Below are 262,875 nucleotides of genomic sequence, written 5' to 3' on the forward strand. Positions count from 1 at the left end.
ATTGCCCATGAAAAGCAAGGTCTTAAACCAAAGACAGATTCTGCCAAACCCAAAAGTTTTCAAAGTTCTAGAAGCATTGCAAGCTCCAGAATAGGACAAGGGCCTTCCAGCCCACAGCCTGAGGTCACCTCCCAGCTGCTAAAGAAAACCCTTGGGAACATCTGCAGTCACCACAGTAATATTATTCAGTATTTTAATAGCTGTCAAGAGTTCAGCTTGCAGCTCTCTAGGGGATGGGAACATCAGAAGCAGTTGAGTGTCTTATAGATGTCAGTCCGTATATGGTCCAAAAAATTGTAATAAGGCCATCTATCCTGGAGCCTGCTTTCCATGTCAACCAAGAAGAGCTATTCAGAGAGACAGACGGACACTTGACTGATGAGTCCTGACCATCATTCAAACAATGAGTCACTCACGGTTTGGCTGCTGTCAGAGGCAAACTCTCTTTCTGGTCTTTTTGCCCAGCCCCAGGCTCGAGTTCCTGGTGATCCCACTGCAGTCACCTGCCACCTCCTGGAGAGGATTGCTTGGGATGCTTGCCAGACATGTTGCTGCTCAGTAACAGGAAAGTAGGGAGCACATGCTTCCCTGCCACGACCACCCTGCTGCTGGTGCAACTGAGGGAGGTGCCCAAAGTCCTGGACCTGATCTGCACTCCAAGAACGCAGCAGGCTCAGCTCAGTATTACAGGCCACATCCTGCTTGCCTCTGTCTCTTGCTGGCTTCAGTGGGTTTATAAGGCAAGCAGGACGTGGCCCTAGGTGGGTTAAAGAGAGAGACGATGTTGCTGACAAATGAGGATAGGGCAGGAAATTTACATGACCTGCAGCTGATGCCTCTGTGACAGAGCTGCAGTAACTACTGGCCCCAGGATGCAGTGCGAAGAACACGGCGAGCGGAAGCCCTTCGTCACTGCACTGCTCAGATCAAGAGCTGGGACCTGTCGTCTCTGTGGGCTGATGTGACGAAGTGGGACTGTTCTTAATGTTTCCTCTGAATAGTGTGGGGGTGCTTCAGTTTCCCCTATGCAGTTCTTAAGTATCTAGGGGGTGGGGTAAGGGTGTATGATCATTGCAGAGCCCTAGAGGGCAGGTGTGTGCAGGGGTCTGGACACAGAGAATGGCCGACACTCTGTTTCCTGGCAACTGATGGCCTGGGCCCTTCCCCCTGCAAGGTGAGAGCTAAAGGGTTGGAGAACAAAGGAATCCGGTGACCTCCTGGCCTGGGAAAGGGACAAAGCCCAGAGGAGGAGGGGCTGGAGGGAGTTTCAGTTTGGGGCTGGCTGGGACATGGAGTGAAGTGCACATGTGGTTGTCTGGCTCACTGCCCCCCAAAATGGACCCAGCTGAGGGGTCCCGTTCTCTGCACCTGCAAGCTCTATTTTAGACCACGTTTCTGTCGTCTAATAAACCTTCTGTTTTACTGGCTGGCTGAGAGTCAAGTCTGACTGTGAAGTTGGGGTGCAGGACCCTCTGGCTTCCCCAGGAGCCCCGCCTGAGGGGACTCGCTGTGGGAAGCGCACAGAGGGGCAGAGGATGCTGAATGCTCTGAGGTCAGACCCAGGAAGGTGGAAGCCGGGTGAGCTGTGTGTCCTGAAGACAGGCTGCTCACAGAAAGGCGACTGCCCCAGAGTCCTGACTGGCTTCATGGGGAGCAGTTCCAGAGCATCGCCCAGGGACTCCGTCACAGCTGCGCATCCCCATTAAATACAAGACCCCACACAATCTACTGCCAAGCTGCATTTCACGTTTGACCTGTCAACAGCACGGAGGTGGTTGACCAAAGCTCACAGTGCCAGTCCCCTGCTACGCAGCTCAGAGCAGCTGGGTGCCGCGTCAGCCTGGGCTGCTCAGAGACAAGGAGACGCCTTTTTGAAGTTGCTGCAATGCACAGTACTGCTACTCGGTGTCACGCACACACCTGTGGGCACTGGTCTGTCTACCCCGCGCGCGCACGGACCCGAAACCCCGCGCGCACAGCGAAACACGGCACGGAAGACATTTCTTGCGCACACGCCTGTCAAAAATTAGAGGGAACGTTGCCCGTGGGATGCGTGGCTGAATTTGCTCCTGGTTACTTAGGAGACATGGACACTGAGCCAGGCCCACGTGTGTGTTCTAAGGTTCTGCACGGAGGGAGATGGTGCTGGAAATTGCTCCTGGCTTTACAGACATCGAGTGTTGAGTTTGTGCCTGGGCTTGGGTATCCATTTTTCAAGCTCCAAGGCCAAGGCTGGGGTCATTTTAGTGCCAGCAGACTTTACAGCTCAACGTGAAGAGCATGGCTCATGCCAGACTGCGTCTGTCCCTACTGATCTACTACACCTAGAGGCCACATCGGTGCTTGGAGAGGCCAGGGTTGGCAGGACTTGGCACCCTGCCAAACAGTTTTGTCAGATGATTCATTAAGTGTAAGGCGAATGACTCAGCATCAGAGAAGCACAGAAATATTGACGGAGACCAGAGAACAGGTGCAGGGCAGGTGCTGTTGAATCAGGAGCGTTTGCAACATCTGAGATGCGGCTGGATTGTGTTGGCAAACCTAAGGTCCATCCTGTCTAAGCAGAACACGGAGCTTCAAGGCACACAGGTGAAGACCTTATTTAAACAAAGGTTTGAATTCTTGCTACTTGGTTTAGAATTTCTCAGAAGTTTGGAAAAGAGGAAGCTTCCCCCAGACGGATGTTTCCCCTGTCCTGTTTAACCAACACTGTTCCCCTCCCCAGCAAGAGTCACGGGGGCTGGAGCCCCTACACCTGCCATTTCCTTACTTCTTCGAACATTGCTATGGGGAGCAGCACCAGGCCGAATGCCGCAAGCTCCAGGAAGAGCCCTTGTTAACGGCTTGCTGCAGGACGGGCGTGTGCACTCGCACTGGGATTGTGCAGTGTGTCCCACGACCGCAGTGTCACCACTACGTTTTTCGTTTCTTAAGGGTGGATTTTGCTTAAAGAACTAGCTCTTCAGAGGGGGGATTTTCCACCAGAGTCTGATCACTTTTAGCCAGGGCACACCAGAGGCCCCTGAAGCGTGTCTTCGGGTGACGAAACGGTTGAGTCCTGGAGTCGCTGGACGTGGGCAACCTTCTGCTCGGACAGAACATTCTTCTCCGAGCAGCAAATCTGCCTGAGGCTTTCCTCTAGCTAGAAGGCTCTCCAGGCCCCCCCACTCACGCTAATCAACTTCAGTCAGGCCCATAAGGCCTGAATAAGAACGTCTATTATACTGTTGACCTGTCTGGAACAAAGCAGGTCCCCATTTCAAACTGGTGGGCATGTGCTCTAGAGACAGAAGCCTTTCGACAAAACCAGCAGCAAGAAACATCCTAGCACATCAGGATGCTGGTTTGAAAGACTAGACGGTGCCTTGTGCCGAGAAAGGGCGACCAGGTCTGAGCCCCTGGATCCTACACTCCACGGGCTGCTGCAGGAGAAGACAGGCGCCAGCTCAGCTGGTGGTCAGACATCTGGAACCCAGCGGATGCAGTATAAGAACCTGACTAGGATGCGCAAAGGCGTCAGCCACCACGGGCAGCGGCGAGATGTTCTGGGGAGGAGAGCCATGTAAGTAGCTGCGGAGATAAAAGGGGGCTCATGATTTCTGAGGGGGATTAAACCCTACTGGAAAAGGAGGCTTTGCTTAGCAGCTCAGGTCACCCCTACACCCTTGGTCCCGTAGCACAGGGGCCTTCATTTTATTGGAGACTTTTAAGTTGGGCTTGGTATAAATAGCGTCACTAGCCGTGGGCAGCTGCGGAGCATTATTCATGTAGCAGACTGACATTGACAAGTCACACAGCTCTCCCCCTCTTGTGAGTCACAGGAGAGTCTGTCCGATTTGGGGACACGTTGCATTAGGCGATGCTAGACCAGCAGCTGCTATTAGAAGCAAATCCCGCTCTCTCTGATTCTGCACGGCATTACGAGGGGTTCTGTGCCGCATGCCCCAGAGTTCTCCCCCTACCCAACCTCCCCCTGCAAAAAAAAATCCACTCTCATCCTCCTGAATCCTGGAGTGCATTGGACACGTTGGCTCTTCCAGACCCATAGAAAATACCTTGAGTGAAATCCTGTGTCATCATGAAGCTGGCAGCATTTTGCAAGCAGATGGGTCCGTGCGGCGGGTCCAACCTTTGAGAATGCAGTCGGCCTTGCGGGCTTCTTGTGTCAGCCCAGCCGCCTCCATGCTAGGAAGCTTTCAAAAAAGGAGTGGATTTCTTTCCCCTTTCACTCACGCTAGTTGTCCCAGGCTGGGTGTGGTTTGCCTCTGGCAGTACCATCCCTGCTGTTCTCAGGTTACTCTGTCCTCAGTCTGCATCTACTGGAGTAGGTTAAACACAAAGAGAAGAGATACATGCTCCCTGCCGTGCCACTGTATTTCCGTTTCATTGCTCAATGCTGCTCGAGCACCTGGCACTGCACTGGATTTATAAAATGCCAGCACTTGGACTTCTTGTCCTTTTGATTTTTAGTTTGAAGGCTGCAGCCTGTATTTCTCCAGGGCCTGTCACTGTTACTTTTGTAGTTTAAAGCAAAGGAACCAGACTATGTAATATGGGCAGTGGGCCAAAATTTATCCTTGGTGTATTTTCATTGACTTCACTGGATATACAGGCCAGAGATGATTTTGTCTCCAGGTTTAGATTTACTGTTAGCAACAGCTGGCTCTTGTTTTATCCTCAGTAACATATTGTGCATATTGTGCACTGGCAATGGACTGGTTTCTGCAATGTGCTTTCCTGCTTTTGCATCATCACCATTATTTACTGATTTAGGGTTTTTTTCAGGGTCTATCCCAGAATTAGGCTTTATTAAATCTGCAGCCTCTTGAATTGCCCACACCATGCACCCGCTCCCAGGAATCCCCACACTAAACCAAGCTCTCCGGACAGCCCGCTCCCCAAATCCCAGAAAGAAAAGGTGAGCTTTGCAGCCTGCCTAGAAAATTAACAAATCTATTTGGATGACACTTTTCCCAAATGCAAGAACTGTTACATGTGTCAATAGACCAGCTCAATACGTATAGTGATTAACCCCCGTTCTGCAGCACACAGATATTTACAGCGTACCATAGCTTCTGTGTCTACTACACGATCACCCTTCTCTACAACAGCACGACGTGCTGAACTGCGCAAGTCCTGCATTGACTGGTAATCCTCCCTCGAGAGAACAACCTTTAATTTAATACTTCCAGGCCTCTGGACATGCATCAATTGGCAATTTTATCCTGATGCATCTGCAGGAAAATATTGACATGGTCTTAGACTGCTCATTCTGTTCTATTCAGTTCCGCAGATCCCTGTTTTCCCCAGCACTCTCGCTGAAGTTTTTGTATCTCCCTGCCTTAGTTCATGAAATGCCCTGGCTTCTGGTTTACTTAGTAACAAGCACTGAGATGTCACCTTTTAGACCTTCTAATTTTTTCCATAACCTACTATAGCTATTTAATGGGGTCTTTCCTCCAAAGGCTCAAATTGTCCCAGCCTAGTTAGCGTGCACTAGATCTGAGCCACTTCCAAGTCAATACACACAAGTACAAGGAGAACCCAACACTTCAGGACTGCAACTTGGGCAAGGATCCTAACGGGGTCTGGCTGATCCTAAATGAAGCAGGTGAGAGCAGCAGTGAGCACAGCCAAGTTCTCTGTTCTGCTCCTTCCTGCATCAAAGGTATCCGCGCCAACCTCTCCATATCTTCTTGCACTCCCAGGTAGGTATTGCACTGGCCTCAACAAATCCTTATGTATCCTGGGGATTCACCCTCGTTAAAACCTCATGGCCTCATTCAGTGCCTCAAGACAGCCATATTCCACTGCATTTATGGAGCTTCTTCATGTCTGCATCCTTCAGTCCACTCACCTCGGTTGTTTGGCCCAAATCTCATGGAGCTGGACTCATTCAAAGGCTTTTCCAAACCCAGGACCACAGAGTTCCCACCCAGGTATAGGACTCTGCAGCCAAGCCATTAAATGAGCCCAAATGAACCTGTTAGGCCCTGCTTGGCCTGTCCAGGGGTGGCCATGGCTGTCCCTGGGACATTACTTGGGTTTTAAGAAAAAGGAAACCATGGGAACAAATACAAGTCAAATACACAAGTGTGCTTTAACAGCAGAGTTAACTAGGTATTGAAAACATGCATGGTAGCAACTCCATCTGCAAACCATAACCAGGTGCTATTGCATTACAAGAGTGCCATCCAGGCCCAGAAAACAGTATTAATTCTGAAATTACAGTAAGGTAACTGTAAATACTTCCTCACTTGTTAGCAGTAGCTATTAATGCACCAGATAGTGGCTGTCGTTCAACAGAACACCGTGTCAATATGCACCATTTGCAGCACTCAAATGATTTCAGCTAGTGGAGCTGATCCCATTGCTTACTTGTAATGTGTTAACATCCCTGAGGGCTCGCCAAGCCTTGCTCTTTGGGTGTTGATCCCACTAATCCTTGTATAAAAGTGACAATCATGGTTTACACAGCAGCTCAGCTGGTTGTCTAGATTTGTTTCTTATGATGCTCCTGAATAAATCCTGGCTTAACAAAGAGAGACTGCTGTATTTATCTGGAAGGTATCCGTATCTTACCCCAACTGAGTTAAAGAATCCACTCCTTTATTTAGCCAACCTGATGGCATGACCCCCTTACACGCCTGCTCTCTATTCCGGGTCATGCTTTGTGCAATGTGGAATGATTGCTCCTAATGGCAAAGCAATCAATCAGTGTGGAACCTACCCAGTTTTTATACCGAAAATTCATTCTGAGGAAAGCACATGATGACAGTCACCTTGTAGAAAGCTAGCAGGTGCCTCTGGGACAGCTATTAAACATTTTGGTAAACTGTTCAGTGATCACTAGAGAACTAGAAAACCCTCTTCTCCAGCCAGAGATATAGATAAGGGCCAAACGTATTGAAATGAAACATTAAACAGACCTGAAATCGAACTGCCTCTTTTAAACCATTTTTGATGTTAAAGAAAAATGGCATATGATTTCTCTTCATCCCCTGACCCTCCTTGTTTGTAATTTACCTGGTTCTCTTCACTCCCCAGCTCTGGCTAAATGCCAACGGGCACAAACAGCCCCTGTTCAAACAGGTCTGAAGATCTCTCATGATGTTCACTCTTTGCTCACGTTAATGTTGAATTTGAATGGAATTCGGATGGGTATAGAATAGATAAATCCGCTCTTAACAAGAGCTCTGGAGTCCCTATCTCAAATTGCTAAGGAAAAATGCATTAATCTAGGACAACAGAAAATCCAGGGTAACATTCATTGCCAAGGAAGCCAAAAAGTTTGATGGAAGAGTCTCTCCAACATGAGATCTGGGCTACTTGAGATGAATGTACTGTAACATGAAAATACTGAAGTGACATTGGTACATGCTCAACAAAAAGTAATGCTACTGTATTTCAATTGGCTTAGGTCATAATTTAACTTCTGACTCATTCACTTTAATTGGCATATAACTTCTGTGTAGCAGTACTGCAGGGCTTCCATAAAGCAGTGAGATTTATTGTGCTCTAGACTTTAGCTAAGGATACGCCAGGCTTTCCTGTGTAACCTGTATATATATATATGGGCCATAAAAATTTGCTCTGAGCTGTGACTCCCTATGCAATTGATGTACTAGTCATTACCTCTGTTCATAATTCTGCTATTACATCTCTCTATATTAACGTCGGGATGGTTCATATCCTTGATCAACAGGACAAATAAAAATATCCAGTAATTTCTAGGAATGTATTGTGGACAACTTTTGGTTTCAGAAGGTGGAGGAAGTAATGAGGGGGACAGCCCTTTGAGACGTAATTCTGATGATCAGGGAGAAACTGGTTGAGAACCTGAAGGTGGCAGGCAATTTGGGTGACCAGGTACTTAACAAAATTAATATTAACAACAAGGAAGGAGGAATGCAACCAAAATAGGGAAAGAAGGGGATAAAAGAGCATTTTGATAAGTTAGATGTATTCAAGTCAGCAGGCCCTGATGAAAGTCATCCTAGGGTACTTAAGGAACTAGCTCAAGCAACCTTGGAACCATTAGTGATTATCTTTGAGAACTTCTGGAGGACGGGTGAGTTTCAGAGGACTGGAGAAGTGCAAACATAGCACCTATCCTCAAAAAGGGGAACAAAAAGGACCTGGGAAATTATAGGACAGCCTATAATTACAAATTATTGCAACAAACTATCGAACAATCGTTTTGTAAGCACCTAGAGGATAACAGGATTATAAGCAATTGCCAACATGGATTTTTGTCGAGAACAAATGCCAAACCAACCTAATTTCCTTCTTGGACAGGCTTACTGGCCTAGTGGATGTGAGGAAGCTTGATTTTAATGACATTCTCAAGGACAAACTAGGGAAATGTGGTCTAGATAAAATTATAAGGTAGGTACAAAACTATAAGTCCATTCAAAGAGTAATTATCAATGGTTTGCTATCAAACTGGGAGGGGTACTGCAGAGAGCTGTACTGGGTCCAGTACTAGTCAATATTTTTCATTAATGACTTGGATAATGGAGTGGACACTATTCCTATAAAATTTGCAAAATTTACTTAGGAAATTTACTTAAGAAAAAATCAAATGCACAGCTACAAAATGAATAACTAGCTGAGTGACTACTGTTGAAAAGGACATGAGGGTTACAGTGGATTACAAATTGAATGAGCCAACAATCTGATGCAGTTGCAATAAAGGCTAATATTCTGGGGTATATGAATGGGAGAGTTGTATGTAAGATGGGAGGTAACTATCCCACTCTACTCAGCACTGACGACGCCTCAACTGGAGTCCTGTGTTCTGGGTGCCACACTTTGGGAAAGATGTGGACAAATTGGAGAGTCCAGATAAGAGCAAAAAAGAAAAGTGATAAAAGGTTTAGAAAACCTGACCTATGAAGAAAATTGTCTAAAACTGGGCATGTTTAGTCTTGAGAAGACTGAGGGGGGCATTTGTTAAGTCTTCAAGTATGTTAAGGGCGATTATAAAGAAGACGGTGATCAATAGTTCTTCATGTCCACTGAAGATAAGACAAGTCATCAGCGTAATCTGCACCAAGGGAGATTGAAGTGAGAAATTAGGAAAAACTTTCTAATGCTCAGGGTAGTTAAGCTCTGGAACAGGCGTCCAAGGTAGGTCGTGGAATTCCCCACCACTGGAGGTTTTAAGAATCGGTTACAAAAACACCTTCCAGGGATGGTCTAGGTTTACAGGGTCCTGCCTCAGCACAGGGGGCAGGACTAGATGACCTCTCAAGGTCCCTTCCAGCCCTACATTTCCATGATTCTCTGACTGGCACACTCACCTGTCAAGGCTATGTGTTTTCACCTCTTTTACCTGGTTTATTGAGGAGATTAGAGTTGTAATTTCAATGCAGCTTCTAATGAGAGCTTCTTAACCCTTGGGGGGGGGGGGGGTGAGTGACCACAACACTAATGACACAAATGAATTCCATGGGGATTATCCGAAGACACTCAGTATGAAGAGCACTGCACATTTTAGTCCTGCAGCTCCTGTTCCAGGGGCATTTCCCATTCAATCCAATGAACACATTAGCCCAAGTCTAACCCTGAAGAGAACTCCTGGGACACCTTGGAATGATTATTTAGACCACACACAATTTCTGAAAAGAAAAAAATGACACCCTATTTCCTTCAGCTGAAGACTGACCGATTTTATTCATGTCACAGTGCACCCTAAATAACTTAGATGTGCACATAAATATTACATAGATTTGAATGGAATGAACTGAGAGTCCCATACAATACTGAGTAGCATTTATACTTGAGTAATATAAATAAGCTTTGGTGTACATATTTTAGGACATACTGTAGATCAACACTGCATTACAAAAAGTCATGGCCCTGTGTATTCTTTGGTATGCCCGTTGCTTTCTGTGCCACTCCACCTATGGCAGACTGGAGTTATTTTATTGAATGGTGTTGGAATGAATAATACCCGGTGTACAGTAACCTGGTAGTATTTACTTGGACATAAATTCAATTTTATGCTGCTCCTACATATTCAATGTGCCTTTTAGAAACATAAAACACAGCTGTATTGCAGAACTTGGCCTTTGGGAAGCTAGTGGTTTTGGGGAGTAGGCATGGGCCTTTGGCATCCAGAAAGGCACAGCAGTTTGCCTGGAATTATGGAACAAACATTAGACTGGATGTTTCTGCTAAAACTGCTCAGTAGTTTAACAAAAAAGTGTGGGCTGGATGAATGGACGATAAGGTGGATAGAAAGTTGGCTAGATTGTCGGGCTCAACGGGTAGAGATCAATGGCTCCATGTCTAGTTGGCAGCCAGTATCAAGTGGTGTACCCCAAGCGTCGGTCCTCGGGACGGTTTTGTTCAATATCTTCATTAATGATATGGAGGATGGTGTGGATTGCACCCTCAGCAAGTTTGAAGATGACACGAAACTGAGAGGAGAGTTAGATACGCTGGAGGGTAGGGATAGGATGCAGAGGGCCCTAGACAAATTAGAGGATTGGGCCAAAAGAAATCTGAGGAGGTTCAGCAAGGACAAGTGCAGAGTCCTCCACTTAGGACGGAAGAATCCCATGCACTGCTACAGACTAGGGACTGAATGGCTAGGCAGCAGTTCTGCAGAAAAGGACCTGGGGTTACAGTGGACGAGAAGCAGGATTCGAGTCAACAGTGTGCCCTTGTTGCCAAGAAGGCCAATGGCATTTTGGGATGTATAAGAAGGGGCATTGCCAGCAGATCAAGGGACATGATCATTCCTCTCTATTTGACATTGGTGAGGTCTCATCTGGAGTACTGTGTCCAGTTTTGGGCCCCACACTACAAGAAGGATGTGGAAAAATTAGAAAATGTCCAGCGGAGAGCAACAAAAATGATTAGGGGACTGGAACACATGACATATCAGGAGAGGCTGAGGGAACTGGGATTGTTTAGTCTGCAGAAGAGAAGAATGGGGGGTGGGATTTGATAGCTGCTTTCAACTACCTGAAAGGGGGTTCCAAAGAGGATGGTTCTAGACTGTTCTCGGGGGTAGCCGATGACAGAACAAGGAGTAATGGTCTCAAGTTGCAGTGGGGGAGGTTTAGGTTGGATATTAGGAAAAACTTTCACTAGGAGGGTGGTGAAGCACTGGAATGCGTTACCTAGGGAGGTGGTGGAATCTCCTTCCTTTGAGGTTTTTAAGGTCAGGCTTGACAAAGCCCTGACTGGGATGATTTAGTTGGGGATTGGACTTGAGGTCCCCTCCAACCCTGATATTTTATGATTCTAATTCAAAAACTGATTTAAAATTGGCATCATTACGGTTCAGATTTAACATTCAATTGTGACGAATGGTGGCACAGCTCAGACTTCAGAACGATTGTTTCAGTTTATGTGTGAACGCAAAAAGACAAACACTCCATCTCAACGCTTGAGTCATATCTGAAAGGCTCACTTTAAAAAAAACAAAAAGGAAAAACTTATCTTCTGGAGTACAATTCTGCCGCACAGAATGAATTCTGCCACCATTTGCACAGGTACAGGATCAATGAATACACAGGGCCCAATGAACACTTCATACAACACGAGTGAAAGGTTAGTTTTATTTGTCCAAGTAAATAATTCTAAAGTGGTTATGTTTATTTCTAGGCAGCTCTGCCATAAATATTTAGGTCCAAGATGAAGGGTCATTGTTGAGTGAGCGGTTGCATCTGTGCCTGCCTTTTGGCTTTTGTTTGAAGATATCTCCCTTTTCCATCTTCAAAACGTCTCTTCTCATCTTCACTTTCTACCTGTTGATCAGAAAATCAAAAACCTGAATATTATTTCTGTTCTCTTTTGGATGCTTGCGAGTCTGACAGCGAGCTCTTAGCTTACTTCATAACAATTCAGTCAACATTCTAGTCTGCCTTCCAGCCTGAAAGACCCCAAGGACTTTGCAACTATGGGACAGATTCTGACCTCAGCAGCACCAGGGCAAATCTAGGGTAACTCCACTGAAGTCAAATGGAGTTACTCCCATTTACTGCAGCATAACAGAGTAGAAACTATTGACAGGAATCTGATCATCCACCCCAGGGAGAACAAGCATAGGAAATGGCTTGGAGAATTTATGCAGGAATTTAAGATAAAAAAGCTCTTCCATGAATCTTAGGGGTGAGAAATGAGTGCACTGCAAGCCCGAGTGGCCACACATAGCAGCAGACAGTCTCTGCCCGGCAGACATGCTTATTTCTTTATAGTTCAGAGATGGAGGATATTCAGCAAACTGATCCACAGCCAACAAGTGCTAAAAGGAGATCACCTTCAAGAGACGCTTCCAACTGAATGGCATGCAAACCACAGGAGCCATGGAAGGTGCCCTAGTGTCATTAAGAACAGCCCTCAGCCTCCCTTGCAGGCCACAGACACACCTTTTGTAGGAGGGGAATGTTCTGTTTTGAACGAAGATCTTTTCTTAGTTCAAAAGCTGTGGCCCTTCATTGCTTTTTAAAAGTCGATCACCAAATAAAAGCCCTAGGAGCCCTGCAGCCGCAAGGAAGCCAGCAGCCTGAGATTCCTTAAGTTAAAAGGCAGCAAGAGTGCAAGTTTGTCAAACGTTACAGGGAATTCACTTATTTATGTACAGAGATGTTTGTTAAGTGGGTTAGCCAGGAAGGTAAATCAATTTCTCAGACACGTATGGCAGCTTTTAATTTCTTAGCCAAGTACACACTGCCAAGTCCCTGATGGGATAACATCTTCATGGCCATTCATTTTATAAATTACTGAATTTGTTACACTTTAGGTACAATTTACATGGTTTTATAAACACTCTGCAGAACACTTGGCTGTAGGTAACCCTGCTAATAGGATTTGGATGAACAAATTCATTTCACAATGAAGAATGCATCAGCAAAGTTATCAGTGATTTTGGGTTACAATCAGAGGCTAGCAGCAAGAGAATATTAAAATCATATTCTCTCTCGTTTAGACAGCACCAGGGTGAATGCTGCACTTTCCAGACAGAGCCCGGCACAACCCCAGACTTCGGGAACTTGCAGTCCAAGGACTCAAGCCTGCAAACCCTTATGCACATGTGTAACTTAGTAGTATCATCAACCCATAATGCCTCCCCAGAGCACCCACCTTTGGGTCCATCAAGTCCTTTAGGACCGGATGGTGAGGTCCAACACATTGACATTTCTGCTACTGGCTCTAACAGAAACAAGTCAAACCTCTTGGAGCCCAAACAAACAGGTTTGTGTATAGTGAAAATATCCTGCAGGAGCTAGGAGACCAAACCAGAGCAGGGAGTCTTTACTTCCAGATGTTTCAGAGTAAGAGGCTATTGGCAAAAATGACTAGAATGAGCTTTTGAATGTATGGTTATAGCAAACCCTTCCTCTCACAGACATCTCAAACTGCTCTCTACATGCCCCCAGGTCCCAGCCTGGCAGCCTCCCAGCCAGCAAAACAGCAGCTCTGGCGCAGTTCAAACGCTGGGGCGAGTTCTCTTCTGAAATGGGCGATAGAACCACACAGCTAGAGTTGGTTTTTCCAAGTCGCTTTATTATGTTCCCCACCCCCACCTTTCTTCAGTGTTGTCTATGGGATGGGCATTTTCTTCAGGCTGCTATGCCTAGCTTGGCCCAGTAAATGGGAGTTGAGAGTGGGGCAGAAGGAGGTCACTTATTTATAAGCTACTGAGTAAAAAGCCCCTAAAACCTTTGGCTTAAGTTTTCAGCAGAAGGCTCATCTATAACGTGTGTCTGCAATCCCTTGTCACTTGGATAAACTCATGAGCTTCCCCTCAAGGCTACGTCTACACTGCACACCCCTGTCAGTGGTGTAGCTCCATGCTGCAGTGAAAAGCAGGCTAGCTACACATGTCCGTGAAAGGCTCTGGCAGGGGGGAGGCTGAGCTTTTCCGCACCTTGGGAGTCGTTCCCCGATGCCATATTCTTTTCCTGTGGTGGGCAAAGGCTCCAGCAGTGCGGAGACAGCAGGACACTATACAGGAGAAAACAGCAGCACAGATGGGATGCACAGCTTGGGCAACTGGGGAACCACGTAAGTTACATACCGTGTCCGTACTTTACTTGTCTTAAGCTATGCCTCACTGTCTATACTGCTACTTAAACCCGTGCTTGGGGCTTCCCGAGTACATGCTATGCATGCCACCAAAAGAAGCGTGCAGTGCGGGTGTAGCCCAGCAACCAGTGAAATCTTAGACTAGAGACTCACACGGCTTTCCCAAGCAATGTTCATACCAAGATTATCCAAACACCATGTGCAGAGACAAATCTCACATGCCAAGCGTGCCCTGGCTGAAAAATCTGTCAGTGCAAGAGACATGCAGGCCAACCCTTCATGGCTTAATTGCAACCAGCAAAGGGGACGTTCATGGATCACATTTATTTATTATGCATCATCTTGGTCCTGTTTTTCAGCCACAAGAACAGCAGTATGAATGGATTGTCGCTTTCAAGGATGCTCCTTGCTGAACCATTAGCCTACATTCTTTGTAAACAATGGGAAGCTTTTCCTAGCCATACAGGTAGTAACAGCGCACTAATTGACAAGACAACGGCCCTGTTGAGGAAGAGGAGTAGAGAGAAGCTTGTTTTCTGCGTGGGCTCCACTCTCCATTATTGTTTTCCTGGCTGTAAATGACAAACAAGTAAACAAACACGACTAATTTAGCTGAAGTGCTCTGGGAGGTGAACACCGCTGCACATGCAGAGAGAACCACTCCAACAGTGGCTTGAGAACAATTAGAGTCACCCACAGCAATTCAGAGAAGGAAACCTGATACATTCCTGAGCACTCGTTGGGCTGGCAGTGCAGGAAAGGCTGCAGGGTGCTAGCTGCAGAGCTCAGGCCTGGTGCCTTCACCTCTCCCGAGGTGATTCTCTCAAAGCGCCCTGTGTATACACCATGGATATCCAGCAGATCCAACTGGACTCGGTACCTACAGTTCTTCCCGTCTGGAGCGTGTGACCAGCAGTAAATGCAGGGGCTCAGAACAGCCTTCTTAAAACGAAAGTACTGTTAGTGAACTACAGGAGCAAAGCACTAGATGAGACTAAAAGGATTTTAACAAAAGGTTTTTTTATTATTATTATTTATATGCTACAGCTTTATTTCAGTGTCCACTTCACTTTTCTGGTTTGGGCATACAGGCACATGGATCTTACCTAGAGGCTTGCCATTCCTTAGCAGAAACTCTGGGCAGGTCCCACTTCCCAGACACCCCACACTCCAGAATCTGGGTTCACCTTGGCTTTCCTTTGTCCTTAAATCCAGACAGCAGCCCTCTGACGCAGGGTTTGTCTACACAACAGTTGTGTCAGTCTCACTAATGTGGCTCAGGGCTGTGAATCAGCCTCTCTCAGGGAGGTGGTTTTATTGTGCTGCCGACAGCCCTATTCTGTGCTCTCCCAACAGCAGAAGGCAGCTGCACGATGTGGTGCTTCTCGTGTAGACTAGCCCTTACTTTCCAGGGTGGGACCTGTTGCCCCAAACCCGTTTGCTCACAGGGGGTAGAGTCAAAGCAAAAGGCTCCTGCACTGACTCACACCACCCCTAATATTTGCTGAGAGAGGTCTTATCTCACGTCATTGTGTTGCCTTCCTGTTCGGTTCCCAACCCCCCTGGGGGTTTAGTCCAGGACAGCCATACAGTAAATATCCCATTAACCAAGTCAAGAAACCGTATTCTTAGCTTATTACACAGCAGCTCCATCTCTCCCACAGTGGGATCCAAATTAAGTCCTGATTTCAGTCCTTTGCCACCAGCCTCATCTGTCTAGCAGTTGACTGTACATATCCCTCTGTCAACACTGCTAATACAGCCATTGTGCCTCTGATGGCCACTTACAATTACTTCCCAGGTTGGGACGAGGTGAGGGAGGTTGGTAGGGCTTGACAGTGCAGTAGGGGCACTCAGAGGAGTGCCTTCTGTCCCTGCTGCCATCGCCACTCTATCAGGGGATGGGCAGGAGAAACTGAAAGGCCATCTCCCAGCTGGAAGGGGCTCAAGAATCCCACTGGAGAGACCTTGTGTTGCTCTTAATTCGCTGTGCGACGATTGATGGGAGCTACACACAAAGGCAACAGAAGCTACTAAAACACTTTCACAAACTCAAGTAACTGTTACCCCAGAACAGTGGGGCTGCCCCAGGGCCAGGGAGCACACAGCCCACATGGACAAATGACCATCCGCACGCTGCTCACCAGGAGGCTTTTGCAGAGCCGGCACAGAGTTTGCGTTAATGCTGAACAAGCAGCAACCTCTCCCCCGAGCTGAAGTTGAGGGGACTAGCCTCCGAGCAATCCTGGAAACATTTCTTCCTACCACTTGAATTATGGAAGGAACGGCCAAGGGCAAAAATATAACCATGAATCAGCCGTTCAAGGGGGAATTGGAGGGGGTGGAGGCGACTGACCTGACTGAACAGGAACTCCGATGCATCCGATGAAGCGAGCTGTAGCTCACGAAAGCTTATGCTCAAATAAATTGGTTAGTCTCTAAGGTGCCACAAGTCCTCCTGTTCTTTTTGCAAATACAGACTAACACGGCTGTTACTCTGAAAACTGAACAGGAAAAGAAACTCCATCTTTAAGGGGAAAATAGTGCACTAGTTTCACAGAGATGAAGGGCAGAAGGGACCATGAGATCATCTAGTCTGACCTCCTGCCTTTCACAGGCAGGAACATGTCACCCCGATGTGGAGCCCAGTGACGAAACTAAAGCAGTTTAGTCAGCAGGAGAGTAACTGTTGTGTGCCCCAGGCTGAGAACAGGAGAGACTGAGGCCTCTGGAACAGCAAGGGCTCAAATAGGTGAGATATGCCTCGAGGATCCCAGCCTGTGATCCGGGCCTGTCACTGCAGAGGAAGGTGAAAACCCCCAAGGGTCCCTGCCAATCTCACCTGGGGGGAAATTCCTTCCTGACCCCAAATCTGGCAGTCAGCTGGACACTGAACATGTAAGCAAGACACACCAGCCAGGCCGCTATAAATAGGATTCTCTGGACTAGCCCAGACAACTGGCCCACCCCAGCTGGCATCCTGTCTCTAGCTGTGGACAATCTCTGATGTTTCAGAGAAAGGTGGAAAAACAGCCACCCAGATTGCAAATGGGTGTTTGGGGGGTGGGGTGGGGAATTCCTTCCTGACCCCTGCAAGTGACATGCTGAAGCTCTGAAGCTTGAGACTCCAAGGCCAGATGGGACCACCACAGACATTCAGCCCGTACCCACGTCCACTGTCCCCAGCCTGCAAACCTCTCCCAGACACAACTTTCAGAAAGATATCTAATCTTGTCATAAAGACTCCAAGAGCTGGAGAGCCCACTGCCTCCCCAGTAAACTGTTCCACTGTTTAATCACCCACACTGCTAAGAAGCTGCATCTTATATCAAAGTTGAATTGAATCTTGTTGCGCCTCTGTCAGCAAGGTTGAAAAGCTTCTCACGATCAGATCTCTTTTCCATGCGTCAGCAGCACCCATGCACCACGATCAAGTACCTCTAAACCTTCTCTTCAGTACGCTGAATACATTTAACTCCTTAAGCCTTCCAGCCCCGGACCACGTTTGTGGTCCTCCACTGAACTCTCTCCAATATCTCCACACCCTTCTTGAAGTGTGGTCACCAGAACTGGACACAGTATACAAGCAGCAGTCTTACCAGGCAAGACCACTTCCCTATCTCTATTCGATGTTCCCCTTTTTATACACCCAAGGGCCCCATTAGCCCTTTTCGCCACAACACTGTACTGAAAGCTCACACTGAGAGGATTATCTGCAACGACACCCAAGTGCTTTTCTGAATCACTGCTTTCTGAGACAGACTTCCATCCTGTATCTATAATTGGCATTCTTTGTTCCCCGATGCAGGTACCTGGCATTTGCCTGTATTAAAGTAAAAGGCTAATGGAGTGCCCATCTTTAAAAAAGGGAAGAAGGAGGATCCTGGGAACTACAGGCCAGTCAGCCTCACCTCAGTCCCTGGAAAAATCATGGAGCAGGTCCTCAAGGAATCAATTCTGAAGCACTCAGAGAAGAGGAAAGTGATCAGGAACAATCAGCATGGATTCGCCAAGGGCAAGTCATGCCTGACTAATCTAATTGCCTTCTATGACGAGATAACTGGCTCTGTGGACGAGGAGAAAGCAGTGGACATGTTGTTCCCTGACTTTAGCAAAGCTTTTGACATGGTCTCCCACAGTATTCTTGCCAGCAAGTTAAAGAAGTATGGGTTGGATGAATGGACACTAAGGTGGATAGAAAGCTAGCTAGATTGTCAAGCTCAACGGATAGTGATCAATGGCTCCATGTCCAGTTGGCAACCGGAATCAAGCGGAGTGCCCCAAGGGTCGGTCCTGGGGCCAGTTTTGTTCAATATCTTCATTAATGATCTGGAAGATGGAGTGGATTGCACCCTCAGCAAGTTTGCAGATGACATTAAACTGGGAGGAGAGGTAGATATGCTGGAGGGTAGGGATAGGATACAGAGGGCCCTAGACAAGTTAGAGGATTAGGCCAAAAGAAATCTGATGAGGTTCAACAAGGACAAGTGCAGAGTCCTGCACTTAGGACGGAAGAATCCCATGCACCGCTACAGACTAGGGACCGAATGGCTAGGCAGCAGTTCTGCAGAAAAGGACCTAGGGGTTACAGTGGACGAGAAGCTGGATATAAGTCAACAGTGTGCCCTTGTTGCCAAAAAGGCCAATGGCATTTTGGGATGTATAAGTAGGGCATTGCCAGCAGATCGAGGTACGTGGGGATTTGTCCTGCTTTGAGTAGGGGGTTGGACTAGATGACCTCCTGAGGTCCCTTCCAACCCTGATATTCGATGATTCTATGATCCTATGATCATTCCCCTCTATTCGACATTGGTGAGGCCTCATCTGGAGTACTGTGTCCAGTTTTGGGCCACACACTACAAGAAGGATGTGGAAAAATTGGAAAACATCCAGCGGAGGGCAACAAAAAAGATTAGGGGACTGGAACACATGACATATCGGGAGAGGCTGAGGGAACTGGGATTGTTTAGTCTGCGGAAGAGAAGAATGAGGGGGGATTTGATAGCTGCTTTCAACTACCTGAAAGGGGGTTCCAAAGAGGATGGATCTAGACTGTTCTCAGTGGTAGTAGATGACAGAACGAGGAGTAATGGTCTCAAGTTGCAGTGGGGGAGGTTTAGGTTGAATAGTAGGAAAAACTTTTTCACTAGGAGGGTGGTGAAACACTGGAATGCGTTACCTAGGGAGGTGGTGGAATCTCCTTCCTTAGAAGTTTTTAAGGTCAGGCTTGACAAAGCCCTGGCTGGGATGATTAGGTCGGGATTGGTCCTGCTTTAAGCAGGGGGTTGGACTAGATGACCTCCTGAGGTCCCTTCCAACCCTGATATTTGATGATTTTATGAAAATACATTTTATTGGATTGTTCCATTTAACCAGGTGATTCAAATCACTAACAGTAAGCTGTCCCCCTCCTAGAAACAGTCCTGCTTATTGATACTTCCCTATTGTCAGCTACATTCTGGGATTATCTGTGAGACAATTTTAAATCCAGCTAATGTGTTAATTCCATAGAATTCAAATTTTTTAATCAAAGTATCATGTGGTACTAGGTCAAATGCCTTGGAGAAACCCAAGTATGCCATATCAGCAGTTACTTCATCAGCCAGATCATGTTTTATTTAAGACTATAAGGTGGGAACAGAAAAGCACTCACTCAGATGCACAAAGGAACAACAAAGACTCAGGAGAATATTGTGTGTGGTCCCACCTGTGTGACTCTGGGATTTTAACATCAAACACTAGGCGACTGAGAATCACAGGACCTTAAAGGCTTATAAATTGAAGTTCTAACTAGTAATACTAATGGTGGGCATCTGTTACCAACCCCCGAATTCCCTCAACTAGCACATGGCAAAAATTAAAGGCAATGCAGCACCTGGTGCAATTGCCTGGGGGAATCGATTAAAAATGTATAACCCTGAACTACATGGGAACAATACAGATTAATTATTAAATTATTGCCCAGAGATACACAGATGTATCTGCCAGTCAGCTCCAGGAGCTGCATCTGACATGGCTGCTCTGGGCCTGCCAGGGACAGGAGCTACTCTGCAGCTGAAACATATGGGGCTGAGATCAATGTGGAATGTCAGAGCCCCCAACCAATGACCCTACAGTGACTCAGGACACTGCTGTCTGCTACAGCACAAGGGGACTTGCCATCCTTTTGATGTTAAAAGTATCTTCACCCACATATTTTGCTGATGTTGCATCATCTGCCCACACAGCCCCTAATGACCTAGTATGGAAACTAAATCATGCTCGACGGAACACCTGGAGGTGCTAACTTTTGAGTGAAATGAGACAAAAAGTTAACACCAACTCCAACCACTGTTTTGTTTTTCATCTCTTTGGGCACGTTTCATCTTGCATAGCAGGGCAAGTCCCATATCAGATCTAAGGTGAACTCCAGAGGTTTTAAAAGAGACTCAGTGGAGATTTGGTGCAAGGACCAGAATCACCTCATCAGCTGAAATAGAAATTCTGGCCTTGGGGTTGCCAGTATCTCTAGTTAAACTGTAAGCACTTTAGGGCAAGGACAGGAGGATTGAGATAGAGCAAGAGACATGCTTCCTACACAGACTGCTGGCTAGCAGTGAACACCTGACCTGGAGTGGCAAACTCTGCTTCCCTTGCCCGGTAACATGCCATGCTACTGCTATGCCAATAGAGTCAGCCCTGTCCACTCCAGCACTAGATGGATCACATTCACATTCTCTGCAGTACACAAGGGTTTTGATGTCCCTTTCCACTGGACAGAATAATACGGATGTAAAAACCAGCTGTTTTCTAAAAGCAATTACAAAGTAAGCAAGAACATTCCTTTCCAGAGCAGATGCTCACTACTGGGGAGCCAAAAAAACCTGGCTCGCCTTCGGATTCAGCATCCTCCTGTGACTGGAGTTTCCGCAGCGTTTCTGAAGCGTCTGGCACACGGGGCCAGCTATGCTGCACTCAAGCAGGCTGCTGCTCAAGAGCGGCACAAAGAGCTGGTGCACACACCTAGACAGGCACCCTGAAGGCCGAGTTTGGGCTGGCACTCAATTAGTAACGTGCCATTAAAATACAAGCCCTGCTGGAGTGTCCCTGATGCCCCGGTGGTATCAAGGGGGTAGAAGGACACACGCAGCCAGGGTAAGGCTGAGTCCACACTTCCATTTTTCAGACTTGAGGGGGAAAGGCCTGAGCTGGTAGTAGCCTGGCCTACAGCTATATCCAATGGGAGCGAAGGGCCTGAAAATTCCAGTGCAGGCTAGACCAAGGTCTTCAAAGGCAGCGGGCTGTTTCGTTCCCCTGGACCGAACAGAGGAAAGATAGCAGCCCTGCGCCCTGGCCAGGGCCGCCTGTTTCGCCTTGCTGCTCTCCAGGGCAACGGGGGCCAGAATCTGCCCTGTGGGAGCAGAAAGCTTGGCCTGCAGCATGGACTACATGCCTGTTAGCACCTGCAGATATTTTACATTATTCAAGTGACGCTCAGAAGCCACCACTCTGCTGCTTTTCTCTTGCTACACTGACAAAGTAATGGGAGACGAAGTGCCATCTTGCAGCCCTCCACACTCCAGCTGGCTCTGGGAGGTCACTCCCCTCCTCCCTATAAAACACTTACTTTTCAGAAGACACATGCATTTTTAGAATGCCAAGTACAGCTGCAGAGAAAACAAGCGAAGGAGTCTCTGGACGAGTCTGAGTGCGTCTGGCTAACAGTGCCATGCAGCAGACAGCACAGCTCATCCACTTTACCACAGACCATCTGAGCTGGCTACCATTTGGCAGTAAATACACCAGGGAAAAGGAAGGGAGCGGCGGGCTGGATCTCAAAGCAATACATGGAAATCTACAATTTCACAGACTTTAAGGCCAGAAGGGATTATAATAATAAGCTAGTCTACCTCCTGCATAACACAGGCCAGAGTTTTACCCAGTGATTACTGCATCAAGCCCAACTATTAATGGACAAGATACAGCATCCTTTAAAGAGCAGCCCATCTTGACTTAGACTCCAGGTGGTCAATTTGCCACCTCCCTAGGTAATCTGTTCCAATGGCAGATTTACCCTTGCTTAATCTGTGTCTTATTTCCAGTTTGTCAAAGTAAGGGTGGGTAAAGAACAGAGCTCCACAGAAAGGCCACAAAACTGTCCAGAGTCACAGGACCTAGTGCCAGGAGTGGGCTCAGAACAGGGGTCCAGACCCAGACCCTGCCCTATCCACTCAACTAAGCTGCCAGCCCAGACTTCCAGGCAAGCAGGGCTGGAGGTTCTAGTATCTGTTGGTGCTGCCTCCTACAAAGGTCCCTTGAGAGGGCCATTAAATGCTCCCAGCTCTGCCCCAGGCCTGGAAGGCAGCCTGCTTAGTGAGAGCAGCTGAGTTTGGCCCAGAATTCTCATCTCCCATATGGTCTCCAGCCTGGCCCCACTGCGTGTGGGTGTAAGACTAATCTACAGTGGAAAACATTGTTCTAATTTTCCAATAGGAAACTTGCAAACAAAGCGCTTTGGCATTTGCCTTTCCTGTGTGTGATTTGAGAACACACCCTGATAACTTGGCATATGAAATAAGTAATGAAGTTCACAATTAGCAGAGTCAATAGCCTGTCTGTTTTAGAATGAATGGCTGTCTAGGCTGATCAGGGCTTCGAGGGGTGGGCAGAACAATTTCCTGTAAGCCTGACAGTTACAGACCTCTTTAATTAGTGAAGTCTTACAGAGAAACCTCACTTGAGTTTATAATGGGAAACATAAGGCGTCTCTGGATGATAATGAGTGCAATTAAAACTTGTGTCTAGATTATTTTAGATATTTAATTGAGCAGGGCAAGCGAGGTATTGCCGAGCTCTGCAATGACTTGCACCCTGTGCAAACCCACTGTGCCAGGCAACAGCCAGGGCAGAATTCAGCCCTATGGCCACAAACATGTATGGTCACGAGGCATGTGAAATGCACTGATATTAGCGTCCGGGGGACATAAGCACGTTGGTGATGGTTAGCTGCTGGAAGCCACCATTCCCAGCCAGGACCTATGTGAAAAACTCTGGGCAGAAACTGCCCAAGGCCTTTTGTTTAGCATGTGGTAAAATACCCACTCATGTGCACCGCTGAGGTACAGCAGAGTGGCACTGGACAGTAGATGCCACATCGCTGCCTGTTAAGCCACCAGAATTGACATGGCTTTGCACCAGCTAACACACTGCACTTCCTATAGGAACAAGGCTTAATGAAGCAACATCTCATGGAAGATGCTGGAACTCACTGCAAATGACATTACTGCACAAATATCCCAGTGCGCATCATCCCCATCCCATTCCCATCACTTTCTAAAGGTTGAATTAAATTGCTCATATTGGGGACTTTCAAAGCAGAGGAAGAGGCTGATCTCACCATCAGCCAGTTCTTAAAATAAAGATGCTCTTATGAGTGGTAACTAATCTCATAGGCCTTATCAGCAACTCTCTTTAAACAAAACAGACCCATGTGAGAGGCCGATGGAGAGAATATGCTGCTGAAATATGAACTCCCACAATAATGAAGTTGCTATTTATATTTCACGAAACAGGCTCCTAATCTGAACATTAAAACCCAACAGACTTCCTGCTCCTCTTCTGGGGCTTTGCTAAATGAGTTCTGCTCTGAGCTCTGCCGTTACTGGATAAATGTGCCAGTAGCTCCATGCAATGCTCATTTACAGCACACTGCTCTTAATCACACCCAGCGAGCCTGCAGAAAGGGAGTACATCTCCTCCAAAACCCTTTCATTTTTAAAGCAACGTGCTTTGCATATTTCCTTAAAAGGTCTTTGTGCTCCAAGGTGGTCCCGCTATCAACAATCCCAGTGGCTACGCACAGTCCAGCTAAACATCTCCTCTGGGACTTGGAGGAGGGATGTTGCACATTAAACAACTCAAACACTAGCCAAATACTCCCAGGTGGTTAGTCTTGAGTCTGTGTGATTAATATTTCTTTCCGTGGGTAGAAAGAAACCAAATGTGGGCACAGAGTGAAATCCCCCCAAAGCACTGCTTAAATCCCATGTGAGCCCTCCAAACAGGGTTTAAGGAGAGCATGGGTCATGTGCAGGCCCTCTGCTGAGGAGGTAATTCCAGCTACTCACCAAGGATAGGGAATGTCTGCTTAGGGGTCTGGGCCGGGATTGGGAGTCAGGGATCCCTAAAATTGTAACTCAGGAAGTGGGGCATGTAATACAGACCAGCTGCACAGAGTTTGTCTTCTGATCAAATCAGATAATGGTTGTGAAGTACTATATAAATGCCAACTATCAGCTTGATAATGACTCCATTTGCTATAGACCTGAGCGGACTCGGGGGAGAGAAACAAGGATGGGAGGAGGATAGAAAGCTCAATGTTCCTAAGTCAGCTACATTTTAAAATGCCTGTTTCAGAAGTTTGAGGGCAGCCCTCTGCTGCCTCATGACACACATCAACAGGATGCAAAGAAAGTAACTTGACAGACAAAGGCAAATTCATCCAAATGAAGATAGTTGGTGCCTAAAATCTCCACAGTTGGTATAAAAGTATTTTCCCTGTGGGAAAACACTGAAAATGTCTGTGTGAGAAGGACAGCCACATCGGACACACATGTGATGGGCACACTGTGAAAACACAAACAACCTGAAATGGCCCCTTTACAATGTAACAGGACAGGCTCACTAGAGCTGGCTGTGCCTCAACAATCTAACAGAAGCTTCAGGTGCCCCAGTTGGTAGATTTTAGATGAATGCAACTCCTACACAAATCATATTCTTGATGTATTTTGAACAATGTCTGTTCATGTCATTAGCAGAAAAGGGCTGCAGTCAATGATTCTATAAGGGTACTAGTAATTGTCTGGAAGAACAAGCAGCCAAAACTCCAGCTTAGGGCAGAAACTCCCTTTCACTCACCTCTGGTGTGCTTCTGTATCATAGGACACCATGAGATCATTCCGATTCTCCTCTCACCTTGGGGCAACTCCCTGACTTCACTGGAGTTACTCCCTCCTGACATACACCACTAGGGACATGTTCCAATCAAGCCGCTTATAGCTCACCGTAATGCTGGATTTGGACAGTTTCACACAGCCCCTGAACAGGATTTTAATATACAAGCACAGTGACAGAAATCTTTTATTTTTAAATCTCAATTGGAGAAACGCCTCTCAGTTCTGCCTAGAAAGAATTGGCTGATACAGTGCCTCACAAACCCACTTCCTTTAATGTCCAGCAGGATTTCACCTTTGCACAACTGTTAATAAGCATAATTTTAGGAGACCCATTGTGGCTGACAGTGTCAATATATATTAAGGTCACCATCGCATATGGTTGCGCATTAAAGGCTTTGCTAGGTAAAGCAGTAAAGACTATCCGTATGAGTTGATGGTTTTGAGGGGTGATCCTGCTTCATATACCCCTGTCTACTCAAGTGTCTGCAATCCAGAGCTCAGGCAGGCAGGATGAGTATGGTGCTGTTTCCCCCAATATCATTACAGCCAGCTATGCTTTTCCAGCTGGGGGGAAAACAGCACTTCTTTTAAAAGCATTCAATATGCAAAAAGAACTTGAAGTGGGAGATAAGTTTGACATCATCAAAACCAGCATGGGAATCATGTTCTGTGGGTGTTGATACAGGCATCAGCATGATGCTCAAGGTAGCACAGAGCAAATCATGAGCTTTGTGATGTCAAAATTCTACTAAGTTACTCTATAATATTCAAAGGAACAAGTTCACAAAAAATAGCACATTTCATTCTAGTAACATTCGCATTCCTTCAATTATTCAGCAATTTGAAAAAAGACCTCATGGAGTTTAATTTCAGCTAAAGACGGTAACCAGAACAATGTAAAGGTCTGAAGCAAAAACATGAGTGCAACTCTCTGCAAGCAAACCAGAGGATTTTTGCAGCCCGTTACAATAAAATTGACCCAATTCTCCCCTCTCACACACTACTTTTCACCAGTGTAACACCACTGCAGTCAGTGGTGAAAATCTTATGGTTCATTCTTTAAGCCATACAGTCCTCTACCGTCTCTAAAATTGGGCAAGTTAAATATGCAGTATTGTATCTTCAGGAGGCAAATACATGACTGCAGGATGTCTCGCTACCAGATACTTGAATGTGAGTGTCTGGAATTATATAAAGCCTCTAGATTTAGAGACTGGGAAATGACTTCTTCACTCATTGCCTTTTCTTTCTGATGGACAGGATCCCTGAACTGAAAGATATACAGCTGGCCAGACTACAAACACTTATTGCCCCATAGAAATGGAGTGTTTTTATTAGTTTGTTGTTGTTCAGACTTTCTAGCTGTGACTTTAAAAGCCATAGCACCCAGGAATTGTAACAGGTGACTCACCTCGAGGAGTGTGGCTGGCTCTGAATGAATCCAGGCAAGATGAAAGTGATGTTTGGTGTCCCAGGACACCAGGCGAGTGTCATTCAGTATCCAACCACCCCACAGTGGGTCCCCAGCTACAAGCCGCTGTATAGTAAGTTACCAAGTGAGACAGTCATTTCATTGTTTGTTTTTTTCATCTTTCAGATAAACAAAGAGAATATATGGACCCTACAGAAACTAGCCCAGAAATACCAAGCAGGGCCCCTTAAAAATGTATGGGATAAGAGTGATAAACAAACAGAGACCCTCAGACCTGTCAATATACAGCTTCCACTCAAAGAAAGCATTAAAGAGCAGCAGCTATCAGGAATTAAAGCTTCTTCCAAGCAGCACATTAAAAATGTATACAACAGGTAAATACAGGTGTGTAAAAATACATAAATGCTACTCTGCTGGCTAAGTTATAATTAGCTGACAAAATGCTGGAGTGCAGAAGGGGATCTACACGGTATAAAATATTAAATCAAGAAATAACTCCAAGTCAGCAGTGCTGCATTATATGTCAAAGAACAGTGGATCAGGAGAGCTAAAAATAAATGGGAAGGCTGAAGCAGAATTGACAGTAGCAAATGGGGAAAGGGGTTCATCAGCAACATACAGACATGGGATGAGCTACAGCTCGGGAGGTTCCAGGGGGCCAGATTCCTTGCTTCATTCATAAAACATTCAAATCTCTACATAAGCTTTTACAATTAACAAAGGAAGAAACGTGAATGAAGCTGAATTCAACATGAAACAATGGGTGTTACCATTCTCTGTGTATATAAAATCTCCCCACTGTATTTTCCACTGAATGCATTCGATGAAGTGAGCTGTAGCTCACGAAAGCTTATGCTCAAATAAATTGGTTAGTCTCTAAGGTGCCACAAGTACGCCTTTTCTTTTTGCGGATACAGACTAACACAGCTGCTACTCTGAAACCTGACAATGTTTATACTTAAATCTATTCATTTTGAAGGCTGTTAAGACTGACACTTGCTTTGGAAACTCTTATTTATGCTTATATTTTTCTGATGAATAACTGAAGGAAAGAGGTCTTGTTGGACAACAAAACCCGAAGGACAGCACATAAAAAGCTGAAGTCTGTAAGATACTTGGTCTTTAATGAACAAGAAATGAGAAGCTTGTAACCTTGAAGCAATGAGCCGAACATTTGTTTTTAGAAAGACATATTTGCAAGTGCAGTTTGAAGGCTTTGTGTTAGCTGTTTACTAAAGACAAACCTCCCCACAGCATTTCAAGTGAAAGGAACAGCTACAGACACTTCTAAAACCCTTTGTGCTGTGGCAGCGACCCTCCAAGGAGCTCTCGCACCCCTGGAGTCATCCAGATCACGACAGAAAAAATCAAACATTTTACAAAGGTATTTTGGGCCTTGCTCCCCAGAATTAGGGTTAGGAGCCATGTCATCTTTGTCCCTGTGTGTTTGTACCACTGGTGAGCTGGTATCTATCAATGAGATGCAGGAGCACAGAGGCAGGAATTCAAGTACAGGTGAGGTTTCCCCAAACTACAAAGGGCAAAAAGTTTGCCTTTCCTTTCCCATGACTCTGAGGGGGAATTTGCCCACTCCAGTATTGATAAAGCAGTCAGCGACAACTAGGAGAGAACATGGAAATGGAAGAATGCAGGACAAGAAGTGATATGGCCAGTGATGTTCTGAACTCATTCAGCTACTGCTCCCCAAAGAAAAGCAGCCGTGACATTACTGGCTCGCTCCTGGTTCCCCCTGGCTCCAGACCAGCTGAATCACCCAGAGCGCTGGGGACAACTACTCCCTTGCCCTCTCAGGGTAGCATTCTCTGCCCTGGGAGCTATGGCCATTTTAAACAACAGTAGAATACTGAGGTGTAACTGCATTAACAGATTGGACAGATGTAGACAGTTATTAAGGCTAAATGAAACTGGCACAGCAGAGCAGAAATGCAACACTGGACAGTGAGCGGATGACAGCAGCCAGAATTTGGCAAGTTCACATGCTAGCAAATAACTCACATTCACATACCTAAGGCAGCGGTAACATTTAGGGCGTAGGACAGGGGCGGGCAAACTTTTTGGCCCTTGGGCCACATCTGGGAATGGAAATTGTATGGTGGGCCATGAATGCTCGTGAAATTGGAGGGCTCCGGCTGGGGATGAGGGGTTTGGGGTGTAGGAGGGTACTCCAGGCTGGGACCGAGGGTTTTGGAGGGCGGGAGGAGGTCAGAGGTGCAGGCTGTGGGTGGCGCTTACCTCAAGCAGCTCCTGGAAGCAGCGGCATGTGCCCCCTCCAGCTCCTATGTAGAGGCACAGCCATCCGCAGGGGCCTCCCCTGCAGCTCCCGCAGCAGCATGTCCCCCCTCCAACTCCTATGGGGAGGCGTGGCCAGGTGGCTCTGCACGCTGCCCTGTTGGCTGGCGCCACACCTGCAGTTCCCATTGGCTGTGGTTCCTGGCCAATGGGAGTGTGGGGGTGACGCTTGGGGCAGGGACAGCATATGGAGCCCCCTGGCTGCCCCTACACATAGGAGCCGGAGGGGGGACATGTCGCTGCTTACGGGAGACGCGCGGAGCCACAGCATGTGCAGAGCAAGGCAAGACCCTGGCCCCACTCCCCAACCACAGCACCAGAGCAGGGCAAGCTCCAACCCGGCTCCCCGGCAGTAGCTCAAGGGCCAGATTAAAATGTCTGCTGGCTGGATTCAGATGCCCAGCTGGCACTGGGAGAGTCATCTATAAATAACCCCTTTCTTACCTTGCTGTCCAGGGGCTCCAGAAGCTGCCCATCTGTGTGTGGGGGGGGGGTGGGGGTGGGAGAGAGAGACTACCTGGAGTTGGTTGTGCGTGTTAGATCCCCTTAAAGAGGGATCAAAACCAAGCAGAGAAACACCCAAACACCCTGCAGACTCAGCTTTGGAGAACTGCACAACCCTGGCGTGGCTCCTCTTGGCACGTCTCAAGGCAGGACAGTTGCCTTTTGCCTCCCCTGGGCATCCAAACTGTGACAGTGAATCAGCCTGCTGGGACATTTTTCTTGTGTACTCAGTGGTTTCCTAGCAATCACTGTGGCTCCGCAGGCCAGACAGCCAAAGCTGAGTCAAGGGCTCCAAATGTGGTCATAGTCTATCGCTGATCTCCTGTGTTATTCTGCAGCAAAATTACAGGCTTAAGATGGGGAAATGCCAGGAAAGACGTGTGGGCTTTTGACCAGACCTGCTCAGCCCAACACAAATACGAGTCTGACCAGAGTAGCTAAGAACAGGAAACGTACAGGAAACATGAAGCCCACTGGCCAGGCAGGCTCCATCCTCCCTAACACCATGACTCTCCTGAAAATTGGCTCATTCGAGTGATTCTAGCCTCAGCACAGAAATAGCCCAAATCACCCTTTTCAGAGCTACGGGGGCGACCAGAAAGCACTGGGTAGTACCTTCTGTTTGTGAAAGGAGCGAGGCCTTACAACAAGAAGTTATTCCTGTGCTGCTCCACAACCCGGGGCTTCACATAATGCAGCACAAAGGTTGAGCTCTTTAAATGAAGAATTCTTACCACCAGCTGTGGAACAGGTAGAGGCTTCCCCTCCTTGCTCAGGGATACATAGGTAAAGAATGCACTGACAGCGCGATATCTTTCTTTAGGCTCATCAACAAAAGGATCAGCATCAACGAAGACCTCAATCTCCATGGATTTATTGCTCGTGAAGGTCATGCGTCCGGAAATAGTAATGATACAACCTGCAAAACACAGATGGCTTGGTTAATCAGTGGCTCCCACAGTGGCAGCAAGAAACAATAGCCATCCATTACTTAGACTGTTAAAACACTATACGGCTAAATGGGCTAACATTAGGGTTAGGAGCAACTGAAAGGCTAGACCGATTTTTTGTTAGGTAACAAAAGAGGAATGACAAGTCTTGGAATATTTCTTTCCAATTGTCGCTGTTATTTTTGTTTCCCTTTCTCTGGTTGTGGGAATTTCCACACTCCAGGATGGCACTAGCCAGCTGAGAGGAGTAACTGATATCTCGTCTAGCCAGGCAAACTCAGTCTCTATCTGGAATGTCTGCAACCAAATGCCAGTCAACCTACAGTACCATATCCTTTATTAAGGTGTCAGCAGTCAACCTCCACTATGGAACACCTTTCACAACAGGCTCTGACTGCACCCCGAGCACCCGTGTGAGCTAAGAGACATAGCGATTTCTCCCACCACTGAAATGCATCCATCTCTCAGGCAGAACATGGCTGCTGTTAGCACAAGAGCAAAACAATACCAGTTTAGGACAGGAAACGAGGAATACAATTTACAACGGGAAGCTCAGGGGGAATTTAGGGAGGTAAGATATTTGGAATTTGGTCATATCATGGCAACTCCACTATTCTACTAGCAGTGCCATAGGAGCTACAAAGGACGACAAGAGATCAGGATTTTGGTTTTGTATCTTCTCTGTAATACAGCATTGCTTCCCATCACCATGCTGGGGCAATGACTCCGAGGGAAGAGTAGCACCAACCGAATCACAAAAACACCTTCCTGGAGCGTCCAGCCAGGCAGTTTCCCTTCAGTGCACAGCCCTGAACAGACCCAACTAAGCCTGAGAGATCAGATAGGATCAAAGCACAGGGGGTATGGAGTATGGCTGGAGGAGTTCACGTACACGGAAACCAGAGCAGAACAAACATTGGCTGCATAATGACATTTGTTGAAATCTGCCTGTAACCTGCTGACCTGAAATGTAACTATTAATTCTAGGGCCAATCATTCTGGATTTTAACCGAAGGCATAGTAGGTAAACCACGTTCCACCGCATGCACGGATATCAAAGCGAGTTAGTTGGGATGTGGAGCTGGATACTTCAGCAGAGAAAATGGAGCTGAGCTCTCCCAGGACTGGTACGAGGAGAGGTTTTTCTGGGATGGGAAAGAAGCTGTAGTAGTGTGAGGGACCTTGCTATGTAGTATATTTAAACATCAGTCCTGTGCTTAAAGGCAGGAAGGGGTTCTTTGTCACATCATATTTCGGCAATGGGTCAGGGCGACAGGGGCTCCACGGCACTGAAAAAGGTCCATGTAGCTTTAAGATCTACCCTGGGCTGATACTCAATGTTCTGTAGCAATAGCAGGAGAGATGGGGCATGAAGGCAGCCTTGGACAGGCTGTTGCACACACAGCTGTAATGACAGTGCGTCCAACATCAAAGCATTGTACAAACGTTAGCCAATCCTCAACCGCCCACTGAGGCAGGTGAGCATGAACCTTCTTTCAGAGACAGGAAACTGAGGCACAGACACACCAGGTATGTCCAGCTCCCCAGAGTTCAGGCCTAAAACTTAGGTGTTCCTGTTTCCCAGTCCTGAGCTCAATCCATTAGATCACAGTGCCATGAGGTCTGGCAATGGGGGAGGTTTAGGTTGGATATTAGGAAAAACTTTTTCACTAGGAGGGTGGTGAAACACTGGAATGCATTACCTAGGGAGGTGGTGGAATCCCCTTCCTTAGAAGTTTTTAAGGTCAGGCTTGACAAAGCCCTGGCTGGGATGATTTAGTTGGGATTGGTCCTGCTCTGGGCAGGGGGTTGGACTAGATGGCCTCCAGAGGTCCCTTCCAACTCTGTTATTCTATGATTCTTTGATGCTAGAAGAGGAAAGAGGAGATGCACTGTTTGTATACCAGGACTATGGATGGACTCCCCTACACACTTTAGGCCACGACTGACTGCCTCAAGCAATGAGCATGCATAATATGGCAGCTTTTGGGGGCACAGCCCCATGGAGAGGCCTAAAGTCCTTCTACCCCATCGCCCTGAGAAAGTGTTCTGTTTTGAACACACTTCCCACATTAGGGACATTCCTGAAAATACACGTCTATGTGGAGCAAAACCGAACAGGCGGAGTCTCTGGCAGACTCAGGAGATGGTCTCCACGTGCTATGCAGACAGAACGCATTAGTCGTAACTAACGGTTCGCAGCATACGGGTCTTTCGGAAAAGTTGCAGTTCACCATAGAATCTGAACTTGGAGTGCTGCAGCAAGTCCCTCTGTTCAGTCTCCCGCCGAACCTACTCCTCATTCGCGTTGGCTTAGCCAAATGCAGATGCACTTCACATTTTTAACAATTAAACTTTTTTTTGAAGTGGGATTGCACTTTTATTTCAGTACAAAAATACAGTCTCTGCCCCTTAAGTGGAAGAACCAATGCAGCACATGGACTAGTGACTAGTAATTTAGGAGACAAATAGTTAAGGGAGGAGATGTGCAGAAAATCAGCGACGGATAGATTCACCTAATGAGTTTTGATATTTAAAAGAAAAACCAGCAGGCTCCCCATGCTAATCATTGCCATGACCTATCATTTGAAACCTACTTTATAAGACGAATAAGTAGAAATGAATTCCAATATATTTCACTTATAATGGAACACAAATACGGTCAAACTCCACAATGAAGATAATCACATTTTCTCAGAACTGTTACAGAACAGCAGAATTCTTACCAGACTGCAGTAATGTAACTTAAATAGCTCTCAGTGCTAGTTTGGCTGTATGATAAACGTACTGCAGGTCAATTGTATTAGAATCTCTTTCTGGACTATGGGGCTCCTGTCTTAGCTTCTTTGTTTTCTGGGACTCCATTACATCCTGTTACTGTAACATTTCTGTGCACATCTTGAGACCAAATGAAGGTAGGAACTGCCATATTAGAGCAGGCCAACGGTCCATAATATCCAGGCTCCCATCACAGGCCACAGTCAGTAGCTGATGCCTCAGAGGAAGCCAAAGTTCAAACCGAACGTGCACTGTGCTTCACATGGGGGACCAAGCCAACTCTCCAACACATCCCATACGGAAAGAATGGCTGCACTATGGTACACTGCAGCGCTCCCTCTTTCTCGGGTTCTGAGGTATGGAGAAGGACAGAGTGCCTTCAGGGTAAACCTAATCAGAAAGGGGAAACACCACAAGGATGGACACCCACAGCCTTCAGCCACAAGCCCCTTACCTAAATGGAGAGACGTCATCTTGCCTAAATCAAACGATTGCCAGGTATAAAGTCCAATGGAACAGCACTGCAGAGCTTACAGCACCAAAGTAACACTCAGAACCTTTCACCAGGGAACAGGGACAATGTTTTGGGCACGTACAGCCCTTTCCCTGTGCATCGTGCCATGAAAGGGTAGGCACAAATTGCCACCTCATTTCTACCATGCTAAGGTGCCTCGGGGCTTGCCAAATCATTTAGGTGATTATGAAGTGCTTATTGAACCTATAACTGTGAACTCTCTACAGCTGTCACTGAGTTAATGCAACCCACCAGCATGAAGAATCCTACACACTGACATGCCGAAAAGGATATTTCGCTTTCAATACATGTCATTAACAATGGTCTCATTTAGGGATTTATACTCACTGCATTCTTGGTAGGATGTTCCAGAAATCCCCCAACAGACAAATCACAGATATTGAGGGGGGTGAACTTTGCTTTTTCCAAGTGCCAATCACACCAAAATGTCTGGCATCAAACAAGTCCTGACAATGGCTAACCAAACCTTCACAGGGGAGATACAATCCCAAGAGTAGATTTCTTGAAGTATTTGCTGCTTAAATGACCTTGGCCCTATAGGAAAGATTTTTCTCTGTGAATAAGGGGTATGGTAAAGTTACGTGTGTCTGGAGCTGCTGGATTAACATCAAAATTTAATATAATCAACTGCCAAACATTTCAAGACTGCCTGCATTGCTTGACTAAGATTGCAAATAGTTGTAGGAGATCATGCGTGTTTACACAACACCTTGAAACCATGCACCAGACTACACAATAGAGCACCGTAAGTATGTTATCCAAAATAGTTACTATAAAAGGTAGTAAACTATTCCAAAGGCATTCAAGAATGCATGTGATCTCACTTAGGATTGAAAAAAGGAAACCTACAAAGCCACAGAATTAAGTCCTTACTTCCTGTAGGAAACAGAGACCTCGCCATCTTCCACTCCAAGGGCAGGGCACACTTCAACTGTCCTTCAGCATGAGCACAGAACACCACGTGTATGACGTATTTACCACGCGAAAGCCCTACCAGTACAAAACACTCCACTGCACATACAATTCTCCCCCTGGGAAAACTGAGAGAAAGCAAACCACCCGTAACAGATGGCAGTCGCGTTGCTTGATGAGCTACTGGAAGCTCGTGGAGGAGGTGGCTAAGACCCCAAATGGAACCGAATTAGGCTGCCAGCAGCAGCAGCTGGAAAAGGAGCAGCAGCTAAAACCGTGAAGTCTGCTTCTCTTCCAAATGACACAACTGGCGAAGTATTGATGGCATATCACCAGGTATAAATGCAAAGAAGAGAGTGTCGCTTCTCTCAAGCTGGTACAGTCGATCCCTACGTAACATGCATATTACGTGCACGAGGGGATCTTGTATACTTCAGATGAAAAAAAACTGCTTGAGCCAGAGGAAACAAAGTTAGGAATTCATTGAAAATTACGAAGCAAAGGCCAACTGAAGTGGGAAAACATGTCCTACCCTGCACTGAACGAGCCGGACCCAAGTTGGTCTCATGTGACGCTCGTCAACGTAGAGTCATTACTTGAAAAATCGTTACAGTATAAGCCCGTCCGTGGTGGAGCTGCCCCTCTAAATTCATGTAATTTTAAACTCAGCTGTCCAAGCTGCCACCTCGAGGGAATCCCCGCCGGGTAACAGTCAGTCTAGCACAAACAGGTCTCGGGAAGAAGGGGCAGAAAATGGCCACCATTTTTTCCCCCCTTACCCTCACTCAGTGAGACAGTGTCTCTCATGCTCACACATACAGAACAGCAGCACTGTTAATCAACTAAGCAACGCAAGGTCTGTCTTAGAAAGACAGTTATTTGGATCAAGAGGTGAATTCACGTTCATTCCTTCCGGTTTGAAAATTACGCTGTAAAACACCCTGCTTCCAAAACCCACAAACATTCTGGCTTAGGAGAGGGAGGAAGGAGGGAAAATGGGCAATAATTTTTTAGGAAGTTTCTCTGTGGGTAAAATTCATCCCTCCCTGTGCAGAGGCCAGCAGAAAACCTATGAACTACTGATGTCCCATTTATGCCCTACTTTGGAGGACTTAATCACAGTCCAGGACCTCTGCATAGGGATGAATCACTAAAATTTGCAGGGCCTGCAAATATCTGGGAGGAGTGAAACTAACTGGAGCTAACTCTGAAATAGACAAAAGTACATAAAAAGCTGGTTTACTTTTCTCCCCCTCCTCCATGGTATTTTACGGACCAGAGTGGAGAGAACAGAGGAGGGGGAAGAGTTTGAGGTTTGATTACTTTTAAAAAGGAGAGTATGAAGCTGGCAGCATCTCTCACCCTTTTAGTTTGCTGGAATTCTCTCTCTTCACTCACAGATAGCTTGGAGGGTCAGCAGGGCTATGACTGTAGGCTCAGTAGTATCCAATTCTAAGGTCTCTCCACAAGACAAGAGCCTCAAAAGGTTGCTGTGCAAACAGACCCTTCATTTTTGGTTCTCCAGCCAAGTCTAAACTGCATGTCCTGCTTTAACCTTCCCATCCATCTGGTATCTTCACTGCTTTACAATTCCTTTGCAGCACTGCAAGCAGCATCACTACTGAGACTAGAACAAGGAGTCCACACAATGAATAATTCACAGTCCCAGCGAATGCAGACAAGCCTTCTTGGGAACCCAGCCTCCCCCAAATGCTCCACTGTGAACCTTTAGCCAAAATTCTCAATTTGTGACACTGGAATCACGTTCCCAGCTGACAAGTCAAACACAGGATTGTGACCTCAGGTAGGGAATAAGCAGGAGATGAACCTCTCAAAGCACTGAAAAATCACATGCTCCTACAAACGGGCCTACAGGGAAGAAACAAAGGAGGCACTGTAGGAGGTAGAGACCACTCTGAACAGAATTTTTTACGACTCTTCTGTGATATTAATAATCTGGGATTTTATTGCTCTTCCTGGAAAGTTTCTCTGCCTTCATTTTGTTTATTTCATTATTTTGTATTACTCTGCACACTTTGCTCCTCCTTCAGCAAATCCCGACTGTGCCAGGCTGCCCTAAATATTGCATGAGGGAGTGACTCAGATGTGCTAGCCGTTTGGTCAAAGCACTGTAAGCTTTCAAACTTGTGAAGAACATAGGATAATAAATAAAGCTGTGTCTCCCCCTGAGCGCCCAGGAGATGAATGAGCATTCCAGATAAGGCCCAGCCATAACTGCCTGGATCCTGCACGAACCCAGACCATACTCTTCCAGATATCTGCTATGGAGGACAGGAGAGGGGGCACACCATTGGAGGTGGCTATGGGTGACGGAAAGGGAATGCTCCGCCAGACAATACAAGGCTACTCCAGATTAAAATAGTTTATTTACAGTTGTTAAAAATCAAGCCCAGGCTCACATCAGCAGCCAGCACTTCACAACTTCCTTCCTCCAGTCCAAACCCCAGTGGTCCTGAGCATTTGTCACCTGCAGCCAGCTTGAAGGAGCATCAGTATGAAATCTAGGATTTATTTAAATAAAGTTACAAGCAGTTTCTGGTACCTCACCAGCCTGAATCTGCCTGCCTAGGAAATCTGTTGTAAAAGCACAAGCTAGTTTTTAAGAGATGTTTCTCTCTCCTCTATTGATGGATGACGAGACTCATACAGGAAAAGGGAAACTACTGACCAACTACCCCGGGGAGAGAGTGAAACTGGCTACACAAAGTGCTGCCAAATGCAGAGTAAACTGAAAAGAGAATTTTTTTTCTTTAATCCTGTAGGAATCTCAGGACAGGGCTACACTTGCAGATGTAGAGCGCTTTGAGGTAAACCCACCTTTGGAGAGCACCGTAGGGAAAGCACTGCAGTCTGTCCACACTGACAGGAAGAAGCACACTAGCGTGGCCACATTTGCAGCAATTGCAGCAGCATTGGGAGCGGTGCATTGTGGGCAGCTATCCCACAGAGCACCTCTTCCCATGCTGGCACTGTGGCTTGTGGGAAGGGGGGACAGGACCCAGAATGCCCTGCACCAACGCCCCGTGATGCATCAGTTCACATCCCAGCAATCCCTGTGCTTCCATCCACATATGGCGCCATCTTTCAACATTTTTTGTACTGCGCGTGCTGTCTTCCCTTTCGGTGTGCAGGAATGGAGCCCGAACTGCTGAGGAGTACGCTGACGAGTCTCGCCAGCACGTCACGTTTGGCAGTTGAGTTATTCCTTAAGATCCAAAGTGACAGTGAGGACTCAGACGATATCGACGCAAGTAACACATACAACACAAGATTGCTTTTGGCATTCACAGACATGCTCACCACCGTAGAACACCGCTTTTGGGATCGGGAAACAAGCACTGAGTGGTGGGATCACATAGTCATGCAAATCTGGGATGATGAGCAGTGGCTGCAGAACTTTCGGATGAGAAGCGCCACTTTCATGGGACTGTGTGAGGAGCTCGCCCCCACCCTGCGGCGCAAGGACACGAGATTGAGAGCTGCCCTGACGGTGAAGAAGCGGGTGGCTATTGCGATCTGGAAGTTGGCAACTCCAGACAGCTACCAGTCGGTCGCTAACCAGTTTGGAGAGTGGGGAAGTCGACCATTGGAATAATGTTGATGCAAGTTTGCAGGGCCATTAATCACATCCTGCTCAGAAGAACCGTGACTCCTAGTAATGTGCATGAAATTGTGGATGGCTTTGCACAAATGGGTTTCCCTAACTGCAGAGAGGCGATAAAAGGCACACATATTCCAATTCTGGCACCAGCCCACCTAGCCTCTGAGTACATTAATCAGAAGGGGCATTTTTCTATGGTTCTCCAGGCGCTTGTGGATTATTGTGGGCATTTCATTGACATTAACGCAGGCTGGCCCGGTAAGGTGCATGATGCATGCATCTTTCAGAACACTGGCCTGTTCAGGAAGCTGCAAGCCGGGACATTTTTCCCCAGACCAGAAGATCACTGTATGGGAAGTCGAAATGCCCACTGCGATCCTTGGAGATCCCACTTACCCTTTAATGCCATGGCTCACGAAACCCTACACAGGGAGCCTTGACAGCAGCAAGGAACGGTTCAACAACAGGCTGAGCCGGTGCAGAATGACTGTGGAGTATGCTTTTGGCTGTTTAAAGGGCCGCTGGCGCTCTCTGTATGGGAAGCTGGACCTGGCCGATGACAGCATCCCTGCGATTATATCCGCATGTTGTACCCTCCATAACATTTGTGAAGGAAGGGTGAACGATTCACTCAGGCATGGAACTTGGAGGTTCAACATCTGGAGGCTGAATTTGAACAGCCAGAGAGCAGGGCTATTAGAGGGGCCCAGCGTGAGGCTGCAAGGATTAGGGTTACCTTGAGGAAGCAATTTGAGGCTGAAAGCCACCAGTAATGTCTGGTGCCCTGCACGGGAGTGGTTCCATGGTAGTGCTCTGCCTGCATGGCTACGAGCGCCTGGATAGAGTCCTCTTGGTGCTTCATTATGCTTATCAGCTGATCCGTGCTTTGCTGCCGGAGCACCGTGCTTTTGTGCTGGCGTGACTCATTCTGCTGGCAGATCCTCCTTTCACTGTCCCACCACTCCTGCACTTTTTGATTTTCATTACTTGAATGCTGCATTACTTCATGCAACATGTCTTCCTTGCTTCTACGTGGCCTCTTTCTGATTCTTTGGAGTCTTTCGGCAGGTGATAACACAGTCAGCTGAGATCTCAAGGTTGCATCTGTAAAGGCAAAATGCAACACTTGACAGAGGCAGCATTGTTCACAACAGACAGAGCAATGATTCCCCCGTACTTAAGGGCAAGCACAGTCTACACAATAGCATAATTTGCCCATCCCAAAGCAAGCGCACATAACCCACGGGAGCCCCAAAATGGTGAGTAAGCACAGGGTCAAGCGTGACTGTTTCATGGCTGTACTGTCCTCTGGGTATCTGTGCCTTGTGGAGAGCCAACAGCGGCAGGTGGCCCCTATACTGAACACTGTCCCCACGTTTTCCACAGGAGTTCATCCTGGAAGATCTCACTGCTGAGGGTGACCTGGGAAGCAAGGGACAGTCTTCTACTGCAATGCGGCTTCTGCCCTGGCCCACCTGCAACTTGCCTGTGTGCAGCAATGGTCCTCCCGCCCCTCACGGCACAGTGGCATGGACAAGTTAGCCTTATTGGAACAAGGAATAAAGTGGCTCTCCCAAGAAACCTGCACAAGCACATTGCCCAAGTTCTGGATGAGACCTTTGAAAAGATCACTGAGGCCAATTACCACGATGCGAGAGAGCAAATCAACGCCCTATTCCGCATCTAGGCATGCATGCAGCCCTAACCCTCCTAGCCCCAAGACCCCGCACTTTCTCCCCAAAATAAAAGCCGCTTACCGGGAACCTCCTCTGGTGTTTGTCCTTGTCCAGGCACCGGCCACTACGACTGGCTACCTTCCTCCTGGCTTGAGAACAGCCCCTGGCTGCATGCATCTAGGGATTCTGGGGTGTCTTCCTCCACCTCAGCACCCTCGCTCCCCCTTTGCTCCTCCTCCTCCTGCCTTGTTGAACTGGGCTCTGAAGTGTCCATGGTGGTACTCAGAGTGGAAGTGGGGTCGGCCCCAAGTATCGTGTCCAGCTCTTTGTAGAAAGGGCAGGTCGTGGGGGCAGCACTGGAGTGGCTGTTTGCCTCGTGGGCTTTGTGGTAGGCATTCCACAGCTTCTTCATTTTAACCCTGCACTGCAGTGCGTCCCGGTCATGGCCCCTTTCCATCATGGCCCTTGATAGCTGCCCAAGGGTATTGTAATCCCTACGGCTGGAGCGCAGCTGGGACTGGACAGCTTTCTCTCTCCCAAACACCGATGAGGTCCAGCACCTCGCCATTGCTCCATACTGGTGCTCGCGTGGCACGTGGAGGCATGGTCACCTGGAAAGATTTGCTGAGAGCACTCCATGCCTGGCTGAGCAAACGGGAAGGGGATTTTCAAAATTCACAGAGAATTTAAACGGTGGGTCTGATGGTTGGTCACCTGAGGGCAGGGCAGTAGAGTTCAAAGTGATGACCAGAGTGGCTAGAACTGGCATTGTGGGACACTTCTGGAGGCCGATCAGAGCGCACTAACAGACCAGGGCGTCCACACTGGCGCCATGGCGCTCCAGCGGGGTGCACCAAACGTTATTCCACTCACCGAGGTGGATCACCAGCAACACTGTAGCCGCGAAGTCGGAGCACTCTACGTGCCTTGCCAGTGTGGATGGGTAGTGAGCTAGGGCTCCCGGGGCTCCTTTAATGTGCTATAACTCACAAGTGTAGCCAAGCCCTGAGGTGTTAATTGTAACAATAGTAGGTAAATAATTTGCAGGAAGAGGTGCGATTTCCCTTGGGGCTGTCCCTTTTACATAGGGCAACAGCTAGAATCTCTTGTAATGTTCTAAGTACGACTTCTCTTGCTCCTGGACTGAAACGGCGACATTTGCCACAGTGCTGGCACACATGATACAGAATAGGTAAGGAACAGGTGGGTTTCTTGAAGGGAAGGATGCTCACTGTCAGCATGTGGAAATCATTTAATTTGATCCAACCTGCTTCTGAAATGTCAATAGTTATTTCTGCCTCATGTCTCCTACTGCACCCCCAAAAACAAACTCTGACAGAGTCAGAGCACTGATTGGGCACATTTTCCAGGTTCTCTGTAGCTCTTGGAGACTTCCACAGTGCTCAACAAAGACATACTGAGACACTTTCAATCCTGGTGTAAGTGGGAGCAAATCTATTCGCGTTAGGGACACTGCAGCACCATTCAGCAGGTCTGAATTCGGCCAACTGCTTTTATTGAACTGGCCATTGCACCGCCACTGAGGTTCTCCATTTTAAAGCACTGGGCAGCAACACATGAAGAGAAGGCAATTGCTATAGTCCTGAAGGTCTCTCTAACCAGATGGGGATGTCCCCTTTGGGAACTCCAGCTAGATTCTCCATGGAGCAACAATATGCCAAAGGGATGAAGCAGCAAAAAGGGTAAAAAACATTAACTTGCCCTGACCCTGGCCTGATGTTGTACATTACAGACATCTAACAGCCCATTATTTAAGCTAGATACGCTTCAAGGAATTCTGTCCCAGGAGATGGCTACGAAACACAAAGGAATAAGACTGTTCTGTGTTCACGCGGGGACTCTCTCAGTCTGAATTTACAGAAATTTTCCACTATGTCCAAACTGTTAATTGAACTGGGAAAGCCTGGGTTTTGGGAGACAGCTTCTCTCCACTCAGGGATGAGGAAATCTGACCCACATTTTCTCCTGTAAATGGCTTAAAAGCTATTTAATGAAATTTAACCTTTTGGTTTTTTTTAAACATTCCTGTGCAATTTCAGCTCCTTAAGGAAAAGAGGTGTTTTTCTTTACATTTCAGATTTTAAACCAACTGAAGCCAGAAGCAGAGCAAGTGACCTGTATACTAAGTTTACGTTTTGTAGCTTCATGCATTTCCCTTAGGGAAACACATTATAAAAACAGAGCGTGGAATAAAAGTGATCTCTGAAAAGAGCCATGATACAGTAGTAGATAAAACAAAGGAAATGCCCAAGATGGGGTTGAGATTAAAGGTAACATTTTCTAAAAAGGGACATTTTTCTTTAATCATAAGAGTGCGTCCACAAGCACTGGGCCTGACTCTGGAAGCAAAACTCCCCTTGACTTAAACAAAAGCCCACTCAGTCCTGTAAGCTTAGGCCTGGGTTTTGTGGGAGGTTAAATAAGAGCTTCTTTTCATTTTCATGAGAGTCCTGAGGGTGCTGCTGATTGGATGGGTCATGCACTCAACATGAAACCCTTGAGTTAGAGAGAGGGAAAGACAGCCAGCTGGCAACTTGGGAGGTGTTTTATACTTTGTTATTTAAGGACATTACTCAATGAAAGGAGCTACAGTAGAAGTCCTCGTTTCCCTTCTGATTTGACACATCAATTACTAAAATCCAAGAAACCACATGTTCAGTTGGCACCAACAAATCACAATGTACCAACCTAAAAATGTTAATTTGCCCACATTTTGGGGAGAGGTAGATTATTCGGCCACTTCCATTCAGATGTAGAAGTGTACGTTAACATAAGAATGGCCATACTGGGTTAGTCCAATGGTCCATCTAGCTCAGTAGCCACTGTTGGGAGACAGGATGATACCAGATGTTTCAGAGCCAATGAACAGAACAGAGCAATTATCATCGAGTGATCCATCCGGACGTCCAGTCCCAGCTTCCGGCAGTCAGAGGTTTAGGGACACCCAGAGCATAGGGCTGCATCCCTGATAATCTTGGTGCCACTGATGGACCTATCCTCCAGGAACTTATTTAATTTTTTTGAACCCACGTACATTTTTGGCCTTCACAATGTTCACTAGCAACAAGTTCTATATGTTGACTGTGCATTATGTGAAATACTTCCTTATGTCTGTTTTAAAAACTTGCCGCCTATTAATTTCACTGGATGACCCCGGTTCTTGTGTTACGTGAAGGGATAAATAGTTCCCTATTCGCTTCTGTCTGACCTTCATTTGGTAGGGGGAGAACTTGTAGGTGGCACACACATTGGTGATAGGACCTTTCCGGTCACACCAAAAAAATGCTATCTAAATTAGGGTCTCATACAAACTCTGGGCAGACTTTGATGGACACACTCATTTGTTACGCCAAATCCCCAAGTCTTTACTCAGGCAATGGAGTTTTGGTTTCAGAAATGAGTAAAGACTTCATAATTTGGACTCTACTGGTGGTAGTTAGGACTTCAATTTTATTAGCTTTTAAAACAAAGATTTGCTTGAGTTTGTCTCCAAAATTACTTTTCTGCACTGAAAACAGTCTGTGTCCAAAGCAGCTCCTGTTGGAGGAAGAATCCTATTACAATCCTGATTTTTAAAATTAATTGCTGGAGAAAGTTCCTTACTCTCTTGAAGTTTGTATTCATAAAGATTTCCTTTAAAAACCCCAGCACGCTGTGTAAATTCAGTCTGAAGGCATCTGCAAACTTTCCCTAGGATGTAACTTTAGCCAAATCATACTCTAATGACATGAGTTTACTGGCTATCGCATGTTCCTTTCCACTCATTTTTAAAGCACAACATTGGGTTTCTCTGCATTGTTTTTATTGCAGGATATTTTAAAAACTCATTTTGGCTAGAACCCTAAAAACATCCTGTCTCTTCTGAGCAGCTGGATAAAATTTTGCTATGGATGGAATATTTTCTAACAAGAACAAATCACATTAAGTTTACCATCTGCACTCTATACATTCTAAAATGGTTGTAAAAATCAAGGCTACTAGAAAAAAAGATTTTGATTTCATTACTTGTTTTTGAATGTGCAGTTTCTCTGCTCACTGAGGGAGCTGCATAATTATAGATTAATGCTGACATTAATCATGCCCCTCTGAGCTGGAATTTTGAGAAGCTGGTATTTCAGCCGTTATGTAATTTTCTGAAATTCCCCACCAGCTCAGACCTGAAGAGCTTTGTGTGTCTCAAAAGCTTGTCCCTCTCACCAACAGAAGTTGGTCCAGTAAAAGATATTACCTCCCCCACCTTGTCTCTCTACCAGTTCAGAGTAAGATATGAAGGGCTCACGACCAACACTTATACACGGTAAAGAAACTGGATCCCTCCAACTTTGGGATTCCATTTCACTTACAGACCAACAACAACATAGGCCAACTACTTTTACAAATGAGCTAACAATAAGCTTGGGAACCTTAAACTCAACTGGGCTAGACACTAAAAATCATGGTATTAATAAAGACACTGGATTTATTGCATATTACACAACAATCTGTAACCCACTAGCCTCCCTTTTTGTCCTGTGGCTGCAGGGTTTACCCTGAATGACCCCTAAGAATGTGTTAACTACCCATGCTAAACAATCTGTTCCACCTTGCATGTAGCACTGATGCTGGGAGTACCCTTCCCAGACCTGAAGAAGAGCTCTGTGTGGCTCAAAAGCCTGTCTCGTTCACAAACAGAAGCTGGTCCAACACAAGATATTACCTCACCCACTGCTGCAAATTAATGGTGCAAATATCCAGCACTCATTTCCAAAGTAATAGAAGGCAGAATTCAGAGTAACAACTGTGTTAGTCTGTATTCGCAAAAAGAAAAGGAGGACTTGTGGCACCTTAGAAACTAACCAATTTATCTGAGCATGAGCTTTCGTGAGCTACAGCTCACTTCATTGGATGCATCCATATGGATGAATATCACCTACTCCCTTCACCCCTATACCAGGTTGGACAGTCAATGAGCTTATACATCGTTTTATGTCAGCAAATCAGATTTTGGTAAAAATGTGTGTCCTGAAGTGACAACTCAAAATCTCAGTTATCCCAAACAACAACAAAGTCTGCAACTTGGGGGGGACTGGTCACACTGAGGCCTTGACAGCCTGTGCAGCAATAAAGAATATCCAGGGTTGTCAATTTTAGACAGCAAAGGTGAGTGTTAGGCAGACACAGAATTTCACTGATTCTGACTGAATACGTACTTCATGGTGCATTTAGCAGTGTCATTTATTTAGGTAATTTGTAACAAAACTGCACAATGTCAGGCATTTGTTTCCTTTAGTTTAGCACTGGCAGGGAGTACCTGCTGTGTGCAAGATGGGAACCGAACCGCATGAACTAAATGTTAAGTCGTCTAGGGAGCCCATACCAAGCTCATACCACAGATATTCTGCTTGCTTTTAAACCCACATGTGCTGCTCCATTCAAGCAGATTGGGTTGCATGCATGTAAATGAGAGGGAAACCGGCTCATTTAGTCTTTTTCTGCGGCATGCTTTCACCTCAGGTCAAGAAATGCTGCAAGCCTGACTCCCCACACGGCAAGGGGGAAACAACTTCATAAATGCTTATGTAAGCCCAAGTGCCCAAAAGGTGGGGGGGCCTGTCTGAACAGAACGCCCACAGAGCTCTGCCTCCAGCATCCATATCCCTAGAACCGGAACTTGCCGACAGGAGTTCTGCAGTGTGGTCGGGAGACTAGGTTTCCTCGTTGACTATTTTTATAAACAGGAAACACACCAGGAACACGAGACACAAGTTAATTTGATAACTATAGTTAATGAAGTTCTCTTTTCTCAAGTAGATAAATCATATATTGTCTGCCTGAAACATTTCTATGAACTGTTTTTATCTGACAACAAGTAGTCAGAATAACCATTACCGCTCCTTGTGACAGGGACGCCATCCCTACGCATGTATAGATTACCTATTATGGCCTTGGAATCCAATGGAGTGGGATAATATTTCAAGATGAACATTTTGGCTCAGTTTTACCAAATCAAATTCACTGGGACCAGTCTAGCAGCTAGGGCGCAGCACCAGACTGATTTCTCCAACCCGGTCTGCCTGTCTCAGTCTCGTTTCTCTGGCCACAGACTGGGCTTTCCCTTCACTTGGCTCCCTAGCAACCAGACACAGGTGTCATGACGGTGCTTCAATGCAACACTAAGAACGTCCAAAACATTTAAGGAGCGGCTTATCCCCTTATGCTTAGGGCTGGTCCTTTACCTTTTTTGATCTTCTCATGGAAGTTAATAGCATCCACAGAAGCTGTGACAATGTTGGTCTTACAATGGCGAGCAGCTACAATGCCAGCTACCTCATCCATTAACTTCATAGTGACACCTGCAAGGGGAGAATTACAGATTAGTGATCAAACTGAAGACAGGGTGACATTCCTCGACTCAAGGTTCTTCTGAAAAACAACAGTAAGATACATTTCAAAGAGGACAAATTGTAAATGAAGAGTTAGCTACTGCCATGGTTTCCTGCACTCTGAACGGGCATTCACTCTATCCCCATTCTGCAGGAGGCTAAACTCACTCGAGTGGAGGGGGTCGTCTCTCTGGGGCACAAAGGGCAGCAGACTGCGCTCCCCTCTCCACTGAGATGCTGGGAAAAGCTGACCAGGGTTGGGTTTGGGTCTGGTTTGAAATGAGGAAGATGTGAGCAATAGAAATTCCACTAACTAAACTTTTACAGTCTGTCCTCCAAAGAGGCCAACATACACTTGGCTTTGGGAATATACTCACTAGCATCTCTGCATCGTTTATTAAGAGACTACTGTACCAACTAGACACTTCACAGAAGTAACCGACTGGCATGGCCCCTGCCCACAGGCACTTAAATTGTCAGTGTAGCCACGAAGCAATGTGTATGGTTGACAAACCCTGGAAAGGATGGATTGACAAGGAATCAGGATAACAGGAATACACCCCCACAGCCAGCCAGCCAGCCTGAAGGCACAGGTACATTATAATAAATATCTATAAACTGCGTCACTGACCCCTTTATTGCAGGCATCCCACAAGGCATGACTGTCCAAGAGGGATTCAAATGAAAGGATGGTACTGGGTTGTGAAGCAGGTCAGCAAGGGCATTCCACAGCCGGTTATACTCTGCATGTAGCGCACGTCTGCACTAAAAACTTAAGTTAGCCTAAATTGACTTACAGCCACCACAGCAATTACTGCGTGGTTCACGTCCACACTACCCTCCTGTCGCTGGTGCACTTCCATTGACTTAGAGGGGCGGTGTAGGGGCTGCCCTGAGGCTCCTGGCTTCCTGCCAGGCTGTTGCCTGGGCTCCCTGGCCCCCGCCAGGAGAACTGCAGCCGCTGGGGTTCTCTGCTCCTGTCCCCACGAGCCCGGCAGCCACCCAGCAGGGACCAGAGAGGGGCAGCCATGCTCCTGGCAGGGAGCAGAGAACCCTGGCAGCTGCGGTGCTCCCGGTGAGGAGCTAAGAGCCTCGGGGGACAGGCCCCAGGCTCCCAGCCGGGAGCCTCAGTGTGTCTGGGTTCCCAAGGGGAACAGGGAGCTAGGCCCCTGGGAGGCAGCCCAGCTGGGAGGGAGGAGCCTGGGGGCAGACTGGCTCTAGCTGGAGCCCCTGCCCCACCAGGCTTTCTTATCAATTTCACAGCTCTAGTATGGAGCCATGAAATTGACAAGAATGACAGCCCACAGCCAATGTAAGTATCCCGCAGTGTCTACCCAGCCACTGCATCGCCCTCCTACATCGACATAAGCCTTACACCTCTTGTGGAGATGGAGTTATGTCAGTTTAATAGGGCGCTTACATCGGAGGGAGCAAGGCTGCAGTGTAGACACTGACATAATTAGGTTGAAGTAAGTTGCCTTTTGTCGACCTAACACTGTAGGGCAGATCAAGCTTAGACTTCATTACTAAGCAGTTCAAGCTTTAAGGTCTCATGTGGCATAGTTGTATACTGCTCCCCAGTTATCAGAAATCTAATATGTTAAGAACACAGTCTCTGTTGCCTTTCACGGGCTGAAGGATTGTTCATTACACTCGCAAAAAACAAGTGAAGGAAGCACTGATCATTTGCTTGTCTACCCAATGTTTAGCCATTACAGACACCTTATTACATAGCCTTTTGGCCTGACAACACGGCTTATAACAGCAACAGAGTCTGTGATTGAAAAGAACAGAGATGCAAAGGAGACCCCACCCTGCTAATGGATTACAGTTTATTTTATTAATTCAACTCGTATCAAATGTGACCTGTAGAGCTCCATTCTGTGGTGATAAAGGCAGACCACCACCCAGCTTCTCTAAGCACTGCTCCGATGTCTGCATACACCAGGGATATTCAGAAACAAATGGTCTGTCCTAGAATATGCTACAAGGACATACAGTCTTTAAATCATAAATTGCAGGTTTCACAGCCATCAATTGCTAAAAATACTGTCGCGGTTTTGTTAAAAGGCACTGAGGCAAAAAAAAAAAAAAAAGCAGTACTGAGCACCCTGAAATATATTTAGCACAGTCTTCAATCAAAGGTAACCTGCACTTCACCTCAAAAGCTCTTATTCCCACTATACCCAATGGATGCGAAAATGAAACTATCAATCTGCTGTTTATCTGCAAGTCGGGTAATTTATGCCTTTTACTTCATGTTTTCACACAATCAGATGACAGATTTGTGACCCAGTTGTACAGTACTGCAAAGAACGGGCAGAGAAAATTTTTCAGGTAATCCAAGCTGAATCTTCGAGTCACTGCCAGCAGAATAACCATGTGAACCAAATGACAGACAGAAAGATGGACCAATAAACATGGAGGATCTTTGTCTAAGGTATTTTGTGAGAGTCAGCACTGTACTGCATGCTCATTTTGGGATAAAACTACAAAACAACCGGAAACTTAAGGGCGCAATCCTTTTGCCAGAGACCAATTACCAATGGTCACGGCTGTGCTCTGCTTTGGACACGGACACACTGGCATCCTCCGACTCTGGGGACAGAGGATAAGGAATTATTTGTATTACCCTGATCCCACTGAGCTAGGCCCTGTAGAAACACCTGCAGAGATCTCCTGACCTGAAAAGCTTGCTGTCTCACAACTGAATGGTTTATGATGATAGAATGGAACAACAGCTAGCAATGCACAACTGTTTGAAGTGCAAACCCCCCTAACCTTACAGGGAATTCAGCAGAACTGCTCAGTTTTCTGCTGTCCAGTCTATACTAATAGAGAGGGAAATCAAGTAATGAAGTAAAATGAACTGTACCTTTTCAGACATCACGCCCCCGCCCCGACACGCCCACCCCCAATCCCAGTGCTCCTCATGCTCAGTTCCAGGACATTTCTTCCTTCCTGCAGATGCTGACTGCTCTGCAACCACTTACAGTCTTTCCAGATGCTGGTGCTTAAAATAAATTGTTCCCAATGGATTTCTACCAAAATTCCATTCCTGCTCATTTAATTTCATCCAACACATCCCTTCCACTAGGAAGCTTTTCAAACACACCACGCCCAGGAAAGGCCTAACAGCGTTTCCACTAAAAGAAGGTTGCCACTGGTGGCTGAGACTCCTGCACATTGAAGGAGTTGCAGAACCAAACTCTGGGGCACCAAGCTCAGATCCTTAGGTCTCTCTTTTAACCTCATTCCCTTGAGAATTCCCTCAATTCCCCATCTGTAACATGAGGCTAATACCACCCCCTCGCCTCATGGTGGTGTTGTGAAGGTAAGTGTTTGCCAAGAACTCAGATACTAGAATGATGAGTGCCATACAAAAAACCCTTGATGAAACTGATAATTCTGACTTCAGAGCAGGGCTTGAATACTACACAATAAATAAGGTGCGCACACTGAATCATGAGGATAAAACAAGATACTGAATACCTGCTCACTGGAGTAAGCACCATCCACCCTGTGCACTTAGTGAGGGAACCTTAATCCTTGCAGCTCCTAAATTGTGAGTGCTTGATCGTGTAAGCTTAATACCGTTCTTTTAACCGTTTTTGCATCAGATTTCGTGGATTTTTTTAAAAAGCAAACCGGAAAAAAAAAACAAAAACAAATTCCTTCATGTGGAATCATACCGACACACCCACATGGTTCATCAGCAGAGTGGGAACCTATAGATCCACTGCACAGACCTCTGCCACCTGAACTGAGTAACTGATAGCAGTAGTAGGCTGTCGCCCCCTTTGTGTACCAGCACTACTGGGAGAGGAGACACTGCCACTGGGTCTCACAGATATTTTTAATAGCAGAGGAATGGAGACACTCAGGAGTTTTGGGTTCCATTTCAGGCTCTAGTGGGGAATGTGCTCTAGGACACAGACTTCTGCCCTTTCCTGCCAAGCTTGATCCCTCCTGCACCCTCCCCTCAAACCTCTCCAGTCTCTTCCCCACCCCCAGCTCCTTGCGCCAGTCCCATTCTCCTTGCCCACCCAGTCCCAGGCCTCCACTCCCAGCTCCCGGCCCAATCGGTCTCTCCTTTCCCCTCCCCTCTAATCCAACACTTCCTCCCCAGGCTTCTCATTCACTCAGTATCCCCTAAGCACATCCCCAGCTCCTCCCTTCTGGCTCCTTGCTTCAGACTCTTTGCCCAGCCAGTCCCAATTCTCCCCCAACTCACAGGGGGACATTCAGCCTGGGGCACACACAGGGCATGCCAAATTTCAGCCCAAACAGCTACAGTTTGCTCAAAAGCACCTGGAAACAGAGTCTTGTAATGGAAGGTGTCAGGCAACACTGAGAGGCAGTGGTACCAGCCCCTTCTCTAGCAGAAACCGGCTGCCACTCTCTGTACTAACAGTGCAGCAGGTACGAGACACTTCCTACAACCCACTTCCCACAGATTAAGGCATTTAAAGCACGTTCCCCCTTCTTTCGAGAAATGAGCGCTAAAGTAATAGTGAAGTCGGACCATTCATTCTTCACGGCGGTCTGGATGTCTGGTGAAGGGAACTCACCTTCTGTGGATAAGCAAGCTGTTTTATACAGGCTGCATTTATCATATTCTATTGTATGTAAGATGCTATAAATAGCTTAAAGATTTACTAACACAAGGCAAGTCTGCCAAGTACAGTTTATTAAATATGTCATTTTATTCCACTGAGATTTAGCCCTGCTTGGCCTAAAGCAGAGCACACTGTAAGATTCCACTGACAGAATATCTAACGGTTACTAAAAATAGCACAGCGCTGCAAGCATGCGAAAACGGTGACATCCTCTCCAGCTCCTTTTACTGCTTCAAAGCACAGGATATGAGCTATAAAGTAATAAAATTGCATTTTTCTTCAAACAATAGTTTTTCTACCAAATATGGACAGTTCAGGGAGTAACATGGAGGTTTAACACCTTTATTTCCCCACCTCAGTATCTGCAAGCTTCTCAGCAGCGCTGCTGGAACAATTTGTATAGTGGGGATGCTGAAAGCCACTGAACCTGTAAATCCTGTATATAATGGAAACCACTTCAAGCCAGGGGATGCAGCAGTGCCCCCAGCACCCTAGTTCCAGCACCTATGCTTCTCAGAACAAACAATATTAATCCACGTTCCTGACAGCATTGTGGGGATCTTTGACTAAGTGCGGAGCAGAAGTATTTGTGCCATTCCTCTTCTAGTCAATGAGAAATTCATAGGAGAACTCTCAGTATCTCTGATTAAGCACTAGACCAAGATTCTGAGAGAAACCCAGAATTTACTGTACGCTCTGTACCATAAGTGCTGCTATGTGAACTGTAAATGTGTGTGCAGCTGTAGATGTTTTAATCTGTTTTCCTATTTTGTTACGCACATTTGTAGAATGCTTTGGGATCCTGCAGGACGGAAGGTGATGTGTACAGCTACACAAAGCCACACATTGATCTATGAGCAGTCCCAGGATAGACAAAGATTTTCCCCCAAGGCCAATATTCTTTTGCCCCAAAAATCTCTCTGCACTTTGGATTATGGAACCAGAAACCCAATATTATATTCCGCCCTCCTTCATACAAACAAAATCCAGAAAGGTACTAAACTACTTGCATCTCTGAATTTGACCCAAAGTGGAAGAGCTCTCCTTTTACATCCAAATTCAATTACATTCTCTATACCCACTGCTCTCATTACAACTGTCAAACCTGGTTAGAGCAGAAAATGCCATATCAAGAAACGGAGACAAAGAAAATATTCTTATAAAATAAACAATCCCTCGCTATTTTTCATGTCTTCATTCTGGATCTTTGGCTTATGCTGCACCCTCTGTTAGTGCCAGAGGGTTGAGGGGTGTAGGCTGGATGTTACCTACGCTTTTGTCCACTGCAGTTGGTATTGATCTGACCTTTTTACAGTGTATTTGGGAACTCTCATCTACTTTCCCTTTCTGTACACACCTCTTTCCAGGTTCACACTGTAAATCCTTGCCATTTTCTTATTTCTCAGACAATGGATGCTGCCAACCAGGGGAACATTACTTCAGCAAATTACAGTAATTGCATGTTCTGTATTTATAATCTGAGATTTGCAACTTAAAAGATAACATAATTGTAGGATTTACATTACTCAAATGTTCACTTTGTTCTTTCCCACATTAAAAAAAGCAGCCGTGCTTGGCCTAAATGTGAATCCAAACATCTGGTACTGCAGATATTTTTGAATGTAACATTTAACTGTCTGTGGATCTTAAATTGACAGCATGTTGACTATCTTTGAAAACATTGTTAAAAATAGATCCTTAAAACAACTTTTCAAAGGCATCTGATGTATGACGAGGTCATGTTTTTCTCCAAACAGGAGCTACTGGAGCGTTCTGAACTCATGAGCAATGCCTAACCTTAATTGGCCAACACAGTGAAGAAAATCTTCCCCTTTTACCTTTTACTTATCAAAAGTTGGGTAACTGATGAATTGGGAAGAGTGTGCCTGTATTATCTGTATTCTAGCAGTGCTTAGTCATTCCAGTCCTGGCCCTACAGTCCATGCTGCCAGGTGTTGTACAGACAGCACACAGTCTTGGTGTCAGATAGGAAGACAACACAGATGAATGGAGTGGGGGAAAAAGAGGTAACAGTGAACAGAGCTTAGTGGGGAGGAAGAGGGAGAAGTCTCAGCTCAGCACTTGCCAAAACAAATGCCAGATGGGAGTGATTTGGAGGCATTATGCCAGGGGTAGGTTTCAAGGAGAGAGAACGATCTAACAGTAAGCATTAAGAGTAGGACTGGGAGAGGAGAGTATTTCATTTATTTTATTCCATTTTTGATTGAAGGGTTTAGTTTTTTTTAATTAATAGCCTGATCCAAAGCCCACTGAAGTCAAGAGGAACACTCCTGTTCATGTTAAAGGGGTTTGGATCAGGCCATAGAGTAGGGAACAGCATGCAAAAAACCAAAATACCTGCCCCTGATTCTAACACTACACACCAAAAGGATTTCAGATTACTTTAAGGCACCCAAAGTGCCTTCTAGGCTTTTAATGGGTGAGTTAAATAAGCCCCTCTGAATTGGGGCTAAAAGTTTATAAAAAATGTAATTATATTTTATATATAGATATTTTTAAAGTTATCAAAATATCTGTATCAAAAGACTTCTTGTGAATTATATATAATTCACAAGAAGTCTTTTCTAGCATATTCTCACTGCTTGCATCTAGGGGGAATACTGCAGCACGTTTGTACCTGTATTTTACAATTAGGAGCCTCGCTGCACTTCTCTATAAAAGGCTAAGTGGTGCCTGTTCGTGCCATTAGCAAGCTGAAGATTTCTACTGCTACAGAGAGGCCACCCCACCAAACAACGGTTGGCAAGAGTGGGACTTGGGATTTCACTCAAATGCTGAATATCTAGATTAATTTATTCCAGGTTATCTCTCTCCCCTCCCCCCCCCCAAACACACCCCTCCTCACAACAGGAGCTGCCATCACAAGATGGATTGCTAGATTGACTTAGTTGCATTTTGGTAAGTGCCTCCTTAAACTCAAACTGCCAGTCTGTAACTGGTTACACTGATACCCCCATTCTACACTTGTTACAGCAATGGTACAGTTGGGAGATTATTTTACCTTTCTTCAATAGCAGACCACCACAGTGGTTAGAGCTGGACTAAACCCAAGCTCTGACTTACTCTATAAATACCATCTGATTCTGCTTGAAGTGTATTATACTACTTGTCACTATGCAGTGTCACTGCCATTTGCTGTGCATGATATTCACTGTCCATCCTCTTAACTTACTTTTAAGGGAGATTTGGGGGTGGGGAGACTTTGCTGAGTTTTCCTTAAACCCAGAATAATCAGGAGAAGCATATTGATTTAGGCACCAAAGAGCTGTCAAGTGCTGACAAAGCTTTGGGCAGGAAAGCATTCTGTTGGGGAGAATAGAGACACGGTAATGCAGTTTTTACTTCCAGGAGATACGGAAGTATCCTTGTCTTCAGGCTTCCCACGCATCCATAAAATGCACCAGAACTCAGTACCTCTGGAATGAAATATCAAGCCAGACACACTAAGGCCTCATTCAAGCAGCAAGGACATTCACTATGTGAGTTTAATTAAAATGGCTAACAAGGAGTCAAAGCCCAACAAATACTTATACATGAAAGCTTCCAGGGAAACAGGTGGCCCAGAGACAATACATATGCATGAAGTGTTAGCTGGTTAAACAGAGGATATTGTGTCTCAAGAACTGATCACACACACCACACTGTTCAAGAAGAGTCTCCTGCACCAGATGAGACAGAAATGCCAAACTCTGCATATGCAGCCACTGAAGAAACCTATTAAGGAAATATGATTGAAATAAGCAATTGGGTGGATTGCTGAGACTCACTGCCACTGGTCAAGTGGTCCACGGCAAGTGTGTAATAGAGTCTGTCTACTGTGCTAGACAGGTGTCCATGTGCCACAAAAGCCACCCTCACAACTGTCACCAGAGGTGGCTCTTGAATTCAGGCTCTCCCAGCGTAGCTTGCAAGGATGAAGAGGGGTGTCATAATGATGAATGGCTTAGCACTACAGCTGTTTGCTTGCATCCCATCCTGTACACTGGAGTTCCAGTTATGAATTCGCTCCACTTCTCATGCCAAGTGATTTAAGTTCTCTCCCACAGAAACACCAGTGTTACGGGTATAGTTACTGATAGCAGCAGCAATGCACATGTCCTAGTTGTGGGAGAAGCAGATCCCCTATCCCACATTCTGGTTCTCATCTAACTAATCTCCTTGATCAGTCAGAACAGGCTTCATTTCCATAGCACAAGGATTGCTCTGGAGAGGGAGATAACAGTTTAGTACAGACTAGCTCTGAAAGAGACATATGTGCACGTCTCTGCTTTTCCACGTTAGCCATTATTGCTAGCCTGTCAGAGACAAATGAAATCACATTAACCCTGATTTAGAAGAGGGCTTTAAATGCAGCATCCCATTACTCTTTAGCTAAAGCCAATTAATCACACCCCCAAAGGGCCCATCAAGTCCCTTGTTCAAATCACAACAGCTACTTACTATTACCAGCTACACACAGAAATCTCAGCCAGCGCCTGTATGCAAGCAGCTCTGTGTAAAATGGAGACACTGACACTTGCAGGCCAACAATGGCTGCATAGAGACAAGTGTTCCAAAGCTGAGCTTTGTGACGTAAAGCATTTACACAGTTTATGGGACGTCACTGACACCCAATACTTACTGTTCAGCCTCTTCAACCCCATCAAGGTTGGGGAAGGTCAGCATTATAAGACTGGACCCTTATTACATAGAAGTCTACATTGACTTCTTCTGTGTAGTGCAAAGCACCCAGCATACTGACCAACAAGAAATGGGTCAGCAGACCCCGCTTCTTCGTACCTGACAGGCCTTACTCTTTCCCTGATCACCATCAGCCCGCTCTCTTTTGACACTGTTAAGGAAGCTGTACCTGCTGGAGCCAGCACTTCCTCCCTTTGATTTCTAACAAAGTGGACTCTGATGGGGTCTGGCCAGAATCTCAGCCACTCCCTATAGACATGGAATTTCCTTCTTCTAGGTGCTGGTGGAGTAAAAAGGAGATGTGTCCTGTCTGAAGGGGGCCAAAGGGCTTTATGCAGCAGTTTCTCCTCATGAGCAGGCTCCAAACACCAACAACAGGCAGGAATCTGCCTCTTCTCTCACAGTCCGAGGGACTAGCAATGAGAGAGACTTAACTCAGCTAGTCCATCTGCATGTAACTCCTCCCCTTTGCCCAAAGGAAGGCTATTTCCTACAGTGCATTGGCTCGAGTTAGACCATCAAAGCAGCTAAAAAGTCAAAGTGGCCCCAATCCCTGGTAATGATGTAAACCTTCCACTAGGCTGCCAAGAGATTGGGACTGCCTAAGCAGCAGGCTAGAACCCGTGTTTGCTGAGAAAGCATTTGGAAAGCAAGGTTCAATTTGTCATCGCTGTTACGGTTGAAATGTTCTTCAGGGATCTGGCCCCTGAATAACCCCCCGAAGGCAGGGGCTTAATGCACAGCAGAGTATTAGTCACTGTAACGAGGATGGCAGAATTCGGCTTCAAGTTTTGCTCTTTTCAGGGTTCCCTTTCCCCCTTGCTGACTACACACAACCCAGTCATATTAAAATTATCCACAGGCAACAGATCATGTGAGGCCTCAACGGGAAATCAATATCTGTAATAAGCCTGGGAGACAAAAGCAACCAAAAGCAACTAGACTAACTCTGCCCAAGTTTAACTCTACTCCAAAGTCACCGTGCAGGGCTATCAACTCAAAGAAGCCTGGCAGCCTTCAAGCTATGCCTGCCCTATTAGAATTAATGTGATAAAAAGCTGCCCCTCTAGGAGCATCCCCTTTACTTTCCCCACTTCCCCCCCACCCTCCAAGGGTTCAGTGTGCAGCAAGCTCCCTGTGTAGGAAGCCATTCCACTGTGCTCAGCATGTCCGCCAGGGAGGTAAGGTCATTTAACCAGTATGCATTCTTCCCTTCAAACCTCCGAACTGAACCAACTGTTGGCATGGAGTTCTCCGTCACCATTGGCTGAAGAATAACCCGAGACCCGGTGCTGCACAGCCATAAGGCTGTCCCCAAACCAGTCCACCACGCACAGCTGAAGTAGCTGTTCTAGACTGTTTTGGGGGGTGGACAGAGGTAGGATGTTGCCAAGCTGTGTTACATCCTGAAGCAAGCAGCCACACAATAAACAGGGCTTTTAAAGGGGACCCTGACCTGCCTTCCCTTAAATGCCAACATAGTCACTTTATAGGAAGTGCTTGTGTTCCCCAGACTGTTTTAATTACATAATCCCAGGCGGCAGAGGAATGCTTGGTAATGACGAGTTACTATAGTAATCACTCATTTTATTAGCATCACAAATGGTACTGACTCACCTGCCAGAAGATACAATATTTCTTCCTTTTTGATTAAGGAAATCTCTCAATAATGGAACCACCACCATCACTGCTCTAATTGTTTCAACTTTTACATACACAACTGCAGTTGCACTGACGAAATCACAGTTTGATGTTAGTGACTCCATGAGAGCACTAACCACTGTGACGAACACAGCATTAACTCGGTCAACTGCAGACCTTACAGTGGCTAACTCACTCTGTCATACACAGTCCAGCAATATTGCAATCCCAGTTTTCAAAAGAGTCATGATGCAGGCTCCCCCAAATTGATATTAGCTTAAAAAGAATTTTAAGTTTTCATTTGCCTTCTGTTTACACCTTTCAGCGTCCCTCAGATCACATCGTGAAGCTGGTCTCTACCACCAAGAGTGCTCGAAATGGACATTTTTAAAAGGAAAGCGGAGCTCCATCAGCAACATCGTTCTGCATGGAATGGTTATTTACTCCATTCGCCGATCGCTCCTCCTTGACATCAGGGCGGAAAGAAAAAACACAAACCCTGCAAGGGTTGGCAACACCACGTAAGGCGCCCAGAAAAATCAACGTTCCTGCACGCAGTTCCAGAGCAACAGCTCATTTCTCCACTAGCTACAACTGATCGTGCAGTGAAGAGTTACTCCTACAGAAGTGATTACACTAACGTCCTGTTACAAGCTCCCAGCTGCTCACTGAATGCTTTATGTGTGTTCTCAAACAAGACTTCGCATTCACAGCCCAACAGGGCAATAGAGGGCCCCTCGTTTGTCCCTATATATAGCTTGTTGCTACTTATTTTGACTTCAGAAAGTACAGAAAAGAGCTATCCGTTCCCTGCTCTGGTCCCCTGTGCAGGCTTTCCTGAGGATTCCCATTACTCAATCCACTAATTCCTCAGCCCTTAAGTACATGGCAAAGGGGCATGGAAAAGGAGCCAATTGCTATGGTGAGCAGAATCAGAAGCAGGCATACGAAGGAACCCTTCTATTGAAGAAGCCAGCAAAAAAGGAGGGAAAGAGCACTGCCTGCTTTAAGTTAGTCTGGGTTCCAACTCACTCCCTTTCATCTGAATTTAGTTACTCCTTTGAGCCCTCAGAGCCCTCCAGCAGCTGGGCAGCATAGCTCAGTATTTCAGAAAATGGATGAGGACACCAGGACTGGTCAGACAGCGCAGAGCAAACCCTTGATTTCAAAACCTCCATGCTCACCAAGGCAGAGACTGGAGCAGAAATTCAACCTCCTATGGAAGTATCCAATTAACATTACATGGGACCCAAATTCTTGTTGAACAAGTGAATTGAGATCCAAAAACTCAATGGCATGTCTGGTTACCTAGCCATAATGCGATAACTTCTGAATCCGGTACATGATCAACTCCTGAGTACCAGGGAATGTTCTAGGCATCAATGGAAAGGAGCCTGTTCAGTTTGGTGACAGATTTTCATAGCTCCCATTTGATGCGGCAGTCATAGGAGCACTGGGAGAAAAGAATATGGCCAGTCACCACTCACTCCCTCAAGTTTGTTTGCATACTTCACTCCCATTTGTTGAAATGAGTCAGCAAATGAAACTGCAGGTCAGGACTGTGGGCTTCGGCAGCCGTGGGGGGCCGGGGTACAGGACTGGAATAGCGAGGCCTGCTTCAGATTAGGATCTACGTTGGCTGAGTAGAATAAGGCTGGAAATTTGCATGACGTCTCCCTTCATACTATGACTGACTTAAGCAAGATCATTTACCTTTCCCAGCACTAACATTAACACGGTTGCATATGAAAGAGAAATGAGAACCAAGTGTGGTGTTGGCTTTCACTCCTTTCGAAGTGTATGGAGATGTCTCACAGACAAAGGTAGAGTTAGGAAGGGGAAGCGCTTGTATGACAACTTCTTACAAACAGAGAAAAGCCATTTCAAAAACTCCTCATTTTAATGAGCTTGGGGAAAATGCCTTCACTTCCCATCTATTAATTGAGTAAGAGCAGCAGCTGAAGACGTTTGAAAATGTAAAAACAAATTAGAATGAATAAGTAAAGTTTCAAATGAATTTTAAGGCAAAAACTTGTAAGCACAGATTAAAGCTAGAGGTTGAATTTAAACAAAGGTTCACACAGTACACTGAACATCACATTTTCACAGCAGACATCACTCCACAGCTTTAGTGGGATTTTTCCAGGACCCTGTGACTTACACGGGGTTTTAAATAGAACATGATGCTGTGTTTGCTGCAGCATCTGTTGCTTTATGCCACTTAACCCTCACAGCTGCTAATTATACCTTGATTTCTGGGGATGATATCCCAGTTATATTTTTGTTTAGAAGAGGAGCAGGAAACTGGATACATTTGCCTGTACAACCCTTTTGAAATTGCAGGTGCTCAAAACTGAAGGCTTTCATTTCACACGTTCTGGAATCAGACTGTGTGCATCTTCCACAATGTGCTATCAGCAACACCATTCTGCTTGGAATGGTTATTTACTCCTGTAACACTTCCATTCTCTGATTACTCTCGTGACAAGATCCAGAATGAGCAATGAATTGGGCCTGATTACATCTGCATACTGGAGAAAGTAGAGCCATCAAGTTGGTTTTGCTTACTAGCAGGTTGGACTTAAATTTGTAAACTCAAAAGTAAGGGTGTTGCTTTCTCCCACAATTCATCCAAACAGTTTTATTCTCTCTTCCTTTACGTTAAGACAGATTTGATTTGCTCTTATGTGATCAGTATTTAAGGGCACACCTCTCAATTTAAAAACTAAACTCTGCTCTCATTTATTTCCCTGTCAGCTATCAAATTCTCTTCTACATGGGAGAAACCAAAAGTTTAATTATTCACTATTCACATCAATTGAATGTGGAGGTATGTCTGGCTGCATGTTTCTGCCATATTCTAGAGCTAGATGTTAGTCACCTCACCTTTGAGTTCCATCTATACAGATGGCGTACACATTTTAGATTACAGCATTGGCCGTACTATGTCTGGTTAAGACGTGACTGTGCAGAGCTTTTGTTAGCCAAAGGCACCAGACTGTTTCCCCCCCTCAGTGTATACTTCCTTTGCCAGAACCCTTATAAATTAACATGCTATAGTTTATATGTAGAGATTTCCAATGGACAGGCATTGCTGATGACACTGCGAGCGGATCTACCCATTATAAAAAGTTTTTAAACTCTGTTTAAGAGCTGTACAACAGATACTGCCGAGGGATTTGGAAGATGACACATGGCAGGGAGATTGCCCTGTGAGAATTGATGTGAAAGTAATTTTGACTTGGCTAAGTTATGACACACAGAACCCTATTACATAGCCAGCCCTGGTGACCCATTAAAATGGGGGCATGACCCACTTTGGGGTCCTGTCCCACAGTTTGAGAACCGCTGCTCTAACCTCAATATACATAGCTAAAGCTACTCTCTGGATGCCTGATTAACTAAAGAGCATATTAAAATGTAGTAGGAAGGTCAACAATAAGTGAGGCTAAGGGCTTCTCCATTTCTTCAATGTGGCTATGCCCCAAATCTTTAGGGCTGGTTCCAGTGGCTGCAACAGGAGGAAGACACCTGGTTCCCCACACTGGAGTGAGGTAATGAAGACATTTGCATAACATGACACATTAGCAAACAAAGAAGCTAACTGAATATCCCCATGCACTTTAAGACTTTACAAGGAGCAACGCTGCACTCCTTCCATGTAAATAAAGGGGCATGACCATTTAATGGCTCTGCAAAGAAAGCATTTATTGAATTACTGCTTCGCTAGAGTGTCTGATTTATTTAGTTTCAGATTCCTTTGTAGGTAAATGAGAAAATTGCACCACTCCATTATCTTGAGACCATTACTCTGTTTATCCAGTCTCAATACTCCCGCACGGCATGCGCTGTTCTCTACTGTAGTAGATGACTGTGCTTGGTGTTATTAGGCACAGCTTATGAATCAATTGTATGTATCACACTAAACAAGGAAATGGTGCATTGTGAAGCTGCTGCTAAACAAATCCCAATTACCAGTTGAAAAGGGAGCATATGTCAGTAGAGGCTTTTTGCATAAATTGACAAAGATGTTGCAATTATAGAAAGTTGAAGTAATTTAGCATCTAAATATTCCTTTCTAGTCTGAATGTGAGTTAACAGGCACTTGAATGTTATTGATCCTTCCAGAATACCAACAGGAGTGGCTCATGCAGATATCAAACTCCGAACTAGTGAATAAGTTTCACACATTGGTACATTAAAGTTGCACTCATTTTTGCATGCAAATGACGTTATAAAACTACTGTTTGAAGTGAGCCGAAACCCAGAAACCAAGACGCACAAGGGTAAGGAGAAAGTGTCATGCAACAGCATCCAAAGCAACAGGGTCACCATTTAGGTGATTTTATTGCAGTTAAAGTCACTAAAACTGAAGTACTAGGAAAATCAGAGCTGGAAAACCAGTTCCTTCAATACAAGGGAAGTACTTTACAGTACAGGCGTTAACAAATCCAGTTCCTATAGAAGTAGATACCACACACATATATTTAGTGATGTAGCAAATCTGTGCATATGCGTTTAGAATTGATGCAGCACCGTGGGTACGCAATATACTCTCCTTGGGCAGCACTTGCAGAGCTGGTATCACACATGGTTACAAGTCTCACTACCAAAGTAGATGGGAATTTAGACACCTCTCTCTGAAAAGTGCTCCTAGTATCTCAAACAATTCTCAGCACAACCTAATCTAGTCTGGCCTCACTGACTCACTTTGTATCTTCACACAGTGCCTAACATAAGTGCCTGGGCCACAACAGGGGCTCCTAGGTGCTACCACCCTACAAATAAAAAAAATATTATATTTTCCCACTTCTGTTCTTCTGTAAGAGCCCCCAAGGGCCTGTTTACACAGTCCACGGCAACGAGCCTCCCAGCCTGGGTCGACTGACTCAGGTTGGCAGGGCTCGCACTAGCGGTCTAAAAATAGCTGTGCAGACCGCACTTCGAAGCGGTAGCTGGGGCCGCAGCTCAGGCTCAGAAGCCTAGGGACAGGGCTAGCTTCAGAGCTCAAGCTGCAGCCCACAGCTTCAAAGCCCCATTTACAACAGTTTCTTAGAGCGCTAATGCAAGCCTGCCAACCCAAGGTTGCTGACCCAGGCTGGGAGCTCACTGCCACGGGCTGTGTAAACGGAACCCAAGTCAGAGTGTGATTACATTCAAGGCCCTTAATACCCAGCATAAATTTATTTCGGAGTGGTAGCCGTGCTGGTCTGCATCAGCAGAAAGAACGAGGAGTACTTGTGGCACCTTAGAGATGAACAGAGATGCATCTGATGAAGTGGGCTTTAGCCCACGAAAGCTTATGCCGAAATAAATTTGTTAGTCTCTAAGGTGCCACAACTACTCCTCGCTCTCTCTTTAAATTTATTGTATTTTAGTTCTTGCTAAACAATGGCTGGGTGGTTGAGTTCTAAAGTTACACATCACACTTCGATGCAACAGTGGTAAAACCAGAGCCACTCACCTCCATGTACAAATCCATGTAGAGTGCAGTCTGAGGGGCCCACCAGATGGATCAGGCTGGACTGGCTATAGCCCACAGTGTACGGTTCTACGGAAAGAAAAAACAGAGGTCAGACCTACTATATATAAAGGATTCAGACTCTAATCATCAGAATTCCCACTGACCTACAAGAATGCCATTAAGAGCTTGAACCAGACTTTTAGCTCACCTTGTATGGGACAAAAATCTTTGTGCTACCTTATTAAAAACTGCGATGTACATTTAAAGTCAGCAAGTCTTTGAAAAGAGGAAATGGCACGTGACACACACAGGTTCACTGTGGTCAAATGAAACCTCTTTCTTTAAGCTACAAATTTGGCTTTATTTTTAGTCTAGATCTTCAGAATAAGCTAACATTTGAAAATCAGTAGTTTTAAAGTTACTCCTATTTCCGTTTGGCAATTGCATCCTGAGCGGAGCCACCTTAACCAAAGCAGCCTTGAATCGAGCCCATTCTTGCCTGCCTGCGGCCTCACAGGATACTCCTGCTCTCAGCCCAACCTCTACTGCCCTTGCTGTTCCACCAAACTGCTTCTTGAAAGGTCTTCCAGTTCAAAAGGGACCAAAGACCTGCAAAATGGCTTCCGCAGCCAAGCCCAATGTAGAAGGGATTAACTTCAACATTTCTAAACCTCAGTTTGGTGGGAGAGAACAAGAGATTGTGTGTGTGTGGGGGGGGGGGGTGCCGCTGATTTCAGTGTGTGTGCGCGCGTTGGTTTCAGTGCCACAGATCATAGAAAGGATTCTGAAAATGTGCTGGGAAACCAATACGGTAAAGGACTCCGCTTGCAGCCCAGCATTAACACTTTCTGGTTTTGTACCCTCTTGTCACTGCAGCTGCAACTGGTATCTGAACTGATCACTGGTGCGCCATACACAGCCGCACTGAAGTGTCTAAGTGAAAGCTTTTGCCCATATACGCTGGTTAAAAAAATGGCTTTTCAAAGCCTATGTTCAGTGAGAAGTTTGTATGAACTTTGGCTTATACTGAGAAAAAAGTAAATCTGGTAGACAATTGCCTGCCATTATGGCCTTCAAAGGGAAGCTCAATAATTCGAGTAACAGAAGAACAAATAGCATTTAAAAATCTCCCCTTAATGTGCATTTGCCAGCTACAGCCACACGACACAGCGTCAATTAACTGAAATAGCCTTACCTTTAGTCTGTCTATCTGTGAGGCAAGGAGAGCAAAGAAAAAGGGTATATAAGCAGCTTTCATTATCTAGGTACCCTCTTTTAGCAAACAGATATGGACGTCAGCCCCCCCCCCCCCCCACGTGAGCTAGAACTGCAGGTCTGCAGAGTCAGCATGCCCTGTGACGTTGCAGAATTCTATCTTCATGGGCTCGAACAGCAAAGGAATTCAGTGTTGGTAACAGACACTTTATTGGGAGCCCCAAACAATGAAGTCTATCCACAGAACAGTTACTGCACAGCAGACAGGCAGGCTTCTCCATGCCAGCCCAATGTGGAGGAAATGCCCATGAGTAGGAAGACAAGTCAGCCGTCCGCCTTCATGCCCATTCAGTTCTACATCTGTTTCAACTCAGGATTGTCAGTGTCTATTGTGACGGTGACGTCTAATGTAGACACTTATCCAATTTCACACAGGCAGCCAAATGATAGTTAATGGCTTTCCATCGCTGCCAATGTGGGCCAGATTTGAACCGGGGGCTAAAAAGCCTATTTCACTGTGAATCCCCTAATCTACCCAGCTCTTCACCTTAGACACTTTTTGGAACAGGTGTTGATACCAGTGTTTGAGCATGTCGCTGCCCAACTTGCATTTCCCGCTGCTGCCATTTGGGACAGGAGCTGCGGGGAGGGGGAGTACAAAGCCTGGGCAGGCCAGCTCCCCCATCACCTCCGAGCACCGGCAGATATCATTAGGAGTATTCAGGCTTTCATGCAGCCAGCTGCGGTGCCAACGTTCACACTTATTAAAAAGTCACGTTTTCCTGATCTTTATTGAGGAAAGCTTGTCACTGCTGTAAAAATTAAGCCATTTCATCTTCACCTGGATATAGACATGTGGCGTAGCAAGCAAAACGGTTTATAAAACCTTTCGGGCTCCGGAACGAGACCAAAGGAACGCAGTTGCCCCTTGTGACTTGTTGCTAGGCAACTACTGTCCAAACGCCTGAAACCTTGTACTGTTCTCAAATTTTAAAGGTAGTTAAAAAATTAACAAGCTGAAGAGAAAGAGCCTCTATTCAAAATGGCAAAAATAGTCTGCATGCCATCTCTTTCATAACTCCACCTCAGAAAGGGACTTACAAGTTTACTTGGTCACATGCTCTAGCAGCTTCTCAAATTAGATTTCAAATCTCACAGCGTTATGTTCGAGTACAGACTCTCAGCCAGAGCCCTTGAACAAAGCCAGAATTGTCTTTTCCAATCCACAGATGCACACTCTTGGATTGCACATGCTAGGCTACGTGAGGGCTATAAATAGCCGAGTGCAGCAGCTCAGCTCCTCAGTGCTCTGAACTTCCAGCGTCAAACCCAACAGCTCCCTGAAGACAAGCAAGGCAGACGGAGGGGCGGTCTCTGAAGGGGCAAACTCAGGAGGCCTCAGGCTACAGGTAAGTAACCTAGTTTAGTCTATTCGTTTTCCCACCTGGAGACTAGTGGTCTGGGAGACTGGAAACCACTGCCCTTTTACAGTGATGGGCAGACACACTCCTACCCAAGTGCATGGAGAGTTCTGGGTTTCTGATTACAAAAGGCATGAGTCCATGGAAAGTTTCCTATTGGCAATAACGGAGGCAAGAATGCCAAGAGAATAATGGCTTCCTTAAAGTGAGCTCTCTCACCTGGGAAGCAGCACTTTGCAGGAGCGAGGAAACAAGCAGCTCTTATAAATCACTCACTAAGGACACAGCGGGGCAGAGCCTTTTAGAATGGCATGACAAGTCACCTGGGCAGCAAGAAATCAGACATGGAACCCAAAGCCAGCTGGCAAGTCAGAATTTCTAAGCCAAAGGGACAGCCAGTATGATCATGTCCCTCATGGAATGCCAGGAGAATTCCAGATGCTCTTTGATGATCTCCAGACACACCTTGACAACTCCAGCCAAGAGCATTTGATCTCATAGCTACACACTGGATCTCCAACACTGGTTAGCCAAGTCCAGGAGTTATGTTAAGTGGCATACGATGGGTTTCTTCAGCAAGTACACGCAGAAGGAAACCTGATTCTCCAGCAACAGATGAGAAGATGCGTAAGTGAAGGAGGCCATTCAACCATGCTATGGGAACGCCCAACACACAGATTCAGACAGAAATGAAAGTTTTTCTACTGAAACCAAACTCTAGGTATTGCAATTCTCACAATTTTATGACTAGCAATTGTGGGGCATTTACCACCTGTCTTATGAAAACATGACAGACCCAACTCACGAATTTTCCAACTCACCAATACTAAAGGCGGTCACCATCTCCCATTAACAGGACTGGGGTTGAAGCCAGCAGGATGGCTGGCTGCCACCGCCCACTGATTTCAGTGACATTGAAGCCCTGGCCACAGGCAAAATGGCTGCCACTGCACAGTTCAGGCAGCGAACAGGACAGTCCGAGGAGCAGCAGCCACAGTGAAAGATGAATGAGGCGCAGGGGACATGATGGGTAGTGGGGGAAGCTGAAGAGGGTGCAGAGAACAGTGATGGGATGGCAGCTCCCCCATCTTGGGGGTAGTGGTGGGGAAGGGGACTCCTCTCCAAACAGGCAGGAGAAGAGGCAGTGTTTCCAACTCTCAGGAACCGATTGCAAATCACGGGATTTTGGCACCTGCAGGAGACACTGTTACGGTGATGCAAGAAGCTCCTCAGATCCCACAATTTTCAGGGATGGGCATAGGAGCAGAACTCTGAATGACAGCCTTGTGGTGGAGCGGATAGATCTGCCCTGCCGGCATGCATGGCACTAGATCAGAGAGGGCCCTGGGGCAGCAGGAGGCAGGGGACTCAGAGCATTGGTGCCCCTGGGACACAGGCAGAGAAGACACTGGGCAGCAGGAGGTAGAGAAATGTTGTTGCGAGGTGAAGACAGGAATGTGAGAAGTCAGCTTCTCCTATCTTGGGGCCAGGAGGGGGTAAGGGAAGTCTTCATCTGAGCAGCCAGAGAGAGGTATGTATTTTTGTGCACATTAAAAGGTTGACTTTTCAACCTGAAATTCTCTCTCACACATCGGCAGAGGAATAGAGGAGAGTTAGAAGTCAAGATGATTTAAAAAAAAACACGTTTTTTAGTCTGATTTTTTGGGGCCAATCATGACTGATAGCCTGAGTCATGAGCTTTGATCTCTTGAGGTTGGCAATACCTTATCTTGACAATATCCAGGGAAAGATCAGCACATCCTGGTCTGAACAGCCTTTAAAAAGCAGGAGGAATGAGCAGGGAATCATCCTTAAAAGGTCAGGGTATGCAAGGAATAGAACTAGTAATCTCGAAGGTTAGGTACTGATGGGAATGCCTGGGGCCCGGGCTGTAAGAGGCCAGTCTGTCAGGCATAGCTACAAGTACATCTGAGTGGAATGGGCAGCCACAAGGCGTGTGATTAACACGTCAGGGTGGGAGCTGAACATGGTCTCTTACAACGCCAGTCTTGCAGAAACAGGAAGAGAATGAATTGCAGGGCTGCCCTTCTTGTAGCCTAGAACAGCAGCCTGTCTATTTGCAGGCATTCCCAGAGCACACATCACCTGCGGGGAATCACAAGGTAACAAGAAGGAATATGGAGTAGTGGTAAGTCCAGGGAAAGTGTTCTATGACTCCTGGGTTTATGGACTGGGAAGACAGGTCCCACCTGCAGTTTGAGCAGGATCTTACATGGAAAAAAAAATCTATGAATAACAAACATGCCGATATTAACCCTAAGAACCATTTTCCTCTATCAGTAAGTCATGGAAGAAGTTCCTCCTGAGCCCTTCTACCAGGGACAGGAGGATGAGGTGAGGGGAAATGGAAAGGTGGGTTGAGGCATACAAGTGAGAGAGAGAGAGGGGGGCGGGGGGGTGCTTGGCTAGCCTTTAAAACTGTACTTCGTTCCATGCCCTCCGAGCTGGATACCTCACAGTCTGAGGAGGGCAGACAGTGTTGCCTAGTGGATAGAGCAACAGAATTTGACTATCCCTGGCTCTACCACTGGCCAGCTGGGTGACCTTGGGCAAGTCACTTAACTTCTGTGCCTGAGTTTCTCCACCTGTAAGATGGCAGATCTGATCCTTACCTCCTTTGTAAAGAGCTGAGATCAATGGATGAAAAGTGCTCTTTAAAGACTTACTGGCAATACACCCGGGTAATGTGTCAATACACGTTCTAAGCAGTATGAGGGTAAGAAAACAAGGCTGAAAATTCAGAGGAAATGTGGGTCCCTATCAGTAAAGTGCAGATCTCCACCATAGCCCAAAGTCAGCATGTTATAAGAACTTACAGAACAGGTTTTTCAGTTTCTTCCCCAGAGTCCTAAGTTAACTGCCCCACAGAGATGGAGGCCTAAGTCCGACTCTGGGGCTCTCATCCTGGAGTCTGCAAACAAGTTTTGGGGGTTCCAGCCAGTCCCACCCTCTTCTTTTAGGCAAACGGGAGTGGGACCCAAAACCTTTTTTGGTTACAACATGGAGTCTCGGGACGGACAAGGTGGAGAATTCGTGTTTTGGTGCAGTGAAGACCTTGTTGTACCAAGTTAATACTCTGTCTTATCCTACTAGTTTGGAAGCCTGAGAAGGAGCGTGTGAAGAATTTTGCAAGCTAAATAAGGATTACTTAAGAAATCACCACTCTGGCTGACTGCATTACCTGGGTTGATTACAGGGAAGATGATGTCCCCATTTCTCTGTTTAGTTACCAGTCGTTCCAGTTTTTGCTCTTCGTAGCGTTTTTTTCCTTCCTCTTCCAGCTCTTTCCATGCATACTGAAGGGAAAGAACACACAGGTCACACAGTTACACCACAGAGGAAAGACCAAGGATGTGTGACTAGGGATCCACAGATGAACAGGTACTGACCTCAGTACTCAGCCAGATGCTGAGAGATTCCATGGCTGCCCTAGTTGTCACATAAAACCAGATCTGTCCAATTACTATTAGTGCAGGGCCAAAGACGCACAGCGCCATGCTGGCTTGTGAGGGGGGAAAATGGGTGTGTGCACAGCCACTCGCTTCCTCCTCTATGCCAGAATCTCTAGTGTTCATCAGTCACTCGCTGCCAGGCGTTCCTGCCCTTGGAGGTGTCACAGGTTGAAAGATTCAGCCACCTTCAACGCAGCCAGTCACTTTAGTTAGCCCCTAACCGAGGCCATGCACATCTTGTTCACAGAATTCATTCGCTCCTGGGTACACATATACCTTGCTGGTTTTCAGACTGATCGACTTCCTTGCTTCATTTAGGGGACAAAAACTTTGCTACTTTCTCTAAAGAGGACCAAGGCAAGTAAAAAGGAAGCGACACCTGGTGTGCCTGCAGACAGACCACAACAGTTCATTTCTATAAGTTATGTTTTCCTAGGGTCTACAAAGCAATGCAGCTGTTTCATTATGGTAACACACCGTCTTTGACTGAATCACTGACCTCTCCAAAGTACTGGAATAACCTGAACACACCTTGTACATGTTCTAATTAGAGCTGTCGATTAATCAGTTAAATCAAGTGATTAACTCAAAAATGAATCGCAATGTTAAACAATGGAATAGCAATTGAAATGTATTAAATATTTTGCAAGTTTTTGTATATTTTAAAATATATTTCAATTACAACATAGAATACAAAGTGTACAGTGCTCAACTTTATATTACATATATTTGCACTGTAAAAAGAAACAGTATTTTTCAATTCACCTCATACAAGTACCGTAGTGCAATCTCTATCATGAAAGTGCACCTTACAAATGTAGATTTTTTGTTACTTAACTGCATTCAAAAACAAAACAATGTCAAACTTTAGAGCCTACAAATCCACTCAGTCCTACTGCTTGTTCAGCCAATCGCTAAGATGAACAAGTTTGTTTACATTTACAGGAGATAATGGTCACCTGAGAGTGAGAACAGGCACATGGCACTTTTGTAGCTGGCATTGCAAGGTATTTACATGACAGATATGCTAAACATTTGTATGCCCCTTCATGCTTTGGCCACAATTCCGGAGGGCATACTTCCATACTGATGATGCTTGTTAAAAAAAAAGAATGCGTTAATTAAATTTGTGACAACTCCTTGGGGGAGAACTGGATGTCTCCTGCTCTGTGTTTTACCTTCCTTCTGCCATATATTTCATGTTATAGCAGTCTTGGGTGATGACCCAGAATGTTGTTCCTTTTAAGAAAACTTTCACTGCAGATTTGACAAAATGCAAAGAAGGTACCAATCTGAGATTTCTAAAAAGGTAGCTACAGCACTCAACCCAAGGTTTAAGAATCTGAAGTGCCTTCCAAAAATCTGAGAGATGAGGTGTGGAGCATGCTTTCAGAAGTCTTAAAAGACCAACACTCTGATGCAGAAACTACAGAATCCAAACCACCAGAAAAGAAAATCAACCTTCTGCTGGTGGCATCTGACTCAGATGATGAAAATGAACATGCATCGGACTGCACCGCTTCGGATCATTATCGAGCAGAACCAGTCATCAGCATGGACGCATGTCTTCTGGAATGGTGGTTGAAGCATGAAGGGACATACAAATCTTTAGCACATCTGGCATGTAAATATCTTGCAACACCGGCTACAACACTGCCTGTGAATGCCTGTTCTCACTTTCAGGTGACATTGTAAAGAAGAAGCAGGCAGCATTGTCTCCTGCAAACATAAACAACTTGTTTGTCTGAGTGATAGGACTGAGTAGACTTGTAAGCTCTAAAGTTTGACCTTGCATTCAAAAATAAAACCTTTTTTTGTGCATAATTCTACATATGTAAGTTCAACTTTCATGATAAAGAGATTGCACCATAGTACTTGTATTAGATGAATTGAAAAATACTCTTATTTTTACAGTGCAAATATAATATAAAGTGAGCCCTGTACACTTCATATTGAAACTGAAATCAACATATTTGAAAATGTGGAAAACATCCAAGAGTGTTTAAATAAATGGTATTCTATTACTGATTAATCGTAATTAATTTTCTTAATCGCGTGACAGCCCTAGTTTAACCAATTTTCAGCAGCACATAGCTACAAACAGTGAGACAAGTGTACCTTTCAGGAATCATTCATTGTTATAATGATGAAATTCTTAAGTATTTTGCTGCTGACATTTCATTTCAAAGTTGAAAGAGAGTAAGTCTTAATTATAGACCTGTCAAGTACAGTTACTTCCAACTCTTTCCAAAGCGTTTACAGTACAGAACAAATAGTTATCCATTTCAAACAGCAAAATGTCTCTGTAAAATCCCTCAAGCTACATTCAAGCATTTTCCTCATTGCATCTCCCCCACCTCCCCCCCACAACTAGAGCTAGAAAACCAGCTTCTGACTGGACAGAATTAGAAGCACTATCAAAAGGCATTAAATGGAAGAGGCACCAGTACACAGACCCTGTTTGTGCCTCTCACACAATGCAATCTTAAAAGCACTGATAATGGGCTCCGACCTCTACAAGAGGTAAACAAACACTCCTTGCCTCAAAGAGCGTACAGCCTAAGGAGACAGGTGTACAGCATGCGGGACACAGGATGCGAAACTCCCATTACAAGAAATTCCTAAATTCCAATTGCAACGAGAAACTTGTTCTGAAGGCTTTACCCAACACGCACGGGCAAGTCAGAACAATCTGCAGCGGCCACTAGTTTAAAAGAGCGGAATGCTCTGGTGGAGTTTTGACGGAAAGCACCTGCAGTGTAGGACAGAGCTTTCAGCCAGAACTTTAGGGGCGATTTCCTCGAATGACACTATTTCCAAACGCCTTCTCGTTACTGCAGCAAAGCAGTGGCAGCCTGCTAAGCATTCTTTCATTGTCAATGCGAAACCCTGAAGTACAATCTCTCAGTCTGTCGTTTGGTCAGATCTCATTCACGGTTTGCACCAAGACACTGAGGTGCTTCTGAAATCTATATTCCACAGGAGAGCATCCTGGAGATGGGCTTAAACTCTGGCTACTTCCTGGAACAACTGCACATAAAACAACAGTTGTCCTTTCTGGGTGAAGCAAGGATGCTTCACTGTCAGCTTGCTAAAGCCCCAATCCCCCCACAGGGGACACAGCGCTCCATAAAGTGGAGAATTAATATTGAAAGGGACAGTTGCTCCAAGCTAATTATACATTGTTGATCAGAGACTTAAATGGGAACATGAAAGCTGCCCTCTTTCAGGTGCTGTTCCTTTGCTTGGAAAGCTTTGGCTCCAGATGGCAGGGCTGGAGTCATACAAAATTTCTTTTATGTAGCTCCAGACGCCAAGGAAAGAAACAGGCAAATTGTTTTAGTACAAGGAAGCTGGCATGTGGGTTACTCATTCTCCTGGGGTCCTCTCCCCTCAGAGGAGGGGCAGCACATGTCACTTCTGAGAGTGCTACAGATGAAGCCTCATTCACACTGCTGGCTATTCCTTCCAAGTCCATTCCCCCAGCTGCCTCCTAGCACACTCTCAGAGGACTGTCCTGGCGAAAACAAGGTTGTTGGAAGGACTTGTCCCTGAATATTTTTTCATCCCTTAAAAGCAGACATCGGAGATTCTCTCAGGCTTTGCCTGCACTCTACGATTCCCAAGCAGAGTAGCTGTATCTGTGCCAATCACTAAGCCTAGACAAGGGCAAGCCAGGTTTTGCAGAGAGAGTCAGAGGAAGTAGCTGCTGCCATTGTTGTCGAAAGACATTAAGAACATAGCGGCCATATTGGGTCAAACCAAAGATCCATCTAGCCCAGTATCCTGACCTTCCGATAGTGGCCAATGCCAGGTGCCCCAGAGGGAATGAACAGAACAGGGAATCATCAAGTGATCCATCCCCTATCACCCATTCCCAGCTTCTGGCAAACAGAGGCTAGGGACACCATCCCTGCCCAGCTTGGCTAATAGCCACTGATGGACCGATCCTCCATTAACTTATCTAGTTCTTTTTTTCTCTGCAGTATGCTCATTCTGCTGTGTGTGCCAGTGTGTCTTGTTTTCAGAAATATAAGAGGTAAATGCTGGGTCAAATCCTGCTTGGCCACACCCACTGGAATTGTAGAAAAACTCCACTGGAGTTAGTGAACAACTGGAATTAATTGGATTTACGTCACTGTAACTGACCAGAATTTGGCCTACTTTAGAGTTATCTGGGGGGGGGGGAACCACCACTCACTCAGAGCCTACCACTGATCTGACTAAATCGTCCTTAGCAGCTCCCAGCTGAAAAAAAAAAAAAAAATTACTCCTTTGCCATCCCCTGCCCCACCTGCTCTGGTCTATGTGGAGACAAACGGGCAAACCTGAGCTACTGTTTTGAACACAGTGTATCTGGCTGTGTACAGATAAAGGAATGCACAGTCCCTGTGTTGGGGGTGAACATCAGCTGTTTAAGCTAGACTATTTAAATTAATATTCTTCACTCAGGACATTGTGGGGTGGTTCAGCATTTAAAAGCTGTAAGTGGCTTTTGCAAGGGAATTCTATGCCTATGTAAGAAGAGGGAAAGAGCATTTCAACTTTATATAATGAATAGCTGTGTTAGCTTGGTAATACTATCCCAAAATGTAGTTTCTATTTCACTTGAAAGCCTGGAGGATACTAAGCAGTGACATCAGTTAGCTATGTAGCCCTGACACTGGAGTGATGGCTTGCTTGATCATACACTCAGTATATTGGAATGACAAAACTCCCCCCATTAAGACTTTCTGCACATGACCCCATTTGCCCAGCTACTGAACTTCACTAGCAGTCTAGTCAATCATTCTTTGTGACACAAAGAAATAAGATCAGTAGCTATCGCTCATAGGGTGCGGGTTGGGAGCTCATTACGGCCATTTCAAACAGAGTTGCCTGTCCCAGTGCTCGATAGGGGCAAAGTCCTATTAAACTAAAACAGTTTCTTTTCACAGCCAACCACACAAGGGGACAAGTGCTTCCCTGCTTTCGGTATTGCTCTCAATGCCTGGTGTGGCATACACTGCCGCATAGCTGCTGTGCCCCTCAACACATTGTACAGAACAACTAGGTAGTCTACTCAATGCAGTGGGGCAAGCAGAAATGTGTCTGCATTATACATCTTGACCTTCTGACACTTACCTCAAAACGTAAGATTCTGACCATTTCCAAGGTTAACAAGTCTAGCTCTGCTCACTCAGCTTCAGCAGCTAGGATTCTTTGTCCATTTCAGTTACTAAGAACAGGTCCCCAGAAGAAGCGTAAGCGTGTGTGTTTTTAAAGAACAATCCCCTCTTACTGCATATTATGCTTCCCAACAATGCAGAAGTATCAGTTAAATCTTATGATTTCTGGTCATTACCTCCAGCAAAACAGATTAGTCCAGGGAGAAGACCCTTCCCCATAAGAAGCTATTACAGTAACTTTACTACACTAACTCCATTGTAATTAGCTTCATTCCAATACCTCTCATTGTAACTTTGGGTTTGGGTTCTAAGGCTAACCCTATGTCAAAGAGTTTTCTTCCCCTTTACCATTTTAATAAATGTTGCTCAGGAGTTATTGAATTCTCTCCCCAGGGAAGAGTTGAGCGAAGCTTTTAAAAGCCACACAGGCAAAATTATTGTTTGCCTGAAGACTGGAGGTGGGTTGTAGGAAGATTAGAGGATACATATGAATATATTAGGTCTGTTGTTCTAGTGCTGTCTAACTAGTTTTCTTCCCATGGTTCTGCTTCCCCAATGAAGTGCAAAGCCACTTTTAATCAGTGTATGAACTTCCTTTCAGCTAAATCGTATTTCCTCTAGAATATCATGACCGTGCCCTATCAAACAAAGTTAGTGCTTGTTTACAGGAGGGCAGCAGAATGGTCTTATTAGGTGTTCTCGGCTTGGGGGTGCTGGAGAAACCTGGTGAGTACTCCAAAGAAAGATACAACCATTTAGCAATAACTTAACTGGCTTTGCAAACTTCTCTCAGCTCCCTAATGGTGGTGGTCATCTTGAAGAAGAGTGACATTTGCCATTCCCAGCATGGAAGAAAGTCCCTGCAAGTCTTATGATGTATCAATAGTGAGTTAACAGTAAGAAGTATTTAATATTAAACAGTGTTCAGACAGGGAAGTGCTTCCCATTGTGAAGCCAGCGGGGAAACTGGTGCCCAGCCTCAGCCATTTGTCTCCAATGCTGCTAACATCAGGACATTCCCTTTAGTGCTGGAGGCAAGTGTTGGAGAAGGACAAGTAGTGGGTGGGGGGAACTAGAGTATCACAACAACAGGATTAGAAACTTTCTAATGGAAGTTTATGTGCTACCTAACCGAGTAGGTTAGTGAACAAGTGTTGGTGGCCACTGCATTCCAGATCGGTTTGCTGGCTATAGTGGATACCAGCACAAGGCTCAGGAGCCAATTTCAAACAATATGCATTGTGCAGTGGGGTAGCTACAGCAACTACAGGTCCTATTATGCAGCACTTGATCCTGAGCAGAAAAACACACCTCTATAGTTGAGATGCAGGCAGCTGAACTTGCTCAATGCTAATATAACAAGGGGCAGTTCTCTGGCTCCTACTAAGTTGCCTATGTAATCTTCCAGAATTTGCCCTAGTGATGCCCTGGACAGAGGACTAAGCTAGGCTGCCTACGAGATCAACTTTTATCTCCATCATTTTCAGCAAACAGACCTACAGATGCCAGTCTAGAGCCCAACAGAAGCAAGATGTCTAAAGTCTTTGGCCCGAAGAGGGCCGCCTCTCCAGGTGGATGTTTGACTGCCCACTGCTCTCACATGGAAGACGTGCAGCACAGCAGGACCCTATTAGCTCATAGTCAATGCCCTGTACTCACAGTTCAGGTGTGCCAATAACTTTGGTCGGCACAAACAAATCAGAAAGTTACTAGAGAGGACTTTGCCCTATGGCTAGTTAGTTTAGCATGGCATTTTTAGAGACATGCGGAGAATAGATTTAAGTGTAACTTTTTCCATAAATTACACAATAGCAATGGCTATGGAGAAGCCTGGTATCTTTGGTGAGTCAATGAGCATTAACCACATCATAAGACTAGAACTCAGAGGTGAGAACCTGGTGGAGTTACACATGGTGCTGACCACTCCTGAAGGAGTCAAGTCTGCAGCCCAAGACATATTAGAGTGGGTATCTAACAACATCTGCCACACTTCAGGGTACTTTCTTACAAGCCACTTTCCACACACGACTTCCTGAAGCAGTCACCCTTTAGGTTGAAATTTTCCATGCTTGGTCTCCTTGCCTCTCTCACCCACCCGAAAGATCCAAATAAATAAATTGAGCATAATTGCATCAGTACCAGTCCTGAAGAGAATACAGCTTAGACAACAGCAGCTTCTCACCAGTAAAGAGAGTTTAAGTACTGGGTAGGCAGATTGTCCCTTGCCATTTTGATTTGGAGAGCACATTCATACATGTGAGGGGGAACACGTGAAAGGTAACCTAATGCCCTAATTAATATTTTGCTGGCAATAGCACATCTATTATCAGGCCAATATCAGACATAACAATGGCTTTTACTGGAGACTTTAATACATTATATTAACTCAATTAAAACCAAGACACATCAGCCAGCTCATTCAGACCTCAGAGGTGTAACTGTAAAGAACTCAATTAAGTTTGGATGGTGTAACAATGAAACCTCATTTATCATCTAAATGAGGCATCAACCTCTTGTTTCAAATGGTTATTTGGGCTCTGACCAAGACGACAAGTTAAGATGGGTTTTGAAACTCTCTAAAATGACCAAAGTCTGAGCTTGACAAATTGCATAAAAGATCACAGGAAGAGTAGGGTTTTAAGTCCTTTCAGATAGGGTAAGAGGAGAGGATGTTTGGGAAACGGACTCAAGTCCTTAGTACTCTGGAAGAAGAGTAAAATACCAGATAAATAAACTTATTCTGATCTGGAGGCAGAAAGGAGAGATGTGTTTGGTGAGAGATGTAGCTTGGCAGGGAAAATGCTGGAATCACAACTCTGTGCTCAACAAATCTTTTCCAGGTAAGAGGTATATGAATCCTCCATCCTGCTAGATGAAATATTGGTCACTAACATACTGGCAGGGGACTTCAAGGACTCAAGAGTTCCTGGAAGGAGACATCCGAGTACAGGGAGAGAGAGAATGTGCTACCCGAAGTCTGAAGCGAACAATTGCTGAGTAAAGAACAAAAATATCCCGCTTTAGACTCTCGATTCATTCGGTCACAGGAATTTTCCTCTAACACGTACTGAGAAAGATCTTGGAGGTGGAGCACACCAGAGGGAGCAGCTCATTAACAGGATTAACCTCTCTTGGCAATGCAAATCCAATGCACTCAAAAGTAGAGTAGCTCCAATGACTACATTGGCAGAGCCAACTGAAGAGCTGTGTTGATGTTTACAGTTCCCTTAAGACTCTGTTAGGCAACGAATGAGTTTATGTCAAGGCACCTGACATGCCAAAACATGGACAATCATTTGGAAGTAAAATTATGCACCCAATCATTAGTTATGAAACACCACAGGTATGCATGATTCATTAGGGACTGGAAGGAGAAAGGCCTCACGCTATCAGAAAGCAAAATGTAAGACCACCACCACAAATGAAAGGTCACTTCACATGTAAAAGTAAGTGGTTTACTACATGTAGTATTCACCAGTGAATATAAAGACTTTGGCCAGGACAGGAAAGTCCATAAATCTCACTTTTGAGGCGACCTGCAATTTCACTAGACAGTTACACCCGTTTCCCACACCTCTTTTCTTTAGTCTCACCTTCCAGTTTTTTTCTTACTATTCTTAACCTTTAAGAACCTACCTAAATTCTTCACCAAGAGCCTGATCCAACTCCCACTGAAGTCAATGGAAAGAATCCCACTGACTCAAGCAGGCCAAATTGGATCAGGCCTCAAGTCCCAATACTGAGCAAACCAAGTCAACGCTTTGGCAGAGAAGAGCTGGGAGTAGTGGAAAACCTTCCTCAAAACCTGTAGCCCCAGAGAACTCAGGTATTTCAAACTTGACATTTTGGTCACTCAGTCATATCTGACTGGGAGGGGGGGGCCGGGGGGGGATATTATATATTTTTTTAACAATAGAAGGGGTCAACCAAAAGATATTTTAGAGGACTGCATACATGTTAGAACTCAGATTGTAGGAGAAGGAGAATTACAGGACATATGGATGGGGTGAAAAGCTAATTCTAACTTGACAAAGTATTTTCTGTTTTGATGGGGTGCCTTCCCCACCCTGGACTCTAAGGGGTTAATAGAGCCCTAGGGAGGCTGCGCAGGAGGCAGCCAATCAGGAAGGGCTGAAGGGAGCAGCCAATCAGGACCAAGCAGGCCCATATGAAAAGGGAGCTGCAGGGCAGAGGAGTTCAGTTCTCTGCTGGGAGTCTAGGGAGGAAGGACTGTGTCTCTGGAGGGCTGAGAGAACTGCCAGCACCCTGGACAGAACAGTGCTGCGAGCAGGGACAGGGGGAGTGAGAGAGCGCTCCTGGCTGGCTGCTGCATTTGCAGGCTGAGGCCCTGAGACAAGGGCAAAGAGGACGCTGGGGCCACGAGGAAGTGTCCAGACAAGTTGCTGCAGTAGCCACTAAGGGAAGTGGCTGAACAGCAGACTGCAGGTCCACCTAAGTGTGTGGCACGGGCAGAGGGCTGTGTTGCTGAAGAGGATGATGCGGTCCTTGGAGAGACGTGGGCCCTAGACCAGGAGTGACAACAGCAAGACACCACCTGAAGAGGGCACAGAGCTAATTCCCAAGACGGCCAGCAGGCAGCACCACCATGGTGAGTGAACCCTGTTACATATGTACACTTAGCAGGTGATTAGTCTAGACTAGCTAGAGATATTTTCTGGCGCACACATGGTTGTACAAAGCATTTCCCTGAACATATGTTTATTTAGAAGGAGAGTTTAGGATGAGTCACTCATTTATTTTTACATCCTTATCCTTAAGGATTTGTCACTCTGACACCAAAATACAGACTCTGTTTCATCCCTGCACTTTAATTACTTGAAAGCCAAAGAAAGTTCTTCTAGAGTCATTTTGTTGCTCTTCAAAGCACAGCTATTTTATCCGGTAAGTTTAGTACCAGCCTTTTTGTGGGTTGCACACAGGTACTGAACCCCTTCCAGGTCTACGCATCTTGGTCGCTGTACCTAGTGAAAATAGAGCTCAAAAGTACAGTCTGTGGCCTCAGAGCATCTACAGATCCTTCTGGAAACAGCCAGTCTGAGTCCTGAAGAGCAGCATCCTCTCCTTCTGCAAAGCCAAGTCTGTCAGCTCTCCCACTTAAAGGAGAAAGGAGAGACTTCAATAGCTTAATTTATGCCTTGCTCTCTTGCATTAACTGGTTAAGTCTCACTTGGCTATGGCGTAAAGAAGTTCATTTTCTGTAGTGCAATATTTCCTGAGATCACTGCCACCTGCTTCAGTACCCTCAAAGTGGTGAAGATACAGTAGTTGCATTAGTCAGAGCATCTTTTCCTCAAAGAGGAGTGAGGGGGGAGAGAGATGAAACACAAAACTGCCCACACCCCTGAAATCGGACATCGTAATAGCAAAGCTAGTATTACTCTGATGCTGCACCTGCTCCGACTGGCCTGGAGGGAGACATGTCAACTTTTAGTTAGAAAAATGAACGTTAAGACTCTGGAATAGAATACGCCCTACTCCAAATCTCTGCAAACGCATACACTAAGTTCTGAGTGTAAGGATTCTGAGCGAACGTACAGGTAGTTACCTGAATAGGAGGAACTTCCAGGACTTTGTCCACGTTCTTTAGAGAAAGAGGCACATACCACAGAGTTGCCCTATTAGTCACCCTCTTCGCACCTTAAAAAAAGAAAAAAAAAAAGTGTTAAAAATACAGATACATTGGAAACACCTGGCAGTAAAGCCTGTGTAGCACTTTAGGAGCATAAATTCTGTACAAGGAAAGCTACGTTGAGGATGATGGGTAACAAAAGCAAGAAGCCCAGATATAGCAGCTAATTTCCTGGAGATGCACCAAAGAGATTGGAGAATGGCAAAGAGCTGTATAAACCATTAATTAAGCCTCCCAAGGCCTAGGGCTTTGCTCCAGTTGATTATCTGATGTCCTCCCTTCCCCATGCTCATTCGATCGGAATACATAGGGAGAGCATCACTGAGGACAGAGCCCACCCCCCACATTCCCCCCCGACCAGGGAATGGGCTTGAGGAGACTTCTCTGGATGCCATGTGCCAGCATCAGAGAAAGAGCTGAACAATGGCAGAGAACCATCATCATGTTTTTGCTTGTGAGCATGGAACGCTTGCTACAGCGGACCTCTTTGGTACCTGTCGTGTCTGAGCTGCACACGAGCAAGCAGCTGATCACCAAGTGACACTGTCATGGCTTAAGAGACTGAGGCTCCAGTATAACATTAGCACATGCTGTGTTCTGACCCCCCACTCAGTCTGTTATGCCACATTGGGTCAGACTGAGGAATTCCAGGACTGGCAGAAATGCATGCGCCAACCGCTGCGTTCGGCAAGAGATGGACAGGAAGCTATCCTGCCAGCAATGCTGCTTGAACCTTCCAGAGCAGCCCTACAGACAGTTAGCGCTTTGTCCCTTAAATGTGTAAGTGTAGCACGTTGTTTAGTGACACAGGCCCTCTGACCGCAATGTTACTGCTAAGTGGCACCTTGACCTGCTAAGCAGGGTGACCTCTTAAAAAGCAGATTTAAATGCTAATGATTGCTAGAAATTAGCTGAAACAAGCATCCAGTATAATGCAAAGGAGCTGGATTTTATCAAGTGCTGCAGGGGCTCATTAGCTTCTGCTGAAGGTTTAGAATGCTTAGAATGTGCACTGTACATGAAACAACCACTGAGGTGGAAGATCACAGTTCGTGTTTAGAGCAGGGGTTGGGAATTCATGTGTTTAATGTTTATTTGCACAATTTCTAAAAACTCGTGGTTTAATGAATCCTACCTTTGGGGAAGCATCTAAACACAATACATACAGGTATAAGATTAGCTGGTGGAAGGATACAGAGCAGATGTGAAAGGAGACCAGATGAGCTCTCGCGTTGTTCTTCAAAAAAAAAAAAAGTCAGTCATGTTTTCAGTGCCAAATTAGCTCTCACACTGAATTTAAAAACTCCAAATATCTTGCCAAAAAACCTTATATAACAAAATGTGGAATTCCTTCTGACAGGATTATTTTATGTCTAAATATTTCCAGAAGTCAAATGGTCAATGACTCCAATGACATCAAGCTCAGAAACTAGCATCTATGGCGCGTGCAAACTATTCAGCCAAGACAGAGCTGTTAGATAAATGGACGGTAATTCACCTCTGGTCTGGGCACTCAATCACATGCACTGGCCTGCTGTCAATACAGCCATTAACAAGCCAGCCGGGGGGGTGACGGATCCTGGGCTGACAGATCTTTAAGTCGGAGATAGGTGAGGCCCATCTACTCTAGCCCTGCTGAAGTTGGCTGTGCCATCTCCTTCCAATATTCCCAGCAGCAAGTTCTGCATGTTATAAAACAGGAGAGTTTGTGGCATGCCAGGCAAACTGCAGAGGAAAGCATACATCTAGAATCGGTAGCATTGTGGCCTCCCTGTGCAGCATGGGACCCTACATCATCTCTTCTTCACAGTGGAGCAAGCACCAAACTGTAGATGCAGATTCCCAAGTGGGGATCTCAGCCTACACAAGTGTGAGTCATTTCTATACTAGACAGCGAGGTTCTCATCTGTCTGAAATTTGAAGGGTCAAACTCCAATCGTCCAGCTAGCCCCCAAACTGCCCCACACGGCTCATTGTGATAAACGAATGCCTAAAATTCATTGGAAGGCCATGGGGGACATTAGGAGAGCGCGCGCTCTGGAGTCGGACACAAAAGAACTGGCAATAGGACCTGGCAGTGAGGCAGTGTCTGGGTGGGTGCTCGAAGCACAATCAGACTTCAAGGCACACCCTCCCCTTACTTTAACTACAAAACATCTGACTTTCATCATAACAGTTGCTGCTGACTATTCTTTTAATGCCTGCAACAAATAAGCCTGTCCCTGTAGCCTGGAGACTAGTCCAAGCCAGCACTAGGTACCTGTATCTCTAGTCCCCTGCAAGAGACCTCCCTAAAAAAATTGGGAGCTTCAACAAAACATCCCCAGTAAAGAAGAGCGTACCCAGACTTCCCAGGCTTACCTTACAAGCCTCTCAAATCAGCTTGGCTTCCTCCAAACCTTTCCCGGCAACAGGAGCCTTTCCCTGCAGAACCCAGGGCCTGGTTTCACACCCTGAGCAGATCTGCCACGAAAGCAGGCTACCCACACAAGAGCAAAATATGGGTACAAGAATGCACTGAGCTTGAATAGATGCTGCTAAATCACATTCATTAGGCCAGGTCCTGCCAGGGCTGCACATGAACTTCCTGTCACTAATAGAAATGCTGCATTTGGCTACGATTCTGCATCATTTTTCAACTACAGGCAAATAACATGGAAAACGTTTCTGCTGCACTTTGACTGAAAGTGGACTTGACAACACGCTTTTGGGAATAAGAATCACTGTTACACCCAACTAAAACTATCCTGACAAGATGGTTACCATGGCAACCACATGAGCAGACCCTTTTCAGGCCTCTGAACAATGTGCACTAAATTATGCAAAACAAGTTCATTAAAAATCCTCCCCCCCCCCATTCTTTAATAAAAATAATCAGAACCGTAATTCCCAAGGAGTATTTTAAGTCTCAAGAGCTGCACTTCTCTTCCAGTGTAATTCTCCCGCAATCACATCCATATACGGTTACTATTTTGCTATTTAATATTACTGTTGCAAAGCTGACTGTGTTAAGTATAAAGGCATGTGCCCGAACTGACTAGTAAAATGGAAAATCCTGGCATTGTTAGTGCTGCAGGTGAGGAGGGGAGAATTGGGAGAGGAGGCTCTCTTGCTTTGCATGGTATTTATTAGCTGACAATTTGTAGAAGAGGAGATTGAACCTGTAGACATGCCTCTCGCTAACAAACAAATATTTTCTGCAAAGGAATGGGCATGAATGGCCATCGCCAAGAGCAGCCATGTTGACCCCCAAGCCCCACATAAATTAAATGCCTACAGGGATAGTAGAGATACTCAAATTCTTTCTGAAGCTGGATGCAGGAACGCATAAAGGTCAGCTGTTCCTATGGCCGAGCAGCAACATTTACAGTGCCAAGTCTCCAAAACATCTCCCAACCCTCTCTTCCACTGCGTGGTTCATCACCATTATAATGAGGTCACTGACAATACAGTATGCTGCAGCAGCTCCCCGTCTTAGCCAGAATTTTCTTTGCACCAGCAGCCAGCATTCAGACCTCTGCTGCTCCTTGCACACACTGCCACATCGACCTGCTGTTCTTAATGTTAGTGACGCTCTTGCCATTAAGCTGCTGCTGTTCTTGGGCAGAGCCTGGCTTACTGTTGCTTTTCCCTGCAGGTGCTGCTGAGGTGGTTACCACAATACTCACAAAGTGACTCAGTCTTGTCATTGCCAGACCTGCTTTTACACCTGCCTTCTATTGGTGGTCTCAGGGCTCCGAGAACAGCAGCAGCTTCACAGGAGAGTCAATGCCCGAAACACTGCGGCCTTGTAAAGGAATCCTCTACCCAGCTGTGCTTTTAGGTGATCAGTCTCTCGCCCCTCTTCTGAATAGCAGTACTTCGAGATCTACTTCTAAAACAAGGGGTTTAGGTAAATCAGGAAGATAGATGTGGCTTTCAAGGCTACTGCTATGGATACTCTAGGCAAATGTCAAAGCAAAATTGTTCCTCATCATGATGCTCTTGTATGAATGAAGCCACTGGAAACAAGGGTAGACTGTGTAACAAATTTGGTTAGATCTATAAACTCTGCTTTTGGATGCAAATCTCTGGGACAGCAAGCACGAAGAGACCTTTACTGCATAAAGGTAAGACTCCTATCTTAGGTGTGTGGCTTCCATTATCATTTCAGAATGCCTCAATCTTTAAAGCATTTAGCCACCATCTCTGTGAGGCCTGGAAGTGCCATTATCCCCATTTTACAGATGGGGAACTGAGGCACAGAGAGACTAAATGACTTGACCAAGATCACACAGGAAGTCCGTGGTGAAGGGCAGAACTTAAATTGAGTCGGAGTTCCAAGCTAGCACCAAAACCATCCTGGGCCTTCTTGCTGCTCAGTCTATTCTTCAGAAACTGTAGTTGCTGACTTCAAGGATACTGAGGAACAAATCACTCCAACTGTCAAGGAAATAATTACTATAAGGTTTATTTTACCAATACTTACAGTAGCATATCATTTAAAAACATCAGTTGAATTAGCCAAAGTGTATTAAGACAAGTGAGAAAAGTTTCTCTAGTAACTCTAGCCTGAAATCTTACATCACATTCACAGCAAAGCAAAATCACTTAAGTGTCAACAAACTCAAGAAAGGTAGGGTTTCATGACTGTTCCAAATACTGCAAGTCAGCAAACATCCAGGCCTCTGGCTCATTGACAGAGCTGCGGGTTATTACTCTGGACTATTAGCCTCAGTATGGATGCCCCCGACACAGCTTTTCCTGTGTACCATTTCGTTAACACGGAGGCAGCCACACCAACGGTAGTGCAGGTGTAGACGAGGCATTGGCAGCTGGCGGCTTTCTTCCCTGAACCACGTCATCTAGCCTTGCTGGGAGCAAGGTTAAATGCACCGACAGGAACAGCAGTGCCTTGTCTAAGCTAGAGGGCTGTCCAGTGGCAGGGAACTCGCAGGACATTTTCAGAGAAAGTGAGGTGTAGACACAGCCTTATACTCAACGGAAGGGGAAAACCATTCAAGACTATTGAACTAACCTGCACAAACCGTTCCTTAATGGTAATACCCTGTAATCCTAGAACAGTGGTTCTCAAACTTTTGTACTGGTGACCCCTTTCCCATAGCATGCCTCTGAGTGCGACCCCTCTTATAAATTAAGAACACTATCTATTTAACATTACAAATGCTGGAGGCAAAGCGGGGTTTGGGGCGGAGGCTGACAGCTCACGACCCCCCACATAATAACCTCGTGACCCCCGAGGGGTCCTGATGCCCAGTATGAGAACCCCTGTCCTAGCACATCTCTCACATGAGGCTCTTCAGCTACTTTTAAGACATATACTAGTTAGGGTTCAGGTGAGCAGTATATGAAAATACATTCAGGACCTGATAGCTTAGGCCCTAAGTGTAGGCTACATTAATAAAAAGTTTAGTATTTATAAGAGGTTTCAAAAATTTTCCCTAGAAACAGTTTGGATGTAAACATTTTCTTTCAGTGTCTGCATCTCCCAGATGGCAGCACTGTGACAGAACAAGAAAAACAGAAGGTGAAAGCGAGTAATTTTTTTACACTTCTCTCAGACTGGTAGCGCAGACAAACTGCAGCAGTGGTGAGATAAAGCGTAGGGTTTTCAGATGCTTTTCACCCTGCAACAGTGAACACATTACTTTGCAATCCATTGATCAACCAAGCAAGAAACCCCTCTCAACACACAGGATGCTGAGAGGCTTCTGAATGACTTGCATTATGAAGGCAGCACAAGGCTAGGGAAACTGACTACACAGGTGGTCCACCGTCCCACTTCAGGCACAAGGGAAGGGGACAAGCCATGAACTGGATGATAACGAGATGCTCTAATATGCTGCATCACAAACAAAAAAAAACCACAGGTTAACATTGAATGAGAGAGGAAAACCAACCATTAGTTTCTCTTGATCTCTTTCACTGGAGGGACTGGTAGGTTCGCACAGGTCTGGAAGGGTTTGACATTAACAAAAGGTGTCAGTTAACAATGTCTGCTCAGATTAGCCGCCCAACCCCCACACTGGCTCAGCCCTCAGTGCTACAAGAGGCAACAGGAGACACAGGGTACTATACAAACAAGATTTATTTTCATCTAGTTGCTACCTTTAAGCGCCGCAATTAAAATAAAGGACATTTCTGCTTTGCTCAAGAGTTAGACAATCTCCTCCAGGCCTGTTACTCAAACAGAACATTGCATCAACTCCCAAGCTCAGATCCAACACTAGCGTTTGTTCTCCGCAACCGTTCACATTACTAGATTGAGTAGCAATTTGTTTGCAAAAAAACTTGCTTAAAATGGAAATGATTTGACAACCTTTTGATGCAGTTTTTAGTTTAGTCCTTTGCTTCTCTTAAAATCAAATGATGTCAAATCTAATCTATTCGTTTGTTATGAATAGCTTAGGCTGAACTGCAATTTCCACTGGTTTCCTCATGTGAAACTGGGGATTTTAATATTTTTGCTGTTTAAAGTCACAAGATGATGAAACTTGAGGGCGAAACTTTTTTTAAAGTCACATTTTCCTGACAAACTAGACTGACAATTTAAAGCAGCAAAATCATTGTACCTAATTTCAAGTTTTACTTTACAGGATATATTTAGATTTTTTTTTTTTTACCCTGACAGGAGTACAACGCACATGTCTGAAAAAATTCACTAGAATAAGTATCCACCTGCTAGAGAAGCGTGGGGGCTGCAACAACAGAGCAACTGACGCTAAATCATGGTTCTGGGAAGAGGGGGTGGCTCCGAGAGACAGGGCTGGGGGCGGATTAGTCAGACACCAAACTATGGCAATGAACAAGACCTTGTGCAAGCAAAAGGAAAGTGAGGAGAACAGGAAGATACTCCCTTCCAGATGGAGTTACTATGTCTAGCCACAGGGGGAGCCCAATGGAGATTGTAACTCTTCCCTTTCCTTAGCCCTAATCTGGGATGAAGGGGTGGTCACCCGCATTGGGCCTTCTAGCTAGCACATGCCCAAATCCACACAGCCCTTCCTGCTATTTCTCCTCAGTTATCTACTGTAGTTTGCAGACTGGGGTGTTGTCCATTGTGAACTGTACCGAGATCACCAGCATTCCAGTGAGAAGGCCAAGAGGCAGCAGGTTTTCAAGAAAGCTGCAGACAAGCGCTGGTTGTACCTGTGTCCAGCAGGCCAGCCAGAGCCTTCACGGAGCCCTCTGGAGACAGCGTGCTCTCTTCGCTCCCCTTATTGCCCGCCCCCATGCATTCATTCCGCTAACAGCCAGGGTCAGACCAACACTGAGGGTTGGAGAAAGCTAAGAAGTCTAGCCTGAGCCAGCAACACTTCACGTCAGGCCATTCAGAGTCCCCAGTGTACATGCAAGAGTCAGCAGTTTCCCAGGAACGTGTGTTCCATGTACACAGACCATAGTACTAGACAGAATGCAGGAGGTTCTGCACAGCGGAGCTCCTCCCCGCCCAGCCACCCCCCTTGAGGGCACGTCTTAAGGGTTTCAGCTTTCGGCGGGGATTCCGGGGCGCTGCACAGCACAATCTGAAGGTGGAGAGTTTCCTACGTAATGTTAGAATAGATAAGAGCACCTATCTACTCCCAGCCAGGTGCTGCGAGTAACAAGGCAGGAAGGACATGACTATCAGCACACAAGCTCTCTGCTAATTTTAATAGTTTTCCCTAGAAGCTTTGAGTGTGAAGGAGCCTTCAGCAGTTGGCTGGTACCAGCAGCTTCTGACATTTGGGTTTGAAAATTTTGGGGGTTTTTTTCCCCTTCTGTATTGGAAAGAGACCTGTAGGACTTTACCAGAGCACACATGTACCAACAGATTAGGCTTAACAAAAACCTTGGAATCAATTAGGAAAGTCACTTCTCAGAGCGCAGACACGCCAGGTCTGCAGCACCGCTCTGCCGAGAGACTCTGACACAGGGAGTGTTGTGCCTATGTCAACGCAAACACCAGTTTAAGAGAAACGTAAAAAGCTTGTGCACATAGCCTCCTGCCGTTGCCATGTGGGAAGATGAAAATGGGTTACCATGGTTACTACTGCCTGGGAAGAGAATATTCAGCTCAAAACAGAGCCAAAGGTTCATCCTATTAAGCTACAGACACCATCCTGATTAACTAAAGCCTGATGCTGCAGCCGAGTCTGCAAATTTAGTACTACGTCTAATGGATCAGAACAACCCTGCCTGAAAATTTAAATCAGCACACAGCAATTGTTTGAGTTCCAAAACCTAAAACACGTACAGGTATTAGAATCCCAGAGCATGGAGTGCAACAAAGAGGGAACGTGGTACCTGCTCCAAATCTAGTGTAGACAGAACATTCTGATGCAGATAGCAGATCAGATGCCAGGGCAACTTAGAGGTGGGGAGAAATCACACACCATCATTAACATACAGCATAGATGGCAATAATTTTTTCTTTTTTCCTGCCCATCCTCTCATCACTATTAAAATGTAAAACTAAATATTTACTGCGTATGCTGTCAACACTCAGTTCTAATTAGACACACAAGTGGAACACTAAGAGCACACCACAATGCGGGGCTGCTCTCTTCAAAGGAAGAGAGTACATTTTAAAGAAAATCATAGCACCACATTTAACTGCAGTCTTCTTTTGTGGCCATGCATTTAAACCTTCACTGCACTGAGAAAACAACTGCAACCAGAGCCAAATGGAGTTCTGACCATTTCAACAGCCCTGAAAGCGTGTATGGTGTTCACACACTTGGCTTGCCCTGAATGCGTACTTCCCTAATGGTTACATAAACACGGGTGCTACATAAAGAGCATCTAGCAATCCAACTACATTTAAAGACTTCAAGCAAACTTGTCAGGGCTAAAGACAGACTCGTAAGGCACAGGTATCACCCCCCACTATGCCCCTACTGCAAGTCAGGCAGGCTTAGAAAGAGAAACAAGGAAAGATTCCTTCTCCACCAATGAGAAGAAAATTCTGACCACCAGGAAAAAAGCCAGCATGAAATAGAAATTCAAAACCTGAGAGATCACTACACCTGAACCAGGCAAGAGGGAGAAGACAACAAAGAGGCAATCCAATCACTTTTACAGCAAAAGAAGGCTTTCTTCAGAGCTAAGTGTTTTGTAAAGCACTGCTCTCCTGCCACCCTGCTCTAGCTTGAAGTCCCAAGCTGCCTTCATCAGCCATGTTATCCTTGCCACATGGCCAGCATGTTCCGCCAGAGTAACTCTCACTGCAAAGCCCATCTGTACAACTAGAGACATGGTAACGTCTCTAAGGTGCCACAAGTACTCCTTTTCTTATTACACATACTAAATCTATTTCCCTATGTTAAGTATCCTCACACCTTCTTATCAACTGTCTAAATGGGCCATCTTGATCATCACTACAAAAGTTTTTCTCCTGCTGATAACAGCTCAGTTAATTAGCCTCTCTCAGTTGTATGGCAACTTCCACCTTCTCTGTATGTGTATTATATATATAATCTTCTTACTATATTTTCCATTCTATGCATCCGATGAAGTGAGCTGTAGCCCACAAAAGCTCATGCTCTAATAAATTGGTTAGTCTCTAAGGTGCCACAAGTCCTCCTGTTCTTTTTGCGTCTCATTCTCCTTACCGTTGTATAATCATGTGTTCAGTTACTTCACAGCCTGCACATGGAAGAGAAGGCAGCCAAAGGGGCTTGACTTGCGCAGCACATCTTTCTTCCCAGACACAGCACTAAGTCTTAATCATCATGCAGACATTACAGCAGTAATGAAACTGAACTCTCTGCCACCCTGCCTTCTAGAGAGACAAGGGAGTGAAGTAATAGCTTTTATTGGACAACTTTTGTTGGCAAAAGAAAGAAGCTTTGAGCTACACAGAGCTTTTCTTCAGGTCTGGGCCAGGTCTAGCCCTTGTGTCTCTAATATTCTGGGACATACATGGTTACAACAAGACTGCAAACAACCCTGTCTTCTAGGCTTTTATCAATTCACCTGCTAGCTATAGTCTTAGATTGCATCAGTATCACTGGCAATCTAGCTAACAAGAATAGACTCAGGATGACCTTACAGCACACTGCTAGTGTCATGCTACATCCTAGTTCTTCCGTACCACTGAAGATCTGTTGGAGCCTTTCCCAGGAAAACGTGTGCCAGAGAAACTTAATACTCGTTAGAGAGCTTTCCCCATGGACTCCACTGGCCCACAGAACTCATTCGGTCTTGGGGCTATTCTACCACTAGGATTGCTCATACAAAATATGCCTTTGTTAGCTCAAGTATCTTCATTCTGAAACTTGAGGAGATTACGGAGGCAATGGCAGACGTGATCACTGGACAGTGACATCTCTGGAACCTTGGATAGTTCCAAGACGTTAGCTTGGCTTCAAGACATGGTTAAGGTTCCAGCTAGGCTACTGCTTGGCATCATGTTGTAACTAAGTCAGAGGACAACTACATATTAACCAAACCTCCTGAGGTACATAGTGTAGGCAGGCTCTTAGGAGACCCTTTTACACACATTTACCCACCCGGTGCGGAGATCACAGAGCGAGGCAGGGAGAGGAGGAAGGAAAGCCACCAATGGGAATACGGAGCTTGCCACAGACCCCTATTTAAATTGCTTCACAGTCCACACGGATTCTACTGGCCAGAAGGAAAGGAAAGGAAAAGCCTTTCGCCTAGGGAACAGGACGGCACCAGTGCTGGCGTGCTGGGAGCACTCAAAGGAGGAAGAACTGGGCTTAGCGGATTGTTCCCCTTCCGCAAATACGGACTGAAGCGCCCAGGAAACCCTGACTGGCGAGTTCTGGGCTCTGCTCAGGAGGCCTCAGCGCAGAACGTGGAGCGACGACATGAAGGTTACATGGATCCCAGCAAGAGTCTGCACAGGTGTTGTCCAGAAACTCTGAACAAGACAAAACTGCCCTTTCACTCTTCGCTGAAATGGCCCAGCCACCTGGAAACCATCTCTGTAGCTATCATTGCACAGTCTCCAGGGAGAGGCCAATCAGGAGGCAGCTACTGCACAATGGCCCACATCTCAGAAAGGGGAGTTCACCTTTCCCAGCACACCCAAGCACAGACTGCCACAAGCCATCCTGCTGGACTTCTCCAGAGAGGCGATTCCTGTTAGAGGACGTTAACTTAGCTGTTCATTACTGTCCAAGACCTGCCTTACCAGGCCATTCAGCCTTTGCCTATTAGTCTCCAGATTCATTCCCTAGGTTCCTCTTGCTCCAGGATCCCCTCCTCAAGGTGAGCTGCTTGGGACTGGCGTTTCGTATCTCACCACAGTATTCAGAGTGCAGCAAGGGAGAGTCCATACTGGAGGGGACTGGTAAATTATTACCAGCTACGACAGATTATCAGAGAAGGATGCTGTCAGACAGATGGAAAACCCGCGCAGCCAGCCAGTATTCAGTTGCTGATTGGTGGACAGACAGAAGCAACTGGGGAGCAGCCATCATTTTTATTGGCTTTCCAAATATGAAACTGAGGAGAGCTTTTTCGACTGCCCCTCAATACAGGGCTGGCAATCAGGCTCCTAGGACCCCATAAGGCAAGAGCAACTCTCCTGCCAATTAACCTGCTTCATGCTCTCCCGGGAACCAACTTCCCCAGAGCAAAGCAAACGGAACATGGCAGCCTCAGGAGTTACCTGTGAGGATGTTTTCCGACAGCACGTTGACTTGAACTTCCACGGAATGTTTGGAGGTGTAAGTGATTTCCGCACTCACGTGAGCCACTTCACCAATGCACATGGGCGAGAGGAAGTCTGTACGCTCCACACGGGCCAGCGCAGACACACAGTGCTCCTACAAATTGCAGACAAACCATGGTTAGACAGCGTCCAGTGCACCAAACCCAGAGTCACAACAGAAGTGCTTACAACCACCGCCAACCAGACCCAATGGCAGAGTAAGAGCTTGGAATACCCCATAAAGGCAGAAGCTTGTCCCTCAATCTTCCTAGCACACCGTATAAAGGTAGGACCACTAACTAACTAGGAGCTCTTTACAAAGTCCTGCACCATCCACAGTGCTGCTAAGGGCTCTCTGAGCTTCACCAATGCAGACTGGTAACCAGTACAGTATTGGAATTTGGAGTGGGGGCAAGAGACCCTCTGTTTAATTGAGCCAGACTTCCCACCATAAGAGGGACTCCACCTAAATTCCAGACTCATTTAATCTGATCTCCCATCATTATCTTGGTCCTGGCATAGTCCAACTCTTTAGATCACATCCAAAGTATAAAATCAGGCCTGGTTCAATTTTGGTGAGGAGATCTCAGTCCAGTAGAAGTGGTGTCAGATACAAGTGAAGCCTTTCACTCATTAAACACAAACATACTGTTCACTGTCCTGGGACTTTGCCAACCATTTTGTTGATTTAGGGGGGTTGGTTTGAGGGTTGTTTTTTTTTAAATTTTTTTTTTTTAATTCTGGCTCAGAGCTAGCTTTGAACAAAGATTTACAGTTGGATTACATTTGGTGGCTGCTGAATGAGATTAAATTAAATTTGTGGACTGTGCACACAACTCCGATTTTGTTTTGCCACTGCGTGATCAATACATCTATAAAAGAAGGAACTAATGGCGGGAACAGGAGCCCACTGTTTCTTAGGTCTTGTGCATACGTTTAAGAGGCTGCCGCATGCTACATGCTTACCAGAGAGCTGGCTGACAGGAAATGCACTTAAACCCTTATTATTTGCATTGGTGTTAGGAGGGGTTTTTCTGATCACAGAAAATGGAAACTAAACAAGCCATGGAAATCAAGGTACTTAGAGAGAGACAGAGGAACACAGAGGCCTACCCCCAACGAAACAGCCAGGGGAACAGAGAAGAGTAATTTTGCTTTACTATTCAGGGTGTTTAAGTTGCCACAATTTATACAATAAGACATTCGTCCAACTTCAAGAGCCTTCCTGGATTATGCACGCATAGAGAGGAATTCAATTCATTGTTCTGGTTTTGCTCAAAAAGCCCTATTCCATGAGCAAAGTGAGGGGCTGCAGCACCACCTGCTGGCAACTCAGTAAAGGAAAAGGATTTTGTAGGATTGACAAGATTTTTATTTGGCCAAACTGTAAGAAACACGCACTGACTGTGGGTGCTAAAATGGAGACTCATTTTTCAGAGGTGCTGCAAGCCGGCAGCTAACATGGGCCCCATCTGAAATTGTGGGTGCTCAGCACCTCTGGAAGTCAGATCCTAGGTCTCAAAGGGGTACCCTAAGATTAAGGCACCCAAAGTCAGTAGATGCTTTTGAAAATCTGGATCTTAGAATTGTGAAACTGAACTCTCTCCACCTCAGAGAGCAAACTCAGTCACCGAAGAGTTATTAGCTAATTCTTATTGCCAACCTCAGAGTCCATCCTGCCCTGCGGCAAGGAGACCTTCGTTTCTACACAGCAGTTTTGCCTGCACTTGAATTATCAGTGTCGTTTACCTCCAGCCCCCATGACAGAGACACTCATTGCTCCACTAGATCCCGCCAACACCTGCACTAAATGGGTTCAGCTACAGCCCCAGCAGCCCCTGTTAGTGCTGCAGAACCAGGCTTGGCAGAACCCCCCTTTTTGGGGGGTGGGGGTGTGCAATTGATTTGAATTTTTCCAATATAACAGTTTTTACAGTTGCAAGAAATTAAGGGGGGGAGAGGAGTCAGAGCTGGGGTTAGGCAGAGCTCGCAGCAGGGCTACAGAGGGTTCCCAGTACTGACAGCAGGGGGCTGCCCCTGTGAGGGAGGCCGCACTTGTGCTGATTGTTACCAAGTTTTTCATCCATTTCAGTGTGTGGGCTGAAATCGACGTTTATATCAAATCCTGCCAGGCCTCTAACCCCTCTCAGCCAGCGTTCAGAGCCACTCTGATTTCTGAGATTCTCCAAGCACACTGCAAAGGCAGCCTGCTCTCTGCATGCCTGGCCAGCGGTCTGTGGAAGCAAGAGACCAGTTAAGGGGAGCTGGTCAGGCTTTTAGGGCAAAGGTAACAGACCAATGTTGCTTAATGAAAAAAAAATGGTGAGTGTCACTTTTAATAAAACACTTAATGACATGAATAAAGCATCTCTAATATTAAACAAAGAATAAAGCAATACAACTATCAAATCACCAAGTTAGTTCTGATACTGGAGTGGAATTGAGCCAAAGTAATGCCAAAAATTATCAATCCTTATATAAATTTTAGGAAGGACTCTTCTGTGGTGGCTGACTATCTGGTTATAGAGCCCAACTAAAGAATGTTACCAAATATATAATTTGAATGGAAATATCTTAACACTGAAACCAAATCCCCCAATGTCTCCCCCACAAAACCAAAGAATTATAAAGCTTTTTTCTTAGACTTCATTTTGCATAACTAACACTGCCCTCCTATCCAACCCTCCACCACCCACCCATAACATAGTATAGACCAACAGAACATGCCTGATAAGAAGTCTGACAACTCATTTAGCAGACAGATTAACTGTCTGAGACTCGAGGTTGACACAGAACACACTTTCTTTATGAGACAATATTTAGGGCTGTTTAAAACCTGGAAACACTTTCAGGTGCTTGCCTGGTGTGGACTTTAGGGATGGGGTCACACAGACATGCACACAACCTTTTACTTCTAGGGTGTGGAAGTGACAAAAAGGGAAAATATATATAAGATAACAGGGAGTTCGGCCTCTTTAGCTCTCGCAGTTTCCTGGACACTCAGAGTGGGAGATGGAACTGCAGCCAAGGAGTGAGATGGTGATGTTCTGCTGGCACAGTGCTTCTTGCTAGAGGGCGTCCTTCCAGTGCATGGAGAGATGGGTCAGAGGCTGGCACAGCTTGTTTCATGTGGTGACTTCCTCTCCGCAAGGAGATCAGTCTTGGAGACAGATTCCAGAATCTCTCTCAGGTGTTGACTAAAAAGGCTTCTTGGCCTTACCCTTGATTCTTACAGTTTGCAAACTTCCCGTACAGCACCTCCCTCCAAGGCCTTCAGACAAAATCAGGTGCAAGGCAGACCTCACGGCCAGCAAGTTGGTCTAATCAGGTTTGAATCAGAATCCTCAGAAAGCACCAGTTTGGAAAAGGCTTACTTAAATCAGCAACTTAAAAAATATTAAGTGTTTTACCAGACACTATGTCTGACTACACTCCCTCCCCTGCAAAAAAAACAAAACAAAAAATCCAAACACATGAGGCCACTTTTGAGGAAAGTGGCAGAGTCTTAAAATGACACTATGTCACCAGTTTATGGAAGTTCAATATACCAATAGCTAACTGGAAAAATCCTAGCAACAAAGCCAGTCACTCAACATTCATTCAATCAGCAAAGTTCAAACTGATCAGTTTCATCATCTCTAGTTTCTTCTTCCACCTTCCTCTTGTAGAACTGGGCTGTACGTCAAACAGCTTATCTGAAATCTTCATCTCACTAGAGGAAAGCTACTTTGAAGTCTACCAAGATGAAACACAACTTTGAAGTGCTATACAGGATCTGTATTCCTATAGAAGCTAGCTGTCCCCAGGGGAGAGGTATATTGAAAGTGCAGGGGGTCAAACCAAGTTGCTGTACATCTTTCAGAAAAAAAGGGCCCCATTCAGATGCAGCCTAGGGGCCTCCAGTCAGACTCTGAGCCTATAATTGGAGTCATCCAGATAGACTCGTGCCCACCTGGAGCCCCTGTGAAGTCAACAGCCATGCAAAGATCGGCCCCCACGGATCAGATTGCAGGATCAAGCTCCATGGAGCAGGCTACTCCATTGGCATCTAGCTTAACAGTTCTAGGTTAAGGGGTCTGCAGCTCCCAAACCTGTCTTCTGCCCGGAGTCGCCAGATCTAAGATTTGGTGACTAGGACATGTTGCAAGGAGCACCTTCTCCCTCTGCCCCGCCTAATAAGCTCTGGGGCCGGTGCACTAAGTGAAGGCTGGGGAGACCTTAGGTAGATGTTTCCAAATAAGGCTTTGCTGGGGCTGAGAAGGGTTTCTGGATGCTTGTTTGTAAGAATGTATTTTGTTACCATTTGTAGATTTATTTGTTTACACTTTGTTAGTATCCACAGGCCTCAATCAGGACCAGAGCCGCATCCTGCGAGGACTGCATTCACAGGCAGAGAAGGGCCCTGACCTGAAGTAGCTAGCCATCTGCCTTGTCTTAGCCGAGAACAAACAGAAGGGAAGAGGGGCAGGGTTGACACAGGTAATTAAGAAGTCATTCAATTCCATAAGCTGGCTAAGATGCAACTGCTTCAGTTAAAGTCAGAGACAAATAATCAGCAACACCCACAGGAAGTCTCTAGCTGGTTATTCCAGACAGTGTTTCCCTTTGTTACTGATAGGCCTCTTAAACTTGTAGTTATTACTTTTCATAGAAGTGACTCATGGCCTCTGGTATACACAGTAGTGATCAATGCGACAAGACACTATAAGTGTGGCAAAGATTGTTGAAGGATATAGTATATTGTATTTGAGACCGACTAGGAACCTGGAGAGATGATACTGTAACACAAAAATAGGCAGAGTTATGGCATCTCAGACATGTCTACACAGAGACAACCAGGAAAGTTATTCAGAATTAACTAAAAGTATGAATTTGAAGTAGATAAATTAAACCACAATAAACCCATGTGAACACCTTAATTCCACTTAGCTTTTAATTGACTCAGTGAATTAAGCTACGCTGAAGAAAATTAACCTAATGTAAAGAAGGGTAATGTAATTAATTTAAATTAACATAAGCTTATGGAAAATAGACCCTGTCACACTAGCTTGATATATTTTTTTGATGCAATTATAAGTTTGGTAGATAAAGGTAACAGTGTTGATGTAACAGGCTTCTGTAAGGTATCTGACTTAGTACCAGGACATTTTGATTAAAAAGCTACAGTGATATAAAGTTAACAGGGTGCACATTAAATGAATTAACAATTGGCTCACGGATAGGTGTTAATGTAACTGTAAATGGGGAATCACTACTGAATGGGCATGTTTCCAGTGGGGTCCCACAGGGATCGGTTCTCGGCCCTACACTATTTAACATTTTTATTGATGACCTGGAAGAAAACACAAGATCACTGATAAAGTTTGCAAACACAAAAATTGGGGGACTGGTAAATAATGGAGAACAGGTCACTGACTCAGAATGATCTGCATTGCATGGTAAACCATAAGCAAACTATGCACTTTAATACAGCTAAATGTAAACGTATACATCTAGAAAGAGAATGCAGGCCATACTGACAGGATGGGGGACTCAATCCCAGGAAGCAGCGATGGACAAAGATTTGGGGATTGTGCTGGATAATCAGCCGATCATGAGCTCCCAGTGCGATGCTGTGGCCAAGAGAGCTAATGTGATCCTGAGATGCAGAAACAGCGGAATCTCAAGTAGGAGCAGAGAGGTTATTGTACCTCTGTATTCACCACTCGTCTGACCGCTGCTGGAAACCTGTGTCCAGTTCTGGTGCCCACAATTCAGGAAGGATGTTGATAAATTGGAGACTGTTTCAGAGAAGAGCCACGAGAATGATTAAAGGATTAGAAAACCTGCCCTTATATTGACAGACTCATGGAGCTCAATCTATTTAACTGACCCCTTAACCTACTCTATTAACATGATGTACCTATGTAGGGAACAAATATTTAGTGATGGGCTCTTCAATCTAGCAGAGAAAAGTCTAACAAACCACTGGCTGGAAGTTGAAACTAGATAAATTCAGACTAGAAATAAGTTGTAAATTTTTAATGATGAGTGGTTAACCACTGGAACGATTTCCTAAGGGGTCATGGCAGATCCTCCATCAGTGACAGATATCATGCAGAGGACAGCAGACCACATGCACTCTGTAACAAGTTATGCAAACATCTCTGCTAACAGCAATTTAAAAGGATAGGAATGTACTAAATTCAACAACACTGCTCCAAGAGCGAAGATACACTACATTCCAGTGGCCAGGGCAGTGACCAACAGCTTATTTCCCCAATACCCACCTTTGAATAGTCCAAGTTTGAAAGGTGACAAAAGTAGCTTGAAGTCTAAGACAGCCCTTTAAAGACTTCAGAAGACAGACCCTTTTGGAAAATCAATAGAAAGATCACAGATGTGCTGTAAGCCTTGGAAGGTATCAGTCCTGTCTGGCTTTGGGCATATCAATTCGCTGTTAAATAGAGACAAAAACTTCTGTTTCCGAAGTGGGGAAAAAAGGGGAAGAGAAGAGACTGAGTGAAGTACAGTGCTTCTCTCTCCAGGAAATCTCAAAGCTTGGGAGATAACTCACTAACAGAGTATACTCCCAGCCACTCGCAAGGTTTAGGTCTTCTGAACTTTAAGGAAGACAGGGCCATTCATTTTTAAATGAAATGGAAAGAGAGGAAGGAAATTGCTAGTTTCACCCCTAGCATGCCAATAGAAAGTGCTGACATCTGAAACTTCCATGTTTTCCACTAGATGGCATTTCTAAAGAAAATGACACCAACGAGATACCCGATCAGACACCTATCTATGTACAGAGTTGAGGGCCAGATGCCTTACTCACATTTACTGCCTTGGGACTGATCATGCAAGAAATGGGAGCTAAGGCTGCATGACTACGTGAAGAGAAGCCGGAAAGGAAAAGGTGAAGGTTACAATAGCAACATAACCACAGTAAACATCCTGTACAACATCAAACACAGACAAACACCATCATCTACAGAGAACCACCACGGGAATGGGAAAGGCACACACGCTACTTGATGTGGGGACATGAACGTTGGTTGCTGCCATGATTTTCTCCCGTCCTTGCAGTTCTCTTCTTGTGATTTTCAATGAAACATGGACAGACTCACTTGGGTCCTTCCAAGTTGTTGCCAAACAACATGGGGCTGGGCAGTTTTACATTTGACCCTGTGTCAACAGCTGCAGCTGGAATGGACACTCTCTGGCCGCAACAGTACGTACCCCTGCCTGGGAATTGCAATGTCGGGTGCTGATGATGGCACCTGCCTCTTCGATCATTTTCAGGATGGTCCCCCCATGGACATTCCCTGCGATGTTTGCATCATCCGGACGCATTATCCTGCAATGGATGAGGAAAGATATAATATCTCACACTTCAATTCTTATCCCATGCCCCCTCGCCTAGAGAGTTGCTGCAGAGCCAGCCAGCCTGAAGAACGTCACAGCACAGCTAATCCCTTCACTTCCAGTCCAACTCCAGCCACAGTGCCTTTCCCAGCAAGAGGGAGAAGTGCAGCAAACCAGCCCCTGAAGCGAGCACAATTTAACCTGAGATAATAGGACGGAAGGCAATAATTCAGAATGCAGTGGATGGGGCAGGCCAACAGAGTTGCCTGTTAATTTCACTTTCTGCTTCTTTTACAACTAATTTAGTGCTGGTGAAAGGGGCCAGAGTCCCAGACAACATCCCAGCCCTCCTCACCCGAACCCCATTTGTCAGAGGATCTTGAAGTGCTTTACCAACTGTAATTAACCCAGCATGATCATTCAGTACAATCCCCATTTCACAGAGAGTTAATGAGGCCTGGGGCCCAACCCCATACCAGTTAGTGACAGAAGTAAGAGCACCCAGATGGCTTAACTCCCAATTGACCAAGCTCCCTTCCCAAAAGTTGGGAGGAGTTTGTTTCTGCTACGACATAATTCCCGACAGACTGTTTAGAGAAAGCAAGATCCCTCCAAAATAGCATAGCTAACAGGACAAGTAGCCTCTGTCAAAGCCTACAGGTCAGGTACACAGCTGTCAACAGACCTCCCCGAAAGACAATCTGTCCACACTAGGAGCGTGGCCCAAAGCAGACAATAGTCAACAGGACCAGCCACTTCGCCCCCACCAAGTGGTATCAAGAATGGCTTAATTGTGAGCAGAGGGGACCAAAAGCATAGTCAGCACCACATCCTACCAGGACTTGGCCTCACCCTCCATAACAAGGCAAGGTGGTTGTGACACACTGACAGCACAGCTCAACAAGCTGAGAGGGTCACTGCCAGCAGCGGGGCATTCTGAGAATGTGCGTCCTGTAGAAAGTGACCTATAGGTTTCACAGTGATATTTAGAGAGTCTTTGAAGCACACAAACAACCCCAAGTGAGCAACAAACTTAGCTAGGTGCTTTTTCCATCACAGCTTTCAGATAGACCATATGTGCGGTGGACTAGTCATTTAATGAAAGCCACCCAGAATGCCACTACGTCACAAGAAAGCCCCTTCTCCACATCCTCCCAGGGAGGAGAATTCCAGAGAGTGGTCAATGTAATTGCCCCTGTGCTCCTGCCATCCAGATGGCAGTAGCGCTGTGAGGGATCACGACTGCTGTACCCATCCCTGTTCAATTGAAAACAATGCAAAGTAAAATCCATGGTAACCATATCTTTTCCCCTCCCTTACCATAACTATGGTTACCAAACCACAAAACCATGTTAGAGATAGCGTGTCAAATACAGTGATGGTTAGGCAGTTTGACACATACTCTCCGGCAGATATGATGAATCAACAATTCAGGCTCATTCCAGGCAGGAAGAGGTATGATGGTCTCTCACTATAAGCCAGAGTGAAGTCAAACGTGGCATTCCTTGCAGAGTTATGTGTAACGGAGCAGCCTCCCAGCTTCCTGTGCCATCACTCTCTTCAAATCCCACCTGAACGCTCACCTTTGTGAGGTTTCTTACACTGATCCTCTCACCAATGCTGGATCTGAACCAGAGGCCGCAGACCCAGGGGTGGAGGACGCTAGACCCCCACTCTGGAAATACTGCGGGGACTCTGCTCCCGCACGAACTTGTGCATGCCAGAGAGGGACAAAGGTGAAAGCAGGATCCAGAGGGGCTGGAGGAGCTGCCATAGCAAAAAGGAGTGAGCCAGGGAGCAGGACCTGGACAGACTGGAGAGGGCCTGGGGGCATGTAGGAGCCCCTGGGATGATACTCCGCCGCCAGGAGCCAGCAGCCTATCAACCACATACACCCAAGTCTCAGTAGCTCCCACTCACCCCCCTTCCTATCCCTCTGGCCCCCATTCACAGGGAGTCTCCTCCCTGACTGCTCTAGACTGTCTCATGCCTGACCTGTCACCTCTCAGTCTGTTTGAAAGCTCTTCAGGGCAGGTCTGTTTTAAGGCACTGTGTCAGGCCATCACCTGCACAGCAGATCAGCTTTTAAAGACCCTGAAAAACTAAAGCTGTACCAAACACCCCTAGCAACTTCAGCATCTCATTCACTGATCAGACTTCTGCGAGACAAATCAGATGTAAGCTGCGGAAGCCATTTCCAGATAGCATTATCTGGACATACTATATAAAACAGAACAGGTATTTCTCTTTTTAACAACTGCATAGCTGGTAGCTTTGTTAATTATTATTACTACTACTATTATACAAAATGGTTTCCAAAAAAAGTTCTTTTAAAAGAAAACCAATCCACTTGACTAATTGTGGATTACTGGGTTGATGGGTTTAGGAGGCGGGGGATCATCACCGGGCATGGCTGCGTTAGGCCTCAGGTGCAGAAATCAATTCAAGGTGCAGCTACTTCTCTGCAATTTGGGTCACATATACCGGAGAGACAGCACCTTAGAGGGATGGACCATTGGACCAATCCGATCTGTTGCGAACGCTTTCTGTATTCATAGGAATTAGCGTAACGTAACAGAACAAACCCACGAGCACAGTATTTGCAACTAGAGCAGCAGCTGGTGTGGGCACTGCTAAATCAAAGAGTTGAAACAAAGTGCAGAAGACTTCCAAACCCACAGCAATTGCATTCTACAGTTCCAGCTGGATTTCAGTGCAGGCAGTCGCTTATGAAAAGCTGTCCCCTTTGAGGGGGAGAGCAGGATGAATAACTGATTTTTTTTTATTTGCTATCAGTTCCAAAAAATTCAGGTCAAACCAAGTTCAAATGGTTTGGGAATTTTCAGCACATCAAAAACGATCTATTCTGGGTCGAGTGAAACAAGCTGGCTGATCCGAAACATTTTGTTTCTAGGTACTTTTAAAAGACTAGATTCACAAAACAGGAGGTGGTGGTGCTTGGCATATAACCTATAGCCCAGTGGTTAGGGCACTCACCCGGGGTGGGGAAGACCCAGGTCCAAAGCTCCAGGCTATAGTGCCTCTCACTAGCCCAATGACTATTCATGTGTTTTATATGAAGCCCCCTCCCCACCCAGAATGCCCAATATCCTGGTGATCGGGGCGCTCACCATGTGGGGAAGGGGTGCCTACATTCAAATCCCTGGTGCAGAGGGAGATTCAAACCTGGGGGAGTGCCCTATGCCCTGGGCTAAAGGTTGTCAAAAGGGCACCACCACCATCTCCTTGTTCTCTTGTGGTAGGGATGGCAACCAAGTCCCCTTGTTGCCATCTAGTTCCCCTTCCCACAACTATTCGGGAAATGTGTCAAATTCACAGATATCTCCAGCTCAACCAAAACTGTTTTACTGGGGAGCAAATAATCTTTGTCTGAAAAAAACCTGCCCAGCTCTTGTGAGCACCTGGAACAAACCCCCCCCCCCCCCACGTATAGATTTATATGCAGCCTGACAGTCTAATCTGCTACAGCCACACGGCCTAGAGACAAGACTGTCACTGAGAACTTCCTCCTTGAGAGATCAGCTATAGCTAGACTAGCCCCAACTGCTTTCACTATTTTCTGTCGTCCTTGCCTAGGAGGCTCGCACATTGTAGTTTTCATTCGTACTCCCAGTTACTATGCAGAATTCAGACACACACAGAGTATACAAGAGAAGCATAAACGTCCCATACCCGATGAGCTGACAGGCCATCCTTGTGAGGAACAGACCGAGTCTTTGAATCTGTGTAACTCTCCAGAGTCAGACCTGGGACCGGGTTTGGAGTTACTCATTCATTATTTGCATCACACACCACAGCTGGTGATGTCATTTCTGCTGCTCCAGCTCAGTCACAAATACCAAATTAAGAGCCTAGTGGCTTCCTGTGTTGCTCAATCAAATATAGGAAGATGGGTCCTTAGCCAATCAGAATGACGAGCTTAAAACTAGCTTGTGATGGAAAACCTTCTGTTATAAATAATTACAAAAGAGTCAGTCCCCAAAGCTGCTCCTTCCCACAGGAGATCCAGTCCCTACTGGGCTGCAAGCAGCTGGCTGCAGTGCTGAACACACTGCATGCCCAGGAAATGCAAACAAGGGCCTGACAGGCAGTTTACCAGGAGTCCTCCCACCCATTTCCCAGGGCCACCCCCACTTTGCACCTGAGGTTTAGTCAAAACCCCTGCTACATTTGCTTCTGGGACTGCATTGATGGATGAACAGAAATCCCTGCCTGTTTCCCGGGTCAGCCAGCTCTGTCCTCAGCCTGCAGATCCAGGGAGAGGGGCGTGAAGGCTGCAGGACTACACCGTCCACACTGGCGCCTCAGCACAGAGATCCGTGTGGAACAGGCTCCCCACATCCATGTGCACAGAGCACTGGATTCCTCCATTCCAGGAGTTATTCCCCCACCCCGGGCTATTCCTGCTACAGCAGTGGATGGTGCACCTAGACAGCAACCCATCCCAGTTCTTAACATCCAAGGGGTGCAGGAGAGGATCGGGGGACGATCAACAACAGTAACATCCTTTAAAGGCTACACAGAGAGCAGAGACTCATAGAAGGGACCTGGATTCCTCACATCCTCTGTTTGGTTTGAAGTCCAAGCACTGCCCTGCCAGAGCAGACCATTGGCCCAACTAATCTGGTTCCTTGCCCCGGCAGTGGCCAATACTAGACAGTCACACATACATCACCATGTCAGTTTTACTATTCTGCAAGTTTCTCCCCTGGCCTTGTGGTGAGGCACTTCTGCCCAGAAGCACTAAATGACAAGTCTCTGCAAAAGAACTCACCCCTCTTAGACTGGGCCTGATCCTGCGTGGAGAGAAGCTCCTGCCACTCCCATGGCTGATGCAGATGTGCAGCCCCTCACAGGATCAGACCCTTGTGGGACAGAGGAGGAGCCATGAGGAAAGAACAGGTTTCCCTTTTCCTAGCTTGCAGTCACTTAGTTAAGAATTGCAGTCATTCAGCAAGAGGACCAATCTTGTGTGTTCAGCCACTAGTGAGCTTCCTTAAACCAGGGGTAGGGAACCTACAGCCCGCAGGCCAGATCCAGCCCTTTGCTCATTTTCATCCAGCCCGGAGGCCACACACATTCAACTCACCCGCCGCGGAGTGCTGGTGTGCCCTGCCATGGGTGGGAAGTCCCAAGTCTCAGCGCCCCCCTGGGCAGGTGAGTTGAATGTGTGGGGCCCACCATTGATTTTTTCAGTTGGTCAGTGGCCCAATACAAAAACGGTTCCCCACCCCTGCCTTAAACTCACTGACTAGTTCCAAGTAATAGAGGACAAGTTTGGAAGCGAAGTTTATATGGGCATGGAAGAAAGAGACAGGCTTTTCACAGAGGCTACATAAAATGATTAATTTCCCTCTGCATCAGACTAACTGACCCCCTCCCCCCCCAAAAAAATGATTTGTTCGTGCAAAGGTCTTGCCTAACTAGAAAAGCCGGCCTTGTCAGGGCAGGTGGAGTCATGACAGGTTTAAGGGCTTCATGTCAAACATTTCCTCCTTCCTGTCATTTTCTAGCTGGAGGAATAGCACTCCACGCCACACCTTTACAGTGGAACCAAAGCCTGGGTACACCTAACACTTAGGTCACCCTAGCTGCTTTGCTCATGGGTGTGAGACATTCACACCCCCCCCCCGAGGCTAGGTCTACACTACAAGAGCTACAGGGGCACAGTAAGGGACACTTACTACAGCAATGGACGGGATTTGCCACCCCTTGGGAGGCAGTAGCTAGGTTGACAGAAGAAATTTTCCACTGACCTAGCTGCGTCTGCAGCAGGGGTTAAGTCACCCTAACTATGTCGCACAAGCGTGACATTTTTCTTAGCCCTGAGCGATGTAGATAAAGCCAACCCACGTTTTACGTGTAAACCAGGCTTGAGACATACAGTTAAGCTGACCTAAGCCCCGGTAGAGACATTCCTGGGGTTGATGGAAGAATTCTCCATCATCCCAGCTCCTGCCACTTGAGGGGTGGATTTACCAGTGACAGGAAAAACCCCTTTCGTCGCTGTAGCAAGGGTCTCCAGAGCCAGCGCTGCACCGCTGTAAAGTCTTCAGGTCCTCCTACCTAAGGAACAAGCTAGATTCCAGTGGAACACAGTACCACCTGCAACTCCATCCCTTTAGAGGGTCTGGTCTCCGGAGTCTTCTCCACTCTTCCCCCATGTCATGGGTTTAACCAAAAACCCAAAGAACTCCAGACTTTGTGAGAGCCCGAGGTATGCCTGAGACGGCAAGTGAGACGCCTGGACGCAGCTATGATGAGAAAGTCACTGGATTACACAGCGCTGCTCATTTGTTAATCTGTACCTCTCGCGTGAGCCAACAATTTCAGGTTTTTGATGCTAGTGCAGATTGGCTGCCCTGGACAAGTCAGCAGGATGGAGTAGAGGAGTAAAACTACTTGTAAATACCTCAAGAGTCTCCATTTCACGAGACATGCGACAGCAAGTCTAGCATGAGCCCACAGGAAATTACCTCCTAATCTCACTGGTTAGAGTCCCTACCTGGCACAGCATCCTTGTCACAGGCAGTGACCCCTACTGCTAAATGCAATGGGAAAAACAAAGCATGGCACATAATCCCATCTCCCTCACCCACCTTGGGGAGAGGCCTGCTGATCTGATAGACAGCGTGTTGAATTAGCTAGCTGGAAGTCTGAGGGCAGCTGCACACAGCTCACTTTCTCCATCCCAGTTGTTCCAATCCTGCTCAACCATTTCAAAACCATAAATAAAGCTGTACAAACAATTGTACAACTACGCTAACCAGTTACAATCTGCCATGGTCCAACTACAATTGCCATTTGAGCGCCTTCAAAAACAAATTTACAGTCACATTTTACATTTAAAAAGAAAGAGGGGACTTGTGGCACCTTAGAGACTAACAAATTTATTTGAGCAGAAGCTTTCGTGAGCTACAGCTCACTTCATCGGATGCATTCAGTGGAAAATACAGTGGGGATATTTATATACATAGAGAACATGAAACTGTGGGTGTTACCATACACACTGTAAGGAGAGTGATCACTTAAGATGAGCTATTACCAGCAGGAGAGGAAGGGGAACCTTTTGTAGTGATAATCGAGGTGGGTCATTTCCAGCAGTTGACAAGAACATGTGAGGAACAGTAGGGGAAAAAATAAACATGGGGAAATAGTTTTACTTTGTGTAATGACCCATCCACTCCCAGTCTTTATTCAAGCCTAAGTTAATTGTATCCAGTCCGCAAATTAATTCCAATTCAGCAGTCTCTCGGAGTCTGTTTTTGAAGTTTTTTTGTTGAAGAATTGCAACTTTTAGGTCTGTAATCGACTGACCAAAGAGATTGAAGTGTTCTCCAACTGGTTTTTGAATGTTATAATTCTTGACGTCTGATTTGTGTCTATTTATTCTTTTACATAGAGACTGTCCAGTATGATCAATGTACACGGCAGAGGGGCATTGCTGGCACGATGGCATAGATCACATTGGTAGATGTGCAGGTGAACGAGCCTCTGATAGTGTGGCTGATGTGATTAGGCCCTATGATGGTTTCCCCTAAATAGATATGTGGACACAGTTGGCAACAGGCTTTGTTGCGAGGATAGGTTCCTGGGTTAGCATTTTTGTTGTGTGGTGTGTGGTTGCTAGTGAGTATCCGCTTCAGGTTGGGGGGGGGGGTGCTGTTTGTAAGCAAGGACTGGCCTGTCTCCCAAGATCTGAGAGAGTGATGGGTCGTCCTTCAGGATAGGTTGTAGATCCTTGATGATGAGTTGGAGAGGTTTTAGTTGGGGGCTGAAGGTGATGGCTACAGGTGTTCTGTTATTTTCTTTGTTGGGCCTGTTCTGTAGTATGTGACTTCTGGGTACTCTTCTGGCTCTGTCAATCTGTTTCTTCACTTCAGCAGGTGGGTATTGTAGTTGTAAGAACGCTTGATAGAGATCTTGTAGGTGTTTGTCTCTGTCTGAGGGGTTGGAGCAAATGCGGTTGTATCGTAGAGCTTAGCTGTAGACAATGGATTGCATGGTGTGGTCTGGAGGAAAGCTGGAGGCATGTAGGTAAGCATAGTGATCAGTAGGTTTCCGGTATAGGGTGGTGTTTATGTGACCATCGCTTATTAGCACCGTAGTGTCCAGGAAGTGGATCTCTTGTGTGGACTGGTCCAGGCTGAGGTTGATGTTGGGATGGAAATTGTTGAAATCATGGTGGAATTCCTCAAGGGCTTCTTTTCCATGGGTCCAGATGATGAAGATGTCATCAATGTAGTGCAAGTAGAGTAGGGGCATTAGGGGACGAGAGCTGAGGAAGCGTTGCTCTCAGTCAGCCATAAAAATGTTGGCATCACCGATGGATTGTAGTTTCCTCAGGAAGTCAGTGGTGTCTCAAAGATAGCTGGGAGTGCTGGTAGCGTAGGGCCTGAGGAGGGAATATACATAGCCAGACAATCCTGCTGTCAGGGTGCTAATGCCTGAGATGATGGGGCGTCCAGGATTTCCAGGTTTATGGATCTTGGGTTGCAGATAGAATACCCCTTGTCGGGGTTCTAGGGGTGTGTCTGTGTGGATTAGTTCTTGTGCTTTTTCAGGGAGTTTCTTGAGCAAATGCTGCAGTTTCTTTTCGTAATCCTCAGTGGGATCAGAGGGTAATAGCTTGTAGAAAGTGGTGTTGGAGAGCTGCCTAGCAGCCTCTTGTTCATATTCTGACCTATTCATGATGATTACAGCACCTCCTTTGTCAGCCTTTTTGATTATGATGTCAGAGTTGTTTCTGAGGCTGTGGATGGCATTGTGTTCTGCACGGCTGAGGTTATGGGGCAAGTGATGCTGCTTTTCCACAATTTCAGCCCGTGCACGTCGGCGGAAGCACTCTATGTAGAAGTCCAGTCTGTTGTTTCGACCTTCAGGAGGAGTCCACCCAGAATCCTTCTTTTTGTAGTCTTAATAGGAAGGTCTCTGTGGGTTAGTATGTTGTTCAGAGGTGTGCTGGAAATATTCCTTGAGTCGGAGATGTCGAAAATAGGATTCTAGGTCACCACAGAACTGTATCATGTTCGTGGTGGTGGAGGAGCAAAAGGAGAGGCCCCGAGATAGCCCAGCAGAAGAATCTGTCCTAAGAGTATAGTTGGATAGATTAACAATATTGCTGGGTGGGGTAAGGGAACCACTGTTCTGGCCCTTTGTGGCATGTAGTAGTTTAGATAGTTTAGTGTCCTTTTTCTTTTGTAGAGAAGCAAAGTGTGTGTTGTAAATGGCTTGCCTAGTTTTTGTAAAGTCCAGCCATGAGGAAGTTTGTGTGGAAGGCTATTTTTTTATGAGAGTATCCAGTTTTGAGAGCTCATTCTTAACCTTTCCCTGTTTGCTGTAGAGGATGTTGATCAGGTGGTTCCGCAGTTTCTTTGAGAGCGTGTGGCACAAGTTGTCAGCATAGTCTGTGTGGTATGTAGATTGTAATGGATTTTTTACCTTCAGTCCTTTTGGTACGATGTCCATTTGCTTGCATTTGGAAAGGAAGATGTCATCTGTCTGTATCTGTACGAGTTTTTTCATGAAGTTGATAGATTTCCACTCCATACGGCTAAATTCAGTGCCTTGCACAATGACAGGTTTCAGAGTAGCAGCCGTGTTAGTCTATATCCGCAAAAAGAAAAGGAGTGCTTGTGGCACCTTAGAGACTAACAAATTTATTTGAGCATAAGCTTTCGTGAGCTACAGCTAACTTCATCGGATGCATGTAGTGGAAAATACAGTGGGGAATGAAGGACGACCCATCAGTCTCACGATCTTGGGAAACAGGCCAGTCCTTGCTTATAGAAGACCCCCAACCTGAAGCAAATACTCACCAACAACCACACACCACACAACAAAAACACTACCCCAGGAACCTATCCTTGCAACAAAGCCCGTTGCAAACTGTGCCCACATATCTATTCAGGGGACACCATCATATGGCCTAATCACATCGGCCACACTATCAGAGGCTCGTTCACCTATCAAGTGAATGTCATTACACAAAGTAAAACTATTTCCCCATGTTTATTTCCCGCCCCCCCATACACACTGTTCCTCACATGTTCTCGTCAACTGCTGGAAATGGCCCACCTTGATTATCACTACAAAAGGTTTCTCTCTCCTCCCGCCCATCCTGCTGGTAATAGCTCACCTTACCTTATCACTCTTGTTACAGTGTGTATGGTAACACTCACTGTTTCACGTTCTCTGTGTATATAAAAATCTCCCCACTGTATTTTCCACTGAATGCATCCGATGAAGTGAGCTGTAGCTCACAAAAGCTTATGCTCAAATAAATTTGTTAGTCTAAGGTGCCACAAGTCCTCCTTTTCTTTTTGCCGATACAGACTAACACAGCTGCTACTAAATGTAAAATGACAGGTTTCAGAGTAAGTCAAAAGACCAGACCACCCTATATTTTAGATCAAGTATCATTGGCTATATTAAAGCAGTCTGTACATTTCAGAAACAATCATTTGTAATCTTTTCTCTGTAGCTCTACCAGGCAACCCCTGAAGGGAGCTCTCACCTCAGCAAAACTAGCAGGAACCACAGAAAGCTGCTATAGGCATCTCAGACAAGACCTCCAGTACCTGGATCTAAAAATGAAAGCTAGGTGCCACACCTCCCACTCACCTTTTGGGCTTCATGTTAATATGCAAAAGTTTTACTCCTTTCTGAAAGGTACATATGGATAGCCGTACCTTCAGCATTCTTGCATTAGATCAGTGACTGATTTCAGCATAGGAAACGCATGCAAATGAAGTCCTAGAGAATTCTGTGGTTGAGCAGAGCCCCTATCTGCTTAGGAATGATCACATGAAGTTGTGTAGAGCATTCCAAGTCCTCCATGCAGACTATGTATTTAGAGAGGAATATGTTCTGCTCTCGTCAGAGATCTTGACAATACAAAGTGTCCTGGGAAGAGGGATTCCTCTGAAGCTACACAACAGAACTTAAAGCAACAACTAAATATTTTACATATTTATAGCAGGGGCAGGGGCAACGTTCACCATCTATTTCCTCGGGGGAGGAGGGGAGAGCAGAGGGGGTATTTAGACAAAAGTTTTTAAACTTAGAATTATTTGTAACAATTTCTTTAGACTACATAGAGAGATTGTCCCCCTCCATATCACAGCACTCTGGAAGATAAGCTTCCATCATTCCCGGAGAGAGGGGAGTAAAGATCCTTAGGAGCCAGAAGACCCTTCCAGAGTTTAACAATGTGTAGATCCATAAGTTTCAGGCATTTTGGTGTGTATTTTTTATGAAAAAGCAATCTGCAAATTTTTGCTCAAATGTAGTTTTAGGTTGTTTTTACACACTGGAATGAGAATTCTTAGTTATAGCCCAATAAGCCACACCCTTGTTTTCACAAGCATCAGATGAAAGACTGGATCATTATGTAGTGTTTTAGAAAACATGCAAGTTAAATCAATAATGCAGATTCCATTAGTCACTGGACTTTAAGATACTGCTTTTAAACTTCCACTCTGCTTTATACTGGCTGATCTCAAGTAGGACTGAAAACATTTTGTACTTCTGTAAATAACTATTAGTTTATCTTCAAAACAGTCAGTGCCAAGAGGTGCAGGTACCTTCTCAGTTATCTGCTCCCTACAGTCACCTCTACTCTCCAGGACTTGGCAACCCTGTTAGAGCTGCTAGAGGGCTCTGTATACGAGTCCCGAGGAGCTCGAAACATTGACAAATGCAATGAAGGGTTTGTGCCACCGCACCAATGGCCCCTGCTGGTCACAAAAGGGAGTGCCCATGTATAAAGTATCACAAAGGCTGCAGCACAGAGCATGTGTTTATCTCCCTCCAGCTGGGATCGATCAGCAACCTTTCAAAAGAGCAGTGCCAGTCAGTCAGCCTATAAATGCTAGGCAGTGTCTGTCAGGGGCGTAGCCACAGGTGGCCTGTGGCCACCCACTTAGCATCCAGGCCCAGCCAGGTTGAGCAGGGGTGGAATGCTGCTGCAGCAGCCCGGCACATCACTCGGGCACCTAAAACGCAGGACGGAGCTCTGCGCCTGCCCTTCAGAGAGCTACACCCCGACAGCTCTGCCCTGCCATTGTCCGAGCCGCCCCATGCACCTGGCCCGGGAGCACCAGGGCTAGGAACAGGGAGCAGCATCAGGGGAGAAGATGAGCTACCACAGTGTGTCATTGCCCATCCACCCAAAAGTTGGGGTCCCTCCAAATTTCCACTCCTAGCTACGCCACTGTATCTTTCACCCTTGGGGCATCTTATTAAAAATAGGGGGAAGTTTGTTGAAATAAAAGATCATCTAGAATTAAAACTACTTACCAAGCGAGACCAGCAGCAGCATGTGATCTGTTCCGGTCTAGGGCACAAAGATCACTTGTTGTACCACCCTGGACAGACAGGGCACTAGTATCCCGTACTGCAGCTAAAGAATTAGCTCAGCCTGCTTCCCCAGTGATACCTGCCAGGGAGGGAGCAGCCTCCCTCCACATGCAGAGTAAAATCAGAGTCATATTTGTTGTCACTGCATTTAAGCCAACTGCCCGAGCAGCATCTATACCATTCCGAGGAACGGACAGACTACACGCTGAACCAGCGCAGCTTAATGCATCTCCCCCCACCGCCCTTTCCAACAGGAGATGAAGGTCTGGCCCTGGCCTTTTAACATAAATGCTGCTCATAGTGTGGCCATGCAAATAAGCTAACCTGCAGGACACTGGAAGCAGAGATGGAAAGCTAGCCTCCTACTATACATCCTCACAAACCCCATCTGCACTCCTAGCAGGCCCTCTACTTTACCATCCTCATTTCCACCTAGCCTCCATCAGCTACTGCCATTGCACATACACGTCCAGTACGTGTCTTATTCCAACGTAAGATGCCCACCAAACCTGCAGCAAAGGGCAATAAGGGACTCAGGACATTTCGTTCCAGAGCCTACCGAAAGTCCTCTCCAAAACTAGCCAACTTACCTAATGTCAAACAGAGCCATTCCTTTTGTTAAGAAGGAGCACTGCCAGGTTAAAAATCTCTTAAAAACAAGTTTGCTCACCTTAGACTGCTGAAATCAAGTTTTTAGGACAAGTCCTTTTCCGTTGTTTAGGACGCCACTGGTTTATGTTCTACACGTAACGCAGAGTTACCCAAGAATGCGGATTAGTTGGTTTCACTTTTTAGAGACTCACCACCAACGTTGGTGGTGTGAGTATTGCAGGGGACATTAGCAAACAGTTTTATTAAAAGTTATCATGTATTTTACACACCCAAACCTCATCTGTGACTCGAAATGGACCCTGACCCTTTAACAGTACAATGCCTGTGTGTAAAGCAGCAACTCCCCTGAGATTTGTAATGCGCTGTAGAGACGAGCATGGTTTGGCACGGAGGGCATTAACCCAAGAAAGGCTTCTCCACCCTCCCTGCTTCCAAGAGCTATTGACAGGCTCACCAGCAGAGGGTTGATACAAAGTTCAACACCTGCAGCTGAAGCCTGGAGTCCAACACGCAGAGAATGTGCCAGCAGCTTAGTGGCTGCAAAAGTTACACTAGAAGTTTCACCTCCACTGCTCCCTGTGCCACATTGTCAACACCTGCAAGGAAGGCGAAAGTGCAGCAGGTACATTGCCACTGAGATACTGCTGAATTCCACCCATCCTGATCAGTTTCGTTCTCACTTCCCCAGCTGTGTTTGATCTGAAAACAAACTTATGAAAATACTGGATTCTTTATACCAGCAGGTGCCACTATAAAGATCTCAGCCAACTTCACTATCAACAACCAAACCTGTACCTCATAAGTTAATTTATACTCCCCAGGGTCCCCTTTCATTTGTATGACAAACCTCACGGTCATTCATGTCTACTTTAATCAGAGAATTATTGGCCCACTCAGTTAACAGCAAAGTTCACTTATAACCAGTACTTGCCCAGCAGATGCCCTGGCTTCCTTCAATTGCATCAGCACTATATTTGCTTAGGTTTTGTTAGCAATTGGGGCAGGGAGTGTCAGTCATTTTCCCAGCTCCTGGGAGCAGTTCAGTACATGACAGCCATCCCAATCCTAACCACCGGCATCTTGCTTCAGTTGTGCAATAGTCCACTGGTAAATAGGAATTAATGAAAGGATGCCAGGTTAGATAGGGCTCCCTGTAACAGGGAGAACGTGTTTGTTTTTGATTTGGTTTAAAAAAAAATCTTCCCTTAAAAACAAGAACACACAAATGTTGTAGTTTAACAGTTGTCTTGATTATTCTACCAGGGAAGTGAAATGGCTCCACTTCCAGATCATGGAAAAAGAGAGCCCTGAATAGTGCCCTTCACCACTGTTGCACTAAGAAGAAACCTTGCAAGAGCAAGAAAGGGACAACTTAATGGAGCATGCTGAACTGGGTCAGTCTTTAGTGAGAAGCAAGTTCTATTGATCATGGTGGGCATGTCTTTTGCCTTAAATCTACTGCAGCACTCCCCACCATAAAGGGCTCTCAAGAAAGCCTCTTGGCAGGAACACCTGTAACCTCTGCCACAAAATACACAGATCCACACAATCCTGTTCACAGGGAAGGGAGAGAAGCAGCCAGGTCTAGGAAACCAAGATCAGCTACAGGAGCATCCCCACGGGAGAGGTAGCATTGTTTTTGCTGTAAACTGATGCCATTTAGTTGCCTGGCATTTAGATACCAAGACAAGAGGCATTTAAATCAAAGCTCAGCAAGAATGTTTATTTGGTTTTACCTTAGTCACCCTCAGACTCCTGCAGAGACCACTTCAGGAACACAGCTGCAAACCAATGCCTAAGGTTAGGCCACACTATGGCAATGTTACAGCAACAGAAACAAAACCATGCTCCAAACTGGGTCAACATCAACATATACCAAATGGGATTGAACTGTAAACACACAAAGTGAGACCATCTTACACAAAATGCATTTTCTTTAAGTACTACAGTCATGCAACTTCATCAAGACTTTACAATAGCAAAGGAAGTAGCCACGCCTTTGCCACACTACCCCCTCCTCCTTCCATCCTAGACAGTGAGCTAGAGAAGGTATGGTCTCAATCTGCAGTCTCTCGATGCATTAGAGAGAACAGGGCCTCCTGAGGAATTCTGTTCAATAAGGGACCAAACCCCGTAGGAGAAATGTTATGCATCTAAGAAGATCAGGTATTTATTATCATCTAAAACTCAAAACCTTGCTAGGTGCTTTACAAACATTTAGAATAGATTTACAAACATGGATTTAGCTAGACCTCTTAATAGCACAAGAAGATGAAATCCAGTGAGTCAGCATAATTTAGGAGAGAGTGGATTACAACAAGCTATACCAGTGAGTTTCTCAACTGAATTCTGATCATAAGTGCATTTAGATAAAGGCCCCTGAGGAATAAATAGATTACTATACCCCCAAAGGAAACTGAAACCTCTTGCAGCCTGTTTTTAAACCCTAATTATTCCCATGTGCACATTACTAAAGATGCCAGGAGACAGACGCCAGAGCAATTCAGATTCGTCCAGCTTGCGAGTTCCAGTTAGCAGACTGGGTCTATTGATCTGGCCACCGGGAGGGTTTTCATTGACAACGTTCTCGGCACACGCATTAGAGGCAGTGAGCGCCTGGTCCCGGCACCCAGTCACTACAGACAAGCACCGCAGGGCAACAGAAGCGGTTTGTACCATTCGCATTCTGCGCTCACCAACACCTCCCATGCCCCTGCTCACCAGCACGGACTGGGCAAGCGGGGGGCAGAAAGGTGAACCGACTTGTCTGCAGCCACCCAGCTCATCGCCTGCAGGGTGGAAGGAACCACAGTCTGGTTCACAGCCACGGCTCCCCTTCCGCTGGAGGAAGGGCACTGGCTACAGGCCCCTGGCCCGCCACGGCCTGTGGTCTCTGCGGGCACCAGCGCGGCTCCCAGGGTTTCTGGGGCTGAGGGAGGCTCCGCGCCCCCCGGGTCCCAACGCTTCGCCCCCAGGGGGCCCAGGCTAGACTCACCCCACTGCTGAGCCCGGGAACCATGGCCAAGGGCTGCCCCTCGCCCGTGCCCAGCCTGGGCCGCCCAGTGCCCTGGGCCAGGGTCTGAGCCACTGGGACCAGAGCGGCGGCTGTCCCGGACACACACACAGGGGCTGTGTGGGGGGGGGAGAAGGGGCTGCCCCCCCCGGACACACACACAGGGGCTGTGTGGGGGGGGGGAGAAGGGGCTGCCCCCCCCCGACACACACAAAGGGGCTGTGTGGGGGGGGGAGAAGGGGCTGCCGCCACACACACATAGGGACAGGGACACAGGAGCTGGGGGAGGGGGGAAAGGTCTGCTCCCCCCCGCCAGACACACACAGAGGCTGTGGGGGGGGGAGGGGCTGCCGCCCCTCCCAGACACACACACAGGGGCTGGGGGGGGAGGGGCTGACGCCCCCCCCCCAGACACACACACAGGGGCTGGGGGGGGAGGGGGGGAAGGGGCTGCCGCCCCCCCCCCCAGACACACACACAGGGGCTGGGGGGGGAGGGGGGGAAGGGGCTGCCGCCCCCCCCCCCCAGACACACACACAGGGGCTGGGGGGGGAGGGGGGGAAGGGGCTGCCGCCCCCCCCCCAGACACACACACAGGGGCTGCGGGGGGGAGGGGGCTGCCGCCCCCCCCCCCCAGACACACACACAGGGGCTGCGGGGGGGAGGGGGGGAAGGGGCTGCCGCCCCCCCCCCCCAGACACACACACAGGGGCTGGGGGGGGAGGGGGGGAAGGGGCTGCCGCCCCCCCCCCCCCAGACACACACACAGGGGCTGGGGGGGGAGGGGGGGAAGGGGCTGCCGCCCCCCCCCCCAGACACACACACAGGGGCTGGGGGGGGAGGGGGGGAAGGGGCTGCCGCCCCCCCCCCAGACACACACACAGGGGCTGGGGGGGGAGGGGGGGGAAGGGGCTGCCGCCCCCCCCCCCAGACACACACACAGGGGCTGGGGGGGGAGGGGGGGAAGGGGCTGCCGCCCCCCCCCCCAGACACACACACAGGGGCTGGGGGGGGAGGGGGGGAAGGGGCTGCCGCCCCCCCCCCCCCAGACACACACACAGGGGCTGCGGGGGGGAGGGGGGGAAGGGGCTGCCGCCCCCCCCCCCCAGACACACACACAGGGGCTGCGGGGGGGAGGGGGGGAAGGGGCTGCCGCCCCCCCCCCCCAGACACACACACAGGGGCTGGGGGGGGAGGGGGGGAAGGGGCTGCCGCCCCCCCCCCCCAGACACACACACAGGGGCTGAGGGGGGAGGGGGGGAAGGGGCTGCCGCCCCCCCCCAGACACACACACAGGGGCTGAGGGGGGAGGGGGGGAAGGGGCTGCCGCCCCCCCCCAGACACACACACAGGGGCTGGGGGGGAGGGGGGGAAGGGGCTGCCGCCCCCCCCCAGACACACACACAGGGGCTGGGGGGGAGGGGGGGAAGGGGCTGCCGCCCCCCCCAGACACACACACAGGGGCTGCGGGGGGAGGGGGAAGGGGCTGCCGCCCCCCCCAGACACACACACAGGGGCTGCGGGGGGAGGGGGGGAAGGGGCTGCCGCCCCCCCAGACACACACACAGGGGCTGCGGGGGGAGGGGGGGAAGGGGCTGCCGCCCCCCCCAGACACACACACAGGGGCTGCGGGGGGAGGGGGGGAAGGGGCTGCCGCCCCCCCCAGACACACACACAGGGGCTGCGGGGGGAGGGGGGGAAGGGGCTGCCGCCCCCCCCAGACACACACACAGGGGCTGCGGGGGGAGGGGGGGAAGGGGCTGCCGCCCCCCCCAGACACACACACAGGGGCTGCGGGGGGAGGGGGGGGAAGGGGCTGCCGCCCCCCCCAGACACACACACAGGGGCTGCGGGGGGAGGGGGGGAAGGGGCTGCCGCCCCCCCCCAGACACACACACAGGGGCTGCGGGGGGAGGGGGGGAAGGGGCTGCCGCCCCCCCCAGACACACACACAGGGGCTGCGGGGGGGGGGGGAAGGGGCTGCCGCCCCCCCCCAGACACACACACAGGGGCTGCGGGGGGGGGGGGAAGGGGCTGCCGCCCCCCCCAGACACACACACAGGGGCTGCGGGGGGGGGGGGAAGGGGCTGCCGCCCCCCCCAGACACACACACAGGGGCTGCGGGGGGGGGGAAGGGGCTGCCGCCCCCCCCCCAGACACACACACAGGGGCTGCGGGGGGGGAAAGGGGCTGCCGCCCCCCCAGACACACACACAGGGGCTGCGGGGGGGGGGGGAAGGGGCTGCCGCCCCCCCCAGACACACACACAGGGGCTGCGGGGGGGGGGGGGGAAGGGGCTGCCGCCCCCCCCAGACACACACACAGGGGCTGCGGGGGGGGGGGGGAAGGGGCTGCCGCCCCCCCCAGACACACACACAGGGGCTGCGGGGGGGGGGGGGAAGGGGCTGCCGCCCCCCCCAGACACACACACAGGGGCTGCGGGGGGGGGGGGGGAAGGGGCTGCCGCCCCCCCCAGACACACACACAGGGGCTGCGGGGGGGGGGGGGGAAGGGGCTGCCGCCCCCCCCAGACACACACACAGGGGCTGCGGGGGGGGGGGGGGAAGGGGCTGCCGCCCCCCCCAGACACACACACAGGGGCTGCGGGGGGGGGGGGAAGGGGCTGCCGCCCCCCCCAGACACACACACAGGGGCTGCGGGGGGGGGGGAAGGGGCTGCCGCCCCCCCCAGACACACACACAGGGGCTGCGGGGGGGGGGGAAGGGGCTGCCGCCCCCCCCAGACACACACACAGGGGCTGCGGGGGGAGGGGGGGAAGGGGCTGCCGCCCCCCCCAGACACACACACAGGGGCTGCGGGGGGAGGGGGGGAAGGGGCTGCCGCCCCCCCCAGACACACACACAGGGGCTGCGGGGGGAGGGGGGGAAGGGGCTGCCGCCCCCCCCAGACACACACACAGGGGCTGCGGGGGAAGGGGGGGAAGGGGCTGCCGCCCCCCCCAGACACACACACAGGGGCGGGGGGGGGGGGAAGGGGCTGCCGCCCCCCCCAGACACACACACAGGGGCGGGGGGGGGGGGAAGGGGCTGCCGCCCCCCCCAGACACACACACAGGGGCTGCGGGGGGGGGGGGAAGGGGCTGCCGCCCCCCCCAGACACACACACAGGGGCTGCGGGGGGGGGGGGAAGGGGCTGCCGCCCCCCCCCCAGACACACACACAGGGGCTGCGGGGGGGGGGGGAAGGGGCTGCCGCCCCCCCCAGACACACACACAGGGGCGGGGGGGGGGGACGGGTCCATCTCACGCCCGGGGTGCGGTGCCCCCCCCCATGGCTCCCGGGCGCAGGGACCCCCCGGGCCGGCGGCGCAGGGACCCCCCCCCGGGACCCCCCCCGTCACCTGCTGAGCTGGATGGCGGCCGGGCCGGCGCCCGCGGAGCCCCGCGCGGCCATGGCGGCGGATCTGGGCGCGGCCGCGGACGCTCGGGCGGCCGGCGGCAATGAATGGGGGGCGGGGCCGGCGCGGGCCCCGCCCACCTCGCGCGGCGCGGGCCCCGCCCCCGGCCGGCTCCCGGCGCCCAGGAGCCCCGCCCCGCGCAGCGTGAGGTCACGGTGCTGCGTCATCCCCCCCCCCGCCCCGGTGTGACGTCACCGCCCCGCGGGCGGGCGCCCGCCCGGCCGGCCCCTCAGGGGGGAGCGCGTGGCCGGTGGCGGGACCTCACCCTGGCCCCGCCCCCCCCCGACGTAGTTAAGGCGACCGAATCCCTGGTGTAGACGGTGCTGGGCAGCGGGTTAACCACGGGAGCGGCAGAAGCCCTCCCTCGCCCGCTGCTGCAGGGCGCTCAGTGTCAACCTAGCCCCTGCCCCAGGGGAAGAGAGAAGGGGGGGCCTCGTCCCCTGGGCGCGCCCCCCCGGGGGTGTGATTCAGGGTCGCCTCGGTCGTTCCGTTACGGCCCATGTTCTAATGGGAGCCGGCCTCCCCATCCGTCCCCGCAGCCCATCGGTCCAGCTACAGGCCGTATCCGTCCACCGAGCCGCTCCGGCTGAGGTAGCTGCTGGGGGCGCTTGTCCCTGCGACTTCCAGGCAGCAGTGTCCTTGGGGCTCTCCCCCCCACGGCCCCCACGCGGAACAAAGACACGGGCTGAGGAGGACGCAGACAGTTCTTCACGCAGGACAGCAAAGAGGGTGCGGGATTCTTCCCTGGGGTGTAAGTAGCCCCGACCCGGTCATAAATAGAAAGGGAAGGCTAACCACCTTTAAATCCCTCCTGGCCAGAGGAAAAAACCCTTTCACCTGTAAAGGGTTAAGAAGCTCGGAGAACCTCTCTTATACTTTCCTCGACAAGTATAACCTTGACAAGATACTTTCAAAAGCTGGGAAGAGGGAGAACGTCAAAGGGTCTGTGTCCATCTGGGTGAGGCTTTTGCCGGGGACAGAACAGGAATGGAGTCTTAGAACTTAGTAAGTCATCTAGCTAGAGATGCGTTAGATTATGATTTCTTTAAATGGCTGAGAAAATAAGTTGTGCTGAATAGAATGAATATTCCTGTCTGTGTGTCTTTTTCGTAACCTCAGGTTTTGCCTAGAGGGATTCTCTATGTTTTGAATCTGATTACCCTGCAAGGTATTTACCATCCTGATCTTACAGAGGTGATCCTTTTCTTTTCACTGTTTCTTCTATTAGTGTTTCTTTTCAAGAACTGAATGCTTTTTTTTTATTGTTCTAAGATTCAAGGGCTTGGGTCTGTGGTCACCTATGCAAATTGGTGATGATTTTTACCAAACCTTCCCCAAGAAGTAGGGTGCAAGGGTTGGGAGGATTTTTGGGGGGGAAAGACGTTTCCAAACAACACTTTCTCAGGAACCCAGAGAAACGTTTGGTGGTGGCAGTGGAAAACTAAGGGCAAAGGGTAAAATAGTTTGTACCTTGGGGAAGTTTTAACCTAAGCTGGTAAAAGTAACCTTAGGAGGTTTTCATGCAGGTCCCCACATTTGTACCCTAGAGTTCAAAGTGGGGAAGGAACCTTGATAGACCCATTAGTCTTTATAGCTGAAGTCAAAGGTGTCAGCCACAAAAGTGAAGGGAGAGTAGATCTGTGTCACACTTGGGTGACTGGGACTGTACCAAGTGACATGCGAGGGGCATGACAGCAGCTAACCAATTTACAACTAGAGCAGATTGAAAATTTGGTTCAGTGAAAATTTTCCATCAGATAAAACTATTTAAACAAAACCAGTTTTGTTGCATAATATCTCCATCTCGATGACATTTCCCACCAAACAGAAATTCCAAGTTTTGACCAACTCCCTTAGTAACACAAAATTGTCATTCTTAGAGGGGCGTCAAGTTCTGGCCCTGCTCTCCTCCCCCCAGTGAAAGGGTGGCAGTCACCAGTCGTTTTTCAGACAGCGTGGAGTGCGTGCATGCTGCTTCAGGTGATACGATCCAACAGAGACACCTAGAGTCTGATCTCACACCTGTGTGAAATGTCACTGCTGCCATCTGACCCGTGCTCTCAGGATACGGAATGATCTCATCAGGGTGAAGCACAGTGCTCTGGTTCCAAGAACAAGAAATAAAAATGAATGACTCACTCTGGGTATTAAATTCCTGCCACACCAAGTTCCTCAGTCTTTTCAGGAAAGTCACTATGCAGCTCAGGGCTGCTCTTCTTAGGATTAACTTTTCAGATCACAAGTCAAACACTAACAAGCTGCTTCTGTCTTTTCTTGGAACATAGCAACACAACCCACATAACTAGAACCAAGAGTGAGAATTTAATGTTCTTTATTATCTGACAAAGAACGCTACTCCGTAGGAATTCCAAATTGAAAGTCATTAATTGCTTCTTAGTGTCTAGCTGACCTATTGTCATTTCATAACTGACACCAGTTTTCAACAACTAGGAGGAATAGCTTAGAGACTCCATTGACTTGAATGGGGTAATTCCAGTTTCACACCAGTGCGAGAGCAGAGTCTGTCCCTACGTGCACTTGCTGCTGAATAGTCATTGTTGAAAGTGATTGAAATTTGATTTCAAATTCAAAGAGAAGTCTACACAGAATCTCATTTCTGCTAAGCATTCCTGCCCAAGGCTTAAATGTTTGCTAGAGACTCATACTCCAAACCATAACACAGGCAGCTCTAGAGGGATTCCGCATCAGGGAGCGGGTGTTGCAGGTGAAGACCAGAAGAAAGATTTTGTGTTTATATTTCCAGAATGATAACTGGCCCCAGCTGGAAAGCAATGTGAAGGACAGTAGTATTATGCTCTCTGGATCCTCAGACTGGCTGAATCCACTGTGACATCTTATACATAGGCACAAAAGAGACGCAAAAATCATCATTTTTCCAGAGTTGTAGTTTATATTACAATACCACTGGCATCAGCATTAGTTAACGGCCAATTCTGCAAGCCTGGCTGAGTCTGGGTAATGATCACTCTTACAAGTGAACTGTTCCACTGACACCAGTGAAACTAAGTGCTACTCACAGTGACTAACTGTTGCAGAAATGGGCCATAAGGTGACTGACTGGAACTTATTTTTAGAGAAATAATTAAATGGATATTTCCATCTAAAGCTAATGTCTCCTTCCAAACATCGCTGGGAACTCTCCCTTTCTGCTCATCTCACTCACCTTAGACTCTTGTAACTGGACTATGAAATGACCCACCTTGATCATCACTACAAAAGGTTTTCCCCCCCGCTCAACTGCTGGTAATAGCTCACCTCACCTGATCACTCTCTTTGCAGTGTGTATGGTAACACCCATTGTTTCATGTTCTCTGTGTATATAAATCTCCCCACTGTATTTTCCACTGAATGCATCCGATGAAGTGAGCTGTCGCTCACAAAAGCTTATGCTCAAATAAATCTGTTAGTCTCTAAGGTGCCACAAGTCCTCCTTTTCTTTTTGCGGATACAGACTAACACGGCTGCTACTCTGAAATCTATTAAATGACTAACACCATTCCATCCCTCTTCTCTACATTTCTGGGGGCTTGGCTCACCACTACGTTACTGCAGTTTTACACCAATGTAACTCCAGTGGGGTACCACAGCAGTGAACCAGGCCCTTAAGTTAGAACATTTTACTTCTGTTTAACAAGTTTGATTCCTGCGCAGAAAAGAGACCAGGCTTTATGATTATTGTAAGCGGCCAATTTATAAGTACTTACCCTCTGCAACTCACTTGCACCTCCCCGGCACAAGGTTAGCTTTCTTGTGCTATGCTGTATCCTCTGCAGCAGCAGCCATGACTTGGTAATCGGTCTCCATCTTGTGTTAAAACTTCACTTCTTTTCCATGTCTCTTTGTGGATTTTTCTCTGCCTCATCTATTATTTAAGGCCTCAGTGGTTCTTTCATTTTCTAAAATGCCAGTTATTTGTACTGATTCACAGTTGGTCTGTTTTCGTTTGCATTTTATTTAAGACTCTAAGAACTTCGGTGGAAAGATCCATGGGAAAGAAGCAGAACCTACACCCCTCACAGTATATCTGTCTACCTGCCTGTCTATCTTACTGCTTTGCACTGCTTCCTATCACCAGAGTATTTGAGTGCCTTCCACAGGAAGTGATGGTTAAGTCCATGGAGCCTCTGACACTTCTCATCTTTGGGGTAAAAGCTCTGCTTGTGGAAGGTTGCATGATTTTGAGTTTGTACATTTTATTCATGTACTCTGGGGGGATTGGCTGGGGTTTTGGGGGGCACAAGGGGTCTTCCTCTCACCATTTCAGCTGAATGCCAGGAATCACCGTGGGGTCTCAGCGTGTCAGTCTCTTCCAACCCTGGAAAGGGGAGAAGCAAAGAATGAATGTGCTTAGTAACACACACCGCTCCACAAGCCATTGGCCTAACTTCATTCAGAAACTCAAGTTGCCTGAAGTGGAGGGAGTGAAAAGCTTCTGGGATTTGTAGTGACACAGGGAACTGGCTGGAATCCAACTGGCAGCCTTTGTGAAATGAGTCAGTGGTCTCAGCACACTTCCTATTGGGCAGCTGCCCATAACAGTAAAAACCCATTTCCACAGGCCTTTTTACACACTAGCAAGAGACACGGACTAAACGGCAGTGGAAAGAAAAGGAAGCAGCTGCCACCTGCAGGAATTCTGGCTCCAAAATCTAGTATTCCTCAGAGGGCCTCCAGCCCCAGTCCCTCAGTGCTCTTGTCTAGGGCGCCTGTGGGGGCTCCAGGCAGGGTCTTGCCCTTGGTTAGGCAGATCCTGAGCTAACCCAGAAGGATACGCATAACACATGAGAAGCGGGAAAGGCCAGTGTAAACAGAGGAGATGTCTCTAGAGTGAAGGGATACAGAATTTCTGGCTTGGGAATGGCAGGAATTAAATAAATCTGCACTGGAGAGGCAATCTGGAAATCTCCTGAGTCAGCAGCTGTAGGGAATCCAGGAGCATCTTAAAAGTCTAACTAGTCCTAGCAGCAACTGGAGACTGGTACTGTGTATTCTGGTTCATTGCCAGGCAGTCACAGTCTGGCATCAGGAGGGAAATCAAGAATGAACCATAAGCTGGCCTGTGAAATAAAATATTTATAAGGAATCAGCCATTCCTCCTGAAAATAGGAAAACTGACTGACACAGTGCAGCTGATACAGTGCAGAGGGTTTAGTTAGAAGTATTGGATGGAAGTGGGGGTCCTGTATCTGCTTGGCAGCTATTGGGATTCATTGTGTGGTGGTGTGGTAGAGGGGAGGTCTTCAACACCTAAGTGCCAGGAGTAGAGGATATGGGTACTTTCAGAAACCCCTCCTTTGGGAGTTGACTCTCAACAATGCATATCTCAGGGATCAATCTGAAAAGCTGCTGGATTTCTTGACTTGATAGAACATGCATTATCTCACTAATCTACCTCACCCAAGTGTTCAGGGCACCCTACCATTGTATCTTCATTAGACTGAATCATAATGCAGTAGGATAAAATACACCTATCTATGCTGAAGTCATCTGGAGAAAAGAGTGTGGTATTTCTAGGCAGCATGCCAAGGAATCGATCAGATGTGGGCAACACACAAAAATATTTTTGTACTAAGATGCACCCCAACATAGGGATTGAATGCAATCCCTTTTGTGATTAAAGCAAACAGCTTAATTATAAATAAATGCCAAAAAACCCCTTGAGTTGGGAAGGGGGAGGGGAAGTTCCAGAAATGGAAAGGTGAAGTTTCCAGCAAAGTAATTGGAGATATGTCCCATATGGCATGTGTTTCACTGGGGGGGGGGGGCTGTAGAACAAACAGTAAAACATTAAAGTACATTCTTTTTTTTTAAACCAAAAATCCCGAGAAGACATGTTATATGCACAACCTGGGTGAGTGAACTTTCCTCTGGGTTTCACAAGAAGATCTACATATGTAAGGAAAATAGGGAAAAGTAAGTGAGTTTCAGTGCAATACGGCACATTGAACCAAATGAGAATAAAGGGACTCTCTGCTAAGTCTGCAGCCTTACATGCTAAGTTGTATTCCATCATGCCTTAGGAGTTCCCTGTCGGATTTTGACAATGAGCAGTGTTAATTTGCTGTAAAACATTCTACATAAAATGGAACCTGAAAAGTACATGTACAGTCCCACTGCAAATAAATGTAATTGAGAAAACCTGAAATACAATGTCTCCTAATACTTAAAGAAAGTCTCCACTGTGTGTACTTGCAAAGGAACATGGTGAATTCTGCAACCTGCTGAACCTTGGAAGTTCCACCTCCACCGTCCTGTGAGTCATGTATCAAATCTAAATAGCCAGGAGCTCTGGCAGATGGTTCTGTACAAATTGCCAGCTCTCTCTTCTGGCTGAATCACTTAAGGAGAAATTTTCCCACTGGTTCCACCCTCTTACTGGACATGGCCAGCTCGTGTCCTGACTGACAACACCTAGAGGCTTACTGGTTAGCATGCCCCCAAATCCACTGTGACTGTCTGGACATGCAGACTTGCTCTTACACAAATTTTCCTTCTACAGGGAATGAAATGGCACCATCCAATCCTTTTAAGCAATTACCAGTCTTATTACATTTCATTGGTTATCAGACCATTCTTGGAAGGGCACACACTTACACTCAAACCCAGATTGTCAAGACTTAGTGGCCAAAGGTATTTGGCCAAGAACTCCACCCAGGAGTCCTAATTCCCAGCTCTGGCCCCTGCTCTAATCACATTCTAACCCTAGGTTATAATGCATTAGCACTTAGCAGAAAACCTAGCTTTTCCTCCAAACAAATTCTCAGCGTTGCTGTCACTGTTTCAGCTCTACGACTAGCATCAATGCTGGCCATGCTAGTGCAGACAGGGTTCCTACAGGTTTTTTTACCACCATGCTCAGGGAGGTAAAAATGCCAGCATCTGATCTGTACTAGGGCTCCCTCCAGTGCTACGCTAGTGGAGCGGCATTGGTGGGAGCAGAAGGAAGAGGCGAGAGGGAGGAAAGCTAGTCTAGCTAAGGCCAAAGAGTCACTTACGCGCCTGCGAACAAAACAGGCTCAAGAATGATGCAAGCACAAAAGGAAAAGCAATCCATGTAATCGAGATTCTGGGGGGACCAGACCCTGGTGGATCATTGCACTACCAATGCACACACTGCTTATCAAAGACACATCCCAGACCTTGATCTTTTCCAAAGCACCATTATTAGACCTGGCTTTATCTGCATTACAGGGTCCACTCTAGACAGGCAAACTAGGCAGCTGCCTGGGCAGGCACATTGTCTTGGGCAGGCTCTGACTGCATGACCAGAAGAAGAGACCATTACTGGAGACTTTAAAGGAGATAAGTGAAATTTCTGGCCTACCCACCTTGACAGCGTCTCCCTGTCACTCATTCACACCTGGAAAACATTGTTAAAAGGAAACAAGTGTAAGGTTCACTCTAATTTTCCCACGTCTCGCCTAGTGTTAGACGAGCAGAGGCAAGGTGTAATTATACAGTTTGAGTACCCTTAGGGCAAGCTGACATAGGCTTCGTGCACCAACTCACGGCAGTTTGAACTCCTGGAGGGATCTCATTTGTTAAAGCTGTTTGCATTGAGTTTCAGATGCATTAATGGATTATGAAAGACACACCAGACCGAAACTGTGATCCCAGCTCCACTCGCAGGCTCAGGGAGACGCTGTCAGGCTGCAGGGGTTATGCATGGAGATGGTGTGATGCTCATTATGGGAGTTTCCCTGGCAGAAGATTTCCAGGTCAGCTTCCGACTGTTCCTTTGAACTCCAGTTTTTGTTGTTTTTTTTTATTCCTTTGCCCCGTGGCAGGAGCACCACTGATTTTCCTCCCCACACGTCAGGGAATAATATGGAAAAGGCTCTGGCTTAGCAATGGGAAAAGTTCAGTCTACTCTGGATAAGCACCCAAAAATTCCAACGCTTCTCTGAACTTTAGCTAAACTTCTCCAGAGTTGGCTTGGGGCTGGAGGACTCCTGAGATTAGGTTTCCTCTAGAGATTTCTGCCACTTCCACTTCTGGTCCAGCTGGAAACTAGCAGAGAAAACATCCCAGCATTTCAGACCCATGACCAAGGCTTGGCTCAGGTTTGGTTCTAAATGCCAGCACAGGAGTAGGAAGCAAATTTCACCTGACACACCTGTTCTCCTGCCCCTAGATCACTGGGATCATATGGGGATTGGGGCTCGCTCTCTCTGCATACCAGCCCAACCGTCTTCAAATGAAAGGCCTGCAGGAGGGGAAAGAAATCCTTGTGATGCTCCCTAGATCCTTCCCTCACAGGGGCTAGGTTCATATCTCCTGCAGAACAAGCAGGGGCTTCCATTCCTCAGAACCAGGAGAGTGCAGGAATCCTTGGGGACCCAGGCCATCAGCATGGGGACCCCAAAGCCCCTCCAGCTGCCTGGAAGTACAGCTCCATAGTGCTAAGGAACTCCCCTGCTCATTGCTCTGCAGGAAGCCACCCTTAAAGGGTGCTTTCCACAGCGGCTGCAGGCTGCATCAGTATTTCAGCAGTCACTGCTGCTCACTGGGCAGGAGGCTGGGTAGAGGGGCACATACATCCCTAGACCCATTTCTACACACAGATCCCTGGACACAAAGGGCCCCCAGGAATCTGGTCACAAACACAGGCCATGCTGTGGTAGCAGCTGGATCCCCTGGCCCCAGGAGTGGATCCCGGTGCTGTGGGGACAGTCACCTCCCAGGTGTTCACAGACTTGCTGGGAGGCTCTTGCGCTGTAGCCCTTCCAGGGAGCAGTAGTTGCAGTATCTGGAGCCAGGCTCAGACAGAGGCACCACCTGCGGCAGCCGTCTCTGCAGCACGTTGACCCCATGCCATGCAGAGCGGGCAGGTCCCTGTGGGGCAGGGTGCTGGGCTGGAGATGCCCAGCCGGCAGAGACACTGCACTTTCCAGCAGTGCTACTGTTGTGTGTGTTACAAGAGGACCGAGAAGCCCCCAACCCCAACGTGCAGACATATAGAAAGAGGCAATCCCCACTCTGAGTTTGCAGTCTGCGTAGCTCTTCGCAGGCCTGCGTCACGTGGCCTCTGCAGTCGATGCTAGATCAGCTGGGAGCAGGGGACCAGCCATCAGATCCACATCTGACCACAGGTGCCGGTGCATTGCCACAGTCTCACTGCGGTTTGCTTGTGCAAGGGGAGCTGGACCGTGAGATACTGCTCTGCCCTGGTGCTGCCAAGTGCTGCACTCACCTGATGCTTCCTGCAGGAGCCTGGTGGAAGTGAGACACGCTCACCCAGACATGTGTGTGTGTTGGGGCCAAGTCACCATGCTCCTTTCCCACGCTTGTGAAGCTATTATTGAAAGGCTTGTTACCAATCCCTGCGGTGCCCGAGGCGTGGCCCGGCACCCTGGAAACGTTGAGCGAAACTGCTTACTCACTGGGAGCCACTGTGGGTGGCTGAGCTGCCGGTCTCTGTGCTGCAAGTCTGGGCAGCTCTCTAGAGCCCTGCAGCGCTGAACAGAGCGCCGCTCCCATCCAGGAGCGCCCGCAGCCAGAGACACCAACAGACACCTGGCAACAGAGTGAGACACTGACAGATTATCAGGCTCACAGAGGTGGACAGACATGTGTACCCATCTTTTACAGAGACAGAAAGACAGCCCCAGTGCAGACTGGAAAGTTCTGGTTTGTCTTTACATCCGTCAGAGCTGTAGGAAATGAGAGAGGGTTGGAGTCTTCAGCATACAGAGGATTCCCACGGTCAGAGTGCAGACGCCATGCACATTCAGTCCTGGTGCAAGTGGGTGCAGCATCATTAGATGTTGATTAGATGTCTGCAATCCCATTGCCCCAGGAGGTCAGAGCTGAATGGCTACAGCTTGCTCTCTTTCCACATACACAGGGCCTTTCCTTTTTAGGGGAAGTCCTGCATGTGGACTGAGCGCACTCCATGGGATTGCCAAGGTGGTTATACCTAGTGACTGACAAAGGGAATAGAGGGGGTTACATTAGGGTGAATTCAGAGTATCCCCACTGAAGGCAGCAAGAAACTGAGATAGAATGGAGCAGAATTTGCCTAGTTACCCCTCGTAATGAGCCATTTACCCATCTTACCCACACCTAAAGAAACTCATATTTTGACCTCTTCCTCCCTGTGCCAGAGTCAGGCTAACCAGTGCCAACATGCAGCGCGTCTGAGTGCTTCGCAGCCAGGGCTGCAGAGAAGCTGTTGCACTTGTACGTTCCGTCACAATCTGTTTGACCTTCTGGATCATTTGCGCAGGGAGACAAATATCTCAAGTCTTCAGATTAGGCGTTTGTGGAGCCCTGGGCCAGAGCAAGTGGGGGCCCCTCCCCACCCGTTCTGCCTGCAGTCCCATCCCCCCCAGTGCTCCTGCCAGGGAGCAGGGGCTTGTCATGTTCAGCCCACCCAGAGCTCCTCCATTTTTCTGAGGGGGCCCCAGGGATGGGCCCCGTGACTAACCCACCACTGGCAGGAAAGAACCTAACAGGAGAAACCCAATGACTGGCCAACATGCTGTTGACATGTGGTGTGTTCTGTTTTATATTCCAGCAATATAGTCCTTCAGTACAAAGCCCACATCACAATATCCCCTCAAGGGACGCAAAAAAATCCTGAGCTAGGAGCTGGGACTTGGTGGCTTCCTTTCCAGTGGGAGAGACAAAAACTCACCACAGGAACAACCCTGTGTAAAAGCTGGGTTTACCTTGGATGCTGAGTAAAAAGCAGGAGCCAGAAAAACAATAAGGCTGAAATAGTCCCTCAGAAACAGCTCCCCCTGGCTTGGGAAGATTCCCAGATGTCAAATTCCAGGGGAGTATTTCAGATTCCCTGGGAGAGGCTGAACATTCAGCTGGGAATACCAGCCATGTCCCACAGGTCACAGCTTCAGACAGAGTTGCCGTGCCGGCCGGTCTAGGCAGTGCGTTGGGCACTGGCCTGCTGCACAGGGCTCTTGGGCTGGTAGAATAAATGGGCTTTGTGGCCTTGCTCCAAATAATCGAAGCATCCCAGACACAGGTGACTCCGGGCTTGGCTGTCAGTGATGTCACAACTGAGGCAGACACACCTTTGACCCCTAGCACACAGCTAGAGCAGACCTCTCTCTTCAGGGGCTTTGTATCAGCAGAAGAGGTGGCTCTCCCCACTTCTGGGGGGTAATTGGCCTTTTGTGCTCTGATGAAAGTTACTTGCCCTCAGCTCCAGGCCTTGTAATGCCACCTGAGGCCTGCAGTGGTGGCCTCTCCCTGCCATTGTTAATTAAGGGTTTCTATTGTCTGCAGAGACACCTGCACTGAACAAAACCTTTTGGCTCATGAGTCTGAACCCCCACTAGCATTTCATTGTCAGAGAGATGCAGCTCCCAGAGCAGCAACAGGAGCTCTGTCAGGCCTAGGGAAAATGGGCTAAAATTCCCCACCATTGCTCCCCTGGCTCAGCAAGGTTAAGCACCTAAGACCTGGCTTTCAGAGGTGCCCAGCACCTACCTGCAGTTCCTTGCAGAGTCAGCTGGAGTTTTGCTTATCCAGCCCCCCCTGAAAAATCAGGCTCAGCTTGGCAAGATCCTGAGCGTGGTATTTACATCGCCAGCCACAGCTAGTGGCCCATCTGCACTAAGGCCTCCAGGACTGTCAGAGCTGGTGGTAACAGTGGGAATTTTTTGTAGAATTTCTCCTGCAACTTAAGAAGTGTTTCTGTCTTTAACACTCAGATGCCCAACTCCCAGTGGGGTGCAAACCCCAACTAGATCCATTTTACCCTGTATAAAGTTTACACAGGGTAAACTCAAATTGTTCACCCTCTATAACAGAGAGAGATGCACAGCTATTTGCACCCACCAGATATTAATACATACTCTGGGTTAATAAGTAAAAAGTGATTTTATTAAATACAGAAAGTAGGATGAGTGGTTTCAAGTAGTGACAGACAGAACAAAATGAATTACCAAGCAAAAAATAAAATAAAAACATGCAAGTCTAAGCCTAGAATAATAAGACTGAATACAGATAAAAATCTCACCCTCAGATATATCCAGTGTGAAAGAATCTTACTGAAACACCTTCCTAGTCTGGGCACAATCCTTTCCCTAATACAGCCCTTGTTCCAGCTCAGGTGGTAGCTAGGGGATTTCTCATGATGGCCGCCCCCTTTGTTCTGTTCCACCCCCTTATGTGCCAAAGCCATAAGGTGGGAATCTTATGTCTCTGGGTCCCCCCCATCCCCTTCTAAATGGAAAAGCACTAGGTTTAAGATGGATTCCAGTACCAGGTGACATGGTCACATGTCCTGCGACGACCCCCCCCCCGCCCCCCCCAAGCCTTCATTCCTCCCACCCTGACACACAGGAAGGCCTGCCTGCAAACAGAGCCATCCACGGTCAATTGTCCTGGCTGATGCCCCCCCCCCCCCCCCATCTAGATTCCCAGCCACCATTAATGGCTCACACTTCGCATAACTACAACAGGACCTCAGTTATATTTCATATTTCTAGTTTCAGATACAAGAATGATACATTTATACAAATAGGATGACCACACTCAGTAGATAAGCTTTGTAATACCTTACAAGAGACCTTTTGCATGAAGCATATTTGTTATATTATATTCACTCATTAGCATATTTTTATAAAATCATAGTGTGCAACTTCACAGTAAGATTCTCTAAAAGCGGTCTCTTTGGTGTGAGATCTAAAATGCAATCAACGTGGGGTAAGTGCCTAGTGCTTTAAGACTGGGAGTAACCTGAATTATTGCTGTGAGCCTTGATGTAAGGGACCTTCTATCACAAAGGTAAGATTACCCCAAGTAGCAAGACAGACCAGAGTACCTCAGGGCACTGTCTGTGACGCATGGTTAAGCGGTTATGGAGCCTGAAGAGTTACACTTGATAATTGCTTGGTGAAATCTAAGTATAGAACTCACCACTAATTTGGTGTTTGTGCCCTGATTCTTAACAGTCTGCCCTGAGGTTGGTATTCATGCTCTTGAATCACTGCAGGACAGCTTGACAGTAGTACAAACTTTCTACTGGTAAATGGCAATGATCATTTCATTTCTTTACCCATATGTATTGCTGATCAGAGAACATTCAAAGCTTCTGAGAATTATAAACTCTTAACCAAGTGCTAATTCACATTAGAACCATTTACCTGTGTCTGGCAAGCAGGCTGTGTCCTCTAACACTAGGTAGTGTTTTTTGCTTCAAAGCATTTTACAAACATGAACCCTCACAACACTTCTGGGAAGTAGGCAAGTCTCCTCATTCTCCTTTAACTGAGGCAGAACCATTAAGTGATTAGTACAACGCCAGAGAGGGCATTGGTGTCAGAGCTGGGGTTAGAACTCCAGTGTTGCAGGCTCCCAGACCTGTGACTGAATGAGGAGTTTGCAGCATATCAGTAAGGAAGCTCAGCAGCAACCTTCTGTGTGGGCTGGATTTTTCTCCCCATCATTGGGACATACACTCATATGTTCTTTACTGGCCAGGAGTAAATCAGTCAGAACTCAGTCTAAGGCGGCTCTGCATCTCCGGTGTGCCCAGAATGGGGGTTATCTTCAGGCAGACAGACAGATTGTTTGGAGCAATTAATTGTTGGGAGTGGCTGACATCCTCCTGTAGGCTGCTCTCTCTGCATTTGGAATCATCTGTTCAAATACCCAACAGTCTAGTGAGCAAACAAATTCAGAGATGCCCATAGGGGAATTCTCCTGTGTCAGGGTCACTGTCTCCAGCCCTGCAAAGATGCCATTGCTAGGACATGAATGCTCTAAAGATGGATATCATCCCACATGAAGTGAGGGTCAGTCTGCACAGAGAGTAGTCATTCTAGCCTTCACCATGGTGCCCTGCTAGGCCAGCATTCAAACGGAATAAAAACTTTTCCTCTCAAAAGGATCAACTCCTCTCTCATTGCAGAGCCAAGCCAATGCAAAGGCCATCTTACTGGCCCTCTTATCTGATGGCACCTGCACTGAGCCCAGGTTGAATGGGCCCAGCTAGGGGAGATGGTTAGGGTCCGATTGTCAGAAGCCCTAAGCACATGTAACTCCACTTAGAGCCAAAGTGAGTCACATGTTCACACCTCGGGGGCGGGGGGGAGAATCAGACCCTTGGTGCATATTCAGAGAATGTAACTAAATCAAAGCAGGGGGCCATGATGGGAAGAGCTTTGGGAAGAAGTGCCTTTTTCTCCTGGCACCTCCCCTGCAGTGCTGTGTGGCCTTATTCTCCCTCCAGCTAGTGATGTGTTGCACCAGGCCTTTCCCTTGGAGCCGCACCACAGCAGTGGGGTCACTTCCCAGCAGGAAGGGCAAGAGCTCCCTCAGAGGCTAGCGCCAGCCAGCTTCCTGGTGCAACACACAGCCTCGCCTAGTGCCCTGCAGCCCACTGACAGGGACTGGCATTTCCCCACAGCAAGGCGCTCAGCCAATCGACAGCAGGGGAATGACCCACAGCTGGTCCTTAGGAAGGCAGATTCCTGGAGTTCCCGTCACATCTGGGGCTCACATGTGTTACATATCCCAGTAGCACCTAGAGGTCCCAGGTGAGATCAGGCCCCCATAGTGCAGGGTGCTGTACAGCCTGCCCCAGACAGCTTGCACTCCAGATACACCAGCCACACCAAGGGTGAGAGGATCCTTATTGCTGTGTGAAAGTGCCCTGCCTGTGGTGCTCTCCTGCAGCAAGCCTTGACATCACTGGAGCATCTGCCTCAGTTTCCCCTTGTTTGCCCATTAAGGAACAGCATCTCCATGTCAGATATAGTCACTCATCTCTGGGCATAATTTACATAGACCAGCTCCCCAAGCTTTTATAGTAACACCACTCTTGACAAGCCCACACTGAACACACAAAGGGGTACAGCAGTTCCTCCATTCACCTCTTCAGGGGCAATGCCTCCAGGTCACCTATCCAAGAGTTAATAGCAGCACTGTGTTCCCAGTCCCTTCCCCCCCAGTCTAGGGCCTCACTCTCCAGGCTGCCAACCAGAGAGCAACCACACTCTGGACTCTTACCACAACCCCCAAGTCAGGTCCCACAAGAGAGGGGCCCCACCCTGTTCCACTCCACAGGCCACCCTGCTGAGACTTCTACCCCTGCTCAGAGCATAGCCCTCCTCTTGCTCCTAGGCTCAGCTTCCCCCAGCCTTTTGTCCAGGGCCACAGGTTGAACCTTCCACTCATCAGGGGTCCCCAACCTCAGTCAGTTCTCACCAGCAGCTCTGTTTCAGCTCCCATCCAAAATCAGCTCCCTCTTCCACATCTCCTGAGCAAGTCTCAGAAGCCCTCTCCATTGCTTTCTGACTCCCCCTAGCCACCAACACTCTTATCCCACTGAACTCCTCAGCCTGCAGCCCAGATGCCCTCTTTTAAGGTCAATTGGGGGGGGGGGGGTGTCAGCTGACCAGTCACAGGTACACTGGCCTCTTCCCCCTTAAAGGGCCAGTGTCACCCTTTGACATCCCATTTGACAGGTGAGGAACTGAGTCCCAAGGTGGTGGAGTGACTTGGTGTGATGATCTGGGGAATCTGTCTGTACAACTTAAGATATTGTGCAGTTGTCCTTATGAAAACTGATGTAACATAAAATGCCTCTGTATCTAGATGTATCCACCATTGCTGACAAGCCTGAAAGCATGTTTCTCCCAAAGTAGATACAATGGAGAGTAGTTAGACGTAATGACTATACTCTGGCAGGTCAGTAGGTATGCTAAGGATGTTAGCTGGAACTGGGAAATGCCACTTCCTCCAGCTTCTCTGAAGGGGGGCTAGAATTTGTTGGGGGGGAAGTGGAAATTAACAGCAGCAGGACAAAGAAACCAGGTGTTGATGGTGGGACTCTAAACTCAAGGGACTCAGACAGATACAGGAAGCTTTGGGCAGGAGAGAAAGAGACGGAACATAGGGGTTGGATTTAGCTGTGGAACCAGCCAAGGTCAGAGAAAGCGAGTGGCCCTAAAGGGAGAAAGAGGCTCCCTGGCTCAGAACTCAAGCCATGAGCTGCAACAGAAGGGTCCTGGACATCTCAGAGGACGCCAACCTAAAAAATGCTCCAGGGTGGTGAGGAAACTGAAGCGGGTAAATGCCCAGAGGACATAGATCAGTGTATTTCTTATGTCCTTAAAGCAAAAGTCACGGTGTTGTGGAACGCTGTGCGGAGACTATCTGTTAGCCTGTGGACCCGCCTGGAGTGCTGAGGAAGGCTGTGTCTCAGCTATGGGGGGAACTGAGGGTCTGCGCTAGGAACAGGAGCTAGGCAGTTGAACCCAGGGGGAACTCTGCACCCAGGGACCCTGCCTGGACTCGGTTCAGACTCCGCAAGACCCAGTAAGATGGATGCCCTCAGCAGCCTGGTGAGATGCCAAGAGGGGGCACCTGACTGCATGTGTGACACTTGGCCAGGCTCACACAGGGTGTCTCTTGCAGAGCCAGGAACTGAACACACATCTCTGTCCAGTGTCTTAAGCACAAGGCCATCCTTCCCCACACACCATTCCAACCTCCCCGAGACACCAGAGCGTCCAGACACTCCTTGCTCTCCGGGGCCACAATAATTTCCTTCAACCTCCCCTTGCACCTGGAGAGCTGAGCTGGTAGCGGGGTTGAGAGAGCTCATGAAGATCCTGACCCACAAGCTGGGTCTGCAGTATGGATGGGAGCAGCACAGAGAGGGGAAATGTTTGCATCCTGACATGCAGCTGCTACACCTCCTGCCCACAAGCCGCATGGGTGAGCGTTACATGGACAGACGGGGGGTGGGCAGGGCAGCATGGGGAGAGCGAATAGCCATTAACGGCCCTAGGAGTGTATGGCTCCAGTTCTGCTGCTTGGCCCTGACAGAGACACAGCTACTGCGCCAGCCACCCGCTGTTGTGGGCAGAGACAGAGGTGCTGTGCACCTGTGAGCAGAGAGATGCGGGCGGGCGGTGTCCGAACTCTGGCCTGTGCATGCCATGTGGAGTGCCCCATCTCAGCTCCACGCTGCTTGGGGGAGAAGGTTGGCACAAGAGGTTTTGGAGTCTTTCCCCTCACATGGGAGAGGAGGAGGTGATTGGACTGTAATTAGAAAGAGGAGGAATGACATGGTGGGTTGTGGGGTCTGCAGCTCAGGTCCCTTGCACCATGTGCAGCCCCAGGGTGAGGATTCTGCTGTGCCCCAGTGTAGGAACCCACAGCATTTGAGATCAGCTCCCCTGGTTTTTAGGTGAGTGCCTGGCTATGGGAAGGACTAAAAACTTCTCAGGCCTGGACAGAATTTGACTCAGTCTCCAGAAACTGCAGGGTTTGGTGTAACTTTCAGATTCCCTCCCCCTCTGCCCTTGGGCCCAGCCTACTAGGGCAGGTTGTTTGTCTGGTTTGTACCAATCTACTTCCCCTCATAAAGAGATCTATAAGTGTCTGCCACCTCCAGGCCTGTCTAGCTGGAAGTGCTTGCATACCGAGGACCATGCTCCCCAAAGGAAGGGGTGGTCCATCTCCTCCTAGCAAGTATAGCAGGTTTATACCACTGTCATGCCCCTGCCCTGCCATGGCCATGTATTTGCAAGGGTCCCCCAGGAGGCAAATTCAAGGCCTGAAAAAGGTTCTGGTTTGCCAACCTGCAAGGTTAGGGACAAGACCAGACATGACCTTAGTAGCTGAACAACACAGGAGATGCCAGAGCATTGCATCAGGGAGAGAGTTTGTGCTGCAGCATGTTGACGTAATTAGCGTGATGCCTGGCTGAAGCTGGGCTGAGGGGCAGCAGCTGCTCAGACACATTCGGGCAGCTATCAGGATGCTGCTGCTGTTCAGGGCCTTCTTCTTCGAGAGCAGGTTGGAAGCAGGTTTGCAGGACTGACTTTATAGTAAACGTGTTTCACACCTGTACTAGGACAGGCTAGGAATATTCTTCCCAAGAAAAGCATTCATTTCTCTGAACACAGATGCTGGGAATTTTAATCTGATTTAAATTAATTAGCATTTCCAGCCCCCCCAAAGCTAAGCAGCCATCTCTGCCACCTTTCTAGGCTCCTGGACTCCAAAAGGGCTAAAACTCACATTCGTGAGCCCACAAACTACAGAGAACCAAAACCAGTGAGCAGACAAACCCTTCAGGCAGGCAGTGTTTCACTGGAAACTGCCAGGCCAGTTTTTGGTTATAAAAGAGAAAACCTTGGGATTTCTGATTCATAAAAAAATAATATCTACAAGTAACCTCAGAGCTGAGAAACTGGACTTTAACACTGCAATAATAATGTGCACTGGGGGTGGGGGGTGTGTGCAGGGGAGAGGCAGGCTTGCATCCAAAGCACTTAAAGGTGAGTAAGTATTATCAGCCACAATTTACAGCTAGGGAAACTGAGTCAGATAAATGCCAACATTTTCAAACTTGGGTGCCTCAAATGACCTAAACAAGTTTCAGAGTAACAGCCGTGTTAGTCTGTATTCGCAAAAAGAAAAGGAGTACTTGTGGCACCTTAGAGACTCTGTGGAAACTGCAGTATGCGTCCGATGAAGTGAGCTGTAGCTCACGAAAGCTCATGCTCAAATAAATTGGTTAGTCTCTAAGGTGCCACAAGTCCTCCTCTTCTTTTTGACCTAAACAAGGAGCTGATTGTCAGCAGTGGTGGGCCTCCATCCCACTGCTGGAACCACTCTGTGTTTAGGCACCAACAGGTTTCAGTTCTTGGGTATAGTCATGCACTGAGCCAGTGGCAAAGCCAAGCTGAGAACCCAGGGCACCTGACTTCTCACCCCAATACAAGCCGTTGGACCACAGCTGCCCCTGTGTCAGAGGGGGTCAGCAGTGAGGCAGAGGGATTCCCACCAATGTTTACTTCCCTGTTAAGTACTCCCCCTCCTCCATTCTAACCTGACAGAACTTCTAGTGGCCAGGGATGGCCCCATTTGCAGAGGAACAGGAGTACTAGGCCCTGGCCTGCAGAATCAGACTCAGCACTTTCCATCTTCAGATCTCGGCACAGAGTATAATGCTCGCTGCCCCCATGTCCAGGTACCTGTTTCGGTCTCAGGAGGAACATCCCCATGCACCCCCCTGCCTATGAACCATCACTAGACCCGTCCTCTAGCCAGAGGCCGTGTGCATCCACCCGACAGGCACTAGGCCCAGACTAGCGTCCTGACCAGGGTGCCACACAGCGATACCTTGGCCTCCGGGTGGGTGGCAGAAGTGTCAGTCGCGGAGGGCAGCACTGTCATCCCTCACTGGTGCCACTGCTCAGTGGTGACTGGTGCATGTGGGGAGCTATCCACTCGCCGAACCCAGAAGGCAACGGGTCATGCGCCCATGCTTCATCCGCCCAGCTGAGTGCCAGGGATTGGCCATCCTCACAGCAGGGGACTTGCAGTGCCTGGGCCAGCAGTAACACACTCCCCAGGCCCACTGCAGCCCTGCTCCCCCTCTGCTGCAGGGGGCAGCTTCTCCATGCTGTGCACCCCTGGATGTCAGGAGCCCCCCCAGGCACTCAGGGCAGCTTCGGCTCTCGGCCTGGGTCACCCGCCCGGCTGGCAATGCAGGGCGCGACAGGGCTTGTTCATGCCCAGGCACCACACAGGCCAGGTTGCTTCAGTCAGAGCATTTTATTTGTATGAAAATATAAAGTGTCTCCCACATATTAAACTCCAGTGACTCCAGAGCAAGGGCCAGTCAGCCTCTGGCCAAGCAAGCAGTGTGCAGTTCACAGGCCCAGGAGACACCCTTTGGGTTTCTGCTTCACCCCACTGCCTTGTCACCTGCATGGGGCCAAGTGCTGGGCTCTCCTGGCCCAGGCAGGGCTCTGGCAGGGGCTGTACAGGGATATTTACACCGGGGGGACAGGGGGAAGAGGGCGATCAATGTACAAATAAATAGCTGGGCTCCCCTATGTACAGGCAGATGTGTGCAGAGTCCACCGCTCTACCAGGGCCTCCAGATGCTCAAGTTTGCAGCTTGGGGGTGGGGGGGCAAGGCCTCCCGCACCCCCCTGGCCGAGCTGGCTGGCCCTGCCCTCTGCCAGGCTGGGCACGAGTCCGTGGGGCTGCTGCAGTCCTGGCAGCTGCTGGGCTCAGTGCTGGTCCTTTGCAGGTGCTCCAGCAGGCAGCTGCCGGAGTCTCTGCCCAGGAGGTGGGACTTTGCCAGCAGGCTGGTGAGGCGGGACAGGCAGGCTCGGTATCCCTCGCGGTAACTCTCGGCTGGGTCTAGAGGAGAGAGACAGCGAGTCAGTGCTCAGCCGTGGAGCCAGGGCTGCCTTGGCAGGGGGGCTTGGCCAGCCCCTGGCAGGGAGAGGTCCGGTCCCAGCGGGTACAAGGGGAGCCTGCCCTGGCACGGAGAGGGGCCCAGGGCTGCAGCGGCAGGTCAGTAGAGTCCGATCCTTGGCAAGGGATAAAGGAAGGGGAACTCCGGGGAGCAGGAGCAACACGTGGTCTGGCTGGGGGGGTTCCCGGGGAGGGAGGGGATTCCCCAGGCCGAGCGATTTGAGGAGCTGGCCCTGTCCCGCGCTGGGCCCGGCTGCGCGCAGGTGTCTGGGCTGGGAGGAGCCAGCACTCACCTGGGGCGGGAGGGCAGGGGACCGGGATCTCCTTGAGGAACTGCACGGTCATCTCCAGAATATCCGCCTTCTCCAGCTTGGAATAGCGCGAGCTCTGCGGGAGAGCGACAGGTCAGGCGGCGCCCGGCCCCAGGAGCGCAGCGCCGTGCGGGCCCCGAGAGCGCAGGAGGGAGAGCGCAGGGCGCAGCGCGGTGCCGGCCCTGGGGGGACGCGGTCAGGGCGCAGCGCGGTGCCGGCCCTGGGGGGACGCGGTCAGGGCGCAGCGCGGTGCCGGCCCTGGGGGGACGCGGTCAGGGCGCAGCGCGGTGCCGGCCCTGGGGGGGGCGGGGGGTCAGGGCGCAGCGCGGTGCCGGCCCTGGGGGGGGCGGGGGGTCAGGGCGCAGCGCGGTGCCGGCCCTGGGGGGGGCGGGGGGTCAGGGCGCAGCGCGGTGCCGGCCCTGGGGGGGGCGGGGGGTCAGGGCGCAGCGCGGTGCCGGCCCTGGGGGGGGCGGGGGGTCAGGGCGCAGCGCGGTGCCGGCCCTGGGGGGGGCGGGGGGTCAGGGCGGTGCCGGCCGGGGGAGACGCGGTCAGGGCGCAGCGCGGTGCCGGCCCTGGGGGGGACGCGGTCAGGGCGCAGCGCGGTGCCGGCCCTGGGGGGGACGCGGTCAGGGCGCAGCGCGGTGCCGGCTGCTGGTACTCACGTCTTTGCCGATGAGCGGCAGGATGAGGGTCTTCAGCTGGTTCAGGCTCTCATTGATGCGGGCTCGTCTGCGCTTCTCCATCAGCGGCTTGAGGGTCTGCGGGCACACAAGGGCACGGGTCAGTTCCGGTGCAGCGGGGGCACAAGGCGGGCGCGCGGGTCAGTCCCAGGGGAGGCGGGGGCTACACGGGGGGTGCGGAGGCCGAGGAATGTGGGGGCGGATCCGAGGGGACCCCAGTGCTAGAGCGCGACCCTCGCTCACCTTCCGCAGCTCAGTGGCCTCCCCGGGTTTCCTGTGCGCCCCCAGCCTGGAGCTGTAGCTCCGCGCCGCCTCGGGCGCTGCGCTGCGTGGGGACATAGGTCCAGGGGCAGGATCGCTGGGAGCTCGGTCCGGGCAGAGCTGCTGGAGGCGGAATCGTGCTCCCAGCCTGGGCTGGAGCTTTTTATGGAGCCGCCTCCGCTGGGCCCCGCCTCTCGCCTTTGTTACAGGGCTGGGGAGGGACGCCCGGGGCAGGGCTGGCTCCTGAAGGAGGCCCCGCCAATTAACAGCCGCCCCCTCTGCTGTGCCCTGGGCTCAGGGCACTGAGCCCTGGGCACTGGCTGCAGGTTAGCGTGCAGCCCGGCCCATCACCTGCCCGGCTCTGGTCTGCCCGCCTCGCGGGGTGCGAGCGGGTGTGCCAGGGGAACCCAGCAGCCCCACCCTGTCCCCACTCCCGCAGCCAGCGCCAGCTTTCCGGCCACTCTGCGGCGTGCATTACGCGCCGCCTGGGAAAGCGCTCGGGATTCGTGCCGGCCCCCCGCCCCCGACGGAGGTGTGCACAGAAGTACTTGCAGACACAGGCCGGGATATTCGGGGGGTCCCTCTCCTGACACGTGCTACGCGCCCGGCTCTGTGCAGGCGTCTCCGCAGTTTAGGACGCGGGTGGACCTCGTGCGGGCACAGAGCTCCTTTCGGGGAGCCCCGCTGCCTCCCTCAGCTCAGCCCCGCCGGGGGGACGCCGGACACGCGGGGGCCCCGGCTGGGGCCGGTCTGCGGCATGTGGGAGGCTTTGCTGCGCGGCGCGTGTTGTCTCCGGCCCCGCGGGCGCAGCTGCCCGCGCCGCGCTCCGCGCACAGGGACCCGCGGGACCAGCGGCCGCTCCCTGGGCCGCCCCTCGGGGACGGCGGCGTCGCTCTCGGCTCCCCAGGCGCGGGCGGACAGGGGGGCACAGAGACGCCCCGGCTCCCCCCGGCGCAGCCCCCGGCCCCGGCCGCCCGAGCTGCTGTCCAGGGTGCTGAGCGCAGGGCCCCGCACTCGCCTCCGGAGGGGGCCGCTTCAGGGACCGTCTCCCGCCGCCCGGCTGCTGGGGCCGGGTGGTTCCGTCCCTGCCCCCGCTGGGAGCCGCAGGGAGTCAGCCCCGGTCACCCCCTGCCTGGGGAGGGGGGCTCTGACCCGCACCCCGGCACGGGCAGCAACGGGCCCTTGTGCGGCACCGCCGGGGTGTTGGCCTCCCGGGGCTGAGCTCGGCCCAGTAGGGCTGGCGGGGGGGCCGTTCAGCGGAGCTTCAAACCACCACCTGCTGCCCCGCGAGGGGAGGGTCCGGGGAGGGCGCTGAGCGAGGGCCTGTATTGCCGAGGGGGGTGGACAGCTCCCCCAAGGACGGTTAGCGGCTGCAAAGCCCCTTAGTTAACTGCTACCAGTCAGCCGGGAGGGAAACGGGTCCCGCACCTGCAACCATGCAGCCAGGTGCAGGTGTCCCTTCACCCCTTCCTGCCAGGGACTAATCTTTACAGGGGAAACTCCTTGTCTGACAGTCTCTTATGGTACCAAAGTGCATTAACCGTCCTTCTGGGGGAAACGAAGGGGCTCTGAGCCGCTGCTGCGGCTGTTTGGCAGGCCTATCCTCTCTCTTCTAAGGACACAACAAGGCGGAGAGGGAGAAGAGACTCGTGAAGACAGAAAAGGCAGCACCTGTCTTGAGGCCTAGCTGCTGGAAAATGAGAGACCCAACCCAGCACAAGGGCCTGTCTGCCATTGGCAGCTCATTTTAAGGCCAGAAGGGACCATTGTGATCATCTAGTCTGAGCTCCTGTCTAATACAGGCCAGAGACCTGCCCCAAAGAAGCGCTGGAACAGATTTTTCAGAAAGACATCCAACCTTGGTTTAAAACTCCTCAGTGATGGAGAATCCACCAGGACCCTTGGTCAACTGTTCCAGGGATTAATGGCCCTCACTGTACAGAGCCTATGCCTTCTTTCCAGTTCTAGATTTCTAGTCAAAATGTCAAGTGATACCAAGTCAAATGCCTTACAGAAGTCTAGGTATATTACATCAACACTATCACCTTTGTCTACCAAACTTGTGATCTCATTTAAAAAAATAAGATATCAAGTTAGTTTAATAACTAACATTTTCCATAAATCCATGTTGATTTGCATTAATTATATTACCCTCCTTTAGTTCATTAGTAAGCAAGTCCTGTACCAGCTATGCCATTATTTTGGCTGGGATCATTACCAGGCTGACAGGCCTTTAATTACCCACGTCTACTCTTTTAAAAAATTGGCATTACATTACTTTTCTTCCAGGCATCTGGAAGTTCCCCAATGCTCTGAGATGAATTGAAAAATCAACATTAATGGTCCAAGGAAGCCCTCAGCCAGGTCTTTTAAAATGCTTGGTTACAAGTTATCTGGGCCTGTTGATTTTTAAATGTCTGCCTTTAGTAGCTTCTGTTTAACATCCTTCAGTGATACTAGTGGAATGGAAAGAGTATTATCATCCCCATATGATGAGACTATATCAGCTGTTTTACCCCAAGTAGGGAGCAGAAATATTTATTGAACCCCTCTGGCTTTTCTGCATTGTTATTGATAATTCTACCACTTCCATCCAGTAATGGACTGATACCATTCTCAGGATTGCTGGTGTTCCTAATAGATTTTAAAACTTCTTATTCTCCTTCCCTTTGCTGGCCATTGATTTCTCCTTGTGTCCCTTGGCTTCCCTTATTTTCTACATTTCTTTACTTGTGATTTATATTCATTCCTATCAACTTCCCCATTTCTTCTATTTGTTATGTATTATTTTTCACAGCAGCGTTGAGCTGTTTAAGGCGTTACATTTAGCTTGTCTTTCTATTCACATTATCACACCAGTGTTGCAAAAGGTGGCATTGTCTTGCTTGGCTAAGCCAGACTCTTATGGGACAGGAGACAGAGCGTGTTAAACAGGAAAGAGCAGCCGTGTGGTAGGGAAGGGGACGGGGCACGTCAAAGGGGCTCACATCCAAGTGCTGTTCAGGATTTTGCTCAGTCCAGTGGAAGGGTGATGTCATCTGGTTTCCTCTCTCTGGGCAGGATATCTTTGGGAATTACGACAGTTAAGTCTCAGTGGGGTGATGGCAGGTCCCAGGGCCAGAGGGCAGCGGCGCCTGGTCCCTGGGCTGGGGGTTCCCGGCCGCTCTCGGCTCCCCAGGCCCACCGGGGGGGGCACAGAGACAGCTGGTTGCCCCCCGGGGGGAGAGTTTGCCCAGGCTCCCCCGGAGCAGCGTCTCCTGTCAGCACCAGCCCCCGGCCCCGGCCGCCGCCCGCCCGGGCTGCTGACCAGGGTGCTGAGCGCAGGGCCCGGCGTGAGCCTCTGGGTGGGGCCGCTTCAGCGACCGTCTCCGGCCGCCCTCGCCGGGTCTCTGCGCCGCAGGATGTGACCCACGGAGGCGGCCGGGAGCCACTCGGGTCTCACGCGGCTGCCGGCGGGAGCCCAGGTCCGACCCCGCCGGAGCCCCGCGCCAGGGAAGAAGAGGAGCAGCCTGCGAGGGCCGTGCCCAGACGGGACGGTGCGGGGATGGGTGGTTAGAGCTAAGCCCTGGCACCCGGGGGTGCCCCGGCTGGGCCCGGTGCTGGCTGCGAGGCTGAGCAGCGGGGTTTGGACACTAGCCCGGAGCCCTGAGCTCCAGCGTGGTACTTGGGACCCCGGGGCGGCCAGGGCTAGCGAAGGAGGGGCCAGGGCTAGCTAAGGGGGCGGCCAGGGCTAGCTAAGGGGGCGGCCAGGGCTAGCTAAGGGGGCGCAGGGCTAGCGAGAGGGGCAGGGCTAGCTAAGGCGGGGCAGAGCTAGCGAGGGGGGGCAGGGCTAGCTAAGGAGGCATCCAGGGCTAGCTAAGAGGGGGAGCAGGGCTAGCAAAGGGGGGCCAGGGCTAGCTAAGGGGGCGCAGGGCTAGCGAGGGGGGGCAGGGCTAGCTAAGGAGGCATCCAGGGCTAGCTAAGAGGGGGAGCAGGGCTAGCAAAGGGGGGGCCAGGGCTAGCTAAGGGGGCGCAGGGCTAGCGAGGGGGGGCAGGGCTAGCTAAGGAGGCATCCAGGGCTAGCTAAGAGGGGGAGCAGGGCTAGCAAAGGGGGGGCCATGGCTAGCTAAGGGGGCGCAGGGCTAGCGAGGGGGGGCAGGGCTAGCTAAGGAGGCATCCAGGGCTAGCTAAGAGGGGGAGCAGAGCTAGCTAAGGGGGCGGCCAGGGCTAGCTAAGGGGGCGGCCAGGATTAGCTAAGGAGGCATCCAGGGCTAGCTAAGGGGGGGTCAGGGCTAGCGAAGGGGGCATCCAGGGCTAGCTAAGGGGGCATCCAGCCCCCAACAACCGCTGGGCTGGTGCGGCCGGCAGATTTGCTCCTGGGGCTGGGGCTGCCCGTCCGCAGCGGTGGAGGGGAGCCAGGGCTGAGAAGTCACCTCACCACGCTCCGGCCTGGCCCGGGGAGGGCGAAAGGATCCGCGGGCGACCGAGGTTATTCCCCGGGCGGGCCCAAGCTGCCAGAGCCGCCTGTGGCCGGGGGCAGCGCGGGCGTGTTGGATCACAGCAAGGTCAGGCCCAGCAGGTCCCGGGGTCACTGGAGTTAGTGCCCCGGCCCCGTGCTCGGAAGGGGCTCTCGGGAAGGGAGGCGAGGGTAGGAAACACGCCGCCATCTGCCCGAGGCAGCGGGGGGCCCGGGACAATAGCGCCGCGCCCAGACGCTTCCCTGAGCAACCGACAAAAAAGCTACAACTCCGGGGGGGGACGACGGGGGGGCCTCCAGTGCAATAGCAGGGGGCTGCCTGGGGCTGCTGAGAGCCTGGGCCAGTCGTTCCGACCCATGCAGCGCAGTGGGGTGTAAACCCCATTGCTGGGGGAGGGGGTTGCGAAGCCCACCCCCGCTGGGGGCTCTGCATGTGGCAGGAGGGAAGGAGCGCAGTGGGGCTCTCCCCCAGCAGACACCCCGCAGTTGGGGTCAGTAGTGGGCACCCAGTGCCGCCACCTTTCCTCTCCAGCGGAGGGGGCCTTGAGGCTGCCTCGGGGGGCGATGGGCGCTCCGTGGGGCTGCCCGCCCCTGTCTAGGAAGAAGGCAGGGGGTCCCTGGGCAGGGAGGGGCAGGGACTGCCCCGGTGTGCCCAGGGCCGCGGCTTGCCTGTTCCGGCCCTGGACCCAGTGGGGGTTGGGCGGGATGCAAGCGCCGGCGGCTGCCTGGGGGACTCGTCTTTCCTCGGGCTCTCCTGAATTTGTGCCTCAGAAGCAACCCCGAAGAGCTGCCCAGGACCGGCTGGCTGCGCTCCCAGCTCGGTGCAGCGCCGAGCACTCCAGGCAGGGCAGGGGCAGTCAGAGGCTGCTGAGCTGTCAAGAGCCACCAGCGGGGGCTGCTGGGGAGCCACTTCCGTCCGGGGTTCGCGGCTCGCCGAGCCTGTGCAAAGCCAGAAGCTCCCCCTGGGTTTCTTTCCTTTTGCTCCTCAGCCCTTGCAGCCAAGCCCCGGCGTGACAGACCCGTGGGCTGGAAGAGAGACGGGGCTGAAATCCGCGCTCAGCCCTTCTCCGCAAAGCCAAACGCCTCGAGCGCCCCGGGGGCCGCGATCAGCTTCATCCCCCTGCCCTTGGAATCGGTCCCAGGGCGACCCCCGCCCCAGACAGCCGCCGGAGCAGCCACAGGATGGGGGGCACGTCTGCTGCCCTAACTGCCGCGAGACAGACAGACGGACAGACAGACAGGCCGCGATCGCCTCCCCACGCTGCCGGACAATGGGGGGCGGGGGAGGATCTGACAGAGAACCAGCCCCGCGGGGCAAGGCTGGCTGGGGTGGGATCCAGGCCGTGACAGCGCTGGCTACCGGGGTACCTAGATAGATAGATAGATAGATAGATAGATAGATAGATAGATAGATAGATAGATAGATAGAAGCAGAATCTATCCATCCCCATACCCCCCACTCCCCCATCTAGCTGTCTGTCCATCCTCCCACTATCTATCATCTGTCTATCTATCTAATCTATCTATCTATCTATCTGGATTAAGTATAAAGCCCATTACTTCCCACACATCTCTCCTAAGTGGGCCTGGGAAAGGCCCGGGGAGGAACCCAGGGCTGGAGAGGGCCTGCTGCCAGTGCCCCATTTGAACCGGCCCTGGAGAGTTACTAGGGCGGCAGGGCAGGGCTTGGCAGCTGGGATTGCTGAGCTGAAGCCCCAGTTCTGGCCCTGACTTTCTCTGTGGCCTCTCCATCCCTGAAGTGGAGATAGTGCTTCTCTCTGCCGAGGAATGTATACCCTGTTCCTCCCTGTTGTATAGAGAAATTTCTGCAAACCTACCCCAGGGACATCTGGCAATATCTGTAATGCCAAGTAAGTTCCACCTACTGTAAGTGCAAGGTCCTATGCTAATGCTGATGTATTCTATGTAATTCCAAGGGTCCCCTCCCTGGCAGTTTGGACAGACGTTGGCTCGGTACCTGGCATTAGGGTGACCAGATGTCCCAATCTTATAGGCACAGTCCCGATATTTGGGGCTTTGTCTTATATAGGCACCCACCCCCTGTCCCGAATTTTCACACTTGCTGTCTGGTCACCCTACCTGGCATGTCCCAGCAGCGGTAGAGTTCTCCATTCTTTTCTCTTTTGTGGCTTCTTATCAGAGTGGTCAGACCCTCCACGGAGCCAGGAGACTCTGCCCATCCCTTAGGCCGTTCTGCTGTTAGATGCAGAGAAATGTCAATCCAGTGAGAAAAGGGAAGACATAAAGAATAAAATGACACAATCCTTCCTACACCTTTGTAGTTAAACTGTCTGGTGTTGGGCTTGCTGAGATATTTTCCATTCATCTTATCGTGAACAACCCTGTCCAGTTCTGGGAGAACACTTCATCCAGTTCTCTGGGCATCCAACAGCTCAACTCTGGGCTCCTCACTGAGGTTTCCTCACTGGCATACAATCAAACTACACTTGAGTTGTTCAGGCTGAAGCGTAGGGGCTGGGTATAGGGTATACCACACATCCAGCGTACATACGTTTGTCTTTACACTTGCATTTGATACTATTGGTTAACACATCGTACCCTACACTTTATGATTGGTCTGCCAGTGTTTGTAACCAATCCCTGCACAGATCATGAACTGTCCACGGTCTGCAAAGCATGCTAGCGAGCAACGCTGCAGCTGAAAGCTCATCACCCCTCGTACTGGCTCATTATCTACTAACTACGTTATTCACAGGGCACTTGTAAGTTTATGCATTGTCCATTGCTAACCTCTGTGTCCTCATGTCGGTTTTCTTTCATTATTCATGCAAGGCCTACACCTGTTGAAAGGCCTAGGTCCTTCCCGGGGGCCCAGAGCTTGCATTGATGTTGGCTGCGGGGAGCCTGGGAGCTCACTTCAGTGTAAAGGGAAGCATCAGTCACTCTCATGTCATGTGCAACTAATGAGGTAAATATGTTCTGCTTCCCTTGTCTGTAGGCGGAGCTGAAACAATACAGTGCTGTCATTTCTGGGCACAAAGGAAGGCCAGTTCCCCTCACAATAGTCCTTGGCCAGCTACTTACTTACACATTCAGACTTTAATTTTAGAGCAGTTGCTTAGAAGATCAGATCAGATGTGTCCGTCCTGAGAGAGAGGCCTTGGTGGCTCTTGGCAGGAAGGAACAGGCTAGCTAGAGATTGCTCTCCTCCCGTCTTTGGAAGGCCAAAGATTACTTTACAAAATACAGTGCTGCAGCCGGGCTTGTCCGCTGGTGTGTGGGTGGAGGGGGAGCACATGTCTGGCCCCTTCAATCTCCACTTCCACTGGCAAGCGTGTGCCTTAGAGCCCCACCCAGTGATTTACACCTTGCCCTAAAGAAGAGAATTCATTCCTGGAAGCTGACTGTGCAGCAATAGTCAGAAAACCAAGTGACACCAACAGAAATCCGTGACATTGTCCAATGTGCTGCCCTATACTGTGCGTAGGAAAATAACCTCATTAACACCCTTCTGTGACCTGGCGCTGGGGAGTTCACACTGGGTGTGTTTATGCCTGAGGTTTACTCCTTTGCTTTTGCCTCTGTATAGATTTCAAGAGAGTTTTATTGCATGTTTGGAGGAAAGGGCCTTGCCACCACGAGAATGACACTCACGACACTCAGTATCAGAGCTTGAGAGGCTGCGGATTTACACAGAAAGGTCAGTGATGCTTGTGGATGGAGAAAATGGAGCTTTGATTTCTCCCAGACAGATTTATACAGTGGTCACCAGGTTTAGCGCAGAGATGGGCAGCCAGAAGGAAAAGCCCTGAGCACTTGTCACATCCCCTGGCACCCTGGGACACCCTGACTTCTCCTCTGTGGCCTGGGGCTTGAGGGGGTTGTTCTGAGTTTTCAGTGGTTTAGTGGCTAGCACCATCTTGTGGTGGAAGCGTTTAATGGCTACATCTGGGATTCACCATGATGGGATTCAGGGGACTGTTCTGAGCTGCCGTATCATCGACGTGGTTCTGAGCAGACCACGTAAGTGCTGCTGGCCTAGCAGGGAGTGTGGTCAAATACGTCTCTCTAAAACATACAAGCAAAGGTTTATTAGAGACATGATGAAGGCAAGACCCAGGGGCCTCAGCATGGGAAAAGCCTCCTTTTCCCCATCCCCAGCTGGAAAAGGCAGGCCAGCTCAGCAATGAAAGGGTCCAGTTCTGAGGTTTAGAAGGAAACCGAGTGATGCAATAATGATCATCTGCCTGGAGATTTAATGTCAGGGGCTCCTGGAGCGAGATTTAACCAGCGGGGCCCCGCGCTCTGGCCTGCCTCATTTGTTCCACATGACATTTCCGCAGTGCAAGGGGCTGCTCCAGAGTCAGCTCCTCTGCAGCTCTCCACTGCCTCAGAGCTGGTTTGTGCTTGCGAGGAGAACATCCTGCTCCTGAGCGAATGACAAAAGGATCTCCAAGGCCAGCTCAGAACTGAGAGATGCCCAGCAAAGGCCTGCAGGCTTCTCTGGAGGGACTCAGAGGTCACCCCTAGCCGCTGGGCTCTGCTGTCTGCAAAGCCAAGCCAGGTGCTGCCAGGCCGGGGCAGGATCAGAATCACCTTCAGCAGCTCCACAGCCAGGCCTCCGCAGCTCTGCCGCCCGCTCTCAGATCCCATGGGCGGTGCCGTGACCATCTTCTCCATCCTTTGTGGGGTCTTTGCCGTGGCCAGCACCATCACCTCGCTCTGCACAGACTGTTGGCAGGTAATATGCACTTTGGTGTCCTTTCTGTCCCATCTGGGAAGGTAAATGCCACTGGGCTATGGAGACCTCCCTGCTGAGGCGGGCTCCTGGGCTGGTGTGTGCACTCACACGGGGCAATGCAGCATCCCTCAGCAAACTCTCCTATCTGCCCTGGGTCGTCATGCCTAGGAAATCCCCCGAGCAGCATGAAACCCCCCAGCCTCTGCTCTGACAAACATGCCCCATACATCAAAGAGGAGCTGTAAATTCTAGTCTAGCCAGGTTCTTACGCAGGGCCCATCACCGTGGTATCTGAGCACTTCCCTCGCTCTCCTGAAGAATGGGGCTTGTCGGGATCTACGCAGACTCTGGGTTGGTGTAATTAGCCGGCGCGCTCCAGACAGCACATTCAGAGCAGAACTAGGGTGGTGAAGTGGAGCGATGAGGCTTCGCTGCCCTGGAGTCGCTCCAGCCCGGGTTATTGAACGAGCACTGCGCACGGGGTACTGAGCTCTGCGGAAAATCTGGCCCCAGCTGGTGGTGCTGAGCCTCGAACTCTGGCCCCAGGGGAGCACATTATAATGACCAGTCAAATGCTGCTACTGACCAGAGCTGAAGAGTGTTGTTGGCAAACAGGGCCTGGTGCTTTCCGGAGAGCGTGGCATCTACCGCCCATACAGGTGCTAGAGCAGGCCCTGAGGGAGGCCAGGGTCTGAGGACGGTAGAGGAGAGAGTTAGAATAAAAGCAGGGTGTCTTGTATAGCGTGACGGGATAGTCAAGGGGATGGGGGGAAATGCGATAACACTTTCTTTCTCTCTCCTGGTGAGAGGAAACCCTGATGTTAAACCAGGCACCAGGCGGCTGTACTGTACGGCAGGATACGAAGCCCCATGACTTGCACCTTCTCCCCTCTCAGATTAACAGCAAAGGCTCAGTTGTTCTGAGCACCCGGTGTCGTGGCCTCTGGAGAGAATGTGTCTGGGACAAGTTTGTGAAGATCTGGACCTGTGATGTTTTCAACTCCTACCTGAATCCACATCCAGGTAACAAAGAGCGAGGCCCTGAGGCTGATGTATCAGAACACAACAAATGGTATATGAAAGGGCGCTCAGCCCCCCTGCCCAAGGATTTAGACCACTCGCTAACTACCGGGGTAGGCTGAGCCCTTCCTGTGGGACAGATTATCTCACACCCGCTACTGCGTGGTTCTGCACCTTGCTCTGAGCACCTGGCACTGTTGGAGCCAGATCTTTTGCTAGAGCGGCCTTGGGGCTGACCCACCCGCTGTTCTTGTGTTCCTACCAATAGCACCTACCCTCTGCGCTTTGGGGATGACTTTCAGTCAGATCAGAGTGCTGCAGACGGTGAAGTTCTACAAATAAAACTTCATTCTAGAGTCAGGGAAACTCCGTGCAAAATGGGGCTTTCCAGAGTCTCTTGACATGGGGCCCTTCCCTTCAGCCAGCCCACTGTCCCACTCCAGAAAGCTCCTGGTCATTTTCCTTTGGAGGGGCACATTCTTCCCCGGGACATGGGGCTGGGGAGAGAGGCAGGAGGGCGCCGCACCCAGCTGACTGTTCAGAGCAGGCGAATCCCCCTTCCTAGGGCTAGGTGGCACTGCGAGACAGAGGCTAAGCACTGACCGAGGAGGGGAGGGCGCGTACGCGAGAATGCCATGGACTTCGGGAAGCGGAAGGCCGCGGATGAGGCTGCCAGCCTAGCAGGGTCTCTCGAATGGCTCATGGTTACACCTGAGCACTTGGATTCAACCAGGTGCGCGCTGGCAGCTCCCGATGCGGAGTGAGGCCTTGACTACTTCTCTGTGTTCCTGGCTCATCTGTACTGCGCCGAACGCCGTTGGTAACACACGTTAAAGCCTGCCAGCTGCACAAGTCCTTGCTTCCCGTTTAAATCCTTCAGCCCCACAGCCCACACACTGTCTGTCCCCAGCTCTACAGCTCATCCGAAAAATTCACAATGTTGGCACCCCTCTCCCCCCGGCTGGAACAACGTCCAGGAAATTGCCACTGATTTTTCCCATTTTTTGAATGTTTCATTCAGTCCATCAGCGGATACTGCGCAGCAGTCACCACTGATCTGCAATGGGGTCAGACTGGTGGCCAGCACCGTAGCCCGTTACCACCCCCTGCACCGTCCATCCTCTGCTGGTACAGCCCTACATCCAGGACCGCACCCACTAGCCCCCCGTCTCTGGGCACGCTCTCTAGCCCTCTCCCGCTCATGCTTTGTTTGCTTCTTTTTATAAGCTGCAATCATTCTCACACGGACGCTGCTGATCACTTCCAGCATCGCCAGTGCTGGGGCATTCCTCTGCCTGCTCCTGGGATCTGAATATCTCAGCTGCTGTCAGGGGCCTCTGGCTAAACAACGCTGTCTCCGCCTGGCTGCCGGACTCTTCTTCCTCGTAGGTAGGTTCTCCCCAAACTCTAAAATAAAACCTGTTAAAACAAATGAACTCCCTCTAGGAGATGCAAAAGGAAAAGGAGGACTTGTGGCACCTTAGAGACTAACCAATTTATTTGAGCATAAGCTTTCATGAGCTACAGCATCCGATGAAGTGAGCTGTAGCTCACGAAAGCTCATGCTCAGATAAATTGGTTAGTCTCTAAGGTGCCACAAATCCTCCTTTTCTTTTTGTGAATACAGACTAACACGGCTGTTACTCTGAAACCTCTAGGAGATGCCATCCCAAGTTGTGAAGCTGGCTGGGTGCCTGAAAGGGCGTGCGAGGTCAGTCAGCTAGGGAAGACCACACACACGTGAAAATGCCCTCACACGGGTGCATGTGTGCCCATGCACCTGGCCATGTGGCCATTAGGGACGGTCAGGAAATAATTTGTTTTTTTCCACCATGAAAAAATTCAATTTTTGTCAAAAGTTTTCTATGGAAAATGTTAATGTAAAAAACAAAAACTTTCCCTTTTCAGTTTCCACAAACAAAACAAATAAAAATTTTAAAATCAAAATCAAACTATTTGAAAATGGTGTGTAGGGATAGCTGTATGGATATGTGTAGGGGTATCTGTGTATGGATAGCTGTAGGGATATGTGTGTGGATATGTGTAGGGGGTAGCTGTAGGGGTAGCTGTGTATGGATAGCTGTAGGGGTACTGTAGGGATATGTGTAGGGATACCTGTAGGGGTAGCTGTGTATGGATAGCTGTGTAGAGGAATGTGTAAGGATAGCTGTAGAGGATAGCTGTAGGGGATAGCTGTAGGGGATAGCTGTAGGGGTATCTGTAGGGATAGCTGTAGGGGGTAGCTGTAGGGGTATCTGTAAGGATAGCTGTAGGGGATAGCTGTAGGGGTATCTGTAGGGATAGCTGTAGGGGTACCTGTAGGGATAGCTGTAGGGGTATCTGTAAGGATAGCTGTAGGGGTATCTGTAGGGGTAGCTGTAGGGGGTAGCTGTAGGGGTACCTGTAGGGATAGCTGTAGGGGTATCTGTAAGGATAGCTGTAGGGGGTAGCTGTAGGGGTATCTGTAGGGGTAGCTGTAGGGGGTAGCTGTAGGGGTACCTGTAGGGATAGCTGTAGGGGTATCTGTAAGGATAGCTGTAGGGGATAGCTGTAGAGGTACCTGTAGGGATAGCTGTAGGGGTATCTGTAAGGATAGCTGTAGGGGTATCTGTAAGGATAGCTGTAGGGGGTAGCTGTAGGGGTATCTGTAGGGATAGCTGTAGAGGATAGCTGTAGGGGTACCTGTAGGGATAGCTGTAGGGGTATCTGTAAGGATAGCTGTAGGGGGTAGCTGTAGGGGTATCTGTAGGGATAGCTGTAGGGGATAGCTGTAGGGGTATCTGTAAGGATAGCTGTAGGGGATAGCTGTAGGGGTACCTGTAGGGATAGCTGTAGGGGTATCTGTAAGGATAGCTGTAGGGGATAGCTGTAGGGGTACCTGTAGGGATAGCTGTAGGGGGTAGCTGTAGGGGTATCTGTAGGGGGTATCTGTAGGGGGTAGCTGTAGGGGGTAGCTGTAGGGGTATCTGTAAGGATAGCTGTAGGGGGTAGCTGTAGGGGTATCTGTAGGGATAGCTGTAGGGGATAGCTGTAGGGGTACCTGTAGGGATAGCTGTAGGGGTATCTGTAAGGATAGCTGTAGGGGGTAGCTGTAGGGGTATCTGTAGGGATAGCTGTAGGGGATAGCTGTAGGGGTATCTGTAGGGATAGCTGTAGGGGATAGCTGTAGAGGTACCTGTAGGGATAGCTGTAGGGGTACCTGTAGGGATAGCTGTAGGGGTATCTGTAGGGGGTAGCTGTAGGGGTACCTGTAGGGATAGCTGTAGGGGTATCTGTAGGGGGTAGCTGTAGGGGTACCTGTAGGGATAGCTGTAGGGGTATCTGTAGGGGGTAGCTGTAGGGGTACCTGTAGGGATAGCTGTAGGGGTATCTGTAGGGATAGCTGTAGGGGTACCTGTAGGGATAGCTGTAGGGGTATCTGTAAGGATAGCTGTAGGGGGTAGCTGTAGGGGTATCTGTAAGGGGTAGCTGTAGGGGGTAGCTGTAGGGGTATCTGTAAGGATAGCTGTAGGGGGTAGCTGTAGGGGTATCTGTAGGGATAGCTGTAGGGGATAGCTGTAGGGGTACCTGTAGGGATAGCTGTAGGGGTATCTGTAGGGGGTAGCTGTAGGGGATAGCTGTAGGGGTACCTGTAGGGATAGCTGTAGGGGTATCTGTAGGGGGTAGCTGTAGGGGTACCTGTAGGGATAGCTGTAGGGGTACCTGTAGGGATAGCTGTAGGGGGTAGCTGTAGGGGTATCTGTAAGGATAGCTGTAGGGGATAGCTGTAGGGGTATCTGTAGGGGGTAGCTGTAGGGGTATCTGTAGGGGGTAGCTGTAGGGGTACCTGTAGGGATAGCTGTAGTGGTATGTGTAGGGCTCAGACACCAGGCTCTTATTAAACAGACTAAGCCCGGGATGACTCCAGCCCCATCACACAGCAGGATGGAAGGTTATAGGGCCCGCCGCCGAGATGCAGGGCTCTTCCCCAAAGAGGATGGCTCTAGACTGTTCTCAGTGGTAGCAGAGGCCAGAACGAGGAGTAATGGTCTCAAGTTGCAGTGGGGGAGGTTTAGATTGGATATTAGGAAAAACTTTTTCACTAGGAGGGTGGTGAAACACTGGAATGCGTTACCTAGGGAGGTGGTGGAATCTCCCTCCTTAGAAGTTTTTAAGGTCAGGCTTGACAAAGCCCTGGCTGGGATGATTTAATTGGGGATGGGTCCTGCTGTGAGCAGGGGGTTGGACTAGATGACCTCCTGAGGTCCCTTCCAACCCTGATAGTCTATGATTCTCTGATTCCCCTGACTTAGCCTGGCAGCTGGACCAGGTGTGCCCCATTAGCGCCAACCCTGGGCGTAAGGAGGTTTAAGCCTCTCTCTCTCTCTCTCTCTGTGGCAGAGGGAACCAGGGTCAGGAACAGGGGGGTCCTGCAGGGACCAGCCACACTTGGGAACAAGAGCGGACTGGATGTTTATGTTTGCTGTTATGAAAGTTGAGTTATAAAGAAACCCCAGGCAGCGTGTGTGTGTGTTCAGGGGGAAGCTGAACAAGTCTCTGTGTGTGTGTGTGTGTAGGGGGAAGCTGTGCTGTGCTGTGTGTGTGTTTAGGGGGAAGTTGTGCCATGCATGTGTGTGTGGGGGCGGGGGAAGCTGTGCAGTGTGTGTCTGTGGGTGTGCACACAGGAGTGTGTGTAACCATGTTAGGAGCAGAGTGGAATGCCACTTGCTTACAAATATCATAAGAAAAAGCTGGAACTCCCCACACACATTTCTAAATGATCATTTACGACAAGATCTGAGGGTAGCTGGGGAGTGTCTCTTCTTTTCACCCTCTGCCCTTTCGAAATCTCCCCAGGGGCCCAGCACACATCAGGACCTACCCAAACTCACATGCCAGCAGACAGGAGGTTTTGCTCTCTGGGGTCTACCCCAAGCCTGCGGGAATCACAGAGTTCTCTGCTTTGTTTCAGGCATTTCAACCTCTGTTGGGGTCGTAAGATACTGCGTGTATGTCTACTCCCTGCACCAGTACGAGGTACTGTCACCAGCACCTACTGTTGGTTATTTACTGAGCCCCCCCCCGGTCACCTGGCACTTTACATATACGTAAGAGACACAGCCCCTGCCCCAGGGAGCTTACAATTGAGTTCGGAACCAGACAAGGCAGTTCAGACACAGGATCTGAGGGGACACAATGAGCTGGAGCTGCCATAGGAATAATGGTGTTTTGGTCACTTTTGAAAGGCTTCACATAACGCTCATCCACCCATCGCTTTGATGAATGAGCTGGTTTTTGACTAACAGCTGTTTTGGTTTGGTGCTGTCAGCAAGAGATCTGTCTGGAAGGCACCTACAGATCCCGTTCAGGTCTCATCCTAATCTGAACAGAGGGCAGACAGAGAAGTGTTACTGACCCCACTCTTTGGGAGAGGCCCAAGGGATCCAGGATCACTCTATGTAACACAGGGCGAGCACCATGCAATGCATTTCTATTTCCTTTGGGCCACACCACGCTCTCTTTATGCACCTGCACCCGTAGCCAGCTAACTAGGGCTGTGAGAGTGTAACTGGGTGCAGAATTTGGCCCTCCGTGAGTTCATCAAGTTCAGCCAGTTGAATGAATGAGGAGCCTCACAAATATCGTGTATGGCAACAAAACACCACGCTGGGGAAATGCTCCCTCAGCATATCTGACCCAGCTCAGGACCTGGGCTTTCTACCCTTGCAGACAGGTTGCCTGCGGTAGCTTTAACAATAGATGTCATTCGCCACTTTTATGCTGGATTCAGAGGAACAGCCGTGTTAGTCTGTATTCGCAAAAAGAAAAGGAGGACTTGTGGCACCTTAGAGACTAACCAATTTAGTCTCTAAGGTGCCACAAGTCCTCCTTTTCTTTTTATGCTGGAGCTACTGCAGTGACCCCAGGGTGACCAGGACACATTTTCTACTGCTCACACTCAGTTGTCTTGGCACTTTGCTTTTGTTTTACAGGTGTCTCTAAAAATCCCAGGGTTCCCAAGCTTTGAATGCGGCTACTCCCTATGGATGGCTGTGGGGGGCAGCCTAGGGGCTATTGTTGCAGCTGCTGTATCCTGCTATGAAGTCCTGTTTACAAAGGATCCCAGGGCAAATGCAGTGAAGGAAGTAGCTGAGAGTGGGTGCACTGCTGGCTTGGACATTGTGCGTACGTATGTGTGAGCGGGAAGAGATTTCCTGAGCCTGAGGACATCAGGCTCGGAGGACACTGAAAGATTGGTGATGTTTGACACAGCTCTGTGCTTGGAAAGGCTGGGAGATCTGCTTTGTGAGCGTTTCTCAGATACTGTTTCCCATGGATTAGGCTAAAGTAAGGGATACATTTGACATGTTTCCCTGCTAGATTTCTTTGGTATCTAAGGTCAGGTGGAACAGGCCATGCAACGTATCCCCCAGCTCTCCTGGCCTATGCTATTCGCGTATCGCTTTGGCCAGCTTTGCATGCGTTAAATAAGACGTCAAACTAAAGTTTGAGTCCAGGCAGGTAAAAGCTACGTGCTGCTAATTCAGTGCTCTGCGCTGTCATATGAGCCGAGAGAGACAATGTGACGTGAACGCTTTGTCTGTAGTGCCCAATATGTCATCACATTCCCTTTGGTTTAGCCTTTGAAGACTCCATTTTCTGCCCTGCTTTTGGAAGTTTTCCCCTACTTGGCACTGGTGAGGCCTCAGCTGGAGTCCTGTGTGCCGTTCTGGGCAGCGCGCTTAAAGCAAGATGTGGGCAAACCGGAGCGAGTACCCTGCAGAACCACAACAACGGTGCAAAGTGTAGAAAACCTGACCCAAGAGGAAAGGGTCAAAAAACTGGGCACAGTTAATCTTGAGAAATGACCGGGGGGGACTTCCCTGGCGCTACCGCCGACCCACCGCGGGACAACTGGGCTGCGGTGCCCCCCCCCTTCCCTGAGGCCCCCGCCTCCTCCTCCACTCCACCCCCGCCCCCCGAAGTTCTCGGCTGTTCGCTGTGTCCCTCCTCCTCGAGATGGGGGAGTGAGGAGTGACGCGGAGAGCCAGCAGCTAGTGGACAGACGAGGCTCAGCCAGACTCTGGTGGCTGAGGGATGTGGGGGGATTAGGGTCTAACTCTCAGGATAGTGATGCTCTGGAACAGGCGTCCAAGGGAGGTTGTGGAATCCCCGTGATGGAGGTTTTTAAGACCAGGCTGGACAAACCCCTGTCAGGGATGGTCTGGATTTCCTCAGTCCTGCTGCAGCGCAGGGGGCTGGACTTGATGACCTCTCGAGTTTCCTTCCAGCCCCACATCCCTATGATACACTTCATGGAGCCACACTGCTGTCTGGGGGTGGAGCCTCAGACGACTGAGGGTCACAGGGTGCTTGACCTTGTTTAAAGGAAGCCTGATGCAAAGGGTGGTTGTTGGTCCTGGGTAGCGCGGGGAGCACTTTCATGTGGGGACATAATGTGTCATATAAATGGTGACACTGGCAGAGCAGATGCCAGCTCATGCCAAGGCCCCCATGCCTCCAGGGAGCCCTGGCTTCTAAATAGCCGGAGACAGTCTGGCTCACCTGTGTGTTCGTTTTCTTAATATAGGTATTAGCATGATAAGAATGTGTTTCGTGTTTCGACTTTATTGAATGCTTGCGAGTTGCTGCCTGCGTTCTTCTCACGTACGACAGCTGTATCCCATACTGTACGGTAATATTCGAGCTGCTGTACTGAGAAAATCTACGTAAGTCACCGGACAGGAGAGAGACACTAACTAGTGTGGCGTGCTAATCTGCAACAAACGGTGCTACATCCTGCCCCGCGGGAAAGGTCCCTGGACTCCGGGTGGACAGTTTGGGAGGATAAAGAGGATAAAAGATATTTGCCCTCCCCCACCATGAAGATCAGTCATGCAAGTGGATTTCTTCCGTCAGCTGATCTTGCAGCTCAGAGCACAAGAAAGGAATCATAGAATCATAGACTATCAGGGTTGGAAGGGACCCCTGAAGGTCATCTAGTCCAACCCCCTGCTCAAAAAGCAGGACCCATCCCCAATTAAATCATCCCAGCCAGGGCTTTGTCAAGCCTGACCTTAAAAACTTCTAAGGAAGGAGATTCCACCACCTCCCTAGGTAACGCATTCCAGTGCTTCACCACCCTCCTAGTGAAAAAGTTTTTCCTAATATCCAATCTAAACCTCCCCCACTGCAACTTGAGACCATTACTCCTTGTCCTGTCCTCTTCTACCACTGAGAATAGTCTAGATCCATCCTCTCTGGAACCACCTCTCAGGTAGTTGAAAGCAGCTATCAAATCCCCCCTCATTCTTCTCTTCTGCAGACTAAACAATCCCAGCTCCCTCAGCCTCTCCTCATAAGTCATGTGTTCCAGTCCCCTAATCATTTTTGTTGCCCTTCGCTGGACTCTCTCCAATTTATCCATATCCTTCTTGTAGTGTGGGGCCCAAAACTGGACACAGTACTCCAGATGAGGCCTCAACAATGTCGAATAGAGGGGGACGATCACGTCCCTCGATCTGCTCGCTATGCCCCTACTTATACATCCCAAAATGCCACTGGCCTTCTTGGCAACAAGGGCACACTGCTGACTCATATCCAGCCTCTCGTCCACTGTCACCCCTAGGTCCTTTTCCGCAGAACTGCTGCCGAGCCATTCGGTCCCTAGTCTGTAGCAGTGCATTGGGTTCTTCCATCCTAAGTGCAGGACCCTGCACTTATTCTTATTGAACCTCATCAGATTTCTTTTGGCCCAATCCTCCAATTTGTCTAGGGCCCTCTGTATCCTATCCCTACCCTCCAGCGTATCTACCTCTCCTCCCAGTTTAGTACCATCCGCAAATTTGCTGAGAGTGCAATCCACACCATCCTCCAGATCATTTATGAAGATATTGAACAAAACCGGCCCCAGGACCGCCCCTGGGGCACTCCACTTGACACCGGCTGCCAACTAGACATGGAGCCATTGATCACTACCCGTTGAGCCCGACAATCTAGCCAACTTTCTACCCACCTTATAGTGCATTCATCCAGCCCATACTTCTTTAACTTGCTGACAAGAATACTGTGGGAGACCGTGTCGAAAGCTTTGCTAAAGTCAAGATTCAATACATCCACTGCTTTCCCTTCATCCACAGAACCAGTAATCTCATCATAGAAGGCGATTAGATTAGTCAGGCATGACCTTCCCTTGGTGAATCCATGCTGACTGTTCCTGATCACTTTCCTGTCATGTAAATGCTTCAGGATTGATTCTTTGAGGACCTGCTCCATGATTTTTCCAGGGACTGAAGTGAGGCTCACTGGCCTGTAGTTCCCAGGATCCTCCTTCTTCCCTTTTTAAAAGATTGGCACTACATTAGCCTTTTTCCAGTCATCCGGGACTTCCCCCGTTCGCCACGAGTTTTCAAAGATAATGGCCAATGGCTCTGCAATCACAGCCACCAGTTCCTTTAGCACTCTTGGATGCAACTCGTCCGGCCCCATGGACTTGTGCACGTCCAGCTTTTCTAAATAGTCCCTAACCACCTCTTTCTCCACAGAGGGCTGGCCATCTATTCCCCATGTTGTGATGCCAAGCGCAGTAGTCTGGGAGCTGACCTTGTTCGTGAAGAAGGAGGGAGATAGAAACCCCTAACAAGAAGGAACTGTGTCTCTATGTGGCTTGGACTCTGGGGGACGAGGTCTCTAGGCATAGGCAAGAGATCCCCAGCTGCTCAGCCGGGGTTAGCCCTAAAAGTCATATAAAGCTTGCTGATTAGAGAAGTCACTATTATTATTTTTTAATTAAGATTGTAACTCGTTTGTGTGTGCGCCTTTACCTGCACTAACCTTGTCAATAACTCTCTTTTTCTTTTCCTACTTAATAAATCTTTAGATAGTTTATTATAGTACTGGCTATAAGCATCGTCTCTGGTGGGGTAAATGACTGATCCTTTGGGACTGGGAATAACCTGAATATTGCTGTGATCCTTGGTGTAAAGGACCATCTCTCACAAAGGCAAGCTCACTGTGGTTGTTAGACAGACCGGAGTATCCATGGGGACTGCCTGTGACTACCTGATCACACTGTTAAAGTGCCTGAGGAGTTTACAGTAGATCATTACTTGGTGAAATCTAAGTACACAACTCACATCCATTTTGGGCTTCCGAACAGTCTGCCCTGACATGGGACTCGCTCTTGAGTCCCTGCGGGCAGAGTGACATGAACAAACTAGGGAGAGATCCAGTGGCCAGCAGACCAAACTTCTCCTGTGTAGCAAAGAGTCTTGTGTAATTACGCACATGATCCGGTTTTATCAAACCCCAAACAGCTGCCCAGTTTGGCCGTATCTCCTTCGCAAGCAGGGTTCTGGTCACATTAGTGTTAGAGGAAGGCGCTCCTGCAATCACACGCAAACTAGAATAGGCCACATGCTCCTCTGGGTGTGCAGTGTCCAGCACATGGGGGCCCTGATCCTGAGTGAGGCCTCTGGATGCTGCTGTAACACAAATAATCACCATTATAATTACCACTAGTATCCACATGTCTTTATCCTGTCATAAAAGCTCTACGTTTGAAACAGGGAACATGAACAACACTCTGAGGGCAGAAGCCACCAGATGGCACCTGTACAAACAGCCTTCATCTCAGTATGGCAGCAGTGCACAATCTTGGATACAAGGTTGTGTTGTTGTGAGTTTTGTGATGTGATTTTCTGGGGGGAGCTGTGGCAAACAGCAAGAGAGTTTTGCTCTCTGCTTTAATCGCTCTAGCCAGAGCAAATTCTTGGGGCAGAGTTGTTTCCTGGGAACCAGGCATTGGTGTTGGGCTGAGGTTCCTGGCGGGGGGCGGAGGGGGGTTGTCTGGTGCCATTAGTGACTCGCTCTGTTCTAGGACTGGTGTATCTAGACTACACCAAGAAAAGACCCCGACTCCCCATCACTGATTCCTCTTCCAATGGGACACCCCTCTGCAAGGCCCTGACATCTGTAACCCACAACACTGTGTGACTTCAGGGACCTCACATGCCACCGACAGGGTACAGCTGAAGGGTTGGGGGGGTTATAGGTAGGAATCTACTTGGGCCACTTGCAGAGACCAGGGAGGGTCAGTAAGCAGGGAAAGGGCCACAAAACCACTGGCTACGTGATCCCCCCGCTCTAACTGGGGTAGGGCCAGCCCTGGCTCCAGCCAACAGCCATGCAGGACACGGACTCCCCTGCCAGAGGCACAGAGCTACCCGCCTGTGGGCCCTTCCCCACGCCCTGGGCCCTGCTAGTCACTGGGGCATTTCCCCTCCCCACAGCTCCTGCCAGCCCGGAGTGCAGGGACTCTAGCCAGGTCCCCCGGCAGCAGGGAGCCAGACAGTTTAACCCCTTCCTGGCCCTGGGAATTAGCAGTGGGGTGTCAGCAGGAGGAGCTGGGCGGGAAGCGCAGGGGAGGGGAAGATCACAGCGGCCCCTGCGATTCCCCAGACAGACACTGAGGGAAGGAGGAGCCGTCCTGGCGGTGGGATCGCTGCGAGCTCCTGCCGCCGCCTGGCTGCTGTTCCCCGGAGGCAGGGAGGGCTGCGGAGCCGGAGGGGAGCGGGGCAGCTGGAGTCTGACCGGGGGGACGGGAAGTGCCAAGACCAGGGGCCATGCTGCGCTGTGCGACTCGGAGTGCCCGGGAGCCCCAGCCAGCCTGACAGCCGGAGCGAGAGACCCCGCAAGGCGCAGGTCCCCGGGCAGGAGACACCCCGGGCAGCTCCTCGGGGCGCAGCGCAGGAGGGGTCCGGGGGGCGCACGGGGCAGGAGAGGTCCCGGGGCAGGAGAGGTCCCGGAGGGCGCAGCGCAGGAGGGGTCCGGGGGGCGCAGCGCAGGAGAGGTCCCGGGGGGCGCACGGGGCAGGAGAGGTCCCGGGGCAGGAGAGGTCCCGGAGGGCGCAGCGCAGGAGGGGTCCGGGGGCGCACAGGGCAGGAGAGGTCCCGGGGGGCGCGCGGGGCAGGAGGGGTCCCGGGGCACAGATCTCGCAGTGCCCGGCCGGCAGCTCCTTCCCGGGGCTCGCTGGCAGCGGCCACCTCCCGGGAGCTAAGCGCACGCCAGCGGCTCGGCGCTCCGGGCAGCCCTATGGCGCCCCCGGGCTGGTGAGGGGCCCGCGGCTCCGGCTCCCCGGCCGAGGAGATGGCCCTGGAGCGGGCTCTGGTCGCCGCCCGCCAGGGCGACGTGGACACCCTGAAGGCTCTGCAGGCGCAGCGGCTGCTGCAGCCGGGGCTCCGGGACCCGCTGGGCGCCTCGCCCGCTCACCACGCCGCCCGGGCCGGCAAGCTGAACTGTCTGCGCTACCTGGTGGAGGAGGCGGCGCTGCGGGGCAACGGCCGGGCCCGCAACGGGGCCACCCCGGGCCACGACGCGGCGGCCACCGGCAGCCTGGCCTGTCTCCAGTGGCTGCTGACCCAGGGAGGCTGCTGCGTTCAGGTGGGCACCGCGCGCGGCTTCCCTCCCCCGGGGCCCAGCCCCACCCTGCCTCCAGGGCTCCTGGGGCCGCCTGCTGCGGGAGCCCGGGTGTGCCTGGGTGCTGGGAAGCTGGGGCCTCTCGTCTGGCGGGGCCCGGGACCAGCCCCCCCTGCCCTGGCCCTCTAGCTGAGGACCTGCGGGGCAAGCAGCGCTCCACTGCTGGGCAGTGCCCCTCTAGGTGGGCAGCCGCACTGGGTACAGGGCACTGTGGGGGCTGGGCAAGAGCCTGGCGTTCCTGGCCGCACCATGGAGCTCTGGGGTGGCCGCAGGCAAGGGGAATGTAACCAAGGCTGGATTAAGGGGAGCGGGCGCTCTCCTGTCCTGAGCTTCCCGCAGCGGCATGGCAGGCAGAGTGGAGACTGGCCCAGCTGGGGTGGGGGGTGTCTGGACACGGGATTGTTCACCTGTCTTTGGGGAATGGCGTCGCCTGTGTCAGAGAAGCTGGTTTCCACAAATGCAAGAGGCCTCTGGCAGGATGGTCCCATGTTGGCCTCCCCCCGCACCAAGTAGCTGTTTCCCCAGGGCCTGCTGTTGTGTCCGCCTTGCTGGAACACAGTTAGCTCCCTTGTGCGGGGCCTTGCCTGGAAGCTGACAGCCCTCCATGGGCAGGAGAGCAGTGGGCTGAGTTTGGGGCCAGGGCCTCCCACACACAGTCACTTCCCCTCTCCAGGACTCCACTTCCTTCCCCCTGCCTCCCAGGGTGTCAGGGAACTGCTGCAAAGGTGCCGTGTACACTAGGAGAGGCCCTGGACTTGGATGGTGGCTGGAAGCCCTGCTAGGCTCTGCCAGGCTGTGCCATGTCTCCAGCCCCATGTATTGCTAAGGTGGGAGGATGGTCCTGCTCCTCAGGCCCCACACGGTGCCCTTCGCTTTGGTGCTGGATTCCAGCCCAGACCTAGACAGAAGGATGGACGATGTCTGGGTGACACCTCATCATCACTGGTATTTCTCGAGGCCCTGGCCCCAGGCAGAGACAGCAGCACAGGTCGGGCCTATGAGCTTGCACTCGGACTAGCCACTGCAGCTAAAGGGTGGAGGGGAAGCAGGAGCACAGAGCGGGAAGGGAGCTGGTGCTGAGAGCCCCGCAGTCCCACAGCGTCCCACAGCCTTATCTTCCTCGCCTGCCTGCTCCCTTCCAAGCAGGAGTCCTGGTGCTCACTGGTGATGCAGCCTGCCCTGTGGACCCACGGGCTGGTCCTAACAACCAGACGTGACCTTTACCAAGCACTGTTCATCATCTCCACAGCGCTTTACAAACAGTCACTCCTCACTCGCCACAAACACCCTCCCCTCATGAATGCAGCAAATTTCACCTCTCTTGTCTTGTCTGTGTGTTGTCCAGGAACAGATTGTGAGAGTTGCTGATTTATCTGTTTGCTGAAATTATCAAATTATCAAATCAGTTTCACCCGCAGTTTGCAAAGTGCAGGTGGCTATGGAGCTCATGTCACTAACCGACAGCGTCAATTCCAAATTGTAATCTTCACCGTTCACATCGTGTGGGTTAATTCCTTAAAACAGAACAGAACTAATGCCACCGGCCTGCCCAGCATGGTGCAAGCTGTGAACTGCCCATTTTACAATCCACGACACAGCCTGAAACGAGCTGCCTTCAGGGCATCAAGGGTTGATGCTAAGCAGCCGTTTTCGGTAGCCAGTTGTGCTAAGAAAAGTCAGGGCCGCATATGTTCGAGCAGGGTCAGGCTGAAAGGTGCTTTGCAGCATGGACACATCCACGGGGTCAATTTCCCTCTCTGCTCAGGTCTGGAAAGCCGCTGCAGATGTGTCAGCTCCACTTTGCCAGAGCTGCGGAGGGAGGGCTGTGCCTTGCTCCACAGCGGGAGCCAGTGCCGTAGTCACGATTGGAGCTCAGCAGTCTCTGACTCCCAGGCCTGTGCTCGCCGTGCTGAACCGTGAGCACAGGACTTTTATTGATCGCAGGATGGGACCAAGCTCTGTTGTGATCAGCAGTCCCGCCTGGAGCCACCCACGCTTGGAGCCGGTTAACCTGCACTGCCAATTTCAGGGCACTTCCCACAGTGCAGGTGTGTCAGGAGAACCTGAGCCTTTGTGCCTGTGTGAGGAGAGGGGACAGATGACCAGTGTCGTGCCTGGGCCACACCCCATTGGAAACCCTTTTAAAATGCAGTGGGGAGGAGTTATCCATCAGACCTTCCAGAGGGGGCGTCCCAGGGCTTGCAGCTTGGGCGCTTTGGAAGCCAGACCCATAGAGGGTTGGTTTCTGCCGTGCAGCCATGATATTCAGAGCCAGCTCGGAACTTTCCCTGTGTCCCCGGGTGTGTGGATCAGACGCATCGCGGGGGCAGTCAGCCTGGACTGGGCCCCGGACACGGTGGGGCCTGGCTGGGCCAAGGGGTAATGGGTTCTGCCAGCTGGTTAACAGCTGCCTCTGGGCTAAGGAGGCGGGCAGGGGCGGCGGAGGGGGTGGGGGTGGGCGGGGGTGGCAGAGTGGGTGCATCAGCTAGAGAGACGAGGACAGGACAGGTGGCCCAGCGGGCGAGGCAGTTGATGTCACGGGCTGGAGGTGGGTGAGGGACTAGCTAGCACAGCCAGCTAAAACACTCGTTGGAAATTGGTGGCGTGGGTTGAAGTGGGGCCTAGGTCCCACGCAAATGACTTTGGTCCCAAGCTGGTCACCGGCAGGGACGTGTCCACCACAGACGCAGTCTGCCGGACTGGGCCGTTTCTACTCCGGAGAGGCCCCGGGCTGTGATAGCAGGGAGCTGCAAGGGAGAACGTGAGTGTGGAGTTACATTCTCCCGCACTGTGTGGAGAAGATCACTCAGGACTGGATGCAGCAGGACTTGCCCTGCCCACTCCTCCCCTCCAAACGCACACGATGCGTTACAAGTCCTGCCATCTCCAATAGCCAGTCTGCTGGAGCATCGCAGACACTGTCTCCTCCAGTGCCCCATTCAGAGGCACCAGGCACCTCATCGAAATTGCGCAACACTTGAAATTCCCTGCAGTCTAATGACCTTCAGAAACCTCGCCCTGGACCCAGAGGTGATCGGGAGGAATGTACTCGGCAATTCAGTGGCACAGGGGCTGAATCTAGTTTTTACGCAGCTCGTATTGTATTTACATACAGTGGCTCTTGCATATGAATGTTATTGACTTCAGCAGGTGTTTACTGGAGCCCAGACCACAGGGTTTGGCCCTAGTATATGCAAGGATAAAACCAAATAAAGTTACTATTTCCTCTAGGAGTTCAGTATCCCCAGAGCATCTGGTGTGTGATTGCTGGGGCTGGGTTACTCAGCTTAAGCTAAAAGAAAAGGAGTACTTGTGGCACCTTAGAGACTAACCAATTTATTTGAGCATGAGCTTTCGTGAGCTTTCGTGATGCATCCGATGAAGTGAGCTGTAGCTCACGAAAGCTCATGCTCAAATAAATTGGTTAGTCTCTAAGGTGCCACAAGTCCTCCTTTTCTTTTTGCGAATACAGACTAACACGGCTGTTACTCTGAAACCTATCAGCTTAAGCTCTGTTTGTTACTGTTCTTGTCAGTCAGGCAGTCAAAGTTCAGTGATCAGATTAAAAGCTGGCCACAAGGCTGGACCCAGTATTTCTCTGTGGCCCAGACATTGCTGAACCCACTGAAACTAACGACAAGCACCCCAGATTCCTTCCGCACAGCGTGGCACGGTTTTGGAGGCAGGAAGGCTGAAATGTAAATGGTTCATGCCTTTGGGTAGCACGCTGCATTCTGTCTGAGTGGTTCTTTCACCTCAGTATGCAATCAGTGCAGACACTTGAGGGATAAGCTGCTTGCATGATGTGGGTTGAGAGGTGAAAACATGTGATGTTCCTGTGATTTAAAAAGCCATCTGAGGAGGGGGGAGAGATGATCAAGCTGGAAGGACAGGCTCAGCACAATTAGGAGCCATCTTGGACGAATTCCACTTGCTGTTCTACATTGTCATGAGTGCTGGTGACCGCAGTGGGGCTGTGCCGTAACCAAGGGACTGCATGCCAAAGCAGCCAACACAGCATTACTCTTCTGCTGTGGCCATGCAGTACAATGCCAGCTTTCCCTGGGGCAGGACCAATGGAGTGGTGGAATGCCGTTCCCATTAACAGGCAGGTCAGTGCCCAGGAAGAACAATCAGCAAATTATCCATTCACGGGCAGAAGTATCAGTTAAGGGGATGGCTGAACATACACTCCCAAATGTGCTCTCAGTTTAAATGTAACAAATTACTGGGTAGTAGGTCTTGAGTGTCAGTGGGTTGCACATACATTCCCATGTAACTAAGAGGTGCTGTCATCTCCAAAGATCTGTATGTTGCTATTTTTAAATAGCCCCTTCACTTTCACCTGGACGTACTACAGCAAGTGGAAACGACCCAGCTCATGTCTCTGCATTAATGGCTAAGTGCAGTTTTGCTAGCTCCCTACATTCAAGAATCATGAATCAGGCCCCAAAGCTCATGAGGCCAGCTTTAAAATCATGAGATATTAAAAGAATAATATATGTTGGATTATTGTTCTTTGTCTTCTTGAACATGTGGCCTGAGTGCACCATAAAGGCCAGAAACCACTCATGCATAGTGACTTACCCACAACTGAGGCATTAAAGAACCTTTTTCATATTCACATGCTCAGATTGCCTGGCCACGTGGGCTGGAAACTGCCTTTTTGTTAATGAAAGCTCAGATCCTCGCATAATCACCTGACTCCAGGAGCTGGGTCTTTAAGTCAAACACCCAATATCATGAGTCTTGCAATAAAATCACTTGAGTTGGCAACACTGTGATTAAACACAGCAGGGAGAACTTGTTTAATCCTTTCTGCTCTGGGATTTTGATGAGAGTCAGTTTCCTGAGATCAATACATGAGGGCTGAGGAAAGGGCAGGGGCTCTGGTAACTTGTGCAGGGCAGAGCTGTAGGGCCAGGGCCCGGCAATCTGAGCATGTGAATATGAAAAAGGTTCTTTATTGCCTAAGTTGTGGGTAAGTCACTATGCACGTCTTACAGCAGCCACATCTCTCCTCTTCAGTAGCTTAGTCCCATTCCTCACCTTCTTCCGACTTTGGGGTTCTAGATGCCCCAACAGCATTTCTTGCAAGGTCCTAGCTTGTTGTCGGAGTTTTGTAAGTCTCCCCAAAAGCACTTGGGTTATTGCACTATGTGAAAAGTCACCAGATGAGAAGCTGGAAGAATTAACAGGCTCAGATGCTGGGGCAAAGCCAGTGTAATTGGGTCTCAGCAATGTTAGTAGTCATGGAACTTTCAACGCTGACTTTGTCCAACCAAGGCCTTGTTCGCAGAAGTGCACGTCCTTCGCGACTGAGCAGGCCTAGCGTTTGGCACAGGTTCAAGGTTCCCTACCTGTTCGGCTCATTTCTTTTTTGAAGTTTCTCAGGAGATGGCTAAGGTCCCAGACCTAGTGCTGTACTGGGCTCTGATGCCCTGATTCCAGCTCTTATTCACGATGAGTAGCTCTTACGCATGCAGATAGACCCAGTGGGCCGAATATTCCGGCCTGGCGAGGCTGGGAAGGGAGAGCGAAGCTCTCCTATCCTGAGGCCCTTCAGAAGCTGCTTTGTGGTTTGTCCCTGCATGGCTTAGAGCAGCCCATGGTGATGCTCTGGTGCTGGGCTCACTGGACCACAGCCCTCGCACCCAGCCCTGTATACTGGTGGCTAAGGGCACTGCGTCAGCTCTGTGGGGTTCCTCTGTGTCGGGGAGTGTCAGGAGTGCAGTCACAGGGCGTTCTGTCTGGAGCAGCACAAAGGGATGAGAGGTGGGAGTTCAGAGGGTCTCACAATATCCAGTGTTTGCTTCTAGCCTGCACGTTGTCTCTCTGTGCCCCCAAGACTGGCAGAGTGGCAACCACGTTCCTTTGGATACTGGCTGCTTTGCTTTGTGTTGCTTTAATAGCTTTGTGCGGCTCCCTCTCCGCATGCCCATCGGTTCCCATTTCATAGGTGGGGGCTCTCCTGCAGCTGTTCTTGCCTTCTGCATCTGTGAGCTTGGTGCTACTGAAGGCCTCTCTTTGTCCCCAGAACTGGTGCAGCCTTCCCCCCCCCACACTCCACTCTAGCCCTTGGCCTCTCGGCTGAGTCTCCCGAGAAGGATGCTATTTATTTATTTAATACCAGGTGTGTGTGTGTGTGGGGGGGGTGATGTGGACACCAGGAACCTGGCTCACCCCCTGAACGCGTCTCACAGAGGCCACTGACCATTCGTGCGAGACGCTCGGTGCAGGATGGCGCTGCAGTTTCCCAGATTTGCAGCCATTGATAAAGCACTGCTGCTAACCAGGGTCGGAGGATCTGCCATGGTTGTGTGCATCTGAGTGGGCAGTCCAGAAAACCTCGCCACCTACTCATTGAAGCATCGCGAGGAGCGGATCGTAATAGGAACTGTCTTGTTTCGTTTCTGCAGGACACAGACAATTCCGGTGCCACCATCCTGCATCTCGCAGCCCGCTTTGGTCACCACGAAGTAATAGACTGGCTACTGCGATTTGGAGGCAGTGACCCGATGATAGCCACGGACACAGGAGCGTTACCTGTTCACTATGCTGCAGCCAAAGGAGATTTCCCTTCATTGCGACTTCTCTTAGGGCACTGTCCAAAGTAAGAGAATTTTGTTTGTAGGGGATGGATTTGCAGGGAGTTCAGGTGGTTGGTTTTGTGTGTGTGTTGGCCTTGTCAGAGTATCTAGAGCAATTATAGCGTTTAGTTGTTCTTCAGCTTGTGCACAATAGAAGTAACCCAGGTCTTGGGTTTATGGAGTCCACACTGCTAAAGCTGTAATTACAGCACTGCTAACATTTCTGTAACTTTGCCCTCCCATCCTGTAGTGAAAATTAATGTGCCTGATCTTATGGCAAATTTGCACATTCATATTAAGATTCCCCTTTTTATACATTCGTACAATTTTCATCTGATGCATGGTTACAGCTAGTTTTATTTTTGTAAACCAAGCAAAAGGGCTTTCTTACCCAAGGAAAGATTCCTTAGGATCTAATTCTCGAATCAAATCTAATTTTCCTTAGATTGTGAATTCCTCGGTGCCAAGACTGTTTGAAAACATGGTGGGCATTGCTGAAAATAAATACTAACAAGAACATAGTAGCAAATTTCAACGTTAACTTCAGATTCCAAGTCGTATGAGTTTTTCGAGTGTAGTGTGAGTAATGAGAACCCTGCAATGCCTGGATTGCTAAATCCATACGTGCGGATTCTCCACCCCGTGGGACCTGGCTGTAGCCACTTACACCGGTGCAAACTGCATGTAAAACACCACCAGGGAAGAATCCTTCCTACAGGTGCTGGAGAATCTGGCCCATGGTGTGTCTTGCACTGGTCAATTACATTACAATCCTTTTGAGTCTCTTTAGTCCTTTCTTCCACAAGTGGCAGGATACTGTGTAAAGTGCTTGCTGAACTGTATGTGCCCTGTGTCTTCTGCCCTAGGGCCCCATCCTGCCAAGGCTAGTGCAGGTGAGCGACTCTATTCACAGGACTTGAGAGCTCTCAGCTGAATAAAGTTACTCACCTGCCTAAGCCTTTGCAGCATCTGGCCCTAGTGAGGCTCATCTGGCTTGGACACAAGGCCATTCAACAAACAGTCGGCACAGAGCCTGCTTTGGCTGCTAAAAGAATTGTTCTCATTTGTAAAACCTGGGCTTGCTAACAACATGACAGCTTTATCACAGTGGGAAGTCAAACGTCCGTTCTTTATTACCCTAGTAACAAAGGGCAAGAGGCTGGATTTTCACTTTTGATGGAAATATTGCTCCCTGTTGCAGGTGGGGCTGAGGAGGATTTGTTCCCTGCGCTTTTGGAACTGGGCGATAACACAGTCGCCTTTGTCCAGGCTATAGTTATGTAAATGGATTAGGCTGCCCTGCAGGATTAAAAAGGCTGTTCCAATGTGTGGAAAGACAAGCTTCCGCCTTGTTTAAGGAATGTAGACTTGTGAGAGAGGGCTGCGGACGTCAAGGCCCCTGTGTGTTTTCAGGTGACATATTGTGTGCATGGTAAAGTCCGGGAGTACTGGGGTACTTTTCATTGGTTATTACAGAGTAACCTCAGAATTCCAGGGTGCTCTGAAAACAAACCCGTTCCTGGGCCAGTGATAGCCAGCGCTGCTGGTTATGGCCTAGCATGGCCCTTCCATTCTAACTCCTGCTTTCTGGTGCTTAGAACTTGCCCAGATCCAAGCTCGCAATCAAACCCCATGATGTTGTCAGAAATTTGGGACAAGCTCACTGTTGACATGAGTGTGGCTCTGGTGACTTCCAGGGAGCTCTGCCCATGTATGCTGTGTGTGTGTGTGTGAAACCCATCCTTATGTAGAGACAGCAGAAAGTGTAGGGAAGCCGTAAATTCCACATAAATCCTATAGTGGTGTCCAGACCTAGGACTGGCCCTCCACGGAGGGGGGAATTTCACCTGTGCTGATAATCTCTGTTCTCTGACCATGAGCCTCTCTCTGGGTTTAATGCTCCCACCTGGTGATTAAAACACTTAGACGTCTGTCCCCAAAATAGCTGCATTCTCTTTGCAGCTGGGAATGGGGGTCCCAGCTCTTGACCGGGACCCTATACAAGTTCTCCCATAGCCTGCTGGATGTGGAGCCAAAATGCTAGAAGGTCAACAAAGAGCAAATATAAAATGATCAGGGGTGAGAAAAGCAGGTTACCCAAACATCATGGATCTGTGCACTGCAGATTACACAACTTCTAATCTTATTTTCCGTGACGGGCTGGAGGACGGGGTTATAAATACCCTGCAGCTCTTTGGGGAACGCGCATGGTAATTAACGGTCACTCACTCGGGGACTTTTCCCAGAAAGATTCTTAACAATGCAAACACACTTTTGACAAAGCGGAACAGAATCAAATTCTCAGTAATGACAACATCCAAAATGCAGCCACCTCTGGGTCTTTAGTGAGTGTCAGCAAACCCCGCCCTCCCCCCTGAACAGCTCCCACTCATGTAGCAGCAGAATGTGGGAGAACAAAGTAAGTCCCTTCCAGTGTAACTCCTGGCAAAAACACCAACCCCCCTACCCCACCCCACCCCACCAACTGGGCGCAGGGACCACAAGGCAGCAAGCGATGATTCTGGGTCATAAATAAGGCGCCAACAACTCTGATAACCAAGCACCATGATGAAAAGTATATGGTGGGCAGGGCATAAGACGGGCAGGGGAGGACAGCCACATGAGCCAGATGTGCTCTTGTGTGTCCAAGAGCATTGCACAAGTCTGGGGCCTTTCATCGGCCGGCAATGTGCACTCCAGATCCCTTGGAGAGGGATGTCAAAGCTGGTTAAATCTACCCAGTTTTCCCACAGCAACATACAAATGCATTCGAGGCCTTGGCCAAAGCCAGTCTGCAAATCATGGCTCAGGATAGCTTTCAACTGATGCACTGTCCAAAGAGAAGTGGTGTGTTAACTCATGGGGTTGGCTGGGAACCATGTGCTGACAACCCTAGCATTGACTGGAGGTCTGAGAGCACCCACAGGACAGGATTCCTGCAGGAGGTGGGGCAGGCGTGTCAGCTATCGCTAGCTGCATTGATCACGGTGAGGGCCAGGACAGCTGTGTGGCGGGGCAGGATACCCTGGGATGCCCAGGGACACAAAACCCAACCCTTCCTTAGCGCTGGTAGCAGACAGAACTGTCCATTGCTTGTGCGATGGCTGCAATGGAAATACAGATAGACAGAGACTGTCTCTGTTTATTGATAGGCATTTCTATGGTACTCAGCACCAGCCTTCACTCTGCCCCTGTATCCTCACCCACCTTCCACCCGTGGGACTCTGTGTGTGTTGGGGAGGGGTCAGGATGACCTTTGTGCCATGCTGGTCAGGGGCTGCCACGTTTGTCAGCAGATGTTTCCCAGCTGATGGGCAGTGCAATGCCCAGGACTTAGACAGGGCAGGCAGAGGGGCCCTGTGCTCAGCATCTCTACCCCTTCAGATGACGCCCCATAGCTGATGAAAGCAGTGTGCTGGAAGGCTGCCGAGCAGGACACATCGACACCCCAGCCCCATCGTCCCTCCCTAATGGACAGGCCGGCAGACGTCTCTCCGGTGTTCCAAAGCCCATGGAACCCAGAACTGCCCACGCCTGCATTTCCCTGGGGATGGAGAGAGCTGCTGAAAGGGACCAGTGGAGACTGATGGGATGTGAACTCGAGACAGGAGAGCTGTCCGGGCCTGTGGAGGTGAAAGAACACCCTTCATGGGGCGGGCAGGCAGTTGCCAGAAGAGCAGGAGGAATATGCCTCCTGCAGGAATGTTTGCAGGGGAAACCCTCCTCCTCTGCTGGTTCATTAAAACCCCTCCCGGGAGAGTTCGAAGTGGGGAATTTTCAGGGCAAGGGGCTTGTGTTGTGAAATATTTTGAAACCTGACGGATTTTGGGTGGGGTTGTGGGCGAAAGGCTCCTGCCCCCAGCCCTCTGCGAGGCCCCAATCGAATCAGGAGAGTCAGCCCCTCGGGTAGCGGGTGGGAGGTGGAAAGGGTAGGGAGGAGTGAGCCTGCTGGCACTGGGTAGCAGCATTGCCCTCTGTTTGGGGGCTGGCTGTCTCACCTGTGCAGTGCTCCCCCTCCCCTCGCCCTAGAGAAATGGGCCTTAGAATAAAAGGCCTCAATGTGGAAAACACAATTCCTGGGATGGCTGTGTCACTGCGGGCTGGCTGCTTCAGAAGAATCAGGCCTAGGTGTGTGCTGGAGGCTGGATCCCAGATCTGGCCTGGCCTAGCCAGCCCTCTGTCCCTCGCATGGCTGGCGGAAGGACGGGAGTTTCTGCCACAGGCAGACGCATGGAAAATAACAAATCCAACCCCCCACATCCAGGATTGTCTGTTCTGGGTCTACCCCAAAAGCAGTGGGGGAGAAGGGGATATTTGTGGGTAGGAGAGAGAGGCATGGCAGGGCTTTGGCTTCTGAGAGCAGAGGCAGGTGTCTGAGGTTAGCCCCAGAGTTATCGGTTATTCAGGCCGAATGTTAGAATTTGAGGCTAGAAATGCTCCCCATTTCACAAGGAGGAGATGAATCTGAACGTCATTTGGGTGTCACTCCAGCCTGGCCTTGTGAGAACGGCTGTAAGGGCAGCAGGAAGCCTGGCTTGCTCCACTTTTCCTGCTTTCACAGGAACGGAGGGAATTCTTCAAGTGCTGTGTAAGAAATATTTACCACTGGCGGATTTTGCAGCTGCTCTCTCAAAGGGACGTCCTCACTCAGCCTCGCATGCCACTGCAGAAGCTTTTGAGAGCTGTGTGTCCACCTCTGGTAGTGCTCAGGCAGGCAGGATCCTTGTGGGTGCAGCAGCTGGCGTGGGGGGGCTCAGAGTGCTTGAAACCTTGGGTCTGGGGGTGTGAGGTGATCACAGCAATAGCTAGGCCAGGAGAGGATTCTGACTGGCTAGGGGAAGTTTAAATAGCCAGGCTCTATGGAAAGCCAAGATAGCAAATGTAAAAGTATCCCACGCCCTTTAAATGCCAAACCTCCACCCAACAGGGCTTCCTGCAGCCAGGTCTAATCTGTGCCTCCTATCAGCCAAGCTCCAGAGCTCCCCGTCCCACTGCTCCCAGGCTCTGGCCCTCCTGGAAAGCTGCCTGCTGCTAATGAGGCTCCCTGCTGCCCCCCACCCTGCTAGCTAGCAGAATGCACTGGCTTTTGAAGAGATGCTTTAACCCCATCCCTGCCGGAGCCCGCTTGGGTCTCTGCTCCCCAGCAGATCGCTACAGCAAGCCTGACTATAGAAACTTTGCGAGCCCCGGGCCTGCCTGCCAATGTGACAGGAGTGTGCTGGACTCCCTCGGGTTTAGCTGCATGTGACTCATTGGCTACATTCTGCGTACCCCTGCTGCGGAAGAATAAAAATCAAGAGCTCCAGCTCTGAGCCGTGCTAAGGCCCCTCGAGTGTTTCCATTCGGAAGCGCTGGCAGAGCCACATTGCACAAGCCTCATGAGGGGTTTGATAGCATGGGCTCGCTACGGCCGCTTTTTACATACGCAGGCTGGAAGAACCGAGATCTAGTGAGAGCAAAGCCTTTGCTGGCTTGAAGCTGACCCGTTAGTTGATGACAGATGACTGGTGAGGAGGCTGCTCTAGAACCCCCCTGTGCATTGTCCTCCCGCACATGGAGTCAGTGTAAGGTCTCGTACACAGGTATGGAGCCAAGCCACTGAGTCACTAAAGTATTCACTGAGGTTGGGAAGCGAACTAGGTGATGGGCCAGAGGACACACCACTCTGGCCCTGGGGACACACCACTTGGTCTTTGCTCTGCCGACGGATGGTGTGTGCAGAATCTCATCTCTGCACTGGGTGTGTTATGGAGCAAAAGGAACACAAAGACACGTCAGAAGGTTGGTTAGACAGTCACCAGCGCACGTTCCTTGACAAGACAGAGTCGCTGGAGTGTCTGGAGTAGTTTTGCACGTTTTGCTGTCTATTATACACATCACGACTCTGTTTGTACAAACAAAGGAAAGGGCCAAAATATTTTTCTCTTTTAAATGAACAACAAAATGTGGTTTTAATGTTTCCACCCCACGAATTGGCTATTACAGCTGGAGAGCTTGAAGTTAAGATCAAGAGGGAATTTACCCTGATTGCTTTCCCATAAGCAGCAGCCTTTCCTTTGTGTATATTTTATATCCTTAATGTAAAATCTTAACCAATTATTGTAGTAACCATGGCAATTGCTCTCAGACGCCGTCACTGCTTTGGGACCAATGTGTGTTCAGGCAAAAACTTTAACAGGACCCTCTCCTGGTGCAGCCACTGCCTGCAAAGTCTTATGCAACATGTGTGTGCACCTTTCCTTGGCTGCCCTGGACTAGCGGCCTGCGGATCAGGTTCATCCTGCAATCCACTGATCTGAGAGCAGCGCAGCAGCAGCTGCTGCTAATGCGTTGACCTGAATATTCCCTGAATTCCAGCTATAGTCAGCTCCCCTGGGGGCCGGAAATGGGGTCAGCGTGCAAACGTATCGGATTTTCACAACTGAATGAGTAGTGTCCTGACTATGCCCATGCTACTGTGGGAGCACCAGAACGAGCATGACTTGCACAAATGCACCCCGTGCCCTTTACGTTTACATACTGTCTCCAGCACAGGGAATCAGACCCTTCCCAGCAGATTAACCCATACAGGTAAATACAAGTAAACTAAGTGGATTACAGTGTCTCAGGCTGCTGGCAGTGCAGAGCTCGCTGTGCAGCTTCTAGGCGAAACACCTGAGCCCAGACAGGCGAGGGAGCACACTAGGAGGCTGCACGCATGGTGCCCTAGTTAGGGACGGGGCAAGGCAACGCAGATGAGCTGGAAAGAGTCAGGGGCTCCACTGGGGCAGGGAGGTTGTTCCAGACCAAACTCACAAACTACAAATGGGAAGCTCGGCAGTGGAATCATTGACTGTCCATGTAGTAAGACTCCCAGCAAAATCCATGCAGGTGATATGGCAAAACCCCAGTTATCAGTGGGAAAAGACTTCACAGTCACCCCCCCCCAACTCACTCAACAGAAGAAGGGTCCCGGAGTTTTGCTAAGTAGGCTCTTAATTAAGCATTTCTTGGTCACAGCCCTTTTACATTTAATTTTATGCTTCTCCTGCAGTTACTTTTGCTGTGAGCACCTGCCGCCTTTAGTTAAGAAATCCCATCAATTATTTACTGCTGTGCTCACAGTACTTCCTGCCAACTGCCCGATGGGAGGCTCCATTACAAGCCTTGAAATTCTACCTCTGGGAGCCGCAACACCAGCTAACGGGCAGGCTGCAGCGTTACAGTTCAAATGGGGAGGAACGACAGTGTGTTTGTATCTGTATTGCAGACAAAAGCTGTGCTGAAAGACCAGGAAAGGCTGCAAAGTCAAGCACCCAGAAGCTAGGAAATGCCAGAATTAAGGCTCCTTTTTGCACCTGAGGAAATCAGTAACTGGTAGTAGTAGAAGGTTTTTATCTTCTCTGTGGACTAGTCACGAGAGGGCAATGAGCCGCACCATTTGCCAGGCAGCAGGGGAACGTTGGGCCTCAGGAATCCTGGATACCATTCCATGTTCTGGACAGGAGTGTTCTCTAGTGGCTACAGACCCTTTTGCCCCCTCATTCCCCCCCCCACACACAGACACTCAGACACACCCTGCCCCCTGCCCCCTCCAGTTTGTTCCTGTTACCCACCACCTGGCTTTACCCCTGCCCCCACCTTCTGCATTCACATCAGATTACTTCCTCCTTCTCCGCCATGCTGCCTGAGCTTTTGTGAACTGATTTTCTGAGCTCAGAACCTGGCCAAATTTGGTGGATTTTTACAGGGACAGGAGCCTTCCTGAACACAGAATAATAGCCCATGCTCACCCCCTGCCCTGCTGCTTTTCAAGGGCCTGCTCTGGAACGTGAAGCTCCTCAACAAAACAGCTGTAAAAATTTTTTTAACCTTGACCAAACAAACCATATTTTTCCTTTATTTCGTTTTTCATAGAAGTGCAGGACTGGCAGGGACCTCGAGAGGTCATCTAGTCCAGTCCCCTGCACTCAAGGCAGAGCATGGACATGGCTGAACTGATTTTGCTGAAATTTACCCCAAAGAAACAGCTTGAGGCAGATGCCTGGTCTGGAAAATTTCAGCCCAAATGGTTATAGCGTGACAAAGTCATAAGCAACTGCAAACAGGCACTTCTAATGGAAAGTGCTGGGCAACCTAACTACGCTAACAGAACGCTAGGAACCATCAGGAAGAGGACAGATAAGATGACAGTAAATATCCTAATGCCACTATATAAACCCACGGCACACCCACACCTTGAATACTGCACCCAGGGCTGGTCACCCCATCTCAAAAAAGATATATTGAAATTGGGAAAAGCACAGAGAAGGGCCCACAGATGACTGAGGGTCTGGAACAGCTTCAGCAGGAGGAGAGATTAATACGACTGGAACTGTTCAGCTTGGAAAAGAGACGACTGGGGGAGGAGATGACAGAGGGCTGTAAAATCACGACTGCTGTAGAGAAAGTGAATGGGGAAGTGTTAGTTACCCCTTCACGTAACACAGGGGTCACCCATTGAGATTAATAGGCAGCAGGTTTAAAATAAACATCAGGGAGTGCTACTTCACAATGCACAGTCAGCCTCTGGCCAGGGAATGTTGTGAAAGTATACACAAAAGTATAACTTGGTTCAACAATGAGCTAGATAAGTCCATGGAGGATAGGTCCTCCAATGGCTATTAGCCGAGATGGTCAGGTACGCAACCCCACGTGCTGGGTGCCCCTGAGGCTACCCTACACCGTATGTCGGCAGAATGTATGTGGCTCAGCGGGGTGAATAAATCACCCCCCTGAGTGATGTAAGTTACACCGACACAAGTGCTTGTGTGGACAGAGCTTCTCCCAGCAACACAGCTATCTCTGCTTGTTGGGGCTGGATTCATTAAGTCGACGGGAGAGCGGCTGATAGTTCAGAGAAGCACCCAGGCTCTGGGACGTTCTTCTGAATGACTCTTTACGGTGTGCCAATTGCTAGCACGAGTGTGTGGGACTCCCCGCCCCTCTGAGTGTCTGTTGCACCAGCCAAGCCACAGGACAATAGCTGGTGGGGGTGGGTCTGGCTTTTCAGATCTCATTCGCCTGGGTTGAGTGAGATGCTCAGGGGGGATGGGCATGAGCCAGCAGGCTGCTGGGCCAGCCCAGAAATGCTGGTTTCATGCTCTTTGCTCCCAGAAAGCCAATCCCTTGGGCTTCTGCAGGCTGAGCTACCAGGAGAGACTCCATTGCTGGGATGCTGGTGCCACCTTTCCCTCTACCTCCTGGCACAAGGGGAAGCATTCCCAACAAGCACTCCCTGGCCCTCCGAGCAATGGCTCGTTTCCAGAAGGTGGCATACGTCTGAGCTCAGGTGCCAGAGTTCCTGGGTACAAGGTGGACCTGCTGGCCTGTCTGGCCTCACCTGGTGGCATGGGTGCCAATGAGCGGTCTGCCCCTTGTATTTCTAAAGGATCCTTCACTATGGGCACCTGCTGCTAAGTACCAATCTGACACATTGAACCCCGAAATGAACTATAGCTTCCAGCTGCCAGACTGTGGCGCTCAGAGCAGGACCAGGCCAATCCCGCCCTCTCTACTGAGTTATTTCTGCACTGGGGAGACTGTATTCTAGGGCTGCTTATTGCAGCAAACAGTGAGACGTAAAGACCCCTAGGTTTGCTTTTGGAGACATTAGCCAGCTCCCGCCTACATGCTGTCCCCAAGCTGGGGCCAGCCTGAAGAATGCATTAAACTTTAACGATTAAATGAATTTAACTAGTATTATTAGCAACAGTAATTTAAGTTATTAATAGGCTGCTGCACTCCCGCCGCTACCAGGTTAGTTCCGTTAAGTCTCAGGACGTTGGATGGAGCTCTCTTGGTTCGGGCCTCCTAAGCCTGCCCCTAATCTGCACACTTTAAACCCGCTCCCTGCCACAGGCTCAAGCTGCAGGCTTTGTCTCGTTAATTCTTAATCAGCTTGGCTAGTGGCCATCGCTGGGAACAAGTGGCTGGTTTCCATCCCGCATTGTTTGCTGTGATCACTATGGTAACCGGCAGAGCGAACCTGTAGAAAGCTAACCTGGATGGAGGGCCAGGGCTGGCTCTCCTTCGCCCATGTGCCCCTGTGGTCTGGGAGTGGGCGGGGAAGGGGACACGGCCTACTCCCCTGGCAGAGGATAAGCCCTGATTATTTGTAGGAGAATCTGGTGCAATCCTCTGCCCCTCCCCTCCTTTAACTCTGCTCCCTGCCTCTCCTCAGCTGGGATGCTTCCCCTGCCTCCTGGCTATGTAGCACCTCCCTTGGTTTTGCTCCCCCTTAGCGGCTGCAGACCCCTCTGCTGAGCAGCTCAGATACAGGAGAATCAGGGGAGCAGCCTGAGGCAGGGAGGGATTATCAGCAGCCTGGGTGATGGTAGGACAAGGGTTCGTGGCCTGAGCGAAGGAAGGGAAAGTTCAGGGACAAGCTCTCTGGAGCACAGGAGAGAGGCTGCCCTCTTGTCCTGGGGAGCAGCAGGAGTCCAGCCCTTCCAGGCTTCTTGCAGGCCCTGGCCATGAGCCTGGGCCTGTCCGGGGATCGTGGCCTCAGAGGTTGTCTCAGTGTAGGCCGGAGGCAGTGGGGCAGCCCCCGGCGCTAAGCACATGGCACGTCTCAGCCTGCCACGCTGGGTTGGCGGAGGCAGCCTAGCATGAAAACAGGGAGAGAACGATGCCCACTGGATTCCCTTTGCTCCTGGACACGTGCTTCGCCCCTTGCGGGCGGAAAGAGCTGGAGATCCCTACTAGGGTGAAATTCGCGCCCACGCAGAAGGACAGGACAAACTTGCACCACTTCAGACCTGCTCCAGTGGGAGTGGGGTGATGTCTAGGCCTGGGACCACTCCCCGGAGAGCTGCCTCTTTTGGTGACAGGAAACCCCCACTGCGCTGGCAGCTGCTCCCAAGCACTCCCGTTGAGCTGCAGCAAGGGGAGGCGGGGGGTCTCGAACCGCAGGCTGCAGCGACCCAGCTGATAATGACACTGCCCATTACTGTGTCTGTTCCGGCTCTGAGGCTGCTGCTTGTCTCACTGTCGCCTCCTGGAGCTGGTGCAGAGCAAGCTGTGCTCTGCCTGGGGGTTGGGCAACGCCTGCCCAGTTTTGCCCCCGTGTTTCTTGCAGCCCATAGCCACTTCAGAGCAACTCTAGCTATCGAACCCCCAGCACAACGGAGCAGGTCCCCTAAGCAACGATTTACCGCAGTCTGTTAGCCTGGCAGCAGGCACAGGGCTGTACCTTGTGCAGCAGGCTCCTTCTGCTCGTGCAATGAGGCGATATGGCGTATCTGAATGGCAGCAGGGCCCCTGCTGGGCTGAAGGAGTAGGAGCCCCCAGTGGAGCGTGCTCTGAAATGCCCGGGCGTGATCAGCACTCAGAGCTGTTCATTCACCCATGGGGACAGCGAGTTCCAGGCATTCCTGGGCAGCGCCAGCTCCTCGCAGGGTCATTGGCACATTTCATCCCAGACGTAAAGTTGCCACTTGCAGCAAATGCCGTTTCGGGGTTTCAAAAGGACATTTTACCTTGTTCAAAATGGCAACACTTTGCTTCCGGGGCCCTTCAATTTCCCCAGCAGTCAGTGCAGGGGCACCTTTCACCCAGGGTCTGGGAAGCAGAAGAAAGGCCCGTCCCCATTTGCCAAAACTTGGGTCATAATCCAGCCCATCCCCCAATGTTTTGCTGGAGTTGTTTTTTAGCCTGGAGTCTGTGAAGTGGAGCGCAGGGTTTGTACTTCAGATAACGGCTTGACCCCTTCCGCCTCCCGCTGGGCAGCGCCCGCCGCCAGTCGGAACCGAGCAGTCGAGCCATGTGCGCACAGGGATGTTTCCAAAGCCAGGCTCATGGCCCAGGTTTCTGCACCTGAGCAGTGTTGCACCGTGTACCCTTTCCCAGGTGCCCTTTGCAGAGGCCGCATTCCCCCGAGTCCTTCCCAGCATCTCCACTGAACAGAGCTGCCGGTTCGTTCCTCATGCCCTTCTGGCTCTTGCGCCTGGATTGCTCACATTCTGCCCACGGGAAATGGCAAACCTGAGCACGCTCAGAACCAGCCCCAGCAAATGTGATATTAGCGCTCCAGGGCCAGATTCTGCTGTCACTGCCACCTGTGTAAATCAGGAGTAACCAGGCTGAAGTCAAAGGAATTGCACCAGAGGAAAACCAGCAGGCGGTCAGAGTCAGGCCCTGTGCAGGTTCACTCAACACAGTGACCATGACCCACCCATCTCCCCCAAGAGGTGACAACACCGGGTGCAGCTCTGGATGATGGTGGGTTTAGCACAGACCGTCAGTGCTGCCAGGGTATTAAACAGACCGGGTGTCCCATGGGCAGACCAGAGAGAGCTACAAAACCCAGCAGCTGGTGCGGAGACAATCCGGAGGTCACTGGCATATGGCAAAGCACTTCACTCACACATTCAATTTGCCGATAGGCCCAAATCATAGGCTGCATTAAGCAAAACTGAACCTGCACAGATTAACCCATTCTAGATTACTTGGGAACTGGCAATTATGGATTTAAAATGTGCCCATTCACACGATTAGCAGCTAATCCGGTCAAGTGCCATTAGCCGTGAGTTAATTAACAGATTTAAAATGTTAAAAAACAGAAGAGCACTTAAGTGCTACCCACATGTGGGCCCTTTGCCTGCACATCCATATGCTGCTCTGGAAGCACTGGCCAGGAAGCCTGCGACAGGCGTGGTGGTGGGCACGGGGTGGCAGGAGCTGTTGGCATGCAGAGGCGGCGGTGGGCGTGGGGCAGTGGGCATGGGATGGCAGTGTGTGGGGGTGGCAGGAGCTGTTGGCATGCAGGGGCGGTGGTGGGCATGGGGCAGTGGGCACGGGGTGGCAGTGTGTGGGGTGGCAGGAGCTGTTGGCATGCAGGGGTGGCGGTGGGCATGGGGCAGTGTGTGGGGGTGGCAGGAGCTGTTGGCATGCAGGGGCGGCAGTGGGCGTGGGGCAGTGGGCACGGGGTGGCAGGAGCTGTTGGCATGCAGGGTCGGTGGTGGGCGTGGGGCAGTGGGCACGGGGTGGCAGTGTGTGGGGGTGGCAGGAGCTGTTGGCATGCAGGGTCGGCGGTGGGCGTGGGGCAGTGGGCACGGGGTGGCAGTGTGTGGGGGTGGCAGGAGCTGTTGGCATGCAGGGGCGGCAGTGGGCGTGGGGCAGTGGGCACAGGGTGGCAGTGTGTGGGGGTGGCAGGAGCTGTTGGCATGCAGGGGCGGCAGTGGGCGTGGGGCAGTGGGCATGGGGTGGCAGTGTGTGGGGGTGGCAGGAGCTGTTGGCATGCAGGGTCGGCGGTGGGCGTGGGGCAGTGGGCACGGGGTGGCAGTGTGTGGGGGTGGCAGGAGCTGTTGGCATGCAGGGGCGGCGGTGGGCGTGGGGCAGTGGGCACGGGGTGGCAGTGTGTGGGGGTGGCAGGAGCTGTTGGCATGCAGGGTCGGCGGTGGGCGTGGGGCAGTGGGCACGGGGTGGCAGTGTGTGGGGGTGGCAGGAGCTGTTGGCATGCAGGGTCGGCGGTGGGCGTGGGGCAGTGGGCACGGGGTGGCAGTGTGTGGGGTGGCAGGAGCTGTTGGCATGCAGGGGCGGCGGTGGGCGTGGGGCAGTGGGCACGGGGTGGCAGTGTGTGGGGGTGGCAGGAGCTGTTGGCATGCAGGGGCGGCGGTGGGCGTGGGGCAGTGGGCACGGGGTGGCAGTGTGTGGGGGTGGCAGGAGCTGTTGGCATGCAGGGGCGGCAGTGGGCGTGGGGCAGTGGGCACGGGGTGGCAGTGTGTGGGGGTGGCAGGAGCTGTTGGCATGCAGGGTCGGCGGTGGGCATGGGGCAGTGGGCACGGGGTGGCAGTGTGTGGGGGTGGCAGGAGCTGTTGGCATGCAGGGGCGGCGGTGGGCGTGGGGCAGTGGGCACGGGGGGAGGGGTGTTGGCGGAACATCCCATCCTGATTGACTGCAAAGGGCTGGTTCCAGCCTCCCTGGAGGTGTCACCGCCTGCCCGCCCAGAGAGGGCACGAGACCCTGCCCCTCCCGCTAGCTCCCCACACATGGAAGCAGTGACTGTGCTCCCCACAGGTCGCCCAAGCCCTGGGTCCAGGGCAGCCGCTGCACCTCAGCTGCAGCCTCAGCCCTTCTCAGAGTTACAGGGATCAATTATTAAGGTGCCTGGGATCTTTTGGATAACAGAGCAGAGTATTTATTGCTCTTCCTTCTTAAAATATTCAACAGGTTTTTATTGAGGGCTCAATGACCCAGCTCCCTGTGGCAAGCCCCAGAGCCAGCGTATTCTGGGGGCTCTGTAGAGCCACTGGCTCCAAGGGCTGGTTTCTAATTGGCAGCCCCCCAGGTGTGTTCCTAGCATGCGTGGCACTTGGGCTGGTCGGAGCTAGCACCAGTCGCTGCATGAAATCCAGCGCCGGCCGGCTAGGAAATGAGTCTGGGTGGTGGCTGCAGATCCCCTTGAGCAGGTCTCCACACCCGGGAAAACACCGTCCCTGCTGGGCAGTGGGGCTGCGGTTGGCAGAGCGCCCTGGATACACGTGCAAGCAGGAGGCACCCCTGTGCAGGGGCCCTGGCTGATCAGGAGGGCGGCTATGGGTGAAGCTTGTGATGCTGCTGCCCGCTGCCTGCCGCGGGTTTATCCTGAGCAGGCCGCGGTCCTCTCTGGAGCTGCTCTCAGCCTGGCATCCGTCCCGACCTGTTCCCTCAAACCCCATGCAGAGCGCATGGCAGTGACCCAGTGACCGGCTGCTTCTCTCTCTGCATCCCCCACTACCTTCAGTGCCACCTCCGGGGCCCAGTTCCCTTCCCACCTGCCACGGCCTACAGGAGACCGTGCACCGACATCACATTCTGGCCTCGTCCCTGGTGTAACGCCCAAGGCCCTAAAATAGACCCCACCAACAAGCAGCGGCTCAGTGGTGACAACTAGGGCTGAAGGGGAAATCACCAAATTCCTATTCCCTGGCTCCCCCAAGCCGTCGCCTCCTGCCCCTCCCTTCCCCCCCCCATACATTGGCCGGTTTTCCTCCTCTTGTGTTGTGTCTCTACCAGCCGCACCGTGGCTTGACAGCCTGCTCAGTAGCAGTGCCAGGCCCCCTCCCTGGCAGGATGGGCTTCGCCTGATCGCTTGTGTGGAGCTTTTACAATCCCAGCCACAGCCCATTTGCCCACCCCCCTGTTGAGACAGGGAAGCAGGCTGGAGTTCTCTGTCCTACAGCGACTTGCTCTGAGTTCCCGGACTTGAGGCAAGGCCTGGGCAGGGAAGCACCGGGCACCGCGGGCTGAGTCATGCTCGGTGCAACTTCACTGAATCCCAGGGATTTACATCGGCGATAGATTTGGCCCAAAGCTCTTTGCTTCTAATGATTGTGCAGAATAAATGTGCCCTTTTGGGGCCAGTCAGTCTATTTGCAAAGTTGCAGCCATGGCTTGTGGCTGCAGCTGGGCGATGGATTCGCACCGCTCTAGTGCTGTCCTGTGGTGCAGGCTGTGAGCGCGTGAGTCTCTGCAGCCTTGGGGCGGGTAACCTGCAGCCATGTGCACTGGAGGGAGGAAGGAAGCCGTAGGAGAGCGCTGAAAAGAAATCCTCAGGAGCAATGGGCTGCAGCTGTGAGTTCAGGTGCAGGGGAGCTGCCAACTGTACGCTTAGCGCGGGTCGATGTGGTGCCGGACCTGGGCATGAGCAAGTGGAGAGAGAAAAGGGGCGGGGGACGGAGGGAGTGGGGCGCCTGGCACCTGAGGACAGCCTGTAGCCCAGCTGAGTGTAGTTACCGCCTAGATACTGTCCCTAGGATTGTTGGCCACCAGTGGTTAGCAGCAGGCTACTAATAGCAGACCCTTGGTAGCCCACTGGTCTCGATTTATCCTGACATCACAGGGCTTTCACTGGGGGAATTTCTTCCTGGTAAAGTGCTGAGCGCTGGGCACCTGCCTTCAGCAGAGCGGCATCCCGTGATCCCTGGGACCCAGGCTGGGTCCATGCAGGCCTGGCCCGTCGGCGTTCCCAGCCCCGACGCAGCGGATAGCAAGCGCGGCTTTCTCGGAGTTGGGCACTGCCCTAGGGAGTTTCACTGGCCCTCTGTGAGTGCTGGGGTAGTTTGAACAGGTCCCCGTGGCTTTCAGGCCGCTGAGCCCAGAGACCGCTCCCTGGGAGAACGGTGTTCAGAATAAGCTCTGGGTGGAGCGAGTGGGGCTGAGCAGAACACCCCTCCATGAGCAGGTTAACTGCTGAGAGAATTGCTGCAGTGTGTGTCGGGAGGGGTCTCCCCCCATTCCTAGCTCAAGGAGGGCACTGCCGCGTGGCAGCTCTGTTCCCGGGCTGTGCTGCCGGCTTGCCACGTAGCCTCGGCCCAGCCGTCCGCTCTGTGTGCCTGTTGGTCCCGCTCTCAGAGGAGGAGGAGAACTGTTCCCGCCACCCCGGCTCCGGGCAGGTGGCGCTGGGGAGACATTCTAGCGCTGGCAGGGAAAATGCCAAGGGTGGCACTGCCCTGCGCTGGGCCTGGGGGCCAGGTGTGCTCAGGGCATGGCCTGGGGAGGGGGCTGGAGTGAAGGAATTCTTTGTGCTTCATTGCACCCCACCCCAGCAATCCTGGTCAATCCCTGTGTCTGCCGGTGGACTCGGGGGCACCGGGCTGTAGGCGAGGGCCTGACTGGGCAGCACCTCCCATGCCCTGGCATTGCTGTGTCCCCACCTGGCATTAGCCCCCAGCAATAACACGTCATGGGATTGGTCAGCTCAGTGCCAGGCTGAACCCGTGGAGTGTGCTGGGGGATGGGCGAGGCCTGAATTTGGACCCGTTTGGATGAGCCCCCTGAGCTGCAGCGGGTGTCCTGCATTCATGGCCGGCTATCCCGAGGGATGCCAGCCATTGTGTGGTGCAACTGCTCCTGGATCCCAGCTGAGCTCACGTCTCAAGAGCCCTTGCTATGGGAGGCTCCCCTCGCTGTGCCAGCTGGCGTAGGGCCTTCCCAGTTGAAGGGGCATTGCTCGCCGCTGCCTAGTGCTTGTGCCCAACGCTGGCATCTCCTTCGCTCCCCTTTCCCAGGGCGAAACTCACAGTTCTAGGCCAGCTGTCAGGGCCTGTCGTACAGCGGGCTGCCCAGCCGTCCGTGGTCTGCGTGATACTGCGCAGTGCAGGGCCCTGCAAAAGCAGCGTGTCTCAAAGTGGAGTCGTACTCCATGCAGCCAATTGCTTCCCCTGGGGAGGGAGAACGGAGACCCGCCACCCTCTCAGCCCCTCCCCCCGCAGTCCGTACTGCAGGCACCGGGAGCGGTGCTGGTGGAAGGAGTGTGGGATCTGGCCCTCATGCCCATGGCCACTGCCACGCTGCCGCTTTGCCCCACTGCACGGCAGGGCTGCACGGGGCTTCGCTGCGACAGGATGGGGCTGGGGGGATCTGCGGGCTCTGAACACCGCCTGCCCATCGGCACTGTCAGGGCCGGGGCACCAATGAGACTGCGTACGGAAGTGCCAGAAGCCTAAAAAATAGCTCATGACCATATTAGCACATCCCCGCGGAGCGTGTCTGAGGCAGGCCCTGCGGAGCCCTGCTCCGAGCCGATCAGCCAGGGACAGTGGCGGCCCTCAAACCGGCCCATTACCGAGCCTGGACACTCAGGGCGGGCTGGCGGGCTTTGCCCCCCTCAGCTCACTCTCTGCTGCACTTCTGGGTCCCAGCTGAAAGGGAACCAGAGCTGTGAGCTGAGGGGGAGCCCACGCTGCCATGGGGGCCTCGCCTTGCACCCAGCCGGAGGAATCCCAGAGCTGAGGCGATTCTGCCAGCTCCTCTCGTTGCTAACACTCGGGTTGGGCGTATTGTTCAAGCCACCAGCCCAAGTAATTACTGTCATGGAGTCCCCGGGCAATGCTCGGGAACTGCTCCCTACGAAGCCAGGCAGGACTCTGGGGAAGCCTCCTCTCTGTGAGCAGCCTGTCTTCAGGACACACAGCTCACACAGCTTCCCCCTTCCTGGGTCTGACCTCGGAGCATTCAGCCTCCTCTGCCCCTCCGTGCGCTTCCCACAGCGAGTCCGCCCCGGCGGGGTCCTGGGGAAGCCAGAGGGTCCTGCCCCCCAACTCCACAGTCAGACAGGACTCTCTGCCAGCCAGTAAAACAGAAGGTTTATTAGACGACAGGAACATGGTCTAAAACAGAGCTTGTAGGTGCAGAGAACAGGACCCCTCAGCTGGGTCCATTTTGGGGGGCAGTGAGCCAGACAACCACGTCTGCCCTTCACTCCATGTCCCCAGCCAGCCCAAACTGAAACTCTCTCCAGCCCCTCCTCCTCTGGGCTTTGTCCCTTTCCCGTCACCTGATTCCTTTGTTCTCCAACCCTTTAGCTCTCACTTTGCAGAGGGGAAGGGCCCAGGCCATCAGTTGCCAGGAAACAGGGTGTTGGCCATTCTCTGTGTCCAGACCCCTGCACACACCTGCCTTCCAGGGCTCTGCAAGGATCATACACCCTTACCCCACCACCTAGATACTTCAGAACTGCCTAGGGGAAACTTAGGCAACCCCACAATATTCAGAGCAAACATTAAGAACAGTCCCGCTTCATCACAATTACATTGCTGGGTGGGTTCTTCATCATCCCAATTATTTCATTACAGCTTCTTCCTCTGCTGTGATGGGCAGGGCCGGCCGCAGTGTCTGTGTTTATTGGACGCCTAATCTGCTTATTTGAAAATACTGCGAAATTGCAGTGTCCAAAAACAGCCGAAGGAACGAGATTAGCCTAAGCACACTTATTAACGGGATGACCTCCTGTGGCGGCTGCTGCATCTGCACGGGGAACAAGGGAAACGCCGAGCGAGAGCAGAGCAGAGGGGTGTTAGCCTTGGGGGCTAACACAGGCGTAATGCACCCCCCCATGGTCACACATGGCGCTCCCTTCTGGAGGACGGCTGGGTGGGGGCAGTGCAGGGGAGGCTGCTCCCCCTGCCTGTGGCATGTGCTCTGCTGTCTGCAACAGGGCCCTCTCAGCCTCTCTGTCCTCCTGGCTCCTGCCTGCCCTGAGCATCTCCAGCGAGCTGCTGCATCCTTCCCTGTGCCCGGCCTGTCTGGGCATCACGTCATGCCAGTCCCCACAGGATCCAAGCGCTCAGCCCCTCACTGGAGATTTATCCTTTCCCCTCCCCGATTCGTGTTCCCCGGGCTCTTGGCCTTATCCTGGCCACTTCTCCTGCTGGGGTGCCTGTGTCCCTATAGGCATCTCCAGCCCACGTGCCCTCTCTGCCAGCACAGCCAAGTGGTGTGGGGCGTGTGCATGTCCAGGCAGCCTGGGGCACGTGCCTGGGAGGTGTTTGGGAATCCCAAAATGTCTGGGAGGATGTGGCATTATTTAACTGGTGTGGAAGCTCTGCACCAACCCCTTCAGTGGCTTCCCCGGCGGAGCAGCGAGCATCCCAACGAACATGTAACAGCCCCTGCCATGGGTCAGCAGGGACTGAACCTAGGGCCTGGACCACTAGAAAGCTCAGCTCTCTTCCACCAGAACTACAGGGGTAAGTCTGGTAGCTGCTGCAGGCTTTTATCCTCCATGCAGACCAGCCCCTAGAGAGGGCAATTAAGTGATGTTGTGTGTGACACAAAGCACCCCTATAGTCACACCCTACACACTATTGTAATGATCTTTGTACGGAATATGCTTTGTGAGGTTTCATTTGAAAACGAATAACTCTGATCATTAATATTTGTGTGTGAGGTATGTACGTGGTGGGTGTAAGGAGTGGTGGCTACATGCTGGAATTATCACTACAGTGCGTTTAAATCAGGCGTGTCAGGAGGAGTTGTCAACAAGGTTGACTAGACAACGGCCTGGTACACTACCGAGCTAGGGCGACACAAGGCAGCTTGTTGACCTAACTCTGAGTGTCTAGACTAAGATTTCGCTCCCGTCGACGTACCCACCCCTTTACACTGATGTAATAACTGCACCTCCACAAGTGGTCAGAGTCAACGTCAATGTAGTTAGGGGGATGCAGTGTCCGTGCAAACCTGCGTCGCTTACGTCAGCCGTGACTGTCGGTCCAAGCGCTCCGGGTGAGGATGCACGCTCTCGACACAAGGAGTGTAATGTGGACACTCAAAAGCCATTTCATTACGGCGGTGGCTCCATGCAGATGTACCTTAGGTTGACACAATTTTGCAGTGTAGTTTTACTTTTCCGAAGAATCCATTTCAAAGATTTACTGGTCTATAAAGATGAGGGGGAAGGGGGCTGGAACTCTAGTGATAAGCTATTGAATCAATGATTGTATCCCATATTACTGTACTACAACAGTGGATAGAGAGAGGTCTTTTCTGAACATTCATGACACGCTGGTGGCTGATATCTTTGGGACTTGTCCATAATGTTGCTCTATGAGGAAAGAGGGTTACTGAATGATATTATGCTTTAAAGTCTGTGGCCAAACAGGGAGAAAGAGGTTCCCTCCCACAGGAGGGAAAGTCACAGCTCTCTACCTGTCTCCTGTGTAAATTAAGCAGGGTGGAATGAAAACAGTGGAAGCTCCATTGACACAGAAATCATACGGGGACAGGAAGCCCACAGAAAGGGAAGAACAGCATGAGGTCATCCTGCCCTTGAAACAAGTCCATTGAACTTTGGAAGACATAAGCCAGGAGAGAAGCCATCCTGGCATCCATCACTAGACAGATACCCTTGCAAGCTGAGAAAGATGGGTCCTTGGACCAAGGGGGCTTAAAGTCTCTGGGAACTGAATGAGAAACCTGCTTAGGCAAAGACTGAACCTTGCTGGATGTGCTTTTGTGTCTTTAGAGGAATGAAGGGCCCCTTAGTTTCTCTGATCTGTCCAAGAGAGGGCTGGCCATTGCAAAGCACACGGTTTGGGGAACATTCGGGATGGGGAGTGTGTTGGAGTCACCTTGTTGGTTGCAACCAAGGCTGGAGGGAGCCAGAAGGGGATGGTGGGACTGTAGCCAGGCTGCTGGGGTCGGAGCTGCTGGCCCAGGGCTGTCTGCTACACAGACACTCAGGGCATGGCAGGGCCTTCCCTAGGGGGATGCGGGTCCCAGGACAAATCAGCCCCCACTGGCTTGGGTGCCCCACTCTGCATTGGCATCAGGGCCCCAGGCGTGGGGCAGCAGCAGATCCCCGGGTGTGCAGGGCCGGCAGCCTGGAGCCCGGGGGTGCTGCAGCCCCACACCCGCCCCCTGCTCCCCTAGTTCCCACACTTATGTCTTCCGGGACCGACTGCACTGGCCCACGGGGCCCCCCAAAGTGCGGGGCCTGGAGCGGTCTCCCCGATTCGCCCTACCCAAGGGACGGTTCTGACTCAGGGTGTGACCTGCACGCTGGTAGGCTGGTTGGGAGTGTCCCAGGCTGGGAGATGCAGTGGCAAAGCATTGTGAGGCACCCAGGGTTACAGGCAAGGGTTGACACAGCCTCTCGCTGGTCCGGACGGCACCTGGAAACCCGTCACAATGTGTCAGACCCCTGGGGCGGTCACCCCATAGCAGGGCGCAGGGCAGCTGAGCCAGTGTGTTGTACCCGGGAGGCTGGGTCATGCCATAACAGGGCAGGAGGCATCTCCCCATCCCTGCTGACAACCGCCTGAGACCCAGGAACCCAGAGCAGTGTTTTCCCCCGGCTGCGTGACTTCGTTTGGGGCGGGGCAAAGGAGATTTAAAGCAACCAGCTCCCCTGCCTGCCTTCTTCTCATTTGCAGCAGTGTCAGTGCCCAGACCAAGAACGGTGCCACTCCCCTCTACCTAGCCTGCCAGGAAGGCCACCTGGAAATCATCCAGTACTTGGTGAAGGACTGCGGGGCAGAGCCCCACGTGCGCGCCAACGACGGCATGACCCCGCTCCATGCGGCTGCTCAGATGGGCCACAACAGCGTCATCGTCTGGCTGGTGAGTCCTTCCTGTGCCAGGCCCCTGCAGCCACGGCCGCCTGGCAGGCGATCGCGCCGAGGGCGGTCTGGGCACGGGGTGGGAGGGGCTTTGGGGGCGGGGTTGAGAGCAGGAGCTTGCCTTGGCGACGCCGGTGTAATTGCACATGGTGCCGGGGGGCGCTCAGCCCCGGGCTGGGTCACGTCCCCATTTCCAGGCCCGTGGAATTTGCACCCAGTGTCACAGGGGGCGCGGGGAGCTGAGGCTGCTACAGATTAAAGGGCCGTGCCCGCGGCCGTGCGGGAACTCGGAGCCGGGCACCGCCCAGACCCTGTCGAAGGGCTGGTCTGAGCGGCCGCTCGCTCTGGGGTCACTTGAACTGGCCTTGACTCTGCGAGAGTACCAGGGTCAGCACAAAACAGCTGGCGGGGGGCTGGTTACCCCTGCTCCGAGCAACTTGCGCTGAGCCCAGGCTGCCGCTCCTGCACCGGGTGCCTGCCACGCAGCCTCTGGCGCTGGTTAAGGCTCACCTTGACGTTCTGGTGCAGACGGGCCCCAGTCGCCCTGCCGGCGCGCCCCCCCGAGCTGCCGGGGACTCCAGGCTCCTGCTCCGTTGGCCCAGGGGCGCCAGGCACTGCTGTCCGTCAGAAGGCCATGCTGCTGGGGTCCTGGCTGCTGCAGTGTCACTCCATGGACAGGGCTTGGCCCATGCTGCCTCTCTCCATTTTACAGATGAGCTTCACCAGCATCAGCCTGTCGGAGCAGGATGATGACGGGGCGACGGCCATGCACTTTGCTGCCAGCCGCGGCCACGCCAAAGTGCTGAGCTGGCTGCTTCTGCACGGGGGAGAGATCACCACCGACCAGTGGGGGGGGACGCCGCTGCACGACGCAGCTGAGAACGGAGAGCTGGAGGTCAGTGTGGTGCGGGTGGGGCACAGAGCGAAGCTGCTGCAGGCTTTGCCCTGGGGGGGGGGGCTGAGCTGTGGGAGGAAATGGAGCTGCCTCGGGGCAGATCTGATTGTGACAAGAGTTGGTTCTGCACTGGGAAAGCTCCAGTCAATGAAAATATATCAGAGGGTGAGGGCAGTGATGGCATCCTGCCACGGCACCAGTCCACACTGGGACAACACCACCCTGCCACGGCACCAGTCCACACTGGGACAACACCACCCTGCCACGGCACCAGTCCACACTGAGACAATACCGCCCTGCCACGGCACCATCCTGCCACGGCACCAGTCCACATGGAGACAACACCACCCTGCCACGGCACCGTCCTGCCACGGCACCAGTCCACACTGGCACAACATTGCCCTGCCACAGCACCAATCTGCCACGGTATCACCCTGCCACAGTATCGCCCTTCCACGGTACCACCCAGCTATAGCAGCCCAACACAGTATCAGCCTGCCATGGCACACCAGCACAATACCACCCTGTGTAAGATCCTGGCATGGTACTGTTCTGACGCACCATACGGAGTGGGGTCTGGCCTCACCCCCTCCCTGCCACCCCAGTCCGAGTGTGGCTCAGGTTCATCTTGGGTCAGGTGTGTAGCAGCCCCTCCCCCAGCTGGATCGTGCCTGAGTGGGATCTGCCCCTGCCAAACCCTCCATCACGCCTTCCTTGTATCTCCTTCCAGTGCTGTCAGATCCTCGTGGTGAATGGTGTCAACTTGGGGCTCCGTGACCAGGATGGCTACACGGCCGCTGACCTCGCTGATTACAACGGGCATAGCCACTGCGCCAAGTACCTCCGTACCGTCGAGAACATGGTGCGGCCCCGCGCGCTGCCAGCTCCCGCCACGCGGCCCCTTTGCTCTGGCTCCCCCGTTCAGAGAGGTGCCCCCCGGGGCGGGCACGAGGAAGAGTGTGGAGCAGAGAGGCAGGCAGAGGCTGGTGTAGGGGCTGGGGCACACGAGTACCAGGAGGGGCATGGCTCTGGTTGCATTTTTATCTCACGTTTGCTAAGTTCAGACACAGGGGAGCGGACTTCAGAAACCGCTCAGGGCTGGACATTCAGTAGCAGCTGGGCCAAGTGCCTTCTCCTAGCACCAATAGGCTCTGCCTCTCCTGCCAGACCTCAATCAGTGTCCCAAACTCACCCGTAGAGCCCAGAGCCAGAGAGCGGGGGATGGCCAGAGCCCCCCAGCCAGTGCCAGCCATGTACCAGTGGAGCCACCTGCAGGCGCTGCCCCTCCCTCCAGAAGCAGAGCCCTTCCCGTGCACAGACACGCCCACTCCCAGGTCCCGGGGCCCCCAGCCCACTGGAACCAGGGCCCCTGGCCTCCCTCCTTGCAGAGCCCACTGCCGCGTTGCTCATTGCTGGATTTTCCACCAGCCCATTGTGCTCAGCAGCAGCTGATTTGCTGGTGACTTGCCGGCTGCTGCCGGGCCCCTTTGTTGCCCGTTGTTGCTGCGGGGTGGGAGCACCACACCCAGCTCCCGAGGGACGCTGTGCCCAGCCACGCTGCAGGAGCTGAGCAGCCTTGGTGTGTTTCCCGGCCCCAGCTCAGCTCTGCAGAGACTCCAAGGACGCCATTCCTGGAAACCAGTATTACTTAGGCTTGCTATTTACGAGGGCCAATGAGCGCCTGGCAGCTGGACGTTACCCTGAGCAGCGGGCATAACGGTTGCCCGGGGGCTCCCTGAGGACCTGTGGCACGTGTACTGGCCCCGTGGCGGGAGCCAGGCTGCTGCTGGTTATGAGCTTGTGCCCGGCTGCTCCGTGAGCCTGTGCCACAGCGGGTGAGCGGGCCGCCGAGGAGGAGCGTCCCCAAGCCACTGGGCAACCATTAGCCCAGGCAACGTAAGCTGGGTCTCTGGGGTGCTGGGGGGGGAGGGGCAGGAGGATGGGGGCTCCTTGCTAGCTCTGCCCAGTCAGTGCAAGTGTTTCTGCAGCCGTGCCAGGGTGCCAGGCGCAGCACAGGGTGCCAGGCCGGCCCTCAGAGGGCGGGGCTCCTGTGCCCCCTCTCAGGGGATGGAAACTGCACCTTCTCTCAGGGCCTTTTGCAGCGAGACTGAGGAGAGGCTGGGCAGCTCTCACCTCCCTGCACGTTAACCCTTTGCTCACCAAAGTCCTGTCTGTTGGCACATCCTCTCAGTGACAAGGCGGAGCTCTCCAGACCCACAGGTGCTGTTTGTTCATAGGGCCAGGACCGTGCTCACTGCCTCCAGCTTCCCAGAACAGGAAGGGTCTGTGGGTGCGGGGCCCTTGCTGGCAGGGGCAGCTGCCGCATTGCCAGAGCCCTGGCCGGTGCGGGATTCAGGGAGCAGGAGATTCCCCTGAGAGCGTGGTGTCCTCCCACATCACCACGTGGCCTGAGGCGAGTGTGTGGCATCCTGCTGGCTCTCAGCGGGGACTGGAATCTTTGGGGGGAGGGTCTGGCTGATCTGCGGACTGCACCCCTGAAAAATCCACACCCTGGAGCGACACAGGTAAGCCATCGAGTCCCTGTGTAGACAGCGCTAGGGCGACAAGAATTCATCTGTCAGCTGTCTCGTGGAGGTGGATTAGCTGAGCCGGTGGGAACCTCTCCTGTGGGTGGAGGTGGGGACCATGCTGGACCCCTACAGTGGCGCAGCTCTGCCGTCATAGCCTTTCAAGTATAGACAAGCCCTGAGACGCTCACTCCGCTTCTGCCGTGTCACTCATTCAGCGGGGCAGCGGTTACGGTCTCTAGTCTAACCCACGGTGACACGGACACCTCCTGCTGCACCTCATGCTGGGCACCTCGCCAGCCCAGTGAAAGGCAGTTGGTATAAAACGTGGGGAGCAAAGCACCCCCCGGGGGTTTCTCTCCACAGCTCTGGCACTTGTGTCTGACCCGCTCACTGCAGGGAGGCCAAGGAGGAGCTTCCATCCCTGCAAACACTTTGTATGCCCCTTCCCTGTTAGCAAAGAGAGATCAATCCAGTTCTGGTCAGTGAAGGGCCAGGAAGTTCATGCTTTGGGGTCTAGTCAGTCCCTGGGGTGCAGGCCCCACAGAGGGGGGAGCTGGGCACAGTGCGCAGGTTGCCGGGCTACTCACTGGAGGAAATTTTTCCTCTGTTTTGGAGAACAGAGGCCCTGGGCCTGTGGATGCTCATGTGCCTCCCCCCGGAGCAGGTGTGAGCAGCACCGGGGGTCTGGGACAGACAGTTCATTGGATCCCCTCCAGGATGGCACATCACGGGCTCGTGGGGCTTGCCCTGATGGCTCCAGGCAAGTCCCATTTAGGCAGGTCCCCCAGAGTTCAGCAGCTCGGGTTGGTTGCTCTGGGGTTCAGTCCATCTCTAGTTATGAAGTGTGACTTGGAGCCAGCAGGCAGCAGATTTGCTGTCAGCTAATAAAACTTCTGGGCGTTACGAAAGCAAGGGCCTTTCCGGGCGCGTCTCTCTGAGTGGCCCCAGGCAGGATTCTGCTGATTCCAACCGGTGCCGCTCAGTTGCCGGTTCTCTCTGGAGCTGGGTGCTGAGGTCCCACCATGGGCACAAAGTGATGCTAGTGAATTCCTGGCCGCAGTGTTTGCCTGTGACTAACCCCTGCGTGTGCTTGGCCTGCAGAGCATGGAGCACAGAGTCCTGTCCCGAGACCCCTCGGCCGAGCTGGAGTTCAAACAACCCGATTCCGGCATGTCTTCCCCCAACACAACCATGTCTGCGCAGCAGGCTCACTTCGACCTCGGCTCGCCAACCAGCACCCTCTCCAACTACGATTCCTGTAACTCAAGCCAATCCAGCACTGGGGACAAGAGGAGCAGCCAGCCCGCGGGTGAAGGCTCAAGTAAGTCCGGCCCCGCAACAGGCTCCTTCTGCTCTCACAAAGCTACTGCTCAGAAACATCTGGAGCACAGAGTCTGGCTGCAAAGAGAAAGCAGCGGGCAGGGCTGGGGGCCAGAGCTGGGCACTGCAAAGCCCCCCAGGCCCTGCTCACATCCAGGTCTCTGCCCCTCTAACGACAATGGCACAGCCCTCTGGGCATGGGTCAGAAGAGGTGAGGCTGGATGTCTCCGAGGGTCTGCACTGTCTACGCTGCAGTTAGACACCCGCGGCTGGCCCGGGCCAGCCGCAGATGTTAGCTGTAGTGCAGACATCCCCCGAGGGACGGGTAATGGGGGTATTGGTGCTAGCTCTTCCCTCGGGAGCCTGCCCCCTGGATCGACAGGCCCCGAGGCTGAACTGCTTATAGGGCCAGCGATGGTGAATAAGGAACGGCGGGAGCTGCTGTTCTGGAGAAATGTCTAATGCTGCGTGAGACTTGGCTGGCCATGTGGCTGGTGGTTCTGGGCTGTAGCTGATCAGGAGACAAGGATTTGCACAAGGTTTCCAGTAGCTGTAGTGACCTGCCTGGCATTGTCTCTCGTCTGCGATGCCCCAAGAAGTGCCAAAGCGCTGGCCCCTCGTTCATGCCACTCTCCTGATAGGGGGTGCCACAGGGCAGCCCCGAGCTCCTCAGATACATCACAACAACCAGAGCGGGTGTGGGAGCGCTCCGGCTGAGGCGCACGGCGTGAACGGGCCAAGCTCTCTGGGAGATGGCGGCGGGGGCCTGTCCGCGCAGATGTGCAGCGCGGGTGAGGAGTTGGCGAGAGCTGGGGCTGGCTGGACATTGCAGTGCTGCGGCGGTCGGACTCCGATGCTGCCTCCTGCCAGCCGGGCCCCCTGCTCATTTTTGCCAAGAAATATGGTGCTGAATCTCAGTCAGTGTAACTCAGATGGCAACGAGAGCTGCTCCTGATACTGGTATGTGGAGAGACAGGGACCTGTCCTGCCGTTCTGAGCAGCTGGAGGCATTTGCCAGAAGGAGGGACGAGGTGTCAGGGGTGGGAGGACGCTTGCTATCTCGGCACCATTGCCAGCACCGTGTCCAGTTCACTGCCTGTGTGCAGCCAGGTCTGCCATGCGGGAGCACTCAGTGTTTTGCTGCGGCTGAAATACTCAGGGTGGGCACTGACTTCTTCACTGCCATCTGGTGGAATCGCCACGCCTGCATCGTGCCAGGCCCGTCAGCTCCACTCCCCCGGCCCAGGGCCAGGAATGTTAAACCACCTGAATGCAACCAGTGCTGGGGTGTTTCCAGCCACAGACTCCGGGCTCCATAAATGAAGCTGCTCTTGGGCTAAGTTCTGGGGTCAAAAGTCATTTGTGGCCAGCGCTTGGCACGCACGGAGTTTCCCAGTGGAATTTCTGCTGCTGTTATTGATTAATGCTTCAGTGCCCTGGGGGTGATCTGCACTTTGCAGATGTGGTCCCTGCCCGGAGGCACACACACACTCCCCAGGTGGGCCAGGGTCCCGCACATGCACTCCCCGCTGCAGTGCTGACTAGGGAGAGGGGCCCCGGAGAAGCACAACACCAAACTATACGGGCAGGATCAGCTCCAGGTCAGATGAGACAGGACATGACAACAGTCAGGGGAGGGGTGGGATCAGCAAGGAGACTTAGGCTTCGCTTCTGCCAAGGGACCCGCAAAAGGACCCCATTAATGAGGGAGCCCGCTGCAGGACCAGGCAGTAGATGGTCACAAGGCCAGGTGCCGCTGAATTCAGTCGAGCACATTGACACGGCCCTGGAAGATATTAGCTCTCTCAGTGGCTTGCTGAGAGACTGATGCTGATCATCTGATAAACTGATGCTGTTTAAAGGCGTGCTGCTCTTCACTCAGCTTGGCCAGGGCAGACAGACCCGCCATTCCCACAGCTGCCCCCCACCAGTCACTCTCTGACAGTCACAGTCCAACCAGTCGTGGGTCTCCGGTGCTAGCCCAGTGGCCCCTGCTGAGGGCCCTTGGCACTGGAGGGGAGCGTTTATTGTATTAAAAACCTGTTTTCAGGGCCTTTATTAAAAGCATCCCCTGGTTCCTATTGCTTGTCAGACGTGGGTTTGAGCCGCATTGTTTGTGTGATGGACAAAGGGTGCCAAGGGCTTTGAGTAGATGAACCATAGCCCCTCCATGTCTAACAGCCACAGCCTCTCTCTTCTCCCTTTGCAATTTGCAGGCACATCTGCCCTCTGACTTAGGCTGGACTTAGGAAATGCTCCCCAGACGTCTCTGCCTCCGGGGGAGCCACAGGGAGGGCTCAGGCCGTTTCTCCTTTCAAACCTTCCCAAAACGTCTGTCTCCTGCCTGCCCACTGGGTTCTGAGCCCAGAGGTTCTCTGCAGCACAGGGGCTCCCCAGCTTGGTTGAGTAGAACTTGTTCCCCTGTTGGATTATTGAGACACCCTGCAGTGAGCGTGGGCCTGGGCCCCAGCCCTCTCTGGGTGGCGTTCAGCAGCCTGCCAACAGGGCCAGGGTAGCTGGTTCCGGTGCTGGAAATGGTGCCCAGTGGGTTGGTGTTGGGTGTTAGGAAACAAGACGAACAGGACAGGGCTGGCTCGGGACAGCGCGTACTGGCCGAGGCCGGAAGCTGATCCCCTCTGTGCTGCCTCTCATGTGTGCAACATGACCCAGCAGCATAGGCCAGGCCAGGCCGGGGGCAGGCTCAGACCACCTCTTCGCTGTGCCGCGCGGAGCTGGGATGGGAGCACAGCTCTCTGCTCGCTGCAGGGACCCTCTGCAGCGCCCGGGATCTTTGCTCGCGGGCAGGGAGCCGTTCAGGACACTCTGTGATCCAAGGCCTCAGAGTCCCTGCCTGTGAGCCGGGGGCTGCTGCCCGGAGTGCCGGGGCAGGAGCTGTAGCCATGGCTGCCAGGCAGGCGGAGCGGCTTGCGGGACAGAGCCCCGGTGTCCGGCTGCCGACGCTGACGTGGTTCATCTCTCCTACAGGGGGACACGAGACGACAATCACGGACATGCAGACGTACATGGACATGCTCAACCCCGAGATTCGGCCGAGGGATGGCAAAAGGGAGGGCGAGGCGCCCCCGCCACCTCCCCCGAGCTTCCCCCCTCCTCCTCCACCCCCCAACTCCAAGCTTCCACCGCCTCCTCCCGGCTACCCAGCGCCAGAGCCCCCCGAGGCCCAGCACACGGCGGAGATGTATGTGCAAGCGAAAAACAACCTGCGCCACGTGGAGAGCGAGGTGCTGAAAAAAGAGGTAATTCCCGTGATGCTGCAGGGTCCTGAGACGCCACTGGGACAGGGAGGCACTTCAAAGGCACCTTTCCCCGCTGGGGGGCCAGACATTTCCCCCCTGCCGCAGGTGCCATGGCCTCCCTGGGGTTGGTGTACCATAGTGCTGGGTGCGCCCTGGAGGGCAGCAGGGCTCAGCTGTGTGAGTGGTGATGGTCCTAGTTCCACGCCAGGGCTGCGGGCAGAGCTCCAATGCTCTGTGGGCAAGCAAGGCCGCTGTGCGGCCCCCCAGGTCAGTAAGCAGGCCCAGGAAGCGCGCCGTGGTGCGGCGGGAGGAGGGGGTGGTTGATTCAGGTCCTAGGACACGTGGAGAAGATGCCCCTGTCCACTCCCCCCAGAGCCAAGTGTCCATCTGCCATCCCTAGCCCAGCTGCTTGGTCCGTCCCAAGGCTCAGACTCCCGGTGGGAGGCTCCTGGGCAGTCTGCTGGCAGGGGTGGGAAGGATGCTAGCCACCCTCCCACGCAGTGGCTAGTAAAGCCCAGAGGTGTTGACGGCTGCGGCCAACAGCCCCAAGGAGGGGAGGGGTTGACAGGTCTGACCAGGGCTGCTGGTGGTGACAAACAGCTCCCCTGTGCCAGGGCGCCCCAGAGCCGCGATCAATCCGTCGATGGCACGTTCACTGGCTCTTGTGGCTAGAGTCCCAGCCCTGGTGTGCCTGCGTGGGAAATGCCCACTCAGCGTGTGAGCAGCTGTTGCTGCTGATGGGTGGCACCCAGAGGCCCCAGACAGGAGCGGGGCCCCCTTGTACAGATTCGGAGCAAGAGACAGGGGGCTCCAAAGAGGCTGCAGTCTCCCTGGAGCGTGCCGCAGGGAGCAGGCAAGGAACCGGTGGGACGAGGGGTGAGGCGCAGGAGCTGACTGTGCTCTGCTCGAAGCTCTCGTAACGTGTGCGGACGTGGGGTGGGGAGGTTAGGGCTAGTGCCGCTGTCCCTGCCCAGCCTTTTCTCTAGGCTGGGGCCAGCACAGGGCGGGGCTCGGCACAGCAGCAGAGCGAGAGGCCAGCTTCTGCCCCGTGGCTCAGTCCTGGCTGCAATGTGGCCTGTCTGCTCCGCAGGGCAACTTACAGCTGGTAAAATTCTGCCTCTGATGCTGGAGCCTGGCCCTGGGCATTTGTCTGTTGTCTGCCCTCTGCCCTCAGGGGGCTGCCACACCCTCTGTCAGAGCCCCTGGGAAACAGCCTTCGCCCACAGCCACGGCTTGCCCCCTTCCCGTTCCACGTGCGGGGACGCTCTTCTACCAGAGTCACCTCTGCACGAGGGATAAAGGGACGAGCTTCTGTCCCCTGCTGCGGGTGCTCCCAGGCCTTGCTGCTGTCGGGTCTGGGCCCTGGCTGGGGGCTTCCCAGACCCGTACTGCAGTCTGAGGGGTTTCTGCTCCTCAGAAGAATGTTTATTAGCCAGGGATAAAAGTGGCCTCTAAGTCCTGACCCCGGTATTCCAGGGAGCAGGATGAGCCCCTCACTTCCCGGGACATGGCTGGCGCTTTCCCAGCCTGCCCTCAGTGCCTGGGTATCGTCAGGGCTCCCAGCTGTGGGCGATTGCAGAGGTGAGCGTGAGGAGTGCCTGTCTGATGGGAGGCCGGGAGCCTGGGAACCACAACAGTAGCTCTTTGTGCAGTTCCTTGGCATCCGCACCTCTCCCACAGGCTGCGTTTGGAAACATGATGGCCGAGTTTCTAATTTGCCTAATTGCGCAAGGGCTCGTCCAGGCTGGAAGGAGGCGATTACAGCTCAGAAGGCAGCAAAAAGCTTAACCTTGCCCTTTGTCCAGAGCCTGCCCCGGCTGCGCCTGGCCCCCAGGGACAGCACCCCCCTTTGAAGAGTGCCGCACAGCCAGCCCTGGAGGCTGACGTCCTCTGCATCCCCACCAAATGGCTCTGGCAGCAGCTGGTCCTGGTCTGTGTCCCTGAGCCTCGGCCCCAAGGACCATTGTCAGGGTGCAGCAAGTTCAGTCTCCCTGCCTCCTGCCCCCATGCTCTTCGCTGGGATGAGGCATGGCTGTCGGCACAGGCATGAACACAGAGGGTGTGAATGTGGTGCCCTTTGGGACTTCACGGCCATGTGCCTGGTGCTGTCTGCCAGCACAGAACCTGGACGGCAGGGCCTCCCAGTCAGGCCTGCTCCGGGGCAGCAGGGGCCTCAGCACAGACACCCCTTGACACAGACATCCCTGGGCTCTGGGACCCACCTGTGACACATGAGACTGACTGGAATGAAGCTGCCTCTCTGGCCAGGCTGAGAGGGCTCTAGTTCTGGGTGCCCAGGGCTGCGGTGGTGCACAGCCCCATGGCATGCCCTGGGATGCCGGGCAAGGGCCTATCTGGCGGTGCTCTGGGCATGAGGGAGTAGCTGGCAGCGCTGTCTGGTCTCTGACATGAGTGAGCGTTCGTGCAAGAATCAAGTCCTGAACTAAGGAAAGAATCCTGCTGCAGAGCTGAGAAGCTACAACCAATGCTCAGGGCCTCGCTGGCTGCAATAGCATAGCACAGATGACGTTGCTAGAAAATAAATACACAAGTGTCCAGTTTCTCTGCAACGCGACCCCCTGGCAGCTTAGTGCAGAAGCGACAGTTCAACGCTCAGAAGGCTCCTGGGCTCCTGAGAGCCAGCAGCAGCTTCCTGTTCCAGTTAGCTCGAGTCCTGGCCCGAGGACAGGAGCGTTTCCTCTGGAAAGCCCTGGCAGGAGCAGGCTCTGGGTTGCTGGACATTAGACTGAAAGCCAGCACCTACCAGCCCCAGGAATGGCAGGTGTAATGGCACTCCGACAGCCTCACAGGCTCCTCTTGGGTGTGGGGACTGTGGGGCTGGCAGTGAGAGGCACGCGTTTAACTGGCAGTGCGTTAGCAGGGGACTTCTCATGCCTGTTTCTGTTGGCTGGGCCCTGTGGGGTGGATGGGCAGCCTGGGTGGATGGGAAACACCCCAGAAGGCACAAGGCAAAGCTGGACCACAGTCTGGAAAGCTGTGATCCCCCACCTCCTGGGTGATTGAGGACCCCCCTATCCCTGCTCACCCACCCTGTACAGGGGACACCCTTGTTTCCCGCAGACTCAGTGCTATGGTTTTCCAGTGCCCTAGCACTGAGCAGCAGGTGCTGTGAGAGTTCCTAGCCACACTGCCTCCTGGACGTGCCGCTATCCTCAGGCCATCGCGCCTGGGGGCACAGCTGTTTGGAGGCTGCCCAAGGCAGCGGATGTTCCAGCAAGCAGAGCAGAGCTGACATGCCAATGTGTTCTGAAATGAGCCCAATGGCCATGGGCGAGCCCAAGACCCTGCTTCCCTCTGAACCGAACCCCGGACTGGAGCTCCAGCTGCTATCGATGGGTCTTACCCTGATTGCAGACACTGGCCTGGGGCTAGCCCCAGTCCTGCAGACTGAGTCAGGGTAGGGCCGAATTTGGACAACCGGCCCTAGGTGGGTGTCCGGTGCAAGGGGAGTAGCAAATGGCCAGAAGTGGCCCCTGCACCACACTGTCCCTTTCACACACACAAATCCCCCCAGAGCCAGACAGCTCCTGTAACAGCTGAGCTGGAGCACCCCCACGTGAGTCTCTAGCCCTTTACCCAGCTTTCCCATGGACCGGTGCCCCCTGAGGAGAGCCCACCCCAGGCGGATGTGCCGCTCCCGGGGGGAACATCCAACCAGGGAAATTGCCCTCCTGCATGGAGTATCAGTTGGTTGGAAATGTATCCCCTCCGAGGAAGCTTTAATGATGCCTGCCCTGCATGCTCCCTCCATGTCCAATGTCTGACTTAGCCCAGATAATGATCCCTGCAGCTGGAGGCTCATTAACTATTGAACACACAGCCCAGAGAAAAGAGAGCCCAGCAGCTCAGCCAGCCGGCAGAGAACGAAAAAGCCACTTGACAATGAAATAGACAAATAAGAAGAATAGGGCAAAAATGCCCAGGGCTGTAAGGTGAGACACAAACGCTGCAGGGCAGGAACCGCACGCCACTTCCAGGCATGGGGCACGTCTTCCCAGTGCGGGGAGAGCTGCCCAGGCTGTCTCCCTCCCAGCCGATGCTGCCCTCTCCCCTCTGCCGCACGCCGCCATCTGCAAGACTAGTGCACACAGTGGCTTGGGCAGTTTTATTTTTTAATCTAGTAAAGAATCACTTTGAGTCCCTGGTGCCACTGGGCCTTATTGTACATTTGCAAAGTACATTTGCATGTGCCACGGAGGGCTCGTGTGAGCCGTTATGGATGAGGGAGATTCCGGAGCCACAGCAGTCGGGAGAGGTGCTAACCTCTGTGTGCTTCACCTTCTTCCATTGTTCATTCCTGGGGTGCATGGGGGACGGGATCCCTGCCCAGGAAATGGCCACTCGCGTCCCGGCCCTGTTACGCCACCTCATGCAGCAGACAACACGTCTGAAATCCTTGGGGCTAAATGGCTATTGCAGCGTGCATATCAGCCGGCTGGCATGCCACGTTCTCGGCTATTGGAGCCGGCGTCCGGCATGGCCTGGGGCTGAGAGGCCTTTCATGCAGTGTGTACATCAGCCGGCTGGCATGCCACGTTCTCGGCTATTGGAGCCGGCGTCCGGCATGGCCTGGGGCTGAGAGGCCTTTCGTGCAGGTGCTGGTAGCAGAGGCAGTTCAGCCCTTCCGTTGAGACTCGTGTGATCCATGGCTCCCCGCTCCCAAGGGTGTCCGTGATGGGGACCAGCCTGAGGGGTTCTGCCTTTCCTCGCGCCCCTGCCTGGCAGCTGCGACCAAACAGGATGGGAACCTCGTGCTGCCCCTGCGATGTGCTGTAGTCACAGCGGTCTGTCCTGGGCCTGCTGGTGTCTTGCTCGCTCGATTGGGCTGAGGACCGCCGCAATGCTGGCCCACGCTCCGCTCCGGCTGGCAGAGCAGGCATCGGGGCCAGTGACGGCGCTACGCTCCCTGCGGGGCTGGGCTTGTAAAATGTATCCTGCTGCGGGGCATAAGGGGCAGATCCCTCTATACTTGGGGGCCGAGGCGGGGGGTGAAACCCCAGTCAGGGTATAAGGGGCAGAGCTTGGAGGCTGGGGGTGAAGCCGCGCAGGGAGACCCAGCTGCCCTCTCCAGGAGAGAGATGGCGTGAGGAGATGGCACTCTCGCCCTCGCCCCCTTTCCACTTCCAGGCCCGCTCCAGTAACTGGCCACCCAGGTTACAAGCCACCAGCTCCCCTTCCGGACAGGGGACCAGGTCTGATGTAGCTGAATGCCCCTGCCGCTCCCAGCAGAGAGTGCACGTTCTGGCCTGACTCCTGCGCTGGTCCAGGGCCTTTCTCCTCTAGCACTGGCTCCAGTCTGGCCCCATGAGCCCGATGCCCATGTGCATTCCCCTATGGCAGTCACGGGGGCATGTCTGGGCAGGGAGGCGTGTCCTGGTTACAGCTCCCATGCTCAGAATTTCCTTTATGGTGATGGACTTCTTGCTGGGTTTGCTTTTTGCCGTGGGGCTGGGGTGGGGACAACGTGCTAGCAGGATACTGGTGTGTTGGGGGACAGACGTACACCCAAGTGCAGTTTGCTTCTGTTGCTCTGAGCCACATTACGCTGTGATCAGCACCAGCTTTTGTCATTTGTTAAGCCTTGTGGTGCTGCAGATACTCCTCTGGGAACCCCAGCTGTATCCTTCTAGGCTGCATCTGGCTTATCTCCTGCCACAGGGGACAGTGACCCCAGCCCAGCAGCCAGAGCTCACAAACACCCAGTGGCTCCCATTGTTCTTGGTGGGAGAGGGGTTCTCCTTTGTTCTGAATGAGAGAGGGGTTCTCTCAATGGGAGAGGGGTTCTCCATTGTTCTCCGTGGGAGAGGGGTTCTCCATTGTTCTCCACTGGATGCTCACCATTTTGGAAAGTGAGGTCATTGAATGATAGATTCTTAGATTCCAAGGCCAGGAGGGGCCATTGTGATCCTCTGGTTTACTCTCATGCATACACTCCTCCCCCCAGACATCAGATCCTTTGCCCTAGCCCACCTGTGTACCAGCACCCTCCTTCCATCACCAGCAACTGCTGGACCCACAATAACCTGTAAAGCTATATCTAAATAGATGTTTTGTGCCCAACTGAAGCTAGTTAAAGTGGGTGATTACAAAGTGGCAGAGTCTGCAGGGACTAGCGTGCAGGGTGCAGGACATTTTTCTCCACCTCCCATGCTGTGTTACTATCAGCTCCCCAGAGTTGTTCTCATTGTGTCTCTGGGCAGCACAACCATAAGAGGCGGGTATTAGTCCAGCTGCTTTGAGATTAGCAAAGTCAATAAATACTCAGCTCGCCTGTGCACCGGCGAATGCCTGTACTGCTGCCCAGTGGCTTAGCACCATTGTATTTCCTAGCGCACCCTCCATTCATGGGGTCACAAAGGCTCCCAGAGAAGCAAGGGTCGGAGGGGAGCCTCACACAGCGGAAGTGTCTGGCTCAGTGGGCGAGGGAGTCCCCGCTGCTTGCCGAGCAGCGTGGAGAGCAGCAGCGAGGGTGCATCAGGGCGGCTACGCCAAGCGAGGTTTGACGGGCATGGAGCGGGTGGAGAGTAGTGTCATGCAGGCCTGTTTGCTGCCTTGGGGAACAGACTGGGCTTCTCGCAGGATTCTGAGTTATTGGTATTACCGTAGTGTGTCGGAGTCCCAGCCACGGGCCATTGCCCAGGCACTGAACAGAAAGCTGGGCCCTGCCCCTGCCCCAGAGAGCTGACAGCTGGCTAGAGCAGAGAGCCAGCATTCCCTACCCGGCCTGCCCCCTGCTCCCAGCCGCCCAACGGGACCCGGGCCTTTAGCACGCAGACGGCAGGGGCTGCTCCACTGGGTCGTTCGCAGACTCTTTGGGCAGGGCCTGTTTTGTCTGTGTGCGCGTGTTAGCACCCAGCAGTGCAGGGCCCCGATTCCCAGTCCAGGCCGCAGGTGCTGCTGCAGCGCAGACGATAAATACTGCATTGGCGCCCGGGCTGTTCTGTGTGAGGAACCCGCGAGCCCCGCCGCTGTGGCGCCCCACACATGCTCCTGGGGGCTGGGCCAAGCGCCCAGTGCGGAGAGGGGAGCGTGGCAGGCAGGGGCTGGGCCCAATGTAATGCTAGCCATGCCTGTCGCAGTGCTGCTGAGAGATGCCTGCCAGAGATGTGTCTGCACTTCGGGCCAGTGGGAGGGTGCCAGGGTAATGCGAGCTGGGTAGCGAGACGGTCAAACTGGAAAGAGCAGCATGGGGAGCCGGCAATTACCCACCCTGCAGAACGGGGGTTCAGAGCTCAGGGAAACGGGGCACTGGCCCCCTCTGGAATAACAGAGCCCGGGAGCATCTCCCGCAAGGAGCACCAAGGTGCAGACATAACAGACGGACCCTGTCCAGGCTGGGACCAGCGGGAGTGTGGGCAGGGCCTGCCCTTACCCAGGGGGCTGAGTGAGGGGGGAGCGGCTGGCAGAGTCCGAGCCAGGGTCTCTGGTGCTGATGGGCAGAGACAACAGGTGAGCAGCCCCCCACCCCCCAATTCCTCCTGCCTCTGCAGTCAGTGGGAACCCAGCTGTGGCATCGCCAGGGCTGCAGGAGCCGTCCTGCAACGAGCCAGCAAAGCCCCTGCAGCGTTAGCCAAAGGGGGCCAAGTGCCCTGCAAAGCCGCAGGGCTCAGCCACCTGGCATGGGGACCATCACACTGCACTTAGCGAGGGACACAGGCCTGGGCGGGATCTCCCGGGTGACAGAGTCCAGCCCCTGTTGTCACAGGCAGCCCCGTCATCTAACCCCCTTCACAAACATGGCCAGCTCATTAGGGCCCCCGCTCCTGCCATTGGGAGGCTGATCCCACCCCTCACCCCTCTGACGGTTACAAACATTCTCATTTCCAGCTACATTTATTCCTGGCCCGTTCAGTCCCTTTGTCAAACCCCTCCGAAAGCAGAAGCCTCCTTAAGCCCCCCACCCTGCCCGTAGCGAGCATCTCTTCAACAAAGCCTGCACAGACTGGAGGGGCTTGACCAAACCGTGCACTGCTTCAGAGCTGGCCACGTTCGCGCCAGCTGGCCTGTGCTGGGGGCTCTGTGTGCCCGGAGGAAATTCACTGGCAGCGATGCAGCCATGCCATGCCACGCCAGCCCCCATCGGCACGTTGATTTAATTGGGGATTGGTCCTGCTTTGAGCTGGGGGTGGGACTAGATGACCTCCTGAGGTCCCTTCCAACCCTGATATTCTGTGAAAGCAGGGCAGACATGGCGCAGCTGAGGTTGGCGTTTGACCCACACAACAGCTGCACTCATGTCATGATCCCAGTGCTCCTTTCCAGGATGCGGACTGGGCCTGCCTTAGGTTGGGATGTCCTCAGGTCCGGGGCCGCCCCTTGCATGTGTGCGGAAGGCACAGAGATTGTGGGTGTTTCACAGACAAGGCCAGTGGCATCTCCTGGGGCTCGGGGCTCGCATTGGCCACCCCAGTGGTCCCGGGGGGCAAGCCTGGGGTGGGCCAGAACCACATTAAGGATTCAGAGGACAGGGATGCTGTGTGCAAAGCAGGTTTTTGAGATGCCCATTTTAAGGTTAATCTTTAGTTAAAGTTTTGTGAAGAGAAATGGGAGCTGCTGCCCCATGATTGGCTAGTGACTCTCAAGTGATGTCACTGCCAGGTGAGCCGATAGGTGTGGGCAATTCATTCGAGAGCTGCTGTAACCGGAGAGGCTGGCTCAGATATCAGCAGGTGTGCTGAGGCCAGGTATCAGGTGGCACTTTTGTTTCAGGCTGGCAGGTTCAGTGGGTCTTAGCCTCACTAGGCGCAGGTAAGAAGGGCTTTTACTTTACCCTACAGACATTGCCTGGGGGTGGAGGGTCTTTGCTGGGCTCTTTCCCTCTGCTTTGCACTCCCACGGACGCCCTGGTCCTTCACCCTGCAGCGCTGGGCCAGGGAGCGTTTGGTGCCCTGCTACAGGCTGGGGCTGGGTTCTGCAGGGTGGGCCCTGAACACAGCCAGGGCACTTCTGCAGGTGGCGGGTTGCGTGGGACAGTGCTGGAGTGTGCTTATGTTGTTGCAATGACGGTGGCTAGTTGTGGAGGGAGCAGAGTGGGACTGGAGGAGGAGGACTGGGGGGTCTCCTGTTAGCACCACAACTGTGCAGCTCATGAGGGGGATGCTGGTGTCTCGGTAAGGGGCTCCTGGGACACTTTCCCCCCTTGTCTGTGACCCACCCCGTATGCCCCTGAGGAGGCAGGACTGAGGAGCCATCCCAGTCATCCCTGCAGGTATGGGGCTGATCCTACGGGGCTACCAACAATGACATGAATTCATGCCTGGCTGGCCTCTGTGTGCAGTGCCCAGCGAGACGGGAGGTAGGAGCTTCAGGCGCAAAGGGCTGTCCAGTGATGCAGGTGGCCCCTGTCTGTCTGTCTGTCCTCGTGGCCCCTTTCCTCTGGGGAGGACGCGTGGGCTTTGTGGCTGGCACCAGAGTGTTTAGCATGTTTGATTCTCTCCTTCCGTTTCCATCACCGGCACTGTTGAGCCGATGCATCCTCCATGGTTTTCTCCATGCCCCCCTGATATCGGTACGCAGAGTAACACGGGGGCGTCTGTCAGGGAGGAAGGGAGCACTGCGCTCACATGCTGTCCGGCCAGCTGGGCCCTTGTCCCCCACACATCTCTTATCTCCGTGGGAAGCAAAGCTCTGTGCGGCTCGCATGAGGGTCGGTAGGGCTGCAGCAAGGGCCTTGGCTAGCAGGGCTCCTGCAGCACATCAGGCAATCAGATCTCTGCTCATCTGTGAGCCCTCTAGCTCACCAGTGCCCAGCCGGGCCACGGTACTGGAACATGCTGCCGCCCCGTTAGCATTTCTTTACTAGTGGTTTGCATCCTCCCCGGTCATTTATATTTTGGGAACAAAAAGCGAGAGATCTCCTCAATGCAGCCACCAGCCTGCTTGTTTGCAACACCCAGAGCGCAGGAGGCTGGCAAGAGTTGCCATCTTTAGCAGTTGCCCTCTTCGCTTTGCATCAGCTGCTGGCCAGAGCTGAGGCCTGCAGCAGCAGTGGATAGCGAGGCAGTCAAGGAAGCGTCTTTTCTTCACTCACAGAGCAGGACTTCAGAGCCAGTTGCCACTAGCCACCAAAATCTCTGGGTCTGTTTGGAGAACACAGCCCCTTGGCATTTGAGTGTCCACGCTGTGCATTCGCCAAGGTGTCATTGGATCTGTATTTCCTTGCTAAGGGCCACATTCTGACCTCAAAAAGAACAGGAGTACTTGTGGCACCTTAGAGACTAACCAATTTATTTGAGCATAAGCTTTCGTGGGCTACAGCTCACTTCATGCTCAAATAAATTGGTTAGTCTCTAAGGTGCCACAAGTCCTCCTCTTCTTTTTGCGGATACAGACTAACACGGCTGCTACTCTGAACCCTGTCATTCTGACCTCAGTTGCATTATTCTGGATTGTGATTGATTTAACTGAGAGCAGAATTTGGCTTTGAGTCCAAAGGAGACTGTGTGAGCAGCACGTAGGCAATTACCAATGCAGATTGGTCTGTTTAACGTTCCAGTCATACAAATCATGGCCATGCAAAATCGTATGCAAGGGGGAAGAGAGATGAATGCAAATAGCCTGGCCTCTGGAACAAAAAAGCTTGTGAGCTGGAGTCAGGGACTCTGAGATTCTCTAGCAAAGATGCAACCAGCAGTTCTCAGCTGTGCTGTGTGTGCGAGCCCCAAGGCAGCAGTCTCTTCGGGCTGCCCCTGTCTGGTTGCAGGAAGGCTCACACTTGGGCAAGGGGAGACTCTTCGTGCCCCAGTGGCTTAGCACAAGGCCCCTACTGTGTTCCCAGCTCACTGGCTCCACAGGGGCAGAGATCTAGGTCTGGTATGTATCTGTCCCCCCTCTGAGTGCCTCGTCATCACTAATGTATTTACCCCACCACATCGGTGTGCAGCAGAGCAGGGCGAGCGAGCCCATTCCACAGAGGGGGAACAAGACACAGCCAGACTCACCCATGGAGTCTATGGCAGAGTGGTAACTTGAACTCTTGTCTCCTGAGTCCCAGCCTGGTGCCCTAACCATTGGGCAGTTCTTCCCAAGAGCACATCAAACCTGGCCTGGGGCAGCTCTCTTGTAGCAATGCAGGCCAGCTCCCCAAGGGCTCAAGGCCAGCCTCCAATTGCAGGTGCTTACAGCATCGTCCTGTGTCCCCGCAGTGTGATCACGGCATCCTCCCTACCCCGGCTTGAGGCTGTCCCGCAGAGAGCTGTCCCCGGCTCAGCACTCTGCCCCCTCGCCCAGCAGAACTGCCTGGTAACTGTCCCTGTAGCCATGCACATGAGGAATCACGCTCTGGAGAGTAATGAACCCTGGCTCAGGCTCCAATAGCCTCTGGAAAACAGCTAGTGCTGTTTCCAAGGATCTTTGTGCTATCACCTGCCTCATAAAAAAATCCAGGCCACTCAGCTGTTCTGCGCACAAAGCCCTTGAGATCTGCACCAAGGCGATTTAAAGCTGCTGCTCCCAGCCCCGTTATGTAAGAACATGGCCACTGAAAGCAAAGTTTGGGGCTGTGGGAAGCGCCCGGCTCCGCTGGTTTTGCAAAGGGATAAGCTGCCCCAGCTAATCCGCAGGGGCTGGGATTGAGTGCTGTGGGTCCTAAACTCTCCCCAAAAGGGGTTACGAAAGCAAAGATTCAACCAGGTTCTTAGTGCTGCGTGCAGGGCAGGTCTCAGGGCCCTCCGTGGCTTTATGGAATTGCATTCCCCTGCTCTCACCTCAGCAGCTAGACGCTAGAGAGATGAGCACACCAGGAAAACCTAAAACAGTCAATGAGATTTTTCAGTTCACTAGAAAATTACCCATGATGTTTCCTGCTCTGGGACCTAAACCTGCCACCGTCACAGAACGGATGGGGTATCTAATGCTGATAAATGTGGCATTTGGCTCAGCGGTCTGTATCCCAGCTCCACACATGGAGTATCGGCCGGGCTGCGTTCAGCTACTTTGTTATTTATCGCACGAGAGGCACAGAGGAGCTCTGGGAGATATTAATGCAAACTACATTGCTGGCTGTGTGCTGGAAATGGAAATGATTAAACAACTGAAGAGCAGCTCAGAACCGGGTTATTTCTCCAGGTGTTCGTCTCCCAGTGAGTGGCACTGGAGCGGTCAATGGACAATGGCCAGAGTGCCTTTTTGTTCGATGTCTGTAAAGCGCCCAGCACATTGGGTCCAGAGCAATAACTGGGGCTCCTAGACCCTCCAATGATCCAAAGAAATAGAATAGCCCTGGTGGCATTCACCAGCGCGCGGGGTGCAGTGCTACGAGGTGTGCCATGGAGCAAATGATGCCTCTGTGGAGGAGGGTCTGGCCTCAGTTTCCCTGCATGACCCGGGGCAAGTCACATTGTGTCTCTGGACCCCAGTTCCCACCCGTGCCGGGTGAAGCTGCTCCTTCCTCCCCACCCTTGTCTATTTCAAGGCAGGGACAGTCTCCCACTCCATGTATTGACAGCACCCAGCAAATGGGGCCCTGCTCTCATCAGGGGCCTCCCCATCCCTCCCGTGCACACGCTGCTACCCCTTGTTGCTTGCAGTTATCGACACACAACAGCAGCCTGGAAGGCCTCCGGCGGGTCGACTCCAGCAGGAAATCTCGGAACTTCAGCAAGCAGCCCAGCACTGGGGATTACTACAAACACCTCGACAACAGTGTGGGGGAGCAGCCTGGCAGCTGGAAGATGGCACACAGCGAGGAGGTGAGCCGCTAGGGCCGTTGCTCCCACCATCCACCCTTCAGCTGCTTTTCTCTGGGGCCCCCAACCCTCAGGGCATCGAGCCTGAACTCCTGAGTGAGCTCCCGGCGTCTGAGCGGGTCTGACTGGGCAGGGCAGGCCGCCAGGCAGATCCTGTTCGTACAGACATGGACCTGCCTGGCCCAGGGGCTGGGAAGCACAGACTCCCCCTCTCGGGGACCCATCCAAACCCCAGTGCTGGTGACTCTCCAGGGCTTGTATGAAATGAATTGGGGGGCGAGGGGGGGGCTCAGCCCAGTTCCCACTGCACAGATGGCCGCATCGCAAAGCCCACCACCGCAGCTGGCATGAACTGGCGATCTCGCCAGCAGCCTCAGCCGGGGCCCAGAGCTGCCTGGGGCCCAGCCCCTGCTGCGTTGCCCCAGAGCAGCGTGTGGGGAAGCTGCCTGCTGGCCCTGCTCGGGGGGGTGGGCTTTGGCCTCCATTGCCAGCTCTTCCCAGCAAGGGGACTCATCACAGCCCCAGCTGGGAGGCCCTCAGGCCCTGCCACAGGCAGCAGCTGGCAGGGTGACAGCGGGAGGGAGTGTTTAGCATCGCCTGACAGTCGCACTTGCTGGACCTTTCTTTGGCTGTTTTCAATGGATTTATTTGTTGGTTTGTTTAAGGCGTCTCTTCTTTCCAACGACGACAACGTGCACAATGGGAGTGCAGCTGAGAACAAGCCCTCTGGGGAGATGACGCCCCCTCCCCCTCCTCCCCCTCCTCCTCCTCTTCCTGAGAACATCTGTCCTCCACCCCCACCCCCTCCACTGCCAACGGAGACTCAGGTGCCCTCTTTCAGCCAGCGCCGCTCGTCTTCTTCCACTGGAAGTAAGTTGCAGAGCTCTCTGCCGCACATTCGGGGCCTCCTCTGGCTGGTTTGACACCCTGGGCTCTGATCTGTGGGCTGGTAATGCAGCTTCCTGCCAAACGAGGGAGGAACCCAGGGTTGTCAAGTAAAATTGCTGGTTTGTTTTCAGAATTCCCCCCGCCCCAAGGGCTTCAAGAGCGATGTAAAATGAGTGGGAACAGGTAAGCTCATCAGAGCACACCCTGCAAAAGGCTTTAGCTCTGGCAGTCTGGGTGCGGCACCGTATGTGGGGCTGTTCTTTCAGACACACACTAGTCCCTGTCTCTAGGAGCTGAGCGAGGGGGGGAGGCAAAGGCTAACATACATAAGATTATGCAGGTACTCTGCTGTACATGGTCCCTGCTATTTCTCTGCGGGGCACATGGGGACACCTGGCCAGCTTGCAGCCTCGCCCAAGCAGGTTTATGATTGTGACACAAGGATGTTTGGGATTTTTCGTGCATGGAGGGGGACAGGTGGGCGCTGGGATCAGTAAAGAGAGACACCGAGTCAGCTGACATACCTCCCAACCAGCCTTACTGTAGCTGCCATTTACCCTCAGAGGCTTGAGACTAGCAACAAGCCATGGTTAGCTCTGTCACATACAGACAGGGGAGGAGGTGAGTCCCTGCTGCCAAGAGCTTCCGTTCTAAGTAGGCACAGGACACGCAGCTTGGCTGTTGCGGTTCAAGTCCTGGTTCCTTTGCCACTGTGAATTGGTGCCTAACCTTTGTCACCTGAACTAGCCGGAGGGAGAGCGGAGGGTACCGCTGCAAAGTGTCAGAGAAAAAGGGACGTGTCATTAACACTCAGGATGCTACACTTTGATCTTTCTAAGTGGTTTGTCTGAGTGACGCCAATTTCAGGCAAACCCAGCCCTGCAGCCCCCTTGGAGCTGGGCCCCATGGCAGCCAAGTAGGAGCTTCCTCTGTGCAACACACCTCATAAACAGTCTCCAGTTATTTGTTCCTGACCCTGCTTCCCTTCTGGAGCAGCTGCCAGGGTTTGGGTTTTCTCTTGGCACTGGGGACCCTGCTGGGGAGCTCTCCCTGTGCCCCGAGGATGGCACAGCTGGAGATGGGCTGGCACATGCATACCGCAGCAGGGAGCCGGAGGCAGTGGGGTGTTCAGACTGAGCAGGCGGTATTGCTGACCTACTCTACCAGGCCAGTTGGCTCCTGTCCCCACTGGGCACTGTGGCTCTGGCTGCCACATACAGCACTTCAGGTGATGCGGGGTCTGTCTCTGAGTGGCCCGTGGGGGTTGGGATGTGGGAGCTCTTGGTAAAGACAACGCTGACCCCTGGGAAGCGACACTCTCAGATCCTCACATGCCTCAGCATTCCCTCAGTGGATCGCCGGTGCCAGTGACCGGGGAGCCATTAGGTCTGTCCGCCCAGCCTATGGCAGGGGGTCCCCAGCCCAGCTCCCAGAGTGGGGCTCACGCTGGCCCGCTGACAATAGCGGTATAGACAGCGCTTTGAAGGTGCAGCTCAGACCCCAAAGCCTAGCGAGGGGGATGGGCATCCGAGCCCAAGCTACAGTCCAAACCGCATCTCGAAGCAAGCACTAGCCGGAGCCCAGACCGGCCTGATGAGGAGCTGCCGTGGCTGCCGGGCAGTGCAGAACGGCACCCTGTAGCCCAAGGCTTTATTCTGCAGCTGTCACTGGAGAAGCTGCACTTGGATCCTTCCCTTTGTACCCTCCTCTGGGAGCCCGGATGCGTCTGGAATGGAACCGTGCTCCTGCCGCAGGGAGCCCTCGGGGACTGTTCCCAGAGCCTGGCTGAGCAAGCAGAGGGGCCCTGGGAAGCCGCTCTGCTGGGGGTCCCCAAACTCAGCTAGGGTTAGAAGAGGCAGCCTGGAGCTGCCTGCTCCCTAGCAGGGGATGCACCCGCCAGCCTGGAGGAAAGCAGGCCCCCAGAGAAAAAGGCAAGTAGCGGGTCCCTCGGCCCTGAATTACACGGCCCAGCTGCCAAAGCCTGCAGCCCAAACCCACCATGCGCCCCTGTGCCTGGCAGTGGCAAGGCTGTTTGCCTGCAGGCCCTGTCACCAGCATGAGGGGCTGTGGGGCCAGCCCCTTCTGCAGGGTGTGTTAGCATGGAACAGTCAAACAGCTTGCCCCTCTGAGGGCCCCCCCATTCCACTGCATAGCATCCCCCTCCCTTTCCTGCCAATATCAATCAATCCATCCTTCCTCCCTCCCTTTTGCTATCAAGCTCCCCAGCCTCAAACCTCCTCCTTTTGTAGAGCTGGGGAGGTGGCCCTAAGGGCCCACAGCTGGCCCAGCCCTGTGCCCAATATCCCTGCACTCAGAGGCAGCAGCTGGGCTCCTTCCTCCAGCCAGGGGGAGAGGGTTAACCCTTCCCTAGCCAGCCACCAGTCAAAGCCCAGGGTAGCTGAACAGACAAGCCAGGCTGTTCAAGAGCCCCAGGAGTGGCTCAGCCGTGCTGCTGTAAAGCACCAGACCCAAGGCCCCCTCCTTGTCTTCGCTCGCAAACAGTGTGTTTGCATACGGTGAACGTCCTCATGTAGACAAGAGGCGGTGTCCCTTAAATCTGTGTGAGCTGGTCGCGGTGACCCCCCGGATCCTGCCGCATCCCCCATCCAGCTGCCCTAGGGCAGGCAAGGCCCCCTGACCCCCCCGCCCCTGCAAGGCTCTGCAAGGCTCCCCTGACCCCCCGCCCCTGCCCGGCCCCTGCATTGTCCCTGTGCCCAGCAGTCATGCTGCTCTTCTCAGAGGGCAGGGCTGGGCTCCTCAGCATTGGTGGGGGTTGGGCTTGGTGCCCGCAAATGGGGGGGAGCTTTAGGCACAGACAGGACACAGGTGCCTGCACCCTCTGCATTCGGGGCCTGCCTGCTGGGCAGTGGAGCCTGCAAGAGTTTTGCTTTGTGCCATTGGGTCACAGAGCTGGGGGGCAGCTAGGTCACAGCCAGGGTGGGGGAGGAGACGCTACCAGGGCCTGCTGCCCCCGTCCCCGTCTTTGGGGGTGTCAGGTGCACAGTGAACATTATTGATCGTGTGAGTGACTGTGGAGGGGGCAGGCAGAGGGGGGCCCCTACAGGCCAGGCAGAGAGGGGCCCCCAGAGGGGCAGGCAGAGGAGGCTCCCCTGGAGGGCAGGCAGAAGGGGGCCCCTAGGGTGTCAGAGTGAGGCCCCTCCAGAGGGGCAGGAAGAGGGGGGCCCACCAGAGGGGCAGGTTCTTTCAGAGGGAACCCCAGAGGGGCAGGCAGTCCCTGCCCCAAAGAGCCACCAGACGCAATAGACCAGACAGACACAGGGTGGAACGCACCAGCAGGGACCTACGTGATGGCAGCAAACGGCATGTCAGTGTCAGGATTTATTGGTTTGTTTCTTTTGGGGAGGTGGGGGGGTTACGTAGGAGGGGATCAGCTACATGGAAAGAACAGGGAAGGGAGGGGCAGGGTTGAGGGGGACGGGAGAGGGGAGGGGAGAGTAAGGGTGCAGGTGTGGAGTGAAGCTGAGGTGAAGAGACCAGGGGGAGCGGGGGCAGAGAAAGTCCGGTCAAACTGTCGGAAGGTCTCGGAATACCCAGTGGCCCCTGCTCTGTCTGGTTCTGGTCCTACCCACTGGGGCTCTGGCTGGCAGCTCTCCACAGTTCTCCCCCAGGGCTACATAGTGGGGAGAAGGGCGGCAGCTCCTAGGTGCTAGTCCCCCCAGAGTGGGGTGGGGTGGGGGAAAAATCTCCCTTGCACAGTTCTGGGTCATACAGAGTCCTGGGAGAAGGTGGGCCCCCCAATATAGTTAGCCTGTGGAACTCACTGCCACAAGATATCATGGAGACCTACCACGGGCAGGACTAGCCAGGAGCTAGCCAGAGCCATGATAATGAGACCACCCAGAGCCACAACAGGCAGGGTTAACAATGTCCCATGATAGGAAGAAACACCCCCCATGGCAGGTTATCCAAGCATTGTCCGTTAGGGGGTTTCTTGCCCCATCCTCTGGCAGCTGGTGCCGGCCCCTGGGGGAGACAGGAGACTGGGGCCTGTGGGCTCCTGGTCTGATCTTACCTGGCAGGTCCCTTGTTGCTCAGATCCAGGTTGCCTGCAGACCCATTGAGCGCACCTGCCACCATCCATCAGCCCACAGAGTGCCCTGGGGGTGCTGTCTGGTGACCCCATGTGGCACTTTGCTGCCTTGGGGGCTCCTGTGCTCGTCCAGTGGGCTGCAGGAGTTGAGTGTCACCCACCCCAAGGGGGATTAGCCCAGCGCTGCTCCTTGGCACCTGCACAGAGCCTGTGCTTGCTGGCCTCGGGAGAGCTTTGCCTAGTGACCGTCTCTGGCATGTGTTAATTGCAATGCTCCTGTAGGGCATTAGGGATGTTTTTCCCTCTGCTCGCTCGCTGGCCTCAGGGTCAGACCCACAGAGCCTGCCCCACGTCCGTCGCATGACGAATCTCAGCCCGTCTGGCTGTGTCTTTAAGAGGCAGTGATCAATTGGAGCTGGCAGCCCAAGAGCAGCAAGCCACTGGTGTCCCAGATACCTGAGCCTGCAGCTGTCAAGATTGTCTGAAGCCAGTTACTCTGTAGGTGTGCCCTGCACGGTGCTATATAACCCCGCCGCAGAGCTGCTGCACTGGGGATTTCTGCTGCCCGCCACCCTAGTGACGGGACAGAGTCATGACTGTCACATGGGCGACACTTACGGAGATCTCCTCGTCCTCCAAAAGGCTGGCTCCCCTCACGCCTCTCCTGAAGAAACTGCTCAGGATTAATGGTAACTTTTGGCAGACCCTGCACCACACCCGGGAAACAGTAGCTAAAATAACAGCGTGTGCAGGCGATTGCCTGTAACGGTGAATCTCCTCCAGCAATACGGGCACGTTATTAAACCAAACAGAGCTTTAAAGAAAGGTATCCTTGCAGATCAGATATGCTTTGATTGAACAGTACAGAAGAATAAAGGGGACTTCTAAGAATAGAGACACACATGCAAAATCCAGCCAGAGACAACTGACAATGGCAGAGCAAACTGCCACTTAACTTAAACCTCCGAAATGCGTCTGCTCGCCAGTACCCCGCACCTGTGCTCCGGTGCAGTGAGCCCTGTCAGCAAGGACTCTGAATCGCGCTTTCCTCTTGAACCCACTCTGCAGCTTTCAAGGCTCTCTTCCATTCGTGGGAACCTGCTATGACTGGCTCAGACCCCCAGGCTGGCAGACAGGGGAAATATTTCTTAACTTTTATTTTAAAATAACTTGAAAACGTTAGCGTAAGCGTCAGCTTATGAATTTACGCAGCCTTGCGTTGGTTCTCTGTGGCAGCTAGCAATGTTCCCCCTTGGCCTCACTCTCACTTGTGTTTCTAGTTTCGTTTTTTAACCTTAACTCCATGGGCTTGTCTGTCCTCTTCACTGGGGTCTGCGTGGTATTGCTCCTTTCTGCTCGTACCCACTTGTTCTCCCTGCTGGCTGCTTCTCTTCTCTGTCTTGTGGGAGCCAAATGCCTCCTCTTCTAACTGCACTTCTCTGCTTCTCTCTCTACCTCCTAGAAGGAAAAGCTTTGGGGCACAGGAAGAGACCAAGTCCTGCAGCTGTTTTACCATCCCTGTGGGAAGTCAGCAGAGTGCCCAGAGCGTGGGGGGGGACGAGGGAAGGGAAGTGCCCTGGCTCCTTTCTACTAGTCCCTTAATGGTCAGTGTCCAGTTTATTCTCCTCTCCTCCACAGGGAAGGCTGATGCTATTTGCCATTAGGATGGGGGCTATTTAATGACTTGAGACCCGCTGGTGATTGCTGGGGCACACACAAATCTGATCAGCTGGGTGGGGCACGAATGGCGCTGCAGAGCCCTGCTGGTATCCTCGGGGCAAGGAGCTGCTGTGTCAGCATGGCCCAGGGCACCTGTCCGCTTGATCTGCTCTTGGCAACAAACAGCTGCTTCTCCGAGACCCTCAGGCTGCCAGAAAGGACCGGGATTTAGGCACTCAAACTCTGAATGCCTCCCATTACTTCTGTAAGGCCAAGGACACATTCCAGCTTCCCTCTCAAGCTGCCCAGCCAGGACCCAGCAGGGAATATCTCTTCTCCCCACTTTCCTGGGTTACTGTACCAGCATACAGGAGAGGGGAACATGCACAGAGGATCCAAACTACAATCCCCAGCCCCTTTAAGCAGCCACTTTACTGTAGCCCCAAGGTTTCCAGTACAATTCAGTGCATAAACACCCCCAGGGAGGGCTGACCCTGAAGACAGGTCTCAGAGAATGTGTGGGGCACCCCTGCAAACTACATGTGGCTGTCAGGGGAATAGTTGTTTTAGTAAATTTGTTACTGTGTTTTAGCCACTTAAATACTGATAGCAAAGTAACACACCATCCCTCTGCTAGTTACCTCTTCAAGCTGCCCTGTCGGGAGTCGTTTCCGTCCATGCATCGTTAGTGCAGGTGGAGGGCTTGTTCATGTGGGAAAGCTGCTGCTTGCTGCCACGTCGCCCTGTCTGGATGGCTAGCTGGTGGTTATTGTTGCTGGGGGGGTAATTTTCCCTTTCTGGATGTGGACTAGCCAGACCAGTGATGCAGCCGTTTGCTCTCGGCAGCTGCTGCTCGGGGACTTGGGTGCAGTTTGTACTTTCCAGGTGGAGGGCACAGGAGCTGGAACGAAGCTCGTGGCAGTTACTCACTGTTGCTACCATGAGAAACTGCCCCCCTCCTGTTGGGTTAGAACAGCTGTTTGTCAGCAGCTCACGCCTCTGAGCTTTGCCCTATGTCACTGGGCTCAGTCTCTGAGCCTTTGGAGTCCTTGTGTTTAACTATTAACAAATAACCTTGTCTCGACAAATGGCAGTGATGTAGCAATCGCCAGTATAAGTGCTTCATTTTCTGGCGCAAACTAGATATTCAGCATCAGCCCGCTGTCATTTCCACGGCCCGCTCACTGCACTTAGAGGGTAGTAAATCCCTTTGCCTCTGCGTCTCGCTTGGCCTAGTGCTCCCTGCTAGAACACTGAGCTGTGCTGCCTTAGTGCTCTGTTGCCCTGGGCTCCCTAGAACAGGGACTTTCTGCCCACCTGGTCCAGCTGCCTCTGCACAAGCTTTAGGACTCAAGGGGCTCTTTTGCTTCCTGTTCCATGGAGTGGTGAGACTCCACGGGGAGCATGGGCTGTGGCTACAGGGGGGTATCGTGCCTGTGCAGGTCCATGCTAGTACTTGCAGACAGACCCCGTCAAAAGAAAGGCCATAGGGTTTAATAGGTCTGCTGGCAGTCGGATTCTAGAGAAAGTGACTAGGTTTCTCTTGAAATTGCTCTGAAACCCCGTACCATTTAATAAGGAATGAGATCATTTCTCCAGGCTTGTTTTTAGCCACCCTATAGAATTCCATAGCAGAGTCTATATAATACTAATGGGGGATTAGAAACCCTATGGAACAGTGACCACTTTTGGTGCCATTCTAGAGGCTTTTCCTGTAACAGACGGGTAGTTGTACCTAGCTGGTGACCCAGCCCTTCCCTCTAACTCTGCATGTGCAATTCTCTCCCAACTCTACTGCCCAACAATTATCAGACACGCTTCAAGCCCCTGTGTGTAAAGCAAGGCTCCCACATTCAGAGGGAGGCATCAAGTTTGGCCACCAATGACACATTGGTTTGAGAAGGACCATTATGTGGGACTTGATCCTCCTCCCAGTATCGTGAAAGCTCCCAGTGGCTTCAGTGGGGCAGGATTGGGCACATACCCAGCCCCATGTGCACTGTGCATGTTAGCAGATCCGGTCCCAGTGCCGAGGAGCTTACAGGCTGGATGGAGGGGAGCTCTGATGAGATGCACTGAGCTGATACCTCCAGATTAATCTGCTCTTTAAAAGGAAAATGCTGGAGCCAATTTTCCAGGCTCTGTCTCATGAACAACTGTCACGGAGTCCCCGGGCGATGCTCTGGAACTGCTCCCTATGAAGCCAATCAGGATTCTGGGGAAGTCTCCTCTCCGTGAGCAGCCTGTCTGCAGGGCACACAGCTCACACAGCTTCCACCTTCCTGGGTCTGACCTCAGAGCATTCAGCATCCTCTGCCCCTCCGTGCGCTTCCCACAGCCAGTCCGCCCAGGTGGGGTCCTGGGGAAGCCAGAGGGTCCTGCCCCCAAACTCCGCAGTCAGACGTGACTCTCAGCCAGCCAGTAAAACAGAAGGTTTATTAGACGACAGGAACATGGTCTAAAACAGAGCTTGTAGGTGCAGAGAACAGGACCCCTCAGCTGGGTCCATTTTGGGGGGCAGTGAGCCAGACAACCATGTCTGCACTTCACTCCATGTCCCCAGTCAGCCCCCAAACTGAAACTCTCTCCAGCTCCTCCTCCTCTGGGCTTTGTCCCTTTCCCAGGCCAGGAGGTCACCTGATCCCTTTGTTCTCCAACCCTTTAGCTCTCACCTTGCAGGGGGGGAAGGGCCCAGGCCATCAGTGGCCAGGAAACAGGGTGTCGGCCATTGTCTGTGTCCAGACCCCTGCACACACCTGCCCTCTAGGGCTCTGCAAGGATCACGCACCCTTATCCCACCACCTAGATACTTAAGAACTGCCTAGGGGAAACTGAGGCACCCCCAGACTATTCAGAGGAAACATTAAGAACAGTCCCACTTCGTCACCACAACTACAAGCTGGGTCCAACTGAGGACCTGCTTACTGACCTGTCGGGTAGTCGTCCACGTGCCCGCTTCTCCCACGTTGCTGCAGGGGCTGTGGTTTGTGCCCAAAGAGCCAGCGACGTGGGTGCAGAACGATGAGTAGCATCCCCTCTGCTGTGAAACTGGCCCTTCCAGAGCTGCTGACAGGAGCCACAGCTAGATCGGGGGGGATTCACCTCAGAGGCCAAAGGACAGAGAGTTTCTCATTCTGGCCGTGAATGTCTTCCCCAGCCCCTTTGGATACAGCCCCACTCCAGGAACCAGGGTGGGCCATGGCCCTGGCTGTGCGCTACACGTCATGGGCCGTTGAGGACAGTGTCCATTTTACTGTGAGCATGCCAGGTACCTGCTGCCAGGGAAAGGGCCCCGGGGGCAGCTCCTCTGCCAGGGTAACTGGCACTGCACCACAGACCCATGCTGGCACGAGGAGCTGGCTGCTGCGCCTGGGGAAACGGACTGCACCTACTGAGGCTGCTAGTCCCACAGCCCCCTGGTACCACTATGGTCTCTGTCCGGGGGGACCAGGTGACTAACCCCCTGCCATGCAGCAGGAGACAGGCAGAGTCAGGGGCCCTAGCACCGTACTAGAGAGACACACGCTCGTGCCATGTTAGGCTTGATTGGCACTGGGAGCTGGCGTTAAAGTGGCCAGCCTTGCTACTATGAGCAGCTGTGCAGTGCGCGAGAGAAGGCCCTGTGCCTGGCACCGGCCTTTCCACTCCCACCACAGCCCCCCTCCAGCTCCCCTGGCGTGGCAGTTTCCCTCAAGGAGCTTTAGCAGGCGGGGCACAGGAGTCCAGATGAAAATAATTGTGTTTAATCACCAGCCGGGGGCTGGTCTCCCTCTTCCGTATTGGAGCTGTTTATTTCCTAGCCCACACCTTCACCCTGGACTCGGCGGTGCAAGGCGTGTGTTAGGAGCCTTGCCCCGTTCACATCACTGGGAGTGGGCCCACACACACACAGAGCAGCTTGGCTCTGGGAGTTTAGTTGGCCCAGGAAAGGCGGGAACCCCAAAAAGCTGGAGCAGCAGCAAGCAGGAAATATCTGCCTAATGCCAGAGGCTGCTCTGTTGTGACAGCAGCCTGGAGCTCCAGGGCACCACATGGAGAGGGGCAGTCCTCGCTGTCCTCCGGGCGAGGAAGCGGCTGGCCTGGAGGGAAGAGCCCTCACTTGGCTCCTACAAACCCAAAGCAGCTCCCAGGGGCAGGCCTACAGCTGCTAGGAGAGCTCGTGTGCATGTTTATTGGCAGTGGGTGACCGGGCGCTGGCTGGTTAATCTGTCCTGCTTTGCGGTGGGTGGGGGCTGATGGCTGCGTCCCAGGAGCTGCCGTCTGATCCCTTCGGGACGGTGTAGGCCCTAGCTGGCCGAGGTGGGCCCTGCTGGCTCTAACTCTGTGCTGACTGAAGTGATGTGCTGCCAGGCTGAGCAAGGTTAGGGTGCTGACACATCCAGGGAAAGCAAACAACATGTTGAAAGCAGCTGGACATTCGTCAAGCAGGAGCCGGCTGGTGCAGCTGTGCTCTGGGGCAGGAGGGTTTCTGGGCTCTCCGATGCCTGGGGGCTGTGGGCTCAGCAAGAGCCTGGTTTATTAAACTCCCTTTGACTGGCTAACAAGCTCTGTGTGTGCTGCGCAGAGACCGGCTCATTGCCGCCTGCGCGGGATCCGGGGTTCGGACGCTGGCGGGAGCTGGTCCCTCCCCAGGTGACGCAGGGGTGTGGTGGGGTCGGCTGACCTAAACTCCATTCTCCGCCACCTTTACCCGGGGCTGCACTGCCATGCTCCCTTTCCAAAGGGACAGTCAGCAGTGCTGGAAACTCGGCGGTTGGCAGCACTGGCTGGGGCAGCAGGACCTGGCCCCCCCGACCCAGCACCCACCCCAGCAAGTGGCAAGGAGGAGGCCGCAGGGCCCATTCTGTGTGCACCCCAACAGGGGCCCCAGTTGTGCTAATTGACTCGGCCTGGTTGTGAGGGTCTCCCCACCACACCCCACAGTTTAACACTCCTCCAGGGCCACACAGCTTGGGGGCGCCCCAGGGCAGAGCAGACCTGCCAGGGGTGTTTGCAATGGGCCAGCAGGACCCCTTTGCAATCTGACTGCACATCCCAGCTCTGGGGAAACAGAGCCGAGCTCTGACCTGGGCACTCGCTGTCCCGTGTCCAGCCTGAATGGGCCAGGCAGGCACCTCGGCCCCTCACTGAGAGTTTGTACGAGTCTCCTTCCCCTGAGCTAGCCAGGCCCAGAAGTGGGAGGGGAGTAAATGGCAGGGGACATAGTTTGTTTTAAACAAACACAAGTATTTGCAACATTGAAACACATCAAAGGTCCCACTTCCACTGCCCGGGCTGAGAGAGAGCAGGATGGCAACACACACAAGTAGGGTCGGGTTTTCCAAAGTACTCGGCTTTAGCCCAACTCTGCTCCCCTTGAAATCAGTGGTAAAACTGCCATTGGCAGCCAGGGAAAACCCCTCCCTGAGTGCGCCATCAGCCTCAGTAATTTGGATGCTGGTAGCAGCATGGGGCCACGATCCAGGTCGCGTTGCAGTCCAGGCGCTGTGCCAGGGCCTTTGACGGCAGCAGGGTCAGACTGGCGGGTGAGGAAATCAGCGTGACCGTCCCTTTTACTGAAATTGCAAAGTAACGGCTGGCCCCAGGGCTGGGCGCTCAGTGTAGCCAGTGCTGTCGGTACATGACTGGGGTGCCTGGTGCAGCTCTCATGGCCCACATGCTGAGCTGCATCGGGAAGAGCAGCAGCAACTGGGCTGGTTCGAGCCCTGGCTCCTTAGGAAACCCCTAAAAGCTCTAAGATGAATCCCCTGCAGACTGCACAGTGGAGCCTTTGTGCATGTTCATACGGCCAGCATTAGCTGGACACGTGAATACCACCATGTCTTTTGCCATCAACAGCTTATTACTGTTTACAGTTTGGCAGCCTTTCAGTGCTTGGTCTTATTACCACTGAATCCAGGAGGATTTGGGGGGCACAGCAGACGCTTAACGACATTTCATTTTCCCAAGTGGGCCATTAAAGCCAAACAGCCTTTTGTCCACTTGCGCAGCCTCAGCCAAGAAGGAAACGCGCTTCAGCCCATTCATTCGCTCCGGCAGGAGGACAGCTGGGAAAGCACTCTGCCTCCTTGCCACATACCGGCTCATTAGGAGACTCCACTCACGTGGCACAGGACCTATGGTGGGTAAAAGGGCTGGCGAGTTTTGTCAACTGGAGCATTGGGGCTGCATAATACGCACAGCCGTAGACAAAGCAAAACAGGGCAAGTCTTTGCAAAGAGCAGCAAGAATTCTTAGCTCGCACAGAATATTAGTGTTTCCAACTGCTGTAGAGCAATGGTTTGCCTGCAAGAGCGGTGGGACCAGGTACTGCTGATAGGTTAGATGATCAGATCGTCCTATAGAAACAGGGCTACTTGGCTGCAGGGCAAACTCATCTCCCGTGTATGCTGAAGGTTTGCTTTGTGGGGGCTGAATGCACCCAGCAAGGGGAGAATAGTTCTGTAGATACCGCCAGCAACCAACCAGACAGGCATCTTCAGGCACCAGGTGGCCCTGCTCTCCTCTGGGCTAGCCTGGCCCTGGCAGGGCTGCGCTCAGACTGGATTTCACTGTTCAGTGAAGCTCAAGAGCACTAGAAAGTTGGGCTTACCTGGCTGACCTTGTTCTGACCCCGCAGCTGCCGGCTTTATCCCTTCTTAACCTTACCTGACTGTTGCTTCACACATGGAAGGCAAGTATGGGGTTGGTAGCGAGGGATTGGGCGCGGGGCACGGGCTTAGTGGCACGGCAGTGCTGCTGGCAAAAGAGAAGCCCGTTGCTGAGTCAGCCTGCCAGCAGAGCTCAGCGCTCGTGGGGCCATTAGGAACCGGGCTGCCCCTGGCTGCCAGGCTGGGTCCATTTCCTGACTTCCCGTGTGAGTGTGCTCGGTTTTATTCTTAGCCAGTACGTCTTTAACTTTGGCTGCAGAGTTACTGCTGAGGCTTCATTTCAGAAGTGACCAGTCAAGACAGGGAAATCCTGCTGCCGCAAAGGCAACAGGGCTGTCGAACGATTTCCAGGGTGTGCAGCTCTCTGGCGGAGCCCTGCTTCGCGGGCTGGAGGGAGGGGGCTGCACGGTGGAGATGCTGGTGGAGATGCTGGTGTTTCCGCAGGCTCTGTAGGATCAGCTCGTGAGGCACAGAAAGAGCTCTGGGTCCTAAGGGCAGCACACAGCCAGCTCCTTCCTTTGATTGCCTCCTTCTCCACTCAGCCCATTGGCGACTCAGTGGAGTTTGCACTCTGGAGGAGGTGGTGCCGTCTGGTTTCCTGCTTTGTGTTTTCTGGTATCTGAAAGGCTTGCAGACTTCCCAGTGCTGAGTCCAAGTACTGCCCCACAGCAGAGACGGCTCCCTGTGGCTCTGAAACAACCCCGAGCAGTGAGGACCCTTCCCTCCCAGTAATTGTCTGGGGCCACACTTGTTCTGGATCTAGGAAGCCAGGATTTCACTAGGGCAAGAGGAGATTTCTCCCCTGTGGATATTCCTCTGCGGGAGGGGGGAATGCTCCGGGAGCCCCGAGAGCTGCATGATTTGTCTTGTTGTGGTGTTTGGGGGCCCAGTCATTAACCCAGACCCCACTGTGCTGTGCTTTAACTACATGTGAGCATCTTTTTAAACTTCATTTTCCTTGTCTGCTGAGTAATTAGGTTGTAGCACTTGGTGTAGAATCAGTTGCATTTCCGAGGGGCAGCGCGTTGGCAATAGGAGCAGCCAAGGAAAGGAATTCATGAGAGAGTCCCCGTTCCAGCCTGGGGAGAGGGGAGGACACCCCAAAGGGAGGTGTTTGGAGGTCATGCCTGGGCGCTGGCCCCGCTGGGGCTCGGGGTCGTTTCAGAGCAACAGGGAGCCATCTCCGTTGTGGGGCAGTAACATTGTGAGGAGGCAGTTGGGGGAACCATCCCCCCACTTGGCCAGAAGAGCCCTAGGCCCCAGAGCAGGATGATGCTGGGGCAGCAGAGCACTGCCTGGCTTCACCATGCCCACACCCCATGCAAGTAAAACCCCTTCCTGAGGACCCAGCAGGGGTGCGATTCCTGAGCCCTCTGCCCTGCACAGCCCACTTGAGCTGAGGGTGAGCTGGCCCAAAGCACCCGAGGCGCTAGGCTTAGCCAGAGGCAGGTGTAGGGGAAGCAGCTGCAGGAGATGGCTGAGATTAGACGGTGATTCATCTCCAGGTTCAGAGTTCAGGGTGGGCAGGTTCCCCAGGTGATTTCAGATGGCTCAGAGCGTGTCTTCCCTCCCATCTGATTGTGGCCGGGGGCTGTACCCAGACTCAGCTGTTGCAAGGCTGGGCCCTGCCGTCCATCAGCAGGCAGAATGCAGCAGCTCTGGGACCTGTGCCAGCTGCCTCGCACTTTCAGGGTTGGTTTTGACCTCTAATGCCCCAGGTGCTTGGGAGCTGCCTGCGTGGGCAATGCCTCTTCCCCGTCCTGCTGCAGGGGAGCTCAGCCGCAGCAGCGGGCCTGGAGCGAAGCTGCCCACAGGGCCCCTGACTCTGCGATTACTCTCCCCCTGTTCAAAGTGGCCCGAAGCTGCTGAGCTCCAAGGTGCAGTTTGGGGCCACATCCGCTGGCTCGAGGCTCTGGGGGGCCAGGCCTAGCAAAGCCCTGGGGTGAGTTTGCTGTGAGTCTCCTCACCACATCCCCTCTTCCTCCTGCCAGGTTCCAAGTCGTTCAATATGATGTCCCCAACCGGTGACAACTCCGAGCTGCTGGCAGAGATCAAGGCTGGGAAGAGCCTCAAGCCGACTCCGCAGAGCAAAGGCCTCACCACTGTCTTCTCAGGCAGCGGCCAGGCAGGGGCCAATGTAGGTGACTGGCTGGCCCCACTCCACTCGGGCCCCGCTCAGCTCCACGGGGCAGGGAGCTGGGTTAGGAACTGGATTAACTTTTTAATTAAGGGCGGCAAATTTGATTGGCTGCAGTTGTCACAACCAGCTGGAATCCTCAGCAAAATTTAGCATGATCCGCTTTGTGCTGTAAGCAGGGAGCCGCTGGGGAGGGGGGGCTGGGGGTCCAGGAGGGAGGGCACTTTCCACAGGAGACAGCCGCTGCTCCCAGCCCTGGGGAGTCATGGGCAGAGATCTGCCCTGAATGGGCTGGGTACTCCCGTGCTAAAACCCAGGCAATGGCAGGCCTCCCCCCCCCCCCGCAGCCCCTGAGCCCCCTCCCCACAGAGCGCCCTGGCCAGGAGTCAATGTAACCTTCCCCCGGGAGCCGAGCACCCAGCAAAGAAGGGGGCTTACCCCAGCCAAGAGCAGCTGTTCAAACAGGGACACCAGCCCTCCTAGGGAGTGCTGGGGTGGGGAATCCCCAGAGCACCCCCGGAGCTGGCTTGGCCCCCAGACGCAGGGCTGCCTGAGGCCGGGGTCCGCTGTGAGGCTTCCGCATGGACGGGTTCAACAGGTCTGACAGGAAAGAGGCTCCTGTCCCTGGGCTGTTTGAGCCCTCCTGTAGAATTCAGTTCTGGGTCTCACGCTGCACCCCAAGGCCCCAGGATCTGCTGTGCCAGGCGCTGTACAAGCACCGAGCGAGTGGCAGGCGCTGCCCCATACAACAGATGCTGGGCGAGGGGAGGAGAATGGCAAAGCTCAGCCCCTCTCCGGAATGGCTCAGACACCTGGAGGAAGGGGCTTGGTCCCCACGGTTCCCCAGCACAGAATGTCCCTGTCACAGAGTCCCCGGGCGATGCTCGGGAACTGCTCCCTATGAAGCCAGGCAGGACTCTGGGGAAGTCTCCTCTCTGGGAGCAGCCTGTCTGCAGGACACACAGCTCACCCGGCTCCCACCTTCCTGGGTCTGACCTCGGAGCATTCAGCATCCTCTGCCCCTCCCTGCGCTTCCCACAGCGAGTCCGCCCAGGCAGGCTCCTGGGGAAGCCAGAGGGTCCTGCCCCCCAACTTCGCAGTCAGACAGGACTCTCGGCCAGCCAGTAAAACAGAAGGTTTATTAGACGACAGGAACATGGTCTAACACAGAGCTTGTAGGTGCAGAGAACAGGACCCCTCAGCTGGGTCCATTTTGGGGGGCAGTGAACCAGACAACCACATCTGCAATTCACTCCATGTCCCAGCCAGCTCCAAACTGACTCCTCCTCCAGCCCCTCCTCCTCTGGGCTTTGTCCCTTTCCCGGGCCAGGAGGTCACCTGATTCCTTTGTTCTCCAACCCTTTAGCTCTCACCTTGCAGGAGGGAAGGGCCCAGGCCATCAGTGGCCAGGAAACAGGGTGTCAGCCATTCTCTGTGTCCAGACCCCTGCACACACCTGCCCTCTAGGGCTCTGCAATGATCATACACCCTTACCCCACCACCTAGATACTTAAGAACTGCCTAGGGGAAACTGAAGCACCCCCACACTATTCAGAGGAAACGTTAAGAACAGTCCCGCTTCGTCACAGTCCCACACACCGGACTTACTTTGTAATGACAGAGGGGACAGGACTCAAGCAATTTTTTAACTTTCATAACTTACACAGCAAATCTAGAGGTGCTGGGACTCTGAAGTGCCAGGCCCAGAGGTGCCGGGGCTCAGCCCCAGCAAGCCCTAGCACAAATTGAGCACTGCCAGCACGGGGCAGAGGGAGTCCACGGATGACCAGGATCTTGGGCTCCCTCCCGCGGGGAGAGGGGTAGCTTTTCTCGGAGCGAGCGCCTTCTCACATAGCATCTCCCTTGTGTCACACCACTCCCTGAACTAAAGCCCTCTCCTCTTTCTGCCATCCAGCTAGAGACTGCAGCTTCCTCCCTGTCCCCCGCAAGGACACTCACCCCACCGACCACGCCCGACACAGCCTCCGTCCCCTGGGCCACCAGCTCCCCTGAGCCGGTCATCAACGGCAACTCGCCGCTCATGGCCTCGGGGCAGCCCAGCCAGCTGGACATCGAGTCCCTGATCCCCACCCACGACGAGCAGGGGCGGCCCATCCCCGAGTGGAAGAGGCAGGTGATGGTGCGGAAGCTGCAGATGAAGATCCAGGAAGAGGAGGAGCAAAAGCGCAAGGTAAGAGGGAGGGGGGCCCTCCACGTGCTGGAGTGCAGTGTGCTGTGACCATCCCCTGCCGTGTGCTGTGACGGGGCCGAGGCTGCGAGAGGGGCCTGAGGCAGCCGTTCTAACCGCCCTTGGGTTGGACCCGGCGGCTCAGGGTGACTCAGAAAGCGGGATGGGGAAACACAGGATGGCCAGCTGGGCTGCACAGGGCAGGATTTGGGCCTCTGGGACAGGTAGAGGAAAAACCCCTCATCCCTCCCAGCCGGCAAAGTGCATTATGGGAGAGGCAATCATCAAGGCTTGGTGCAGGCTAGCAGCCCTGGTGCAGGTTAGGCTGGTTCCAGGCAGCAGCTCCTAGTGTTGATAAAGCTAAACAAGCAGGAGTCATTACGCGTGACCAGCTAGTAGAGAAGGGCATCCAACAGCGCCTGCGACTTTATCTCAATGGCTACAGGAAAAGCAGACAGCCCAGCGTCTAACCCATAAACCACCTGTTAACCCCCAGTTTCCCTTGGGCCTATAGGCAGGAGTTCAGGGTTTTGCACTTGCAGAAACACATCTTGCATTCTACGCAGCATTGCCCAGACAGCAGCTGCAAGCTGGTACGCCATCACATCCACTCACTTAGGGTGTTCATCAGAGAGTGCTGGGGTCGGGGTCTGACTCGACAGCCTGGCTCCCCCACACCTAGGCCCAGAGGGGCCACCCCCAGCAATGAGTGGAGAGGCTCCCACCTGCTCTGGCTCAGGTGCCAGCGAAGGGATGGGTCATGCCATCCTTGCTCACACCAGGGGGAACCGCTCAGCGAGTACATCAGTGAGGCTCGGTACGACAGCGGGAGGCCAAGGTGCACTTGTGCAGCACAGTCTGTCTGTACCCACGCACACCCTGCTGCGCTAGGGCCCAAGCAGCCACACTAGGTGTGCACTCATTCCTGACACACCCAGACAGGCTTCCGTCCTTCCAGGCAGCCATGGAAGCCCTACAGCGGGAAGAAGGCTTTGTGATGTAAAACCTCCCCAGAGGCAAGCCGAAGCCACAAACCATCCCAGAGCTCAGTCTTTGCTAAGCTGCTTCTTGACTGCCGTTCCCCAAGGGCTGCAGAGACAGGATCCATGGAAGGCAAGGCTGGCTGGCATGTCCTGGAGAACCAGAGCAGGGCCACGTAGGAGCCACCTGCAGTTCAAGGCATGTTAGCATGAGAGACAGCCCCAGGCGGAAGGAACATGCAGTCTGGCTGACACCTTTGTCCAAGAGCAGAGGCAAGTGAGCGGCTGCTTTCAGCCCTGCAGAGACGCTCGCTCTCATGTCAGCCTGGGCTCGTTGCAGAAACCAAATGCGGAGCAAAGTGGGTAAACAGACTGGGCAGGGAGGCCAGGGGAAGTATCGAGGTCAACCCGTATTTAAGACCTTTGCAGATGAGGTGGGTGTTCCACAGCATCGACTCGGGATTTTCTCGTTAGCATGGGAGGCGCAATAGCTCAAGTACAATGGTGAGGTGATGGGGACAGCGCCAGACCCTAAGAGACCCGGCCACAGCGCAGGTCCCTCTGGAGGAGTCCAACTAGTAGAATGAGCAGCAGCAATCTGGCTCCTGGCGAAAGGAAAGAACCCTCCCCCCAACTGCATGAACATCCGCCTTCGCTGGACAGAGCCCTGGGGAGCTGGGCCCCTCCCTCCACTGCAGCGACATTCCCACCGGAGTGTGGTGAGGGTTTGCACCCCACAGCATCTGTATCGACTCCCACCACGGGGCTCCCCACACCCTGGCACAGCGTGCGTTGCCTTGCTCCGTCTGGATTCTCTGAAGAGGGAGGCTGGTCGGAGATTTCTGAAGCTGACCAGACAATTGATCAGTGTCCCACGCACGGCCCCCATCCAGGTTAATGGGGGTTAGTGCAGCTAGTGGGCTTTGAGAAATCTCAGCCCTGACTGATGCAGCAGGAAGCTTTTTATTAATGGAACGGGCTCCGGGGTAGATAACTGGGACCACGGCTCAGCCCCAGCGCTGCTGTAGGAGCTGCCAGAGCATGCTGGGTAAGGGACTAGTGACCTGGCAACAGCCATGCCAGCTGGACTCGGGAAAAGAGGGAGCTCACAGCCGGGTCAGTAGCCAGGACGGTCTGCTAGCCTATCCTGGCAGGACTCGGCCTGGTTGTGCCCGTGGTCCTCATGGGGAGCCATCCTTCCTCAGATTCCTGCTCAAATGGATCTCAGCAGTTCTGATGTCAGCTCCATTTGGCTGGAGCCACCTACCCCTGGCAGGGCTCTTACAGCTGTGTAAATGGTCAGTTGTGAAGGATTCATTCTAAAGAAATCCATTAAAACCTACCATAAAACCCTGCCACTGCGCAATCCCTCCAGCCAGGCCATCTCAGCGCTGTTAGAAAGTAACCCTAAAAGTCAGTGATTTGGGGGTGCAAGGCATTATTGGAGCTGTCAGCTTGAAAAGTCTCTTTTTCTCCAGTTGGTTTCTGGGCTTGGATTTTCGTTTAGACACAGTTTGTTAAGGCCGAAGCCCAGTCCCCAGTGTTTTCCTTCTGGGCATGCAATACGTGCCTTGTTCACACGGAGGACTTGCTTCCCTTCAGAAACGTTTGACCCGTTAAGATTTGTGTGTGCTGTGGAGAGTTCTGCATGAATTGAAGCATTCTGCATGAGGCTGAGCTCTTTGCAGTGCTCTGGTCAACTCTGAGATGCATTTAAACTGCAGTATTTAGCACATGCGGGGCTATCGAATATGAGCTGTGCCTGTCACCGGAGCTGAAAGCTGATCACGTATCAGCCATTAACAGCTGGTAGAGGGTACCCACTCCATCCGAACCAACGATCGCCCAAGCTGGGCAGTGGGACAGAACTGCCATTTTCTACTTTAAAATGAGGACCAAGGGGAGGTTTATGAACAAAGCCAAACCCCTCAACTCTCCCATTTCATACGGAGAAGATACTGCAGGTTTAAATGTCTTACATGGTCATTCAGTGGTGTAATGAGTGAGCGGTTCCTGGAAGCATCTGCTGCTGTATCCTTTGATCAGGGACTAGCAACAAGATATTCTTAGCAAAGTTCTCTCTCCAGCAGAGCGTGCGCGATGCAAACAGTAAGGCTCTCTCCTCCAGCCTCATTCCCTCACTCCATTTGCTTTGTATCGTCTGCCTTTGTCTACACTCCCCTGCCCTCTCCTTGCGCTCAGTATTTCCAGCCTGCCCATTGCCATTACACCACTAAGGACATGTAAAGTCTAGAGCGTGTGCAGAGAAAGGACAATGTGGAGCTCTGTCCTGAGGGAGATGTTTTTTCCCCCCCTGCCTTAGCTTGGGACCGGGAGTTACTACAATCACGAAGGCTGGAGGTATTCCCATGCACACAATGGCATTCTGGGACCCTTCGGGCAGCTGATGACTGAGGAGGACATAATCCGCATTGAGAAGCAAATCGAGAGCCTCCAAGTGATGCACAAAGTTCAGAAGGTGGAGACGGAGCTGGAACAGCTGGAGCACGAAATGCAGCAGCTCCTCCCACTCTCTGCTGCCTTGGCAAAGGAGCATTTCACGGCAAACCCCAAGCGCATGCAAGGCCAAGCCGATGACCTCCCGGCCTGGTGCAGCAAGATCTCCACTCTCCTAAAGAGCATGGCCATTCTCCTGGCTATGCTTGGGGGCAAGGCAGTCAACCTGGCAGATATGGTGAGCCCCGACACATCCGAGCACACGAGACAGGCCGCGAGCACCTCGCCCAAGGCAGCACCGCTAAAAGAGGGCTCTGCTAACATCGGGAGATCGCAGTCCTTCAGCTGCACTCGGGAGGAGGTGGAGAAGGAGATTGTGCAATATGGTGTGTCGGTGAAGAACCTGAAGGCCAACTATGAGTTGCACACGCAGTGCCAGCTGCTGGAGGCTGTGTCCAGCAGGGTGTACAAGCGGAAGAGGTCCCTGCCTGTGGGAACCATGCCATACAGCTACGGCCGAGAGCCCATCCTGGAGGAGGATTATATAACGAGCAGCGATCTGTTCAGTGCACTAAGCGAAGATGCTGCAGCGGATGGCATAGAGCCACCCAGTACGCTAGAGCAGGCTCCCTTGCCCTACTGCGAAGCTGGGCCCCGGCCCTCCAGAGACACAGAGACACAGAGTGCAGCCACGGAGCCTTTCGGGGAGGCCCTATTTAGTGCCGACCACCTGACCAGAAGCCTCCCCGTGCAGACGGAGCTGAGCTGCGTGCAGGATTATATCGACATGCGGAAGGAGCGGATCGTCTACCTCTTCCTGGAGCACTGGAAGAAGTGGACGTTCACCGAGTCGGTTAGCCACGCTCGCCCCAAGAGGAAAATGGGGCTCGCCGAAACGCTCGACTCAGAGGTCAGCGCCCCGCTCCCCATGGCGACCGGGAAGAAACCCAGCGAGGATGACCGGCTCTTGTACTTCATGAAGCAAAGGCAGGTGGTGGGGAAGCTGATCGCCCACTGGAGAACCATCATCAGCCAGGTCCCGACGCGGCAGATCCGCCGCCTGAGCCGTGCTAGCATGTTGTACTGGCCCGAGCACTTCCTGCCGCACGTCTGTGGCTCCCCAGCAGCATACGGCAGCCTGACGCTGGACCTCTTCATGCTGGGCTACTTCCAGCTCCTGGAGATGAGCATGAGCCGCGAGGAGAGGAAGTTCCGGCACCTTCTGTGCTACGAGATGTTTGACCGGCTGGGCAGCCACAGCTGGGAGCTCATCCGCCAGTTCCACAAGGTGGTGATGGAGGAGATCGAGGCCGGGAAGCGGGACTGGCTGGATGGCTTCGAAGATCTCAAACAGGAGTTCTTTGGGGACAGCCTGGAGCCGGAGCCAGCGGCCGCAGCGGAACCAGAGCTCCCAGCAGGAATCCAGCCTCCACTGCTGCTCCATCAGGAATCCTCCCAGAGCTTAGTCAGTGATGCCCCACAGCCCGCTCCAGCGCCCGATGAACTGGGCCTTGCCCCTGCCCCTAAGAGCAGGGAGAGCTCCATCCAGCTAGTCTCCGAGCTAGGGGAGTTCAGCAACGAGGACATTTGTCGCTACATAGACCGTAGCTTCTCCTTTTGGAAAGAGAAGGAGGCGGAGATGTTTGATATCTGAGCGCCCCCCAAGCAGTGCCCAGCGCACGCTGTCTCAGAAGCAGGCAGGGGCCTCCGTGCCCTTGCCCCGCACGGCTCTCAAGTCGCAGGTAAAGGCGATCGCATCCTCTTTGAGGTGGGATGTTGGTCCATCTCATAGAGGGAATTGCTGGCTGAGAAGCAGCTCCAGTGACAGCAGGGGACAATCAAACATGCGCCGGCCCCAGAGGACTTGACAAGGGCTGTTTGGCTCAGTTAATTATTTGAGGGACCCATTGTATTTCCAAGATGAACTGAGCCCAACCTGTCTGAGCCCAAGACAAACTTTGGGGAGAGGCCTGTAATCATTTTATGTGATGGCTAGGTGAAGAGCTATAAAACAGAACAAAGAAACACATATTCCCCGGCTGAACCCAGTACAGGATTCTACTGGGCAGACTAGGGACTCTGAATAGAAACAATTTAGTATTCATGTAAGTAGCGTCAGAGGGGCCCCAATCCTGCAGTTGTTACTCAGGCAGAACTCCCATGGGCTTCAGCAACTTGTGACCTCAATGGCAGTTTGGTTTGCATAAGAACTGCAGGATTAGTCCCAGAGTCTGCACTGTTCTGTTGAATCCTGAATTCCCTACATGGACCGTCTCAGAGTCCTTCTTTCTCAAGAGAAGCTTCTTGCGTGCTCCCTGCTGGCTGAACTGACCAGGGTGCGACTGTAACCATGTGTCACGTGACGTTGTGGCTGTTTGCCGTTTTCCGTAGGAGGTGGTCCATGGATTTTCCTCTCGAGCAGCGTGTACATTTGCTGTAGTTCTGAATTAGCTGGAGGAAGAGCTAATCCCTGACAAATGTACTATGACACGAGCTATCTCCAGTTTTCTGCGTTTTACAGACACTTCTTTAGCTAATGTTTCCTTTAGCTGGGAAGAGAGTGATTTGGGAGTAGGAACTGGTATGAGCATCCCCATCCTTCCTCTGGCGAGGCGGAGGACCGCACCAGAGTTGCCCTGGGTCCATACTGAGCACAGGCTGAGTGCTGTACTAATTGGTCTCACAGTGCATGGTTCTGCAACCAGATTAGCAATTCCGTATCATGTTAAAGCCGTGTGGAGAATTCCCTTTGATGCTGTGTGCTTTCAAACTAAAGACCACTTGGACCACATTGTTCTTTGAAGATTCCCAAGAGTCCCAAGCTTGCCCTAGTGGAATGTGCATGGCTTGGAATGGAAATAGGACCAGAGTGTTTATTGTATAGACATTTGGAAATGAGGTTTGCTTTAAATGGGGGGAGTGTGTGTCTGTGCGCGTTTTGCATCTTCCCTGACACTGCTTGTGACAATGAAGGAATAAAGCTCTCTGCTCTCGGAAGGGAGTGTCGAGGCTGTTTCAGTGGGATTTGGGACCCTCGACACCTTGCTCTGGGGCACTGGCTGTTCCAAGCCAAGTGTCCTGCAAACACCCAAGGAATAGGGCCAGATGTATATTTGTCCTGGTGAATGTGGCCTGAAGCCCAGTGCCCAGCAACTAGCCTGGTTCCTGCAGCATCAAAACAGCCAACTTTAAAGAAAGGAAAAGATGGGGGGTGTGGGGGAGGGTGGCATATAAAAATCCTTCACCGTAGCTGTGCCAGCAGCAGGAAAGCCCTGAAGGACGGCACTCTTGCACTGTCAAGCAGCAGGTTGGTTTGGTGCCGAGAGCATGGCTTGGTCCTGCTAATGGGAGATTGTGCGGGCAGCCCCGTGTCTGACAAGACTCACTTCTGCTAACACTGATCTGTTGGAGCCCCCAGCCCAGGGAGTAGCCCTGAGGGTTCAAGCTTCCATGGGCCAGTAATCAGGCTAGACAGCAGGGATGAGTGATCCAAGCATAATGTGTGGGAAACTTCCATCTGGCATGGCCCTTTAGGCCCAGTCCTGCTGCCAGTGGTTTCAGTGGTGGCAGGGTTGGGCCCTGTCTCATGGAGACACACAGATGAAATCAGGACCAGCCTGAATGCTGCCCCAGCTCTGAGCTCGTAGGGCAGGATGTAGTTGACTCTAACTCCATCCCAGTCACATTTCAGGGCCTGGTCTGTTGCCAAGCCCGGTTCCAAAACCCGCTGGGACACGAGAGGGGCTGTTCTCCCAGCATCCCCCGCACAAGCCAGGAATTATCCAAGAGCTCGCTCCCATGGGACGCACCAGCCAAGAGAGGCTGGCAGACTCTCCGGGGCTGCGAGCATCGCTCTTCGCAACCAAAGCAGGAGTTAGACGGCAGCAGAGCCATGCCACGGAGCGTCCCGCCAGGTCACACCCCCAACGCTGCCTGGGAGGCTGGGGGCTGGTGCAGGTGAGAGCTCGCTGACTCTTCTCCCGCTGACGCACATAAAAGCGGAGGCACGCAGTGGTGAGAACCGGCTCCTCGGAAACCATCAAGCGACCTGGGAAAGGGGGAGTTAGGGGAAGGGTTGCTCGCTCCACAGGTGCTGCCTCCGATGCGTGGCACTGTTGATTAGTCAGGCCATGTGCCGAACCCTGGACTTCCCACATGGCTTTAGTCCTGCCCAGCCCTTCGATGCCAAGAGCTCGGCTGTTGCCTGCGTTGCGGTCAGAGTGCCCCAGAGAAGAAGCCATCTGTCTGTAGCCAAAGGCGACCGGTCCCACACCAGGCCGGGTTCGTTCTTTCAGTCTTAGGGAAGTGGTTGGGTTGGGGGAGCAGCGATCGGCTGCAGGGACATGGGGCTGAGCCCCAAGAGCCATGTCTGACAGCAGCCAGCGCCACGTGCCCCAGGGGAAGGCATAAGAGGCCTGCAGCAGTAGATCTGGGGGAATCTGCGCCCCCACACTGGGTCCCATCTTGGTCGCCCATCGTTAGCACTTGGCTGAAGACTGAGGCGTAAGGGCCAGGATCCCATCCTGTGGAGTTACTCTGCGATCACACTGCTGGGACGGAGAGCAGGCCTGGCCCTGCCCGTTCAAATCTATCTCTGGAAGTAAAGGCTGAAAGACGGTCCTGTTGGCCAAGTCTTTGGTGGCCCGGGGGAGGCTGGTGCTTTTAGTCCCATTCCCTCATCAAACACTAAAATAACATCCCCTGGGCTAGCACTAATGGGCAAAGCCACCAACTACCCAGAGGGAGGATGCTGAACTAACCTCTCCCATCCCAAAGGGGCTCTCCAAGGCAGGGTGAGGCAGAGTGCTGGGGAGACCATGGGAACCTTGCACTGGCTACTGCCTAGGCTGGACCAGTCTGGTCCTGGCTGCGTGTGAGCTCCCCTGCCAAGCAGTGTTGAGATCAGCCATCGCCAGCTTGCAGCAATCCTCCACCACTCTTCCTCTGGCTCGAGTTCACTGAGTCACACAACCCATCCCCTGCCGTGGTCCCGAGAGATGCCCCCAGCTGTGCCTGAGAACTGTCCTAGCAAGCTGGACAGAGGGGCTGCGGACACACCCACCCACGCACACACAGCTCGTGCAGCAATGGACAGTGCACTGGGAACGCTGGAGGGATTATTTGCAAAAAGGCCCATGTGGCGTTCCCAGCCAGCAGAGGAGCCCGGTGTGTAGCCAGCCAGAAGCAGGGCATGCATCTGCCCCTCCATGCGGTGCCATTTCTACTTTGCTCTTAGGCAGGCCCTAGGCAGGATGGTGCCCGTACAAACAACCCTCCAGCTCCTTCAAGGCAGCAACCTCTGCTGGCCGCAGATCCCATGTCCCGCTCAGCACGATGTCTCCTGGGAATTTCAGCCCTTCAGCACAAGTGGAGCATTGAGCTCCTGGCCCCTTGCCTAACGGCTCTGCTAAGCTCTGGCCAGCCCCGGGTACCAGGAGCTATCCAAGTGTCCCTCCTCTCCAGGCCAAGCCGCTCAGCTGAGGAGATTTCTGCTGACTTTTGGCCAGGTGGGGGTGCGTGTGTTAGTGGGGCCTGGCCCTCCCAGAGCTGTCTGACTCTAGCCACAGCTACTCCCTGTTCAGGGCTTGCTGCGTCAGGGCAGTGGTGGTGCCTCGCTCTCCATTGCTGTGTTCCCTGGGGTGAGTTGCACACCCTCCTTTCTGGGGGCAACGGCCCGTTCTTTGTAACCTTCCATGTGTCCTCAGGGTTCTCTCCGGCCCTTGGCAATGGTGGCACCTCTGCCTTTGCCCACAGCCTCTTGGGTCAAAACTCCTCCAGATGCTTCATCGCCACCTGAGAGCCATGGAATTCCCTCTCCCCCTTTGGCAGCCCTGCCCAATCGACCTGCCATCTCCCCTCGTCGCTGCTTGGGCTGGTCCAGCTCCATAGGGCCGGCCTAGGCGAGACGTGCCCTCCAGCCTAGTCTAACCGATCAGCTCTCCTGTCCCTTCTGCCCTCTCTCCAGCTCTACAGGTGCTCGCTGGCCTCCTTAATGCCTTTTACTGTCTTACAGGAGAAGGAAGAAGAAGCTCGCTTGGCCACCATGCCAGCCTGGAGGCGAGAGATCCTGCGGAAGAAGATGGAAGAGGAAAGGTGAGCTGTCCCTGGGCTGGGGCATGACAGTGGTTGCCCAATAGCTGTACCGCTGGGAGCTAATTGTATTTTCTTTCTCCTTGTTTTCACAGAGAGCAAAAACGGTGAGTCCTGCTTCTCCATTTACTTCTCAAGTAGCCTAAGAACCCAGTATGTTCACTCCTGGCCAGGTCTTTGTACCTTGGCAGGGCCAGACTAAGCAGGCTTGTGTGCTTTGCTTTACTTATACCCTTGCTCCACACCGACCAGTTCAGCCTCAGGCGGCTCTTTGCAACCAACACCCCCATGTTTGTTTTGTTTCTAAACAGAAAAGAGCAAGAAAAATTGAAGCGAGAAGAGGCAGAGAAGGAGAAAGAGCAGTCAGAAAAGCTCAGGACTCTTGGGTACGATGAAACAAAACTAGCCCCCTGGCAAAGGCAAATCATCCTCAAGAAAGGGGATATAGCAAAGCATTAGGCGCTCAATATTCCATTGCTCCTCTTGTGAAGTTAAGAACTTTCTTCCTTAACGTGAGCTGTTCAGTAGGCCGAGGAGGGGCCAGCTGCTCTGCCCCGCTGCAGACACTACCAGCTGAAAAGTCATTTCCTACCTAATGGCCTAGTGTCCATCCCTCTAATGAAATAAATGCAATAAGTGTAACCACTAACATATCGCAGAGAACTCTGTCCCTGTCTAGCAATGCCCTGGTGTTCCACGTCCATAAACAACTTAGCTTGAAAGAGTTTTAGGGCATGGGTAAGGTTTTCAAAAGTGGAACTCACAAGTGAAATGAAGTCAGTAAGTAGCTGTGAATGGGATCAAAAGAAACGCCTCATGACTGTAAATATGGTCGACTCTGTAGCCTGTTCTGTTCCACATAAAACCTTCCCTTCACCTTAATACGAAACAGCATTCCTTTAAGTGTCCCCTTGCACAGGCTTTCCACTCCTTGTCAGTCATTTGTTTACCATAAAATATACTTTTACCAGGAATAGTGGAGACCCTACAAGGCCATGCAGACAGGCTGAACGTTGTGTACATAGAGTCAGTTGCTACTAATATATGCTCTGTTGGTGCCCTGTAGATGCTGGCGTATAGACCATGCTTGGGTGTCATTTTCATTTTGCAAAATGGACATTTTAAAAGAAAATTTATAGTTAAAAACAGTTCTGTGCTCCTGTCAGGCTGATGCGAGCCGTTTCTTCAGCTGCCATATTACGTCTAGCCCCTGCTCCCGCATTGGCACCATGGCCATTAGAACAGGGGGGGTCCGGTCTGTTTTCTGTACGTTTTTGTCTGGTGTTTCCTGGAGCTTCTAGAGGGAGATTTTCAGCTTGTTTCTGACCTAGAACTTCTACATCTTCACCAATAAAACACTAACCACCTCCCGGCATTTCCTGTTCCCTTCTGTGGTCCCCTCTCGCCCGCCACACAACGAGCTCTATCCACGCAGCCCAGGGCCCTGCTCTCCGAGCGCCTGCCGGGTGTGCACCGGGGCATGAGGCCTGCTGGCTGGGCCTCGTGGCTTTCCCCCAACAGCCCCTCTCCCTTGGTCCCAGTGCCAGAGCGCCAGCCTGCGGGAGGAGGGGCAGTGCTGGGTGTGTGCCCTCACCGCCACCCTGGCCCTGTGCCTGGGGCAGCCTTTCCCCCCGCAGGGAAGGGGGAGGCCTGTTGTGAATCCCTGGGGGCTCCCCTGCATCCATGCTGGGCCTGCCTGGGTGCTGCCCAATGCAGTCTCAGAGCATGGCCAGGACATTGCTTCTCCCACCTCACTCCAAGGCTTACTGGCTGGGCCCAGCTCTCCTCCAGCCCCCGCCAACCACTCTGCTGGCCCCTGACCAACCCTCCCCTCCCCACTGACCCCTGCCCAACCCTCCCCCTCCCCTGGGCTCTGCCCCCGCAACCCTCCCCTTCCCGCACTGGGTTCTGGTCCCTGCCCAACCCTCCCTTCCCTCCTCCCCTGGCTTTCCAGGCCCATGCCCACCAAACTTCACCCCCGCCCCCAACACTCGCTGTGGGTCCGGGCCCTGCCTTCCAAGCCCTGGGCTCCTGTCAGTGGGTTTGTGCTTAGTCTGGGATCCTGGGCAGGGTGGGAAGCCCGCACTAGCTGATAACCCTGCAGCCAGCCTGAGCATGGGTGCCAGCCCTGTAAAGCTGCTGGGACTTTCCATGCCTGGTGCGGGGCTGGCTGAGCAACCTGCCCAGTGAGTCACAGCCTGTTGCGGCCCCTGCCGCATGGGCATCTGTTTGTTTTCAGGAAGAAGGCACCAGACATCCACTGATACCCTTCCCCCTCCAGTCCCGGGCCTGGGCAGGTTCCAGCGGGTCACTTCCAGGCCCAGAGGTGGGTGCCCAGGGCCCCAGCTTCTGGGATTGCCCACCCTTACTCCACCCGGGGAAAGCACGGACCAGCAACGCAGAGAGCACTGAGCTGCCCCTACCCAGGAGTTAGGGCGGGGGGGGGGGGTCAGCTCTGCTTTCAATTCGGTCACATCCAAGACTTAAATTAGCCCCCAATATTCATTCCATGGCAAGGGCAGGAACAAGTGACCAGGGGCAGGACCCTGCCAGCACAGCCCAGCTGGGGCAGGCCTGCCCCTTCTCCAGGGAACTGCTTGGGCACAGGACACCCCCTGACAGCTTCTGCCAGTTCCTTGATTTTCTCTCTTGTTGACGTGGATTTTCTTTGACTATGAACGTGCAGCACTGGGTACAGATTCCCAGCGCCAACCTGCCCCAACTGACCGGACAATGCCTCTTCAGAGCAACAGACCTGCTGAGGCCAAAGACAGCTCATGAGCAAAGGCCGATTCCACCAGCTGGAAAATTGATATTATCTAAATATGGACTCTGGGAGAGGCGACAAGGGCCAGGACTTTGCCCTGCTACAGACACAACCTCGAGTCAGCTCCCGCGGGGGTACCCGACCTTTTGGTTCCAATTGCATCTGCCCCTGCCACGGACTCCTTCCAGAAGGCAGCATCCTTTCCCTGTCCTCCTGTGGCAGGGCAGCTGGGCCCTTTGCATTCCTGCCTCTCTCTAGTTAGCTACCCAAACTTCAGATAGAAAAAGCCAAGCGAGGGGAGGAGAGCAGGACCTAGGCAACCCGAGTAAGTGGGTTTGAATTGCCCTGAGCCAGCTTGCTAAATTCATTAAGGCAGCCCAGAGGGGAGTCTAGTTCATTTAACAGTAATTAGTTAGCAAATATTATCATTAGCTAAGCACTAACAAAATTAACCACATGCATTGACATCAGCCCAGCCCTCTGGATTGCATTTCAAGAGCTCCCCAGCATCTGCTTGGTTCCTTGGTCCATGAGGTATTTGGGACTGTCCAGAAATAAGGGATTGGGAGCAGCTGGTTCTCCCCAAGCTCAGGGACAGGGGATTTCCCGGCCTCCAGCCCCTCCCAGAGGAAAAGCCACACCTGAGGCTGGGCAACACCACACGGATTTATTGTCAGTTACAGACACAGGGGAAGAGCCCGGTCCCTGTCCCCCAGCTCTGCTGTTCCCTGCAGCATTCCAGAGCCCACTTTAACACGCAGCCCCAGCCTGCCGCAAGGCAGCCTGTGCTCCCAGGCCCAGCTGGAGCAGAGAGACTTGCTCAGGAAGGTGCTGACTGCTCCTTCTCTGTACACGGAGACACGGCTCACTGAAGCCCCTAGCACTAGGAGCTAGGGCACCTAAGGTCTGACCTCAGTGACACTGAGCATCTCCAGCTCCCCTGGGGCTCAGCATGACCTGCCCCACCACAAACACCCATCGTTAGGCACCCTCTCCTTAGCAGAGACCCAGGCAGGGCTTCCCCACCCCTCTCCCCAGCAAGAGGGCTGAGACCCCTTTTCAGTTATGAAGCAGCAGCAGTGGGTGTGACATGTAACCAATTCTGATCGGTTTCCTCAAGGCAACATGGGGTATAAATAAGGTACAAAACCACCACCTCTCCTCAGCGAGTGGGGAGAGCCCCCAGCTCGGAAGAGGCACCGACCTGTTGCAGCACAAGAACAGAACGAGTCTGCCCCTGCTACTGCAGGACAGAGCCAGCAATACAAATAATTGACATAAAATGTCTACAGAAGATAAGTAACAATACTTACTGGTACAGTGCTCCAATCCCCCCGCCCCAGCCCTCCCCCGGGGGCTGCTGGACTAACGCACTCACAGCTGAGCTGGCCACTGGGGGATTGGAAAACCTGCCCCCACCTGGGCCGAGCAGAGGCCCCAGGTGGCAGTAATCCAGCCCAGCTGCTTTTAAAGGCTCCCACGTGATGGGGGAATTTTGCAGATTGCCAACAAGGCAGGTCTCCTGGGCCGTGCCACCCAGCTGCCTGTCCCTTTAAGGCTCTGTGCAGAGGTGTGTTCTTTCCGGGGGAGGCAGCATTTTTGGCGAGCATTTTTCTTCCTGAGTTTGGCCACACAGGCACGCACACAAAGTGCCTTTTTCAGCAGAGACGGCAAGCCCTGGAGTGAGGCCCCTAGAACAGCTGCCATCTCCCTGGGGTGGCTTAGAGTCGCTAAGCAGGCTGGGGGCAGGCGAGGGACCCGGGTATGGGCAGTGGGGAGCCCCAGGGGATGCTGAGCCCATAGGGAGCACGAGAGGAGTCATCCCTCTGCTTCATCAGGTGCTCGTGTTGTCGGGTCAGCACTGAGCACAGGATGAGGCCCCTCAGCTCAACTCTGATCTGGCTTGGTCCTGAGCCCCTCCTCCAGAGAACCCTGGGCATTGACACTAGGACCAGCCTGTTGCTGGCAGCATCTCCTGCCCCCGGGGCTCAGTGAGCTCCGCTGCCTGACGCAGGTTAGCAGCATCCCACACAGGGAAATAGGGCCAGAGCGGTGAGCTGACTGGCCCAAGGTCATGCCCTGACTCAGCAGCAGGGCCCAGGGGACTGCCTGGTGCCCTGACTAGCCAGGAGACACGCTCCCTTCCTTAGCCAATGGGATCTAGGAAGCTGCCCAAACGACCAGCCACGGCTGGGAGAGTTAGCACTAAGCTGTCAGCAGGTGCTCCAGCCCTCCTGGGCTTCTCCTGCAGCCCCCGCACTGGGCTGCTCCGTGGTGCTCAGCCTAGCTATGGCTGCTTAATGCAAACCAGTGCGGGAACGCTCCATGCCCTGTTCCTGGGGCTGGTGAGCAGGGTTTGATTTGCAAACCTAGCAGGATGCGGGAGGGGCTTTCCATCAAGCCCCCGATTCCCACTTCAGAGGGAAAGCTGGGGTTCCAGGAGAGGGCCTGTTGCGTCCTGCCACTGGGCACGGCCAGGGAGGGTGCAGAGGGCTCTCCAGGGCCTGCGTCCTGTGGGGCGGGGGTTCTGGAGAGGCCCGTTTGGAAATGGAGCCCGGCTGAGGCTGAGGGCCGGGCGAGGGAAGCGTGACTCAGCAGCACAGAGGCAATGATGCTGAGACCGACCCTCTGCCTGCCTTGGTCGGCTGCCACCACCAAGTCTGTGGCTCCAGGGGTGCATTGCTCCCCCCGCTGTCCTTCGCAGGGTGACCCCCGGCACAGCTCTGCTGCCATCCGCACACCCGGCTCCTCGCGGGCAGAGATGTGAAGCCGGGTGGCACTTGCAGGCTTTCCTTACAAGGGGAGGGAGTGGTGCTGCCCGCTGTGTGTCCCCTCTCGTCCCAGTGCCGCCATTGTGCAGAGGGGCCTGTGCTGGCCCCGGGCACAACACTGCTGCGGGCGTTGAGAGACCTGCCCTCCCGCACTCGGGGCCAGGGACGCAGCTTCCTGGATGTAGAGCAGCAGCCAGACCTGCTCCTCCAAGCGCCAGGCCACAGCAGGCCCTGCCCACAGCGACAGCAGGGCTGGCTTCACTGGCCTGGGAGAGGCCTTCTCCTTCCCGTCCCAAGTCAGAACCCATGGAGGGGAGCCGGGGAAGCCAGCCCTGGCTAGCAGCCTCAGCCACTCGCTGCTGGGCAGGCTCACGGGCACCTCTGCAGCCGCTGCCTCAGCTCCTCAGCGCAGCCGGCCAGCTCCATGCGCTCCAGGGCCGAGAAGATGGACTCCAGCGTGGCGTTCTTCTGCTGGTACCACCTCTTCAGCATCTCGTACTGCTGGTCCCGGACGTGGGTGAACTCCAGCTCCACCACCTCGATCTCGCCGTCGTGCAGCTCCAGCACCCGCATGAACTCCTTCCAGCGCCGCACGGGCACTGTGTTGATGATGTCGTACAGCTTGCTGCCCTGCGGGAGAACGCCAGGGAGGGGCCCTGCGGGACAGCGGAACAGAGCGTCAGCCAGAGCCCGGGGCACAGCAGCCCTGCAGAGAAGGAGGGGCTGAAGGGGAGCCAGCGATGAGCTGTATGGCATGCCTGTGCCAGCCCCGGTGCCCCGGGTGGGGGGCTTGGATGGTGGCAAGCCGCTGGGTGGCTGTATGTGCCGTGGCACAAGGCGCCTTTCTGCAGTGCGTGGCTTACTTGCTGTGTCCTGGGGCTTGGTGGGCGACTCCCAGGTGTCCTGGCTGCCGAGGGGCCTGACTGGACAGGCGTTGCCGTTCATTTGCGATGGCTCCGTGATCTGAAGGTGGAGCAAACCCTGCGACTCCAGGGGCTTTTCTGCGGTGCCAGACGGACACGCTGAGACCTGGAACAGAAAGAAGCCACTGTTTGCGAGGGAAGCCTTGATCTCTTGGCAGGCGGGGAGCCAGCAGCCGGGTGCGGCAGGGCAGGGGAGAAGTCTGCCGAAGGGGCAGCTCCCTACCAGGCCGGGGCAGGGGGTGGGGGCTTCCTGGCTGGGCAGACACCCTGGGCCAGGTTAAGTTGCTCTGAAATAAGAGGGAGAAAGTGCCTCGTCCATTCAGTCCCCAGCCCCTCTGCTGAGGCTGCCAGTGAGGGGGCCTTGAGCGGGGGTGGGCACCTGCTCACTGGGAACTAGCTGAGACCCATCGAACGCATCTCCTCGTGCCAATGACCAGCCTGCAGGGGAGAACTACGGCCCTTCACCTGGATCCAAACTAGCCATAAATGGCTGCAAATGCCCCCAGCCTCCAGGTCGCAGCACAAGCAGGGCCAGCAGCCACGACCATCCCAAGCAGCGTGGGGGGGGCTGGGCGAGCACTGTCGCATGCCATGGGCAGCCAGACCCCGCATGGGCCCCGCCGATGGCGCAGACAAAGGGTCGCAGTCAGCATGCTCAATGCATTTAGGCCCAGGCCAGATTCATAGATTCATAGATTCATAGATATTTAGGTCAGAAGGGACCATTATGATCATCTAGTCTGACCTCCTGCACAATGCAGGCCACAGAACTTCACCCACCACTCCTAAAAAAGACCTCACACCTATATCTGTGCTATTGAAGTCCTCAAATTGTAGTTTGAAGACCTCAAGGAGCAGAGAATCCTCCAGCAAGTGACCCATGCCCCATGCTACAGAGGAAGGCGAAAAACCTCCAGGGCCTTCCAATCTGCCCTGGAGGAAAATTCCTTCCCGACCCCAAATATGGCGATCAGCTAAACCCTGAGCATATGGGCAAGATTCATCAGCCAGATACTACAGAAAATTCTTTCCCGGGTAACTTGGATCTTACCCCATCTAAAAACCCATCACAGGCCATTGGGCCTATTTACCATGAATATTTAATTACCAAAACCATGTTATCCCATCATACCATCTCCTCCATAAACTTATCGAGTTTAATCTTAAAGCAAGATAGATCTTTTGCCCCCACTACTTCCCTCGGAAGGCTATTCCAAAACTTCACTCCTCTGATGGTTAGAAACCTTCGTCTAATTTCTAATCTAAATTTCCTAGTGGCCAGTTTATATCCATTTGTTCTTGTGTCCACATTGGTACTGAGTTTAAATAATTCCTCTCCCTCTCTGGTATTTATCCCTCTGATATATTTATAGAGAGCAATCATATCTCCCCTCAACCTTCTTTTAGTTAGGCTAAACAAGCCAAGCTCCCTGAGTCTCCTTTCATAAGACAAGTTTTCCATTCCTCGGATCATCCTAGTAGCCCTTCTCTGTACCTGTTCCAGTTTGAATTCATCCTTCTTAAACATGGGAGACCAGAACTGCACACAGTATTCCAGGTGAGGTCTCACCAGTGCCTTATATAACGGTACTAAAACCTCCTTATCCCTACTGGAAATACCTCTCCTGATGCATCCCAAGACGACATTAGCTTTTTTCACAGCCATATCACATTGGCAGCTCATAGTCAACCTATGATCAACCAATACTCCAAGGTCCTTTTCCTCCTCCGTTACTTCTAGTTGATGCGTCCCTAGCTTATAACTAAAATTCTTGTTATTAATCCCTAAATGCATGACCTTACACTTCTCACTATTAAATTTCATCCTATTCCTATTACTCCAGTTTACAAGGTCATCCAGATCCTCCTGTAGGGTATCCCTGTCCTTCTCTAAATTAGCAATACCTCCCAGCTTTGTATCATCTGCAAACTTTATTAGCACACTCCCACTTTTTGTGCCCAGGTCAGTAATAAAAAGATTAAATAAGATTGGTCCCAAAACTGATCCTTGAGGAACTCCACTGGTAACCTCCCTCCAACTTGACAGTTCACCTTTCAGTAGGACCCGTTGTAGTCTCCCCTTTAACCAATTCCCTATCCACCTTTCAATTTTCCTATTGATGCCCATCTTATCCAATTTAACTAATAATTCCCCATGTGGCACAGTATCAAACGCCTTACTAAAATCTAAATAAATTAGATCCACTGCGTTTCCTTTATCTAAAAAATCTGTTACTCTCTCAAAGAAGGAAATCAGGTTGGTTTGGCACGATCTACCTTTTGTAAAACCATGTTGTATTTTGTCCCATTTACCATTGACTTCAATGTCCTTAACTACCTTCTCCTTCAAAATTTTTTCCAAGACCTTGCATACTACAGATGTCAAACTAACAGGCCTATAATTACTTGGATCACTTTTTTTCCCTTTCTTAAAAATAGGAACTATGTTAGCAATTCTCCAATCATATGGTACAACCCCTGAATTTACAGATTCATTAAAAATTCTTGCTAATGGGCTTGCAATTTCTTGTGCCAATTCTTTTAATATTCTTGGATGGAGATTATCTGGGCCCCCCGATTTAGCCCCATTAAGCTGTTTGAGTTTCGCTTCTACCTCAGATATGGTGATGTCTACCTCCATATCCTCATTCCCATTTATCATGCTACCATTATCCCTAAGATCCTCTTTAGTCTTATTAAAGACTGAGGCAAAGTATTTGTTTAGATATTGGGCCATGCCTAGATTATCCTTGACCTCCACTCCATCCTCAGTTTTTAGCGGTCCCACTTCTTCTTTCTTTGTTTTCTTCCTATTTATATGACTATAGAACCTTTTACTATTGGTTTTAATTCCCTTTGCAAGGTCCAACTCTACTTGACTTTTAGCCTGTCTCACTTTATCCCTACATATTCTGACCTCAATAAGGTAGCTTTCCTTACTGATCCCTCCCTTCTTCCACTCCCTATATGCTTTCTGCTTTTTCTTAATTACCTCTCTAAGATGCTTGCTCATCCAGCTTGGTCTACAACTCCTGCCTATGAATTTTTTCCCCTTTCTTGGGATGCAGGCTTCCGATAGCTTCTGCAGCTTTAATTTAAAATAATCCCAGGCCTCCTCTACCTTTAAACCCATAAATTCTTCAGTCCAATCCACTTCCCTAACTAATTTCCTTAATTTTTGAAAGTCAGCCCTTTTGAAATCAAAAACCCTAGTTGCAGATTTATTGTGTGCCCGGCCTGGGCTCTCACCTGTTGCAGCCTCGAGTCTTTAACTGCTGCGGCCTCACCTGCGAGGAGAGAGACGGAGCCATTAGTCAACTCTGAGCACAGGGCCTCCCTTAGCCCAGGCCAGGGGCTCTGCTGTGCAAGACTCCGAGTCGAACGCGAGGGGAAGGCTAATCACTAGGACATCGCGGGGGTGGGTTACCAGATGCTGGGGAATCCTTACTGAGAATCTTCCTCTTGCGGTAGATGACGAGTGCTCCCAGGAAGAGGGGCCCCATGAGGCCCAGCAGGACGTACTCCAGCCCGAAGCCTGAAACAAAGACGCAGGGGAGGTCCCAGCTCAGTTGCCTGCAGCATGCTCTGCTCACCTCCCCCTTGAAGCCCTGGCGCCAGGGACAGCCTAGGCAAGGCTGGGGTCGCTCCGGCCGGTGCAGCTGCTTTGGGGTCTTGCCCAGCAGTGCCAGAGTTCAGCCTGGCCGCAGCTCCCGGCACACACCGCCCTGGACACCAGCACAAGGGGCTGCCTGGCTCAGGAATCACAGGACACTTACTCAGACCAGGCCCTGCCCCAGCGAGCCGCAGGAGGGGACGGGATGGAGCCGCAGCGAGGTTAGCTGGGGGCCGGTGACGAGCATGTGGGTTCCGGGGGCTCGATACCACTGCTCCTGGCTAGGCAATGGTGCGAGGAGGCAGGGCCTCCCCTGAGCGCTGAATCCCTGCAGTACCCGCCCCAAGCCCCCCCCCGAGTAGACCTGCGTTCGCCCCTGTAGGCCAGGCAGAGCCCGCAGCCCCTTGAGCACATCCTGGCCCAGCGCCCGCCCCTGTCCTGACACCCCCCGTTCCTGCCATGCCATGCCATGCCAGCGCCTCCCCATGAGCCACCCTCCCACCTACCTTGGCTGCTGCCACCACATGGCCTGCCGCACGCTTCTCCGCACTTCTCGGGGCTCTGGCTGCAGAGGAGAATGGTGAAGAGAAACAGAAAGTGGGCGTCTAACCTGTCCTTTCCCAGAGCGCCGGGAGAGCGAGCATCTTGGCACTAGCTCTGGTGCGGCTCGGTCAGGGCCAGTGTCCCACCGCCAGGCCTGCCACGTTCCATGGGCGGCTTTGGAGATGCCTTCCCACGCCCCCTGGTGTTTGGTTCGACTAGGGGCTTGTCTACACATGACAGTCAATGCAGATTAAGGCAGGGGGTGAATGGCAAGTGTACTAGCTGTGCCTGACCAGCTCCATGTGTGGCCACTCCGATTCCAGACCAAGGAGTTGTGACGAAGCAGGACTGTTCTTAATGTTTCCTCTGAATAGTGTGGGGGTGCCTCAGTTTCCCCTAGGCAGTTCTTAAGTATCTAGGGGGTGGAGTAAGGGTGTATGATCATTGCAGAGCCCTAGAGGGCAGGTGTGTGCAGGGGTCTGGACACAGAGAATGGCCGACACCCTGTTTCCTGGCAACGGATGGCCTGGGCCCTTCCCCCCTGCAAGGTGAGAGCTAAAGGGTTGGAGAACAAAGGAATCAGGTGACCTCCTGGCCCGGGGAAAGGGACAAAGCCCAGGAGAGGAGGGGCTGGAGGGGGAGTCAGTTTGGAGCTGGCTGGGACATGGAGTGAATTGCAGATGTGGTTGTCTGGCTCACTGCCCCGCAAAATGGACCCAGCTGAGGGGTCCTGTTCTCTGCACCTACAAGCTCTGTGTTAGACCATGTTCCTGTCATCTAATAAACCTCTGTTTTACTGGCTGGCTGAGAGTCCCGTCTGACTGCGAAGTTGGGGGGCAGGACCCTCTGGCTTCCTCAGGAGCCTGCCTGGGCGGACTCACTGTGGGAAGCGCATGGAGGGGCAGAGGATGCTGAATGCTCCGAGGTCAGACCCAGGAAGGGGGAAGCTGTGTGAGCTGTGTGCCCTGCAGACAGGCTGCTCCCAGAAAGGAGACTTCCCCAGAGTCCTGCCTGGCTTCGTAGGGAGCAGTTCCCGAGCATCGCCCAGGGACTCCATGACAGGAGTTAATCAGGAACAATGCGACATGTAGACAATCCCCATGTTATCTGGAGTGTAGCCCTGGTCTCTGTTCTCCAGTCCATCACCCTGGTGTCTGCACATGGCTCCATGTCTTGCACACACAGGCTCTGCTGGATGGGTCACGTCCGTTTCACACCAGGGGGTTTTGCAAACCCCAGGGACTGGTATTTGCTAGTGACAGTGTGAGTGGTCAGCCAGTCACCTGAGAGTGCTTCTGCTCTTGGATGGGATGACTGAACTGTGGCAGGTGAGCATCGCAGATAAGGCACTTCCCAGCCTGAGTTTGCTGACAAACCATCACTGTGAAGTTCTGGGGCTCATAACTATTGTCCCAGCCTGCTGGAGGGCCCCTGCCCAGCGGGAGGCATGGAGACCACCAGGGGCACAGAGCTCGCCTCATTAACAGCTGGACTGGCATCTGCAGCCAGTGTGCTGAGATCTGCCGGGTGAATCCCCTAGGATGGTGTCTAATGGGAGAGCTGTAGGGGGAAGCAAACCAAGAAAGCCCAGGGTAGTTACGTGGCACATGCTCGGCACTCGCTGCCCTCCAGGTAGAAGCCAGGCTGGCAGTCCCCACACTGGGCATCCTCCTCTGAACCTGAAAGACATTGCACATAGCTAGCGCCTGCCAGCGAGGAGGGGTGTGGCCTGGGGGTAAGGGAGGCAGGCCTGTCCTCGCTGGCAGGCTGCAGGTCGGCAGGGGCTCAGCAGCTGGCGTTCGGCACATGCTCCTGGGCTGGAGGGGCTGGGTCAGCGTCGGCTCAGACACCGGGCGCTGAGCTCACACCACCAGGTGCTCGCCTAGGCAAAGCTGTTCCCTCGCCCTTCGCGTGGGCTGTAGGCCGAGCGGGCGTCGGAGATGGCAGCCCACCACTGAGCAGCACTCCCTCAGCCAGCTGGGCCATGGCCTGAGGCCACAGCAAGCCTGGGGGGGGGCACAACGCAGCGAGGCTGGGGGGGGGCAGGCACAACGCAGCGAGGCGGGGAGGGCAGGGCGGGTGTAGCAGCTTGAGGGGCAGTGGGGCAGCAGGGGCAGTGCAGGGGGCAGCAGGGCAGGCGGGGAGCTGCTCGGGGGGCAGTGGGGCAGCACAGGGGGCAGGCGGGGAGCTGCTCGGGGGGCAGTGGGGCAGCACAGGGGGCAGGCGGGGAGCTGCTCGGGGGGCAGTGGGGCAGCGCAGGGAGCAGGCGGGGAGCTGCGCGAGGGGCAGTGGGGCAGCGCAGGGGGCAGGCGGGGAGCTGCTCGGGGGGCAGTGGGGCAGCGCAGGGGGCAGGCGGGGAGCTGCTCGGGGGGCAGTGGGGCAGCGCAGGGGGCAGGCGGGGAGCTGCTCGGGGGGCAGTGGGGCAGCGCAGGGAGCAGGCGGGGAGCTGCGCGGGGGGCAGTGGGGCAGCGCAGGGGGCAGGCGGGGAGCTGCTCGGGGGGCAGTGGGGCAGCGCAGGGGGCAGGCGGGGAGCTGCGCGGGGGGCAGTGGGGCAGCGCAGGGGGCAGGCGGGGAGCTGCGCGGGGGGCAGTGGGGCAGCGCAGGGGGCAGGCGGGGAGCTGCTCGGGGGGCAGTGGGGCAGCGCAGGGGGCAGGCGGGGAGCTGCTCGGGGGGCAGTGGGGCAGCGCAGGGGGCAGGCGGGGAGCTGCGCGGGGGGCAGTGGGGCAGCGCAGAGGGCAGGCGGGGAGCTGCGCGGGGGGCAGTGGGGCAGCGCAGGGGGCAGCGGGGCAGGCGGGGAGCTGCGCGGAGGGCAGTGGGGCAGCGCAGGGGGCAGGCGGGGAGCTGCGCGGGGGGCAGTGGGGCAGCGCAGGGGGCAGGCGGGGGGCAGCGCGGGGGGCAGGCGGGGAGCTGCTCGGGGGGCAGTGGGGCAGCGCAGGGGGCAGGCGGGGAGCTGCTCGGGGGGCAGTGGGGCAGCGCAGGGAGCAGGCGGGGAGCTGCTCGGGGGGCAGTGGGGCAGCGCAGGGGGCAGGCGGGGAGCTGCGCGGGGGGCAGTGGGGCAGCGCAGGGGGCAGGCGGGGAGCTGCTCGGGGGGCAGTGGGGCAGTGCAGGGGGCAGCAGGGCAGGCGGGGAGCTGCGCGGGGGGCAGTGGGGCAGCGCAGAGGGCAGGCGGGGAGCTGCGCGGGGGGCAGTGGGGCAGCGCAGGGGGCAGGCGGGGAGCTGCGCGGGGGGCAGTGGGGCAGCGCAGGGGGCAGGCGGGGAGCTGCTCGGGGGGCAGTGGGGCAGCGCAGGGGGCAGCAGGGCAGGCGGGGAGCTGCGCGGGGGGCAGTGGGGCAGCGCAGAGGGCAGGCGGGGAGCTGCGCGGGGGGCAGTGGGGCAGCGCAGGGGGCAGGCGGGGAGCTGCGCGGGGGGCAGTGGGGCAGCGCAGGGGGCAGGCGGGGAGCTGCGCGGGGGGCAGTGGGGCAGCGCAGGGGGCAGGCGGGGAGCTGCGCGGGGGGGCAGTGGGGCAGCGCAGGGGGCAGGCGGGGAGCTGCGCGGGGGGCAGTGGGGCAGCGCAGGGGGCAGGCGGGGAGCTGCGTGGGGGGCAGTGGGGCAGGGACAGCAGCAGGGGCCAGTGCCAGGATCCAAAGGCAGCAGGCAGTGCTCTGGGCACTCACAGTTCTGAAGGGTGACCCTGCCCTTGCACCTGCGGCATTCCTGGCAGGTGAAGTCTCTGCAGGTAGGGTCCGTGCACTGCCGGAAGTGGCCGGCCCCACAGCCGCACTCGATGTCGCTGGTCTCAGTGCAGTTCTTCAGCACGACCTGGGAAGCTGAACACAGGACAGGCTTCCTGAGCGGGCCTCTGTGCGGAGGGGAGGGGAAGGGGGCTGCTTCCTTCTCAGAGTGTGGCCCACGTTCCCCAGGCTCTCTCCTGCCCCTCGAGGGCCCCGGCCAGTGGGGTGGGGAAGGGCTGGCCGAGAGGCTGGCAGCTCAGTGCTAGGGCGGCTGGGTTCCCGTCCCAGCGAGGGGCCTGCCCAGCGCCTTACCTTGCGCGTGGCACTCGGAGCACTTTCGACATTTCCGCTCCAGGTTCTGGAAGGAGAGGTAGGTGCCGTGCGGGCAGCTCTCGCAGGCCGTGTCATAGCCACGGCTCGTGCAGGGAGACCTCATAAACGTTCCTGCAAACAACACCAGCCGGGGTGAGCATGCGGGTTAGTCGCAGGTGCTGTGCAGGTCGGGGGTGGCCCGGGATACCCAGGGGCTCGGGCTGGCTGACTGGGTCGGCTCCTCCAGGCCAGCAGCAGCCTCTGCGCGCCCCGTGATTTGGAGCAATGCCCTGCCCCTGCCCCCCCATTCCTTCCTGGAGGGGGGTCCTCGTGCCGTGACTAGAGCAGGGAGCCCTGAGTCAGGTCCGGGCGCTGCCCGTGGCGCCTCTGTAACCTCAGCAAACCACTGGCCCAGTTCCCCGGCGCACGGGGCCGGACTCGCTCCTGTTTGCAGAGCGCTGAGCCGGGCACAGCCTTGGTGCTGGGCTGGGGGTGTGCCGAGCCTCACCTGCCGGGCACTTCTGGCAGCAGAGCTTGTCTGTCGAGTACCAGAGCTGGTCAGCCGCACAGTTGTTTCTAGCCACGTGTCTCTTGTGCCGCTGGTGATGGTGCAGCCCCACGGCAGAGTCAGCCGGGCTCCTCGCCCTCCTGGGCTCGCTGGCAGCCCCGGCCGCCCGTGGCTTCGGGGTGCCCAACAACGGGAACCCACTGCCCGTCAGCAGCAGTGCAGCCAGAAAGCCCTAGGAACAGAGAGGGGAACGTTGCCAGGGACTGGAGCTGCTGCACCCGCCAGCCCCGCGCCCTCTGGGAGCCCAGAGCTCAAACCGAGGGGCGGCCACAGGTCAGCAGCAGCAGCCAGGCCTCAGCTGGCAAGAGGAGCCTTCAGCTAACGCTTCATTAGCTGGCCCTGGTTTGACACTTGTAGCTCGTGCCCAGCCCTGCACCGAGCGCTGGGGCGCCGAGGGTGGGACAGGCTGACCAGAGCCCACTGCCTCGTCCCACCCAGGCTCCAGCGGAGTCCAGAGCAGCAGGTGCTGTGATCGCTGCCCTCCGGGGGACCCTGTCGCATGGGAGCCTGGGGGAGGTGTAACCAGAAGGAACCTTGGAGCATCCCCCACGGCAGTGCAGGAGTCAGATGCACTCTCGACTCTCCCAGGCCAGTGGGGAGGGCTGGGGCCTGGGACTGAGGGGGCCTAGGTGCTATTCTTGGCCCTTCCACACCTGCTGGGTCACCTTGGGCAAGTCTCCGTGGAACCGGCTGCACCCTGTGCCTCAGTTTCCCCTCCCACCCTTTGTCTGCCTCGGCTCTATAGGGCAGGAACTGTCTCTCACTGAGGGTCAGTGCATGGCCTGCTATAATGGGGAGGGGGCCTGGGGGCTGATCGCAGCTGGTGCTACTGTTCCAGTAGTAAGTGATCAGCCCTTGCAACCAAACCCACTTGGCTTAGGTGAGGGTGCCCCAGCTCCTCCGCTAGAGGGAGTCAGTGCATTGCAGCTGCAAGGGGCCTGTGTCCTGGAACAACCATGGTCCTGAACCTCACTGGGAGATGCGGCAGGAAAACCCTGCACCCGGGCCTGGGGCTAGCATGGTGCTTAGCCCACCCAGCCACCCTTGCTCCCACCCCCAGGCTTGCCCTGCCTGTCAGCCTGCGTGCTGTCAAACGCAGAGCCTGATCCCGCTGCAGGTGCCCAGCTGATGTAAGGGCAGGGCTAGCTGTCCTGTGGCGTAGCAGGGGTGCCAAGTACCCCACTGGGGACCACTCAGGGGGTCAGGAGAGAAAGCCGGGCTGGGGCCATGGGTGATACGTGAGCCCAGCTGGATTTAGGGCCTGAGTTTGACTGAAACATCCCTACGTCAAGTCCCAGCCACTGCAGCTGTGGACTGCAGTTGGGGCTTGTTTCCAGGCGCTGCCCCACACCCAGCAGGGCAGGACACTTGCTGGGTTTGTTACTGAAAGGCGAGCTGCTCAGCAGTCACTTGACTCCAGGAGCTGGAGCTTTAAGAACACACCAAATAGCATGAGGTTCGTGCTAAAATCACCCAAGTTGGCAACACTGCTGGGGCCAGCACCTGCATGAGCCAAGCTGCCAGCGAGGAGCACTGCACAGAGCCCTTCCTGGCAGGGCGGCTGTGGAGCGCTCTGCATGACTAACCCACCAGAGCACTCAGCCCCCTCCCCCTGGGAATGCCCCCTGCCAGCCCCTGCTGGGTATTTTCCCCTGCCTGTGTCAGCCACTTGGCGTGTGGCATTTGCGCAGAGCAGCCTCTGGCTCACCGAGCCACTGCAGGGAACACTGGGTGCGGAGGTGCCTGGCCGGAAGCAGGGGCGACCTCAGGCCAGGCTCCTGCCATAGGTACAGATTCTGGTAAAGGAGGAGAAATGGGCCGTGTGGTTAACACTGAAAGGGCACCGAAAAGTGTTGCATAAGCATCCTGGGGCAGTTGTTCCTGTAAGTGGCTCTGAGCTAACCACTTTCCTAGGAGTCGGCGGGCACGGTGCTCGTGGCAGCAGGCTGCTCAGCAGAGCGGAAGTGGGGCTCCCAGCCCAGCTAGCGTGCTGAGGCTGTCGGCAGGGCCCCGCCCCCCACTGCCGCGGCTCCAAGAAGGATGCTGTGCAGGCAGGATGCGACCGCCCTTCTGGGCCTCCAGCACTCCCCGCATGCCGCCCGACAGAGCCAAACTCAGTACCGGGGTGGGACCAGACCCATCTCCATAGGGGTGTGATATGGAGCAGCGGGGCAGGGTTGGGCACAGGCAGGACTGGGCTGGCAGCGGCCAGGCCAGGCCACGAGCAGCCTCCTTTCTGCTGGGAGCCAGGCGGCAGTGGGGCCGGTCTCACGGGTCCCATCCCAAGAAGGACTGTATGTGGTCTGGCAGCAGCCAGCTCCCTGGCGTGGCAGCTTACTGGAGCCCGGGGTGGGACGCTCCCGTGGCCTGGTGTGGAGACAGCCCCCTGCAGCGCCTGCAGGCCCAAGCGATGACCGGGGGCGCTGGCAACCCTGCTCAGGGATCCCCTCCCACGCACAGGGACACCACCCAGCTCGTCAGCCCCCGGGGTCCAGCCCCCCTGTTGCCACAGAGCCACAAAGCCACTGCGAGAGCCCAGGGATCCCCCAGCGCAGGCCCAGGGCCTGGCCCATCCCCGGGAGGAGACCTGGTGTAGGGCAAGCCCAGCAGAGAGCAGGTTGTGGGCCCCGTCAGGCAGGCACAAGGCAGGGCCCTGCAGCCCCAGCTCAGGGCATTGCCAGCACCAATGAAGGCCAATGGCATTTTGGGATGTATACGTAGGGGCTTTGCCAGCAGATCGAGAGACGTGATCGTTCCCCTCTACTCGACATTGGTGAGGCCTCATCTGGAGTACTGTGTCCAGTTTTGGGCCCCACATTACAAGAAGGATGTGGAAAAATTGGAAAGAGTCCAGCGGAGGGCAACAAAAATGATTAGGGGACTGGAACACATGACATACCAGGAGAGGCTGAGGGAACTGGGATTGTTTAGTCTGCGGAAGAGAAGAGTGAGGGGGGATTTGATACCTGCTTTCAACTACCTAAAAGGGGGTTCCAAAGAGGATGGATCGAGACTGTTCTCAGGGGTAGCAGATGACAGGACAAGGACTAATGGGCTCAAGTTGCAGTGGGGGAGGTTTAGGTTGGATATTAGGAAAAACTTTTTCACTAGGAGGGTGGTGAAACACTGGAATGTGTTCCCTAGGGAGGTGGTAGAATCTCCTTCTTTTGAGGTTTTTAAGGTCAGGCTTGACAAAGTCCTGGCTGGGATGATTTAGTTGGGGATTGGTCCTGGTTTGAGCAGGGGGTTGGACTAGATGACCTCCTGAGGTCCCTTCCAACCCTGATATTCTACCTCAGCAGCTTGAACCTAGCCAGTCTGAGCTGGGCATCTCTGGCTGCTCCTTTACTTCCTGGCCACCCTGCTCTACCCAGATCAGGGCAACCGGCCAGCGCCGCGCCCTACCTGAGTCTGTGGCCAGGCCACGCTGCGCGGGGCAGTCCTGAGACACAGCCTCAGCGAGTGCGAACCAGGCCCCATGGCTCTGCTTTAAAACGAGAACTCGATACGCTCCGGGAGGACAGGCCCATCAACGGCTATTAGCCAGCACGGGCGGGGATGGTGACCCCAGCCTCTGTTTGCCGGAAGCTGGGAATGGGCGACGGGATGGATCACTTGGTGATCACCTGGTCTGTTCATTCCCTCTGGGACACCTGGCATGGGCCACTGTCAGAAGACAGGATACTGGGCTAGATGGACCTTTGGTCTCACCCAGTCAGGCCGTTCTTATGTTCTTTCACCAGCAATGTGGTGCCATGCAGAGATGGTGCCCAGGCCCCTGCCCCTGGGGCACCATGGGCAGCTTCTGGGGCTCCTAGACTGCTCTCACATATGCCCAGTGTGTGCCACGCAGCCACAAGCAAAGCCCCGCCTTGGCCCCCCTTATTCCCCTGGAACAGGGCAGGGATGTGTGTGTTGCTGCCCTCCCTACAGGGCTGGAGAGCTGCGGGTAGCATCATGGCCAGGTCCTGCCCCAACAGCACTAAGTGCCTCACCAGGGACAGGCTTTGCCTCTCCCCAGGGCCCTGTTCTACTGGCATTGACTGCCCCCACCCCACGGCCCCATCTCCTCGCTGAGGCGGCTCCACCTCCCTGAGCCATTGGGGCTGCTCCCAGCTGTTCGGCTCACTGTGGCTGGAGCTAGAGGCACCCCGGGGCTGCAGGGGCACCTGGGGGGGCGGTCTCGTGCTGCCAGTGATTTCCCGGCTCCCCCCTGGGCGGGGGAGGTGTGGGGGCTGCTTTGGGGAAAGGGGGCATGGGACACTCAGCGGGAATGACAGCACCAGCCTGCGCGTGTGCCTGGCATTGTGGGATAGCGTTGGGCGGGCCAGCCCCCAACACACGGCCACTTCCACTGGCCCCAGGGCAAGGAGGCGTCGCCCCGTCGGCCTGGCCGCTGGCCTTCAGGGCTGGGCAGCAGGGAGAGCCCAGGGCCTCCCATGGGACATGATTATGTCACTCGCTGTGCCCATGGGCTGGGGCACTCGGGGCTCCTTGCCTCGCCTTTCCCTGCCCCACCGTACCCAGCCCCTGCCCCAGAGCTGCTCTGCTGGGTTAGGCGGAGACCATGGCCGTGGGAGGGGGCCACGCTGGGGCGGGCAGGGCAGCAGAGGGTTAATGTCAGTCTCCTATTTAATCTCTGCCGTGGTGCTGAGGTGATTTCCTCCCTTAGAGGAAGCCGGGCCCAGCTCCCCCTCGCCTCTGATGGTATCGCACCAAGTACGTGCCGCCCAAGTAGGTCAGGGCTGCACACCACCTCCGGAGCCGCCGGGGAGCGCCACACCCTGACAGCCCCGCAGGGAGGGGAGCAGCATGCCAGGGCCAAGGCCACTGGGCCCAGCTGCGGGCTGGGCTGACCCCTCTGCGGGGCACCAGGGCGCTGGTGGGTCTCGCGCCCTGGTACCGCTCAGGGTTTAGTGCCCGGGGCCGCCCTGCGGCTCAGGGCCTGTTGTGCTGCGGGCTGCACGCACACACACGCACCCACACACACACATGAGCACACAAGTGCCCCCCCACCCCCACCCCCCAAGAGCTGACGGTCACCAAGCCCTCAGTGCGAGCGCCTCGAGGTAGAGGCTTTGTGTTGCGCAGGCAGAGCCTGGCGCAGTGGGGCCCTGACCGGGGGGGGCAGAAAGGAGGGGGCTCCAGGCACTGCAGACCACAACACAGCCATACAAGCCAGCTCCATGGCGTGGCCCACCAGCTCCCTGAGTGGCTCCGGCGGGGCAGCCAGCCCACACTCCAGCACCGGCCGTGGGGCCAGCTGATGGGCTCTGGCCCTGACTCCCTTCCTCCTCAGATGCATGCCCAGCCCACCGGCCACAGCCCCTGACCCCGGGTAGGAGGGAGCCTGCCCCAGGCGAAGGCCACACGCCCGCCCCCCAGCCACCACAGAGCCTGGTACATGGTGTGTTGTCACTCTGGGCGGGATGCCACAGACATGACAGCTGGGTCTGGTCCTGGCCCTGGCGCCCCTGGGCTGTCCAGCCCCGGGTCTGGTGCCCAGGATGTAACGCAGACCCTGCTGGCTGCCCGCCCAGCACCTGGAGATGGTGGCTGAGCACAGGCCCCGCTGGCCCACGGCTCTCCCCGCCCACGCACCAAGCTCCCGTGGCACCAGGCGGGCCAGCGTCAAGCCCCCTTGCTCTCCCACGCACAGCTCTCCAGAGCCTGGCCCCCCAACCCCCGTGCCAGGGCAGGGGATGCCCTTATCCCCAGAAAGGCCCTCGAACACTCCACAAAGGGGCTGCAGGGCCCTGCCAGCCCCGCCACGTGGGTGTGGATTCCTGGAGATTCTGGCCCGTGGGCGGAGTTCCGGGTGAAGATAGCCCCGATTAAAGGGCTGCATCATTTTCTCTTAAATCTGTCACAGCTGTGCTGGAACCTGCCCATGAACTCACCCATTTGCATAGCTCCATGATCAGATCGTGGCCTGGCGCTGGCAGGCTCGGGAGGAGGCCTGGGCCCCTCCTCCCGCCCCCCTCGCTGAGTCAGTGGTGCCTTGCTGAGTCGAGGTGCGATCTTCCCCCGGGCGGCTGCTGCGGCTCCCACTGCCTGCCTTCGTGTTTCCCCGCTGGGGAACGGGCCATGTGCCCGCTCGGTGAGGGACAGGGCAGGGCCCGCTCCCCCAGCCAGCTGCACCCATCTCACACGCTGGGCTGCCCTGAAAGGAGCCTCGCGCCACACGCCATGGCCACGCTCCCTCGCTTCCGCAGGCTCACACCCGCGCCCCCTGTGGCCTTGCAGTCCCCCCGTGGCTGCACAGTTCCACCCCTCAGCCCCGTCACCCCCTCGCACTCCCCACTCCGTCACCCCAAGATGCTGCTCAAGTGAATTTCCAGCGGAGAGCCCCGGCCTGAGCTCTCACCCCACTGCAGGCAGTAGCAGCCCAAGGCCCCCACGCCCCTCCCAGCCGAGTGCTGAGGGGACGGGGAACCTGTCTCCTCAGCCTCCCTGCTGAGCTGGCGCCTGGTGGAGCCTTTTCGGCCAGCTGCAGCTGGCCTTGTCCTGGCAACGCCAGCCAGCTCGTTGCCCCACAGGGTGCCAGCATGTGCCCATGAATGAGCCACGCTGGGGCCCAGTCAGCCACTGTCTGTCAGAGCCAGGTGCAGAGCCGGGCTCCTGCTCTTCTCCCCGTTCCCTTGGGGCAGAGAGCTGCGGAGAGGGGAGCTGGGCAGGTGCTGCCCTTTTAAAGAAAAGCACTTTCGCCTAAGCAGGCCCAGCAGGGCGGCAGGAAAGCAACCGGGCTGGAGCAGGGCTGGGCGGAGGTGGGGAGCGGCACCCGTGGAAGGGGCCTGGAGCGTCCTGCCCCGAGAACAGCCCTTCCAGGCTGGTAGCAGGGGCTGAAGTCACAGCCTTTCTGTCCCCCCAGCGCGAGCGGCTGTGGGCCCAGTGCGCAAAGCAGGGAGGGGCTCCAGGCCAGGAAACGCAGCTGGTAGCCCCAGGCCCTATCGCCCAAGCAGAGGCTGGACAGAAGCACCCTGGGAAGTGAGCAGGCCCCAGCCACGTTCCTAGGCTGCTCCTACAAGCAGGCAGCCAGTGGGGCAGAGCCGGCTGCTTCCCTCCCCAGCCCCATGCAAGTGAGCCCAGGGCGGCCCCCAGGCTTCACAGGTACATGGCTCGGCTGGCACAGGGAGCACGCCGGCACCCGAGCCCGGCTGAGTGCAGCCCCCTGCACCAGCTGACCCCGGTCCCACCCCGCCGTAGCTTGGTCTAAAAAGTGACCTTTGAGCAGGACACTTGACGGCAGCCCTGCACACAGCCCGCTGGCCAGGGTGTGAAGTAATGTAAGGCACTAAACCCCAACTTCCTGCCAAGCCAGTTAGAGCACAAGTCCTCGCTGCAGCAGGATGCAGGACTCCGCCAGGCCCCCCAGCACAGCCCCCTTTCTTCGTCTGTAAGCGCAGGACTCAGGCCTCAGCCCCTGGACTCTGACACCAGCAGCTGGGCTGCCCACGAAACACCCCATCCCGTGTCCTCAATAGCGCCTACGGTCTCCTTATTGCTCATGTGAACCATGATGGCACTCAGCAGCCAGGGCAGGATGGGCTGGGTGCTGTGCACACATATGGGGTGGAGACCCGGCCCCTGCCGCCAAGAGTTTGTTCAGCCTGACACACAATACAGCAAGCTTTGCTCTCTGCTGGCTGGCTCAGTGTGCAGCCCAGAGGCGGCTGCATTTTAGGGTTGGGGAAGTGATCCTGGCATACCTAGTTTGTAAAGAGCTCCAGAGCCCTCGGGATGAATGAATTTATGATTATTGTTAACTTGGGGCGGCTCCCCCACACTTTCATTTTCTCTCCTCCCTGTCTTCCCTTTCCTGGAAAGCCCCTGGGGCTCTAAAGCAATGCCTGCATCAGTGAATTCAGCTGCCTTCCTGTAAACTTCCCAAGATCTCATGGGGGCATCAGCAGTCCACTGACTGGGTCCCTCATGCCTGAGATACCAAGCAGCAGCTCAGACCGAGAAACCAGATTTTGGCCTGTAGGAACCAAACTAACCGATGCTGAGATCTGGCCCTCATCCCCAGCCAGATCTCCTGGCCTCTCCTACTTCCCCCTAGCTTCCCAGAGCAAGGCTGCACCAGCCCTGGGCGCTTCCTGCTTCACTCTAGAGCAAGTGAGGAACATCCCAGAGTGAGCAGGACTTACCCCAGCTGCCTTCAGGGCCCAGCTCTCCATCCTCGAGCCCTAGAAAGCCAGCTCATGCCGGGGCGGGGTACGGGGGTTACTCGCGGGAGCTGGTCACAACCCAGCGGCAGAGCGAGGCAGCAGCTAATCCATGCTCTCAGTAACCCCCCTGGCGACGAGTGAGCTCACACCCGCTCAGCTGAGGCTTTTACACCAAGCCCTTGTGGGAGGAAATCCATTTCTGGAAATGAGTCCGGGGGGTGTGAAACCACGACAGCTACCGAGGGCGGTGCGAATGCGGGGAGGGGCCTAGCTGGCATGGAAGCAGATGGGCAGGGGGAGGGGCAGCACAGCTGCAGGGGCTGGTGCTCCTGCCCCTCCCTGCCGGGAGCCTGCCCCCTCCCACATGTCCCATAGCCGGTGAGTCCCAGGCCCAGAGCCTTCTCCCAGCGGGGCCGGCCTGGGGCTCTCCTGCAACCCGCCTCTCCAGGGCAAGCACTGCCAGGTGGCAACTAAACATCTGCACAGCCCAGCCAGCCCCAGCCCCAGCCCCACACAGTGAGGGCCGACCCTGATTCCCAGAAAGCCTACGGACACCTCACCTTGGGGCTGTGGAGAAAGGGCAGCTCCACCTCAAGCAGAGGGCAGCGAATGCACCCGAACACTACCCCTCAGCCCAGGGCTCCAGCCCATCACCCTGGCTTCCTGCACCACAGCCCGAGGTGGGGCCGGGGCCCAGCCCCCTTCCACCTGTGGCTTTGTTCTCCAAGGCCTGGCCTGGGTCCTAGCACGCCGGCCTCTGCCCGCCTGCCCTCACCAGCGATGGCCAGGGAGGGCTCTGGACCCCATTTTTGGCTGGAAACTTGGAGCTTTCTGTGGAATGCAGGCACATGTCACAAAAAGGGGTTGAGTTGAAACCCCAAATTTCAGGTGGGGGATGGGGGGCCTCACACAAGGGCTGGGAGTTTTCCCAGGGAGCCATTAAACGCCCCAGGCCAGCACAACCACAGCTGCCCTGCCCCTGCCCCAGCAAGGGGCTCGTGCTGCCATGGAGCCAGGGAAGGGGGAGACTCTAAAACTCAAGAGAACCTGGCAGTTTTATCAGCCTGCCTCGTCTCATAGTCCATCAGCCCAGAGCCCTGGCCCCGTGCTCCCGCGCAGGGCTGCAGAGAAGCAGCCGAGGGTTCATGCCCTAGCCTCTTGCCAGGGACGCTGGCACCATGGGTATAGTTTGGGGGGCAGAGGCATTGCCCCCCAAAGCTGAAAGCCTTGGGCAGGCATGGAATCCCCCCTCACCACAC

The 262,875-nt window shown here is 52.4% G+C and overlaps 5 protein-coding genes across 7 annotated transcripts; 2 read left to right on the forward strand and 3 right to left on the reverse strand.

Moving 5' to 3' along the window:
- Window positions 1-9,659: 9,659 nt before the first annotated feature.
- ACOT7 (acyl-CoA thioesterase 7) lies at window positions 9,660-117,922 on the reverse strand. 2 transcript variants are annotated; one of them, XM_073316626.1, is made up of 10 exons: window positions 117,810-117,922; window positions 98,318-98,435; window positions 91,058-91,214; window positions 79,351-79,442; window positions 68,346-68,460; window positions 63,703-63,717; window positions 62,508-62,594; window positions 45,936-46,052; window positions 29,961-30,145; window positions 9,660-11,765 (listed from the first exon to the last, which is right to left on the reverse strand). In XM_073316626.1, the coding sequence occupies exons 1-10, from the start codon at window positions 117,860-117,862 to the stop codon at window positions 11,661-11,663; spliced, it is 1,044 nt and encodes a 347-aa protein (XP_073172727.1). In that variant the 5' UTR covers window positions 117,863-117,922; the 3' UTR covers window positions 9,660-11,660. The 2 variants fall into 2 exon arrangements, with proteins under 2 accessions (XP_073172727.1, XP_073172728.1); XM_073316627.1 differs by lacking the exon at window positions 63,703-63,717.
- A 19,546-nt stretch (window positions 117,923-137,468) lies between these two features.
- Window positions 137,469-139,455, reverse strand: HES2 (hes family bHLH transcription factor 2). Its single transcript, XM_073316912.1, has 4 exons — window positions 139,324-139,455; window positions 139,063-139,158; window positions 138,383-138,476; window positions 137,469-138,032 (listed from the first exon to the last, which is right to left on the reverse strand). Exons 1-4 carry the CDS (start codon window positions 139,417-139,419, stop codon window positions 137,752-137,754), a joined length of 567 nt encoding a protein of 188 aa, XP_073173013.1. The 5' UTR covers window positions 139,420-139,455; the 3' UTR covers window positions 137,469-137,751.
- Window positions 139,456-161,489: 22,034 nt separating this feature from the next.
- On the forward strand, window positions 161,490-239,602 carry ESPN (espin). 2 transcript variants are annotated; one of them, XM_073316602.1, is made up of 14 exons: window positions 161,490-161,960; window positions 168,416-168,609; window positions 190,243-190,429; window positions 191,141-191,323; window positions 192,054-192,185; window positions 194,956-195,175; window positions 198,160-198,431; window positions 210,980-211,141; window positions 211,804-212,008; window positions 226,378-226,523; window positions 228,439-228,714; window positions 238,162-238,241; window positions 238,334-238,345; window positions 238,550-239,602. In XM_073316602.1, exons 1-14 carry the CDS (start codon window positions 161,667-161,669, stop codon window positions 238,695-238,697), a joined length of 2,511 nt encoding a protein of 836 aa, XP_073172703.1. In that variant the 5' UTR covers window positions 161,490-161,666; the 3' UTR covers window positions 238,698-239,602. The 2 variants fall into 2 exon arrangements, with proteins under 2 accessions (XP_073172703.1, XP_073172704.1); XM_073316603.1 differs by lacking the exon at window positions 238,334-238,345.
- LOC140900052 (espin-like protein) lies at window positions 231,694-235,342 on the forward strand. Its single transcript, XM_073316604.1, has one exon. The coding sequence runs from the start codon at window positions 232,099-232,101 to the stop codon at window positions 233,800-233,802; it is 1,704 nt and encodes a 567-aa protein (XP_073172705.1). The 5' UTR covers window positions 231,694-232,098; the 3' UTR covers window positions 233,803-235,342.
- Window positions 239,603-241,513: 1,911 nt separating the features above from the next.
- TNFRSF25 (TNF receptor superfamily member 25) lies at window positions 241,514-261,625 on the reverse strand. The gene is made up of 10 exons (XM_073317105.1): window positions 261,596-261,625; window positions 253,386-253,617; window positions 252,878-253,009; window positions 252,509-252,661; window positions 250,456-250,534; window positions 248,819-248,877; window positions 248,148-248,234; window positions 247,949-247,986; window positions 244,640-244,805; window positions 241,514-244,432 (listed from the first exon to the last, which is right to left on the reverse strand). The coding sequence occupies exons 1-10, from the start codon at window positions 261,623-261,625 to the stop codon at window positions 244,146-244,148; spliced, it is 1,263 nt and encodes a 420-aa protein (XP_073173206.1). The 3' UTR covers window positions 241,514-244,145.
- Window positions 261,626-262,875: the final 1,250 nt, after the last annotated feature.

This window comes from Lepidochelys kempii, chromosome 18 (genome assembly GCF_965140265.1).
Source record: "Lepidochelys kempii isolate rLepKem1 chromosome 18, rLepKem1.hap2, whole genome shotgun sequence".
NCBI lineage: Eukaryota > Metazoa > Chordata > Testudines > Cheloniidae > Lepidochelys > Lepidochelys kempii.

Coding starts and splice junctions, on each gene's coding strand:
- LOC140900052 (XM_073316604.1), top strand. CDS start 232,099: ATGACTGAGGAGGACATAATCCGCATTGAGAAGCAAATCGAGAGCCTC.
- TNFRSF25 (XM_073317105.1), bottom strand. CDS start 261,625: ATGGAGAGCTGGGCCCTGAAGGCAGCTGGG. Junction 248,878..250,455: donor GAGTGCCGAGCATGTGCCAC/GTAACTACCCTG, acceptor TCTCCTCTGCAG/CCAGAGCCCCGAGAAGTGCG. Junction 244,433..244,639: donor CAAGCCCCAGGACACAGCAA/GTAAGCCACGCA, acceptor GCTGTCCCGCAG/GGCCCCTCCCTGGCGTTCTC.
- ACOT7 (XM_073316626.1), bottom strand. CDS start 117,862: ATGGCCGCGCGGGGCTCCGCGGGCGCCGGCCCGGCCGCCATCCAGCTC. Junction 68,461..79,350: donor TGGAAGTTCCTCCTATTCAG/GTAACTACCTGT, acceptor CTTTCCCTTCAG/TATGCATGGAAAGAGCTGGA. Junction 46,053..62,507: donor ACATGGATTTGTACATGGAG/GTGAGTGGCTCT, acceptor CTCCCCTTGCAG/GTGTCACTATGAAGTTAATG.
- HES2 (XM_073316912.1), bottom strand. CDS start 139,419: ATGTCCCCACGCAGCGCAGCGCCCGAGGCGGCGCGGAGCTACAGCTCC. Junction 139,159..139,323: donor AGGCCACTGAGCTGCGGAAG/GTGAGCGAGGGT, acceptor GTGTGCCCGCAG/ACCCTCAAGCCGCTGATGGA. Junction 138,033..138,382: donor CCCCTGCCCTCCCGCCCCAG/GTGAGTGCTGGC, acceptor TCTCTCCTCTAG/ACCCAGCCGAGAGTTACCGC.
- ESPN (XM_073316602.1), top strand. CDS start 161,667: ATGGCCCTGGAGCGGGCTCTGGTCGCCGCCCGCCAGGGCGACGTGGAC. Junction 226,524..228,438: donor GCGGCCAGGCAGGGGCCAAT/GTAGGTGACTGG, acceptor TCTGCCATCCAG/CTAGAGACTGCAGCTTCCTC. Junction 228,715..238,161: donor AGGAGGAGCAAAAGCGCAAG/GTAAGAGGGAGG, acceptor ACTGTCTTACAG/GAGAAGGAAGAAGAAGCTCG.